Source organism: Anopheles cruzii, chromosome 3 (assembly GCF_943734635.1).
Source record: "Anopheles cruzii chromosome 3, idAnoCruzAS_RS32_06, whole genome shotgun sequence".
NCBI lineage: Eukaryota > Metazoa > Arthropoda > Insecta > Diptera > Culicidae > Anopheles > Anopheles cruzii.
This window is the reverse complement of record NC_069145.1, coordinates 77,430,250-77,688,253: the sequence shown is the minus strand read 5'-3', so window position 1 is coordinate 77,688,253 and position 258,004 is coordinate 77,430,250. Positions and strand designations below refer to the sequence as shown.

Sequence of the window (258,004 nt, the reverse complement as noted above, 5' to 3'; positions counted from 1 at the left end):
GTTGCCACTCGAACGCTTGTACATAAGCGTCCCACTTAGTGCAGCACGAAAAAGCGTCGAAATCAGATTATTTTCCGTTGTGTGAAATGGGGCTCCCTTTTTTTTGGGGGTGCTCGGGCTTCGGGAATCATATCGCCCGGCGGCGTTTTGATCCGGACAGCACAGTTTTAATTATCATTACTGGGTCCACGTCCACCAACGGAGCTGATGACCCGGTCCCGATGTGGACGACGAGGCAGCGCAGCGGCGAAACATTGTTTGTGGCACTCACGTCGTCGTTGGTGAAGCCATCGCATCCACATCGGATGCGACCGGAACTTCAACTTTCTCCGGTGCTCCCGGCCGGCTTCACCCGGTCGCATCCATCGATCCACCTTCTGGCGGTGGCCTTCAGACCTGTAAAAAACTTCAGCATCTGCCGGCCAGACCGGCCATCTCGCCCGGACTGGCCCGGTGCTAGGTGTTGCGGGCAAAGTTTATTAAATTTATTAATTCTCCACTCCGGTGCGGCGCTTCGTAGGTGTGTTAATTTCGTTGCCGTCCCGAGTTGGTGGTCTATTTTTCCGGTGCGAAGTGCGCCCAGCTCGGTCGTCGTTGCTCGGCGCGACCGACCGGTCGTCCACCGGTTAGCATATCGATTGCCTGCATCTGGGCGGCTTGTGACGCTTGGCTGCGGCCCTGGTGCCAGGTTGAGAAAACAGGTTAAATATGCAATGCAATTGTTTGCTGGCCCCCCGTAGGAATTCTGGCCCGGCTCTGGGCCCGCGGTGAAGATGAATTTTCAGGGGTACTGCATATTTTTAATTGAAATTTAGAAGTTCACAGCACACGGCTCGGTGACAAATTGGTTCACCGCACCGGAAGTCTGTGGTTTTCCGAGCGAACAGAAAATGACGGAGAGGAGCCTTTAAATGTTTTATTAGTTGCAGTAACCCTACGCTTTGGAAGACTAATAAGAGTGTTGCTTTGAAATACAGTAACTTTCGCACAGTTCCTGTAATTGCTTACTTTTGATTTGATCTTTTCAGCCCTCTACTTAATTTCCACCATTTATGCTGTTTTGTTAGCAGGCATATCGAATGTTATTTTCTGAAAAAACCTTTACGCAAGGAATTATTTTGCAATATCAGCGATACCGAAATAGGATCTGTTGCTGGTTGTTTAAAGAGCGTGTATGTTGCCGGATGAGCGGAAGTGATTGCTACATTATTGTGCCCCAATTAGGATGTGGTTGATCCAACACTACGTGGTACCTTCCAACAGTTGAAGCCTAGGCAAGCTTTGCTGAGTCAACCATTCAATAATGTATATTTAAAATTTTGAATGAATATTGAAAACTTTTTCTCAGGGTAACACATTTTTGGTTAAAATTACTGTGGCATTAATATCGCCTATCGTTACAAAATGAGGTTCTATTACTGTTATGAGAGGAATTGAGGTGAGAAAGAAAATGAGTTGGTGCAGAATCCATGATTGAAAAAGACTGGACTGTTTGAGCAGTACAACAAAAGTTCTAAATCTGGAGGTTATGAATAAAATTTCACTTTCCTGATTGTTGATTGTTTTAAACGATCGAAAATACGAGCTGTATTAATGAACAGATGAAATGGCTACTCGCCATTCTTTGGCATAGATTCCTACCGCCAGCCAGCCAGCAATCCGCCAGCATCAAACTCCAACGGAGGTTTCGAGTTTCAGAAACAAAATTGGAACCCGTTTCAAGCCCACTAGCAAATAGATCCTCTTTCAAAGCCAAATCACGCCCATGGGCCCATTTGGCGGATTACGATTCTGTCGAAATGTGGTGCTTCACAAGTAACGCCCAGCTTTGGTCTCTAATTGCTTCCCACTCACGTATGGCGGGCGGTCCGAATCTTGTGGAATAAAATTAATTATCAATATTGTTCTGCCGGGCGTCTGAACGATGTCTGAGCAAAAGATTATCTACTTATGTTTTAATTCGCCTTTGCTGCCTTTGCGCGATGTAATACGCGCATTATGCTTTGCGTTTCGCGACCGACAACGGGGGAACCAGGGAACGTGGCTAAGGACGGGGCTTGCGTCGTCCGTGGCGGCCATCCATCGCGGCTGAGCTACGAGTCGTACGGGACAGTGTAAGACTTACGGAAAATATAGCCTGCGCCGACTAGTGCCATCGGCCGTAATGAACTTAATCGTTTTCCGTAGTAATCGCACACGTACCAGACCGGGCCGGGTATACAAATCACCTCTCGGGCTACCAGACCCGGCCACTAGCGAGCGAGCGAGCGAACGAGCGAGGAAGCCTAATTTTAGTATGTCGTAATCCCGTAATTTTGTTGGACTCACACTCAGCCGTCCCGGGGCATGTGCGATCCTGCTTGGTTCCCGCCGCAAATTGTCTCAAGATTCTCAAGGCACTAGCAGACCCGAAAGTGTGAAGAGGACACTCTTTTTTCCCGGAGCCTCCCGGAGCCAGGGCCTCCCGGAGGCTACGTTGTCGGATCACACATGTGAGCACACAACTTCCGCCACCGGGCGACCGAAGTTTGTCGAGCGTTAATATCCTTTTAATTAAATTTAAATTCTCACTCACTCGAAAACTATTTAACCTCCGGGGCTGGGCCTTCCTGCCGAAGGATGACGCGAAGTCAAGACCCATTACTGGATGCTCGCTCGCTGTCTCGCTCCCTCTCTCATTGTTTTATTCCCTCTCTGCCTTTCTGATCGGGAAAAGTGGATACTTTATAATCACTGTCGGAAATCCACTGCACGACGGCGAAGTCTCGACGGAGGTGCCAGTGTGCATGTGTTAACATATCCTTCTTCGCCGGAGTGCCTACGCATTGCCCACGCCAGAGTGTGTGGGAGGGTTAGCCACCGTTTCGTTGTGGCCCAAAAGTTTCCTGGTCGGCACAGTAATTTTCGTAATGCTTTTTTGGAGTATCCTTTCCCATGGAGGACACCCATTTCCGTTTGCACGGGCCCGTGTGTCCTCTGCGGTGGAATGTTGTTTTTGTGTGAAGTTTTAATTTCAATTGTCAGGCGCAAATGTGACCGCCGTAATTTATGATTCTTGGTCTTGAACCACCCTGGCACTGTGGCACTGTGGGCCGGAATTAGTTGCAGCAGGTACCGCTCGTTGGTTGGAGCTTTGGGTGGGTCATTTTTCTGGTTAGGTCTGGGGAAACTATTGGCGACGCTGGCCGTAATATTTGATGTTTCAACCGAGCGGCAATTTGCAGATCGGCCTCGGTGGACCGGTAGGTCCTTCGGGCTATTAAACGTGCTGTCGGCAAGTTTGTGCGAACCGGCCGATTGTGGCAAGTTGGAGAACTTGTGTGAGGAGCGCTCATGATTTGCCCGTGCAGCACGTATCGGTAGCGAGGTCTATGAATAAATTAGTGGCCGTTTGCATTGATTGCTGCAATTAGCACACAGTCCTATTGAGGTGATAGCATTTATTGCTTCCCCGGGTGGACACGAAAGGAGGAAGCATCGATTTTCTTCCGTTTCGTCTTCGGTTTCGCGTTAGCTTTGTATGTTTTGAAGATTTTAATTAAATTTATTGCAAATTCGAATATTGCCAGAATATAACAACAGCATTAGAACAGGCTTAGAACCGTTAAAGGATGGCTCCGGCTTTCTGTACCGTAATGCCGTCACTAAAGTGGATGCAAATGTAGTGATTAGTATGCGACATTTTGCTCGGCGCGCTCTGTCCCCGAACGGCAAGCAAAATAAATCCCATCCGAAGGTTATTTCATCCATTACGGTACAAGCTCAACATCATGCTAAATAAAGTATTCTTGGGAGAGCCATCGAACCAATTGCGTTGGTTCTGGCCCCGTGTACGTCGGAGAAAAACCGCTCCACGGTCTACCGCTAGCATCGCGCAGATAGTGGTGCCGATGTTCATTTAAACATAGCCTAATGTTAGGAAACTTTCGCTGCGCCTTACGGTCGCTTCGGAAGGAGCCGATTCCTTGTTGAATAATAAACTTTCTCAAATAACACCGTGCGGTGGTCGGTGCGCATGCTCTGGCGTGCCGCTGAGAGATGACAGTTATGGAGCGAATTGAACGCAAGGAGCGAGAGCATGACAGTGTAACCGCCACGGAGCACATTGGGTCGTTTTTGGGGCTTAACGCGTGACCAAAATTCTACTATATTGACAACGATGGGTGGTATAGAATATTTTACTATCAGAAGCGTCAACGTTACGCTAGATTGGGTTGTAATTTTGCCTTATTAGACCACAACGAAACTGTTAAATTGAACAGTTAATATCAGTCGGTGGGATCAGTAGTAAGAATTGTGTTAGAAATAATCGATTACCTTTAGATTTTCCAATATTTTGCGCATCATTACGAAGGCTTTCTGGAAAACTGTGTTCAACGAAATGATTCCATTTTTAACCTGACTTAAGGAGCGAAATAACAACTCCTGTCATTCAATAAAATTCCATCATGATTTAGTGGATGTCATTAGCATTAGCAACTACTCTTATCGGCCAGCGATTTTCCCCACAGTGCAAAGAGGTGCCACTAGGAAGTGACCACAGAGAGAGAGAGAGAGAGAGTCGACGCATGGTCCATTTTGTGCAGTAATAGTACCGCGAACGAGCTCTCTCACGCAGCTTTGGTGAGAGAGCATCCGCAAGCAGCGTTTTTCCGTTTGTGGGAAAACTCACGAAACGCTCCGATCTCAGTCACCGCAAGGACACGAGCCCATCGGGTGGTTGGGCGGTGGGCGGACGGGACAGAAAGCGCCAGAGTGATGCCGAGGATGTGTCTGAGAGAGAGAGAGAGAGAGCGGGCGCATGAGTTTGTTGTTTGTTTCGTGTCGCACACAAAAATATGGCCCACATTTTCCAGAACCTAATAATGGCCCGGGGTGGTGGTGCGGGTGGCGGTGGAAGCGAACATTCCATCGCAGGCTCAGCAGCGCCATGATGCTGATGGCTGCTGCTGCTGATGGTTCTCTTTCGTGCGCTTCGGGAGCCATCCCTCTCTGGCGCTCTCGCGTGACGTTGTGTCCTTTCCGATCGGTGATGCTGCCCGCTGCTGCAGGACGATGCTCTGCTCAGCTCTGCGCTCAGTTTGGTTCAGCTTTTCACGCCATTCGGGTGTCCGGGGTACCAAGGCAACCGCCGCAATCTCAGTCTCAGTATTGTTTTTTGTTGGCCTGCTGAGAGGTCACACCGAACGTTTGACGTTTTCGCAGTGAAAAAACCAGTGGAATAGAAAAGAGAGTGAGATAAAGAGAGAGAAAGAGAAACGAAAAAGAAGAAAAAACCATAATCCATTAAAAGGATTCGGAGTAGGCTTCGGGCGAAAGGTAGTAGAACCGTTCCGTTGGCATCCTTCCATCACACTTCTCGGAGTCCGTGGCGTGTGTCGTGCTGTTTGTGTGTGCGTGTGTCTGTGTGTGCGTGTATGTGACCGTGTGTTGGGGGGGTTAACCGGGGAAGGCTAATCAATCATCGGCGCTGCTTTGTTGGGGGCGCCGTGGCTGCGGTGGCCCGTTTTTGTGTTGTCCTTTCGGCGTCGCGGTCCGCAAGCCGAACAAGGACCACCGAACCGAACGCTGACTCCATCGATCGGGCCGATACGGGGAGGTGTCCATTTTTTTGGTGGCTTGGTGCGCCGACTGGCCCGTGGCGCCCGGTGCTTGGTGGTGTTGGTGCGCTCCAGTGAGACGCAAATTCGTGGCGGAACATGAGAACGGAAAACACGGACGCGACGCGAAAAACGCATGTATCCTTGTGGCTTACATGTGTTCCGGAGGGGCGGAAGTGCGTGCGTGCGTGGCGGGTGTGTGACACCATGGCCGCACCACAGTGATGGGATAGACGTGCACGTGTGTGTGTGTTCGATTCGATTTCCGAACCGAAATTTTCCGATGAGATAAGATGCAAACTGCAATCGAGCAGAGGACGGACCCTTTGATCCTTTTTTTGGTGCCGTGCAGTGGCCCCAGCGAGTGAGACGGAGAGAGAGAGAGAGCACGAGAAATCGGGAGAGAGAGAGAAAAAAGAAGCGCTAGTTCCGTGACGAGGACAATCGGTAACGGATATTGGGTAAACCACCGCCCGGACTTCCGCCCGGAGGATAGTATTGTGTTGGGCCGTTTGTAATTCGGAAACGGGCCGGGATGGCGGGCGTCAACCGCAAGGCCCGAAGCACGATTGCGTCAAGCATCCGAAAGGTCGACCCGGCGGCGACGGTGACGGCGACGGCGGCGCCAGAATACCTTCATCGAACGGGGTACGGGGCCCGTAAAAGGATCAACGCACGAGCCACACGAAAAAAGGGCCCCGAAACCTTCACGGATACCGACCCATCACAAACAAAAAAAAAGCATGCATCGAGCAACCGAGTGCTAGCGGCCCAGCCATCCTGGGCCCGGCCATGTCCGGTCCCGGGGCTGATGGAGTGAAGAATCCCAAAAGATATTTACCATACGCCCGGCCCGGCCCGGTTCGCCGAGATTTGCTCTTTCGCTTGGTGGTCCTCCCGGTTGCTGGGCTGACACTCCGAAGCCTTCCGTTTTTAGGTCGACAACATTTTTGCGTAAGAATTTCAAGACTCTCTCCCAGGCAGGCAGAGGCTCATTTGGGGCAGGTTGGCCCACAAAAACAGGCACCCAACCTAGAGTGGCAGCCATCGGAATGGATTCGGGGGGCGTATTTTTCCGCCCGATGCGGCCAACATAATGGTGATGATGTTGCGCGCCCACCGTGCGACACGGCAAAGACAAAGTTTTGGGGAAACAATTTCGCAACACACCGTACCTGGCTGGCTGGCGGCGGGCTGAGCCGAGCGCCTGAATTCATTATGCACAGCCGGTGACTGTGTCCTGCCGCTCGCGTGTGTGTGTCGGTGTGGCTGGGGTGTTAATTTTGGGACGCCTGAGCATTAAGGACCCCAACACCAGCGGTGGTGAGATTTGGCCGTCAGGAATTGTTTGACGAAATGGCTCTACCAAACCACGAGCGCCTTTAAGGACTCAATCATAACGTAAAACCGACGCAGAAAAATGCGGCCCAATCTGGCGGTATTTTATGCTAATCACCATTTTATGCAAAAAATGGTACATAATGCGGATCATCCGCCGGATGGTGATTGGCCGAGCCTTTGGAGCAGTGCGACGGTCAATTACTGTTATCGGCGATCGATTTTACGATCAATCCGGGGAACATCTTTGATTGTGGTTTACAACAATTGGATTTGAGAGCCGATTGGGAACAACAACCCATTTTACAGGGCGCTCCCAGAGGCCGTTCCGAAGGGGGGTGGAAGTTTGAGAAGAAAGACGATGGCGGCAAAGAGCACCATAAACTTTTATTCTGAGAAATTCGATGCCAACGATTGGGATGCGCTGCGCAAGGCTCCGTTACGCTCCATCGTGGAATGTGCTAGTGGCCGTTGGGCCAATTTTATTTCAAACTGTTTTGAAAGCTACTCGAAATGGTTTGTCAGCAAAGCATCTGCAGGTCGTTAGATGGCGCAGCGCCCCGCTAATTAAAAGCGGAATTTGTAAATCGTTTACATTCCACGAGAACTTTAGATCGATGATAACTGAATTCTTTTCGGACATCCCGACATTGAGCGAGAAAATGGTGGAATGAAATGTTTCGTGCTGAGTGGTCGACCTTTGATGTTTAGGCAACCTTCGGCGTAGGATTGCTAGAAAACTTTGGAAAACTGCTGTAAGGCCAATATGGCAGCCAACCTTACGATTGAGCGTTGCTACGTCTTTCGATCCTGAATCTTAAATTCTTAGGTCCAAAAGTTGTTCGAGTTATTATTAAATTATTGTTAAGAGTTCAAACACTAGCTCAATCGTTTGCAAATTCAAGGTCATATTCAGGGTCTAAGGCAGTCCGCGAACTCGCCAGTTAGAACGTTTAGCATTACATCAACGTGTTACTTGGCTTATCGCCTTAAAAATCCTAGCCGGTGATGTCACGACCAAAAGCAACTAAAAAACAAACGAACGTCCGATTAACAAAAGCTTCAAGGACGAAGTTTCGACGTTTTCGCGTTTTCCAGCCATTTAATGCTAACAACTTATTTATGGCTAATGCCGATAACGCTTACAAAGGCATTTAAAACCTCATCACACTTAACGCAGCACACCCAGCCACTAGACTCCAATGGGTGGCCAATGGGTGGCCGATGTGCATGAAAAAAACCCAACGAAAATCAACCCACCGTTGCGTGCGGCAGTCGGCAATTAGAATCACGACGCTTTAACAACCTGTCCCCAACCTTGTGTGCCCTATCGAATTATCGCTTCAAAACCACCCAACCGGATCAGTCCCAGTGGTGGCGACGGGGCGCGGCGAAATGTGGCAAGATAAATCCTAAATTATACCCATCATCGCCTTTTGGCATGACACGCATTCGAAAGCGCAAGGTGATATCACTTAGCACACACACCGACAACGGCAACGGAAGTTCCTCCCCCCCCCATACACAGGCCGAGCACCGGAAGGGTGGTTTGCTGCTTCCGGTGGCTCGAGAACCCTTCGCTGGCTCCGCTCTCGACTCGGCGCCGGCTCGAGTGGCAATTTATGGCAATCGCTCGCCTCGGCACTCGCTGCCACTGGCTGCTTTTTATTGCTTCGTGGGGCCATTTTATTACTATTATTATTGTTATCATTTGCATGTGTTGCCCGCGCACGTGAGCGTGTGTGTGTGTTACGTTCTTCCTTCAGTTAGTCCCTGAGAGGAAACACGATCTTCGCTCCGTGTCTGGGTGTGTGTGTCGCAGAATTGGTTAAAAATGGAGGCGACAAAACGCTGGATACGCGCACGTGTGGAAATGCTGCGTGAGTGTGGCCACCGTAAAATTTATAACACCACAGCACCGGTGCCGATCCTTGGAACGCCGGACTGGACCGGACCAAATCTCGATCGCGCGAAAGGCGAAACAATAAACCAAAACCCGAAGAAGTGTAAGCGAGGCGAGGTCGAAGCGAGCACCGAAGGAATGGCTACCTTCTCCGCGGTCGTGAAGCAATAAAAATCTGTGCCGGAAAACAATTGAACCGGGTCGCCAGGAGCTGTCGGGTTTGGGGCGAGCCGGGAGCGATCGGGTGGGCTGGTGGCCACCAAAGGACACGCTGTTGCATGATTTATGTCGCTTTTTGGGAGCTTGGGAGAAGACGGAGAAAAAAGGGAAAAAAAACCGAAACCGAATGTTTCTTTTGCGGGGTTCGGCCTCGAGTTGAACCGAGTTGCCGCAGGCTCCCCGGAGTACCTTTTTCTGCGTACCGTTTCAATTTATGTCGCTCACCGGCGCGAGGTGTTCACGTGCTCTCTCTCTCTCTACCTGGGGTCCTTGGGTTTCATTTTCTTTGCCTTATGCCGGGAACGAACTGCTAGCGCCACGCATGACCACAAAAAATATGGTTGTAATGTGTTCTTTTGTAGCCAGCCCACAGCAGCGTGCGTGCGTCGTGATGGTGTGTAACTTGTGAAGTGAAGTGACGCAAAGCAGCTGCCGCCTAAGAGAGTTGTCGTAAGAAAAACAAACCCGAAAGGCGCGGAGCCAGGTGACCCCGGAGGTGCCGTGGGTAGGGCACGACCAAACACTGATAATTGTGGTAATTTGGAACCCGTTCAAACATTGACGGATCCGCGCGTGGTGCAAACAGTGGACCTCCTCTGTTCGTTCGTTCATTAACATCGACCCTCGGAAAACCGGCGCGAGCCGGAAGTGGACCCGGTTGCGGACCGGAGCGTGTTCGGTAGGTAAGTGGCGGTGGCGATTTATGTGCCGTGTTGTTTTTTTCTCGATTTTTTCGTTTGCCCGCTTTGTTGTTCTCAATTTGAAAAGCTTAATTAAATTGCCGCTCCCGGAAAGGAACGAACGCTACCGCATTTGTCGGCCGCCCGCCAAGGGGTGGGGCCAACAAGGAGCGGGGCGACGGGCGGACACAAATTGAAACAATATCCATTCGTTTGTGTTTCACATTTCCACCCCAGGCCCCCGCCCCGTGGGTGGGTGCACAAATTGGCTTCGGCCACTTCTGGCGCGAGGAGTTCGAGTTGCTTTGGAATCGAAATCCTGCCGCAGGCGAGGGCCGACGGTTTTCCACGGAACCCCTGCGCCCTGATTGGCGCGTTTCCGTATTGGAGTAGTTGGAGTAACGTTGGCAAAACATAAATCTTCATTCATCAGAGGCATCCGTGTTCGGGCGAGTTGTTCGATCTTGTTCGAGGTGCGGCCACTTCCTTATGTTAAGGATCGGCGACGACGACGACGCAGTTTGTACGAAATTACTGTTGGGTACACCGTAAACAGGCGCCCACCCGACAACATCCTTCCCAAAAACGAATTCCGTAATTTGATTATTCGTTCGCGGTGGGCAAAATATTTGTTCGTTTTTTATTCGCTGTAATTGTTTGTCGGCTTCTAAGAAAGTCTGTGTTTTGCGTAAATATCTTGTTTTTTATCGTCAACATTTAGTCGAAACGGAAAACAAAATCAAGACCGACAGAACCCACCCACCGGAAATGGGTTTCGGGATTCGGATGATTTGGTTGAAAATCTAATCGGACACTTCCGGAACTTGACGTCCACTAATGACTGCGCGCTAGCTTCGAAGCACCAGCCAGTGTTCGACTTCAATCATGGACGGAACCGACTTCGGAACCACTTCATGTTCCGTGCACCGGTTCCCGGGGAAAATAATTAATTCCATGAATCGAGACCTAAATATTTTTAACAAATCGGTTCCCGGCCCTACAGATAATCTGCACTGCACGGCACGGCACGGCAATTGAAATTATATGACAGGTCGGGCGCCTGTCACGGTGCCAGACGTCAATCGTAATTTCGGAACGGAACGAAAAATGGAACAACTCCCTTCGCGCAGCACGGAACGAATTTGTAAGAAGTATAACATCGGCATCAATACATAGTTTATCGGGCCGGATCGATCGGTGTTCTCAGCCGTGCCGCCACCATGCCGGTCCTTGCGGAACGTGAAGCGAATGGCAATGTGCGGGGTGGCGGCGCAAACTTTTGATGGGCATGGCAAAAGAAAATTATCGAACTTGGAACGGTTCCCAGAAATGGCCGCCCAGAAAAAAAACACCCCGTCCCGAATATGTCTGGCCCTTGTTTGGCTTTGTCTCCGCGCGTGTGTGTGTGTGTGAAAATATGTTTTCCTATATGAGGCCAAACTTTTTTGACCCACCAATTTTGTGTCGGGCTTTTGGGGCGAACTTTTCCAGGAACTGTTGCCCGCACCATCCACGAAGAACGTCTGGTCTGGTGCAGCGTAAATGGCCACCCCCGACACCCAACACCGTCGGGCCACACCTTTGTTAACTGCGAAATGAGCATATTGTATATTGTGCTAGTGCGAAAACATTAGCATACACCGCTCAGCGCAACACACAAAATAGAGGTGGAAAGCAACTTCTGAGAGAGTGATAACTTGAGCGGAGGAGACTTTCAACAAAACAGGCACCTGATCGTGCTTATAATCGTGCACGGATGGATGCAAACAAACCTTGGGCACTTGGCAAGGGGCAAAAAAGAATCAGAATCGCTCCTCCATTATGCTGCCTCTGCGAAAACCCCGAGCGCACCCCGGATGGGAAGATGGGGCGATGGGAAAATGGTTGCACAAAATAACAAGCGATTCCCACGGCTTCAGGTCAGAAGGCCAGGCCAGGAAGGGAGCTACGGGCCCAACATAACCGCAACTGGCAGCAGGAACCTGAGGGGAAAAATAAAAATAAAACGGGAATCACAAGAACGCTCGCAGACATGGCCGAAGCGTGTTCCATCTTGGCCGAGACAAAAGGACGGTGTAAACAAACTCTTCATCTTCATGAAACATTCTTACAAAATAGCACCGGGCGACCTCGGAGTATGGGCCGGAAAGGGCTGGCGGGTGGTGCGGAGGACAACAGCAAAAAAACAACAACAAGAACAGAAAACCCCATTCGACTCCGCCGCGGACTGCCGCGTGTTGCTCGGAGCTCCACGACGGGGGCTATGCTGATGCATGCAACATAAAAGGGCGTCGGCACGGCACGACTCGACACTGGGTTCCACCCGCCCGCGGACACTTAACCCCCGGCGGGGGGCGGTAGGGCAATCGGGGAGGGCACTTTTCTTAAGATGGTTGCGTCGCTCCGGCCGCACTCGTCAAGACGCTCAAAGCCTCATCGAACGAGAAAATGGGAAAACACCCGACCGAGGACGAGCGTACGGAATGAGTGCAAAAAGGTAACCAACCGCCCAACGAGGACGAGGCGCCCCAGAAGACGTAATCCGGCACCAAGCGACGAGATCAATTAACTTTCTTCTGTGGGGCCGCCCGGGGCGGAGGCCCCGGTCGTCCTTGTGATCCTGGTCCTGGATTTTCTTGAAGCGAGCTGCTCTCTATTTTTGCTCTTGGTTTTGTACCGTTTTTTTCCGTTGTGTTTTGGCTTCCGTTGGCACATCGTCCTAGGCCTAGGCGGGAAACTTTTCCCCGATGTGCTGCCAGCAAGCCACCGGTTCTTGGCCGTGTTGCTGGCTATTTTTTTCGCGGGCGCCATCACCAACGCTGGGAGGACGATAAAGTGCGTCAATCGATGCTCGGTAGAGTGGTGTGTGTGTTGTGTTGCAAAATGAATGCTACATTCGCACACAAATGTTATCGCGCGGCCCTGACAGTGATAGATGGATGATTAATTTGGTGGCGGGGTTGCAAATCTGTTTCATTATCAACGATCAATGCGTGGAACATTATCTGTGCCACGCGTCTGCTTATCGGGCATTACTTTTGGGGCAAAACTTTGGGCGCTCCATAAAAGCATCGGGAGCGCCGTCCTTGAATCCGTTATTGATTGGGTGCCAGGGGAGTAATTATGAATCGAGAAAAAGCTACAGACAGAGGCAGAAAGAAAGAGAGAGACAGACAGAGAGAGAGGGAGAGAGAGAGAGTGATGATGAAGTTATGTAACGGATCTCGGCTAGAAAGATGGCAACTTTGCGAAAGTGTATTATTTTGAAACTTGCACCAAGCTTCATACCGTTTCGAGTGTTTTGTTTTAGTTATTGGTTTTCTTTAAAGGGTTGATTATCTTGTTTTGACAACTTTCTCATTAGGTTTATTTCATTCACAATTTTACAAACTTATTTGTCCGCCTTTATATGTTTCAAATGTTTTATTTTTCAAGTTTGTTGAGTAATTGTTTTAAGAAACGCTTCTCTTGCTTGGCATTGATATTTTAAGCTACAAAGCTTTTTTTTAAGTCAATGCTGTTGTGGTGCGAGCACATAACAGCATAAGTACACCATGAACGTTACTTCGCTAGCGAAGTACGGTATCTTCTCGGTAATAATATTTTATTTTACCATATTTCACAGCGGGCAAGCAAACGTTAAAAAGTTCTCATAAATGCACATTTTGATTTCGGTTCAACCGTAAGCGATGGCCGTGGCATGCATGATTTTTCGGTTGGAATCATAAAACTCTGGCCACCCATCGCCACACATTTGGCTGGCCCAGCTGATACGAGCGTTTATGTGAAAAATTTCTGTTTTTGTGTGCCTGCACGAGCGTGGTCCTTCGCACCACACCCGGGGGGGGCCGTGCCACCCAACGACGGCTCCGAAGCTCTAATTGAGGGTGGCCGAACGTGCTCGAAGCGAAAATGCTTTCAAACTTACACCCGACCTCAAGCCAGCGAAGACAACTGCCGGGAAAACGGTTTGCCGAACAATTACTCCAACGTTAAGCACCGCAAAGCGAACGAGAGAGATAGAGAGAAGCGCTCGCGATCTCGAGTATCGTCCGGACGAACGGATACGAACCGAGGGGGTGGCGGGTCAAAAACAATCTTTGCGATAGGGATTTTAGAGTTAAAATTTTCGCACCACTCCACGTCGGGGTCCATATTTTAGCAAAAGTTTTTGCCGTAAAGCTTGCGACGCGGCGAGTCGCTAATGCAGGATAATGTTTGCTCGGCAGCATAATCCACCGAACAGCAACCGGGAGACGGACCGAGCATATGCGGACACGAGCAGGCACCAATTGTGCTCCACTCGACGAATTAAGCTGCATTGTAACTGCTGTTTGTTGCCCTCTTTTTTCGCTTTTCATCCGTTGCGCACCAACTTATGCTCGTCAGGTCGGTCAATCATGTTAATGGCAGCGGGCCCCCGCCACCTGGCTTAATGTAATTCACGGCTGTCCGACAGGCCCCCGCCCCCTTTCGGTGCCCCCGGGGTGACCCAGCATAATCGCATAATCGTATTCTTAATAACATTTCCTCTCGAACGAATCAATCGCCCCGGTGCCACCTACTGAGGCCGAAACTAACTTTCGTAATCGTAATTATTTCTTCGATTGTTTTTCGCGCCGTTCTCGGGGCTCGGAGCTCCGGTTTCTGGCGCGCCCATCAAGCAACAGATTGGTTTTTCCGGTGGTGCCAGAACTTTTTGCACCATCGATCGGGGCGTGCTGGGCGCTCGCAACACAAGTTTGACGTCTCATAATTATTGAAGTTATTACGTTGGAATTTCCTGTCCGTGTCGGATATCATTCCGCACACACCAACAGCTGCTGTTCCTAACATGTTCCTCCGCTGATCGATGGCGACAGGGACAGGGGAATGTAAAAATGGTTATGCTGAAAGCGCAGCTTCTGACAATTCATTCACATTCACTGGGACTAGGGACAAAGGAATTCGAATGGAACTGTTGGATTTAACTATGGCCTTCTATACTTCAATAAAATAGTTTGTTTAAACGGTAGCTCCAATGTGCATCGATTGTCGCTCTAAATGCTCATTGTTTAAATGCTCTAGTGGAATAGTGCATAATGCCTTGTTCCATTCATTCAATTGTTCCATGAGCTAAACGAAGCCGTGCGTGGCACTGTACACCAATGCAGCATAAGTAACAAGCCAAAGACGCCAAAGTAACAAGCAGAAAGCATGGAGACTTGTGATACTCAATTCATTTACCTGGTCCAGCAGTTTTCTTTGGTTTTAATTAAAGAAGGAAGCCCAAAAGAAGGAACCCTCACCGGCACCAAGCTCCCTCTAGCATACTCAATTAATTAGAGCTTTCATCAGAAAGTCGTTTCAAAACTTTCGTTATTTATCGGTATCCTTTTTTCCGGGAAGATAAAAAGAAACATTTCGTTCAATAATGTTACCTGATCGGCCTAATTGATGATTGGCTGGGATTTTCTATTTCTGCTGAGTGAGTATTGCGGAAACTAATTCGGTGGAAAACTTTGCGGTACAATTTAGCTGTTGTACCATTCCATAAGAGGCGATTCGAAAACTAGACCTTCGAATGCCATGAATATTTTGGAGTTAATTAACAAAAATTCTGACATTCACATGTCACTTAAGCCCTCATGAAAGAACACTTATTTGTTGAAGCGCACTACGCCTTACAGCTCTGGTAAATCGTAATCTGTCTTCTTTTAAATACTTTTGCCATCCAAGTATATGCCAATAGCTCTGGGGTCCCGTGTCTTACGTCAACGTTTTGCTGCCAATTACTGTTACCAGACCGAACCAGAAAGTCGGTGGGAAGCATCCTCCAGGGTACCGTTTCTCATCGTCACTTCGAGATACTGGGGTTGGCCAAGGGATTACTATCTCAATCGGAGCTATGCTACGGAGGAGGCCCACAAACTAACCTTCATTCATTCGCCGCTCCCGTCGTTTCTATGCTGGTCCAGAGACCCACCGAACGGCAAACAAGGTTAAGGAAATTTAAACCCAACATCAAAGGCCCCCGTCGGGATAGGCACCAGATCCGATCCGGCGTTCTTGGGGCACTTGGGCTGCAATGCTGACACCGGACAGATTGGCGGCGGCGGCGGCGGCGGCGAGAGTAAACAAGATTAGTGGGTTACCTCCGGGTTCGGGGCCGGGTTTGACTCCGTGGTTAATGGTTGCACATCGGGTCGATCGAATTCCTGGACCGGATCAGTGCACCGTTGTTAGTGTGCGACCCGAATTCGGCAAAGTTCGCCGCGTGCGTGCGTACGTGGGAACCAGGACGAAGTCAATGAGCGCTATCAATAATGTTGCAATTGATTTTTCCACCACATCTGCGCGATGGCGGCGCCGATGGGAAAAGCATGTCGTTATCAGTGAATTGTTATTTACTACTACCAGTGTACGGTGTGTTGGTGTGCGATACTCAACCTGAGCCAGCCAGTTCTGGTTCCGGTCAGTTTCGTCTGGACGTGTGTGGCAACCACACACGGGGCTGCCACGGTGCCAGGGCTTTATGGATGGATCAATAGAAGCTCAAATTAATTGCACTGGCATTGGCCATAAAACAGCAATAAAAACCCGAAGGCAACGGAGGAGATAAAAATGTATCTTGTTTCACCAGCGGCGCCACTGTTTTGTGAGTAGCACGTTTTGAACTACGCCCGCAGCGGCCCGGGGGCAGCCATTCAGCCGGCCGGAGTACAGCCATACAAGCACTAAAGCCCGTCAGTGACCCTGAGGAATACCTGTGAGCTATGGATATTTTGTTGAAGAAAGGGATACAGCTTAGATCCCGGCCACGGCCATAACTTTCTGTCCATAGACTGTTCTGTCTCGAGTTCCGGCTTGCAACCTTGGTTTTTGGCCAGCCTGGAAATTAATCTTCTCCCATTTTATGGGGAAGGCAATCGTTCGTATGTTATGTGTGTTTTTATGTCGTGCTCTCTACTTTAGGTTCTGGTTTGTCCTGTCGGATGATATAAATCGTACGTCTTTTGCGAAATCCTCAACAAGGCCCCCGAAAGCCACTATTCCGATGAAGCACAATTTGCAACGCCCGACTTTAAAACCATCGCCCATTTGGCACGTCCCATCCCCACCATCAGATTGGTACCGTGTGCCATAAGCGCCCCAGACCACCAGACCACAAATATTTGTCTTTTAAAACTGTACCAACATATCGGGGGGGCCCCTTTGGGAAGGGATGCGAGCACGCGTTCAAGCGGCCAAAGTAGGGCAACTGCTGGACGGCCCAAAATACACCGCAAACAGAGTGGCCTGCGAACGGCGAAAACTATCAAACGAGCAGCAAGCTGCCTGTAAACTCAACGTGACGCCTCGGTTCGGTGTGATATTATTGTTTAAAAAAGCTATTAAAACGAAGCTACACAAAGAGAGAGAGAAAGAGAGGGAGCGTGAGAGGGAGCGTGAGAGGGAAAGGAGGTCTGCAGAATGGATTTTGCATTATACTTCAAACAGACGAAGCTAATTTCGTTCTTAATGCGGAAAATTGAATTTTTCCTGAAATTCAGCACAGGCCACCAGGCGCCTCCATTAGCTCCCGATGGCGAGCCTTTTTTCCCGGTCGGTACTCGGCCCCGGTACTATAAAGTCTGGCCGGGGTTGAGTCTCAAAAAGCGTTGCTTTTGCCCCCGCTTCAACGAATCGATTAATCTACACCGACTAATTTAAATTAACAGTATAATTTGCCTCGCAAACAACAATCGAACGGACGACCGGGCGGCTCCATCGTGCGAAGACGGAACGCCTTTTCAATGGCGCGGCTCCGCCGGCTGTTCGCCATGCCGGTTCCATTGTCCGAGGCCGTCAATTAAGGGTCGAGATAAGCACAAAATTTCGTTAGTTTTATTTGTTTGCCAGTCTCGTTTGCGTTTGGGAAACGCATCGCCCAACCCGGGTCCGGCAAACCACGGGCCTGCCGCCCGGACCTGGGACTGTTCATCTGCTGCCGGTCGGTCTGCCGGCAGTAAGTAAATAGGCTGACGTATTTGTGCCGTCTCCGACGGGACGGCGATGCGACTTGCGTAAATATCCTTTGCCCGGGTGTCGGTCCGGGTCCGGCTCTTTGGAGCCGTATTTAGCCAGCAAACGATTCCCAGTGGCCCAGGGTCGGACCGGGCACCGGAAGACGAGGAGCGGGTTGGGTACGCAGAACGCAAATTTATTCGCCCGCTTCACAAACATCACCCGCAGCAGCACCAGATGCGTATGATCCCGACCGGTAGTGGTGGCCGGAATCGCACCATTGGCCAACGGAAAGGCGTACCGACGTGTTTCGGGCAAGAAGTAGTTTTTCCAATTCGAAGCAAAGTGAAACTCATACTCGGATGATGCGTTCGGGCACCGAGAGGTGACGAAGTGTTGTGACCCAGAGCATAGTGGCGGAGCACAGAGTTTAATCCTGTGACGTCAACCGACACCCGAAGGGTTCCCTGGGACGTGTCATATTGGACGATGTTTTCAGAATTATGCACACACACACGCATGATACATGCTGAATAATTTCATTAACCCACCCGTCACCTGACGAACAATGCTGCCATTTTCTTCACCTTCGTTTCTTTTAAAATAACGAAACGAAGATGATCCCACTGCAGTGCTAGGTGGTCTGGGAGGTGTCGAGGCTGCCCGCCTTGGATTGTAACACTTGCCTACAACGCGTCGCTACGAACCTATGCATAAGTAATGAAGGCCATCCTGGCCCGGTGGCTGACGCAGTAAACTCTTCCACACACCCGAGTGCAGCTGTTGGCAGCTTAACTTGTCCTGTCGGCTGGGGCCGTGAAATGAGAGACGGATTCCGGAAACGAGTTAAGGCAGGAGCCTTATTCCAGCACAGGGCTTAGAAAATGTGTAAGCAACGTTGTTGTTGTCGTTGAACCAAAGAGAGCTAAGCTTAATGCTTTTCCTGCTTTGGAAAGTTTAAAGTGCACGCTTAGCTTTCGAATTGCCTACTTGTAGGCGCTCGATTTGAAACATGTGCGAATATGCGCCCAAATGTATGCAATGCAACGTCGTCTACTTTATCCTGTGCTGCCGTTTCTCTTATGAGTCTTTTAAAAAACCGATAATAAATTTATTTAACTATATAAGTATTTAAATATTATGAGTGAAGTTCCGGTGTTTATTTATGATTTCATACACAAGAGAAACGCTTGACATAAGATCAGGATATTCCAAACATGCTTACAACCGGGTGCACCATCGGCCCAGTGGTGTAAGCAACTAACGAATCAATCAATGGCCCCAGTACCGGTGGGAACTAATTTATTGCTTCATCCCTATTTCCTCCGTTTCCCAGGCCGAACGCAGCTCCAGCGTCACGCTCGATGAACTGATCGGCTCAAGCGGCTTCTGAACCAGTCCTGGTTCCACCCTGAAGTGCACCGTAGGACGTCGGGCGTCATCGAAGACAAGAAGGAAATCGACCACAAAAGCCGACCATCCAGCCAGCCAGCCAGCAGTCTCGAACATACTCATCAAACGTCAAACCTAACGCCGTCAAGCGCCGTCGTTGGGTGCAGTTTCGAAACCGGCAAGGCAAGGCGTCAGCTTCAGTGGTGCATCATGAAGCATCGGAGTGCATTCTTCTTCTCGGCGCTGCCCGTCTTGGCACTGGTCTCGCTGGTGCTGGCGGTTGGCGTATCGGGCGGTGAGCTTACCGACGCTCCAGAGGACCTCGGTGAAGGACTGCTGTTGACTACTGGTGCCGTCGGTGGCGTCACTACCTCTTCCGGGGTGGCGTCGGCCGTATCTACGCCGTCACCGCAGCCCACTGTCGAAAACAGCCAGCCGGATGTGTCGCCATCATCGTCGCCATCTTCACCGTCGGCACCGTCACTGACACCGTTGGTGAACGTGCCGGCCCGGGACGTGTCATCCACGCCACTCTCTACGTCCGTCCCGTCGTCGTCGTCGTCGTTTGGCCCCGAGACACTTTTGCCGTCGTCGTCAGTTCCGCCACCTTCATCTTCAGCGGAAGTGGCGCCACTAATGGCGTCAAGCACAATTGTCTCTAGTGGCCAAACGGCCGTGCCACCGGCCCCGACCGTGCTGCCCTCTGGTGGCTCCGGCACGGAAGCAACAGCCCAAGACACGCCGGCGGAGCAACCGACGGAGGGCTCCGGTCCGGAAGCGACGGTTGTTGCGTCCGCAGTCCGCGACGACGGCGACGACGAGGACGAGGCGAAACCGAAACCGGCCGCCGACCTGGCGGAGCCGGAGAGTGAGACGCCGGTCTTCAGCTTCGGTATCCGCCTGTTCACGGTGGAGGTCGTGACGGCAACGGAGCGCGCCAGCCAGGAGGAGCAGATCGAGCCGACCAACGGAACCCAGGCGGAAAACGTTACCCTCCACGAAGTGGCGGGTGTTGAGCCGAGCCACGAGAGTACCCTTCAGAGTGCCACGGTACAGGACACGGTGACCACGACGACGACCGGTGCCCCGATGGCACCGGTTGCTGTGGATTCGGAACAGGTTGCTAGTGTCGAGCCGCAGGACGAGCTGGCAGTGGTTCCGGTGGCTCCGACCGGCAGCGGTCAACAGGCGGTGGTCACGGTCAACACCCAGGTAACGGCGGACGGCACCCGGCACGAACCATCGGAGCCGCTGGAGTCGGACGGGCCCGAGGATGGATTCTCGAACGAGATTCACGTCGAGCGCAACCTTAAGAACGGGCTGTACCGCATCAAGATCGCCGAGATCACGACGGACGAGTTCGACAACGGGCTGCGGGAGCATGACAACGAAGCGATGCTACTGACGGACTCGATGGGGGCCCGGCTACACCTGCCACCGTCGCAGGCCCTCCACAAGTCGGTGTACCCGAGTAAGATCAACATCGACGACTTCTATCCGTCGAAGCTGGAGGACTTCAAGGAACAGCCGCTGCAGCGCCAGCAATCCAACACCATCCAGGAACCGGAAGCAGAGAAGGTGCTGCGCGAGAAGGCGATACTGCGAAACGAGGACGCCGAGCGACTGTTCGAGTCCACCATCGTGAAACCGTCCGACGTGCTGCCGGTCCTGACGACGACGGCCGAGGTGGACGAGAAGCTGGCCGAGGAAGCGCTGGCCGACGGTCTGGAGCGCCCATCGAGCGTTGGCACGGTGACAAGCGCCAGCAGCGCCACGACGAGTGTTAGCAGCAGCAGCCCGGTGGTGAGCCCGTCCAGCAACGTGACCGGCCCGGACGGTGGCGACATCTCGACGACCAAGATTGAGATCGAACTGATCGATGACACGTCGGAAACGTCGACCAGCGACGAGCGGGCCAGCAGCAAACCGACGACGGACAACATCACCGAGCGGCTGGAGGAGAACGACGAGGTGATTAGTCGCATCGAGGAGAACTTTAAGGGCTTCCGGCCGTTCGAAGGCACCGTGGCCGGCGACGATGACGACGAATACCGGGACGCGATGGCCGGGGTGCAGGCGGTGGCCACCGAGGAGGAACCGCGCAAGGACGACGAGGTGATTACGATCGCTATCTCGTCGGTGACGTTCTCTTCCTCGCAGCAGGACACCACGCAGACGCCCGCCACATCGCCCAGCGCGGTCCCCGAGGACCTCGGTGTGCCGGTCAGTGGCAGTGACATCGTAAAGGCCGATGGCTACGGTAATCTGTTTATCCCGCGGCGCGTGAAGAAGAACGATCCGGCGACGGCGACGAAGCTGGCGCTGCTCGCTAAGACGCAGGCCCCGCTCCGGAAGATCGATTTTGCGGCCACCAAGTTCAACACGGACAACAGTGCTCCCGGAGGGGGTGCCGGTGGTGCGCAGGACCTGCTCGGGGCCGGCGGCAAGAAGGACAAGCCCGAGTTCTCGACCACCAAGTTCTACAACAGCAAGGAGCTGTACAGCGAGCTGCACCATCATCCGCAGCAGCCAGCGAACCGGACAGGGCCGGCCGCGGGACTGAAGCCGAAACCGGGTGCCGCCATCCTGTCGGAGAAGGACATCATCAGCGCGAAGACCCTGTCGCGGCCGGCGGCCAACGCCGCGTCGGCCCAACCGGGTGGATCCGCCGGCTACGGTCGGAAGTCGGCGAAACCGTTGGCCACGCTGGAGCTCAAGCAACACACGCTTAAGACGAACTTTGTGCTGAACGAGGACCCACTGGCCACCGTGAAGGCGCAGCAACCGACCACCGCGGACGGCCCAGCAGCGGAACCGCAGCGCAAGATAAAGTCACTGGGATCGGCCGCTTCGGCGATCATTGCGGCCACGGCGAAGCTGGCCAAACCGGTGCGCCCTTCAACGGCGGCGACCACGACCACGACCACCACCACAACGACGACGACGACAACCGGCAAGAGCAACCCGGTGGTGACCGTGACATCGTCCGGCCCCGGCCAGGGAGCAGAAAACTTAATTACACGCCCAACCGGAGCGCCCCTGTCACGGTTGCACGAGAAAATTAATACACTCGACTGTGAAATCCAAACCATCGCGCCGGACTCGAGCGTTTGGCGTGGCAACGAGACGCACGAACTGGAGCTTCCCGTCACGGTGAGTCACGGGGCAAAGGGGCAGTGAAAGGGGGCGCCCAGTAGCGCAGCAGTAGTTGTAGTAGGCCGTACCGTGTCGGATGATTCTAATTACTGGTGAAAAGTTTCACGTTCGCCCACGGGCTGCGTCGCTGCGGTATCCAACTGGAACTCGGACAAGGTTCGGTTCGGTCACGAAATTGGGTCCCACGTGAGAGAGAGAGAGGGCGACGGTTCGCCGGCAGTTTATTTAGAGAGGGAAGTTGGTCAAATTTAACCAGCCCGAAAATCGAAAGCTTGATTCGGGGTCGTGGGTTTACTGTTTCGCTGCCAAATGATTTAAATTTAATCATCACGATAACCCCTAACCGACACCCGGGTACTAAATTTGCACCTTGACACCGCGAAAAAGGACGAAACAGTTCCGGCGGACTTGCGCTGGATGAAAATAAAATAAGCTGCGCCACGCGTTGCATACTTTCAGGGGTTATGCGTAGGAAACCATTTTTGGTAGCTCTGGCAATTACTCCTCGTCAACTGCCGATGGCTGGTTACGGTTATTGTTGAATCAAATTCAACGGATATGAAGTGCACGGAAATTGAGCTTCTTCAACTTCATTAAGGTGTTTACTGAGGAGATTTCCTGTTGAATGTCGAAGGCTAGACAAACAATTCTCGTCTTTGTTCTGTTGGTGTTTCCGATGCAATTCGTCTAATTCCGGGAGCAGAATCGGTTGGGTACAATGGTAAAAAATATTAAATACATTATTCAACATGCCTTGAGCACACCATAAATAGCTTTACTGTTAGTTTGTTTATGAAACATTAACGGTTGATTGATATTTATTATCCCCATTGGTTCCCTTGGAGTTCGTAAAACTCAACAACTGATACTTCCTGCGCCTGTGACCTGCGGAGCGATCCCGAGCTTTCCCCCAGCTAGGTTACCCTCCCAGCCGTGCTTTGGTCAGGCGTGGACACTTTCCACGTCCAAACTCGCCGGGCCATGCCATAAATAAATTAAATGATAGCCAATCGATTGTTAGCCTGTTCTATCGCTTTTCTGCCGTCCCTTCCCGGTAAGCCCAAATTGCCCGAATAGTTTCAGCTTTTCGCCCGGATTGTGGCCCCCTTCGCAAGTGGGCTTGCACTAATGGCATCGATGTGACATCCTCCGGAAATAAAATAACGAAAAACAAAAACCTAAAATACTCTACGAGCGCCAATTTGAATATCAATCTTATTGCGTCGTTTCGCCGAACGAGCAGAATTTGCGGAACGGAAAATAGGAACCACTGGGAGCCACAGTGAAATAAAAAGGTCCTGTCCCGAGGGGCGGTGGCCGAGGGCCTCATTTGAAATGGTGAACAGTCCGAAGGATTCTCTCCGAACCCGGCCACCTCTCGGCCCAAATGCGAGGCTGATTTTATGTGCCCAATAAGCGAAACCTCGAAGCTCCGGTTCGAGGCTGCTGGCAAAGGAGGAAAAAAACAGGACACCGTTCAATCGGAAAGCGAAATGGCAAGCTGGACGAAAAGCAAAACCGAGGAACACACCGAAAACAAGGCTAATTGAATTAATTTCGGAATCCGAACAAATAATCCGACGCCGCGACCACTGGCCGTATCCGGGCGTGCCGTCGCCATTTTTATGCACCCGCAGCTAGTGTGTCCTTTTGCCGGTCCGGTTGGGTGTTGTCCTTGGTTGCGCGTTATCTTCGGGTGAGTCTGAGCGCGTTGAAATGCGCGTAACACCTGGATTATGTGCTTTTGGCACCCGGCGCGTAAGGTGCCCGGCCTTTGTATTTGCTTTGGGTGGTGACCACTTTGCGTATCCTTATCCGGCATTTCACCCGAAACCGCCCTAGTTCTCGTGTGGGGTGGTGGTCTTGGTGTAAAGTCGGTTCCAGTGGTGTCGGTGGCTGTGGCACTGTCAATAGGCTTTGTTATTCATGACCAATTCACCGTTAGGTCGAGAGTTATGGTAATGCGTTCGAAGGGGCAGAGTGGCGCTAAATTTAAACTAGCTCCCGGATTGGGTGCCTGCCGTTTCGCTATTGTCGTGCTCCTGGCGCCAACAAAAGATGAACAGAAAACAACAGAGCAAAACGATATCTTTGACAAGTATCTTGATTGTTCTTCATTCTTAGATTTCGCTGTTCGGTACCGAAAGATCCCCGTGGCGCGCTCCGTTCCGAGCATCGCAAAACAATGCGTTGCGTTTGTGCAGCCGTAACGGCCGGAAGTGGAAGGACAAAAAAAAAACCGGGGGCTCGGGAATGTAAACGACCCATCTCCGAGCTGCCTTATCCTGGAGCCCCCGGAATGGGCACGATAAACCACCGCCGGTCGCTTTATCAACCGTTCACTTGTCAACAGCAGCAGCGGCGGCAACCGGAAAACACCACCATTTTGTATACGCCATTTACGGTGCGCGTCCTTCGCCTAACGAACGGGGCCGTCGGTGTTGCGGTGCGTCAACGACGTGTTCCGCGACACTATGGACCAGGGGTTTTTGAAATAATGTTGGCCGCTTTTCCCACTTTTCTTTTATTTCAATGTAAAACAAACATTTGTAACATGAAAATGTGGCACAACTCGGCCTGCTTCTAGCTAATTTGCTGTCACTACGGGAAGTTCGTGTTCGTATGCTTCAAAATCGTACGAAAATGTTCCAAAACCAAAAGTCCACTTATGGGATTCTTTATTTTGCTAAGGATTCGCTGCACAAGAGCGTATTACGACGGATGCGACGATGCTACCCACTGTGCGTCACTTTGACGGAGTGTATTTTGCACCGGAGAGTCGACCGGAAATGTACGAGCATGCGAACAGCAGGAGTGTTGTCTTCCGGGTGCCGCGCTCGTCCCGACGATGAGGGATAAACTTTTCCGGTGCAGAAAGGACCTTCCTTTGCACGGGAAGGAAAAAGTCAAGTAAATCGCACCCCGCAGAACGGCACAAACGGGCACTGAGTCTGAAGGCTGATTTCAAAGAGATTCTGCTGCCATCCGTCGGGCAGATCGGGTTTGGCTGCATCACGGGAGTGGGGCTGGAACGTCGGAGAGACAGTATTTACCTTAATTACCACTTGTGGCCTATACCGTTACGGTGTGTAGGTGTATTGTTCTCAGCATCTCGGCCACTTGATTGTGACAGACGAAATTGTGCTTTGTGGTTTGGTTAACAAAATACGCCAATGTGTAAGCAGATATGACCTTCTTTGCATCTTTTACCTAATGCATGCATCAATGAAAACGAAACAATTGTTTACAAACAATCGGTAACATTGCTTTTTCTTTCTGCTATCCTTCATGAAGCTAGATAAAGAAATAGATCTCTACTGAGCACCAAACCTGATATTTAATATTCTTTTTAGCCCAACTTTTAGCCCAGTTCATTAATAGAAATAATCGGTTCAAATGCCAAACTATCAAGTCGTACAGAGCCATGCAGTTACATTAGTCCTTATGGAGGCATGATTTGTACCTTAGTTAAATGCGATAATACTTTTTGCTATAATTTATTGCACATTTAATACAGTTCATCGGGTCCGGAATTTAAATTTAACAAGATTCTGGACTCGACTGCTAGTCGTTTCGATACGGTTACGTTGCTTGAACTTTCCGAAGACTAGAAACATCAATCTCTCAGCGCCCTTCAACATTCTTCCCCATTCAATAACCACAACACTCCAATATCTTCAGCATCATAAAAAGTCCTCATGACCACGTTCCCGTTGTGCCGACCCTCTGACCGTGAGAGGAAATAAAACAGCATCATGTTGCCGACAGCGTAGGTTGCATATTTCATGCCACTTGAATTGAAAACACCACATCATCGCTTTTAATGTGCCGCTCGTGGTCGAAAGACGAAAAGTCGATGATTGGTGGACACCACGACGGGGGTTTAAAGTTGGACTCCGGCACTCCGGCACAACTTCCATGCCGTAAGGGCGCCGTGGTGGGGACCGAGGGGAATGACTCTCGATTTCCGGCACTTCCTTTATGGCCGGTGGTAACCCCATCGAAGCCACTAACCACTCGATTACACATGGTTGAAGAAATTCAATTAATGCACCTATTGTTGGAAGCTCGAAGTGTTATTAAGCTGCCGTCTCATAATGCGCCCGGTTTAATGTGTGCCAAACCCCGCGCCGAGCGGTCCGCAAAACGGCCGGTACCTCAATCTTCGGTACCCAACCCGCAAGAATTTTCTCTTTTTTGCCCGAACTCCGGCCGGCGGCCAAAAATTCGTGCTGTGCTGGTTCAAATTTCTAGCTAATAAATTAATTAATACCAAAGTACTTCGGCGGCCACGGTGCCACGGGTCATGTTTATGTTTTCCACTTTCAAACGGCCCTCATTGGCGCTCGACGCCTCACGTTTTATGGGCTTACCGAGCTGGTAACCGAGCAAACGAATTAACTTTTCCTATATTTCACCACACGCGCCCGCACGGGGCATCGGGGTTTTCTGGCCTAGCCAATGGCCTCCACAGCACTCGGGGTCCTCTTTCTTTCGCTCCGCCGCAGCCGGAGGTGGGTCCGAAAGGATCTCCGATGATGGAAATTATGCTCAGCTGCAACATAAATAATGCCGCGAGTAAAAGTCGTTTGCATGCCCGGCGCGCTCCGGGTCGGGTATCGCTATATGTTGCCGTTAACAGGTTTTTCGTTTTTTTTTGTTCGTTGGGGTAGGTAAGGTTTCTGCTAGTGGTTTGCTTTATTATTCGACACTTTGTCAAAAACGTGAAGCATGAAATTAATGAACGAAAATGAGAAAACGGTGGAGCCAAATGGGCGAAAGATTTTGATAATTCCACAACAAACCGTTGCCCGAGGCCGGGTCGCACACGAGGACGATGAAACAACAGTTCAAAAGGGATTATTAAATACGAGGTTTAGTTGAATTTTTGTCTGCTTTTCAGCAGTCAATTAGGGGGAAAATGAAAACAATTAATTCATCCTGTACAACATAATTATTTGGATTTAACATTTCAAATTTACTTTTTTCCGTTTAATTAGCGTCGTGCAAACGATTGTTTTTCCTGCTACCAAAATGGATTTCAATTTCATTGTGGCTTGGCAACCAATTACTCGTAAACTCGGAAAATAGTTTACTTAAATCCTCAAACGTATAGCGTACTTCGTGTTCCGGGTTGAACATTTTCAAGGCCGGTTTGGTTGCAGTCCCAGCAACGCTCACAGAAAAGGGCAATGCACAAAATTAAATTGAAACCTACATGGCACGTGAAAATGTAACCTAAATCGGATCAGCATTTTCCTGAGGAAAATTCTGAGTAGTGCAAAAAAATGATCAATTTGATATCAGGTGATTGATTAAGTATCTACGCTCCGAAAGTGTGTAAATTCTAAATCAAATTTAGCCATACTCATGACCTTTCTCTACACAATTTTGTGGTTGTGACTCATCATCGAAGGTTCTGAGGCAAAAGGTTCTTCCGATAGAAGGGCAATAACTGTTATGATTCAGTGTCCGAGCGAACCAAACGTTACCATTTTATGGTGGACCACTCCATCCCAAACCCGCCATGCATCTTATTTGCCAGCAATGATGCCGCTGCGACGCACTTACGCTAACATCTATCGCGAACAACATTTCCGTATTTTATCCATTTATTACGACCCGACATAATGGCAGCATTATTTACCTGGACAAGCTTTTTAGCCATTTGCTTCATTACGCGCCAACCCTCCCGCTCGCTGCGCAACTGTTGCATAACTGCACTTTGCGAGGACCAACCTCGGTCGCGGAAAAAAAACCCGAAACCGATTACGAAAGCACTGCCAGGCCGCCCGAGATACCCAAGATGCTAGTGAGGACTAATTGATGCACGTTCTGTAAATAACTGAAGCACCGTTCCCTACGTCCCAACCCCCGAGGGGGGAGAAAGAGCGGATGAAGGAATGCACCGAAAGTATAATAAAATTTGAATAACGATCTCCGCCGATGGCCATCACCGCTTTCGGTGAAACTTTTGAGCGGCGAAACTTTAAAAAGAAGGTGACGGTCGTTTGATCGAACTCGAGCGTGGCCCCGGGAGCGTGGCACACTATCTTTCGCAACGGAGCACCGACCAGCGAGTCCGGGCGTCCAAAAAACAAAATGGCGAAGTACGTAGTACTCGGTCGGTAGTGCCAACTTTTTCAATTCTATTCGCTGATCGCTGGTTTGCTGCCGTTGCTGGAATAAATTAAAGTGAGAGCATAAGTTTGGAGTTCCATCTCCGTCCACCGTGCTGACGGTTGCTGATCTCGGGTTCTTTCCGTCAGAAACTTGGCCGCAGTGTAGCCTCCGTCGGTTGGCCAGTTGAGTAGGTCGGGTGGATTTAAGCTTTCTTTCACTGGCGCAATCCCGGGCCAAGTGCGTTTGATCTAGTGTAGCGAAGTGAAGTGCAGGGCCCTTGCCCCGATCCTGCGCCGTTCTCTGTCTTCGGTTCTCCTGTCGACCGCCCGACCGGAAGTTGGGTCTTGTCGTAGTGTTTTATACTTCTATCTGCAATCATTCGACGAGAGTGCTTGATGTTGGTAATTATGGCATTCTCCGGAGTGGCGGTGGCTTTGATTGGCATTTCTCGCAGATTTCGCTCGCAGACAGAACCGGAAGCAGGAAAAATTCCTCTGCTCGCCGCCAGAGCCAACGGCGAATGGAAGTCCATTCATCATCATTGACTTAATGACAGCCGTTCGATGGGGACGGGCTCGTGGATTTATGGGTTCGATTTACCACCGTATGGTACGCTTCGAAGGCTTTGATTATGCTGCGGCAACATATGCAATCGGCTCGCTCTCTCTCTCTCTCTCTCGACGTACCCGACACCGGAACCGGTCGCGCTTGGCCAACACGTGTACCCTAATGGGGGTCGCTAGGTGGTGGAGGTGCCGAGCAAATGGTTGGCTCCCTGCGCCCCATCCGGTGCATGCATCGAGTGATAATATTTCAATTTGTATGCAAATCTGCACTGTTAATTTATCGCTTTCCAAATCCCGCTCCCCAGCGCCGGATGATATGCAGGCGGTAAGAATTATGAGCCGCCCACCAATCGACACGCTCCCTTAATGATATCGCATATGCATGAGCTCCGGCCCCCCCGGGGGGACCATTTCCGCGCTGCAGTCCGCCGTCCGTCCGACTCGTTATTTATCACGCAACCCCGATACGGCTAATGTCGTTGCACCCAAAAGTTCATCGGCGCTGGCCGCGTCGATGTTGTTTTTATGCTTATGACTCGCTCCTTTTATTAGCAACTTGGGTGAGCAATAGAAAGCGAACAAAAAAATCTGTCATAACTACAACCACTTCATTCGCCACGTGGGAGCCCGTGCGGTCCGCCACAGGATCGTCCGGCTTCTGTCCATTAAGCTGTCAGACGGGATGGACGGAACGCGCTGATGGATAGCTACGAAAAGGTCCATCCCGGGTGGCCCGTACGTGACCGTAACGTTTGTGGCGCGTGCAGTTCGAGTCGAGTGCCCGCTTTTGGAGCGCTTTTCGGTGTACCTCAACCGCACAACAACACAACCCGGATCCATTTTATCCGAGAGCTACCCGAGAGCGAACAATAATTTCTCATCCCCTTCCGGGCGAGCCGCCCGCGGATGATGGCTTAATGGTGTGAGCGATCCGGTTCCTTCTCGGAAGAAAGCCGGCAGCGAGGCTCTCATTGCTATGCACACACACACACACACGGACACGCACAGAGACCACAATTGATAAAATACAAAACCCGGCAAGAAAGACAGCGATGCGGCATCCGGTTGCTGCTCCGGTGGAGCGTGGATTCTTTCGGGAGCCTCAAAAGTGATGTGACAGAGCTTGAGAAAGGATAAAGGAATTTAGACTATTTGGCCGCCGGAGTTGTCAGGGCAAGGGTACCGCCGTTACCGGGATGGCAGTCATAGATTGTGCCGCGATGGCGCGCAAATGCGGACGATCGAAACAAATGGTTATTTCCTTGTTTACTACACCTCGAGGCCATTCAGGTAGGTGTCGACGGCGCGGAACCGGGCCCCAGTGTTGCTTCGGAGCTGGGGCGCTGGCTTTCAATGGTTCCAAAACCGAGCCGGGCCTCTGATTCGTGATGATTCCCACAATTTGGGATCCACCACAATAACCCGTTGTCTGCGCCCAACAAAGGGCTGTTCCGTGGCGCAAAGGACGATTTTGGTCCGATGAAAATTTATCGCCCCAAATTTTGCCGGCAAACGACCGGCGAATGTAACGGGAGATCATAACGGATAAGCGGTGTGGCGGTTTGTTGGCATTTCTTCGTTGCATACCTTCGGGCGGACTATTCGGGTGGAGCGCCGCGGGCCGGTCGCTGGGTAGTATTTTATGTTTGATTTTCGAATTTCATCCTGAAGTCGCATTCCAGATAAATGCCAAAAATTTGCGAATAAATCCGTGGCCAACGATCTGCTATCAGTGCGTTGGTTCTACAGGCGCAAAATGCTTACGATAATCGGATCGGAGCTGTGCCGAGTTTTCTGAATGATTCTCATACTTTTAGGATAACCACAATTCCACTGCTAATTCTACATTCAAACATTGAAAGAACATCGACTTTTCACGTTAGAAAGCAACGCCAGCTTAACGGCTTATGGTTGCTGGACGAAAAGCCTGGCGTATTTACAAATTACATTGTTTCTAAATTTAGCTCCATTTCCATGAAACCGGATTTGGTCTGAGGTTTTGCGATCAAATAAGGATGCGGTTTCATCGCAAAGTTTCCGATTGTTTTGCGAATAGTTGCTTAAGTATGTTTAGTTCCAGGTTGCCCATAAGCCAACTTCGCTTAAGCGTGTTTTTCTTTATGAATTCAAACTATTCCACCGTTCTCTGGAGGCAAGCAGCCTTCTTCTAGCACTTACCATGATTGCCAGGGATGCTTGACGGGCGCAGACAGCCGTATCCTGCAACTCGGGGCTCCACATACTAATGCGGTACAATTTGTTTCCATATTCTGGCACGGTGGCCTCTGTGGCCCCGGCTTCAAGCGGGGAGTTTCCCAACGAAGCGCTACACTTCCGGTATTATTTCCACGAAGCCGTTTGCTATCCGCCCGGGCCCGGGGCACAAGTTTGATAAATTTCCACAGATAAATTGCTTGGCTGCTCGACAAGCGGAAAGCAGAAACGCTACTCCCCAGGCTAGCTGGCGGGGCAGCCAGCCAGCCAGCCAGCCAGCCAGCTAGCGGTAGATACGCAAATGCCCCGTCTAACGACTTGGCTCGGGGAGGGAGAGACGTGGCAAAGGACGTGACGACTAAACAGGGGTTCTCCATTCTTTGCTCCACAGACGCCCGAAGATTGTTCTGCCGGTTCGAGCTGCACACCGACCACGATCTCGTGGGAAGGCACCGCCGACATCCAGTCCGGTGACGTACTCATAGTGGAAATTGACGACCACCATTTGATCCCGTCCAACTACAACAAATCCTCCGAAGGGTAAGTTATTCTTATTCCAGGCTCGTTCACCGAGCAGCATCCGCACCGCAGCGCATCGCGCGTCACACGGGAGAATATTAATATCAATGTAGCTCATGAAGTTGGCGACTTAAAGCAATTACAAATTTATGCAACGAAGCATAAGGCATTAGGAATGTGTATTTAAATTGTCGTTCAGGAAGCTACCATATGGAGATACTTTGGGAACATCTGTACAACGCCTTTATCAAACAGATTTCCTTTTTAGAAGCCTTCGGCGGCTTTTTGACAAATGTTGTTAAAAAATAATTTGCAGAAGGAAAGATCAGCCCAGTTAGCAGTTTTAGCTTACTGCATACATTAAAAATTAAAAATTGCTTAATTTATTGATATATGGATAATGGTTAAAAACTGGTGAACTGTTATTACTTTCGGGCTGACCTTATAATGGCGATCATTCTCAATACTCAGAAACCTAACTTTGCCGTCGTGCTCTGGAGCCTGGAGAACTGGCCGCGTTTTTGCACTGAGTCGTGGAGCTGTTGTGGCAATCCAATTTCGTACCATTTTAAATATTAATGCACCATTTTTTAATTGCCTTGCCAGCGTAATGGTACACCTATGCAGCATATCGTTTGCATATTTATTAGACCCAAATTAGTGCCCAAAGTATCCCGCTCCAACCGACGAGCGCGCTTTATGACCCACGCTGCCCACGCTGCCCCGCGCTCCCCACGGTCCACCGTTGCGTGGCCGCCGCTGCTGTCCACCGTAAAGAGTCCCACAATCCCAATCATCCACCGGTTTGTCATCTGGGTTTTAGCGAAAATGGCGCCCGGCCGATCCCGGCGGCTGACAGTTCCACTTACTCTGCACATTATTTTGATTACATTATTAACTCTCGCGTAGCGTAGCGGAAACCGGAACCGGAAAAGGCACGCTCGGCCTCGGCCCCGGCCCGGCTCGGGATCAGGGCCCTTGCGGAGGATCAGCTCCGGGACCGGCGAGCCTTAAATTGTGCCCACGCAATCATGTTTCCTTCCCGGCTCGACTTGAGGCCCGGGAGATAAGATTGTTGCTGCTGTGCGTGTGTAGGTGAGTTCGCTCGCCTCGCCTCGCCGCCAGGACTCGCCGGTGGTCGCAGTAATCACTTTTCACAGCCAACCGGACGTGATGAATGTGGTGGCGCGCTTGGCGCGAGGGAGGGCAACGGGTGGTAATGGCCGTTCCCGGAATCCTTGATTTTTCGCGCAAAAGAGGAAAACTCGCACAGGAAGTTTTACGTCTCCCTCCGGGTTTGCCGCACCCGCCCTTAGCGCCCGTTTTTCTCATAATTCTGAAACGGCGAACGAGTTGAGGGTCAAACCGACGGTCGGCACGCAAACGGTCGAGACGGCCCGAGGCGCCATTTATTGCAAGTGGTTACGCTCATTTTCACATCCCCCCGTCAGGAGGTGCGACCACCCACCCGGCGCGGGCACGGGTTCGGTCGCTTCGGCCATTTTCCATTTTCCTGGCTAGCGCTGCGAAATAAATCATCATTTCTTTCTCCGAGGTCCGGCTTTCACGCCGGATCTGGTATCCGTTTCAGCCCGTTACTTTCCCTCTCTCTCTCGCTGACTCACGGTGTGCTATTTTTTGTGTACGTTTTTAATTAAAATCAGCGCCCATCACACGACCGCCGCCGTTTATCAAGTTACGCGGCTCGGCCACGAGAACTGCGACATCACCGAGGGTGTCCTGCTCGACATCACGCCGCTCGTGGCCGACGGCAAGAAGCTGGTCACCCTTTACGACAAGGATCTGACGGAGGGAATTAATCTGCTAATTGGTAAGTAAGATCTTTCGCTTGATCCTTTTCCGCTTTCCCTCCACGCGGATTCCCTGCGTGCCGTTTGCTGGTGAGCCCTCCGGTGAGTCGACGCGTCAGACCTTCCGCGTAATGGGCCGCGTTTAACAGGACGCAAGGTCCTTTCGCTCTCTCTCTCTCTCGCTCGGACACCGTAGGAGAAAGGACACCGAGAGATCGGCAAGTTTTGAAGCGGCCTAAGGGGCCTGCCGACACCGAGATATTTCGATCCGACCGAAATCGCTTAGTTGGGCCAAAAGTTAGTCTCCTGGGGCGGGCAGGGCACCCATGCCGGCACCCGCTGTGGGAGAGTCCTTTCCCCGGGGCACACGCCGGCACCCGATGGTAGGTTTATCGGGCTACCGGCACAGTTTTGTCCCTCGATTCCGAGCGTTAAAGGTAGCTTTACGTGACGCGAATGAATATCGTTAGCTCTCCGGCGTGGCCGAGCCTCTCCGGATGCCAATGGCTGATCGGAATGTGGAGAAAGTCACCAGCCGCCACACCGACGACGGCGGTCGATGGCTGCGTTTACATGCTTAACTGATAAAAGTTGTGATCCGTGCGTACGGCGTGTCGTTGAGCCGCACATTAACGATCCATTGGCGCGAATTTAGGCTAATTATTGGCGTGTGTATGGTGTACAGATTGTTTGGGAGGCAAACAGATTTTATTTAAGCGAAAGATGTCGTGCGTTGTATCAGTAAATAGTATCAGATATTGGATTGTTGCTCTAGTTTTATTTTTTGCGAAGAAACTGCGAAGGAGAACTTGAAAAAGACGTTGCTAAATTATGCGGCATATCGGTGTTTTCTGGCATCAACAGTTTAATTTATTAAAATACGCCTAAAGGTATGCAATCCATTTGATGATTAATTTTCGAAATCATTTTATTTAACCAAACAATACTCTATTGTGCCGTGTGTACCGAGTTTCAACGTTCAATTAACTCTTTATGATAGAATGGCAACGCACAAAATGTTTTTTAAAGCCCCTTTTGGTAATCAAAATAACCAGAAGACATTAAAAATTCCTACTGCCACAGATCGAAACAGGGATTTATTGAACCTTTTGATGTATTACGATAGCCGCACCGCATGAAAGTTAAACATGGACGTGCGTCACATTTAAAACAATGATTCGTACCATAATCACGCGCTTTATTATGATGTCCAACAGATCCTTTTATGGTCATTTTAGAGCGCTCACTGCACTGCGAACCGTTCCACTACACAAACCAGCAACGCTTTAACCGTCCAAAAGCACGGACCCTGCAGTTAAAAAAGGCATCACTTATCCTATCGTCTCGACTGCGCTCGTCGATTTCGATTCGCTCGATCGGCTCTCGACCGACACCGGCCAATGCGGACCATTAAAAATGATTTCCCACACTAATTTTTCTCGAAAATTTTCCCATCCCTGCCACACAGTCGTCTCGGAGCAGTGGGGCCAGCAGTGCGTCCGGCTGAAGGTGACCGTCAAGTCGGATAATTGTGGCGAAAATGCTGACTGCTCCGGAAAGGGTGTGTGCTATTCGAACAACTCCATGGTAAGTGGCACCGGGAGCGGTCCCAAAACTCGTTCCACAACCACACAAAAAAATCACATTCACCGAACCCCGCAAAGGTTGCGGAACGGAACAATAGAAACAGAAAAATGGAAAACCGGTCGAAAAAACAATCAAAATTGCACACGGAATCGAACCGAACCGAAACAGAATCAAAGGCCGGGTCAGCGGCTCATCAGCGTTTATTATGTTCCGGTACGGTTCCGTCCAGCACCGGAAGCGAGTGCGGCGATGGCGGCCCACAGACCGACCGGCGAACCAAAATGGCGACCTCATTAATGGTGTCATTGTTGGAGGCTCCGTCACCCGGCGCTGACATAGCATTAAGCGAGACGCCGAAGCCGTTTGCGGCCCCGCATTTGTCATGGTAATGATGATGATAATGCTGCTGAAAAGGACGATGCAGATGAGCAGCGCAGTCAGCATGCCGGGGACGCGTGGCCTTCGCCACGGAACTCTGTCACCTCGGCCGAGTGGCAGCCAGACCGGAGCCATCTTGGCAACAAACTCCACCAGCACCACCACCACCACATATTCAATTGATTTCTCTACCTTCTTTTTGTCCCCCTTTGCATCTCGCTCTCTCGCTCGCCGATGGTCGTCCAACAGGAAGGGTACGAGTGTCAGTGCTGCAGCGGGTTCGCCGGAACACACTGCGAGGAGATTGATGCCTGCAGCCCGTCGCCCTGCACCAACAACGGAATCTGCGTCGATCTGTCCCAGGGACACGAGGGCAACGCTTATCAGTGTCTCTGCCCGTACGGTAAGTGCACGTTGCGTCACAATCGTCACACTTTTCACGCGCGTGAAGCGGAACCATTTTGAACACCGGCCGCGCATCGGTGTGTGTGCGTGTGTGTGCCTGTGGTTGAATGGCAAAATGGTTGCAGCCGGTTGCAAATGAGCAATTCCGTTGCCGTTCGTTTTTCGTGCCGCTCGAGATTCTTGGAATAATTTTCCGCTTCGCAAGCCGCAAGCCATTGGGTGGTCCCAAAAGCACTGTCACCATTCGATGTTCGACGACAAATCTTTGACCGATGCCGAGAGTAATTAAATTTCGTGGTTTCGGCGGCCATCGTACCAATACTGCCTCGGATTGTTTATTTTTTATGTCACGCTTTACGTCATTACGAATAAAGGTGATTTCTGTGTCAATTGAGGGAGCCGTAATTTTGGATCGCAATAACCAACTAAAAGTTCAAAGTCGTAGATTATTCATTTATGTGAATTAGTTTCAAATTTCATTTAAGGTACGGTTTTTACGGAACCAAATGGGACTAAATTTAAACAAAATAAAGCGATTCTTTTCCTTGATTACGATAGTTAAATAATTGACAGAGTTTCACGCAGTTTTGTGATAATTAGTTTGAAATCAATACTTGCTATATTTATATTTGTAAAGAAATAGCTAAGTCGAAGAAATGGTAACCTACATTCAAGGTATTGACTAAATGGCTTAAGTGCCCGAGAATGTTCGTTTTATTGAATATGTTTTAAGCCCATTTAAGTTCACTTAAAATTTGTCTGTGGACCAATCTAACAATTTGAGCGATTCAAACAAAATGCTCTTTCCGTATCAGTGCTTTTGAGAGGACCTCATCCTTATTAAAATTATGCTGCAACCGAGCACACACACATAACGGTGCACCTTTTCCGTGTCGAATCGGACCACAAATGACTGCACTGATGACGTTGGTGGGCATCCACCCGAAAAACATTCAACGCGCTCCGCTCGGTACTGCTGGCCGTAATATTGAAATCCTTCAATTACGCAGCACGCACACGCACGAAAAATCACACAAATTGCCACAATCAGCCCGTGGCGCCGCAATTTGTGCCACCAACAAAACGGCAAAGCGGAAAACACCCGAAGCCGTGCGTACCGAGAAATAAAACATACGAATGATAAAACCTTGCTCTACCAAACAATCGCGGCGATCGAGAAACGGCCCCGAGAAGAAAGGGCCGAAAGTGCATGAATAAATAAAAGTAAAACGAAGTTAATGCCTAATCCTGGCACCGCTTTATTGCCGCCGCTGTTTTGCAAATAGAGCCAACAAATCCTTCGTGCTACGCGAGCTCAATGGCCCAGGCCGAGGCAGCAATTTTGGGTCGTGTTTTTCTCCGCGGGGCACGAAATTTGTTACCCGTCGGTCGCGTGGCCGGCGTGCACTTTTCCGGTCGCTGAACGCCGGGCCGGGCGAAAATCAGAGGCACATAAAAATTTATGTCGTTCCGCGCGCTTCATTTGCATCGCTGTGTTTGGCCGCCGGAGGCCTTTATCTTTTTCTCTTTGTGTTTCGGTTTAAGTTTTGGTGTTTTATTATTGTACCTTTGCTCGCCGGCCCCAATTCGTCTCTATTTCCGGAGCAGCGGCCGCAGATTCGCCGCCGTTCCGAGTCGTATCGATAAAATATCGAACTGTATGATCTGGCTGGCTCGCGGCGGACCAAGCGACTCCATGACTCGTCCATCATGTTGCCGTGCGCCGTGCGGTGGTTGGGATTTTATGTGGGAGCACAATTTGAATATTTTACGACCAGCCCACGCACGCACGGGCGGTCCGTCCGTGGTTTTGTTGAACTCGGCCCGCTCGGCCTCTCTTTGATGTATGGCGGCGCTGTTTGTGGCGGTCAGCCCGTTGTTTGGTGTTTGATTTTACACAGGGTTCGAGGGGGTAAAATTTTTACCGCCTCCCTCCGGGCCGTACGTGGCACTCTCTCTCTATTGCTTTAATGTTTTTTGCGGTTCGATTTTAACGTTTTTCACTATGCCGTTGGCTCCACAGGCTACACCGGCAAAAACTGTCAGTTCGAGTCGGATCCGTGCAATCCTTCGCAGTGTCTGAACGGTGGTACCTGTGTCGGCAATTCGACTCACTTCAGGTAGGTGTTCTGCTTCGGAGTGTTTGGCCAGCAAGAACCTAGTTAGCATACCTGGACGACTTAATTTTTTTCTTCCCCCTATCTCTGTCCCGCGGTCGCAGATGCGATTGCACCTCCGGCTACACCGGGCCCCTCTGTCAGCACAATCTGAACGAGTGCGAGTCATCACCGTGCGTGCACGGCATCTGCGTCGACCAGGAGGACGGATTCCGATGCTTCTGCCAGCCAGGTAAGCGCAATTCCGGGTGCAATAGCGCCTTCTGCGCCTGCAAGTATGCAACCGATCGCGTAGGACACGATTCGTTCGATCGCCGCGAAATCTCGTGACGGCGGAGCCCGAAAATCGAAATGCAAAGTGCACCGTCACGACCAACAGCAACAACAGCATGGAAAGCAATTCGCTTACCAACAGGACCTGCGCTAACCGCATTTAAGATTTTCGTGAAGGGGAAAACACAATTTTCGGTTTTCTCTTTTTCGGCTTCCTTATGCCTTCCGGAATTGCAATGCGGCCTTTATGTGGCCCGGAACGGTCTGGCCAACCCCGGTGGAACGTCGAGGAAAGTGCTCCGTCGGCTCTGCCGAGGCGACGATCGATAGTTTTCCTGCCAGAGCGGAGGCGCACTTGACGCCACACGCCCGAGAGCGAGGAAAATAATTCAATTTGCAATGTGATGGAAAATAAATTGATGTTATTGGCGTGGAATTATGCTTTCTGGCTCTCTCGCTCCGGTGCTCGCAAAATCTCGGTCGGTCGCGTCGCAAAGGGATGCAAATGAATAAATATGTCGAGCTAACAACCGGGTTTGATCCGTTTCGAAGTAATGGGCTCGACGATCCGGTGTACGTGCACCGGGAGCCGTAGCCGTAGCCGAATAGCGATGCAGTATTTGGGAATGCTTAAAACAATCCACAATGCAAACTCACATTGAAGCTTGAGGTGCACCCCGTAGGTGGGTCTAAAAGTTGTTGGACGTACACGAAAAACGCAGTATTTTTTAATGTATCCACTTTTCGATACTCGACATAAACGTTTGCCTGAGACCCTTAGCAGAAAGGTAAGGTCCACAGAATGAACCAAGCGGTTCACCATTAAGCAACCATTAAAATAATTCCCCCGATGCTTCGATCGACAGCCTGAGACAGATTTTCCTAGTAACTCTTGAGCTGCCCTAGCATTTTATTGCAATTTGCTTGATTTCCGCCGCGGGCGCAATTCGGTGCAGTCCGAAATGCCAGCCAGACTTTCAGAAGGTCCTTGATTTCAGCGAATGAAAAGGTTCGCCCCTCCCGGCCCCTGGGCAGACATCGTTAATTATGAATCGTCGAGTCGTTAAACAGTTCTAAGCGCCGTGCACTTGCGGGCAACAATATGCATTGTGCACTGTGCGCCGTCGGTTGGCGCACTCGAAGAAACCCCTCGGACCGGTTAGGTGGTCCCCATGGCTCCGTTGTGTATTTCCAGAAACCGCACAAATTATGCATCGCCATGGTGCGCATTAATGTGATTCCGTTCTCACTCGCTCCCAACGCTAGGTTTCTCCGGTGAGCTGTGCAACTTCGAGTACAATGAGTGCGAATCGAACCCATGCATCAACGGGGGCCAGTGCATCGACAACATCGGAGGCTTCTCGTGCAAGTGCACCCGGGGCTACACCGGCAAGCGGTGTCACATTAAGGTAAGTTTTGCAGGATCACCGCACGAAGCAATCGCACTCGATGGCTACGAAAGGGGTTCGAACAAAATCGGTCAGGGCTGCGGGATCGCCTACGCACTGCGCCGAGTTAATTGTGCAGAAGCTTTTAATTGTTCCCCCGAATGACGGATGTCGATCGGTGCTCGGAGCCGCGCCGTCAAAAGAGGCTAACGGGGGCTCGATTTACAACACTAATGATGTGCTCATTATTTGCAGGTCGACTTCTGCGCCAACGATCCCTGTCCGGATGGGCACCGGTGCATCGACCACGGCGATGACTTCACCTGCGAGTGTCCCGGCGGCCGGAACGGACCGGATTGCAATCAAGTACCGAGAACGGTAGGTACCGGATGTGCGGAACACGTGCACACCGACGGCTCGGTTGGTTGCGTATCATATTCCGGTGGCAAACATTTTACGGGAAATCTCTTTCACGGAACTTCGATCATAGAAATATGGCGCGCTTTTGCACGAGCCACGCCTTTGATCCAGTTTCATTAATATTCTGCAAACTTGTTTCCTTGAACTTTGACACTGATACAAAATAAGTGCGACATACACGTTCACGGCGTTCTGGAAACGCGTCGTTAGTGCGCCTGGATGTATGCAATTTGCATCGAAATATTAGTTTTCGGTTTCCCCGACAAAGCACGGCCAAAAGTGTGTTACAATGATGGAAACTAGTCCGTATTTAACTTCTATTCAATATTCTAAACTAATACGAAACAGAATCTTTAGTTGCTTCAGTGTAGAACTGTGGAGCAAAGTGTCCATCGCTTTCGACAAGTTTTGAAGGACATTTTGAGCGAAACACTCTGAAGACTTCGCCTTAGGGAACAATTTTGCACGCTGCAGCGCTCTCGATATAGTGTTTCACGCCAGTTTCAAGTAACGAAACACTTTCGTCCAGCTTCTTCAGTGGTGTCCGTAGACGTGCGTCGAATGCCGACGGAACTACGCTGTTGTGGCATTAATTTAAAAGCTATAGTTGGGTTGCACCATTGGCCGCGAAATTCTTCACAGCTGTTTGCGTTCGTTGCTGCCGATGCACCATGCAATCATGAAACAACTTTGGTCGCTACACGAACAGCGACCACCGTGGAAGTTTGTTACGGCTACGTTCTCTTTCTCTCTCGCTCTTGAAAGACTTTCGGTCGAATTTCGCGTATTTCAGAAGAGGCCGCCCACATCGTGCACAGTTTTCCGTTAGCCATTTCATCAAATTTCCTTCTACACTCTATTATCTTGTCGTTAAGCTTGATTTATGTGGCGTGTTATCCGCCATTACGGGATTTCCCTGGATGCGCACGGCACTTACGGCGGGGCTTACATCGTCCCGACGGCGCCAGCATCCTTACCGATGCCGACCCATGCGGATGCTTTGGAGCGAAATTTTTCGAGCCCTCCCCAATCGCCGCTCGATGTTTTCGGGATGTGCCCGTTACGGGGCGGGGCGGGATAATTATCCTCCTATATCTTCGTACGGGAATCGCTGCTAAAAACTAATTAAAATTCATGATTCCACCCGCCTCGCGTAGGCGAGGCCACCGGCGACCGTGCGCCTCCATCGCATGGTTAAGCGGCACCAGGCGCCTCCACTGGAACTATAATGACTTTGCTCGGTAATTTAATCCCCTTGAAGCGCCGCAAACGTATCCGGCGCATACTCTGGCGTTATTTAGTTTCCCGGGGTGCACGGTGCAAGGCCACACGCGTGCGTGCACCGGCTATTACGCTCAGCTCACGGTCACACACAGGAAGTGGCCACAAATTTTGTTCGTTTCATTTTTTCCCAACACCCAACCAAAGTATCACCCGTGGCGCGAAACGTATTTACCACCGAGCGACGCCTTTCGGTGCCAGCTGGCTGAACGCTGAACTGCCCGGCGGACTCCTACCCAGCTCGGTGTGCGTCGAAGCGTGGCCGAAGCCGTCAACCGGCCGGTGGTACAAATCAAATTTGAGTGAATGAGTGCGGATGACTTATCCGATCGCAGCAGTCACTCGGAAGTGGGTCCCATTTTCCATTCCCGCGGTCCGTGTTTCCTGCGTTTGCGAAGTTTGTTGTACGTTTTTATTTTGACCGAGCTCACTCTCTCCTTATTTCTCTAGCTCGCTCGCTCTCTCTCACTCTCGCACTCTGAGTGGGTTAGCCGAGGGCGTGGAGACGGACGAAAAGGATTAAAACATAAATCAGCTTACCCGGGGACCGGGAAATGGGAATCACTTATTTTCGTTATTCGACTGTTTTTCGCTTCTGCTTGCTGTCCACCGCAGGGCTTTTGCTTCGCTTTTTTGCAACACTTTCCGAGGGCCCGTGTCCTTTCGGGTCCACGGTTCGATTGTTTGGACTTCTTCATTCGTCAACCTGCGGGTCCGGTGGCCTCCGGGATCCGTTTTTCCGTGCCGGTGTGCCGGGGGAAAGGATCAGCGTTCGAATGATTGTTCCGCCGGGTCGCGGAACGCCTTCCCGCGCGCGCCCGTGTTCGTTAAACTTTTCGTCCTCCGAGTGAGCCCGTCCGGCGAAGGCGGTGGTGTTTTTCGGTCCTGTTCAACCGTCGAGATATATCGCTTCCTTTTGTTGGCCTTTGGTGAAAAGAGTTTCCGAGCGTTTCCCGGGTTTTCCTGCGTAGCTCTCAAAAGGGATCCTGCGGCCCGGCGTCGGTCGGGGAGCGCTTTTAAGGTAGGTATCTCGCAGAACCCTAGTCCCTAAGAACCTGCCACAATCGTTTTTAGTGCATAAAACAACACTGCTTTTGGTCTTTTGGCCCCCGTTCGTTCGGTTTTTTTTTGTGTCTGCTTTCCGTGGACGAATTTTCCTGCTCCGTAAGGACACCGGGGACGCGGGGGTTTTCTGGGAAAGTTTGCTCCGGCGAAAGAAAGTCAAACTACTTTTTTCGCCCACTCCCGTTTCATGGGGGCCCATGATGGAACTGGAATAATGTGGCTTTTCCCGAGCAGAGGAAAAGCCACCCATCCGAAACCACCACTCGTTGCCCGTTGTGACCATTGTGTGCGAGAAGGGATGAGCCGGCCAACACGGACACGGTTAGAATTTCAATCAGTTGATCGAGGCGAAAGAATAGGCTTTCGCTCCTTCGGGGGATGGAAATTCGTCCTCGGGTGGTGTTAATTTTGACTGAATACCGAGTGCGAAATCGGATAGCGGTCGAGCTAATAAGGGCAGCAGCACCAGGCAGTTGTTGGGAAATATGACGTGAAAGCTGACACATCCTCGTGCTCGCCTACGGCAACCGGATTACGCTACGCAGAGTGCTATCAATTCGTGAAAAAGGAAAACAGCCATTAGCAGCCGCCGGAGATATAGGCGTGTCACCGAGGTGGTGGTTTTCTGTTTGCAGCGCTTCTCTGCGTGGCACGTGGCATCATTTTTTACGTGTTTTCGCTTCTCGCAAGAAAATTACGCCGTGTGCTTGTGCATATTTCATGGCGGACCGTTCTGCCATGCCCCGTGTAGGTGCTCGTAGGCTCTCGAAGGATTTAGATTAACCAGCGCCGCTTGCCGCTCAGCCTGAGTGCACAGTCTCTAAACAGAGAATTATGGCACAGAGTGTTCCGCTTTCATCAACCGAACCCAACACAGCGAAATGAATTCCGCGTTAATGTGGAATCATTTAAAACACGTTTGAATCAAAGTAGATAAAATTGTAAGGCTTCTCACTTCAGTCTTTCTAATAAATCCCAGCAGCACTGCGAAAAGAAGTGCTTTGCTAGTGCTGAAATTGCATACATTTTGGCGTAATTGTAAAACACTTTCCAGTGAGTTGAAAGAATTTCATTCACGATAATAATTTTTTCTGAGAATGGGACGCGAGTTTTCTTTCGCGCCAAGATGTTCCAGAGAACAAATGGTACCGTGTTTGGTCGGTGAACGTCGACGCGAGTCGACAAAAGAAGCCATCGTAAGTTTGCCGTTAAGCCTCTCGAACTGCAATCGAGAATGTTGCGCTGCGCGGCCGTCGCAGAGCACCATTTCATTCACTGCCAAGGTGACAACGTGGCCGTGGCTCGCCTGCCGCTCCGTTGGGTGGCGCTTCAGGCTGCATCATTTGCATACCGAGACACTTGGAGACTTTATTTCATCTCCATCTCCCCGCACACGGGACCTCGCTGTCGCTGTCGCCGCCGCTCGGTTCGATACTCGCTGGAGTATTTTGCGGAACCCGGCGCACGGAAAGTGGGAAAGAAAAATATAATATACCCTTGTCAAGGGATTTCGTTTCCCTCGGCACACCAACACACACACACACGAGCCAATCGAACACAGCCTCCCTGTGCTGTTGCTCTCGTGTATACATAAACATATAATAATACGACTGGCGCTGCCGATGGTGCGCTGGAAGTGATGCGATATTTTGCACCGATCCCCAACCCCCAGAGCGGACTCCCAGCGGGGAATTTAATCTGTATTGATTTGGCTTCGCCTCGAAAGTGCCGTCGGATGGCCCCCGGTGGCTTTCCCCGGCGGTGGCTCCCGAGCTGTCGTGCGATAAACAACCTCACCGGTTCGGGTTGGGGCGTCGGCTAAATCAGATATACAACATTCATATTCGGTATGCGATCCGAGCGGCAGCTTCCACCGACACTCCTCACACTCCGGAACTCCGGTGGCCACAGCCTTCATCGCCTTTAGCTTGGCCGCAGCCCTTCGCCGTCGGGCCGCCCATGCTTCCGGGAGCCGGATTAAAGAGTGAAAAACAAAGGCGAATTACGAAATGCCGTTCGCCCGGAGTCTACGAGCCGTGGACGGTGATGGCGCTGGAGAGCGAACGGCATAAATACAGTGGAATCGAGAAACAAATGGAAGGAAATAACTCTCCATCTTCTGGGGGCCATCGTGGCGTCATCGCTCAGAATGAAAAACAACGCGTAGCTTGACGCGCTGAGACGCGCACCGGGGTCCGTGACGGTGGTTGGCTTCGAAATTGATGGCTAGGATGCTTTCCCGTTTGCTGACTGTGTTGACTGTTTTCAAAACAAATTATAAGATTATATCACAAATTCGGTGCGTTTCCTTTGGGACCACCTCTACCGGATTCGACCGAATTCGCAGATTCTAAATGTTCTTCCATTGCTGTAATAGAAACAGCTATAAAATAATAATTCCGAACACTCCGCTTCTTTTACAGCAGGCAGTCCCTAGGCCAATGGAAGTTTGGAAGTTGAGATTTCTAAGGTGTTAGGGGATTTTCTCATATCATCATCGAGTTGATGTACGATAACGATACACATTTGCAGTGACAGAAATCATAAAACGCCGGCAGCAAATTCGAAACGAAATTAAATTCATTTCATCATCCCGGTGACAGGCGGAGCGATAATCCTTCGAGAGTCGCCCAATTGAGCGTTATAGATGGATGTCTATAAAAGGCTTTTAATATGCGAAGCCATAAATCACTTTGTCCCGACGTTCCACGAATTTGAGACTGCAAGCCGGCTCCGACAGCACCAGGTAACCGAAAGCATCAATCCTCCATCATCCTGTTCGGGTCACTGGCGTGGCCGCGCTCAGTTAGCTAACTCTGCAACCGGTAACACGATACCGTTTAGAGCCCTTGGTTGCTTTCCACCGTTTCGAACGGAACAAACTGGCTTCAAACGTCGTTAGCTTCACGTTGAAATAACATTTACCGATCGCGATCAAAGCAAAGCACTCATTATAGCCGCGAGTTGCCGAGTGGGAAGGTTAAAAATGAAAACTCGCCCAAAAGTGTACCGAAAAACTCACCCAAAAACCTGACTATGATGAAAAGTTACGTCCGCCTGGCGCGGTATGCGGTTCGGAATTTCCCATGTCCTCGCGCTCCGCTCTGCTCTTCCGAATCCGAGCCCAGGTGGTTAAGCCATCGCCATCGGTTGTACAATTTGTACAGGAGGAATTGAAATCAGCTTTTTCAGTTGGCTTGACACATTGTTTGCTATCGAGCGCCAAACCAATTAATCTCCGCCGCTTCCTTTTAAGCCTTTTACGATCCATTGGGGGATGGAAAATATTATCCCTCCGCTCTGTCCGTCCGGCTGGTACTGATGATTTTCCAGCTTGTTGGTTTTTCCCACCGATCCCAGCGTACGAGCCAGCGCACGAACGGAGCTTATGGGGTAGTGTTGTGCGCTGTTGTGCGATATGTTCATAGAAGTAATCCGCACCATTCGAGCCGGTCCTATCGTTCGGGCAAACCAGTTTTATGGTCCTTCGATGGTGACAAATTATGAAACTCTCTTCACGCTTTGTGTGTGCCTTCACGCAAGTTTCCGCGGAATGCGGAATTGTTTTTAGGACGTTTTGTGATGCGGAACTAAAAAATGCTCGGCGGAATCGCGTGACTTTGATTTTGCATTGCAATGTAGGGTACAACTTTTTTCATTGAAACAAGCATCGACTCCCCCCTAAATCTGGTAAACAAATAGTATTTTTTCGAATTTGTGCGAATCAATCAATGATCCAATTTTAGTACGTTTTTGGATCTCCGTGTTTGAGGGCGCAATAAAAGCAAAAAACAGCCAGACGATTCGGATAGCATACATCTAGGCGTATTCGCATAGGAATTCAAGGCATCTGGGCGCACTTCAAACACAGTTTTGATGTGTTGCCACAAATACGCCTAAAACTATGCAATACAGTTTTCACCTTATCATCTGTTGGGCGCTTTGTTCTCTTGTTGGTTCTTCCGGTGAAAGGAAAATAAATTTTCATATTATAAAAATTTAAAATATTCAATGCATCAATTTCAAGAATGTTTATCACAAGTTTTGGAAAGTATTTTTCTAAACATGCATATGTTATGGAGGATACTTTCCTTACTTAAACGCAAGCGCGAAGTGCTGCAGCAAACAAACTTTAACGACACTCAATACTGTTTGCCTTTATACAATCTCTCCTATCAACCCTTCATCATGCATCTGGGGTCTGTGGCTTGCCGGTTGGAAGGATTGAACAGCTGGAGAGCAAGCCGGAAGCCCTCTCGCTAGAAGCGGAGCAAAAGAAAGGAAAAAAAATACTAACACACCTACACTCTCGGCTAACGACGGACATTCGGTATGCACCAATTGGTGCGTTAAATCTAAAGAGACATATTACAGCATACGGAAGGGCCGTAACAGGAACCGGAACTAACCATGCAAAACCATCGATGGCTGCCGATGCCGCTCCACTCCAACCCTGTCGGTCGGTCGGTCGGGTTCTAGGCCGCCAAGCCTGCCAAAGGTTGTCCATCTCGATTTCTCGGCCTACGGTCGGCACTCGATTGAAAAGGAACCGGAATGGCGAACGGGAAAAAAGGGACCTTTTCGGAACGGGCATGGAATCAGGTCAACAGGACGGGCCCGGGCAAGCGGGGCGGATGATATAACGGAATTGAAGTGGGGCCCCATAGAAAATGCAAACCGGATGATCTAAACCCTTTGTCAGGCCATTAAAAATGGCGGCCCCGGCTGGGGAAAAAAAAGTCCGCCCTCGAGGGGGAGAGAAAAGCACCCGACATAATCTGCGCCGGACCTACCGGGCAGCCACCCGAGCAGTATTCGATGACCCTTAACACACAGTTTCGTTTTTGTTCGCCATATCCTTCCAACAGCTGTGCAACGTGAACCCGTGCGCTAATGGAGGCACCTGCTGGACGACGGAGGAGTCCTTCTACTGTGCCTGCCGGCCAGGATTTACGGGCAAAATGTGCGAAGGTAAGGTGGTAAATTATTATTCAAACCGGCACCACACACACACACACACACACCGGAAGTGGACCGAAAAAGAGGGAAAAACAAACAATAGGAAACCCGCCCCGGGAAACCCACGTCGCGGAGCAAAACGGCCCCGGTGCCCTATTGTATCGCGAAGAATGTGTGGAATGTGGCCCGCGCTTTTTTGTGGAAAATTGTTTCCGGTTTGTGGGTTTTTTGTTGCGTCTGTCAATTTCACGGACGCACGGCCCGTATCACGTGCGCGAGAGGCGCACACATTCGGAGCGCCAGAAAGCGCTTTTCTTCGATAAGAGAAGTACCCGCCGGCGGGAGGGAATGCCCACACAAATGATCGAGCGAAGGAGCGAAGGACCGAGAAGTCGGTCGGACCGACTTTTCCGAATTGGAAAACACTCCCGACTGCGCTGCGTCCGAGTGTCCGAACTAATTGGAGCCTGATCCTTGGTGGATTAGAGCGACGACCGCAGGCGAACCGCCATCCGTCGGCGAACTCGGGCAGCCTCCCGGCAACTTTCCACTTTTCCACCCCCCATTCGAATGGAAGAAACTTTTCTAATCTCCCCGGTGTGTTGTGATATCATTACGTACGTTCGGTTTCGCACTTTTGCCGCCGCGCGCGCACAGAAAACTTCGTCATCGATACGATGGTGAGCTCGAGCGAGATGCTATCGGACACGCTGGCCAACCAGAACGGGCTGCGGGCCATCAGCGGCAGCACGATGTACGGAGCTGGCGGCGGCGGCGTCGGTGGCGAGGGCGACGGCGAAGGCGACGGCGGAGTGACCCACACCGGCACCGGCAAACAGCACAGCAGCGCCATCGAGCTACACAACGCGTACATTGCGGCCGGCACGCTCGCCACCGCCATTTTGATCGTGGCCATCGTGGTGAGTACCTCGTGGGATGGGATCAGGGGTCTTCCATTTTGTTTCGCTTTTTTTCGTTTTTTCTTCTGTTTACTTGGCCAATACCTTTCGTCGTTACCATCCATCAATCGCCGGCACCATTCGATGCTGCGGACAATCCGGGAAATAGCAATTTATTGCTGACACACAAACACACAGGATCGGTGTGGCTCATTAGTTACCCCGGGAGGGGGGAGGTCCACCACCCACGGGACGTGGCCGCTGCTGCCGCAGTCTTTTTTGCCAAATCCCATTCGCACAAAGACGCAACAAGCGAGACAGAAGTCTAAGGTTCACCTTCGTAAGAGAGCTGGTCACCGTTGTTTACCGACCACCGACCCGATTGTTACGTGGACCCCGTGCGTGTTTCCATCCTTGGGGAAGCTGCTGCCGACCGCGATGATTTGCTAATAATTGTTTCGGCTTCGGCTCGCTAAGGCCACCACACTCAGCAAAGGGCAGCTACTAGCTCTTTTGGTACGATTTCTTCGGAATTGTTGCCATTAATTGTGCGCACAATGTAACAATAGAGCGGTGCGGAATATTACCTTTTGTGGGGTTTTCTTTAAACATTCGCGATAGTGTTCGCGAGTGCTAATCATCGCGAAAATGGGTTTCTTTTGCTCATTACTTCGCCACTGACGGGGCACTATTTGCACACCACGGAGCCGTTTGATGCGGTTTGGAATATTCTTTATTTTTCTAGTTTAAAGATAACGGAAGAAAGATACCAGTGACCTGTTCCTGATTATAGCCATGCAGCTAGTTAGCTTTATTCCTTTTTTATGGACCATTGGCGTTGAAAAGTAAACCATTAATTCGATTAAAATTGAAACTAGATTTGATATAAAAAATAGCTACATAGGCTCAAATAATCCTCACAACGAGCATACTTCGCAGTGAACGATTTACAGACAATCCACTTGAAGATCCCCAACTTGAGTCCACAAGTTGAAACACAAACAAAACGTTGACACCGTGATGTTTCTAATCAACTCCGTTGTCACCAGTTGAAGCCCGCCGATCTCGCTCGATTCGGTAATTTGCGGTCTTAAAATGAAATGGCGTTTTAGTACTGTCACCTTGGCTCGAACGGAACCTTTAAAATCCCACCTGGAGCTGATGTTGCTCCAGGCGGACTGGAAAACCTCGAGAATAAAAAGACCTTTATGCTTCGACGTTCGTCTTAACAAGTTGGTTTAGTTTAATTGCGCTTTAGTGTTAATTGCCCTTATTTGGTCCGAAATTTGAAATGCCTCTTCCATGGCGCCGGCATGTTGTCAATCGATGCTTTATCATCCCAGCAAACTCTTTCGGCCGTTGCTCACCTTCTTCATACTGTTTTGTTGCGCCTTCATCTTGAGTTTTTATCGGGTTCTTGTAGCCTTTCGACTCATGCTCCTTTTTCAAAAACAAGCCGTTTTGATATCCGATCTCCTATGACGTAACAGTTTGGATTGCAACTAGCTGCATTCATTGAGTGCGTTGCATTTTATCGCCTGTGCCCTTTTGGCTCCATCCGCGTTGAGACAAACTTGCTAGCTGATAACGTGTTCCGGGAGGAAGACGTTCTTATGACCGGATGTTATGTAAGTCATGCATTCTTCTGAAGCGTAAGACGATTTTGGGCAAGTTCATTAATTCATATTCATGTTACCCGTGCTTCGTGCTGGCCATAAGGTTTCACATGTAACCAGACGTGTTAGTTGACTGTAAGGTCCTGAATCTGGTATGGGTCGCATGCTGATAGCGGGTCCCCTTTGCATTTGCTGGATAGAATTCGTGGCTTGCGCTGGCCTTGGCCTTTGCACATTAAATGAATTACCTTACTTGATCAAATGCAACAGTCCATAGATGTTCGATTTTTAAGTTATTGGCCAAAATTGTTTGAAAACATTATTGAAGCTTGATGAGGTTGAGGATGATACAAATCTTTAAGGTAAATCTAGCTCTAATTCAATATAGGCACGGTTCAGGTACACGAATTCTCAACATGTTGATTTAATATCCGCATCGTGTCCGAATCGTATGAACCAACATCTAATCAAATACATTCAATGTTTGTATCAGTAAACAGACAACCAACGGAAAGGATTCGGCCGTTAGGTACTGCCCCATTTAATCAACTTTTCGTGTGTCACGCGGTGGCCATTGGGAATCTGGCCCGATTCGGTTTCCACTTGTTCCTAAAGTTAAACTCATAACGTTGGCTAACCTTGGGGATAGAGCATTCGGGAAACCGGTTACCCCCAGGGTTGGGTCGGGTGAATCCGATGTTCTCTTTTTCACCTTCCCCGTCTCTCTGACCGCCCGCAGGTAACCGCCTGTCACTGCAAGGTACACCAGAGCTACCGACACTTCGCGACCAAGCACCGCCAGCTGATACCGGTGTTTGGGCGCCGCTCGAAACCGGCCAACGGCACCAACCGCCACTGGCTGAGCGGCAAGGGCCAACAGCACCACCAGAGCCACACCAACCCCAACTACCATTACGCGGCGCACCAGGGACTCCAGCCCCACTCGTACGCCGGCCTGCAGCCGGAGCGGATGATCACCAAGCCGCTGCCGATGAACCTGGAGAACGACATGTACTACACCGTGGACTTTGGCGACTCACAGAACGCCCCGTTGATACAGTAATCGGCGGACGGGCGAGTGTCCCCGGGGGTGCGGGCGGGTGAGTGCAAAGTGGAGCCCCTTCCCGAGCGCTGTAAGTACGGTTAATGGTGGTCGCTACCAATCGACGCCCTCGTTTTAAGTCCCAACGTCCATCGATTCCGAGTCCATCGGTTCCGAGTTTTCTGACGGCCATCGAATCCCCGTGTGTGTGAGTGTGTGCGAGCTTTCGGTCAGAATTACTCCCCCGCCTGACCCCAGACCCCCGACTTAACCGCAAGCTAAACAGGGTGGGTCTCGGGGGGTAGAAAGCAAGCACGGCAGTGGCCGGTTGCGGCCGTTGAGCCGACGCACCCCATACGTGGACGTGAGTGGTTCCGTACGTCCTTTTCCGATTTTTAACTGTTCCTTCCTACTTTTACCGGCTTACGTTTGATTGTTCGAAACAGACACTGTCTCGTGTCGCCATCGGGTGTTGTTATCGTTACGACTGCTGTTGAGATATCCTGCCGCGCCAGGCCGACCGCGCTCTCTCCCTCTCGGTGTTCTCAATCTCTCCGGGGCAGGCAGTCCACCATCCAATATGGCCGACGCCCGGCGTCATGTGTTTTGTAGTGGGACTGCCGTGTTTTCCCGTTTTGTTTGTCAGAAGAAGAATCAGAAGTAACACGCAAACAGGAAGCAACAATGACACCTTCCAATGTCACCCTCAAGTCGTTTCGGACCGAGGCGGAAATTAAAGATTTTTATCACCGAAAAGTGTACTGCAGGCCCCGAGTGGCTCCCCTGGGTGGATTAGTCCCGGCCACCGGAAAGCGGACGGAGAATAATTGACTCATAAATTGAGTTTGAAAACGATGAGGGAATTTCCGAAGACACATCCGGAGCGGGGTCCATCCGCAACGCGTTCCAATGAGCAAACTTCTCGACGGCCACGGCCTCCTCCAGTTGGGTGCAGTACACTGGGGACGTCCCACAATAACTGCCCGAGGTCCTATCCCTCCAGTATGGGTCCTTCGGTTTCTACCAAATACTTGTTCCAGCTCGATATCTCCGAAGGCGAAATAAGATACAGATTTGTGCCAGGCCGGGTCTTACGGTGCAAGTGAAAAGATTGCATCCGATAAAATCTGAGGCAATTATGGTTTACAAGCGACCGAACCATTTCCGACCCTTTGAAAGGCTTCTGAGCTCCAGCAAAGGATATTAAAGATTCTCCCCTCGACGGTGGCCGAAGGCGCTGCTGACGGAACGAAACAATAAAGGGTGCAATGGAGAAGAAGTGTTTTAAAATTAATGGAGAGACAGAGAGAGAGAGACAGAGAGAGAGAGAGAGAGAGAGAGAGAGAGAGAGAGAGTGTTTGGTGTACTGGATTTCGGTGGGAATGTTGAGGTTAGTTTTCCCCCAGGCTTGGTTTCGTTTCCCCACAATACGTGTCCCCCCCAGGGTGGGTCGGGGACCCAGAATGTGCCAATAAATATATTTATACATATATTTTGAACCGTACTAAACGTACTAGCAACGTTTGATGCATATATTAGACTATAAGCATAAGAATTACAAGGACGTCAGAGCGAGAGACAGAGACAGGAAGAGGGAGCTATCTAAGAGTAAGGCAAACTAAGAGAACCACTCGCCGTCAAGAGAGGGCCCGTGACAGGCACGGGACGGCGACGGCACGGTGGCGGAAGAAGATGAAGAAAAAAGAAGCAAACAAACAAAAAAGTAAGCAAGAAATCAATGCAAAATATAATAATACCACATAAATATGACCTTTTTCTTAAGCTACCCAAAATCTTAGCTAAAAATACCCGTTACTTGACATTGAGTGAAACAGACAATGCATGCAAATCCTAGCGAACGACAGCCAATCGGAGCCGCAGCGAATAACGCACGTTACTTACCGTTTTTTCCAAACTACATAACAAATCATAGAACAAATCACAACCACACACACTCGAGACGTCCACTAAAGGAGCAATAGGGCGCCGATGCGCAGAACATGAGCATGATAGCTTGGGGTCCTTTTGTTTAGCTGGACACGGCGCAGATTATCTGCCGGAACAGGAACCGGATTGGTGGCCAAACGAGAAAGCGAACGAATACAATTGTTCCAATAAATCAACCATTTTTTATGTAGATCCATGCTCTAGGCTACCCTCTTAGGTCCGGTAGGGTTAATTACTTTCGTCCAACCAGAGACCGGTGCTGCTGTAGTACACTTTCGACCGGCGTTTGGCCGGCGCTAGACATTGTCATTGTTTCGATAGAGCGAGAACGAGCGCCCGGAGAGAGAGAGAGGGCCGTTTTTTAAAGTTACAACCTTTCGACACGTGGGCCAAACGTTGGCGTACAGGCGTGGATTGCGCTGTTGCTGTTCGAGGCTGAAGAGCGCTCACTAGAATCGAGGCAGCTAGAAGCAGCTTTCTTCCGCAATAGAGAGTTTACCATTTCCGACTAAAGTAATAAAACACAACCCCAGTTCAGAGGCCCCGTTTCGCAAAACTCTTTCTTTAGGGAGCTTTTAATGTAGCAAATAGTAGCGCGCCGGCAGATACTAGCAGCAGGCTTCAACTCTCTCTCTTTCTCTCTGTTTCTCTCTCGCTTCTTCTACTAGCCGTGCCGAGTGGCACCTTTTTAAAGGTACTTATTGCGTTCGATGACAACAACAACAATACAAACAAGCAAACAAGCAAGAAAAACAGTAACTAAACCATAAATCAAATTGTACATCGTATCGTAGGTCATAGCAGCGCGAAGGAACCGCGCACAACGATGGGGAATGGAATAGAAAAGTACACATACATACACAGAGAACTCTTAGTTGCAGGTTGTTGAAAAAGGAATATGCCAAACCACACAATTCGCTGATAAGATAGAGAAGGATAAGAAAAAGTTAAAAAACGAAAGTTTTCATCGTTTTGCGCAATAGTAGCACAGAGAGCGAAAGATAGAGAGAGAGAGAGAGAGAGAGAGAGAGAGAGAACAAACAGCGAAATCCGCCAATACAATACAATAATTATAGCAACAACAACAAAAAAGGAAAACAATACTTCGTGTGGCCAAACTGTAAGCTTCAAATGTGAGTCGTGAGTGTGCACCGTCGAAACGAAAACCAAAACACGAACACGCGGTGTCCTTTGCAGCAAACAATAAAGAGACGGTGATGGTAAAAAAGGCGGACATGCGCACGCATTACAGCACAACAATCCCTCCAATGATATTAGATAATTGCCATAATCGTCCTTTTTGCCGAATCCGAGCGGCGGCGGCTGTTTGTGGGTTTGATTTAGCGACACTTTTCTGACCGACCTCCCTGTGCCACAAGTGGCCGAGTACACCGCGGACGAGGACGACGAGGAAGCATACGGCCGCCTGGAAGGATCCACTGTCAATTGTAACGAGACACGAGATTGAGTCCCCAAAAGCAGAGGTTTTATTGTAAATTGATTCACCTCCTCCCGGTGGATTGGTAGATCCGGAAGTACTCCGAAACAAAATGCAGAGAATGGCCCAACAGAAGCTGCCCATTGGGTGTGGCTAACGGCCGACCGGCTATTGATTTCCGTTTGCTGTCCCTATTTTGCTTGCTGTGCCCGAATCGGTGGCCGAATTTCGACCATCACAACAATGCTTCAGTTTGGGTTGCCGCCCGCTTTCCATCCTTCGGACGGAAGTGGATCCGAGCCTCACGCGGCTTGCATTTTACGACATGGTTCGGAGGGCACCTCGAGGGCAATCAAGTAAACAATTAGTACGATAAGGTACGCTGGTAGAGTACGCCGAAGTTAGAGTGTCCAGCTGGCGGAGTAGTAGTCACTGGAAACAAGCTAAGATATGGCGGGAAAATTATGGCTATCCCCGATTCCCCCATCGAACGGTGCACGGCGCACGTGGAGCCAGTCTTCAGATACGTACTGGTGGCCACGGTGGCTATACGGTGGCCAAGTGTTGAGCGAGAAATAGAAAAGTTAGCAACAGGACACTGAACCTGGATACATTTTACTCACCGCGGATCACCGCGTGGTACGAAAGGATCGGATCGCGGAAGACGGTCGCAAGTTCCACAACAACAGCAACAACAACAAACCTTACAACCCTTCTTACATTGCATGAGTAATACACACAGACAGTGACAAAATAAACATGAAAATTGTTATAAAATTCAACTGACCCGACCGGACCTAACTTATTATGGGGTGCGAATCATGGGGAATACATATCACACGGTCTGCAAAAGTATTCGCGGAGGTTTTGGTAAGTAATAAGCAAAAACTGTGTATAAATAAGAGGGTCCGTCCGTTTCCGATTTGTTGGCTAATCACTGATTTAATTTTGAAACCTACGTTTAAGCCCATGTCTAAAGCGATATATTTTACTCATCAACTCTGTAGATCAGCACGGGCTACAACCGAGTAGTACGTTGTTAATAGTATACTCCGTTTGCTCAAAATAATTGCCTCACAACGGCCACGGGTCAATTACTTACCCGTAACACACATCCACGGTCGAAGGAACTCGTCCGACCTTCGCTTTTTGAGCGTCTTTTTGACTTTCTATTTAGTCATCAGGTATACAAATCGTTCTGCAATTGCCAACGGAAGCACCCGTAGTCAGTGTATTATTCAATCCTACTTCTTGTACTGTTTGGTATAGCGTATTGCGCTTCGCGGTACTGAAAACCACGAGGATCAAGGCCCAACGCACCACGCACTACGCAACGAAAATCCGGCCCCGGGAAACAATGTACGCAACAAAAGAAATACACAGCAACACACTAGAGATATTAACGAGCAACGGACGAACTAACAAAACGGCGCAACAATCATCATCTATCATCAGGAGGTCCCTGTGCGAAATCCGTTCCGTCAGGTTGCAGGTTTCACTTGGTCCCGATCCGCTATACTCTCGGTGTCGGTGACGGCGGCTGGCGACACGGCGGCGGCGGTCACTGGCGTCACGGCCGCGGGGGCCAGCGATGTTGATCCGCCGGCAACGGCAACCTGCTCGGACGCCTCGACCGTCCGTTCCGGGATGTCATTCAGCACATGGCCTCGGGATGCCTTTTTGCTCAACTCCAGCTTGTAGTTTTCCACCTCGCCCTCGGTGATGGAGTCACGCTGTTCCGTTTCCTAGAGGGGGACCGGAACGGGAAACGGGTGAGACTGAGAATTGGATGCATATTGCCTACGGGTTCCAGGCTCCAAGCACGGCCGCCATGCTAATTAATGAATTTTTGTCCCGAAACAGGCTGCTAATGCTATGAGCAAGGGGGGCATGTTTCTGGCAAGTGGAAGATAGCATTGTCGGCAACACATTCGTATCGCAATTAAGGAAAACCGCGCACGACGGACACCATATTTTAATTAACTAACTTCCGTTACGCTGTAAGCCACTGTAACTGTAGCCTTTTCACATACAAATATTATAATGACGAGCAACTATCACAGTATACGTTTGAATCATTGTTTGTGTGCTCCAAAATCAGCTTATCGCATTGAGGCTGTACGTAAAGGAAAGTCACTCCATGCTTAGGGTAAGTGGATTAGGGCGGTTGGACCCAGAGCAGTGAACGCAGAGCACTGTCGACTCAGGATAAGAATTAGTAGACTTTGAATAAGGAGTTGTTGACACTAACATCATCGCATTTTGTGTGTGGTATACGTGCTGCATTGTAATTGTGGATTGCGTCCGCAGTTTTTCAGCTACATGACCATCCAAAATAAACCAATAGACGTAGACAAAGCCATGGAATTCAGCATGACTACCGTGCGTCGATATATCGCCAAACCGTCACACCGTACTTCGATATGTTATGGGACAGTGATCGTCTTTTTACATTACATTGGCCGGAAGGGATCTTAAAATGTGTCAAAAGGGTGGCACAGGGTGATAAATATTAACATCAAGTTGATAAGGGAGTCTATTTGACCCCTTTCTAAGTGTTTCTTTTGGGGACTAACTATTGGCTAGTGTCAATTAGTCGTTTTACGTCGCCGAATAAAGTAGGCTACTTGAAAAATAAATTATTACTAATCTAATATTACTAATTATTAATCATTATAGCGTTAATAAATTACCCAACCCAAGACCAATGCACCGGGAACGTTCGCTTATGGTCGGCGACTCCATCGTGTAGAGTTCGTGTAGCCCATCCCATGGCCGATGAGTTAGTGATGTAATGATGCTATTAGGGGTTCATAATTTAGGAGACCCTATGATGGTGGGTTAGATTATCGTCATCCAGTTATTGTTCCGCGCAAAACAGCAGAACCCGATCACATGCGCCCCGTCGGATGAATGGCCGTTAGATGGAGTCCTGTGGCGGACCTTCGATCCCCGTGTGAAGTTTAACACTCAGAACCCTCCCGAAAGCAGGCAAAACGTCATCATCATCATCATCCGCACCGGCATCACCAAACGGCGGCGGCATGCAGCGTGCAGGGCGTAGGTTCGCGGTTTTACAGCATTACCCGCAGATAATTGCGCAAATCCAAGTCCCCGTCCTGGCTGCAGGCCTTCACCACGAGGATGCCGCTCTGGTGGTGCTTTTTCCGGTGGCGCGACAGCACCGACGTCGGTAGGTCCTAAACCGTTAACACTCGTACACATCAGATATACGTCAAATTGTCAAACCAACCCACACGCCCGCCCGCCGAGCACCGCCCACCGCGGGCCCAGGCGTGCCCCGATAATCCGACAACCGACATCACTCGAGCGCAAAGCAAATCGATTCCATAATCCCCCGGGCTGGGGGGTCGGATCGGTGCCTCGCGACGTGAGCCCGACACCCAGGACCCCGCACCCACCCACCACGTCGCTTACCTCGTCCACCACGGCGCCGAGGGCCGGCTGGGAAATGTTTTTCGATTGATTCAAACGGGGCGCGCTGTCGGCACGTTTCGAGTTGAGCGACTGATCGGACGCCTTGCCTTCCTTGCGCAGGTGTGGATGCGACGCCTTGTGGTTGATGTCGACGGCCGACTTCAGGAGGTCCACCTGCAACACAGAAGCGGCAGACTTATTAATCACCGGGCTTTTTTGTTGCCCCACCCCGCTGCGACCAGCTTTCAGGGACGCACCTTCGACGCACTGCCGCCACCTTTCTGGACGCGCACGAACTCGATGTTGTAGCTGCTCCGGCGCCTTGCGAAGGCATCGTTCACGTCACCCTGCCCGAAATATCGGAGGAATCGGAATCGTTACCCGGTGTGGGGAGTGGCTATGCTTTGCTTCGAGTACTCGTTCACTTGGCCATCGACGTGGCGCGTAACTTTTTACATCGGGATCGTGATCCGACGTCAGAGTGGATGGATCCGTCCCCGGGTTGGTTGTTCTAGCAACACGTACCTTACGCAACACGTAAACATGGCCCTCGTCCGACTCCCGACATTAATGGGAATAAGCAATCATTGCTCATCTCTTATTACGGTGCTGTTGGGATTTTTAAGCTGAACTCAGAGCTGCTTTTAAGTTTTTTTTAATACTCTAACGAAGATTAAATTGCACAACTTAAAAATCATGTTACCACATTCAAACAGAGAAGTTTTTTAGGTAAAATGTCGCATTATTTATCTCATTCCTTACTTATTTATCTCATTCCAATATTCCTGTGAAGGGACTTTCAATAATGAGACAAGCAACTATTAGCTATCTCGTCTCTGACAGTTATGGCTCATTGATTTGGATTTTCCAATTATGTTTTTAATGATATCGTTTTGTTGGGTTTCCTATGTTTAATTGCATTGTAGTCGTCGTCGTCTGGCCAAAGCATAATCACCCGTAATTGTTGATTCACGCCTGAGAACTTATCAATCGTAAAGTTGAGCGTCTGATTTGGCGAGCTAATTTATTTACAGATCACGTTTAAGAGCATGTAACCAACAAAACGTGTTATTGTCCCGAAGATGTGAGTATCGCACAATTTTATTTCGCCTTCTACGTTACTCATGGATAAGACAATACTTCTTCCTGTGAGTTTCTTCTCCAACGTGACACGTTGAAGATGAGTTATTACATTCTTTAAAAAAAGATGTTAGTACATTAGACCACGTTGACATGTCAACAAGGAAGCGAACTCCCTGGCAACAGAAGCTTTGGCCCCGAAAACCAGAACCGGCCATGGGTAGCGAAGCAAAAGCTATACACCACCTGGAATCGCAGTTCGTTTCGCCCCCAAAAACTGGCCGACGATAAACTTTATCAGTATACGCTCAACATGTTACGTTTTAATATCTCTGCTACCGTCCGTCCCACTCTCGACGGGGTGGAAAATCCACTTATCCACGCTGGTTGCGGCGGCAACGGGACCAAGCCCAAGCAAAAAGGCGCACCGAGACACCCGGAGCCTTAATACCTGAGTTCACACATCTCGGTCGCGGTTTGTGGTAAACAACAGCCCGATAAGAATTGTGTTTTGATAAAAAAGGAACTCCACTTTGTACTCCGACTCTTCACATGTCTACGGGGCACTTCGGTTCGGGGGCAGAGAAAGCGTGACGGGACAACCCGTCGGCAGCGGTCTAATCCGCCACGCGAAACCGGCTGTAGGTGGCAAAGTCTTCCGACCTGTGGAAAGATTGTTTCCTGCGTGCGCGCGTGACGAACTTCACACCCGCCTGGGTCGGAGAAAGTTTCAATTAGACTTTGGACGACTTACCCGGGAGCCCCTCGGTAGCGACGTAAGGCTGCCTATCTGATTGTACTTTATCATCAGCGAGAGCCGCTCCTGCGACATCGACGTGCCCTGATCCTTCGTCTTCGGTTCGTCACCTTCGCTGTACAGCTTCTCCGATTCGCCCTTCTCGACCACCTCGTCGTCCGCATCCTGTCGTCGGTGGGCAACGGGTGGACGGTCAAATCAAGATACGGACTTACGCGTCGCGTCAACGGGTTCACCTACCGGGTTGTCGTACTTGCGGAGCCAGATGGCGTGGATGAACTTGTACGCCAGCCCACCGGCAACGGCCACGAGTCCCATGTAACGGAACGCTTCACGGGTCCCCACCTCACCGATCAGGAAGCCACCAAAGAAGGAGCCACTTCCGCGGCCGAGACTGAAGTGGGCCATTCCCAGCACCCCGATTAGCGTGGCGAGCAGATTCTTCGGGGCAAGCAGCGCGCAGTAGGTGGCCGCCGCGACCCACATCAAGTGGCAGGACAGGGCTTCCATCGCCTCGAACGGAAAGCACCACCAGGCGTTTCTGGGGACACAGCAAGTTTTAGGAAGGAAGGCCCGCGACCCCAACCCGAAGCTACTTACTCAATGAACGAGTAGCCCACCAATCGGCAGGCGTGGGCCACGAACGCTATCACGATGAGGTTCACGTGGCCAACGACCTTCGTGATCCGGCCGGCTCCGTACAGGAACGGGATGCTGCTGACCGTTCCGACCGTGATGGTGATACCTGTTTGGGCGAAACCACAACGAAAAAGTGAGAAACCGCGCGGATCTGAGTGTCATCCGGAGACGAAACTCACCCAGCAGATAGTTGGGGGCGCCCAGTTCCTTCAGGTACAGGAACAAGAAGCTCTCGATGAAGCCCCAGAAGTTGCCGAGCAAAAACAGGAACCAAATGAAGATGATGACGTGCTTCAGCTTGAGCAGATTCAGCAGATCCTTGAACACGTTGTCGGCCGGCAGTTTCTCGCCGAGCGGCATCAGGAAAACCGTTACGGACGAGATGATCAGTAGCACGTCGTACGTGTAGAACGCGGCCGAGTAGTCCGTGTAGCCGAGGTCACGCGAAAAGAAGTCGATCATAATGCCGGTGATCGGCGAGAAGATGGCCATTCCGATGCTGGAGAAGAGCCGCTCGCGCCCAAAGTCGCCACCGTACTTCTCGATCATGGTGAGCGCGATCGGGTCCATAATGGTGACGCCGGCCGACAGCATCGTCGTGGCGAGGAAGCGCAGCGCGAAGTAGATCCAGAAGATCTTGTCGTCGCTCTCCTTGTAGTCCGGCGGGCAGATGTCGGGACCGTTGCGCCGGAAGCGGCACCGCTGCACCATACAGTCGGCGGCCCACTCCGACAGCATCAGATTGCTGATGAGCGACATGTTCGAGTTGAGCACCAGGCCCCCGCAGCGCAGGTCCTCCTCCTCCAGGGCCGTCACGTTGACGCCCTGCTTCCAGAGCAGCGCCACCCCGAAGCGGGTCTTGAAGTCCGTCACCGTCGCGTTGTCGTCGTGCTCGATCTCCATGCCCAGCTGCTCGATCGGTTCACCCAGGTCCGGGTGCATGTCGAGCACGATGAACGCCGAGTCGCCGCTACCCGCCACGACCCAGCCCTCCTCGCTCTCTTCCGACTCGTCCGGGTCCTCCTTAAGTATTGACTCTGCCGAAAGGGGGCGATTAGACCATTAGGATCCACCTTTCCACCCGCCTCCGTAGTCTCGGAAACTTACTGTCGATGTACAGCTCAGTGGTACTGGAACTGCTGCTAAGTACGTCGTTCGTTTTGTTGACACTCTTTCTGGGGCCCTTCCGCACAAACAGGTCCAAATCGTCCTTCGGGTCGTTCGCGTCGACCGAGTTCGGTGTCACCACCAGCGGCAGGTCCGTCGGCGGTGGCGCTACCTCAATCTTGGGGTTCTGCTCCAGCAGCAAACAGTGATCCAGGCACTGGTCCACCACGATGTCCATCTCTTCCTCCTCCGGGCACTCGCGGCTAGGGCACGGTGACCACCACACCTGCCGAAAGGGTAGAAAACAGGGGCTGAGACACGACGCGGTAACACGTTTTCCCCAATAAAAATACATTCGCTGCTACATTCAGCAGTCAGATATCTAGTGACGAAGGGACCTGGCCTGGACCTCCGATTCATAGATCAAATTATCGTGCCCACCACACCCACGGGCGGTCATTGGGAATCAAATTCTGCAGTTCGAAATCTGCAAACATCGACAATTCGACGACCCGTTCTGTCTCTCTCGCTTCGCTCGGCGAACCTTAACCTATTTTTCAGCACGTTTAATCGGTTTTTGCGCCCGTCGTCAACGAAATCAACACCCTTCAGCGTGATAATTGAATCATGCACACGTGTTGTGTAACACTCACCTCTACATTTCCGGTCCCGGGATGTCGCATTACGTACGCTTCCGGCACCTTGCCCGGTATTTCCTGCTGCGGGATCAGCATCAGCGAATGGTGGAATAATGCGTTTAAGAGCAAACTCATGATGACCACCGGTTTGTAGCGGCCGAACTTGTCCACCAGGAAGCCTGTGCCATCGAGTGCCGTCGCGTGGAATGGAAAACAGGGAAGAGTAGTAGTATGGTAATGGGGTGTGCCAGGGCGCCGAAAGGCACATGTCAAACTCTCCACGGCAGCATAGAGCCCGTCCGTCGCGTGGACGTGCGTTTGTGAGGTCGTGTTTATCAAATAGTCGAACAGATTAATTGTTTACCAGACCAGACTCCAGACCACAAGTCACGTGGTGAACGTGAACAACCGTTATTTTACTCTTTTTCCGACGTTCTAAAGCTTAGTGTTTTCGTTAGAATGACGTTTTTTAAAAAAGGGAAACAGCGAAAGGTAACTTGTTGGTGGGCCACGGATGATCGACTCTGATGTCTTCAGAAAGCCATTTTGCGGACTAAGGCAGGCATACTGCCTTTCATTTCATCTAATTGCGTAACAACTGGGACGATTATAATCCCCGAGACTTAGCACCGAACCGGCCATGAGGTATCCTTCTTCGTATTATTAATATTTATTGTTAGCATAACGAACAGTGCAGTATTAAGCACCACCTTAATGTTTTGCACTGATAAGGTCCGAACTGTCGTATTTCGCCAAGAAACTGATTAATAGATGCAGCGGGATGAATGATCTACGGACGAGCCATATCCTTTCCGTAGCTACGTATCAAAACCTACTCCAAAACATCGTAGAAAATCCTTTTCAAAATTAGTCTTTACAGAATAAAATGCCAGAATTTAGTATAGAATTAGCGTAGGTCCTTAAAACTAAAGAAGCCTTCAAAATTCTTCTCTGTCCCTCTATATCAACTGCTTCTTAACCGCAGAGTGAGTGTTAGTTTAGCCTTAATTACGACTAGATTAGAACTGGAAACAAAAATAAACGAAGAATTTCAAAAGAACTAAGACATATGTTTATGACAATATGTTTCCTATCTTGTTTTTCTTTTCCCTTGAAAAGACTACCTTTAAAAAGGAGTGGCAAGATCCACTGCTATTATAACCTGTAGGGTGTCAATCTGTTAGTGCTTCTGGCGAACTACGGTTTGGGCGTGTAGCAACAATCCACAACAGCAACAATCGATCTCAGCCCTTAAATCAATAACGAAATAAAAATATTCAATTGGAAACAAAACGGAAAACAAAGCTACATTGAAGCACACAAGCACAATTTTTGTTGCGAAACTACTGCTGATGAAAACTAGTAGCGAAGTTGCCCCGTTCTGAATTATAGTGTTATGTGTTGGGTCACATTTCAGCACGGAAAGAGATCGAACAGGAGCCGCCATTTACCGCACCATTCGTCGAAGCCCCATACCGCACCATGCAACGAAGGCACCATTCGTCGAATAATGCAACCTCATCGGAGGCAGATGAACTGGCACGCTCAGGATTAGGTTCGGCAGTGGATCGACACATCACGCAACTGGCTCCAGCAAAATCACCTTACCGAAGCTTACCGGATCCCTATTACGGAGCGCTATTAGTTGGCACGCACCCGGTGACGTCGGCTGGCGCTACAAGCGGCAGAGTGCAGCTGCGACAGATGCTGCTTACGTTTCAATTAATAGCACGCCTCGCTCGCGCCGGCCCCCACTCGCTTTCCCCCTTATTAGTAGTCGCTTAAATTAACATGCTGTTAGTGAGATTGATTAATTTATGTAATACAAAAACATAATTAATTTTACTTCCATCCGCGTGCGGCGCCGGGGCGACGGTGCGTTCGCCTTTTTAACTTTCATCAAGCCGCGATACTCGTGCGCCAGGACCTTGGACCGGGATCCGCAGACCCCTCGGTTTCTTTGATGGTTGGCGGTAGCGGTTCCTTGCTTTCAGGCAGGATGCTGATGCTGCTGATGGTGGTGCTGATGATGATGATGATGATGTTGCTGACGCTGGCTGGTTTCAATTTGTAAAGCTTTCTGGCTGATTTCACGCACTTAAGCAGCAGTTTCGGGCCGCAAATCTTGCACACGTACACGGCGGGGGCGCACATACCGATAAGTGGCTCGGTGTGTGTGTGTGTGCGAGTACCGGGCAGTCGGTGGCTCTCGCCCAAGATCAAACACTTGGAGCGCGCGCGGTTCGCGAATTTCCCAGACACCCAGCGCCGCCCAGCCGCCACGTCGCTGCGACTCATTTTCGTTTAATTTATTTCATCGATCCCGGCAACCCGGGTTTTGATCCGGCCCAAGCCCGACCAGACGTCGGAGCGCCAGCTTTTCGTCGGTTTTCCTTTTTCACTTTCGCGGCTCTTATCGTCACTGTTTTCGAACATTTTCGGAGCCGGCGCGTTGCGTTGTTTGCTTAACTTATTGAACACAAAAAAACAAGACAAGTTTTCCAATTTTTGAAGTATGGCCAACAAAAAATAATAATACGCGCAACACAACGAAGCGCAAACTTTCGCCGGGACCGCGGACCGTCTGTCCTTCCTCCGGGCGTTTCCTTCGCCTGTTTGTTTGACTTCCCGAGCGTGCGGAGCGAAGTACAAAATTTATTTCGACCGGCAAGGCAAGGCCACGGCAGGTCGCGTATAGTTTCGCGTTGGAGTGCCTTGGCCGGGCACGGATCGGTTCGACTTTTTGATAAGATGGTAAGGGTTAAGGAAAGGGGGCTTGTAGAGGCGCGCGAAGATGATGAATTGCGGCACCCTCACTTACCGGTGATCGGCGGGCTCAGGAACGTGGTGAACGGGAGGGCCAGGTATATGATGGCAATTTCCTCCACCGTCAGGCCGGTGCTTTGCATGTGGATCGTCAGGTACGGCAGCAGCGATGAGGTGGCTGCGGCGAGGAAACGGAGAAAAATCTTATTGAATGTTATGTTGCGCTCGCCGCAGAATGGCGAATTCCTTCCGGCGGTTTGAACCCACCAGGCACCCGGGCGTAACTTGGCGCACGCACCGTTGGGCGCTTCGAGGGTACTTGGAATTTATAATAAATATTTATTCCCCAGTCTGTTTCCAGAAAGTCAGCAGCCAGCCGCAGCACAGGGTTACTTGGCCGCTTCGTAGCTGGCTTCATTTTGTGTGATGGTCTGAAGTGTTGTGATTACTTTTTAATGATTGGAAATACTGGCAGGGATTTTTTGCTACGTTTGAAGTGCACTAATCCTGCAACAGTGGCCAGCAAATGAAAGTCTGTCCAAGTGGGCCCCTTTTCCCATGTCTAATGAGAATGAGAATGTTTTTTCACTAGTCAATCGTAACCTTTTCCAGACTATGCGTTACATTCCTATACACGAAGCTCAATGATAGTCCTGAAGCTCGGAGTCCAAGTTGATGCTGCCAAAAGGGCATTGACCCCAGCCATTTGAGCATAACGAAAAGAGTTTGCCGAACTTCAGCTTTCACAACTGGTTCAGCTTTTCAGTCCAAATCGCAGCACACAGTTGTTAAAAATGTGTAAAAATATTCGCTTAATAAGGTTTATTCAATTGTATGAACTTCGAACTTCGAACTACGAATTCCAATCAACTAGAGAGCCCTTGAAGTTTATTCGAATTCGAAACATCTCCTTGGAGAGCTTTTCAATGCTAATTATCCTTCGATGAACATGATTCCACAATGGTCTGGCGTTTCCACAATGGATACAATGCGATACGCCTGAATAAAAGCCTGAAATATCACGAACTGACCCAAGAAGGGCATTCGGATACATACTCACTTTAACGATTGAGCGGCGGGAACAAAATGAAACGACAGTAAAACAATCATCGATTCGCGGTATGTGTTTTGCAGAGTGTAAATTTATGTACAACGCTACAAGAGCTCGCATCAACAGCTTCAGAGTGCGAAACCACTTTACAGAACATCGCGCAAGGTAGTGGTTCTTGAAAGTTTAATGTTTCATATGCTACCTTCCAACAAAACCGTGTTACTGGTGTGTGACATGCACCTGTGCAACCATAAATATGCTTTCAATCCTATTGCCGCCTAAACGTCCGTTTGTTAACGCTCGACAGTAAAATACACCAATTCGAAAGAGAATTAATATTACAGGTTAATGTTAATTCTCTTCCATTACAGGGTATGTCCAGTTAGTAGACGTTTTAGAGACTCTCGGGCCGTGTACCCCAGGACCAACTTTTAAGGACCCTGGACCAGTTTATTCCAATCAAATAAAGTTGAAATCGTTCACTGGCAGTTACGACTGGCGGTTCCGAGACCAACCGAGAACTTTTTCCGATCCGGAGGGCTACTTTGATAGCTCTAATCAAGGGTGTGTTCTGTCCTGGCCAAGTCCTCGCCACATTGGAGCCGAACCTTCGAATGGGGTGTCCAAATAAGTCAAGCAAATTAATTTACGACACTCGCACACACCGTAAACGGTTTTATGCACAGCAAGTGTCATTTATTCGAAAAGCACCGTGCGGCGCTGGTCTGGTGGTGCGTGAATTTCACGAGCGCAGTGGTGGTTGTGCCTGTTGCAAGTGGCTTTCCGTTGGACGCTCGGGGCCGAAGTTCCGGACCACCCGGAGCGGGGCGTGAGCTGTTCGCAATCGAACATATGTAGCTACACACTGCGAAACAGCAAAGTTCATAATTCAATTTCGCACCCGCACCCAATGCCGGCCCAAGACCGACTCCTGGACCTGGCCAGAATGCTGCCACCCACTCCCACCAGCCGCCGCAGCCGCATCACGATGGAGTGAGCTCCACGACAACAGAAACCCCGGGACCAGGGATCCGCAACACACATTCGACGAGACTGCACCGGCTGGCCACTCGAGCGAATGGCACTCCGGGGACGGCACGCAACGGGTCCAAAGTCCATTCGTCATCCAGCCCCCGGCACCAGACAAACCCCTCGGACCGGACCCCCCCCCTGGCAGAATGGCAGATGCATCAGTGACACGTTGCTGCACAGCCCTATCCCAGCGCCCCAGCGATCCTGTTGCATGAAATTGAAACGAAAACGTTATGAATAGAAATAGGTTTTTGAAACATCATTTTGTATTTATACGCCCGTATCGGACCGGGGGTCCGGTGCCCGGCACCCGGTGAGAGTATCATGTAAATTCGATGACTTTCGACCCACGGCCCGGCCCCCGGACGGTCGGTCGGTCGGTCGGTCGGTCGGAATGATCTGTCGGTCATCGTCTTCGTACGAAACTCCACTTAGCTTTTCCATGTTCCATTTTTCAGCCACCCCACGGGCAGCCACTCCATGGGAAGCCCCGCTCCGTCGGACCGAACTGGAGCGAACCAAATGCCATCCTGAGGAGGGGCAAAAGAAAACTAAACTACCTTTTCCCGATGCATGTTTCAAAGTTCGGTGCCCCAGGATAGCACGTGATGGGGAAATTTGTCCGTTCCGTTCCGTTCCGTTCTGTTCGATTTCGATCGTTTCATTTCGACACGGTGTCAAAGTGAATGCAGTGCAAACTGCATTAGTCACACGAGCTGCAACGCTGCACAAGCATTTGGCATTTTCGGAAACGGCTACTTTAAGGGTTCTGAACGGTTAGTAATGTGTTTAATTCTTGTTGGCAGGATAAAAGTGATAAAAGAACCATCGGAAGCAGGGGCAAAATTTTAAAACTAGGCAATTGGTCAATTTAAAGATCAAACCAAAAAGTGGACATAAAATCTATTGTTGTGTGGTAAAACAGTGAGACTAATTACGCTAAAAGACTAATTACTTGAAATATCACCCCATGCCGTTAAGCCGACTTTGGGACGTCTATCCGTCAATGATGTTTGTTGTTAAAGCTTGGAGCTTGTATTGCTCTTCGATTTGGTATGAACCTGACGCCATCAATATTGTACTTTTTGACGATTAATCTTTCTGCTCCATTTAAGGGATCCAGGGAGCAGAAGCAGAAGCTCACCGTCGCTTAACTCTTTGCCTATCGAAATCTGAATAAATCGGTTTTGTTCGGTGCCCTATGAAAAAGGACTCATTGATCCGATTCAAAACTCGCTACTGATTTCCAGACTGAAATTAATTACTGGCTTGATTGCCATTTGTACGAATTCGTCCAATACCTGCTATTAGATCGATCCTTTTATAGTGCCCGCTGCAGGGATAAACACTTAATCCTATAGAACCACTACCAAACGGCCAGCTTGTCGCTGCCCTACTCACCACCATACATGACGAAAAGCGTGATCTTCAGCATGATTAGATTCGGGTTGATTCCGCGGCGGAGGCAAAACTTCTCCCAACGGGTCGGATCGCTCAGCAGCTCGACGGCGTTGCTCGGGTTGGTTCCATTCTCCTCTGCCATTTTCGGCGGCTTCTCACCTTCGCCTGCGGACGCCATTTGCGACCGACCACACGGGACCACTCAGGAACGCGCCACTCACCGAACGAAACTTCGGGAAAACTGGGACCGCAAGAGAACCCTAGCACCGGAACCACTCGTTCCGCTTCTATTTATGTAACAGAACAAAACCAACACAAGAAAAAAAAGGACGTAATAGATCACCGTAATTCCGTAACACTGAGCTACGAGCCCCCCGCCGGTCCGTCTGATCGGTGGGCCGTTCAATCGCTTTAATTTGTAATATCCGATGTGGACCACTCCAGGTCCGGCCAAGTGAGCATATGTTGATGGCCATCCAAAACGCACACCAAACGTCTGTGTGTGTGTGTGTGTGTGTGTGTGTGTGTGTGTGTGTGTGTGTGTGTCTCCAGAGTGCGGCCAACACGTTCCGGTAATTGAGGCGCAGTGTGGCAGTATCGCTTTACCATGGCCTAACCACAATATCCCGGGGCCGGGGCCTGTAACAACTCGGTGGCGTCGTCACCACGGAGACTCACGGGACCGCAAAACGGCTTAAGGATGGATGTCTAATTAGGCCGGCACGCCGATCCGGTGCAGCCAGATGCTCTTGAATTTGCATCATAATGTGCGGCTCGGACGCTGCCGGCCGAGATCGGCGGAAGCGTGAATGAAGGCGACGAGCGGCCTGCGTATTAACCCTGCGCTTCAATGGCCCAGAATTCAATTAGCCTTATTTACGGCTCTACGGAGGAGCCCGCCCCCGGTGGCCCGGCACGTGGTTCTGCGGTTGACGCAGGCTCCTTAAGTAAACGGTGCCACATCCAACGCTACGGCTGTGGTCGATAGATCAACAACGATAATTTGTTTCTAATATCCACCCGACGCCCTGTGCGGCTCAATTAAAGGCTAGACAACGATGCTCCTTGAAGGAATTCAAGGTCCAGAAGCACCAAACGCCAACTGCTTGGCGTTTCTGGATGCGACGGAGCACGGACAAAGGAGCGAGGAAAAAATCCTCCCAAAATTCCATCGCAACGTTACCCCGGACGACAGCCGGCCAGAGCCAGGCAACCAGCCAGGCAGCCAACCGCAAGCCAAGTTTACGGGAGCAATTTTTCAATCAAATCTCATTCGCCCCTGCTCCGCTTTCGCGACTGACTCAACGACGTGACCAAGCTAGAGGCGAGGTTGGCTTTGCTCAGATCTCAAAGTCAAACCCGAGCCACTCGCTACGGTGCGGTGCTGGGGACTTTGAGTTCGTATATTAATGATCATCCTTCCGGAAACTAATTAATCCTTTCCCGTTGGCCCGCGAGCAGACACTCTATCGATATGCACTTTTGTATATTTTTTGCCACTACCGTCGCACACCGAAAGTAGATAAGCGTTCCAGTTGCTTTGCACTCCCGGGAATCGAGAACACTTTATCTGCTCCCCTTGTAGGATTAGGTCACATTAATCACCGGCTACCAACCCCACGGACAGTAGGCTAGACAGTAGACACTTGGCTGCCCGGTTTAGAACTACTCGCGATCGCGACCGTGGACGAACTGAGCGTCTCGCGATCGGGCTAGGATTATAGGGCCCGAGATCTTCCAGGTAATCTTGCAATCATCCCCACCAGACGAGCACAACCACACACCGAGCGCATCTCGGAGATCTTCTACTCGCGCACGCATCCGATACGCGAAGCTCCGAGAGAGTAGTATCTCACCGTGTCATCGGCGCTTCATGCTGGACCAATGCCAAGCTGAGGTAATCGCCACCAGCGACCGAAACATTCCGTGTAATATTTGCCAACAACAGAACGAAAGCTTATCGCGCTGCTCCAACAGACGGCGGCCCAAGAATCTTCCACGGCTCGACTTCCACCGTCTTATCGGCATCGGCCGGTCAACGTTTTCATTGCCCTCGTACTGGCCGTGGTCTATTCCAGTCCCTGGTGCGTGGTAGAGGCACTAATGAGAGTGGCACAACGCCCGCAGCAGCCTCCCGTCGGCGACGGATGGGAAATAAATTATCCTCCTAATCCTTCCGTGTCCGCGCCTGCGGACCGATGTTTGGTCTGATACGGTGAAGAGCTGCGAAAGACAGAAAATACACAATCGGAACCGTGGCGGCGTAAATTGTGGCGCTGTAAGCTGGAAACATTGTGGGTTCCACCAAGTGAGCCACAAACAATGCCACCGTTGCTGACGAACTGCTGTAGCAGGTTCCGATTGGTTTCCCGCAAAAAAACGATCGAGGGATGATAGGGTTTACTAAATAGTTAGTTCTATTTTCAATCCTTGCTGGAAGCAACCAGTTACAACACAGGGTGTTGTGAAAATAGACCGGTATTCTCAGCTCATCCGGGCATAAACGTGAACCAGACTAGACAGCATCTTTCTTTATTGCGGTCCATAAACTAATAGTAATAAAACGAAATGACAGACAGATAGTAAATCGTTTATAATGTGGCGAATTAGTCAATTGTAAATGAGATTCTTTCATTTCAACAGTACCTAACATTGTCACTGGTGATCGCGACCTTGCACGAACTCTTGGCGAACGAACGTGCTATGTTTAAATATTTGTTTTACCGTCAGATTTCGGTTGATATTTATGCACCTTATCTACGCACCGCAGCTGTTTTCGCGTTTTGCCAAAATGTCGCGTGTTGGGCGTACCGTAAATTTGTTACAACATTATAAACTGTCTGTTTCGTACGCACGTTTGGTGTTTAAAATTAGTTTTATTGTCCACATTTTATAGCCGGCCTAGGTTACAGATTCGTTGTTTGTTAAACACGTGTCATCTTGATCGTGCGAATAAGATTCTCGTGGACACGTGCACCAGAAGGTGGAATTCTTCATATTCGGTAACTAGGAGGAATAATTAGTTGTTAATTGGTGGATATTTTGTTGCATCGATTCTTGCCTATGTTAAAGATCTGCTAGAACAGTGGCCAGCTTCACCAAATTGCAAAGAATATCATCTTGGGGATATTATATTAGGAGGTCCACCTTGATGGGAGACTTAAGCACATTCACGTCCTTGGATATGGGATAGTTCGCATACTAATTTCAGCAGGACTAGGAGAACCCCTGCTAGCGAACAGGAGTCAACGGAGGCATACTGGAACTTCTATACACGAGGAAACCCGGGACTCATAATAGACCCGTGATAGCGGACAACGTGTTTACTTCAAACCTCGATCGTAACACCTTGAAGACATGTTTTGTTCATGAAATGATCAGGATATCTTGAATAAAACATGATCGTGATCAGGATACTAACACAAGGCTCGGTGCCTTGTTGCGTGAAATTGTCGTTAGAACATCGAATACTGCCGAAAGATTCTTCGGCATTCCATGCTAGCCTGGCTACAAATTACAGAACATCTGCGGATTCGGAAAAAGGGTGTAAGATTCGTCGCCTGCAGTATTCGACTGCTGTGAAATTCTGCTTGCTTCTTGCTTGATTGTGCTTCGTTCAGAGACGAATAAGAGCTGCCTTAAGTGTATTTTAGATTTAGCCGGAGTCAACAACACCCGGCACTGGTTTTTATACCTAATTTGGAGTTCAAGGGTTCACCTCCTCATAGATTTGTTTGCAAAATGGCGTCGAAGTTTGGCGATGACTACTTGATTGTTCTTCGCGATGGAGTCTATGCGAAAAGTGGTTATAAGCCTACTTTCTGTTCTATTTCCTTAAAATCATCATCGTTTGCCTCGTTTCGGTAGTTTGTAGCGGGAAGCGAGGGTTAAAATCGTTAAGCAATTGACAAAACCACGTAAAAGATAACCTACCGATCCGTTCGCGTACCGAACCCCAAAGCTCCGGGTTCAAAATTCGTCCTACGTTCACAACCACTAGGCATGCCGCGGCCGTTGTGTCAAAAAAGCTTTCCCTCACCAACTGACAGTTCGGCCCAACTGTCAGAGTGCAAACGAAAACGAATATGGCAGAACGTGTGAAAAATTTGAGCAGTTCCAGTCAATTTCGTCAATATTAAACAAACTTCCCGTGCCGTGTTCGGATAGTGTGTACCGTGTTCGCATTCCGGGTGCGGGGAACTTTCCAACGGTTCGCAAAGGGTGGCCAAAATTATCGCGACGTCGACGACACGACGACGACGACAACAACTAGGTTGGTGAAGAAGAAGCAGCAGCAGCAGTGTTCGAGTGACGACGGACTTCACAGTACAGAACAGCGATCAATCGCTCCCCGAAAGTGGCCAACTCCTTTTCCACCAGCGTTCGACGGTGCTTGCGTTTTACGCTCCCCTGGGTAGTTCCGCGCAGGCCACCGGAGCACCGCGGTCTGAAAGTGCAAGAAGAAAGTTTGACATAATTTTTCTGCCCCAAAACGGCATCGCATGGTTCAATCGTAATTATCGACGCACGGCGAGTGTGAGAGTGAGCTCGCAGTCCCCCCGACCGTGTGGGTTGCCCCTAGCTCTGTGTGTGGGGAGACCCATTGCGTACGTGCGTGCGTGGTGCGGCCACTTGTGTGTGTGTGTGCGCGCTTGTAAGTGGAATGGGAAACGTCAGTGTGCCCATGACAGCGCCACGAGCCTGAGGCCTGAGGTGCAAGGGAAAGGATTATTGATCTTCTCACGGTTCGGTCTTCTTTTTGGCCGTCGTCGTCGTCGTCATCGGCAGCAGCGGCAGTGGATACAATGTTAATGACCAAGCCCCAACAGCAATGTGTGGCCTGGATGTGCGCATCGAAAGTCTCGAGCTGAGTTTTCGCCTCTTTTCCTTTACAGAATCACCGAAAAGGAAGTGCCACATTAGGATGCAGTAGGAGCAGCAGCAGAGTGCACAGCCTTGTGTCAGTGAGGCGCCACCAAACGCAACAACAACAACAACGGAGACGGCGACGACGACATTTGCCCATTTGGCAATGTGTTGTTGAAAGTGTGTTGAAGGCGACACACCAACACACACGGACGGGGAAGAAGTGTGTGTTCTTCTCCACCGAGAACGCGTCGTGGAGAATTCTATTTTTTGTGTGTGGAATGCAATCGCCCAGACGACGTGCCTGCGTGTGTGTGTGTGTTTGAAGTGAGACAGTGTGTCGCAGCACCCCCCACCCCGCACAGCATCGGCCTGCTTAGTGGAAGAGAAAACGGCAGCAGCATATTGTTTACACCGAATGTAACGAACGAAAGGCGTAGCCCACGGCACACTTCGCATCCACACACACACACACAAGGGCGCGCGCAGATCAACAGCAACCTTTGGTCGTCTGCTGTCAAAATAGCGATCCGATCGACAAAACACAAGTCCGCGGTGTCAGTGTAGCTGTGTGTGTGCGTGTGTGCTGTGTCCGCGAAGTCGCGCGAGTGTTTTTGATTTGTTTTTGCGTTCTTTTTGCGTTGCCATTCCGGGTTTGGACCACGCCGCAGAAGGGCGGTCCATTTTCCGTGGCGGCGCCAACTGTGTGAAGTGAGTGGCGAGTGTAGAAAGTAGAAACAAACAACAAAAGTCTGTTCTTGGGGGACGGGCGTAACGGAGGATTTGAATTCCGAGTTCCGGTACTGGCTCCCGAAAGGCATTTGGGGGTTTCTGCGGTTGCGGTCGTCAAGATTATTATGGCCGACAATATCACCAGCATCGGCACCAGCAGCGGCAGCAACACAACGACAACAACCGTACCGGTGACCGTACAGCAAAAGGGTTCGATCGGTGGCGGCGCCCCGGGTGGTGGTGCAGGAGGGATGCACCATTATCACCATCACCACCACCACCCGCACCATCATCACCACAATCACCACAAGTCACTGGAGATGGGTGGCCAGAGGGGCGGAAGCAAACATCACACGAACGTAATTCACCGGACTACGAGTGAAAGTTTACGCCTCGGTGGAGGTGGTGGTGGCGGCGGGGGCGGCGGCGTGGGTAGCTCCGGCAGTAGTGGCACCGGGAACGGGGATTCCCTAATGAATAGTGTTAGCGGTGGCGGCGGCGGGGTCAGCGGTATGATGGGTGGCGGCGGCGCCAGTGGTAATGGGACGACGAGCCTCGGAGGGGGCGAAAACTCCGTCAGCAGCAGTTCCTCGGTGAACAGTATTGGCCGGAAGGGCGGAAGCTCCAACGCGACGGGTGGCGGTGGTGGTGCTAGTGGACAGGGTGCTCCGGGGACCGGTGGCAAGACGTCCTCGTTTATGATCACCTCGGTGACGGTCGGTGCTAGCCGGAACAGCGCGGACAATGGGGACGATTCGGCGGACGATCTGGACGAGTCGCACACCGACGACAACAGCCGGATAACGGACTTTGAGAACGAAACGCCCAGCTTTTCGGAGGACACGTTCAGCAAGGAGGACGTCTTCTTCGGCACCAACGCGATCGGCAGCGTGCCGGTCATTCCGACCAGCTCGCAGTACGGGCTGGCGATCGTGAACCCCAACGATCGGGCCCACGGCGGTGAGGTGTTGGCCGATGCCATGCACGTCAGCGTCACCGAGGGGGGCCTCAACATAATGGGCCACGGCAAGGGTGACATCGGTGACGGCAAGGAGCTGCACCATCGGAACGAGCGGTTTAAGGTGGTGAAGATCGAGAGCACGGAACCGTTCAAGCGGGGTCGCTGGGTTTGCATGGACTATCTCGATCACACGACGCTCCAGCAGCCGGCGAAGGAAAGCGGTGGCGGTCCGAGTAGTCAGGGTGAGGGTGGCGAGGCGGGCGGACCGAATGCAACGCAGGACAGTGGTGTCGCCCTGACGGCCGATAATCCCGCCGCCGGGTACGGCAGCACGACGGCCGATTCTTCACTCGAGAATCCCAACCCGGCGGCGGAGTATCATGCGGCAACGGCTCCGGCACCGGCCGCCGGAAGTGTGGCCACCACGAACTCCTCCACTGTCAACGCAGCCCTGCTCGGGATGCTGAACAACGAATCTCCCGGTCAGAGCCTCAATCTTCCGCTCGGTGGCGGCAACGGCCAACAGATGGCGCCACCCCAACCTAGTCACGGGCAGCCACCGGGCACCGCCGCCGCCGCAACCTCTAACACTACTACTTCTGGTCAGCAGCAGCCGGCGGGTGCCGGCGGCATACCGCACAGTTTACCTCAGTCGCAGCTTCAGAACGCACTCGCCGGACAGGCCGTGGGCCCCGGGCAACAGTCTCAGGCTCCGCCGGCCGCGGCACAGTACCCGCAGCAAGGGCCACCGCAAGGACAATCCCAATACTATCCCCACACGATGACGAACCTGGCCGATCTGAACTTGCAGCAGTCGGCTCAGGCACCGCACCAGCACCACCAGCACGGTGCCACGCTTCCCAGCAACATGCAGATGCACCCGGCGGCGGCCGCTCCTCCACAGCAGTCCGCCATTAGTGCGATCTCTTCCAGCAACATTCTTCCAGCGTCGATCCCCACATCACAGGAGATGAACATCATCATCGGTGGCAACGCCACCATCCAGTCGAGCTTCCCCTCGCCCCACCAGCAGCAGGCGTTCAAGCAGCAGCAGGCCCAGGCGGCCGCCTCCCAAACGAACTCGCCGGTGGTCGTGGTGCCATCGTCGCTTATTGACTGTGTGCCCCAAGACGCCACCATTCTCTCTCCATCGGCCACCACTAATCCCCCGTCGGTAGTAGCGGCCGCCGCGGCCATCGCCCCCGATACAGCCGGTTCTGTATCGGTCGTTGAGCCACCGTCGGCCACCTCGTCACCGGTGACGAACGCTTCCTCGCAGATTATTCCACAATCGGCCGCAGCACCACCGTCGGTGCTCGATCCTTCGGTCGCCGCCTCGTCCTCCGTCAGTCCGGCGGCCACCAGTTCGTCGGCAGCGGCGGCCCCGGCAAACGGCACAACGGCGGTGGCAGCAGCAGCAGCAGCAGTGGTCGGTTCGCCCTCAACCGCGGTTGCCGGTGGCAGCGGCGGTGGCGGTGTGAGCACGAGTTCCTCGTCCACCGGGGTCGGTGCCGATGCGGCTGCTGCTGCCGGTGATCCGGAATCGAAGCTCCTGTCGGCGGTGGCCGGTGTGACGGCGGGTGCCAGCAGCACCAGTAGCAGCGGCGAGGACACCGACAAGGCGGCCACCGAGGATGGCGAAAGGTATGTGTCCCTCGACTCTGTCCCTCGTCTGTCCCGGAATGTCTCCCGCCCCCCTACATTCGATTCGCTCTTTTGATCGCTTTGTTTTTCGCTTCAAACCTTTGTCTCGGTCTCTCTCTCTCTCTATCGCTCTCTCTCTGTCTGTGTCTGTTTCGGTTGGGAATGCCGGGTGGAAGCGAAAGCTGTTGCCTGTTGCTTGCAGTTTGTTTTGAGTACTTTTAAGATCATTTATTATTTAAGAGCCGGCGCACGCGAAAGAGATAGAGAGAGAGAGAGTGAGCCAGCGTATGGGACGATCAATACCGCTGACCGCTGACATGTTCTTCATTCTAAATTCATTGTAAATACGCCCCGTCCACGACTTAGAACCATGAAATGCTCTGCAACGAATGAGTCGCAACTACTGAAACAAGCTTGCCTCAGGTTTGATGTAATGGTTTGTCCTAAAAACTAGATCCCCAGCGTTAACCCACCCCCTACGTTTAATGTTTACCGTAAAGGGTAGTTTAGCAATCTCTAACACACAACGCAACACGCCCCAGCGCCAGCGGAACCGGTAAATGTCTGCGACCCAAAAGGTTAAATGGTTCCGTTCCTAACACATCCCCACTGAGGAACGATGGGGGTGCCCGTCGTTCCATGGTAAACGGTAATTAAGGTTTTCGGCTGCAAATTGAATTTTATCACGACAAACTCGGCGACGGCTTGTTGTTCGTCTCCCTTCGTTCCGCGCCCCGCGACCGCAATTAAAACGCAAAACCCACACAGACAAATGGCTGCGTTTCGACATATTTCGAGAAGGATATTGCAAAATTCCATAACGTTTATTTATTGCACTTTTAGCAGCGCCCCTGAAGCGTTCTCTTCCGGTGACTCGGCGGAGCGAAAGCGCTGCCACCCGGTCGGTGAAGGTCAGGGACGCACCCCGCTCCGGATGTGCAAAAGCTGCACATGTCAAGGTTCACCAGTCGCGGCCGACGAAGACGGGTGTAATATTCGACCAAAGTTAAACACCAAAACAATTACCTGGGGCTTGGGAGTTGCAATCCTCGACTCCGTGTATCGATCCGCGGCCCACTCCGCTCGGCGAGGGTCGTGCCCTCGTGTGGCGGTCGTTCCGTTTCCGAAGCACCCCGGTACGCCGCGGTCGATATGTGCCGCGGTCCGCGGTCGGTGTGTCCTTTAAAGAGTCTTTGCAGAGAGACCCACCCGAAACTGGGAACCTCACGCACGCACCGAACCCGGACCGGCAGAAAGTTTCTCGCGGAACTTGGGAACTTGTTGAATCGATACTGGCAGCAGCATCGGAACCAGTTAACCGGTTAATCACGCTTCTTATGACGCACTCCTGACCTTCGTTTCATTCATATCAGGCCCTTCAAATATGGAGCCGTGTTTATGCTTTGCGGGGAGGGCTCTTTTGGGCGAAACTCTCCCCCCCGTAGTACGATCGCTGGCCACCCGGGTCGAATTCACTCGAATTGAATGAAAGTTGTATCGGTGAGGTTGATTTTATGAGTATTGTTTACTTTGTAGTTCGTTTTATGTGGTTTCGTTAGGGCTTTGGTCTGGAGATGGTGGCGGAACTTCGTTAGTTTGTTCTTCTTACGGATGCTTCGTGCTAACGAATTTCAATGTAGTCTCATCATGTTGAATATGGATCGTTTTAAATGCCCCTAGAATTCTCAGTTATTTTTACCGGACTTGGCTACTTAATCATAAAAAGAAATAATAACAATTACCTTGAATCGAATCTAGCACTTAAACCTGAGAGAAGGATCTATCAGAATAACTCATACTACAGGGTGGTTCATATAAGATTTGTTTTTTTCATTTGGCTATAAAAAGAAAACAGCTTTATATTTTTCAATGCTTGAACTTTTATTTGCAAGGTTTATTTAAGGCATTTATTTGTGAAACATAATTTCTGTCAAATGTCCACCACGGCTGGCTTCGCAGTAGCCCATTCGATCGAGCCCGATTTTTAAGCACATTTTCGATTGATGGTGCTTCTATCTCGTTAATAGCAATTACAATTTGGGTCTTGAGGTCGTCAACGGATGTTGGATTGTTCGTGTAACATTTGCCTTTGACCGCTCCCCCAAAAAACTAGTCTAAATGGTGTCAAATCACAGCTTCATGGAGGCCAATCCACAACACCATTTCTGCTGGTTATTCGATGTCCGAAGATGCTGTCGATCGATCGATCGTGGCTGTCGCTGTATGGCTCGTAGCGCCCTCCTGTGGAAACCAAATGTCGGCTAAGTTCTCAGCTGCACCAAACAGTCACTCGTTTTGGGTGTTTTGGCTTCTCTTGCACGACGTATGGGTTTTCTGACCCCAAAAATGACAATTCTGCTTATTAGCATAGCCACTGAGGTGGAAATAAGCCTTAATGAAATGAGCTTTTCAAATATCGTACCATTTGAGTTGCAGACCTACCACTTTGGAATTAAGTTTTTCATATTTTCAAGAAAAATTTTTTGCATAAATTTGGTGAACCAACCTTTCAAATAATTGTTTAAGCATCGAAAAATTATTAACCTATTTTAATGAGACCTTTAACTAAATGCAAAAAGGATTCCTGAATGGGCCACCCTGTAGTTCCATTAAAGCTCTTGCGTGCTCCCAGAAAACATTCTTTATCCGCCTCCAAGAAAGCACTTCATCATCACCGAAATGGCCCCTAAAATTTGGCCAATCCGCCTTCTTCGGTCAGGTGCGAAATCGGAGTTCTCTTGCGCACGTTTCCCGACCGTGCGTGTAACCGCAAACCGCGCCCGGTGATCGCGAACAAAAGCCCCCTTTTCACGCCGGCCGATTAATGCGCATCGACGGTGCACTGTACACGGATTCGTTCTACTTCCCCGAGCATGACGAATGGCGCGCCGCACTGTATCCTTTTCCTGCCTGCCGGAAGTTAGCCACAGATCAGTGCGTCCCTCCGGCGTACCCACGTTCACGAGCATTCGCAGACAAGTCCGATCGTGTAAGGATCGATCGCGCACCGATCACCTTTGTGGACTGATAAGCGCAGTGTGTATGTGTCGGTTATGAGAGACGAGCGAGAAGCTGGTAAATATTTCCTTTTCTTCTGTTTCCGCATTTCGGGTCGTTCGGGTTTTGCTAACTCTAATGCACCTTCAAATAACACCGCATCCTGTGCCAATCCCTAGACCCCAGGTAGCGGTGGCCCAAGATGAAGGTTATTGCAACCCCCGGGTAAGATTAGACGTGGACGTGTGCGGTCTTGAACGCACGTGCGCCCGTGTGTGTGTGGTTCTTTTGTTTGGTTTGTGAGTAAACAAACCCGACCGGCGGCGGCGATCTTCTTCCGATCCTCTATGCCTTCACACTCTCTTACACTCGGTGCACACCGGCCTATGTGTGTGTCCGTGGGTCTGACGCACGCACGTCGGTCAGTCTGCTGCAGAACAGCGGTATCAGTCGCAGAAGAACACACGGGCTCTTGAACAAGATCAGTTTGCGTTCTGAAGCTGTGCAGTGTGCATCATCTGAGTGTTGTGAGCGCTGCTCGTAAAAGAAAGTGAAACCAAGTGCCGCGATAGAGTTTATCGAGTACAGGACACCCAGAAAAATCAGCCGCACCATGTTCGGAAGCAACCTAACCATCGGACCGTCGTACTATCGGAGCTCCAACTTTTACATTTGGCGCAGAAACTCCATGATACCACGCTGGTGAGTAGTGGCACTACTTGGTACGATCGATCGATCGTGGGGAAGAGGAAAATAGATTCGCACAGCAAAGCGGCGCCACCACCTCCTTACCTTGCGGGTATGAAATATGGCCACACGGTTGGGTGGGGAGCGATTCGCTGTCTGCAGTAAATTTGGCAGACACATAACCCCGTCGTCGTGGATAACACTCCGGATAGCCGGGGGGCCGGATTCCGGTGTTCTACTTGTGTGACTTGTGGCCTCGAAATTTTATTATTAGACACACTAACGGACACAACACGTGCACACACACCCTGTGCGCGGAGACTGGACAATGGTCGCACCACCCCGGTTGGGGTCCGCAAACCGTTCCAAAAAAAAAAAATAGACCTGAAAATGTAGCACAAGTAAGGATGGAAAGCCGAAGAAGGATTGTTTGTGTTGTGCAGTACGGGGAGGAGGATAAATGCAACGGCGGAAGCCGGCCACCGGCCGCGCACGTTAAGGTTCCTGTTTACATTTCCACGTACTGCAGCTAGCTGCGAAAACAAAACAAAAGCAAACCACAAGACCACGAATAATCGATCGGCGGCACCGCGGAAGGTAGTGTTTCTCGGAGATCTTTCGTCAAAAAGGAGAAAAACGACGGACGAATTCCATTGGAGCGCCATTTTCGGTGGCCCCGTTTCGGTCTAGCGAAGGGCTCAACCTTCGCGTGTGAAGTTTGCTCTAGCGACACCCAGAGGTCGCTAGTGTCGTGTGGGGGAAAAGGTTCGTGATACGCGGACGGTGTTGACAAAGAACAGTTCTCTTATCAAAAGGGGGCCCCGGACGAGATTGCAAGATCTCTCCCTCTCTCTCTCTCTCGCGGTCACACATTCCGAGGTTGCTTGCTGTCCGCGCGTCCTTAGGGCCGTGATGAAATACGTGTGAACCGGCTCAGTTTCCTCTAAATGGGCACTACTGGCTCATTAATACCGTTGGGTGAATTGAATCATCGTGAGAGGGGGTTGCGTTTAGTGCAGCGGTACACGCGCCGTGCCGTGCCGCCACAGGGTGCGTCCGCCACCTCACCAGCCGGGTGCTAATGTTTGCTTTATGCGCAATTCTGGTACACCCTTTTAGCATGTCGGACGTGATTTGAATAAGTGTGTAACAAGAAACAGGATAATATCTCCAAATGATTCCTTTTTTCTGGTCGGGCCCACCACCACGTCCACCGACACGCAGGGCATTAGGGAATTAATGGAAGATGGGTGACATCAGTTAGGTCAGCACCTTTTTTTGCGTGCCAATACTCCACGGAAAGCTTTTTTTTTACTTCCATTAGGATGAGTAATTGGAGCAAAAACGCATTCCTCTTCTAGGATGACTCTTCTGAGAACATTCTTGATTTTTTTTCGAACCGATCAGCACGAAGTGTGCAAAAATAGATATTCTTGGTACGCTTTTTGGCAATTTTTTGTGAAAATAGTCGGAAATTCATTCACCATTCGATAGTTTGGTTGAGGCGCATCGATCGTGTGGCCTCTTTATTTTGAAATTGAACTAAATGGAGCAAAAAATGAATGCTGGAAAGTAAATTTCGAAAACAAATTATGGAATGTTTTTGAAAACAAAACATTGCTTTAGAAAGAACCTTGGGAAAGTGTAAACATGTATTGACCGACCGATCGGGATTCATCCGCTCTGTTGATCGCCTTGGCAGACGTTCACATAATAACAATAGAAAGGTAGAAAGGAAAGGCCTATCTATCGCCTGGGTCGGCTCCGGCGAACCGCTGCACTTCACCACTTCGTTCGATAGTTGCACTTGCAGTCCGCACCACGGAAGGGCCCGGGGAAGGGCACACACCGACGCGACTGCACACACCGAAACCTGGTGCGAATGATACGTTATCTGACCAACCGACCGACCAGCGCCGTCAAGTTGAAATAGATAGTGCCGTCCGTGGTTCGGCTTGGCTTCGTCACCCTGTGGCGCGCGCACTGAGTGGAACCACCAACCCACCAACCGGCCACCGTCGGTTCTAGCGGTCAGTTTTGTTTATATTTTGCCCTCCGCGCAGCAATAGTGCACACACTAGCGACGGAGGCGGCGGCCGGGTGTGAGATAGTAGTATGCATTATTGTTGATCTCCGACACGCTGATCGACGGCGGGGTCTGGTTTATAGTGGCCCCCCGAAGGCGTCGCAGAGTGCAAGCGTCGTGTGCGCAGCGCAGTAGCCCGGGTGCAACACCGTATGGTTTTGATTCAAACAAAATCCAAATTCCACCGTTCCGATCGTGTCCTCGCGTCCCAAGGCGAATTCCACGGTGTCCCGGTGCTACTTCCCGGTGGTGCTTGCCTAGCACTTTAGGCATGGTCCTTCGTGTTCCACTCCACAAAGTGCTGTGAAGATCTAACGTTTTTCGTGCCAGGTGCAAAACAGAGTCCGCGTTCCGTGCCGCGTTCCCCAATCGATTGGAGAACGTGTTTTTCGCGCGCGCGCGCGCTCACTTCTTTCCGTTACCGTTGATAACACGTGCTTTACCGTGCTGTGGGTGTGCGTGTGTTTTTTGAGCCAGTAGAAGCACTGGCTGGTGATCTTGGGACAGCCCTAGATGGGTCGATCATATTACCGGACTAGGTAGCGCCGTGCATAAAATTAAAACAAACAACAAACTTTGCCGCCCCTCTGCTGGAGAAGCCTCTTGGGTGGCACTCGATGCCACTGCATGACTTTGGGCGGCTCGGTGCTTGTCGTTCTTCGTACTGACAGATCGCCCCCAGCGAAACCACAATGTCGAACCCTCCGGCACGCCGGATAACTATCGGTGGCGTCCCGTCCAAAATCATCAGCATCCCGAGGCGCATTTCGCTCAGGTAAGGTGTTCGTGTGTGTGTGTGTGTAAGGTCGGACTTTCGGTCTTAAGACAGTTAATCCCTCCCCTCGGGAGAGCATTACTCATGGAGGCGCCCGGTGTCGCAGCGCCACATGACACATCGGACCTAAATTTGGGCCATCCTTCACCCAGATGCCGATCATCTGCGTCACGGTTGCAGAAATTAGATGCTGATCACAAACTGATCCTCATAAAGTACTCGGAAAATCCCAGAAAATTCCCGTCTGGTGGGGCGTACGAATTTGATAAAAAGCAGTAAACAAATACAGTGCATTTCCTACAGTGTGGGGCTGTCCCGGTCGCGTTGTCATAACCTTCAGCCGTGACGAGTTCCACTAATTCTTTTCGCCGCCGAGCAAATACTTATTTTTCGAGCAGATTTCAAATTGACAACACAACTAATAAGTGGCCAAACGATGCTCCTAAGGATCAAGTGGCCTGTCGCTGGCAAGTAGAGTGTGTCGTGTATCGATGATCCCACCGGAGAGATACCCACACGCACACACAGACAGTGGGGTACTTACGAGCTTTCGACACACGGTACTTGAGAGCAAAATAGGAAGCGATTAAGTGATCACCACAAATATTCTGTGGAGTTCGCGTTTCTCATCTAACTCGAAGTGATCCGGCTCGGTGGTACTCTTGGATCAACCCAACGACCCGTCATCCCCGGATTCGTCTCGGAAGGCTCAATTTAATTCAATCATCAACCGCTTTTTTCCCCGTTCTGACCACGGTGACGATCCACGGCAACAATGGAAGCCGAGTGCGCGCCGCGCTCGGTGTGTTTATTAGACCTTTACAGTCAATCCTCTAATTTGCTCACCACGCGGTTGTCACATCGCGGCCCACGATCCTCAACCATAGTCCGGGGTCCGGGGGGCGTACGGGGAGTAAGATCGGTGCGCACCGTGGAGGGTGGCCTGGGGTGTGGAACACGCGGCGTGTGTGACGTTCGCGTCCTCCGACCTAACTACCGTACCGAAGATGATAACGAGTCGGCTAAAAATAGTGTGTCCCGCTCTATAATCCACCGTGCTGCGTGTGTGTGTGTGTCCATCGTGTTGCTTATTGCACTAACAAGCTAAATGCTTTTCCCACCCTGTCAAAGAGAGAGAGAACGGGTGAGATGTTACGTCGGTCTGTCTCTCTTGCCAATGTAATCTCTTACTTCCTTTGGGATCTCTCTATAAGCGGTGCGCTCTCGGTGATCGTCATCATCATCAACGTGACCGTTCTTAGTGGCACCGAAGGAAACCGAGTAATCGGTCCACCAATGATCGACTACTTAGAGTGCGTGTGTGTTGGTGTGCATCATCATCATCATCACCGTCAGTTTTCGAGGATGATCTTCTGCTGACGCACGCTTTGTGTGTCGCCTATGCACGGTGTGTCAAATAAGTAAACAGATCACGGTTTTAGTGGAGCAACCTCAGAAACTGATCCTTTAACGGCACGTCCCAAGAACCAACGAATCTAGTACGTAAAAGGCAAATTGCGTCCGAATGTGTCAATCGTATGTCAAATCGTTCATCGATCAAATCGCATTCATCGACAGCCACCGCAGTTCATCATCCGATGGCACATTTGTTGATATTTGCGAGGTTGAAGAAGTTTACGCGATTGGCTAGTATTACTTACTTGTTAATTAATGGTAATAGTAATTCAAAATATGGTTTTATTTGGCGATCTCTTTTAACGATCAATAAGACGCTGATCCATCGCTTTAGGGAGCGATTCATTTCCTCCATTACTTTGTTTGAATTGTGCGTTTCCGGTCCGATCTTATGTTAAGGTCAAGGAGTTAATTCTTGCGGTTTTTATTGGACATTTGTGACCTAACTACAACCACAAAACGTATGACTACCTTATTCAAAGCATTGGCCGTAGTTAGCTACTACTTTCTCCCTTCTTTTAGGTAGTTCCTCGATTCCGTGTCGATAGAATTCCGCGTCTTTAGAGGCGATCCAATCAGAGACCCTTTTATCAATACTTTCATAATAAGTTAACAAAATCGTTACTCATGTAACGGAACAAATACTATTCCGAAAGAGCAACGTCTGGTGAATACAGCGGGGAGGGTTAACAGTTCCTATCCGACATTTTCGGGATAGGTTTTGATCGGTTTTGCGATGTGGGGTCGAGCGATGTCATGTTGAAAAATCAGCTTATCATGACTTTTATCCCATTCTCGTTGTTTTATGGCCAAAGCTTTGCTTCAAATGCATTAATTGTTGTTTATGGGATTGTCCTTCAATAATTCCATTAGGTTCCGAAAGCTCAAAGTACACCACACCTTTCACATCCCACCATATGCACAGTATAACCGTTGCGCAATGAATATTTCGCTTTGATTGCGATGGACTTGGTTCACCAAGCTGTATCCAGACCTTTTTGGGTTTAGAATTCTTGTAATAACTCCCCTTTTCATCACCAGTGACGATTCGGTACAAGAACCTCGTAGACTAAGAGATGCCTTTGAATCAAATTAACCGCCTTCATTTGTTCACCTAACATTGACCGAACCTTAAGTGGCGATGGTAGTCGACTAACTAAAATCGCTGTTCTTTCCGATGAGGAGCCCCCGCTTGAGATACTTACTCATTCGCCACACCGTGGGACGGAGGCACTCCTACACACACACGCCCGATTCGGCGGCCGATTGACGGCCAGCTGTGTGCGTGCGTGGTTAACTGTTTTTCGACGGCGCATGGCGCAGTACTTGAAATGTGCGGATCCGTCTCCACGCTGACGCGCCACCCGTCACCGACCATGCGCCGCGCACCGGCGAGGGAAGGTGGGTGCCCGTGGTGCTGCGCCCACGGAACGGACAAATGCGCACTCCCCGCGCGGCAGCAACAGTTCGCCGCCGTTTTGCAAACGGATGAGGCTTCCCCTGTAACAGGTGGTTGTTGTTGTTGTCGCGGTGCTTGTGGTTTTTTTGTGTCTCGATCGCGGTTTGTTTGTTTGGTCGGTTCCACTTCACTACGAACATCGAAGGACAATCCCAGCCGTGGGGCGTGCGCGCGCAAAAGAGGGAGAGGAAAGCCCCCAAAGGCTGTCGGGCACTTGCTCGTCGTCGTGCGTGGTGGAGCTTCCCCCGATCTGGACAAGATCGTTTGTTGACAATCTCGGTGTCAGGCGTGTGTGTGTGTCAGGCGTGTAGTGGGTTTCGGTGTCACTGGGGAGTGCCGGAACTGTGAGAATCCTTCTGTTGTTGTTCGCGCGTGCCATTGTGGTCAGCAGCTCTCTCGTTCCCCCGTAAACTTGGGTGGCGAGTAGTGTGTTTGCCAATATTTGGTTCCGACGATGATGTTACGATGATTTACGTTTTTACGTAACGGGGGACACTAAACGGCGCGTGCCTGCCTGTCGTCGCGGTGCTCGTGGTGCGCTATGATCGTTATCGGCCATCGGCAGGAGAGCGAATATGGCGCACGTTTGGAGCAAAACTAACCGCGGCGGAACCAACCAGAAGGGACAATCACCACCAGCACCACCACCGACCGCAGGCGAGAAGCCAAGCTTAACATTCGGGTAGGTCCCCGTTGCATTCCTTTCCGAGGCGCGAGCCATTCATGTGACCGCCGCCGACGAGATGGGTAGTACTGTTTAAGAATCCTGCACGCGGGGTGTTGTTACGTTCCCAGTTCTCTCCTTGTTTTTTGTCAGCGAATGCCCGCGCCATCTGGCACCGAACCGCTTTTTGGCAACGTTTTTCTTATTATATATCTGCTTGCGCTTTTTGTTGGCATCGTGCACCACCATCACACAAAACATCTATCGTTCTTCATTTGCCGCCGAATGTCTCGGTCCCGAGCGAGTAGCACAGTTTGGTGCGCTCCGAACTGTCCGAAAGCGTGGCTCGCATGACAGCTGCCGGTGCGCTTGTGTGCAACTAGAGGGCGCTGCGTACCGTTGAGAGATACGGTGCTTGTTTGGCCCGTCGTTGCAACTTCCAACGCTGCCTTCGGAGCCTGAATTTAGCGGAAAAAGGATTTTGTTGCTAAATAAAAGCTATTTTATGAAGGATCTTGCCATTTTTGTGTCTCTTGGAAACCGGTAAAGGTTAGGCTCCGTCTATTTGCGGATCGATTATACAAGTCAATACGTTGAGGACGCGCAACACTAAGTGACGGAGCAAACATACCCGGCGGCCAGCCCGGCCAATCGGTGTGCTTCTGGAGCATGCTAATGAACGAATCAGCCTCTCGTGTGATCCATTCTTCCCGAAAATTGAGCGTTCGCCACCTGGAGGGCAATATTTAAATGCGTCAGCTCAGCCTCCCCATCGTGTCCCGTGTGGCAGCCAGTGACGCCATATGCCATCTTGCTGGGTGGGTGGCTCAGCCTCCCGAATCCTATGATCTCATCACGTTCGGGGGGCGGAGATCATGAGATCACCTCTTACGATCCGTGTGCTGGACAGTTGTAAAGTGCTAACAGGCGCACTAGTCGGTGTTTGTTTATGCCGCGATCACGGACCATTCGCTGCTGGACCACTCCCGCCGCCTGGACCGGACCGATAAATAAAGCTGTCGATCGAGTCAGTTTGTGTGTGTCCGCCTCCACCAAGCCTTTTTGCGCATTATTTACCCGACCGATCAACAACGCCGAGCGCGACAACGTTTGGCTTTTTGGGGCGATGCGTAAAAATCAACATTTTCTTGCCGGCGGCGACGTCCGAAAGCTGGATCTTTCGCAATGGACGGTTCATTTACGTAACCCACCGGAAGGATTCCGGAACGAAAAAGGTCCTTTCCACCATTAAAAATTGTTGCGAACCGCACGCGATTGTTTGTTTTTGCGCCACCATTTACAGGCCAGCCCAGTGATCACGCTTTCAGCTGCTGCTGTGTACGGGGTTACCTCACCGAGTGTGTTTGCCGACCGATGGGCCAACATAGCCAGCATAAGGGGGCGATAGAAGACGCTCATTATCATTTAGGAGCAAACGGGTTTGAAACCGCAACGAACAACGTGTTGAACAACAAGAACCAGCACCATCGGGGCACCACCGTGAGGCGCTCGTTAAAACTAATTGTGGCAATGAATCTAATGCTTGTGCCACCATGTTGCCGATTGCAAAAAAAAAACCGTATGCACACGTGGTGCTCCGTCTGATGGTCTGCCGTTCGGAGCCGTTATTAGCAAACGACAGCACGAGTAGCGTTCCGGGCCACCGGTGTAATACATAATTTGTGTCGTGAATGATCGTGATCGTGAATGCTTTGCCACCACCGCACAGGAGCGGTGAGTTTAGCGAGTACTTTGACCGAGCATGTTTGGCCGATCGGTCAGTAGTTCCAGGGACTGCGGTTTCTTTTTGATGCAGATACAATTAGAATTGGGTAACAAAACTACTTCACGTCTTTCTGGGAGGTTTTTGCAGGTAGGAAGTAGAGCGCTTCCAGGGAAGCTTCTACCGATTTTTTGCATCACTGAGCTAAAAATCTTATCCTCGGCAGTCGATGGTCCGCTGGATCATTCCATGTTGCTGCGGAAGAGATCGCTCGATACCCAAAAGTATTTCAATCAGATCAATCAAGTAACAATGGTCTTCTTACTATGTGTTTGAGCTGCTGTTTTAACCATTTCCTGGGCTGAAATCTTTAACAAATAAAGGGGGAAATGCCAGTGATCTGACAATGACATTTATTTGATCATTGACAAAAGTTGACAAAAAAATTAATACTACTCGTAAATTGGAGTTTCAACCATAAAATATAATATGTAAATCGCTTTTAACGACAACTGTTTGAAGATGTTTAACAACGAATTGACGCCGGTAATGTTGGAGAGAAAAGACACATAAAGTGTTGATCACAAACAAAAAGAATCGTCCGACAGATTTGAAAGGTGTTGCTTGATGCTTCGTTTATGAATAGGTACTTAATTTTCCAATGTCGGTCACGGGCCTTTATTGATCCGTGGAACATCTCTTTAACATCATAATTTGTCAAACACAAAAGCGCGTCCGTGGCGTGTTACGTTGGCCGCCGATTGGTGGAAGAATATGGTGTGGCTCTCATCCTGATTCTCATCCTTGCCGGAAATGGTCACGCGCCTGATTCTAACTCTCGATCGCTAACGATTTGCTCTCGTCGTGTCCTGTTGCTGTTGCTGCTGCTGCTGCTACTGGTGTTTGCGTCTGCTTGGTCTTGGTGTGTGTCTGTGTGTGTGTGTGCGCGGGTTTGGTGGCTAACGTGCATCGTCGCGCGTAGGACATTATTACTCACACGAGTGGTGTTCCGTCGGGTCTGCCCTTCATCCTCATCCATCCATCCATCCATCCATCCAACCATCCATTCCATTCCATTCCATTCATCGTTCTTCTCGCCACGCTTGGCTCCGATGGGGGATGCAGGATGCTTGCAACCACCTTCTCCAGCAACTACTCCAGCAACTGCAACCAACCAAAATGCATGTCCCTGCGTACGCATCCGCGCATCCGTGTGTGGAGAAGGAGGTGATCCCGCCAGGCTCATCAACCGACCAACCAACCAACCAACCCACAAACGCCTGTGCGCCGCTTCCGTGTTGCGTTCCGTTCTGTACTTCCTTTTCTATCCGTTACCCGTTTTCGATTCCGTTCTCCTAGCGTTGCCGGGTTGCCGCCGCCGCAACACCAGCAGTCCGCACGTGCACTACACCACCAAACCCCGCAGCAGCCGCAGCCGCAGCAACAGCTGCCGGGTCAGCAACCCGCGGCCCTCCTTTCGAAAGCCTACTCGCTGCCACCCTCAATGGGCGCGGCGGCCAAGGAGTCGCTCCGCAAAGACCTCACACAGCACTTGTTCGATCAACAGCACCACCCGCTGCACTCCACTTCACACTCCCCATTACGCAGCAGCGTCGGCGGCGGTGGCGGTGCCTTCAGTCCCGTGGTCAGCAACAGCACTCAGTCCCGCCCGCAGCAGCATGCACCGCCCGGCAACGGGGGCATCTACACGGACATTGCGCTCGGCAAGAGCATACAAAATCTCATGAACCGACCCCCCACAGCACCGACGCTGGCGGCGGCCGTCTCGAACCGGCTGGTGGCCGGCGGTTCGCTGCCCCGCTCGTTCGGTTCCCTCGGCACGTGCCGGGAGCTGCCGGAGCACGGGGAACCGTTGGCGGCGAGTCCGCCGACGGTCGGTGCCGGTGGTCCTTACTGCCGGGCGGCCACCAGTCTGCTCGGTGGCTTCACCGGCAGCAACAGTGTGAGCGGCTGCACCGTGACCCACGCGCACCGCTGCGTCCAGGACCTCATCCGGGAAGAGCTGGGCGGTGGACGGATGGGAATGGGCGGTAGCGGCGGTGGCGGAGGCGGTATGGCGCCGAGGCTGGGGAAGGCCGGCAGTATGATCAACATGATGAGCATCGATTCGGCGGCGGACGTGTTCAGTAGCAGTGGCGGTTCACAGTCTCACCCGGCGTCGGGACGCTCGAGCCCGGCGTCCTACCTGTACACCGGCACGCCGATCGGCAGCCCACCACGGATCGTGGGAAGTGTCCCCGGGTACCTGTTGGGGCCGGCTACCTCGTACGGCAGCTCGCCCGCAGCCGGCAGCACCCGCGTCAGTCGCGCACCGTCGCCGTCCTTCCTGCCAACGCACGCCAACAGCGGCGGGGACCACGCAAGGTTTGCTACCAACCAACCTCCTCTCCACACCCCACACAGAAACCCGTGTCTCCGCGTGACTATAGGCGAGGGCAGCGTTGAGAGATCCCACAAGAGTTGCTAATTTTTGCACGGTGTTCGCGATCAGGCGCAGCGATCGCGCCACCTGGCGTCAGACTCTTTACCCGTTCCGCTCGGTTTGTGTTTGCGTGTGTGTGTGTGTGTTTCACAACCTCTAGCGCCTCTTTCGCTGCTTAACACTCTACAGGAGCCTCATCCTGTCTTCTCTGGCTGCTCTGTGTGTCTGTGTCTCTTTTTTTTACGCTGCGTTCTAACTAATCCACCCTTTAAGTCACTGAGGACGAAGAAGGACCAAGCCACCCGGAAGGTTCTCACCTTCTGCGTGTTCCGGTTGGCAATCCGCGTTTTCCGTTTGAGTGTCCGTAGGGATTCGTGAAGGTGTTGTCCGCGCCACACCAAGTCCAACCGCCACCACTAATTATGTTCCTTTCTCGTTCTCGTTGCAGGTCAGTAACGGTGTTCTTTAGGTAGTGGATGAAAGTACTCAATATAACAGCAAAACCACCCCGCAGGAAATCGTATGTATATTTGCTTGGGCAACCCTCCACGAACGGAGTGCCCGGTGGTCGTCGCAACACTCGTTTCGATTCGTTTTTTGTAGGTTTCGCTTACATCGATCCTGCCAGCTGGGTTTGGCGCTAAATGGGATTGATGCTAATCGAATTATCACGAACCAACCGGGGCGCGCAATCCACACGAATGAGAAGTAGACCACAGGGTAGTCCTTGAAGTAGACGCCCGTCCAGACGGCTTGTCGCCCATTAGAGACACCCGACGGTGGCAGACACACGTGCCTGTCGATCGGACGATGGACAGGTTTTTGGGGACCCCAAATTAGCGTGTGTCCAGCGGCACGATAGATCTTGTGTGCGACGGAGGACGATGGCTTTTAGTTGCAAACTCTCCAGGAACCAACGGCGAAAATTAGCATGGTTCGATTTTTGGTGTGTGCCCTTCCATTTATGCCCTACCCGCTAACTGGTTGTATTCGGACAGTCTTCAAAGCGGCGTCTCGCTCGTGGAGACTTTTCGCGATTTTTGACACTGGGACGGCAAGCAAGGACTCGTCTCCAACGGCCAACTACTGGATGTGTTATGTCATTGAATCAATCGTTGTTCTCTGTCTGTTCATCATCGCGATTGGCAATCTCGATTGGCCGATCTCATCGACCCCGTGTTGCGATGTTGTTTGTGTCACTTCAAATCAACGGTGTGAGATTACCGAGAACCGAGTGCGCTGCGGTGTGCTGAGCGCCTGCATTCACTGCACCACAGTGGCTGTAAGTTGATGGAATCCGATTACAATAAATCGAGTAAAAATCAAAAACAAATGTTCACCCATGTCGCTCCACCAACGGGGCTGGCAGTCAGCAGCCCTCGGTACTGTTTGGTGGATGGGTTTCATGTAACTGCAGCCTGACTGCAGTAGCGCTGGCGTTACGTAATCTCTGTCTGTCAGCGGTGGCGGCGTTATTGAGCAACGCCGCCCGCAGAGCCCGCACGCTGCACCGACTCCAAATGACATGCGGCCGTTGAGAGGAAGGTCCGCTGGTGAGGAAGCTTCTGCCACAAGTTTTGTCCCTATTTGACGTGTGATTAGTGAGCGGGGTGCAGCCCCCCGTTCGTGTGCTGCTCGTAGAACTCCAGCCATCAGATGACGCAAAACGCGCCAAGAGTGCAACTTGCAAGCGCGCGCTGCATACGACAACAGTACGGTACGGTGCGGTGCATGGAATGATTACGTTCCCACCAGCACTACTTGGTTGTGAGCCTTTTGCAACTCACAACCGCGGTGCACGTTGCCCAAAGGGGGCCCCTCTTCGGGGCGTTCGGTTAGGTTTCCAATCATTTAGCAACAAATTAGTCGCTCCGCCGACTTTTCTTGGGTAAAACCCGGGAGGCCGGAGCGAAGGCGTTCGTAACCGTCCGTGCTTTATCCGCTGTGCATAGAGCTGCGTTTCAGAACCCCGGAGAACTAGGAGAAAAATTTGGGTTTTCCATTCTAATTCTAGTCATTCATAACGGTAAACTCAAGAACCAAAACAGTTATGGGGCCAATTCTGCATGCAAACTGCGAAAGTGAAAGTTGGAAGGACTTCGTTGAAGAGCAGATATTGATGTTCCTTTTGTGGTGGGGTTCGATCGAATGAAGGCCAAACAGGTTTCGAATAACTCACTCAAGTTCACCAAACGAGGTTTGTCTACAAATTACAAATAGAACCCGAATGGCTGTGATCCTGTTCCTTTTCTATTTTCCGCGACCAAGAACACTACACTACAAAATGACAATGCCTGTAAGATGCTGTCACTAATTGGTTCATCTATGCCGTGTTTCCAGCGGAAAAACCCACCTCAATAGCCGGGAATTTCCTCATCAGACCCTTGAGCTGGTTGCAGATTGTACTTTAAGTTCAACTCGTACATATAACCGCATCAAGGGAGTTTGCGATGTGGACCGTGAATCGTAGTAACCTTAGCAAACCAACGACAGCAATCATAATGTAAGGTTGTCATTATTGTGACACAATATCTAAAACCTCAGAAGAGTTTCTCAAATAGTTTGAACCCTACAATCGCCATTCTTAAGGTAGTTCTTGGTAACCTGTTTTTAAATAAATAAAAACTAACTGTTTGGTCGGTGGTTCAGGAAGAGTGCATGTCAACTTTCCACGGTTGGTCAAATTGGTTGCTTTGATCGCGCAATCATTCACTCAAATTCCTTCTCTTCTAACCGAAACAAAATTATTATCCTGCTAAAACTCGTAGCTTTTTCCGGATTCGTAGAAACTTTTAATCGCAGCCACGATCTGACACCAAGGCTGTGCAGCCTGTGCATTATTCGGTCGATTGCACAAAAAATGACTGCCTTATCGCAATCCTGGCGCAGACAACCGAAAGGGGGACGGCCCTGCAGTGACCTCTAGCAAAAAGTTGGTGCACTAGTTCCATCGCGCAAAAACGAGTTGTGAACAGTCGTCATCGTCGCACGTTGCGAGAAAACGGGCGGTGGGGACTTCCCATCGATTACCGGCAGCGGCGACCTTCCACCAATCAAGACACGCGAATGATTGAGCGAAAATGGGAGGTCTGAAGCAAAACTTGGCCACTGGCTGGCTGAAGTAATGTCGCCCGAAACCCCTTTTCGGCTGTAGAACGCGAACCGAACAAAGTTTTTATCCGCACGAAAAGTGTAGGACCCGCGCCGTGAGCGGTCGGCTCTAATGAGCTGCAAAATTTGACGGATGGCCTTCAGCTATAATTGGTAGCCAGCCCTCGGTATCCTCGGCCGTAAAGTTTGCGTGGCCCGGGGGGCTCAGTGAAACCCTTTGGCGTCATATCACGGTTGGTCGAAGAAAATTGAGGTTAGTTGATGACGGGCCACGGGCCTAATTGCCACGGTCAGCAGCAGGCATTTCGAAAGCCGCCGCCCAATTTATGACCCCACCGCAGGTTCTAACGGCCGTAGCGGTTGTTTACATGATTAACTGGGGTCTCCTTCTGGTTGGCTTAGTGGCGATAGATAGCTGGCGTGGCTGAAGTCCTAGGTCATGGGTTTCCCGCGTGTTCGGCGTCGCTCACGAGTGGCGTGTCCGGGGGGGGTGGGGGTGAGTGATCCTTGGCCTCGCACGCTTATGCGCAGGTCCACCACCCAGAATCGATAGAGGCGGGTAGGTGTCCCAAAAGGGTCACTCACTTCCGATACCTTCTTCTTCCTTTTCCGAGGCAAATCCTGCCCAGGAATGCGGCAGGATCGGTGCGGGCCGCACGATTTTGGTTTTTCCCATCCGACGTGCTGCGCCGCGTGCCACAGCGGCCACAACAACCCCCCTGTCCCAGCCAAACTCTGTGTGTGTCTGTGTGTTTGCCCGCCAATTTCTTGTCGGTTTGTGGTGGCTGACACAAAAAAACGGAGTGTAGAAATACACCGGAGCAAGGACAGCAGCCGAAACCGCTTGTGCTCCGAGCATAGTGTCAAGGACAGAGGACGCCACGCTGGGAATCCTTTTTGTCACAAAACGCAGACAAAAGAAGCCGAGGACGCCAGCCATCATGTAGTGCGTGTGCGTGCGTGTTGGTGATAGAAGCAATAGTCAATTCCCGACAGAGCGACAGAGAGCATTGTTGTAACATTGTTGTTACTCGCGCTCGCCGCTGCTACACTGTCATTATCATCGGGGCTGTGAGGGGCTTCTCCACCGCGGTGCTTCCGAAAGGTTCATTGACTTCCCGCGAGCGCCGACCATGATGGTGTAGAGTGGTGCGTAGTAGAGAGCCTTCAGAGTGGTCGAATAATTAGGTGGCGGCGGTTTTCGGAACATTCTGAACGCACTCGGTACAGTTCGGTCAAACATGATGATTGTCGGTCGTCGAAAGTGTAGCCTACGGTGGTGGTCGCACCGGTGCAACAGTCGTGCCATTTTCGTTTACTGCGAAAAGTACAAATGAGTGGCCAAAAGGTGGCTATGAAGAACTAGACTCTGATATCCACCAGCCATATCACTGCCAGAAAAACGCACTCGCTTCTAGGTACTTTCCTGTGTTCGGGCGTCATCCATCCTTATCCATCTTTACTGCTGGGTATGTTGGCATTCTTCATGCTAAACGTTTTGTTGATGCCTTTAAACACCGTTTACATATCGTGCACGGATTTATCTGCTCTAAGCAACACTCTGCCCTACAAAAACTTTGTTCGCTCCATTGTGGAGGATATGTTATTCAGAGGTTAAAGCTGTATTTCCGATAAGTTCCGTAAGTCTGATTTGTGTCAAGTATGCACCGTTTTGTTGGAAAATTTGTTGCCTTTTTAAAGGTAAGGCTTCAGAACACCTCTCTCATAAAAGTCTTGATCGTTATTGGCGAAACATTCGAGTAATCCATTTTCACAATCCTTTCTTAATCTCAATTTATTCCCGGACTTTCTGGCGAGTCACTACAGATTCCTTTCAAGTCCTACCATACACCCAGTAGAATTTTCCGGGCCTTTAGTCCTGGTTTTGTCACCGGTTGAGCTGCTTCAAATCTGCAAATGCAAATCTGATCTGTCACTTTTTTGTGTTGATTGGTCTGGAGCTGAAGAATCGAACTTCTTCGAATCGAATCGAGCTGAAAAATCGAACTTTGTGAATTCATGCCGATGAATAACATGCCGATCAACATTGATTATTTCTGTGATCGTCATTTACGGCGGTGGGTCTTTGGGTCGAGGAACGCCTTTAACATAAAAAATAACTGAAACGGGTCGACGAAACTAAAATAAACACTGAAACATAAACTGAAACATGAAACTGTACGATCAATACTTTACGAAATATCGATCACTAAAGCCATCTATCGAGAAAATAATGGTTTATTTTTGCCAACCTAATATGATGGACATACCCCAAAAATGTGTATCAAATTCAATGAACATTTGTTATTCAGCTCACTTAAAGCCAAGCGTTTTCAACCCAATTTGGACCGTAATTTGCACCGAATCGATTCTTGGAAGCCTGAAGCTGTTTAAACTGTTAAACATTTCGCCAAGCATTTTGTCAGCTGTTGCTAGGTAGAAATTCAGACAAAATTCATGGCGATACTCAGCTACTTTGGATAAAGAAAATAAGGGTCAATTTATTTTCACACAAATAATGCCAATAATTGAGCTCAGTGTCGACTCGCACAAATTACAATAATAACTCCATAACATATTTTTAAGTTTACATCATTTTTGTGGCAATCAATCAAAGGGAGGCGAACAAGAAGCCTACTTTGACTTTGGGGTTTGCCAGCTCACCAGCAGCAAATCGCTATACCTTCAGCCAGCCAACCAGCCAGCCTTCGACCGCTCGCCACGTAGTCGGCTCTTCTACGCACCTCTACGCACTTCTCGGCTTTAAAAGATTACCACGGCGGAACGGCGGTGGTGTGCGTTGTTGGGATGGCGGAGCAAAAGGTGGCCCACACACACCAATCACCGTGATTCGACATGCGTGTGTGGCATTCGCTTCCCAACCCGGCGGCGGCGGCACGCACCAACCCTTATACGGGTATTGATCGACCAACAGCATCAACAACAACCGATCGCGCCCCACAACTCCCGAAACACGCATACATCGGAGGAGGCGTGCGGCGATCGGAGCGTGTTGTGCGTGTGTGTATTCTTGGATACGCACTTTTCTCCTTCTCCGTCTCTCTCTCTGGGAGGCCAACGAGACGGTGGGCCAGATTTAGGTCAACAGCGTGGATCGTGTTTTGTGCCATTTTTTTATTATTATTTCGTCCCAAGATCGAGCAGAGAATGCCGCCGGCGTTTTTCGAACCGCTGTTTTGTCGTTGGTCGTGGTGATGGTGACCTTTTTATCACGCCACGTTACCTTGTGTGTGTTCTCGGTGGGGGGGGTCGGATGCTGCTGCTCCTTTTCTATACGATTTCGAGCACTTTCGTCGCGTGTTTTTGGAGCCCGTTTTGGGGAAACCCTACGGAACCTTTCCCGCTGGGTGTCGGGTGTCTTATAATAGAGAGAAAGAGAGGGAGACTAAGATTGCCAGACCAGCCAGAGAGCGCGTGCGGCGCAGCCTTCGGACGTGGATCGAGGACAACCGCAGCGGGCCGACGTCTCGTCCTTGGAGTTTTAAAATAAACTTGACCAGATTTTTGTTCCCGGTTTGGAATGTCTGCCTCGTATCAGATCAGGCGGAACGGCTCATCATCTCTCTCGTTGTAGGAAGAATGATCCGCTCTATGCTACTTTCTATCGTAATTATTTAAAGGGCACGGTGGACTTTTTGTAGATCCGTGTCAGAAATTATGTACCTATGTTGCCCCTCTTTTCGTATAAACGTTGCTCTATCGCCCCGTTATGTTTTCCCCAATGCATCGGCCGAGTCGTTACCAGGCCCGCCGAAATATGTTGCTGGGCGCTTGCGAAAGGCCAGTAGTTAAAATTGCACAGCGCTTGTTGTGCACACCACACACCACGTGTCGCGCCGTATTTTTATCTTGCCACACAAACACATACTCTCACACACAAATTCTTCTTCCACGGAGACACACGGCGGCGCGGTGGTTAATGTTTATGTTGCCCATTATGCTGCTGCTGCTGTCTGCGCGCCAGTTTGCAATGGAGGAGTGTGTTGCAATCGCGCCGTACGATAAAACGGCCTCTGGGTGGCCAACTGTGTGTTATGCTGCTGCTGCTGCTGTGTGGCAACGATGTGGCAGCAGGCCTCGCAGAGACGTTGTACAATCGCGTTTTTCGCGTGTCAGTATGCGAGTATGTTTGTTTATGTTTTCAGCGCGACGGCGAGACCTTCTCGGGGTAATGTTGGCGCTGCGGATCAAACGCACACCAACACGCGGCCCTCCGATGTGGGGCCTTCTCCGCGATGCTGCCGCTCTGCTCTTGCGAAGCTCCCAAGCTCGTCTCTCGCACACACACACTCGAGGGGAGAACGAAGAACCACAGCAAAGCAACGACGCTGAACGGTGAACTCAGCGCAGTGCCACGGAATTATGTTGTATGCTTTTTGCGGTGCAGTTGCAATGTCGATAAAAGGTCTTACCCGTCTCGTTCGCTCGCTCTCTCTCGCTCTCTCCTAGAGGCTAGTGAGCACTTTTACTTTTAAACGTCATATCATTTGGCGCTTATGTCGCAGCATAACGCGCAAAGCACACTTTGATAGTGTGATGCTGGCGAATATGTTTTCTACATTCTATCGCTCTCGAAGAGAGAGAGAGTGCGAGAGATTGCATCAACGTTGGCGTGGGGCCATTTAAAAGGTGCCCGCCGTGAACCTATCTCAACAATTTTCGCCACCGAAACAGAGGCGGAAAATAGAGAACAATGAACGACTCTACTCTCTCAGCATATCGCCTCCAAGCAGGCCTACTATTCGATTCGAAAAGAAAGAGGCGCTTCTCTGCGCATCATATTTCGTATGTCGCATGGAGACGCACAGAATGGTGTTTTAGTGTGTGTGCGTTCCGGGGGGAGGTGGCTGTCGTTTTTATGCTTCACCTTTGCACCAAACCCTCGGCTCTCTCTCGCTCTCGCCGTGGATATCCAACTGCGAAGGAGTCGCCACAGAAAAAAAATAGTGTGGCGGCAATCGAGAGAGAGCGAAAACGGGGGGTAACCCGTGAGAGAGACAGCGCACGGAAGATCGGCCAGCTCTCCTTTCTTGTTTTTTTCGCTGCTCCTTTCTCGTTTTTCTTTGGCCTCCACCACACAAACACCAGAAGGGGGCCTGTCTGCCTGCCTCTCTTGGGTGGCGGGGCGTTGGGAGCCTCAATATGCATGCTCGAGTGCCTGTGTGTTGGTGTGGCAAGGAGAGAGAGAGCCATTGGTACTATATTGCTCGAACTAACTGCATCGCGCGCGCCACCCGTACTTGCTTCTCGTAGTAAAGTGCGGACGTTTGACGGCAACAGACTCGCGAACAGAGTGACGCCCAGCATGCTTCGATCGTTGCTTCCTCTGCCGTTGGCATGTTGGTTGGCAGCACCACCAGCAACAACAAACCTCGCTGCGTAGCGTGTCCATCTGCGTCTGTGTGTGTGTGCGTGTGTGCTAAGCTAAAACGAAGAACCAACCGTGTGTGTGGGTCGCACCGGAAAAGCAGGGCGACCCTTTTCTTGGCCACCCTGTTGTGGCGGCGAGTAAAAGAAGCCCTTCATCTGGCACCCCGACGCGGACCATATCCGCAAAGTGTCCGCACTCGGCAAAACAAAAAGAGCACAGCAGGCTTTGGAGAACGACGGGGGTTGGTGTTGTGACGTCGTTGAGCTCCCCAAACGGTTTCAAAAATGTGATCCACACTTACGTGTACAGCGGGACGAGTGAGAGAGAGAGAGCAGTCTGCGCGTCCTCGCGCCCGCCCGCTGGGAAGCCGAAAACAAAAAGTCGTCGTAGTCGGAGGAAGGTTCGTCGTTTCGCACACATGTGTGTGGGGGCCGTACGTGCGCGTGTCCGTGTGTGTGACGCAAGGCAACCGAAAAAAAGGATTTGGGTGCGTCCTTGGCCCGCCCTCTCGGTGCGGTGAATTCGCGGCTTCCTTCCCCCCCGTGCTGTGAGCCTCTGTGTGTGCGTGTGTGCCACTCGAAATTCGGTCTGAAAACTTGTCCAACTTCGCGAGGCGATGGCTACTACGTTGTTGCATGGCGATGTCGATGCGCTTTTCTGTGCTGCATATTCCGTGCTCGTGCTGTGAGTGTGCAGAAGAAAAATAGTCGTTTCCTCCCCGCACACACACACACACACACCCGTGTCACCCTGTGGCGTGTCCTGCCAGCGGAGAGGGTCCTTACACGACGAGTGTGACGCGTTCTGTGCCTCTTCTGTTTCGCTCGACTTTCGCCCCACCGAGCCAGGCCCCAACTTTCATCCGGTCTTTTCGGCCATTTTGGTTTTCGGTGTGTGTTATTGATTGTGTGTCCCGCCGCCAGCCTGCCAGCAGCATCGTTGCACTGCCATCATCTCAACGTCAACATTTTGAGTGTATTTTTTGAGTCCGTTTTTTGCGCGTTCTGGTGTTGCATCGGTGTTCGTGCGTTCGTTCCTGCTGCAATGAATGAGCTGTTGGTCCCTCGCTAAAGTGCATCCCCCACACGCACACACACAAACACTCATTTTGTGAATGCCAAAAACACCGAGCGCAGTATCGGGCGCAAACACCCAAAACCCCGCGCGCCAGGAAAGTGCGTGTTGCTGAAAAGTAGTCGAATTGTTGGTAGTTGGCTGTTGAGGCTTTTCCGTACACCCCGGCAAAGGTTGCTGCGAACGACCAATGTGTTGATGTGCTGTGATGTAAACAGTGAGCGAGAGCGAAAGTAACTAGCAGCCCCGGAAAAGGAATTACTACTTTTTTCCTCTCTCGCTCGCCTGACTGTGTCTCTCTGCCGTGCTGTGCCGTTACTGTAACGAGGAGGAGAGTTGGTCTAACAAAAAGATCGTTTAAAAACGTTTAACGAGCGGGCGCCATATTGCGAAAAAATTAATCTGCTTTCTGGCAGCGTATTCGAAAGCGAGCGGCTTTTAAGGCGCAATAAAAGAACCACCGCCGTGTCCGGAAACGCAGCAGCAGCACCAACGGCAACGAAGCGAAAATGAAAAGCGACATCATGGCCATGCACCAGTACTCCGTGTCCGGCAAAAAGGACATCCTGCGGGAGGTGGTTATCAAGTACATCGATCACTTTTACCCGAAGTAAGTGAAAGCCATGGTGCCGTTTTCCCACGCCCCGTTACCCACCACCACCTCGAAGGGCCGTTGGAAAAGCAGAGTCCGGGCACCTGAATTATAAATGCCGCACCGAGGCGCGCCCACAACTAGAACCGTTGGAGGCGAACAAACGTGGCGTAGAAAAGTGAAAAGACCTAACGAGGGTTGGCCCCATTACCTCTGGGACATGATTGTATGGAATCTTTGCCGGGCAAATCGATCGCATGGACTAGCCTAGACTCTCTAGACTCGAACCCTTAGAATGTTGCCCTCCATACGGCCCAAGGTTTACGCAATAGCACAGTTGTCTGTGGCTCTCCGTTGTATGCGTCATCAACACAGGGCTGCGACACGGTGTGCTGTTACGTCCGACACCTTAATAATCATCATGCATCATGCTCCAGCTGATTGATGCCTTTCAAGTCCGAGCGCCGTCGACGGGGTGGTTCCCCTCAGGTCAGGCAGTCTGCAGTTGTAAAACCCGCGGCCAGCCAGCTCCAGCTCAAATGAGTCGCGGTGGGCCTCTTGGCACAAGACGCGTTTGGATTTCCCTTTCATCTGGGACACAGTTTCAATGCTCGGTGGGCGCGCAAGGCCACAACGACGCAGCGCTAGACGTGTTATTTTTGCAAGGCGCAAATGCCAATCATGGCACACGAGAAGATGGAGGGAAGGTCTCGATATGCAAACCTGTCCCAGAGGCCACGAGTATCGGCGGGCTCTGGGCGGGATAATGGTTGGTGATCTAGGTCTACGCTTTAGTCCCTCGTTAAGTTTAAGTGGAAATGCGTCAAACGACTGGATTCTGGAGTCTTCTTCAGGAAACTGCGTTACGATCTTGAGTTTGCTGGTTGAGTTGGAATAAATGATTGCCAAACACATCTAACCTCACGGGGTTTATATAATTTGGGTTACATTTAGTGTTCGTAATTAACCTTATTTTCTAACATAACATTTTCAGCCTGCCTCCAGTTCCGATGCTGCTTTGAGATCGGGGTGACCTTTTCTAAGATGTATCGAAATAGCGGAGGCAGAAAAGGTCAAGATTGGCCAGGAGGGGGCCTACCATGCTTTTGCCACATGGCGCTCTCTCGCGCGCGCATGTCTTTGAATAGACTAATTGCACTTAACCCTGAATTTGCAACGCAAAATAACAACCTGAGCGAAGAAAGAGATTACAAAAAAAAGGTGCAGATTTCGTAACCTTCTCAGCGTCGTTGCCACGGAAAACACTCTCTCTCGGCACATGAACTTGTGCGGACCACTGCTGGTTACTGCTACTGGCACTATTTGGTTGCCGATGGACCCAACGGCCGCCGGGGCTCCACGCACGCAAACCTCCCGACCCGCACACGTTATGTTTACGATCGAGCTGCGTCTGGTCGGGTGTATTATTTTTTCTTCGCCCCTTTCTTCAGCCGTAATAAGTCGCGCCGCGGCCGCGTGTTATGTTAACGGCCGCCATTTGCCAAAACGCGACCGCGCGCCACACAGTCACGGTGTTATTTAAGTCCCTAGCTCGGTTGTTGAGAAACTGGGTAAAAAACAAAAATCGAAACCATAACAAATCAATCGCCCGAAATGCGGATGGTGTGCGGATGGCAAGAGTTAGTTCGGAAAAACAATCACATCCCCCAGACACACTGCGGGATGGCCGGCACCCGCAGACGCATGCAGAATTTTCAATCGAAAATCCGCCACTTTAGTTGGTCATTTCAGATTCGCGTTCGTTCGCGGCGCTCCGCACGCCCATTTGGTTGACCGAATTGTTTTGCTTCTTTAATGTTACAAATCGGTGATCGTGATCGGTGTTGCGGTGTGCGAAATGTAAATTTTGTATCCCACTCGGCTTCCAAACACATAATCCGACGATCGTGCGTGACTCCGGAGCCGAGTGGCCGGGTGCTTCTGGTTTCTGGGGCGTGATTTATTTTCCCAATTCCCAAGCCGCCATCTGGTTTGTTTGGGTGTGTTTGGATTGCAGTTTTTGTTCCTTCTTCCTGATCAACCTCAAAATCACTCACAGTGGAGTGGCTCTCCGTAGATCATCCGTCTGTGTGCACTGCGTCGATTTTTATCAGTCTCTTGAAAACATATTCAAGTTGCCGCTATTCTAACATAATACTAATAATAATTACCACACGACGAGTGTGGCGTGAATTTTGCATCGCGCATTGTGCGTATGCCGCGCGCGCGCGTAGCTTCTTAAATGGCGTCTTACGATTACGTCGGACACCACCTGGCCGTCCGTCGAGCACGCGATCGTTTCTGTGCGAAAAGTGCAAGAGCAGAGCACTACTAGGAGCACTTGGTGGCGATCGTCGTCGGACCGAAGGCCACAGCGGCACCTCATCCACTTACTCTCTCTGTAAAGCGAATTGTTGTGACGCGACACGCCTTTCGGCCATGTTTATATCGGTCTGGCGCGGCAACCAGCATTTCGGTGACGTAGCCCGCGAGACCTATGACGAAACGGCGCGGCACAATAATGCTGCCGGACGCGCCGCCATTGCACGCCATAAATCAGCGTCCACGTGTACGGCAACGTGTTTGCAAATTACGTTGCTCCATCGGCCACTTTTTATGCTCGCAGCAAAAAGCCTCGCACAGACGACACTTCGGGCGCAATTTGTTTTGCTAAACGGGAACTGTCTGAGCGGGTTTTATTAGTATTCCCATAGTCTCGCCATTTTTGCTTTTGATCGTTAACCGTCTATTCATTTCTATGGGAACGGGGAATGCTTTTTTAAAAGGATGAAGTTACCTTCACCGATCGTTCATGAATGATGTAGGAAAACTGTGTCAATAAAATATGAAATCATAAACATTAAGTCTAATCCCCTCAATGCAAACTACAAATATGATTAAGGGCGGAAGCAATTCAAGCGAAATAACATCGAGACTTTTACCGAAAAACAATTAATACAAAACTTTAAACAGTTTCCTGTAATACTAATCAACTCTTTGCCTGTGTGTTTTGCTGACTCTATTGATGGGTTTTAATGTTCAATTTAAGATATGTGGATCCCCCCGAAATACAACCAATCATACCATTCATTGTGCGGATGCCAGATATGCATCGCTGCCGTACGTCATTCCGATACCACTCCAAGCGATTAGTTCCTGTGGGATGTTTATTGTTTGTCGATTGCCCCCCATTTTCCAATCGAAAGAAATCGACCCAACTCTCAACATAAACCCTCTCGCGCGCTGGGGAAGAACCGGCGTCAGGACCCATTAGTTAATATATTTTTAGACCTGCGAAGTGCTGCGCTCCGCTACGGTTAGATAAGACGTCGTGTGGTTGATGATAACGCGCACCGTGCGCCCCGTACCGTACAGCGTACACCGTAGTGACATAAAGTGTGCGAAAGCCCTATAATAATGAATCTTTCTTCCCTTCCCTTCTCTCGATTACAGTGCCTCTGGGACGGGCGCGGTTGCCATCGATAACAAAATCGAGCAAGCAATGGTAAGTACTAAACCGACCGACATTCGACCGACGATCGTGTATTCGATCCGCCAAAGAACTCTCCGGTTACCGGTTAGTTTGGAACCGCATCGCAAAAAACACGTGACGCACGATGGTTCTTAACTTATGGCACGTGATAAGATACGAAGTCCTCCAGTGAGTGTCCCTTTTTTGCCTCGCGAGCTGACCAAATGCTGACACACGACGTAATGTTTGAACAATTTTTTGAAAAAGTCGTCATCATCAGGCCACCAATGAGTAACAGCTTATTTTTGGCCGACAGCACATTAGTCAGAGCAGCAGACCCTCGGCGGCCATCATTTGAAGAGCCAGATGTGAGGGAAGATGCACAAACCACAATGGTTTTTGGCCGATTTTCATCAACTTTCATCGGGCCCAAAATTCGGTTAGGAAAACATATTCCCGCAGCATAACCGTGTCACGTGGGGCGAGTACAGAACCGAACGCTTTCGGTCGGTGTAAACAGAAGAGATCGCTCGTAAAGATTTCGAGTGCGGCGGCCACTTATCGCGCACGATGTGTTGTGGAGATCGGATGAAATGTTTACTTGACCGGCCGCGCTTCCTCGCCAGCAAACACGCCCCACATACACACACACACACACACCACACGTCCTGGAACGGTCTCGTGGTCGTTCGTAGCAGATTAGGACCTGGAGCTCTCGGGCCGCGCACCGCTCACAATGGAAGCTTTCTTCTCGCGGCCAGAAACCGGTTATCTGTGTTTTCGTTTGTAGTTCGCTTTCGGATGGGCACATAATATTGGCTGCCGCGGCCGCGCGGGGTAAGCGCTCCAAGTAAACACACTCGTTTTATGGACTCGTTGGGTAACGCCAGCCCAGTCAGCCAGCATGCGTGGCCCGGTAACCGGTAAAAAGTCCGCCAGAACACACTGTAGAGGATAATGAGAAACGGGGAATCATTAAGTTGTGGGGAATTGGCTACGACCGAGTCCATCAAAACTAGCTGGGCCGAAAATTACGATTCGGTAACCAAAAGCTTCAATGATCAGACAGGACCGGACTCCCAGAGTCAGAGACACTTAACGACGACGAAATATCGAACTGTTCCAAGTGTCGTTTAGCATTTTGTGTACGCGGAAGTCCATCGTCCAGGGACTCGGACAGACAGAGGGGCCACAGAATCGCATTACTGCTGGTGCGCCACCGAGGGATTAAAAATACATCAATGTGGTTACTTAAGGGGCTCACCTGCGCTACCGTGTCGGGTTCCGCCGCCTACACGAACCGGTTTGCGGTTCAGTTAAGAAGGAAAAGACTTCGTTCTGCTGAACCACATGCATCAAGTCTCCAAGAACTCGCCGGCACGGCAATACATTGTAGCTAAATTAAGTGTGGGTTTTTCTACCGTTCCTCGTTACGATTCTCGACTCCCGAGTCCAAGATGCAGAGTCGTTAAAGTCGGGAACTGGGCAGCCCGGCTTCGGTGCACTTGCAGCAACGGCTTCGGTGCACTTTCTCCTCCTCGTTTTAACCGGATTCCGTGGCAGGATCAGCCGCGCATACCTTCCCTCGTCAAGTAGGTCAATCCAATTTGGGGGGATGGTTGTGCGACTCGCGACTGTTTCGGGGCCCCGTCGCTGGATGGGACGGCTCTCAAGGATTAACTTTGGCAAATCTTCTTCGCCATCGTCGTCGTGGTCGTCGTCGAGGTTTCGCAACCGGCCGACGTGCGCGCGCGACATCCGCGATCCGCGAGTCCTTGTGCGGTGGTGTGTGCATGCAAACCAGTTTGGCTAAAATTAGGCACACGTTTCGAAAGTGTACCGCTCGCCGCTGCCGGTGGTTCGATTTTGGTGACAACAACCAGCTCGTTGGCCGGTGGTGACAGCTCGTCTAACATTGCTCGCCCCGCGCTTTGTTGTGCAGAAATGTGGGTCGTTATTTATTTTGTTGTCAACCTTGTCTCGATCCGCGAGTGCTGCGGTACTTTTTCTGACAACAGCCATGTTCTGCTGCCCCTCTAGCGATGACGTGCGACTCTAAACGATGTTTTAAAGCGTTATATTCAAAAAACAAACTTTGGGGTGTCTCTCGACTTGCCACTTGCTCACCTGTCCTGTCCTGTCCGTGAATTAGCAACCTCCGGCCCCGCGGGGTCTGCTATTATCGTCATCGTCGTCGTCGTGATAAGTGCTGCCTTATTGACAAGGCCTTATTTACTGCCTCACGCGGCGAAGTAACACACAAAACAGACCCGGGGCCCCGCGATAGGAATCTCTTCCCGGCGCGGTGTGCGACACCGGGAGGGCGGCGAGGTCGGGTCCCCTATATAGGCTCCTAAAAGGTGGCGTGTGTTATCCGTTGACAGATCGCGTCCGCCTACGACTGACAGCCGGCGGCCGAAACCGGTTCACGAGCGCGAGAAGATTAGCCAGCGCCGCGAGTGCAGAGAGTGCAGTGAGCCCGCCCGGCCTGGCTGGCTGGCCGGCCGGGTTCCTGCTTGTTATCAATCACGAGGCCGATGTTTTCGATTTGCACGTTTGGTGAAGCGAAACGATTTTCGTCGACCCCCGTACTTTGGCCGGGGGGAGCGCTCTCGTCAAGTGGTTGCAAGTAAACAAAATGAAGGGAAAAAAACCAAACATTGATTAAAGCTAATATTTTCCGAGCTCCCGAGTCGGGCGAGAGAGAGAGAGGGGACCCCAAACGCCGCGGGTCTCTGTTGGTGATGAGGGTGCAAGTCCTTGAGCGTGTGCCCCGAAGCCAAAACAAAAAACCTGGCCGAAACCGTCCATCGAAACACATGTTTCCGACGCGGGTGCACTCTGACAGATCGAGTTGTTTGTGTGTTAGAATGAAAGTCGAATGCTCGATCGCTACCCGCTGATCATCCGTGTTTCTGTCTTACTCACTCACTGCAGCAGCAGAAGGACCCCGCGCCAACCAGGGTTCTTGTGCCAAGAACCCGGGGAAGGTCGATTAACGGGGAACCCTTTCATCGGAGCCGCTGTTGGCACAGAGAGAGAGAGAGAGATGGAATCGAGCATGTCGCCATCAGGTCTAGCGTGTTGTGCTGTGCTGTAGGGCGTAGGGCGCGGGCGCGCGTGTGATGATGGCCTTCGAATTCCGTCGTTCTAAATGAGCCGCGTCAATCGTTGTGCGCGATTGCGGCGCGGTGCATATGGTTGCTGCAACTGCAACTGCACTCGTTGCTGCTGTTGCTGCGACAGCTGGTTGTGTTGACGCGCATTGTCGAATTCGAGAACACATTCACTCGTCGCACCCTCAGATATATAGGCCGAATAATAGACTAAAATAAGTCCATCGAAAAGGGTTCGAAAAAAAAGCGGAGAGCAAAGTATCGATTGTGACCTTCCTGTTGAAACCTAATGTCGTCCAAGTTTTTAGCTTCAATTTCGCCGAAAACCCATTTCATTTCGAAGAAAACTGGGCCAGAGATGTCCACCGGACCAAAATCCCCACCAAACAGTCACTCGCTGTGGAGGTGCATTGGCTTCTCTTGCACGACAATTCTGATTACCAGCATAACCACCGAGGTGGAAATGTGCTTTTCAAATTTCGTACAGTTTGAGTTGAAGACTCACCACTTTGGAAGAAAGTTTTTAATATTTCCCAATATTTTGTAAGCCTTTTCCCCGTCCCACTTCGTGAATGTCAAACTTTTTACTCAAGGTTTACAATTTCCAGAATAAAGTTTGACGCTTTAAAAATCAATTAATCGGCAGAGTAAAGTCTAAACACTTGATGGATCACCGTCAAGTGTATCAAATCCCTAATCTTCAGCGCCAACGAGGAGGGCTCTCTTTGAAGAACCCCTCCGCGAGTTGTTTGTCCGCGAGGTTGTGTTCCCCGATTGATAACACACAGTTCACACACAAACACACCTCACTGAGAAGGGCCCACGTCGACAGAGACGGAGGGAGACGTGTTCTGGGTGGGTCGGAAGCAATCCCCGTCGTGGATCACGAGCCACACACGTGCGGTGTGGCCCCCCGAGGAAGGTGATTATTGTGAAAGCGAAAAAAGGGTAAAAGGGATAGTGTTCCCCATCCGTCTATTGGTTCCTCGTGGGGAACTAGTGCCATCTTTTGTTCACCTCCCGTTCGGGACACATCATTAATCAGCTCTCTTTCTCTCGGAGAGTGCGATGTGACTCGTCGATCACCGCGAGAACGAGAGAGTCCTTGAGCAGTTCGCTGGGCATTTCCAGAGCGGGAGCGCGACAAGTGCTCGCGTGACCGTCCGCGAATGTGGCCCCACACGGAGAGCGAGAGAGAGAGACTGGCCACTGTGAGGGTAGTAGCCGGCACACTAGAAGCGCCTGTTTTCACAATAAAACACTTCGCATCCCGTCACCAGACAGTTAGTCGCCGTTCGGAAGTCTAGTCGGGAGTGTGGCCACGGTTCAATCTCCTGTTTTTTGCTTCTCCGCCTTCCGCGCCACCACCTAAGTCAGCACACAACGATTCTCTCATTAGCTCGAAACCGGTCCGAGCCGGTTCCGTGGGTGAGACAAACATCGATAAGCCGAGCGCGAGTGCTGATAAACGTTCGAAAACAACACACCCGGTCCTCGGACGTGGCACGACGACGACGTGTTGTTATCAGACGATTAGTGTGATCGCGTCGTCCTTGAAGGATCGGGTGACCGCGCGCGCCCCCTCTCAAGTGCCTGTTTTTGGACCCCTCTGGACGTTGTTGAAGTAGTTGTCTGGGAATTTTCCTCGGAGTTGAGAGCAGCAGCGCCATGGAAACCCTTCCGGCGATAAACAATCCATATCCGGCGCTGGCGACGGTGCTGCGAGCGGAACGGCGCCCTCAGCAACAGCCGCCGCAGCCGGCCGAGAACTGGCTGTACGAGATAAAGCAGAAAGGCCAGGACAGTACCTACTACGTGATGGTGAAAGTGAGTATCGCAGCTGCGCAGGAGACTGTCCGCGATCTTGCTGTACCTGTCGGCGATCGGAAAAAAGCCCCGCCATCTACGGTGTCAAAGCACGTGTACTGCCATGCCGCTCTCTAGGCCGCTGGTTAATGACGGGCCACATTCTCCGATCGGTGCGCACTAACTGTGATTTACTGCTGCTGCTGGCCGGCCAGTGTCGGAAGGTTCTTGGGGCCGACTCCGCGCTCCGCTCATTAAATTTTAATAGCACCGTGTTTAAGCGCCACCGTGTGCGCTGCGCTGCGATGCGTGTGTGTGTGTCTCGATAAATATTTGCCTGAAATTAAGTTCCTAACCTTCACCTCGGCTGGCTGGCCGCCCGGTCCCGGGGAGGTGGTTGGAAAGTGTAGCAAGGCAGGACGCAGTAAACAACTTCGACATCGGCCACCGCGATGAGTCACGGAAAGTGAGCGCGCGCGCTTCTTGTTTGTGTGCCGCTCCATTAAAAACACCCAAATCAACATATCAGCCAGCACCGCCGAGAGTCCCCGAGACAGAGCCCGGACCGGACTTTGGTTCGGTCGGTTCGAGTGTGCTGTGTCCTCTCACGGAACATCTCCCAGAAATAATGTGGTGAAACCCGTCGCCGGCCGGCGTTATAAATGGGTGTGGACATCACAAATCATGTCGCCGGCCGGCCCCCTAGAGGTCAGCTCGAGGAATCGGAGGAATGCGACTAAAAGCCTGGTGTCAACCGCGAGCGCTGTGTCTGCGCCATAAAATTCGCGCACTTGGCACGGCGCGATCTTGACCTCGGCAGGTGGAACTCGGTGACAAATGCTGCGACAGAGATCGATCGGAGAGAAGTGCCGGGGCCGGGGTACCAAATACCGGAAACTTTGGCCATTACTTCAGCCGGAGTGTCGAATTTGTATCGCCTGTTTTTTGTGGTCCCTCCCGACTTTGGCTGTGGTTCAAAGTAGAGTTATTTTGGGGTCGGTCATTTCCGTCGAATTTGACGCAAATCGCATTTGGTCAATCACATTTTTGTCGCGATCACATGTTGGTCGCGTGTTGGGTTCGCTGACATCGGAGGAAGGTCGGATCGGTCCACTGTTAACACACTTTACTATCATAAGTTGCGTAACCTAACATGAAACAAAGACAACCAACCTTAAGACACTTGAGGGATGGTTTTGGGTCGATTTTCTAATCGTTTTGTTGTCGATGATGCTTCACGGCGGCGTAAGATGCGTTGCTTTTGCGTCGTTCGTTCGTCGTTCTAACCTCACCCGTTGCGTGATTCATGTTCCTCATCATTCATTCACTCACGCCCCGTGGCAAAACACCCAGGGGCAGATCCTCCTTTTCCTGTCATCCGGAGAAATATTTAAAAACAAACCCCCAAAGATCGCCATCACCGCGCGAGAAACCTTCACCGTGCTCTCCCCGCGTGGACTCCGCGTGTCTGCGTGCGTGAATCGAGGTCGCCGGCAACGGACGCGGCGGGAGCTGGAAATTGATTTTAATTGAACGGCGTGAAGACACTGCGCCGCGCGCGCGCCGCTGGCGAACCCAGAAATATGTTTTCGCGCCCGACGACCGACGGCCGCGCTAAAAATAGAATATGTTAATCTGGTGGGGCCGACCGCTCTCTGTCTCCGGGGGCCGCCGCCGCACACATCATCTCGCCGCCTCTCGCCAATCAATCGAACCGAACGAACTATTTAAATGTCTTTCTGGTGCTCCAAATACCCCCTCTCTGCTGCTGTCGCTCGTGGTTGAGACACCAGACTCGCGCCGTCGGTTTTGGACAGATTTGCCCAAACTCTCTGCTTATCGCACCCGAAATGGGGCCCCTGGTTAGCGCTTCGGGGAGCGGGGTTTTTATCTTATCGCCAGCCCGCCAGAGTGTGTTGGCCTCGGACAGCTTTTTAAGCACGCAGGACTTAAAAATTCACCTACTCACTCCCTCTATTTACCGGTTTGCCATCCTGGGCTGATGCAAAGTGCAAAAAACTGCATTCAGCTGCAGCAAGAGCTGCGCGTGCTCCTCCGAAAGACATGGCAGCGGCCCCTGCGTCACCGCGGGAGAGTCGGCGAACACCGCGCGAGCGGTTTGTGACTGCTGCAATGACGTGCAATTTTCGCACGCGATCGCCTCTGCCGGCGGCGGCGGCGGCGGATTAGTTCCGATTAGCTGCAAGGGCCCGAAAATAGATGTCATTGAGTACCAGTAGAGGAGAGTGGGGTGAGCGCGGGCCACACACCCGAGACTTGCGAAAGCTCACAGTTCCTCGTATCCTTGACTTCAAAGAACCGCGCGGCATCCGCGTGCGTGCGCGTGTATGTTTCTGTTCCGCAGTGCTGCATCGCCGCCGCCTCTGCCGCACACACGGATGACGCCATCGATCCGTTTCCGAACCGGAAGTGGATAGTTGACAATCTGAGCAATTAGCATTAGCAAGCGATCGTAACGGAGTGCATGCCGGATCGGATCGCCCTTCCGTGCTATGCTGGCGAACTGGAACCAATCTGTGAGTTTTCCTGGAAAACTGTTTAGACCTCGGGCAGCTTTACTTTTGTGTGACGTCAGAAAATGGAGTATCTTATTGCAAAGTCGTTGCGCGCTGCGAAAACATGTGTCACTCAACCAGAATTAGTGCCGAGCCTGAGACGCCCGAGTTGCAGGCTTCATTTAATGCTATTTTCCGTTCCGTCAACTGGACCGCCTTTTGTAACAACCTTTCACTCTCTCTGTCTGTCTCTTCGTAGGATCTGGTCAAATCCCACCTCATGTTTGCCGTGCGCGAAGAGGTCGAAGTACTGAAAGAGCGAATATCGGAACTGATGGACCGCATCAACCAGCTCGAGTACGAGAACAACATTCTCAAAGCGAACGCATCACAGGAAACCCTATCCCTGCTGACGACCGGTGGCAACAGTGTCAGTGCCAGCAGTGTGGCGGCCGCCGCCCAGCAGCAGCAGGCGGTGACGGCGGCCGTGGCCGCTGCGGTGGCGGCCACCACCGTTGCGGCCGCCACCGCCGCCGGCACCAACACCAAGGCGCCTGCAGCGCCGCCATCATCGGCAAACCCTGCCAACGGTTCCGTTTCCTAAGCCCCCGCATGTTCCAGAGCCACTGCGCAACCGTTCTTTTTTTTAGACGTACGCAGTGACAGAAAGACTACTATTAGTACTACTACTACCACTACTACTACTACTACTACTACTACTGCTACTGCGGCTACCCAACTGGCTACTAACCGAAGGCGCGAGTAGCAGCGCCGAGAGCATCGAAGCCAACGCACGCACGCGCAAGCGCGCACCACAGAAGCGCAACGGAAACGACGGACCCGAACGGAGCAGCTTGCCCGCCGCGATCGGTTTGTTTCATCACCTCCCTCCGAGGAGTTCTCTGGACATGACTATACGCCTCGGACACGCGTTATGCGCACTCATCGGAATCGCAATTCCCGAAGTGCCGTAGTATTAACGTGACACCAGCAGCGAACTGCGCCACAATAGACCGGTCACTTCCGTTTCTTCCGTTCGAAGTGTGAAGCTCGAACCGTAGGCGAAATGTCTGAAAGGGCCAAAAGGTCCGCGCACGAAAGCGAGGTAGAACCCGTTACATCCGACGCAACATATAATGGACGCGCTCTTCGAGCCTGGCGAATTGAGTATTAGTTTAGTAGTAGCGCAAGCAAGCAAACGCGAGCGCCACCAGGGCATCGCCGGCCCGGTCACCGGGTGCGACGTTAAAGCATTACCAAAACGATGAGGATAAGATTGTTTCGGATACTGATGAGCAGTCGAACTGACGACAACGGAACGGGCCCCTAGTTGGGAAAGCGCGCGAGCAGCAGCAGGAACAAGCAGGAAGCCGCCAACGAACGGAACTGAGATAAATTAAAATGTGATTTAATGATAGGAAGAGCGAAGCACAGCGCGGGGCACACCCAAGTGGTGCGGATGGATGGATCTGGGGTGCAGAAAGAGAAGAAGGTTCTTTAAACCAGAAAAGGGAACAGATAACAAGTAGCCAACATAATATAATACACAACGCACCCACCCTTGTGGTGTGTAAGAATGTAAGAATGTTGCAAAAGCGGCCGCGACACACAACCCAGCAGCACCGCCGGGCCCAGCTTTCAGTTCCAATAGTTTTCCGTCATCACCGTTTCACCTACTTTTGCTGTCCTTCGGCGAGCAGGGTCACCTTTCCGTTGACACAACACAGTTCTATGTTACATTGGCCACTTTCGGTTTGTTACAAGGAGGAGACATATGGTTAGGAGCAGCGCGTTTCACTAACTTCCGGCATGTTGTTGTTTGTTGTGCGATTTTGTCTCCGCGTCAGGGGGCGCGTTAGGTCTCTTTACCACGCTTTACTTAGTGCCACGCAGGTTGATGAGACTGCTGCTGATGAATGCGCGCGATCCACGAATGTATGTGTGAGTGTGTGGCACTAGGAGATCGAGTGGATCCGTATGAAAAGCAGGACTTTACGAGGTACAGGGAGTGCCGAGGTGTTTGTGCCGTAAATGCAAGTGAAACACACTATTAGACAAGCGACAGCAAGTTATTAAGCAAATAAAATGTGATCCGTCTGTACATAATGAAGATAACATAACGAGAGATAGAGAGAAGCGAAGAGAGAGAGAGAGAGAGAGAGAGAGCGAGTGTTTAATAAAAACATGAGATTTAACGATTGGTGGAGTATGTTGTCCCTCCCTGGTGGGCGCGTTTAAGGATCCAGCAGGGTACAGCGTGTTGGTGTGGTGTCGAGTATGCCCGAAAGGACGAATGGACGCGCGACGGATGAAAGGAGCGTGAACGGGATTCATGAACGTGTGTTGAGCCCCTGAGCATATAGATGCCAGGCTCCGCTTACACTTACACGCGTTGACTTTTTTATATGCCACATGTCCATACTGATACTGATTGGTACCAAGTACCAGAAGAGCGTGCGAAGAATGCCTGTGCCCATCCCATGCTAGGAATCGCAACGGAAAACCGTTATCAAATCACACGCAATCGTAAGAATGCAAAAATACTTTAATAGTCCCGTAGGAAAATTTAGCCATTAAACGGTTTCGGTTTGAGTTCGGTTGCATCTGTGCACCGCCAGTGGCGGCCGGACACCTACAGTTCCCTCGTAAACGGGGAGTGCCACAGAGATACGTAGAAACGTAGAGACGAAACACACCACAAGAGGGCGCACGGTGCGCCGCGGGTAACACAGTCTGAACGCCGACTGAAGCGAAGATGTTTTCTGCTTGGATGTACTATATTTTTTTACCACACAAAAAATATTCTGCCACCAAACCACGCGACCGAAACGAAAAGAAAACACATAATAACGGAGCATAAAGCTATAATAAATAAGTCAAAAACACAGAAAACCAAGCATTATATATTATCCCTAATACACATACTACCCGAACTGCTTCTCACGCGGCGCGCTTAGCGTATAAACGGCTAAGGCCGCACGTAGCAAGAATACACGGTTTTAGGCGCCGAAAACCCAAACCCCCCCGGTCTGTCTGGGCGCCCACAGAACGTTTTCCGTGTCCCATGACCGACCAAGTGGGAAACCGGGTTCGATTATACTTTTATTTATTGCGCGAAGATGACTCCTACGAAATAATTCATACCCTGTAAACGTGTGCAGTAAAAAATGCAGAAAAACCCAATACCAAAAAAGAAAACACTCAAACGCGACACAGAAAGAGCATATAGAGTTAAGAGGAATTACAAGAATGTAACCAATGTGTGGTGGGGACATTGGAAAAGGCGCGTGACGGAATAAGAACCGCCCGGAGGAGAACCGAGAATGGATGATAATAAATCTAAACGATGAATATGAAGCGCCTGTGTCGAATTGGATCTGTTTGAGCGGACGAACAAAGTGGTCACCAGTAGTCGGTTTGTTCTACTTTATTCCACTACGATTTTATTCTACTTTTCCTACAATAATTTACGGTCTGCCTCCTTTCTATTGCTTTCGTGGGATGAAGTTAGTTTGGGTGCATATGAAGAGGTTCCTGATGCTACAAGTCTACTTGGCTTTTAAGGTGTAATTTACAACGTACGCACTTACATATTACCTGAATCGCTAAAAGGTACCGTGTCATCCTGTTGAGCTGATTGTCATAGAATTTAATTGAATCAAACGACTCCCGTATACACTTAAAAATACATATTGTTTTAAAAGTTCTAAGCTACGCCTAAAAGCATTCGCAATTAGCATCTTAGGAACAGTAATGGACCGATCGATACGGTCGACAGGTTTTAGGCACATTCGAATCTACTCCTCTCTGGCTCATTCGATTCTTTTTCCCATCAAAAGTCCGTCTCCGGGCTCATGGGCCGTCCGGCGCCGAAGTTCTGCGTTCGCGCTCCCGCTGTGCTTGGTCCACCCGGTGTACCCGACATTCCAGCGCCACGGGTGTAATCCCGCACCGGATTCACATTCGGCCGGTAATCGGTATCGTCACTGTCGTCGTCACTGTCACCGCTGTCTGCCCGCGGCAGACTGGTGGCCGACCGGAAGTCCAGCTGTTCGTCGACGTCGCTCGAATTTTCCCTTCTCGGCAGTTGCTTCACAACCTGGGCATAGTTCACGCCACCGAACGTGGCCAGCGGTGACACCGAGCGGGCTTGGTAGGTTGGCTGAGTGTTTTGAATCGTTTGCACCGAACCATTCAGTGGATCTACGGTGGGCAGCACGGTCGTCGACGGGACGATCGTATCGGAACCGGATCGCACCGAATCGGAGCCCGTGTGATCGGTCGCTACGTAGTTCGCCACGGTGTCCTGCATTCGCCCGTTCAGTGGTACCATCTCGGTTTGAGTCGGAGACCGGGCCGGAGGTATAAAACGCATCTCCACTGGCCTGGGAAGCAGCAAGAGTTGGTGTTGGTCAGAATGTTAGGAGATGAAGAATTGATTGTGCCTTACCGATAGGAATCATCCGGCTCGTCGCCGTACAGTGTCATATCCTTGACGAAGTAGAACACAGCCATCTCGAAGATGAGACCCACGATTATGAGTGCCGCCGTGATCATGTTGAGGATGTTACCGAAGGTCGGCGTTTCGTGCAGGAAGCACTGCCGTTCGTCGGCCGACCAAAACTGGCACGTGCTGGCTGTCGAAAGAAGGCAAAACCGGTAACCGATCGTGTGTTCTCCGAACGATTGCTATGTTACGCGATCGGAACTTACTTGCCACCACCTGGTAGATGGCCGTGCCGGGCAGGTAAACCACAAGCCCGACCAGCGTCAGCTCGACCGCCAGCGCCATCGCCTTGTCCTGGCGCAGCACCGAGCGCAGAGTGATGATCACCTTCCCCGTCAGCCCCGTGGCCAGCAGCATCGTCACGATCACCGTGAGCACCTGAAACACGATCCAGTACCGCTGGCAGTCATCCACACCGCAGGCACCCTCCGTTGCGTCGCCTCCCTCGCTGAGCACAATGTCCACATCGACGCCGCAGGTGCAGTTCCGGTAGAGCACAATGTTGTTGATCTCCTCCCGACCCTGGCACCCGGCGTGGCACGGCGAAAAGTACGTGAAGCGACTGTCCACCGGACAGACCGGCGTAAAGGGCACGTTTTCGGCGCACACACAGTTCGAGGCGCAGAATGGTTTGATGAGCTTCCGGCCGCGGTACGATCCTGCGATCTGTTCTTCGCCGCACGAGATGAAGATGAACGCTATTTGGAGGTGGTAGTGATGAGTAGAATTTTAGTCGGGCGCTCTTGAACTCTCTGGAAAAGGGCCACATACCTATGAAGAGCCCAACGGCCACCACTCCTACGAAGATGTTCCATCCAGCCAATTTCCTGCCATAGAGAAAGTGATCGATTAGTACACTCGATACATTCCAATGGTCTCTAGCAACTAGCATGATATAGAACGATCAATCGATTATCGAACGCCACGGAATGGCGGTTGACGACCGGCTTTCCCCATTGCCTTAGTCCGCCATACAGGTCATCTCTACGACGCTATGGCGCCCCGGCTATTTGTGTCCTTGTTCAGCATGATCGAGAGACTGTTGTGCCCATCTTTGGCGCCGTCGCCGTCTGTGGTTGCATTGAATTAATCCCACATCAAAGTCAAAGTAAATTAACATTAGCGTGGAGGAGAAAAGGGCAATTGGCCTCTCGTTTGTTGTGGTTGGCAGGATCGCCAGCCACACACACACGTTTTGCAAAATATGACGCAATACGCGATTGACCGCAAAACCGCGCACGGTTTACGTAACCTGCGGAGGCGCAATCTAGTGCCGCTGGGTTGGGAATTAATAGATCGAATGTCTCTCTGGTTATCCGTGGCGTCATTGCATTGTTCCGTTAGTCCTGTCTCTGGAACGTTCCAGGAAGTGGGTTACTTAATTCTGCGGTAACTGATAAACCTAAAAAACTATTGAGCATTACTCGGACAATTCACCCTTGCTTTTGGCCTTGCCGACAGTTTCCGCAACACTCGTTTCTTGGGTTTCGTCGCTGTCAGCAGCAAGCCCTTCACATACAGCTTACAGCACCTTACAGCTTATTCAGGATCGCATGATTGCACTAAGTACCACAGGAGTTGGTGCGTTTGAACTATATTCCGAAACTTGATCCTCGCTTTGCCGATCCTCTTCAATTTCCTCTATAGAAAAAGTGCTCCTGGTAAAGAAATTCTCTCAAATCCGCAGGAGCACCGTGTGTCCTTGAGACTCGACTCCGCAACGAATTTGTATTATCCTTTGGAACAGTGTCGGACATGTCCGAGGAGGCCCCGGATGATGACTTAGATTCTTAGATTGGTGGATGACTTAGATTCTGACAGGTACTCCACAGCTCAGCTTCCTCCAGTCGTATTCTATTTAATCGCTCGATTGGTGCGTTGTCCTTGTCCAAACTGATCCTTTAACATCACATTGTACTGATCACCATCATCACTATTCTTCGAGGACGTACTCTTCTTTGGAGTCAGCGTTCCGCACTTTGTCACTTTGGTAACGTTTTAAACAGAATATGTTTTACACGGAGTAGGACGGAGAAAGAATGTCCGTGGTCCACAGGCTAACCCTCTTTGAAACACGTGAGGGTTTTTGAAAGGGTTTTTACCAATGCTCCCGCTGCCCTTAGCAGTTAGAACTCGAGTGAGGTATGGGCATTTTATTTGTAGCACAGAACGCAAATTTACGTCGTCGTTATTAGTACACTATTCGGGAATGGCACTATTGCAATTGGACACACACAGTTCAGGATAGGGTCTGGCTCTGGTAAAAGATCTGCATTTCTCGGCGTGAAGATTTAAAGCGGTCCAAGCGAACCAACGTTGAGAGACAACATAGACGCTGGAGATCAACGAAGGGAACTTCTTCCTCGCCATGTGACTCTTTTCCGGGTGCGTGATTAGATTAGCCTTAGATAAGAACGTAACGAAGCATGGCATCCGTCGTGCTTTAATCTGGTGTGGATGGATGATGTTTGGATCGTTTTAAAACATACGCATCTTACCGGGCCGAGGGATTGGCCTTCGCTATGATGAGGGCCGCCACGATCACGCTGAGCGCCGCCACCGGAGGTTTCAGCAGGTTGGTGATCAGCCGCGAGGTCCACTCGTCGTTGATGCCGTCGGCCTGCGAGGTGGGCAGGAAGAAGCGCGACTGCAAATACGACTGCTCGTGTGCGGCGTAGTTCACGATAGCCGTCTTGACCAGCACCAGGGCGAGCACGTTGCAGAGGAGTATCTTGTTCGAGAAAAGCCGCTTGACAGTGGCCAGGAATCCGATGTCCGCCAAAAACTTGCCCGGTACGGTCTCGATCGATTGCGTGCTTCCGTTGGTGGCCGTTTCGATGATATCGTCCGCCGCCTGGCGGACCATCGTAGCGAGCAGCCGCTTCGGGAACAGCGAGATGGCGAAGCCGGCCAAAAAAGTAACCGGCGCAATGATGGTCCAGCCGAGCCACCATCCGAGGCTGGTGGCACCGACCGCCAGCCCGACGGCCAACCCCAGCTGCGATCCCCAGATGCGGGCTCCGATAACGCAACCGATCAGGCTGTGGTGTTCCAGCACGTTATCGTCCACGTAGCTGAGTCCAAGGGCGTAAATGACAACGTTGGCGACCCCGATCAGGACCTGGGCAATGAACATCAGCACCAGCGTCGTGATGGCGTACGGTCGATCCGCCAACAGCTGGCCCGATCGCTCCAAGGTGCACATCTTGTCCAGATTGATCGCTTCGATGGTGCTGCTCTCGTCGGAACTGTGTAAGACAGACGGCCGTGCGTGAGAAGCGGATTCGAGTTGATCGTTCACATTAGCGAGTTTCGGCACTACGGTCACTACGTACTTGTGCGTTAGCGTCGGGATAATCAGCACGATCAGTGTGATCGCCTGCAGCATAAAGAGGCCCCCGAGCCACGTAATCCGATGCATCCGATTGCCCCAGTAGCTGACCAGCAGCGCGAAGACGCCCTGGGCGATGCCGGCCGTCACCAGCAGCCAGTCGAGCACGATCGGGTCAAAGCCCAGCTCGGCCGCGGCCTGATGTGCGGCCAACCGGAAGTAGCTCTCGATGCCACCGCTCACGAACGTCACGATCGATAGGGCGGCCACGAACGCCGTCGAGGTGCCGAGCCGTAAACAGCCGGGCCCATTGCAGCAACCGCACGCCGTCACTCCGCAATCGATGGAATCTACCAAAGGTTAGGACCAATTACTACACACGCTGCTGCTACTACGACACCGGGCCCCGGTGGTGGTGAACTGATAACGCCCTATCTCTCGCGGATAGCCCTGGGTGTCAACCAGCCCCGCTCCCGTGGGTGACTAATGGGTGGACCCACCTTGCGCTATGTTGCTCGCGTTGGCCTCGATGCGAGGCTGCGTGTCCTCGCTGTTCCTCAGCAAGGAGCTGGGTCGAAACATGACGGTGCGTGGATGGCAGATCACACTGGACACTCTGTCTAGCCCAACATTATCTTCACCGAGAACGAGAATAGAATGCAAAGCACGGCACGGAACGGAACACTGGAAATAATTACAAACGCCGGCTCCCGAGGGCTATGCTTCACTAACCGAACCGAAATGTATGCGACGGACCGTGGACCGCGTGGCTTATCTCTGCTTCGGTTGCGAAGTGCGTTTATCTTATCTTATCGCAGCGCTGTTGGCCATTTCTGCGCACCGACATAGGGTGGTTCTGGCAATTCGACTAAACCTTTACCTTTGGGAGGGTTACCTTTGTGGCTCACCACTTTTCAACCCCTGTAGTTATACGGATGTCGAAAACCACCCTACCTTTTGGAGGGTTATCTTACTGATTTCGCACGAAAAATGATTCAACGTTTAATTGTTTCCTTCAGCAGGGAGAATGTGTTTCCGAATTCCAATGTGATTAGTACATGATGGCCATTCGGTCGTGTTTCGGGGACGTTTCCAGCTACGTTGCCAGTCGTCACATTAATGCTTTCTCGGAGATGGACACTTATGTTTAAAAATGGGTTCAAATTAGTGCAATCAACATAATTATAAAATTAGCAACTCAACGAATGCTTAAAAATGCTTCACTGCAACCGTCGCGCGACGTTCAATCTACTAGGTTGTTCAATAAGTTTCAAGGTTCGGTAACAGAGGGAGCTGCTGCTAACCAAAATACTTTTTTTGTTACATTGGTACACTCTTCGTATGAACGTATGTGAAGTTTCATTTCTTCTGTATTTTTTACAGTCGAAAGTTTACACTGATTGAGCTTTTATTTTTGCAAGGTTCTTAAGGAAAAAAAAATTGTGAACGAATGTTGAAAGTGTGTAAGGACTTCTTGCCTTATATTAATACATTAAAAGGGAGGTTTCTGAGTTTAAACGTGGTCGTACAAGCCTTGAAGACGATTCACTAAGAAGATGTTCAAAAAACGGCGACAACACCTGAAATCGTAGAAAAAATACAGGGTATCGTATTGGAAAATCGTCCTTTATCGTCAGGACAATGCACCATGTCACAAGAGCCCTTTGAGGATGCCAAAATCCATGAACTAAAGTTCCAATTGTTGGAGCATCCAGTGTATTTACTAGATGTGGCTATGGAAGCGTATTTTGAAGCCCTTCCAGTTGCTCACTTCAGGGATGGAATTCATAAATGAGAGTCTCGTTGGAACAAGTGTATTGATGTGCAGCGGGACCATACTGAATAATAAAGTGTGTTTCAAACCATAAAAATTGTGTTTTTCATATCGAACCGCAAAACTTATTGACCAACCTAGTGCTGGCAGAGAGACAGAGAAAGGGTTATAGCCACGGGGCGCGTGTTGCGCGACACTTCCAATGCGCGGTTAGTTGCGCAAACCACAGCGCGAGAGTTGTGTCCCTCCATCAGTCCCCACCGAGGAGCTTACCGAACCGCTTTCGACTTCCGTCCGTGTCCGATCGGTGCTGATCGAGCGATCAGAGTTCGAGATTAAAGTGGGAACGACGGGTGTGCGTACTACGGTGGCTTGTGACTCCAGCTTCCGGCCATTCCGAGCTTAGTTCAATACAGGTGCGATCGTGTTCCGAATTCATACGTTGTAAATCGAATCGCCCGTCGTTGGTGCGTTGATTTGGCGCGCTCGCCTCTCGGTGATTGAATTACGACGCGACGCTTTGAACATCGCAACAGCAAACATGTGTGTGCCCTTTTGATCCGGCCCAGCACATATCGCGCGTCACAATGGCCCCCGGGGGGATGCGCTGATGCTATTATGATAACAGTGTGAAATTACCTTCCCCCCGGCCCGCTGGCCGCTGGTGTTGATGATGTGCTGCTGGACAGCGAGGAGAGGAGCTCCCAGCTCACACACGTTCCACGTGCGCCCGGTCCCGTATCCGGTCAGGTATCGCGATCGCGATGAAGAATGTTCTCTGCCCGTTTCGAGGCCTCGAGGCCTCTGGTTCCGCTCTGATAATCTCGCTGGCGACAAACGTGGTCAACGCTGGCCAGCCGGCCAGTGTGATGGCCAGTGGTCCTAAGCCCGGGAGTGAAAATAAATAATTGCATAATTGCATAATCGCGCGCACGGCATAAACAAATCAGCATCCACCGGCGCATGTGGCCACGGGTTGCGCCGGGTTGCCGTTCCGATCCGATCTATCGGCGGCCGTGTTCGTTGGTCCACGAACGATAAGCTGTGATGACCAATTATTAGTGGCCTGTGGTAGGCGTTTTTCTAGTGTGACCTTCACCAGTGTGTGCGTTGTGTTTATTATTATAGACCCCGAAAATATCGTGTCGCCAAGTTTTTTGTCATTGGTTGTGACTTTACAAAACAAGCTCGAGCTCGGAACTGTGTATTCCTTTTGTTTTTCTGCTCAAAAGTGCCCGATCATCCTCGAAGCAGCTTCTGGAAGCGGCGTCCGCAACCAGGCGTCACGTGATCGCGAGTTGATCGCGGACCCAGAAATGGACGTCACAGCTTTTCTTTACCTAAACACTTTACCCTTAGGGTGTAGTGTGTATCTCGCCGTGCGATCGCCAATTCCGGTTGGGCTCCGGATGGGGTGTATTGACCTTCGTGCTCAATACTGGCCACCGAAAAAGGTTCCCCGTGCGTGCGTGCGTGTGACGCCGCACACGAACGGATTTACAGCCAGAGCTCCCCGGCCAGACCTGAGATAGAAGTTGGAAAACCGGTTGTTGAGGCTCGTGGGGCTTAAACCGGCCATAAGCGCTTTTGCGAGCCAGCTTTCGTTTCGCAGGCCACGCTGCATCCTGTAAGGTCTCGGCAACTTTAAATCCCTAAGTAAAATGGCCCCCTAATCTACGTACTCGTTTGTAACTAGGTTTAGATCTCGGCCTCAAGATCTTAAAATTGAGCCCTACAGCTAGGCTTGTGTACCTCATCACCGGTACGGTGTCATTCGCTTGTTTTCAACTTTCAGCACATCATCTGCTATGTTTAGAAACATCTCACGTATCATTCGATGAGCCACACAAAAATGCAGGAACCACAGGGCCGCTTTGTAACACGAAGCGGTACAGCCCTAGACAAGTGCAACCAAGTGGCGCGGATTGGCGCACGACAAAGCGTACGTCTCCGATGCAGATATTGTTTCATTAATTTGGATAACCTCCCGCCACAACGGGGTTGCGTCCCAAAATTCGCCCTGTCTGCGGTTCGATTATTTCTTATCACGAAATGGGCTCCAACCTGCGTTCTCTGCGTTATCGGTGCGATAAATTGTCATCAATAAAGAGAGAAAGAGACCGTGAGGTACTATCGGATCCGGTATGCCTGCCGGCTGCGGAGATAAAAGGAAGCCAGACCCAGAACAGATTAGTACCGACGGTGGCCACGGAAAAGTGCCGGGCCAATTGACGGGCCAACCTGTCAGTCATGCGGCGCGACATGGAATTGTGCGTCCTTAAAACCTCCTGTCCTGTGTGCTGCAATTCAATAAAAACCAAACATCCAATCATCTGATCAAACTCGAGCCATCCTCTCTCGCCATGGCGGGGAGTCATTGTGTCCCATCACAACAACGCCGAAAGTGCACAATCACTGGCTCGCAAGGTGTTCCGATAACTGACGTGATTATCTGCGCTCACTCTCTCCTTCTCTATTGCTCTCTCTGTCCCTCGGTCGCTGGCGGGCCGGATCCGCTATCGCAATCAATCGCCTCTCGGCAATCGGTGCGTTGCCAACCGGGGGACACCGCACCGGAGGTCATTCGTCTTCTTTGCGGACCGCCAATCGGTCGGTCTGGCGGTCGTCGATCGTGTGCCGTCGCCACAGTTTTGGAGCCCCGTCTCAGTAGCTTCCCCGTTGTTTCAGTGAACCAGTGCGCCATGAGAAGTGAAAGCGGCTACCGGGACTTGTACGTAACCAAGCAGCTGGCCGCAGGACTTTCGGGCGGTCGTTAGTGTCGAATCAAGAAGAGGCGAGCCTAAAAAGTGTGTAGAGTGCTTTCGTCGGGCCCCAAGGAACAGTCTCGCCTCACACCGGATCGACCGACCGACAATGTCCGTCGCCAACGTGAACCGCTGTGGCGTGTCCTGCTGGCATCCGGCCTGGATGCAGCGGTTCGCCACACCAAAGTCGTTCATCATGGTATACGGGTTCCTGGGAACCGTGCAGGCCATGGCTTACATCTATTTCGTCATCACGCTAACCACGCTGGAGAAACGGTTTAAAATTCCTTCCTCCACCACCGGTAAGTCACCCGGCCGGCCGGCTGGCCGGGGCCAAAGAACCAGGAAGTGTGTGTCCACGCGCAAGGAGGAAAAGGGGACCCGGGAGAGATTAGATTAGTCAGGTGGACCCTATCGGTCCGCGACCGCGTCCATTATCGCCGCAGTATCGGCTCAGGACAGGTGCTGCTGATGGTCCAACTTTGCTTCAGCCGCGCGTGGTCTCGGTTTGCGCGGGCCATTCAGGAGAAATGAGCGATTTACTGCGGGCCCTCTTGAGCCTGGCCCGTTTACTATCTGACCTTGATTCTTGCCTTTCCCGATAGGGGCCGACGATCGGCGATAAGTGGGGATAAATTACGGTAAACCACCGAACGGGAAGGCCGATTGGATTCCGCCTCTTGGAGCGGAGAATATTGACAAAAAGGAACTAGAGAAGCCCTCCTTATTACTATCAATTTCAAAACGAAACAAGATGAAGAATTCGGTCGATCATTCCCAGACATCATTTAAACGCTAAACCATTCCTTCTGAAGCATGTGGGTCAACGTACGCTCGCGACCTTTCTCCACCCCGGAAAGGATTAATAGCCACTCGTGGGCACATTGAGGGCGAATAAATCTTTTTATCACTCCCTTGTCTTGTCACTCCGGTCAGAAACGTATCGAAGATAAGAAAGGCTGAAGGCGGTTTGGGAAGTCTAATCACTCAGGACTAGCGGGGAATTCAGGGCGCCCGACCACCAAACTGTCCTTTTTATCCCGTTTTATTTCCACCTACCAACAGGTATCATCCTCAGTGGCAATGAAATATCGCAGATCCTGCTCTCACTCATCCTGTCGTACGTCGGAGGACAGCGGAACCGGCCCCGGTGGATCGCGTGGGGGGTGGTGTTTTGTGCCCTGTCCTGTTTCATTCTTGCCATGCCTCACTTCATCTACGGTGCGGGAGAAGAAGCGTTACAGCTGACGAAGGAGTACGTTCGCGAGCGGGAAGAGGATGAGGCGCGGATCCGGTCGCACCAGAACTACACGATCATGGTGAAGAGCACCAACCGGCTGTGCGTGGAGACGGCCACCTCCAAGGAGTGTCTCGATACGATCTCGGTCGTACCGCTGGTGCTGATCTTCATGTCGCAGTTTGTGCTCGGCATCGGCAACACGCTCTACTACTCGCTCGGCCAGACGTATCTCGATGATAACACCAAGAAGACCAACACACCGCTCATGCTGGCGTACGCCTCATCGTTGCGTACCTTCGGCCCGGTGGTGGGCTTTGCACTCGGTGCGTCGTACAGGAACAAAAGCTGTGGTCGTACGGGATAACAATGTCCGGTTTCCTTTCGAATTGTAGGTTACTTTGCACTGAAGATCTACATCGATCCCACCAAAACACCGATCATCGACAGTTCGGACCCGCGGTGGCTGGGCGCCTGGTGGCTCGGCTGGATACTGCTCGGTATCGGCATGATGATCTTTGCCCTCCTGATGGGTCTGTTCCCGAAGGAGATTCCTAGAAAACCTAGGAAAGATACCACGCGCAAGCGACCCTCGTCGAACGCTCCCGTCATACTGATGAACGATGCCGAAGCATTTGGCCGGGAAAAGGAAGGGCTGAGCGAGCGCAACAAGCGGACCGTGTCGGAGAATGCGTCCGAATTTGCCGAAAGCATCGTGGAGTTCCCCAAGCTGAAAGGTTGTTTCATCGGCACGAGGGAACCTCTTCGCGGTACTAATGAGCCTTTGCCGTTACAGATTTCCCCGTCGCGTTGATGCGACTACTCAAGAACAAGCTGCTGATGTTCAACATCTTGTCCGGGATATTTTACATCCTCGGCTCCAGCGGGTACATCACGTTCCTGAGCAAGTACATCGAGGTGCAGTTCCACAAGTCCACCGCCAACGCAACCGTGATCACGGGACCGATCACGCTTTTCGGTATGGTGGCCGGCTTCCTCATATCCGGGATCGTGATTTCAAAGAAGAAACCGTCGCCCAAGAAGCTTCTGTTTTGGAACGTGATCGTCGGGGTCGGCTACATGGCGGGTCAGTTCTCCTACCTCTTTCTGACCTGCCCGGACGGTACGATGCCGTTGGTGAAGGGACGGCTCAACCTGACGACGGAATGTAACAGCCATTGTCACTGCGACGGCATCCCGTACACACCGGTCTGCCAGGAGGAGACGGGCATCACGTTCTTCTCGGCCTGCCACGCCGGTTGCGACAGCTGGCATACGGCCGACAAGTACTACGATCAGTGCACGTGCCAGAATGAAAACTATTCGCCCATCACGAAGCTTCCCTGGGAGATGACGACGTACCGCACGACGAATCCTTACACGACCGCCACGGCGCCAAGCATAGCGGCCGTGCTCGAATCTACTACGGGCGGCACTACGACGCTGGGTGTCCTTACGACTACCGAAGTGCTCGAGCCACTGGGCACGTCGACCGTTGTGAGCGACTCCATACAGCTACTGGTGGGCAACGAGACCAAGGTTAACTACACGCTAACACATGATGATCAAAAGGATCCCCAAATGGAAACCACGATGAGGGCCCTTGAGGACGAGGGCAGCGATCCGAGCGATCCGCCGAGCGATCGCATCGAGGATATAGCAGAAGACGCAACGGACAGGGCGCCGGTGAGACGAAGGAGAAGAGCTGCTGAAACGACGACCAGCAACCCGCCGGACACTTCACTGTACAGCGCAAAACTGGTGCCGGGAGCCTGCATCAAGGGCTGTGCGCTTGGGTTCTATCTTTTCTCGATCATTTCCAGCATAATCAACTGCTTGGGTGCATCGGGAAGAATCGGCAATCTGTTGGTGAACTATCGGTACGCCCTTCCCACGTTGGTGGTCGGCGCTAAGGTATCTAATTTGCTCATTTTCATTACCTCACGTGTACAGTTGTGTAGCGAAGCAGGACAAATCCTTCACCCAGGGACTGATCCTGATGATGATCAGTCTGTTTGCGCTCATTCCCGGTCCCATCATTTACGGGCGCATCATCGACAGTACCTGCCTCGTGTGGACGGAAGAGTGCGGCAAGCGGGGCAACTGCCAGCTGCACGATCAGAAGCTCTTCCGGTACTACATCAACATAACCGCACTTTGTAAGTACGCTTACGACGCCGTTCTGGTTCGAATTCTCCAATTGCGATTCCTTAACTCCGCCACCAGGTCTCACGTTCGTTGGCGTGTTCTTTGACGGGTTGGTCTGGTGGTATGGCAAAACGCTGGATTTGTACGGTGAGCGCGAACAAGCGGAACTGCAGCAGAAGCGGCAACACGCGGGCGCCAAGGTACACCCGGCACCGAACAGTAACCATGTGTTCAAACATGATTCGTGATCGCTCCTGGCACCGTGGCCAGTGGGCGAGAGCCGTGTAAATGTGTTAACCTGACTACATGTCCTGGATGTTTGTAATTTTTGTTTGCTTTTATTGTATGTACGAATATGGTCAATAAGAGATAAGAGGGAAGTTACTCTACCGATGGCCAATGTGTTGATGTTATTCTTTCCAACGAACGACGCAATTCTGGGGTCCGGCATTGATGTACCGCCGGGAGCCTCTCCGCGTGTGTGGTTCGTTGGACGACCTTCTTGAAGCCGACCAGAGCAATTAGTGATTATTTGGGGGCTAGAATTACTGGTTAAAGTTGCTATTTTTGGCACAAAAAACGAGCCAAAACGTGCGGTTACAATAGATTAGTTCCTATCGTTCCAATCAAATTAAATGAAAAATCTGGCACGCAATGCAAGATAAGGTGACAAGAGGTTCGCTTGGAGACTCTTTCATTGTATATGTAGATTTATGAAAGTGCTGCCCATCGGACCATCACTATTTTCGCTCATCTTTCGGCATGGTGAGGGGTCTCTACATACAGAAATCGTGGAATTGAACATCAGCGTCATGATGTACACATTCCAATGTCTGAGCATCTTACCATATGTGTCCTTTCTTACCTGTTTTGCTGTGCGTGTGGCAATTGAAACCAAAGCATACGTTAACGTTGGTTCAATTAAATCTTTTATTTGCATGATCATTGAACTCTGCAATTGGCACCGCTCGCTTTTTCGCTCTTCTTTTGTTTGAGCCCATACACTGTACATCCTCGAATAGATCTACTTCTAGAATTTTTGCCTATCCGCTTCCCACAAATGTGTTGAACTATGCACCCAATAGTGGTTATATGTATACGAAAACGAACGAAAGCATACATAATATTACAGTAATGCTAATCAAACGAGGGTCGAAGACAAAACTAACGAACCTATAAACACGGTTAAAACGGGCTTTAATTTTGCAGCATATTTTGTTGGGAATAACAACGGCACACTCGTACACATATTAACCTATCACGTGGCCCACCCATTTGTGCCAATAAGATTGCTTTTGATCCTTACGTATGCTCCGACTAGACTATCGATGGATACACTACATTTGAGAAAGAGGGGCGAAGATCACATCTTCTCCGCACCATTATCTACACAAACGATCGTCGTCTACGATAATGGGGCTGCGCTGGAGGGCGATGGTTGCGGTTCAGCTTTCTAAACTCGACCGCCTTCCCAACCGGAACGATGCCAAGCTTTTTCGCTTTTGCTGCCGATCGCCAAACCTTTCGCGGAACGAGATCAGAACAGGAAACAGTTAGCACGTCATGGGCGAGATTGATCACTTCCGCCATCGAATTACCTTAATTTCGTAATCGTCACTGGTGGTCACGAGCATCTCGTTATCACGCGGATTGAAGGCCACACTGTTCACTACGTCCTCGTGCTGGTACTTGGCCAGACACACACCATAGTATCGCTCCCACAAGTAAGCGTGCATATCTTCGGCACCACTGCTCCCAAACGGAAAAGCCGAAAAAAAAGAAATGCAGTTAAGCTACAGATTTCGCACGGCCGTTGACAGTTTCCTTACCTCGCGACGTAATTATCACAGACGTCCAGAAAGATGAAGAAACACTCCGTGTTCGGGGTGTACGCTTTGTGGGCGCGCAACATTTTGCCAACCTTCTTCAGCGTCATCAGGTCTATCACGTGAATGTCGATCTCCTGCGCGATCGCGGGCGGCTCCAGCGGGTTGCGGATGACGCAGTTTTTCGGCCACGGCCGACTGTTCACGTACAGGTAGCGATGGTCGGGGCTCAGGCCCATGCCGATAATGTGGCCGTGCAGATCGATTAACTTGTCGACGCGATCGAACCGGTCCGCCACTGCCTCGTAGTTTGCCCAGTTCGGTTCGACCGGGGGCGATTCGTTCTGTAACAGATACTGCAGGCGGATTTCTTCCGGTGACATCTCGGCCATAATTACCTGCAGTTCGCGCTGTCGCTCGCGGATTGCGACGCGCTCCCGGAGCGTGCTCCCGTATTCGACGCGGCGCGGAAAAGATACCCCCGTTATGCGCTTGAAGCCGATCTGATGCGGAGTGTAGGTTTTCGAGCCGGTCGAAAATATCAGATACTTCGGTGTGCTAAGCTGCGCAATGTCGTCCTCGCTTCCGTCGGACAGTTCCGTCGGATCGTCAGCAACGCAACCACGTGCTTCGTCATCATCGTCGTCGTCATCAAGGCAATCGTCCGACGAATCGTAGTACGACTCTTCGTACTCCTGCCTAAACTCCTCCAGGTACTGGATCGGGCTGGCGTAATCCGCCGGCTCAGCCACCGGCGGTTGCATCGCCACCCCTGTCTGCCCCTCATCACCTTCCCGTTCCTGGTTCCCTTGCAGCCCATTCGCTACAGAAAAAAACAATCACGTTTTAGTCCTATGCTCGCCATTACTTCGCCCGACAGTTATTACCATTAACGTTCGCACCGGCGTCTGGTTCTTCATCCGGATCGTCGTCGTCGTCCTCCGAATCGGGATCGTGGTTCATCTGGTAATGGGACAGTGGATTGCCTGCCCGACGCCCACCGCTTCCACTTGCTCCATCGTCGGTCGCTCTCGATTGATTGGCCGCTTCGTCCCCGTCTTCAGCCTTCCCTCCCTTGCCGACGGTATCGTCCTCCGCCAGCCACGGACAGTTGGCGACCATGATGGCGCGGATCGAGCTAGCGTTTCGATTGTAAAACTTGTAAATCTGCTTCCGCACCGGCGTGTGCTCCGAATCGACTTCCTGGCTGGCCTTGTTCAACCACAGCATCGATTGGCTCACCAGGTGCGCCAACCAGCTGAGGTCACCCGACAGCAGATGCTGATCGCTGAACCAGGTGCCAAAGATGTCGTACGGTCGGTTCGTTACGCGACACTTCAACCGGAATCCATCTGACCGCGTGAATTAGGCAAGCATGAGTCGAACGAACGATAAAACGATCACGAAAAATCTTACTCTGCATCGTAAACACGGCAATCTCGCCGGAAGTGCTGTGCGGCGAGCCAAAGTGGACGCCCGACACCAGGAGCAGCGTGTCGCTCTGGTTGAACTGTGAGTACTGTGTGTACTTCCAATTTAGCTTCTTCATGTCGTACGAGTCTCGTATGGTAGACGGATAGCTGGCATTCCAAACCTACAAGACCGATCACAGACAGGGACAGAGTAATGCATTGCCGTCGACCCCCCAGGTGCACGTTTACTTACGATCACGAAACCGTCCTTGGAGCAGGTGGCAAAGATTTTGCCATTATGCGAAAAGCTCACGTGCAGCACTTGGTGCGAATGTTTGGTGAGCACGTCCGTCATCACCAGCGGCACGTTGTTGGTCAGTCGGCGATACTCGGAACGCCAGCTCTCGGCCCCTGTTGGGCGGAAGAGAGATTGGGATTGAGATGAACAATATTAAGTCACCCGTAAGCCGTCACACGGCCCCGTACCTCGCTTGAGTGGAATGGACGCATCCACGTTAAACTCCCGGCGGAAGTACTTGCGCCAGATGTAGTCATCCTTCGACAGCCTGTACCACCGTCGGCAGCACTGGGCCGCGTTCAGCATATCGCGCGGGTGCAGGTGAAAGAAGATTTTGATAAACAGTGGCTCCGGTAGAAACACCCACGGACTGTTTTCGGCGTACTGGCCACCGCCATCGTACTCATCGCTGCTACTCGATCCGCTGCTACTGCTACTGTTCGATTCTATGCTTTCCGGGTTCCGCTTTTCGTTCCGGACGTTTCTTGCCCGATTACCCGGTGCTTCCGCCATTTCACCCTCGCTGAACGCGATTGTTACTGAACGCACTTTCACTATCTCCTTCGCTCGTGATCTTCAGTTTGCCTCTTTTTTTTGCTTTCCTCACTGCAAACGCGTAATGGTCGGGGGCCACCAAAATCAAAACATTCACCGTAGTAGGCTGTTCCTCTTCGACACGGGTCTTCAAATGGGGGAAGGCGACTTCCGTACACTCGCGGCCAGCGAGGATCTGTTGGAGAGCGGGGAAATTGAAGTGGCCGCGCAGCGGAAACCCAATCCGGAAGATCGCAATTACTCACCTTCTGCGGATTGTTACGGAGGTGGCTGAAAATAAAAATAAACACACACACACACCACTCACTGACAGATCGGTAATGTTGTCAACAGAGAGCGCGGATCGTGTTTATGGTTTCGGATGCAAAAGTTAACGTTCCATTGCTTTCTCCTTTTCTCTTGCACGCAAACGCGGCTTGCAGATCGCAGCAACCTTCTGCCGGCGATCACGTGATAAAGTAATAGCTACCTCTGTTGCTTGCGTTTAAATATGTTTAGTACTTATATTTGGGGTATTTACAGTTTGGTTTGAAATTTCGTTTTAGCGTCGGTATCTTACAATGGCATCGCTCTATCCTTGTTGGGCCGTACAGCAGGCGTGAGCAGTTGAATCATCCGGCACACGACAGGCCCCCTTCGAAGGTCCATCTACGGCATCAGAATTGGCACCATCGCCGTCTTCGTCGTCGTCGTCGTCATCGTCATCACCATCGCCCGGTTTGGCGGGCACCGGAGGAACTGAAGCGCCAACCACGTGTTTACGGTTTTTCTTTTTAAGCTCCACGTGCCCGAAGCAGTGCTCGCATTCGTCCTCACTTTCCGACGAACTCTCGCCGAAGGCTAGCGGTTTCTCGTAGATGCAGCAGCATTTGGACTTTTTCTTGTTCATATGCTCGTTGTCGACCGTACCGTTCGTCCACTGCACTTTCTTGTCGCTTCGAGGCTTTTGCAGGCGTAACCGCAACACCGGCGCTTCCTGGAAATCAGATACCAATTGTTAGTCACTATTCGCCCTGTAACTAGCTCATCGATTCATCGACATAATTCGGATTTTCAATAAGCTCCAGCCGATTTGCATGCCCTGGTGCGCCCCATTCTTTATTGGATCACTTTGGTCTCCCTCAAATGCTTCAACTGCTCGTCCCCGTAACCGAGCAATCCGCGCAACACTTCGTCCGTGTGTTGGCCGAGCAGAGGTGGAACGGATACGATCTCGTTCCTCGACTCTCCGTACACGACCGGAGGTCCAACTAGCTTCACTTCGCCCGCCGTCGGATGCTGTAGAGTTTTTACCAGACCGATCGCTTGCAGGTGTCGATCGGCAAACACCTCCCGCATACCATTGATCGGTCCGACGGGAAACGAAGCCCCCTCAAACAGGTCCATCCATTCGGCCGACGTTTTCCTTTTCATAATCTTTCCCAGCAACTCAATCAGCTCCCTCCGGTGGGCGACACGCGCCGGATTGCTAACGAACCGTTCGTCCTGCGCCAACTCCTCGATCCCTAGCAACCGGCAGAGATCGACAAACTGGGCATCACTACCACAACCAACCGTAATGTAGCCCCCCGACCGGGTTTCGAATGCTTCGTACGGCACAATACTTTCATGGGCTGTACCCCAGCGCTTTGCTTCGCGGTTCGCATTCAGGTAGTTGCTCGCCACGTTGATGAGGCAGGCCACCTGCGTCGAGAACAGGTTCACGTCAATCTTTTGACCCCTGCCGGTGCGGTGCCGTTGTAACAGTGCGGCCAAAATAGCCCCGTGGGCGAACAGGCCAGTCGCGATGTCCGTGATCGCTACGCCGACCTTCGCCGGTGGACCATTCTCACTTCCGGTGATGTGCAACAGTCCGCCCATCGAGCCCGCGATCACGTCGTAACCGGGCTTCGATCGATACGGTCCGACCGAGCCAAACCCGGTGATGGAGCAGTACACCAGCGATGGGGCGATCGATTTTAGCGTTTCGTAGCCCAGCCCAAACTCGTCCAGCTTGCCGGGAACGTAGTTCTCGACCAGTACGTCACACTTGCGGGCCAGATCGTAGATCACCTCGCGGCCCGTCTTAAGATTAACGCAGACGCTTTTCTTGTTCCGGTTCGCCGCCATGAAGTACACGGAGTCGCTCGAGTTGGGCAAAAACGGTGGTCCCCATTTGCGCGACTCATCGCCACCGAATGGTCGCTCGATCTTGTACACCTGCGCCCCCAGATCGCCGAGCACCATGGTGCAGTACGGTCCGGCTACGATCCGCGTTAGATCGAGGATTTTGATGCCCTCCAAAGGAAACTGAGGCGCCTGCGTACTGTAACCGTGCTGTCCGTGGCCGGTTTTACGCCAGCGGAGGCAACGAATTGCTAAAGGAATCGAACACTGGAAACGCATCTTGCAACAGGTGGTGCTGCGCTGATACGACGGTTTGTGCAAATCACGATACGCTCGCGCACTGGCCACGCAGCGGCCCGTGTGTGAGCACGAATTATGATTGTTTACCCACACATCCTGATAAAAAGTTTACCGCCTCCGCCCACAGTCCGCCTGCTCGGTCCTTGTTCCTCTTGTTGGAGAGCACCTACCTCACTGCTCGTGCCGGAAATCGGCTCCTCCTGGGCGATGGTTTCCGTGATGCTGCGGCTGATGGTTGGCGTTTCCGGGTTCATGATGGTCAATCCGGGAGAAAACACCACCGCACTGGTAACGAACGTGATGTTTTGTTGAGCTAAGGAGCAAAATGTTGTTTCTAAAAAAAAGGGTTCTCCTTCCCACTCAGTTGTGTTGGTATTTTCGAATGCACATCAAAATAAATCGATCTCCATCCTTTGACAGCGTCAGACTGACTTTCATCGATTGCTCGATCAACATCGACAAGCCCAAAATCGATTTTTTAAGGTCCTTTTCCTTTGATTGAAGCACGAGAATCATGCTTAGAAATATCCAACGAAAGTTTTTTTAAAGGATGGATCTTAGTGAAAGAGTCGTCAGGCAATTTACTATCTTCATAAGGACCTTCTTCAAAACGCCTAGTAACGTCACGTGCTTTATCGGTAGTTTACCAATGCTTGAGCTTGTAGCAGAGCTAATGTTTGTGGGATTTTAACCGCACTGAACAGCAAGAATAACTCACAAACTCACCTTTGCCAATCGAAACACGCTAACAAATTGCATTTGCAACGGTCACTTCAAACGATATCTGCGAAGCTGTCAAGAAATTTCAGCCGTCAGTCACCCGTCGATGAAACGATCCGATTTCGTCGACGGAATGAGTGCTGGTGAAAGTTGTGCACACTTTCCGGCAGGACGGTACCAGCATTGATATCGTCGTGGAAGTGGAAAAAGGAGATTGTGTGTACTTTTGCATTCTGGTCCCGATTCGTGGTCGTTTGCGATTAGGAGTAGTTTTTCTCGCACGTTGTGTGCACTGTTTCCCGACCACCGTTTCGAAGAGTAGAGCTATCGGAGGGACGACGCCAGCAGAGCAGCGAAACACAGTGGTACCCAACCCGGACACGGAACCGACGAGCCCGAGAGTGGACAGCGAGTTCGAGCTTTTGTGCGTAATCCCCCCACGTGCCGCCGCCATCTAACGCCCGCCAAGACGCCGATCGTCAGCGACAGATTGCCCCGAAGGCGAGGACACTCTTTTGGCCCAAAAATTGCTCTTCGGTCGAAAAGGCAGCAGCCCCCGCGCCGGAAGTTGGTCCACCCGCCCTTTATGGACCTCCCGAGGAACCTGCACGATTGCTACTTCTTCTACTACTCGACATGTAAGAAGGGCACCAACTGCGAGTACCGCCACGAGCCGGCCGCTCTGGGGCACGAGAAGACGTGCAAGATGTGGGCCGAGGGCAAGTGCTACAATCGTACGTGCACGATGCGCCACATGAAGATCGAGAAGCCACGCTCGGCCACACCGTGCTTCTGGGAGGATCAGCCAGGTGGCTGCCGCAAGCCACACTGCGTCTTCCAGCACAAGATCCCGAAGCCGAGCCAGCCGACCACCAGCAACGTGAGCAACGTGGGCGTTCCGGTGCAACCGGCAGCGGCAGCCGCCGCGGCCAACGCTGCCGCCGCCCATCTGCTCCACTCGACTTCGGCCGCCGTCGTGCTGGACTACAACTATGCCACGCTGCTGCCCAGAATCATCTAAACGCGCGTCCTCTCGCTGATGGCTGGCTGCAATGGCGACCGTCATGGGCCGTCGCCGATGGCCGCCGGACACCGATCGATGTGTTGGTAACCGAACAGCAGCAAGGAGCTCCACGCGTGCTCCCTGCTCCAGCGGCCCGCTTTTCCCCATTCACGTACGCACTACTACCACACACCTATCCGTTTCGTTCCGGGCTAGGATCAGCCAAGCCAGCTAAGAACGTATTTATTATATTTATTCTTTCGCATTCTTATCGTTATCACTATACCTACACGCGACGGAACGCAGTGGATTGACCGCTAGAAAGAGAATGGAAACGTAGTGCCGAAGTGTAGTGCGGTGCGGTGCGGCATGCGGTCGGGTTTTGAATAGCAATATATGGAGTCTAGTAAAAATCTGTTGATCCTGTTGGGTGGTGGCTCGATCACGAGGAGCAGTTCTGGCGCAATAAGGTTGTTCCAAATTGAATGCTGACCGAACAGCGAAAGCCAGCGAAAGAATGGGCGAACGGAATAGTTTTTAGCAGCCGGCCAGGTCCGAACAGTGTTTGATCTACTGAACGATCTATGCTTCGAAGAAAAGGATGATCGATGGATTGATTTATTACCGTTTCTGTAACGATTCTGCAAACCTTCACTCCGGTTGCAAAGCATAATACCATGAGTGCATTAATCCAGTAGTTGTGCGGTATAGTTATAGTTTTTTTATTATCACTAATTTTGGTTGAAACTAGATAATAGCGCCAAAAGCAAACGGAAGCAAAAGCTTTCCAAGCCCGTCTCTTCAGCCACGCCGAGGGCAGCATGGGAACCTAGGCGCAAAGCGAATTCTTCAGCTGCAGTATAGCATTTTGTTTTGTTTGGTTATTTTTGGTAGATCTTAGCAAAAAACGTATAATTTCTGTTTCGCCGTGTCACATCAGGAACCCCTTAGCTACCAAATGCGAATCTCTGCTTGGACGCGCACGAAACATTCGTAATTTGTTACCCCCCACGTGTGAAAAGAAAGAACTAGTTGATCGAACCGACCCTTAAACTTACCGGGCTCCTCTTATAGAAGCTGCTCCCCCTGGGACAGCTTCATTTATGTATTTTTGTTAGTTTTTTTTCTCTATTTGGTGGAGGTTTGTGATCGACAGTTCCTTATGCATATAGGCGAAGCAAAGCAGAAAACATGGTAAAACAAACTAATAATAACGAAACGGAAAACGCGCATAGAACACACTGAACGATTTAGACATTTGTTCAAAAATAGATAAACGAGCATTATTACGAGCGGAACTTTTAGTTGCAAATGAAACAGATACCGCGTGTGGCGTCATATGGAACGGACTAGGATTGTTAGAACAAGAATTAGCACATATGGGCATAATAGTAAACCAAGTTCGAACGAAAGCTGAAACCCTTGGGAAGCGTTGTTAAACGGGAAAAGAGAGAAGTTTGTAATAGAGAAAGGCAAGGAGATTATCTAAACATTTTAAATTCATTAAATAATAACAAAATATAATCACGGTATAGAGCAAACAGGAAAACGGTGCGTGTGCGAGCAGCTTTGTAACAAGTCACCCACACTGTGACTGTGTGTGGTAAAGTTTTGTGTCCTTTCTTTAATCTAACTTGGTCTAACATTTACCCAACATTGGTCGTGCTCGGTGCGTATAGATGGCACGATTTTTTTGGCTTTTCGTTTTCCTGAGCGACATTCTTCCACTTCTGTTTGAGCTGGACCACTAGCGCGGAGAATCATAAAGCACCTAGTATCCAACGAAACAAAAAAAAGAATAAAAGAATTACAAGAAAGCATCTTAACTGGCAAAGGTTTCTTTTAAATTTGCTGAAACTAACTGAAGATAAATACCCAGGATAAAAGAGTAAACGGCGAAACAAAATGGACTATAATCGTAAAAATTAAACGTAATAAATCAGTAATCAATGGACCCGCGCCTTCCAAGGGCTCTCTTCCTTGTGTTGGGTTAGATTTTTTAACTTTTCTTCATATGTTTGGCATAATTAACACAATTCAGTTTCAACTTTAATCAGCTATTTATTAACCAACGTATGAATTGAACGTTTTGAAATATTTAACAGTCTCTCGGGCAGTTTGAAATATTTCGCTGATGTTGTTCGCTAAAAAATTGACAACCTCATCTGACAGCACTCAGCTGACGTTTCGAGTTTGTATTTTTCTTAAGATCGCGAAATTTTCCCAAAACCCAAGAGCCTCTTCCGTCCGAGAACTTTTCGGTTGGAAAAGAAATTAGCTGTCCTTCGTCACTGCGGCAAAAAAGGGAACAGGACAAGGGATTGAGACAACGATGGCGAACGCACTGGTGCGGCTAAACTGCATGCCGAAGCAACAATTAGGTAAGGACATGACGCAGTGCGCGATAGTGGCTCCTTATGTAATTTGGAGTGTGTTCGAAATGCGTCTTCAAAACAATCCTTCCCGGCAGCGGCACTGGTACCGGCCATCCGCGGCTCGGTGGCCGCCTGTGGCCAGCAGCAGGTCCGGCAGCAGTCGGCCCAGGCATCGGCACCGCCACCACAGACGAGGACCAAGTTCGGAGGAATGGCCGATCAGGACCGCATATTCACGAACCTGTACGGGCGGCACGATTGGCGTCTGAAGGGTGCCCTCAAGCGCGGCGATTGGTACAAAACGAAGGAGATCCTGCTGAAGGGTGTCGACTGGATACTGAGTGCGTTTCTCTCTCCGCTGGAGGGCATCTACAGGCACTGACCGCACATCCTTTTTTGCGTTGTAGATGAAATCAAAGTGTCCGGTTTGCGTGGCCGCGGAGGCGCCGGGTTCCCCAGCGGTATGAAGTGGTCGTTCATGAACAAACCGTCGGACGGCCGTCCGAAGTATTTGGTCGTGAACGCGGACGAGGGCGAGCCGGGAACGTGCAAGGATCGGGAGATTATGCGCCACGACCCGCACAAGCTGATCGAAGGGTGTTTGATTGCGGGCCGAGCGATGGGAGCCCGAGCTGCTTACATCTACATCCGCGGTGAGTTTTACAACGAAGCGTCCAACATGCAGCTGGCCATCGCCGAAGCGTACCAGGCGGGATTGATTGGAAAGAATGCGTGCGGATCGGGATTCGATTTCGACGTGTTCATGCACCGCGGAGCGGGTGCGTACATCTGCGGCGAGGAGACGGCTCTGATTGAATCGCTCGAAGGCAAGCAGGGCAAACCGCGCCTGAAGCCACCGTTCCCGGCCGACGTCGGTGTGTTCGGTTGCCCGACGACGGTGGCCAACGTGGAAACGGTTGCCGTCGCCCCGACCATCTGCCGCCGAGGAGGCGTTTGGTTTGCCGGCTTTGGCCGCACGCGTAACTCGGGCACGAAGCTGTTCAACATTTCGGGCCACGTCAACACACCGTGCACGGTCGAGGAGGAGATGTCCATTCCGCTGAAGGAGCTAATCGAGCGCCATGCCGGAGGCATTCGGGGCGGCTGGGACAACCTGCTCGGTATCATCCCGGGCGGCTCTTCGACCCCGGTCATCCCGAAGTCGGTGTGCGAAGATGTGTTGATGGACTTTGACGGGCTGGTGCAGGCGCAAACTTCGCTCGGCACGGCCGCTATCATCGTGATGGACAAATCGACCGACATGATTAAGGCGATCTCGCGTCTGATCATGTTCTACAAGCACGAGAGCTGCGGCCAGTGTACCCCGTGCCGCGAGGGCATCGGGTGGATGAACAAGATCATGCACCGCTTCGTAGCCGGCAATGCTCAGCCGGCGGAGATAGATATGCTGTGGGAAATCTCCAAGCAAATCGAGGGACACACCATCTGCGCGCTGGGCGACGGCGCCGCATGGCCAGTCCAAGGTAAGTACCGTGACAGAGTGTGTGTGTGGTGCACGATAATCACAATGGCTCCATCCGAAACAGGTTTAATCCGACACTTCCGCCCGGAAATAGAAGCCCGAATGAAGGAGTACGAGCAGAAGGAAGCTGCTGGCAAGCACTAAAATGTCGTGGCACATCCTTACGCGAGCTAAAAGTATAATTGAACGCTGAACTAGAAAAGAGTCCACACAACTGTAAAAGAATTTGTACACATCCCACGTCGCTTCAGAGGTCAATAAACCGTATTGTTCTGTTTAAACTTGGCTGGGGGACTGGAATTTACAGGCTTGAACTAAACTTTTGTCCTTCCGTCGATGATCCTATCGAACCATTTGACGTCGTGTGCGAAAATCCTCACCATTAGATTTTTATCGGAATTCGATATTTGCAGACATTTTAGCAAAACAAAGACAAAAAAACATTTTAGTGTGACGAACAGAAGGAGTCGGATTCGAAGGAGTCGTCGGACTCGTCGGACTCGTCGGATTTTACTGTTTTAGTTTGGTTTTAGTTCATTCATTCATTCGGGTCGTGATCGGGAATTCATTCTTACCGAAATCAACTTCGGGTCGAAAAACCAGAGAGAATAGAGAAATACAGAGAGAAAAGAGAAGTTCAGACAAAAAGGGGAAAACAGAGAGAAAAGAGAAAACATCGACTATCTCGCTCTAGCGTCAGCTATCTCTTTCCCCTTCGTAAGTAACTTTTGGACTTCGGGTCGAAAAACCAGAGAGAACTCACAAAAATGTGAGAGAATAGAGAAATACAGAGAGAGAAGAGAAAAGTTGGTCAGTTTCGGTTAAGAAAGGTCAGGTTCAAAAGTGAGGTTTTTATTTTTCTAGTAGGAAACAGAAAGTACTGAAATATTTCAAAACAAAACAAAACACAAGCTGGTGCGTTTCCGTTCGGCTGTTGGTAATACGTTAAGTACGTTAAGTACGTTAATACAGATTGATTCTCACAGGTTTCGAACTTTCTGTACTTTCTTCGAGAAAGAAACAATAATTCAACGGACGGTTGTTGCGTTTTTCGTTCGACGTACAAAATACAGTAAGTACGGGATTTGTACGCGAAGATAGAACATCGAGTTTTACGTGTTTTCGGTTAAAGTATTCGGACGCGTTTCTGTGCGCGCGCTTGTGTCTGTCGAAGTATTCGGACGTGTTTTCCGGTTCCGGTTGGAAAATAGAACGGTACTTCCAAAACTCAAGCGTGCGGTTGTTTCGTAGTTCAAGCGTGATGGCTTTGAAAGTGTTGTGACGTGCGTGTTGTGTTGCGCTGCATCGATGAGTTCACGACTTCACGGCGACGAGTGAGATTTCACAACCGCGCGCACATATGTCACCAAACGAGAATCGCAACCAACGCTCGCGGTGACGAGATGATGTAAAGTTTGAAGTTCGCTAATCGGTAAAATTGAGTGAAAACGAAACAAGTGATTTGGGTGTACAGTGCGAAAAAAGGTAATAACTCGAATCGGCAAACTGTCTACGAAAATCTTTCGCCTCGCAAGCATAAAAAACGTACGATGCTCTCATGCTCACCGCTCTGTCGTCATTCGCAAGCAGTGTGTAAACAGCCAAGCGTAGCGTGGCGTGGTGTGCGTGTGTGGTGGTATGTCCGGGACGACGACACACCATCCCACTACGAAAGCAAAGCCAATGCGAAATCAAGGTTCTCACAAGGTACCGCGCAACGGCGCGACATCTTGTCTCCCGCTCTCGCTCGCTCGTGCGGTGGTGTTGGTGTAGGTTCGTACACGCATTGCATGTGCAACTTTCGGGAGAACTAGAAACACAAGCAAAAAGGTGACGAGGTTGTGAAATCGCAGCACACATTGCGTCCCGAGAAAAGGACGCCGGAGTCCTGTGTGTTGAGGTTGGGTCGTGTTTCTTTTGTGCGTGACAAAAGGGGAAATTCATTGAAAACTAGTACGCGGGGAGAAGAGAGAGCCGTGGAATTGCTTCGCGAAGGTAAACAATTAACGGTATCAGCGCGGCGTCCTTTCGGAAAAGCCGAGGGGAAATTACGCGACGAAAGCATAAACCCAATCCACAGGCCGCGAGGGCCAGAGTGCTTTGACCGCGCCGCGGATAAAAGGGGTTTAAGGGCGCGCGTGTAGTTTCATGTTGCGTTTTCGGAATGACGTCGTCGCCGGGGTTTTGTGTTCGGTTCTTATTGTTGGCCACCGGGGGACACCTTATCGATGCTTCTTCTGTGGTTTCTTGCGCTGGTGGTGAACAACGGATTGATTTAGAGTCAGTGGGCCGAAAACAGTGCGTGATAATTCCCTCACCGAAGAAAGTTGCGGCGGGCGAACCAAGAAACCAGTTGTGCCTTGTTGTGCCCTCGGCACAAGTCCCGTTGCGTGGCCTGTTTTTCATGTTGCCACGGTTACTGGTTTCGAGAGAGCCCGAGACCGTTTCGAAAGGTGCCACGAAACGGGAACGGTTTTGATTGTTCCTCACCGATCGCGCTTTCCCGCGATCCAAGTAGACCGTGCAAAAGAACCGTGTCACTGCGGAAGGCCAAGTGTGTAATTAACCCCGCGGAGAGAACCGGGATTGTGGCGTGGCATACTGTGTGTCGTGTGTTCGAGAAACAGCGAGAAAAAAAAAACTGAGAAACTCATGCTCCGTAGACAACATTTCGCCATCGAAGCCGAAGCTTCCGTTTCCCACGTCAGCGCGACTCCATCCTCGTGGCCACAGCGGACCATCGAGTCTCGGGTGGTGCGATAAGATAAGACGCAAATTGTTGCGGTTTTTTGTCCCCGCACCACAACCCCCTCCTCGAGGCCGTTCTCGTGTGTCCGTGCGTACCAATCTCAAGGAACCTCACCTCGCGGCCATTATCAGTCATTGCGCCACCACCACCAGACGGAGGAGCCCGAGTTTTTTAGGTTGCGAAATACAGGAATTCCGGGATTGCATTAAGTTAACACAGTGTGTGTCGCTTCTTGAGAGCCTCCCGTTGTTCACCTGCGTGTTTTATGCTTCCGAGTGGCTTCCGTTCCACTTTTTCAGCCCAACATCGAAGCTTTCATTCAACTCTCCCCGGTGCGCCATGAATGGGAAGCGCACTCCGGTCCATTCGCAGTGTTTTAATTTCCGTTTTTTGTCTTCCTCACCACAGAACACGGCGGCGTGTGTGTGTGTTACAGTTCTTGATTCTTACCTTCAAAGGACTCAATGAAGGTACAGTTCCGCGCCAAAGTGTGGCTCAATTCACAACAACGGGACCACACAGCTCGCGTCGACCGGAAACCTGCCGCATTGTAGTGTGAGACACTACGCTGAGACTATTTTTCAATCGCCGAGCGGAAGTGCCTACGGATTTTTATCAATCGTCAACAGCTCCTCGAAGCCCGTTTCTAGGCAACAGAAGGAAGGACACATGCAGCAAAGCGCACGTCACGCGCGTGACGTCCGTAGTAGTGATCTGTGATAAAGAAGAGCCGCGATACCGTGTGTGTGTGTGTGGCTGGCCGGCCGGTGTGTTGAAGACGGGCCTCCTTCCACTCCGTTGTTTCCGTGGGCGAAGCCCACTGCGTTGTTATGTGTTGTTGAGGAGATAGATTTTTTTTGCTGTTAAGTTCGTTATGGCTCACCGTCGTTGCGCCCGCGCGTGATTCATAAAGCGTAGTTGTTCTAGCGAAGAAAGACCAGAGCAGAAGCGAATTGCGCCTCAGCAATCGTAGTGACCACTGACCGCGTGAGCCGCAGAGTTTCAGTTTGGTGGTGGTGAACGATCGAGGAGCCTTTTTCGCCAGATTCGTTAGCACCGCCGCGAAGTCCGTTCATTATCGCGCTCGTGACGTTGTTTTGTTGGTCGAGTTCCGGTTTTTCAAGTGCACCTCGTGGGTTGATCAGAAACAGAAAAAGGATAAAAAGAAGCAGGAAACCACAGCGCGAACTGTGGCAATGAACATCATCAACTCGGTGGTGACCGGCGCGTTATCCGGTCCCGGTGCCCCGGCCGACGATTTAATGGTGTCGCGCCTACACAAACCGGACGAACCGGTGCCGGATGATGGTCAGACGGCTCCAACCGAACCCCCCCAACCCCCGGCTGGTGCCGTGGGAGTAACGGCAGCAGCAGCGGCAGCAACCAACGCAGATGCCACTCCGACGATGCCACCGGATCTCCGGTCCGATCCCGGATCGGCCACCGCCGCCCTGAATCGACTGCTTACCGCTTCGGCCCACCTGGTGTTCGGGGGAGCAGCCGCGGGGGCGGCCCACAAAAAGTGTCCTTACCATCGGCATTGCTCCCGCACGCACCAGCAGCACCCGCAGTTCACTGCGTACGCCATACACCACCACCAGCGTCACCATCACCATCCGTACGGCGGGCCCCAGACCGCTCGGGGGGCGATCCGTTCCGGTTCGGGGGTTCCGGCCAACAACGGCACGGCGGCGGCCGCGGCGGCACCGTCGTCACCGCCAGGCATCCATCCCCAGCAGCGGGATGCGATATCGTCGAACGTGCTGCCACCGCCGGTTAACGCGGCTATCCTCGCCGAACGCTACCTGCTGCTGGACCAGGTCGAGGGCAACAATCTGTACCGCTGCTTCGACATCCGAACGCACGAGGAGCTGGTGTGCAAGGTAAGAAACCAGCCAATCGGCCAGCCCGACGTGAGGATTACACTCCGATAGTTAAATCGGGGACTCCATTTGATGGCGCAATAAAACCTATCTCGAAAGCCGCGCCGTTCCGTCCCGTAAGACTTAGCGTTTTGCAGCAATGCAGACACAACATTAGCAGGGACAATCGTATCCTTATTTGCTTTTCGGTCGCCATCGTGTCGCACCGATTGTTGTGCCAATGGTAAAGTGGTCTGCAATAAATGTTACAGCAAAGCGCTTTTGTGTACCCCGCGTAGAAGCAATCCGGAGAAGGAATCGTTACCCGGGCAAAAGCCGGTTGCTGTCAATTAGAGAAGAAATTTGGTAAGGTGTGCGTGTTGTAGGAGATTTAAAATGACCGCCCCGGAGCCCACCAAAAATAATGGAACAAGTGCAATCATATTTTTTTGGTTTGTTTTCCCTAAATACCTAATGTTCCGCCTTTATGGCAACGATCGTAAAACGATTTTTTCGTTCGAAAGACCATTTTTAATCGTCTTTAACTTTATGAGACACGCGTCTCGGTGGCTCACGAAAACGATGATGCTGACTGTGTTCGGTGACGTGTTTCGTGGCTGTTTCTGATGGCGTGATTCACCCGATCGACGATTCACGACGATCACGTCACGGAACGCATGTTACTGCGCATTACTCTACTGCCCAAGGCCGCTTATCTTCCGCTTCGAGGATGCTATTTTTGGTACGTGCCACGGCGGGTTCCGATAGAGCGTAAACGTGTTGCTGCTCCTCTCGCATTAGATAAGATGGCGGCAGAATTCCGCCGCTCCGCTATTACTATGGGACCTTGATTTTGGGGGACCCCGTGTGTTTTTACGCGCTCCCGTTATCTGCCCCCTAATAAATCGCACGCCTTTTTCCTTCTTTCAGATTGCCACTAATCCGTGCTTCAATCTGCTCACCGCACACTTCCGGCTGGACGGGCATCCGCACGTGAACGCGCTGCACAAAGTCATCAAGGACCCCAACCAGACGTATCTGATCTTCAGCGCTTCCAAGGTACGCGACTCCTGGCCCGCAATATTTGGCCCCCCGCATCCGCGTGCACTGACTAATCATTCGCCTTTCGTTTCCCCACACACCACCTGTAGGGCGATCTACACTCGTACGTGCGTACCCGCAAGCGGCTGCGGGAGCCGGAAGCGCGCCGCCTGTGCCGTCAGATGTGTGAGGTGGTGAAAAGCTGCCACGAGCAGGGCATCGTCCTGCGCGATCTCAAGCTGCGGAAGTTTGTGTTTGCGGACCATGAAGGGTAAGTGGGTGCCACAGGGAATCGAAAGGGATCGGGTCGGGAGCTTACCAGGTAGGTGGAAGCGCAATGGCTGTCAGCACGACTCACAGCTTGTACGCTAAATTCGTCAACCTCTCGACAGGTTTATTCCTTCGAGAAGGCTACTGTAAGTTCCGACACGTTCAGGAGGCAACACGTTGTGTGTTGTTTCGCTTACGTCATAATGACTACTGGGGCCCGGGTGGATGATGCTGTTCTGGCGAACCGAGGCACACTATCTGCTTGTTGACATGCTCAGGATTAGGACGGGGGAATTTTGTTGCACCTCGAGAGATAAGGCTATACGGGAACTGCACCGCGAAAAGCCAGAACCAAGCAAAAGATCAGGTCTTCAAACGGGACGATCTTGGGTGAGATTAAGACCTCAGTGAAATCGCATCCATTCTGTCATGAAATTGACAGAGCTTACAAAGTGAATTTTCAGCAGTGAATGATTAAGAACCACGCTGACGCTGATCGCGCGACCCCGCGAAGTGCAGCACTCCTACGTGTGGCAATCAATCGGTTCGGTTCGCGACTGTATCGTTGGCGGCGGCACCATTGTTTTGAAGGTTATGGGAGGTTGCTTGCGGCTAGTTAATAGTAGCGCTGCTCCGTGTGGCCAGTCAATTCGGACGATCTACGCCACCACTTCCCTTCCACTTCCTGTGCCCGGCTATGTGTGTGACGGGCTGGCTGGCTGACTAACTGGCTGTCGATCACGGGCCGACCGCGAGAGACACGGCGTTGATCGCGCCCACTCGCCGCAATTATGAGCCCCACATAATTGTACCTCTCTCGCCGCGAGATCGCAAGCTCCCTGCTGCTGCTGTTGTTATGTGTGCGAAACATAAGGGGCGCACGCGCCCGTTCCGGCGGCCGGCGGGGGACCGGTTTTTGTTGTTTGGCAATGTTCATTCGGCGGGCCGCCGCCTTGCCTCTGCTGTGTACACAAATGAAGGAATGATTTCCCAATAAGAGCAACGAAAAAAAACCAACATTAATGCTTACTTCACTCCGCGCGAAATGACCAATTCCGGGCGGAGTCCGTGGTCGGAATTGCCAAGTCAAACAAATGCACCCCCAACATATCAATTGTTGGCTGCTGCTGCGGCGGATCGCGACATGTAAACCCGACCACCCGCCTGCCCCGCTATGCAAATAACCGCCGTCTCCGGGGCACCCTTCCGACGACGACGGAACCGGAACGATTCGACGGCGGAGAACGGATTTCGCAAAAGGCGGCGCAGATAACGCCAGATAGGCCCCACTGGGCACAATCGGTGTCGAGAGTTCACACAACACAGCTTTGGGGTTCTGGAGGTCCCATTCTCGCGCAGGAGTCTCAAGGTCTCAAGTCGTGCACCGTGCGGCCAAGCGCAACCAACCGAGAAACAATAATTATACCCGGCGTGTGGTTAGTAGGGACACCCTACATCGCTGCCCCTGGCGCGTGCCGGTGCGAAGATCGGAGGGATTCTTTCCTTCATTCCGCACAGGACCCTTTGACCAGAGGTTGCCAAACCATTCCCCCCTGGGAGCACGCGCCACCAGCGTGCTCCGGTTCAAGCGTGTTCCGGTTTCGCATAAAATTCGCACCAGGCCACGTGCTCCTGAGGTGTGCGCCTGATTGCACCAGTCGAGTTATAGCCCTCGGCCGGCAGAGAAGAGGAGGGTCTTGGATGGATAGCTTCGGTGGCAGCTTCGGCACCTTTTTTTCGTTATTTTTCGCGTTCGCCGATTCCGTCGCGTTCCGAGAAGACTCCGAGGGTCTCGTGTCCGGTTTCTTGGTTCTCCCTCTCCGGGGTTCCTACCATCTTCGGGGTGTGTGTGGAACATTAATAAAACGTTTACGCAGTGGCACGCGCGGCCACTTCTGATGCGTCTCGTACATCGGCCCGGTAGACCGTGAAAGGTCGCGCTCTGGGTTGGGTTTGCTGATGTGGAACACCCATAAATATTCCGATTCTCCCGGCTGCCGGACCATTTATTTCACTAAGTTCGTGTTTAGATTCGTTTCTTTCAAGCGCCAACTCTCTCGCCGCCAATCAAATTGCGGAGAAGAGGTCCAAGATATCGGATAAAGATGAGGCGGCTGACCTTTGCCACTTCTGAGCGAAAGCAGAACGGAGGCCCTGGGCCGGGTGCTGGCGCGGCGGGGTCCACAAATTGCAAACTTCTGAGGGGCCTCCCCTCCCCGGCCGGACGATCTCACTGGCCGTGTTGTGGGTAGCAAACTGGAACACCGAAACCTTGAAAACTATGGTTCAATGAGTAGTGTGCGCGGTGCGGTGTCAGGCCTTCTACGTGCCGTGCCGTGCCGTGCCGAGGCCTCGGCAAAACCAGAGCATCGCGTTTCATACTCACTCTCTCGCTCTCTCGCCCGGCGGTTTATGTTGTCACCTTCAGCGCACCCTACCCTACCAACCAACCAACCTGCCCAGGTGCGCCGCGGACTCTCAAGTTCGGTTCGGTTACTCACTTTTCTCACTGGACGGCGGCTCGCGTTACTAACCGGCGGCGCAGCACGGGCCCCTATTGGGTTGTTGGCCGGCTCTCTGTTGCTAGTGGTGCCCATGGTATTATACCGCTTGCTGCCCTGCCCCCCTTACCTCTTGACGGTGGCCATATGCTCTATGACCTCAATATATGTGGCCCCACAATGAAGCGCACACGAGCTGGCTGCCGTGGGAAAGACGGGGACACACCGCAGAGGAAGTGGGACGGAACTGCCGCAATCGTGTCAGGCGGCTCAGGCGCTGCAATGGAAATCCGTGTGTCGTGGGCATCAATGAAAACTCGCCACACGAAAATGTTAAGCAAAATATGACGGCCGCGCAGAAGAGAGAACAGGGCGCCACGTGCTCAACAGAGGCAGACATTGGCAGGCAAATCAAGGAGCCACAATTGCTCGGGATCGGGAGTTCCAACATCCAACATGTCCGTCACGGGAGTGATGCCTTGTCAAACGATCAAGTTCGATCTATCCGATCTGAAAGGATTCATTCATTCTATTTTTTAATGTAAAACAATTTTGGTCAAATTTCGAGCACGGCTAGCTTTCAGCAGTAGCCCATTCGATCGACCTATTTTTGAGTACATTTTCGACTGTCTGTGATCCAATCTCGGCAATGGCAATTTGAATATCGGTGTTGAGGTCGTCATTAGTTGCTGGTTTGTTGTCTTTCACCGATCCCCAAAGATAACAGTCCAATGATGCCAAATCACCCCTTCTTGGAGGTCAATTCACAACACAATTTCTGCTGGTTATTCGTTGTCCGAAGATGCAATCGATCGTGGCTGTCGCTGTATGGGAGGTAACGCCATCCTTTTGAAACCAAATGTCAGCTAAGTTCTCAGCTTAAATTTCGCCAGAGAACCAATCAGGCAACATTGCTCGGTGCCGCCAGACAAAAATCCGCACCAAATAGTCACTCGTTTTGGGTGCATTGGCTTCTCTTGCACGATGTGTGGGTTTTCCTAACTCCAAAAACGATAATTGTGCTTATCGACAATCCAACGAGGGTGAAATGAGCTTAAATGAAATGAGCTTTTAAAATATCGTTCCGTTCGAGTTGAAGATCTACCACTTTGGAAATAGGTTTTTCATATTTCCCTATTTTGTACAATCGAAATGAACCATTCAAATAAAAGTTCAAGCATCAGAAAATATTCAGTCGTTTTTTATGATGAAATAAAAAATGTATTTTATATGGCTCCCTGTAATACTCCCTGTAATACCTCATTGAATATGGGATTTGGGAGTTTGGAAATTGCCTGAAGTTTAGTTTTTTTTCTGAGCTCACTTAAAGGTTATTTGCTCCCAACATGAATTGGTCCAACCCTTAGATCTCGTCAGCGATAGGATCTCCATGACCATTAGGAGTCGGTTCCAGTGTCGCCGTCGTACAATCGGGAAAAAGTGCGTTCATATCACGTATGGGACACGGTGCGATATATCCTCAACGGAGGCAGGCAGCCTGCCAAAGCACTCGCGATCGTGTTTGAGGTGTCCGCCCCGAGAGAAATCCAAACGATTTCGCTTCACCACTACCACACGGCGGCGGCAGTTCGAGAGTCAAAAGAACCGGTTGAAACAAACCACCCCATCACACACCGGCAACAACCCCCCGCGTTTTTTTTATGCTCTCTGTGCCGCCCTGGCCCCATCGTCTCGACATCGGCGCGCACGTGTTGCAACGTGACATTGAGACGCAAGCCGCACACACAGCACACGGGACGGCGGCCACTAGCACCACTACACTCGCTCGTGTTCGACGAGTATCGCAATGGGCCATTGTGGTGGGGACACAACCCCCGTGCCAATAGGGTGGCGCCTTGCAAGGCGAGCGAGCTCCGAGCGAGTGCAATCGGCTCGTCGATTGTTGTGTTGTTGTCGCGGCCGGTTACCGGGCGGTCTTTTTTGGAGGCTGCATATGGAGGCCGCCGGCCGGCCGTTTGTATTGGTGTCCCTCCACCCCCCGGGGCGGTATTGCGCGAGGTCATCGTTTGCGCATTGTGTCCGTTGCTGACGGGGGTTGTTGCCGAAAATCGAATGTGCGTTAAACATTCTTTTTTTGACGGCAGCTTCATTCAGCTTTCAGCACACAGCTTCTCACACAGCGAAGTATGTGTGCGTTGCGTTGCTGTTGTAGGGGTTCCGTTTCGTGTATGTGGCCACCATTCACGACCCAGACAGATAGCAGCAGCAGCAGTTGCCAGCATCTCGCAATTTGACTTGTCGCAAGTAAAATGCGGTGCGCGATCGTGCGCTGATCTTTTACTACCGCCGCGTCAACCGTTGTCGCAAACGTACGTGTGTCGTGTGCGGCAACAACGTGTGCTGGATCTGTCTGCTTGCTAAATACTGTAAGCACACACGGCACCCGACGATCGGTCATCGAAATCCTTGAATACTTGCTCAAAAGTTTTTTGCAAAACCGCCAATCGCTATCAATACTAAAATTAATTGACGATTGTTATCAATGTTTCGTTAGGTTAGGTAGATTAATCCGTCTCAAACCCATCTCTAGTGCAGGACCATGTCCAATTAAAATAATTTTCAAGCTTTCCAATACCATAACATACCATAACATTCACCCCGTCGTTCAACTTTGCTCGCGAATACTCTGCAAATGCCATTTACACAAAATGTACGGAAAGAAGGATAAAGACAGTAGTAGTAGACGGTTATGTTGCTGAAATCCAATATCTGTCGATACCTTGCTTCAATATTTTTTGGCAACAACCTCCCTGACACAGCTCTGTGATAAGCTCTGTGTAAGGTACAAAGCAGCGGGTGGTGTGTCCCAATATGACCTCCTCTGTCATAAAATCGACACATTATGGCACCCTTTTTCGGATAAATTCGGATCGATCAGAAAGTACAGCGCCACCGGGCCGCCTCTTGGGCAAGCAAGTGCTGCGAGCGCCGCGCACTACGCAAAGGGGTTACGTTACTCTCGAGACTCTGTTGCGCAACGGTCCAGAACGGCGCGGCGCGTCCCTGTTTCGTGGGAGAGCGCGCCCGCCCGATTATCAGCTGGCGGCGGCGTGACCTTCGCCAGCACGCAGAGACTGCAGACGGGGGGCCGCGGCGCTGAACTAATTAGTAGCCTTGAATAAATTAGGTTCAAAGCACCAAGAGCGGCGGCATCGCGCGAGAACGCGAGAGGAACGCCTGGCCACCGATACCTGGGCTGGGCCACGGTGCGGCGAGAGATGACTATCTCGCGGTAACTACGCGCGCGCAGGTCATGCCCTCGCGGGCGCGAGAGCGAGAGCAGGCGTTTAGAAGGACAAATCGCTCGCCGGGCCGTGTTCACATGTTGTTGCAACAATCCCGGCCCGGCCCGGCCCGGCCCGACCACCCCACCACGAGATTCGGTCTCCGGTCTGAATCTCCTTTCGGCGGCGGCGGCGTATGGAAATCCCGTACTTCTCCGTGTTCAATGTTTATTTACATTCTCAACACACCCCAGGCCCAGGCTAACCTTCTCCTGCTAATGTTGTTAGCGCCTGCCTAATTAGTTTGCCATTGGGTGGTGCCGTCATCCCCTTCGTCGTCGTCATCGGCCGCAAGAAGTGGCCAGACTCGCCCGCGCCCGACGTTGTGGGGGGGATGTGAATGGTGAAAAATGTTTTAAAGCTTCTCGTACGGAATTTCTTGAGTTTGAATACTTATCTTCATTTGGGTCCTTTTCGCCCTTTTAGATTTTTGGGAAATAAAACAACCATTTATTAGAATCATCAAGTATTTCTTTTTATTACATGTTGTGAGTGAGACATTGTCGGTCGACTGAACATCGACGATTGTCTCGTGTCGATATTTAAACACTTTAAAGGCACTTGTTATGAGAATGGACAAATGATTCTTCACGTTCGTGTGGGACTCACAAGGCGCTTTATTGACTTTTTAACACATGGGCTGAAAAGTCCAGGGCCTTAGGGGGGAAAATGCTTTTAAAAATTGCCAAACACTGCTCAGAATTATCAACACGTTTCGTGGTTTCAGTCAACCACTTTGAAGAGATCTTTCTCGTACTCGTTTTCGTTTTTGTGATACCTTTACAATGTCAGCCAACTTACCCAACTTCCCTTTTCGATCATTACAAACGATTTTATGGTTTTTTTTTTATGTTTTCTTGTGTTGCGCCGCCTCATTTGGACGTCCAAGGCGTTCTGCATCATCTACGACCACGTTTGAAGTCAACGTCAAATCAACGTTGTAATGTGAGTTTCTGGCGATGCGGAGTCCTTTTAACACTTTTCAAGCCATTGCTTCGCTTGAACGGTATTTTTTCCTACCAAGAAGCAATGTAAAATTAAAGCACAACTTTAATCTTTCTTTTTTACCTTTTTTAAACTTTTTGAACTTTGGGCTTTCTCTTGAAAGTTAGTAGTAACTAAAAAGCGGTGAAGGCAATAAGACTAGCGTTATTTTTGGGTTCAGCGCGGTACTTTTCAGCCCATGTGTTATATCTCAATCTTCAATACAATGGATGGCGCTTGATGCGCTGTTTGCTTTTTTAGATGTAGATGTGACTTTTGTAATTTGTTTGACTTGGCCTGAAAACATCCTTCGGTTTTCTGTAGGTCGTTCAAAAAACATGGTTTAATGCATTGTAAAATATTCCCTTTTCACATTATTCGAGCGCCGAACAGCACGTCCCCAAAACTTGCCAATTGAAACGTGAGCATCACGCTTCTCTACGTGCCTCTCTGTGGCTTATGTCATAATACCACCGAACCATGTTAATGTGCATTCAAAAATAAGGATGAATCCGATCTGATCTTTCGCAGCAAGGAGGAGAGAGGGGAGGACACATTTTTATCCGCCATCAAACTTTGGCCTTTCATTCGCCACCGCACCGCGCACAGTGCCAGCATATTTCATAATCAACGCGTCGCTCATAAAGATCTTAGCGCGCAAGAACAAGAAGTTTGCGGCGTTCTTGGCGAAGGTGGCGTCGTCGTCAGCCACTCGTCGTGACTGACGGGGCGCGCTGTTCTGTGTGGCGCAAGAACTAGATTTGCATACAAACTGCATTAAAATGGCAATGGCGCGCTGCCATTCGGCGCCCGTAGTGGGGAATCTAATGTTCTTGGCCGACCGAGACCCCGGCTACCGTGTCCGCCGCGTGCAAACGCCCGTCGAAAAGGTGGCAACTCAAGACACGGTACGGTACGGGACGAGGGGCCTCGATGGTGATGATTATGGCCACGTTTACTGCTTTGGCCCCCTCTCCAGCGTAGCGCAAAGACCGTTCATCATCGCCGCCGACGGCGATTTTATGGTCATTGGCGACTGAGCCGGCTGAAGGTCTCCCCGGCCGAAATCAAGACCACGCAGACCTCTTTCGGAAGGTCCACAGCCGCCGCCCGCCCCCCTCGGACACATCCGAGTGGAAGTTGCAATTGCTCAAACGACGAGTCTCTCGGTGGTGGCCGTCGTCTCGGACCTCACCAAAGCGATTGTTGTGGGGGGGGGGGCTAACTGACGGTTTAGCGGATCGTTTTCTCTCGCTCACTCGCACGCTCGCCATCTTACGACGCGATGGTGCGCTCTGACCATGGCCGAGATTTTGCTTGGACCGCCAAACTTGGACCGCCGCGCGCGCTCTCTCGGTCGTCGGAACATAATGGCCCCTGTGTGTTAGGCCCCCCCCGGTGGTTAGTAGTTTGGGGTGCTTTTGGGTCGACGCAGCAGCAAAGAACCCTGGCCAAGGATCGGATTGCGCAGCGCGCGCGCAGCATTGAACACGTTGCAGCAACAACAGCGCGATCGTCTCGTACTCTCAACAATTGACTTGGCATTGGCCAGTGCGGCGGAGTCGTGAGAGCGAGTCGAGAGATGCGCGGAATTCTTCGTGGCCTCCCCGCGCAATTTCAAGTTTATGCAGGCCCTTGTCATCCCCGGACGATCCCCGGGATGCGTCATTAACAAGACGCCGAGGTGTATACCACCCCGAACCTGGGCCTTCCAGCCGCCGAAGTGGACGCGGCGCAGCACATATTAGATTAACGGTAATTAGTTTTGTATTACTTATTACCACATTTGGCTAAGTGAATAAGGCCCTCACTGGCCAGGTTCGACAGGGACACACCACCACAACAGCAGCACCGTTCCGGAACTGTCCAATTCCAAATTGAATTAAAGTGTCGCCGTGAGAGACAGAGACAGGCGGAGAGGGTCAAGCAAAGGCTGGCTGGCTGGCTGACTGACTGACTGACCGGTTGGCTGGCTAGCCGGTGAAATGAAGGAAAATTAGATAAGCTTAATTGAATAAGCATAAATTTAATAAGGACGCCCGCCAAGGAACCGCCCTGCTACAGAGTTAGATCCCACTCCGGTGGCTGGACTGGGCTGGCCGCCTAGACTGTCCCGTTCGTTCGTCCGTGTCCGTGTGGTTCAAACTACCGATACCAGTACGACGACGACGACGATCCTTGATCCCGTTTGTAATCGATAGCGCAGGCGTGGCGGCGGCGGCGGCGTGGTTGGAATTAATTCCTTTGCCCCGGCCGGCGGTACGCACAACAATGTTGGCTTATTCGATTAGAGCGTCCGGACCCGGGAACATACGATCGAGCCCAAACCTCGAAGAGGAACTTTGTTTGCCCCCCGGAGAGCTGCAATTATCAGTGGCCAGCCGGCCAATAAGTAGTAGCCCATCAACAGGCATGTATTTTTTAAATTTGCTCCGTTAAAAGTACACCTCCCGTTGAATGTCTTGAAGCTGATGAGAGCTGCGTCAAGAGTGTGATAACGGCACTACCGATAATACCGCGCCAAGTTACTGCCTTTGCGTGGGGAAGCTATCTCGATCCAATGTTTGGCTCCTTCACACAGGAACGTGTAGAAGGAAGTTTAATGGGAACGATAATTATTGTTTTTGGCGATTTTTTGAACGTTTCAACATAAATTTCGATAGTGATAAGGAAATTTAGAAAAATATCTATTCAATTAAATCGGGTGATTTCATATTTCGATCGGGTTCTTCAAAACGACGACGGCGACAGGTCAGCGACCTCCTTTAAACGCTACCATACCGCGCCGAGCAACATAACAACCTTACATAATTACCACTCTCCCGTTCGAAGCCCCCGGGGGTGTTCGTCCTATGGGCCATCGTCGTCACTTCCAAAAATAAAGTTGCTTTCGCCAGGCGCGGGACAAGTGTTCACACAAAGTGCTCTCTTTATCGGTGCGACTAACTGGCTGGCTGGTGGCTGGCTGTGGGATGTAAGACATGATCAGCAGCGCGAGCCGTACAAGATATTAGAGCCCGATCACAACACAACAGACACCCGTTAAAACTTTCCCTCGAAGGCCAGCGAAGGCTTTCAAGATAAGCGCTCCGTCTCCACAGTCTCTCAGATCGGTGGGAAAATTGTCACCAATCTGCAGCCGCGTGTCGTGTGTGTGTCTGTGTCAGCCACAGCATTAATGCGCACCCACACACAACCCAAAACGGGGACAGATTTCTCAGTCTCGTTTCCCAGCGATCTCCTGATCCCAATTCTCTCCACAGCCACAGCTTTTGTCGTTCCCGAAGTCGGACAATTGTTGCAGATGTTCCACGATCCGTTTTCTTCGGTTCGCTCCTGCAAACGAGAACCGTCCTGTTCTACCTTTTCTCCACTGCGCTTCCACCACGACGGACGGGCCTCTGCTGTTCCAGGTTTCTTCTTTCGAGAAAGTCCTGAAAATACCCACAACCAACTGGCAGTAGTGGGAAGCGATACACCCGAGAGCCCCGCGCCGATGATGATGCCGAATGCTTTTAACGTTTTATGCGTTTACAATGCGGCCCTTTACGCACGACGCTACTGCCACCGTGCGTGCGTGTGTGTGTGCGCGATCACAAAAAGGATCATCGAAGTTTACCTTCCCAGGGACGGACGCCACGGAACATTCGATATCGGAAGGCAAATAACGGACTGAGAGAGAGAGCCCGGCTGGCTGAGGAGCACCTTTCGCTTACCTGGCCTGCACGGGAGTTTCACCGAGGTCAGGGATACGATGTGTGTTCTGCTGCCAGAGTCCCCTGCCAAGCTGCCACCAGCCTGGTGGAACACCTTCATCTTTTCTTTCTCATTTGAACGACGAGGAACACCACCACCAACACTACGATCAGGCTTTTGACTGTGTGGTGTCCCATATGGTCCCCTTTGCTACTTTCGGGAAAGAGACAGGAAGCAGTATAAGGATTTCGGGCGGCCGTCGCCGCGCCATCATCATCTGTTTATCGATCGAGCCACAGATCCTTTTTTGGGATTCCGGGACACGGTTGACTAAATGATCTAATAGAGGAGACCCGATCCGCAGCGAGTGGCGGCGGGGCGGCTGTGTGTCGAGGAGAGGGTCAAGGATGCGGGACGACAACAGCACACACACACAGCGCCATGCTGTAGTAGGGGTGTGTTGGTTTTGATTACCTGAGACACGACCAGAGAAGGCTGCCCGGTGTATCCTTTCCTGTCGAAGAGAGGGTCGTCGTATCCTGTCTGGCGGGGTGTCGGATACCTGGGCTCGGTCTGCAGCAGGTCGTCGTCGTCGTCGTCGTGGGTGCCACATCGAGTAAACATGTGTGTACGTGTACCAATCGTGTTATGGTAGGGATTTCTTTCCCGAAACAACACCCGAAAGGGCTTTTGAGGAATGCATTGCGTGCGTTTTGTAGGACTTTGCGTCGACAGATGCACCCGGCGGCGGCATCTGCGCTCCGAAAGCGGAAATGGGTCGCCTCGAGGACTCCATAAAATGCGATCGATATTGCGTAGCTTGGGTCGAGGATGGATCGGAAGCGAATGTTCATAAAAGTTGTCCAGGGATCTCCATAAACTTGTGCAATCTATTGGGTTAACTCTTTTTAATAAATTCCATCTCCTTTTTTTCGCGTAAGCAAGGAGGTTGTTGTATAAAAGTTAATTACGCTCTAGCCGAGTTTTCCAATCACAAGCCTCGAGGTTGGGCAGACGCGCACCACAATCGATGTAATCAGCAGGTGACGAAGGTGGTGGCCGTGTGTTTCTTCGATTAGACTTGCTGCGTGTGTCGTAATCTCTCTCCTCCACATTAAATGCCATCCATCACCGGAGACCGGTGATATCTACGCGGCATGGCGCCGGGCGGTACTGTTTATCGCATACACCTCAGCGAAGCTCAGAGTTACATCATTGGTGTGCAAAAAGCAAAAGCGCCACCCGTGCGCCAATTTCACCTTTCTCGGCGTTAATGTTGGTTTTTAAAAACGCCAGCCACTGCCAGGTGTTACATATTGTTGTTGGGTTGTTTCGCACACTCTCCGGCTACCGTCCGCGTCACCACCGACGATTATGGACCGGGAAGTTCCACGGAACGTGCTTTCGATCGGGCTTTGAAATATGTAACACACGCCCAGATGCACGCGACATGAATGCATTTTATGCACCCGACATAGCAAGCTCTCTCTTTCGCTCTCTGTTTGTGTTCCTGTTTGCTCACCTAATCGGACTCTCTCCGGGGGACTTTCCGGGTTGTGATCCATTGCTTAACCATCGACCCGTCGAGGGCAATTGATTACCAACCCTCCCGCCAGTCCGCGCGTCGCCGTCTGGTGTGTCCGCGCTTCCTGAATTCATTTCTTCGCTTCGACTTATCACCATCACGGCGGCGACACTTACGCATGCGTGTAGTGGCCTGCGAAACACGACAGACAGACGAAGGCGGTGACTCAAGGCGGAAGAAAACATGATTTTTCCTGTTATTATGAGACTGGCCGTCGTAGGACGGCCGGGGGCATTTTAAGTGTTACGACAAACAGGCCACGGCAGGGTCTCTCCAGTGCAGGAACAAATGGGTCCTAAAAGATATTGGGCGTAACTATTTGTCGTATTAGATTAGGGCTTCGGACCAAATATTAGATTATTAGTTGGAGGAAAGTTTGAACTCACGCGTCTCTTTGGAACTCATTGGCTGATGGCAATGTTCAGAAGCATTATCCGGCAACTTACAGAACTCCATTTAGTTTTTAGTTTTTAGTTTTTGGCCAAAAATTCGCGGACAGGCAACGATGTTAAACTGCGTATACACGTAGTCTATTAAAAAAATGTCGCGGCTCTTTGGTTTCCTTTTTGGGTTTCGCGTTTGTGGCGCATTGCTTCGCGCAAATTGCGCATAACTTACAGGTAACAGGTTGTTGGCCGTTCTATCTTTTGACAAAAACTAATGATGCACCACGACCCTACAATCGAAGAAAACTGTAAGCAAAACTGTTCACATTCGACCAAACTTGGCTTTTCGTGGTTCACATCTTCTCGGCCCTCTGAAAACATTTGGAACCCCCGATAAGCGCTGCTTTTGGTCATAATAAATAGCTTAGCACCATAAGCCACAATCAACATTTCGAATGCGGCCGCGCTCTTAATTTCGTTTTTCACACTAAATTTGATAAAGACTCTTTGTCATTCATATTTTGGAGTAGTGAAAAATCGAAGTTTCGTCGATCGAACCAAATTTCGTCCAAGCGAAACAGCAAAAATTGACTGATTAATCAAAATGACCGAACTTGTCACCATAAGTGAGTGATATAAGTAGCAGCATAACGCCACAAAAAGTTCCCGTTACTTATTTGACAGAAGGTATGGTATGGTTTTGCTGACATTCCGGGATCCGGGTCCGGGTCTGGGATAAATCATACCGTGCTCCCCTGGGGTTACTAGGAAGCTCCATTGGATCCGATCGTTATAGGCCCATTAAAATATTTCACCAATTTCGATTTTTGAACTCGATCAAGCTTTTCAACTTGATCAGTGTGTGACCAAAAACTTTGTGTCCAATCCTTGATTCCTAAAAGACGAAAGCTTTGCGGTTCTGAAGCGCTTCAGAAAGGTCGTTGATCGGTGATCTCACCCAGTCACTTGTAGAATCTCGCTGACACACCGAAGGTAACGGGGCTCCGTTGCTAAACATGTCTTGTCCTGTATTTTCTTGTTGTCGAAAAAGGTGGCCACGTTAAGAAAGTGTAACCCTCGGTCGGTCACACGACTCTCGCCACGCACAACTCGCTACGGGAACTTTCCCGAGCTTTGCTTGCTCGAACCCACCGGCGGAGACGACGTCCACGACGCGTAAGCAAACGGCCGTCTTCCGGGCTTCGCCTTTTTTACCTTTCTCCTTGCGCGCACAGCTTGCTTGCGCTGCGCAAAGCAAAACCCGCGCGGGAGTTGTTGGCGCTCCAGTCATCGCACACCGCGAAACACGATCGTTCGCGATCGTGGGGTGCCAGCTCCCTGCTGTCGCCTCTGACCAGCACTTCCTGGTGGTGGTGGGGGCAGGAAAACTGTTTGCCAATTTCTCAGCTGCTGAGGCGTGTGCTTTTCTTGCTCTGCGGTCGGTGCGTGTGTTGTGCAACGATCGCAGCAATAGTCTCCGATGACTAACGCACCCTCAGCAGCAAGTGCCACGCGGAAGTGCGCACTGTTTAGATAACGGAGAGGCATTTCCGGACACCACCCCGGGGTCTGATGAGGTTTCACCGGCGCATAACTTTCGTGCCGTGGAAAATTTTGTGAGTTATGCTGCACACTCCGCTCGCTTCGTCGCTGTTCGTTCGTTATCTAATTGTTACGGCGTTACGCTTAAGCTGCATTTCATTGCTTTTGGGGGAGTGAATCGCTAATGCAGTGATCAACATTCCGAACCGATCAGTGAGAGAGAGACAGAGAGAGACCGAGACATTTCGAAAGTTTGACCGCGCGTTGCGAAAATGCACATTTTTAAGGGATTAATCTCATCGTTACCACCCTGAAGAAACTGCTGTACCGCATGTGCGCCATAATTGGCCACTTATGCTGTCCACATTCTTCGGGCAGTGGTGCGGGCTAGGGGCGCGCACCCTTCGCAAAGGTCGATATCACACGTGGGTGCGAGCCGCGCGATTCGATGCGCAATCCACGCTGCCGCTGTTCGGGTGGTATGGGTGTGTTCTGTGTGGTCAAGGGCCATAAATAGCCAACCGCATTCGCCACGCGCAGATTCGAGATTGCATTCGAGAGCCGCGGTCTGACTGTCAATAACCCTTCCCGCGCGACTCGCGAGCTGCTCACGACGCGCAGCATGATGATGATGATGCTCATGCTCTGCTGGTGCTACAAATACCAATATTATTTATTGCCGCATTCGCGCAATGATGACGACAACACTCGGCGATGATCTTTCCCCATGTCAATAGGGCCACCTCCGGCGTCATCCGCCCGCGGCTCTCCCTCTCTGATCGACACATCAACGGTTTTCGACGCGATCGTTCCCATTTGATAACTGACCGCATATTTCGGCTATGCGCTTGAGGTGGAGCTCTCTCTCTCTCTGTCTCTGTCTCGCTCACCCGCGGCCAACCACGTTGGTCCGATTTTAAATATAGAATGGACACAAAAAACACGGTAAGCCACGGTTTTATTATTACCACACAACAACACTCACTCTCTCTCTGTTGGGGTCGGTCTTTTGGGCGCGCCCAACCCAGGCCGGTGTCCACTTATTCTTGACGGGTCCGGGTGGCTGTTCCGCCGCCCCCCGTCCGCCGGGAACCTATCTACGCGTCACGCCACGACGTGTTGAGAGTTATGTGCCCGCGATTTCGCCAACGCCGCGCACGACAAAACGCACACGCCGCCGCCACCAAAGGCGCGTTGTGTGGAATGTTATTCAAAAATTTAGCAATATTTAACTGATTGCGCTTACTGGTCTCTGACGCGTGCGGCGGCGATACCTCCCTGTGCTGCCCGGAGGGACTCTACTGGTCACCCTGTTGTGAGACTAGCACACACCACACGGGGGTCGCCGGTCGCGGAGATGGATGGTGTGTGCTACGTGAACTGGGAACTGGTGAAGTGTGTGGCTTTCGAGACAGCTTCCTTCTAGATCCGTCCGTGTGCTGTCACACATAAGATTCGTATTATTCGAAATTAGGGCAATTATGTTTCCATTGGTAGGAATGAGTAATTCTATGCAAAATTCACACGCAAGTCAACAAGTCGAACTTGTTAACCCAGAGTACGGATGTGTGGTTCGTGAGTTTGGACTATTTTACGTTGGCAGCTCACTGATTATGTTTGCAAGGAATAATATTGGGGAACAAGAAATCTATTATTTTTGGGTAAAATTCAAAACATTATTTAAGATGTATCCGATGGTCCGATTTGCATCAAATATCCATCGTGTTGTTGTATAATTTGTTACCATTTGAAAGGTGTCTTTTTAGTGCCTCTCTTCCAAGCCAAGGCTTCTAGGTAGTTATTGCCGAAAAACTTGAGCAATCTATTTTCACAAGGTTCTCTTGATTTCAATATTGCCCCGGGGTAAGCCAGTTCTGGTCAATCGCTACCTTTAAACGGACCAGTTCAACGGACGGAAGCAACTCATAGTTAATGTTTCCTTTCAAGTCCCACCATATAACCATTAGGACCTTCCTGACCGTTAGTCCTGGTTTGGTCACCGTTTGAGCGGCTTCTCCAAGCTTTGATCACGATCATTTACGCACAATATTGTTGTAAGTGACCCATTGGTCATTCCCAGTCCTACTATCCGTTTGAGAAATCGGTCGATTTCATTCCGTTTGACCAAAACATCGCAGATGAGAATTCGCACGTTTTTGTGCTGATAATTGGTGTGGCACACAAACGTCGAGCTTCTTTCTAAATCCAGCTTAGCGAAAATGCGCTTTAAATTGTTTGATGGTTAATCCTTTAGCTCAACTTTAGTTTGAATTTTCGCCTTTATCAAAGAATAACTGTAAAATGTACCGAATTTTCTCGTTGTTGACTTCCATTGTTAACACCCTGTGACTCACCTTGTGAATGGAACAAACAAAAAAACAGTGAAAGCATTTTTAAATGTTAGCTTGAAAAGGATCATAAACTTGAAACTGTTTGATCGATACTTCACGAGATATCGATCAGTAAAGCCATCTACCGAAAATATAATGTATTTCTTTTTCCCTAAACCAATGAAGAATGTGCCATTAGAACGGAAAAGTTGCATGAAATGGGTCAGTACATAAAATTTGGTCTTACGCCTCAAAAGAAGTAATCGTCGGTCGAGACTCTTGAGACGTACTAATGTTGTCCATTACCTGCGATGGCAGACGGTTAATAAACGAACGAAGGCCAAGTAATAGAGTTCTTACCCACCCAAAAGTCCTGCTTATTATTTTCCTCCTGCTCGCTGAGTTTTCAATCGACGTAGTAAGGTAGTACCCCGTCGGTGTGGCAGTGATCACCATTAAAACGAGTTAAGGATTATAACGCGTACTCATCTGCTGCTGCTGCTGCTGTTGGGCGGGCAGCCGAAAGTGGTGAAATGCGATCGCGCGGGGGTTCTACGTGGCGCTGGCGCGGCAAAGGAGACTCTGGCAAAGTGTGGTGTGGAATGATTACAAAATTCTCTCGCCAAACACTTGCGCGTGTGCGCGCGCGCGCCTGCGATCGCCGAGTGCGATGGCGAAACGATCAGGACACGCCGGTTGCGATCTTCATCGCGGCGCGCGGCGGCGGCTGCGGCGGCGTCGTTCGGGTCGATCTAGCGCAGGAATAAATCAAAGTGCACCACTGACTAAAAAGGTACGCAAACGCCTAACTCTCTCTCTGTCTCTCTCACCGGACCTATGGTTGGTGCTCCTGTGCACGCTTTATGCACGATCGCGGTCGGTTTGTGAGGGACCGCGTTGGACTGTTTTTCACGTGCGCGCACTGCATTAGCATGATGCAATGCTAATATACGCGGGGCGCTCTCCGTGTCTGTGTGCGAAAGTGAGACAGAAACGACGCATAAATGTGGAGTAGTAGCAGCCGCCGCCGAAGCCGCCGCTGTAGTTGATCTGTCTTGTGTTGAGAAATGCGTTATTCGAATTCGACGGTTGGCGGGCGGGTTCGCCGACGGGACGGTTTTCGGCGAGAGAATGGGCGCGACGACGACGACGACGATGTGTGCCGGTGAAGGAGTGCGGATTTTTGAGCATCGCCTTCTCTACGGGTTGACCCGTCTACTGGTGGCAGCGCCAGCCGGGGTGGTATCCTTCTCACCGTCGTTGTCGCGGCGGCAGCGGGTAGTCATCGTCCCCGGGTTTGCAATATCGCGCAATCCTGTGAATGGTGGATTGGGACTTGTGAAACCAATCTCTCTGCCTGCCGGCTGTTGGGTGGTGGCAGGCGCGCCTCGTCCAGGTAGCGTAGAAAAATAGACTCTACAAGAGAGAAGGGCTACTACGTACCACCCGGTGTGCGAGAGATGTTGGTCAAAGGACGGACACGGTGGTCGGTGACAGTATTTTTTTTATTACAATCCCCATTTGCCACATTTCGTTCGTTCGTTTGATGATTGATTTTCGCTTGAGGCGACACCAACAGGGTTTTATTTAAAATACGCGTTTAGGTGGACGGATCCCCGAACTATGATTTCGACTCCCGTGTCTCAAGTAAATTGCAACGGCAGCGGCCAGAAACTAGTTTGGGGACAATTTCCAAAAGTTTACGTAACGCGCCGGGGTTTTGTTTTTTTCGCACTTGTGGCACTGTTTCTCACGGTTTTTGAATCGTGTTTTGCTCCTTCTTCGATGGGGTGGATAATGGAACATATCGATGATCCTGCTGAAAGTGAAACGTGCTTGAAATGTGGCTCAAAACCGGGCTCAAACCGAGGGATACATAATTCAATATTTCGGTAGCAACGGCGGGAATCATTCACCAAAATGTCAATGGCGGACGGGGCGTGCAGTGTGGGTCAGTTGGAAATTGCCGAGTCCGCAAAACACGGGCTCTTCGGGTTGAGTTTGTTTGTTAAGTTTTTCGGCGAACGTGTGTCGTTTGGCTTTTGTTTTGCATTGCTTCATGTTTCAAGTGACTCAATATTCGTGGGACCGCACTGGGCACGGCGGGGGCTGAACCAACGAAGAAAACATTGGTTTTCGTAAAACGATTCTCGAATTTATAAGAAAAAACGCGCAATTCCTTCAAGCGTATGAGGGCTAAGATAGTCAGGCTTTGTGTGAATCACCCTTTTCAGGGTCGTCACATCACGTAGCGTTGTGAAACTCTCAGCTCTGTCCTTTGTGATCTATATTTTGCATTTCGCAATCGTCGTAAATGGAGACAACAAATGCATATATTGCTTCTTTCCTGTCAGTTCCTGGAGTTGCGCCAATCTCATTCACCAGGAACCTGGCACGGCGGGCGTTGCAGGTGACCGAAAGAAACAACAGGAAGCGATAATGGTAACTCTCTTCCGGTCGCCAAATTTTGGCGTGTATTGAAAACGAAAAACAAAATACCCGAAAAAAGTTAAAGCAGGTGCCAGACATGGGGCGGCCACCCCAACTAAGAACGACACAACTGGAGCAGGTTCCTGGTATGGAGTAAGGCTCTCTGTTGGGATGTTTGTACAACTGCAAGGAGGAAATATGCTGCCCCCTGGAGCAGGAGAATGACACATTGGAGCGAAAGTTCGCACTGAGCTCGGCGCACCACAATTTCACAATTGCGCAGCTCCGGGCGTGACTTTGCTCTATAAACACTTCTTCGCACCACAGAGTGACACTTCCTGGTTCTGATTTTTTCCTGTCGCGCGCGGCGGCGCGCACTGATGCAATTGCGCGAGTGTTGCGGGGTTTGTGAATAACATTGCGTAACGCGTTCCGGTTTGGTTGCTGCATATGCGACGACGATATTCTTGAACGAACCGTTTTTTTCGATGCTTTCCATCGGAGATCGGAGCGCGCTTCGAAGGTGTTTTAAAATTCTAATTGCGACACTCGAGTTCCCCATCAAGCAAAGGGCGCACCTCGCGTTGACAGTGACCATCCGACATAACCCCTCCGGTGCTTGGAGTGGTGAAGGCTTGGGGCATTTTGTTGAAGGGGCTATTTTAAGTTGGGCCAACCCGCAAAGGACGAAGAATCCGCTTCTCTGTGTCTGGGGTTTGGAGGAAGAAGTTTCTGAAACTCTTCGAGGTGCGCGTATTGCACAACGCGCAGCCTTTTTTATGTAACTAGCAAAGTGCCTCGGAGTGGTGGTACATGATGGGTGTGGTGATGTCCGGTTTCCGGTTCTTCTGCAGATATTAATAGAGCGGCCGCCCCGTAGAGTGGCAGGACGCCAACAAAAATCATTAGATAAACACGGCACGCCGACCACGACGACGACGATGAGGTGCATTCTGCACGCCGCACCACGGTGTGTGTGTGTGGATGCAATCAAGTCAGGGAGGAAGAGGCGCCGAAGCATAAAGGTGACGACGCGTGACTCCGCCGCGGCGCGTAACGCCTCGCGTGAAGTGAGACCGTGGCCAAAAGGATGATGGAAACACACCTCATTTACATGACAACAGCGCCGCCCGACCGCAGGTCCGGACCGGATATATCGGGGGTGACGCAGGTGGCTCGGGGGGGGGGGGGGAGGCCCGAACCGATGACCTTACCGATGCGGTGTTTCTCTCTCGTTCTCTCGGTCTGTGTGGTAATGAAAAGTAGAAACAAAAGCCACCGCCTGGAGGACACGACGACGACGACGACGTGACACTGCACGCCCGCCTGTGTTTGTGTGACGAAATGATCTTTTTGGGGGACACGCTTTTGGGGTGTTCAGGGGCACGGCTCTCTCACGGTGTCCATCATCGTACTCCTCACTTGCTGAGGCGTGTTTCCAATGTCCTTGGCAGAGAGAGAGAGAGAATTATCTTCTCACCTTGTTAGGAGGCTTATTACGCACAAAAAAGGCCACAAACTTCAAATAAATCGATCCTCAATTGTGGGGTGCCCCGTGATCGTGTCGTCGTTGTCGCGTCGTAAATGGTGCGGATTGCAACACCTTGTCCTACCGATCGATCGATCGATTGATCTTCAAATACGCGCACCGCGGCTCTCTCTCACTCTGTGTGCGTTGGTTCCTCGGCGGTACGTTAGTGTGTGCGGCGTGCGCGGTGTGTGGAAACAGCTGTATTCAACCCTGGGGGCCAAGGAGACGGTCGTGAAATCGAGCATTTTCACAACACTTGGTTCGATTTTAGCAACTCGCTTCTTTAAAGCACGCCGCGCGCTCTATAAGTTATTGGCGCCACGGTCGACTGTGCGTTCTGAAGTCATTTAAATACGAGGGCTGGTTGAAAAGTATCCGGAATTTTGAATCATTTTTAATATTGGTTTATCTATTTTGTCCTACTTAAAGTAATCCCTTAAAGCTTTTTCCAATCTTGAAAGCATTTCAAAAAATCATTTTTTGTGATCTTTTTCGATGCCGTTTTTATCTGCTCAATTGTAGCGTAACGTCGTTCTTGCATGGCCCCTTCACTCAATTTGTCAGTACCTAATTGTTTTTCCCACAATATTTGGTACAGATTCTTTGCCATTCAGTTTTTTGGAATAGACAAAAATCGCAGATTAACCCCTGTTCAAGCAAAGCAATTGTCAAAAATAAACTGATCTTTTAAAATGGCCAAAAACTCGCAAATCGAACCAGCGAAAGAGAGTTCGATTACGGAACCCGACAAAAGTGAAACCAAAAATCGATTTGTCAAAGACAAAAAGGAGCAACGAAAGAAGAATAGTTTCTGTGTGGCGGCCAACCATCCAGAAGACGTTCTGTGGGAGGTCTCGCTAGGTTGTGTCTATTTCTCGGGTTCAAAATTCGCACAAATTGTATCATTAGCAGCGGCGCAGGAACTCGGAGTTCTTCCACTGTCGTCGCCGTCTATAATTAAGCAAAAGCCCATAAAGCCAGCCGTCCCTCTAATACCGTTTCTCTGTCTCTCCGTGTCTCCGCAGGAAGCATTTGAAGCTGGAATCGCTCGAGGACGCCGTCGTGCTGAACGATCCGGCCGAGGACCTGCTGCAGGACAAGCGCGGCTGTCCCGCCTACGTGTCGCCGGAAATCCTGCGCACCAACACGACGTACTCGGGCAAGGCGGCCGATATGTGGTCGCTGGGCGTCATCATGTACACGATGCTGGTCGGAAGGTAAGAGAAACCCGGCCCGGAAGTGTATAATTGCAAGCGCGGGAAGTGTTCCGGGAGTTCGAGAGGCATGGGAACAGCCAGAAGATGCGAGGGATCATTGCTGGTGGCCGCTATAGCGAAATCGATCGATTGCCGGCCGCCACTTCCTATTCGTAGATTTTTAATTGACGCTCGGATCCCGGATGATTCCGGAAGCGCAGCACCATACCGCCCGGGATCTCGAACACGTTCGCGCGTGTCTCTGGCGCTCATAAGTATCATCACGACGCACACCTCCTTCGAGAAACCCTATGATGATAGTCCCCCTCGGGGCGATAGCACGATTTGTCATCCGACGTGGCGTGATGCAGAGCATCGGGCCATCAGCTGGGCGCGCGATAGGACGGGCGAAAGCAAGGTTCACGATGCACACGCTCTGCTGCTGCTACCCTGCCATGCCCGCCCGAACCTGCACGGACACGATCGCGCTCGATGACGCGTTCGATGAACACAGTCAGTCGTTGACTTGCTTCACACGAGGCGGAATTATCATCATCGAGGCACCACCTACCGCTGCTGCGACCTCAGATTCACGTTAAGTCCTGTATGTGGCTAGCTCACCGGTCTGCGCTTGCCTGCGGTGTGCCGTGTGGGGGCCGTAGAATGCGTGAACCCCTCGTAAAAGAACGGATTTCGGCCTTTTTGTGACCGATTCCTCCTATTCGCCGCATTCCTCAAGATGTGTGAGGTCTCTCTTGATGCGGCCCGCTAGAGGCCCCCGTGTCCGAAACATAAAGCATCATTTTATGAGATTTTGGCAATTTTCGGTTGGAGAAATAAGCACATTCTTGACGCGCTCGTCATAATAGTGTCTTACTCACCATCGATCCACCTTTGGTGTGCCTCCGGGTCTTTTCGATTTAATGCGAACGGCGAAGTATATGACTAATACGAGCTTCTTTCCCACCATCGGCGTGTGGGGTAGCTTTCGCGCGTTTTGGTGTGCAAATGTAAGCCTTTTCCTTCAGGTTTTTGTTACATTAACGATGGAACAGTGACAGCTTTATGCCTCTGATACTTTATTTATGATGATACAGTGTCAGATTTATGTTCCGCTGATGGCGGCAATCAGTGGTGCGGCCAGAGATAGCTGAAAATGGCGTGATTAAAATTGGCGAATTGTGAACGTTACCTTTTTGGGATTTTGTTCTTTTTCTGTTGGTCATCTTCACGAACAGAAACTACAAAATGATCTCTCTGGTGATGCCGCCACAATTTGGATCCTCAATGTTGGCGAAAGACACATCTCAATCGATATTTTTTTATTGTCATTAGAGCGGGCAGAAGCCGTTTTTAAGCCCCAACATAAAGTTTTGCCCTCAAGTTGATGCTCTGTCAGGGTTCGAACTCTAACGTCTTTCGCTTAGAAACCGATTAATCGGTTCAGCGAGACGGATCTTCTACGGATGAGAAAAAAAATTCAAGAGATTTGAGGTTTGGCAAAAGTTTGGCCGGGTAAAATGGCAAAACATAGAAGAAAATAAATATCCCTGCCCATTTAAAATGCATATTATTCTCATCAGACCCTTGAACTAGATCGAGAATAATAGCTTCCAATACAAATTGTAAATTGAATCCTGTATCTGCCAATCCGCCAATTTCGTGGACGGAATCCCAAGCTTTTGAGAGAGCTTTAACGGAATCTATGCTAAAGTGAGGGAAGGCGACCAAAAACAAATGCAAACGGTAACATTCAAAACATTTAATGAAGGTGCGTTTGGCATATTTTTGGCACAAAACCGTGCACTGAATTGTTACACTCAAGCACAAAATGTTAGCTTTTGTGGTCACTTCTTAGAACGAGATAGAGAGAGCGAGAGAGATAGAGCACCTTATGTTGTGCTTGGCGAAGATATACAAAACGGCGCGCCTCATGTTGCGTTCGATTTTCCTGCTTTCCACCGTCATCATCATCATCATCAGCCAGCAGCAAACGAGGAGAAGAACCAAAGCAAACTTGAGGCGCGCGCGCCCGGCCGAGGGCAACAGCCGCTAAGAGGCGGATAGAGAGATGAAAAAAATAGCTGAAAACGGCAAAGCATAATCAAGCTGCGAACGGTCAAGCGAACGCGGCCCCGGGCTGGCCGCGCGAGGTGCTGTGCTGTAGTAAAACTTTAAGAACAGAGCGGAAGGAAGCAGCAACAACGGAACGGACACAGAACAGCAATAAGCCTTTGGCTGGATCCGCGGCGACGACGACGACGACGCATGGCGGGGCAAACGGACCCCGAACGATGATCGAGCGCGGCCGGAAACCTCCGGAAAGGAAAGGAGTAAGAGAGTAACAAACGACGACCGTTCGGCGGCAGGTGCACACGCGACCACAGTTTGTGTTTTGACTTCAACTTTTGGCGTGCATCCTTCCTTGCGCCGCATCCCGGTTCGATTCCTGTGCCGCGCCGGTGTTGCGACCGATTTGCTGCACCGGAGGAGCAAGAACCGCATTAGACGCGAACGACGCGGCAGTGGTGTAGCCTTTAAACCTTAAAACCGAAGGCCAGCCTGCCAGCGGAAGGAGACAAGCACACACACGCAGGTTGAGAGAGGAGGCCCCCTAGGGGGGGGCCCTCTACGACGAAGATTACGGGACACACGAAAATTACGATTTTAAACACCCTTTCGCGGCTGCACGCGCGCTCACCGAAAATGAGTGTGCAGCTGAAATTGTCAGAAAATTAGCCAATAACCCCAGCGAAGGACAGGGCAGGAGGACACACCAAGCGCGGGAATGATGATCATGCGTGTGCGCGCGCTCGAGCGACCGTTGGCCGGCCAAATGGGCTCCTGGAGCTTTATTTCTCGGGTCCCCCAGAAAATTTGACTACAGTCCTTCCCGAAACGGACGATTTTTACGATCTGTGTCCCGCGGCGGATAACTAATAAAAACATCAAATGCGCGAGGGTCTCAGTTACGGTCTTGGGCATTGTCCTCCGGATCCGATGACACATTAATCCTTGAACAACAATCGGGTTTTGTGTGGTCTGCGGCCAAGGAGAGGCAACTGTAAGGGGCAGCGTCTCTTCGCCGGACCGGGGATGACAAGCTGAACAAAGAGCCAATCGAACTCTGGAGCAGAAATAGAGAAATGTAGGTTACGCCTTTCCGAAGCACCCCGCGTTCTCACCCGCTCACTGGGCCGATAGTCAACTCAGATAGCTTGCCATGTCGAATGGAAGGAAAAATGAGTAAGAAAGGGTGTGACCGGGGCCCGGCAACTACTGAGCCGGTCCGGCGTTTCGCTGGGTGCAGTCTAGGTGTCAATGAGTGGTGTTGATAGACTCATCGAGCTAAATTGTTGCTTAGTAGCGATGCATTTATTAGAGAGGACACATGATCCAATTGGACGAAATTATTGTTGGAAACTTGATTATTGTTGATAGCGCGCGGGGCCGTCTCACTACAACGATTGATAAGTACCGGGTCTTGCGCAGTTAACAACACTAACAGGAGTAGAGAAAGAGGTCGTTGATGAATCACATTCTCATTACTAACTTTATCTTTTTGTCTTTTGTTTAAAAATTAGGCAGTTTGTTTTAAAACGTTTCAATTAAAAGAATATCCTCAGGACAAATTGTTGGCACCCCATTAAAAATGTCCACTTACCAAAGGGTGAGCCCTTCGTGTTCTTTAACTCGGCTACACAAAACTTCGGTCTCCGCTGGTCCATTTCTGTATGTCCAATGTTATGTCCATTAAACGCTTAATATTAAATGCGTTTCGAAGATCACCAACAAGTGGTTTTAATTTTTGTGCGATCTGGCTTCACTTTTCTCAACCTTCAATAGATTACTTTTACCTAAAAAAAAAATGATAAACATAATTGGAAAAAAGAACTTGGAAAATGTAAAACCCAATGTTAATTAAATGCGCCACCGCCACCATGCGCGTTTTCAACCCAATCACATTCAAGCTCCCATTTCCGCTAACGCTAACCGGGACGAAACCGGCTTCGTACACGCGGCGGGCCGCCGCCACCACACACTTGCCATTCGAAGTCGAAAGATAAAACACCACTTTTGAGACGATAATTTAGAGAAAGCCACAAGAAAGAGGAACGCACAAAAATCGGGCACACCGAAATCCCGGGAACCAGAATCAGCTCAATCTGTGAGTCTGTAAGTCCTTTGCATCCTGTTGTGTGTGTGCGGACGCGTTTGTGTCCTGCGCAAGTATGTAGCGTGTGTTGTCCCGAAGATATGCATCTGTTGCGTTCCGTTCCGTTCCGTTTTTTTGCTTTCTTCATCCTTCGGAGCAAAAAGGCAAGAGGTCCCCGCGGTACACGCGTACCGGCGGCAGCCAGCCGGCAGATGTGTTTTCTCTCGATCGACCAAACCGTTTTCGATCGACGGTTCGTTGTTGTTTTTTTTCTTGTATGCTTTTCGCCGGTTCGGTTCTGCGGCCAAACGGTAGGCCGACCACCACCGCCACCACCTCCACCACGCTCCATTAAAAAAATCGTAGAAAGGATACGCAGCAGAAGAGCCGGCTTCGGTTTGGTTGGGATGATGGAATGGCACAGGAACACCAGATCCAGAGCGAAAGCGAGACAGAGAGAGGCAGAGGGACGTTAAACGAGAGGCCGCGCGTGCATTCATATGAAACACATGTTGCTGCGGCCTGTTTCCTGTTGCTGCTGCGCTCGAAGTGGCCCATCCGTCGCAGGATAAAAGGACCAGAGGACGCGCAGCAGCAGCTCGACGGTGCGATGCACCGCGCATCGAGGGCACGGAAAGAATCGAGCAATGGGAATCGTCAAAACGACGACGAACGACAGACACTTACTTCAGTCGGGCAGCATCATCTGCGCCCGAGGATCGTTTGGATGCAACCAGCCAGAGAACCACCTCCTTGCGAAGTCCTTGCCCGTTTTGTGATCCTTTCGGCGCGAAGAGAACGAACGAGAAATGATGTGCGTTCCCTCTGATTCCGCGCTCCCTCTTCTGTGTAATGATGTTGTCCACCTGCCGTTTTGACGGTTCCGAATGCTTTTGCCTTCCGGCCACCGGAAGAGCACCGGAAGATGGTTGAAAAGATCCCGAATGGCATGGCAATGGCGATGGAACTGAAATGAATGGCAAACTGCAAGGGGGCATTTTTTTTTGTTCATACACAAGTTCCATTTTCCACCGATGAGAATCATGCTTTATAAAACTAAAATTCCTTTTCCAATCTTTTCTTGCACAGGTATCCGTTTAACGACTCCGAGCACGCATCGCTGTTTGCCAAGATCAGCCGTGGGCAGTTCACCATTCCGGACTGCCTGTCGTCGAAGGCACGCTGCATGATACGGGCGCTGCTCCGGCGGGATCCGGAGGAGCGCATCACCTCGGACGATGTGCTGCACCATCCGTGGCTGCTGCACGACGATAGCAAGGACCTGGCGTACGGTTCGCTGGCGGCCGCCGCCAATCGATCGACCAGCGGTGGTGGCGGCGGCGGTGGCCCAGGAAGCGGTAGCCACAGTAGTTCGACCACGCACGAGGATCAGCGCGTTCCCGAGTGGTACCATCCGTCGGAGGAAACGGATTCTTTGACGACGTCACGCTACGCCAACGGAAGATCCGGCAGCAGTTCTGCTGCTGAAGCCTACGAAGGAGGATCCGTCGTTTGAGCGGAGGGAACCAGACCAGAGCAGAGGACCGCGAGAGAGAGAGAGATAGCTAGAAGTAGTGATATTCAAAGTGCTTCCTATGCAAAAACTAGAAGCGTCCGCGTCCGTGAAGAGTTGCGAACCGCCGCCGCAACCGTAGATAGAGCTCTGTGCTGTGATGGAGATGGGAAGTTAGCGAAGGAGTTGGCGCACGGAGGGAGAAGGTGTGACGGGATTGACCGATCGGTCGATGATAGGTGGTAAAAGCAGATTTAAGCATGTTTTAATCTAAGTAACGACGCAACTCGCACAACATTAGCCGGGCCGAATAGCGGATGTTCCGCTTGCCATGTCGAGCTTTTAGAGAGAGCTTCGATATAGGGGGGGATGGATGTGTTGGGCACCGAAAGGACGACACCTAGACCGTTGCGGCGCCATCCGCAGCAGCAGCAGCAGGGTTTGATCAGTCCCCGCAACGATCGGACTTACTGTGTAACAAGATCGGAGCATCAGTTGTTGTTGCGCCGCACAGGATGTGGCACAGGTGTGTGTAATATTCGTACAAATTAGGCATCTACTACCTTTCCCTCTTCCGTCTTCCGTTCGTGTCTGCTGAATGTCTAGTGCAATCTGTCTGAGACACTTAACTAGGGCACCACCTTCCTCTTGTTGGGCACCCTTTGGCGCGTGGTGAAGTGTAATGTGTGATAAAAGATGGACAGTTTTCCGCCCAATCCACGGTTTTCTAGCACCACCCGTGAACGCCGCCATCCGCGGCCATCCGGTGGTGCTGCCTGCCTGCCTGAAGCAATTCAATTTGTACATACAAGCGCAAGAAGGACTTTCTTTCTGCGCGCTTTCCAAGGGATAGCCAAGGTTGCCCCCGCAGAGCAGAAAGAACGGGATGTGCACTATTATATGCAAAGGGTTACGCGAAAGTTTGCAAAATTTATTTTCTTTCACCTTCTATTTTTCTTTTCTAATGTTGTAAGCGAATGAGAGCGGAAGCCACAAAGCCTAGAAGTTAGGGTAGTTAGGGTAGCGATCGAAATTATGCAATTTACAAACTTTAAGGGGCAAACCTTCCAAACGGCGGAAGTGATGATGATGTGTGGCAGAACACATGGTCATAGGTATATCTCCGCAACCATTTACTTTAAGACGGGGATCGAGGGCGGATAGAGCGGAAGATTGCGGTCCCCCCCACGTACGCTTTCCTGCGAAACCCATCTCCTCCGCTCGCGATGATCACCAAGTTTTGTTCCTGTCATTTAATCGATCGATTTTAAAAGAAGAGGTACACGACGGAGTTTCGTATTATGTTGTTGGATTTTTAAGATCGCAAAGACGGACCTAGTAGAGACGATCGTGTAAAGCGAACAGAAGACCACCCGAGAGTGCGCGCGATACACAGGAGAGAGAGACGATTCTAGAAAACTAAGTATATTGATACGGCCGAGAAGGTTAAGTAGGATAGGAATAAACGAATGAATTTGTTACAAACGAAAAACGGGTGTTTAATTTTCCTCATTCATGGGCGGAAAGAAAGGAGGTAAATCTCCGACGGGAGGTCAACAAATCATAGAAAAGGCAGCATTTTATAACATTTTTAAAATATTTGTTCGGTAAGTTAAATGATATTCCTGAACCGAACTGAAAGAACTGACTCTTTTCCGTACGACTCTGATCGGCGGTCATTACTTTCTTTGGTTTACACGATGGAAACGATCGCCACCACAGTAAGCGGCAATCGCACCAAATGCCGCTTTAACAAAACACGATTTTTGCTGCTCGACAACGAACGCGGCGAAATCAGCGCCGCCGGGTATCAGGGCACCAGGAGCACAGTGAAGGTAGCGGACCCGAGGGCGAGCTCTCGAGAAAGGCTCAATCGTCGGGGGCTCGGTTGCCGAACGTGCTGACCGCGCTGCCTCTGTCCTCCCGAACGAATCATGCTTCCCTAGTACTATCGCTGCGAAGCGCAGTTTCGATTCTGCTTTTTCGCTTTTGTGAATTAGGATTTCGTTCCCGTCGCCGGATAGCCGGTGCCCACTGTTTACTATTGTGACTGGAATCGACGATCATCAGCGGGGGAATGGGATCGAAACACGACTAAAACATCATATTAATCCGAATGACGACTTGCGGACGACCCAGATGGGTGGCCTTCCGGTGTAGAAACGGAAAGGGGTTCTTGACAAAGGACGAATAGGCTTTCGTTCGATTTCTTTCGGAGGTTTATGCAAAACTACGATCATACCTACCTTGGTTGCTGAATGGCTATGGACAACAGAAACTACACATCTAAAAAGGGCTCCAAAAAAGTGCGCAAAGTAAGCTTTGAACTAATGGCTTGGAATGGCAAAGAAAATCAATAAAAGGCAGCAACAAATCACAACAACTACTGCTACTACTGCTTGGTTTACCTGCATGGTGTGTTTTTATTTACAGTTTATCGTGTAATTCGTTCCGGTAAACTTTATATACAGAAAATAAAACAGCACTGTGCACCGACAGTAAACAATGGGTAAAAAAAGGGACAGCTAGGGTTGTAATATAGGCTTAAAACAATATTTTCCTTCCCGAATCATTTTCCCACATCATTTGCTACGCGTAAAAGCAAACGTTATGCGCCGAACGTAGCGGAAAGAAAGTATAAAACAATAAAAAAACAGCAACGCCGAAACGGAACATAATGACCCGGAGGGGGCATGCTTACTAAAGACTAAACGAACGGAAAAAGAACTCTGCCGGCTTTTCGATCCCGGGTTCCGCTCAGCCACGGAATGCCGAGCCCGGATCGAGCACGCGGGGCAGACGATTGTTGTGTATTGTGTACCGGTTCGAGTTTTCTTCAGTTTTTGCTCAATGCTTCATTGTTTTCATTGTTTGTTTGCTTTTTAAGCGACATTTTGCTGTACACGACGACGTTCGACTAAAACTATTTCACGGGCGGGTTCTTCTAAGGTTTCTCTGTGTTTCGGTGTGTGTGCCTAGCCTAGCCTAGCGGACACGATAGCAGCGTAAGCGTATGGGGCGACGGCGTAAACCCCCTCAACAATGGCAATTTGACTCGATATCCAATGTGCGCCGGCAATGGCGGCCGCGGCGTTACAGCCAAGCTGCATTTAGTAAGCCGCGTGCGTCCGCGCGAATTCTAGCGTAAGGCCGGCTATGGTGGTGGTGACCAGGATCTCGTCGGGCTCTAGGTTGGTTTGTAGCCTGTGAAATGAAGCGTAGAATGTCGTTACAAACCACTGTCCGATAACACTACGGAACACGAAGGACCGTACCCAGGTTAGCGCTGTTCGTGGGGCGCAGTGACTCTCCCGCTCGCGTACATTAAAGCTGTAACCTAGTTCCGGTTGATGATGGCGGTTCACTTCCGGTCCGGCACTAGCACGGCCGCCGTATTGTCGTTGTAGCCAGCGGCCAGGTTGAGTTTGTGTTTGTGGAACGACAGGCACGACGCGACGCCCTTGCGCGTGGCCATAAACCCATCGCTGCTCCGGCCCGCACTCAGCACCGTCCCGTCGAGTCCGTAGATGGTGATCTGGTTGGTGGCACAGGCCAGAATGTCGGCGCTGGAGTGTATGGCCATCGCCGACACGTCCGTCCCGGCGCTCCAGTGCTGGTGCGAAGCGGAGCTCTTGCGCAGATCGTACAACCGCACGATCGAGCCCGCGCAGGCCGCCACGAGGCTCTCGCAGTCGTCGCGCATACACAGCGTCAGGATCGGGTGCAGATGTTCGCGTATCGTAGCGCACCGCTGGTCCGCCGGGGGGCACCGGCGGTCAAAGATGCGCACACTGCCATCGTAGAAGCCGGCCGCAAACAGGCCGTTCGGTGCACAGGACAGCTTCCGGATCGATGTATCGGAACCGCTCGGCATATCACAGATTCGCATCTCCCGCTCGGCATCCCACAACCGCACGTACTTCGCCTCGCCGGCGGCCACTATCGTCTGGGAGCGTTGGTGCCACGCAAGCACCAGGCCACCCGGTGCCACGGTACCCCCGCCGCTCGGGTGCGCCCCTTGGTTGCCGGTATCGAGACAGCTCACCTTGGCCAGGCTTGCCGTGTTAAAGTCCAACAGTCCGTGCCACGCAGACAGCAGCTGGTGCTGGTGCTGATTATCGACGCTGCCGCCGCCGGCCTCCTCGGCACGCCACAGACGGATGGTGCTGTCGCTGTAGCCGGCCATTACGAGGCCCACGTCGTGCGCGTTGATGAACTCCAGCGACGTGACGCTGAGCGGTTGGCTGGCGGCCACCGAGTGCGGGAACGTTTCGTGCGATGACCGTAGCTGGTGGTGGTGGTGGTGCTGTAACGATTGCGGTTGGTGCTGATCGAGAAAACTGATCGATTGGCTGATCGACGGACCGATTAGGCGGTGGGTCGAGCCGTGCTGCTGTAGCGTAGGGAACAGTTGATGCGATTGCTGTTGCGAGCTAATGTTGCCGGTGCTGCTGGTGTTGCTGCCGGTGCCGGTACCGCCGCTACCGTCCGGTTGTTTCGCCGGTGCCAGTGTGTACGTCGTGTCCGTGTTCATATTCACCACTATAACGCGATCTCTGCGGAAAGGGAGAAGAGTACATGAGTTAATATGCCCGATACGCGGCAGATTGTTGGCCACTCACTTGTAGGCGAACGCCAGCTGCTCGTCGTACGGGTTCAGCTTGATGATGGTCGGTGCGTGCTGCGTGCGGCAGGACCAGTGCTGTACATCGAGCCGCTTAAAGATGGCCTTCCTCCGCTGGACGCTTCCTTCGGCCCGCACGGCCTGATTGCGCAGGCAGCGTGCCTGGCGGTTCAGATACTCCGACGAGTTGTGGTCCACCGCGTTCCGGCCACCATCGGCACCACCGTCACCAGCTCCGCCACCTTCCATCGTGTCGTGCATATGCTTCGAGGGCTGGGCAAAGAAGCTCACCGACCACTCGATGAACTTGGTGCTAACGATCGGCTTCAGCGGGGTCGCCGACGCTGACGACGAGGTGTTGGCCACGGAAGGTGCCGGTTGCTGCTGACTAGTAGACCACTCGAGAAGCTTGCTTCCGGCTCCGGCGGCCAGCTTCTGTGCCGCTGACCCCACGGACGCCGGTTGCTTGTCTTGCGGGGTCTCCGAGAAATCGCCGCTCTCGTTCAGCCCCTGGACGACGCGCTTCTTCATCGACAGCGGCGTGTGATGGCTTCCGAGCCGATGGATTCCATTGTCGTGGTGCGCCGGTGGCGATTCACCCGACAGGTAGTTGACGCGCGTGTTCGGCGACGGTGGCAAACTGACGCTGGCCACTGATCCACCGTAGTGGTGAACGTTGCCACTTTTCTCGCACACCGTCACCTCCTTGGCCGTCTCGGAGCGCACGTAATCGACGATCTTCTGCGCCATGAAGGCCACCTCCGGGAACGGGTCCCTCGAGAGGGCCACGAACCCGTTCCACAGCCGCTGGTAGAAACCCACCGTCACCGATGACTTGCCGACGCCGAGAATGTTGTTCGTGCTCGAAACGCGCTTCATCGGATTGCAGCTACGCTCCGGACTGTCCACCTGCATGAAGGTGCCCACAAACTGCGTCTCGAAGAACAGCACCATCCACTGGAGGGCCGCAATCAGTTCCATGCGCACGAGCGGGCTCATATCGTTGCTGACCGTCGCGAACAGATGCATGGCCGTGGCGCGATCGATGTTGTTGGCGTGATCCGACCGTTGCGTCACCGAACTGATGAACGTACCGAGGGCGTAGACCGCGGCCGCCCTCACTTCCGGGTGCGGATCACTCAGCAGCTGGTACAGCTTTTCGTTCGCATTGTCCCGTACGCCGGACCACCGCGCCTGCTCGTAGTGCTGCCAGAGGTGCCCCAAGCAGATGGCAAGCCACTGGCGGAGCAGCGGATTTCCGGCATCGTTCAGCTGATCGAGACAGATCGACACGAGCTGACTCTGGAGCGCACTCGACTGTCCGTTCGGGAACCGGTGCACGATACAGGCCAGCACGAACGCCGCGTACGTCCGATGGTTCCCCTTGAAGCACTGCGCCGCCGGGTTCGTGTCTTGCAGGGCGAGCAAAAAGTATCGATGGCCACCGTCGCGCACCAGATCGATCTGGCACGTGCCGTCGACGGCCAGAATTTTTGCCCAAATGAACACGAGGAAGGGCCGCAGCTCGGGAGCCGAACTCTGGAGCAGCTTCAGCACGTACGGGAAAATGCCGACGCTCAGCGCCAGGTTGACGGCCCACGGGCCAAGGTCGAGGAAGTGGCCGAGCAGTTCCAAGGCACGCAAACGGTGAACCTGCGACAGCAGCACCTGCAGCACGATCGGCAGCTGCTCCGGGGGGCTCCGCTGCTCGGTGCTACCCTCGAGCCACACCTGAAACGCCGTCAGCTGCTCCTCGAAGAACGGCGAGTGTTGGAACGGTTTGCCCTTCTCCAGAATGTCCGGCAGCTGGATCAGCGCCAGATCGAGCGCCAGATCCCAGGCGGACCACATCGGGTGCCGGTAGCTGGGCGGCAGGGCCGGACTCGAGATCGGCGTACAATCGTACGCCCGCAGAATGCGCTCGGCCAGTAGGAAATTGCGAAACAAACTGGCCACCAGCAGGTCCTGGCGGAACAGTTTCTGGAACAGCTCGGGCCGCAGTGTGTTCCACGCGATCGTGTCCGTGATCGCCGTAAAGATCCAGTTCAGTTCGCCCAGCATCGTGCGCCGATCGTTCAGCTGGCCCGGGATCTTGTCGATCATGTCCTCGTCCACGTACGGCACCAGCTCCGAGGTGGACTGCAGCGTGAACCACTTGAGCGCCATCTTGATCGGCGTCGTCAGGCAGGACGTGAACAGATCGGCCGGCAGGCTCGGGTTCATCGGCAGCAACTGATCGGCCGCACACGCCGCCAGCTGAATGCAATTGCGGTAGGTCGTAGTAGCCGGCGGCGGCGCACCGCCCCCTGGCAACGGTGAACTGCGGTTGCCAGCGCTACCGTCGGGAGGCGCCTGCTGCGCTGGCTGCTGCGACTGCTGCTGATCGGTGTGACTGGCGGTGCTTCCGCTGCGGTTCCGCATCTGCTCCATCTCACTTTCGTGCTGCTCGGCGAACGTATTGAAGCTGTTCACGATGATGCCGGCGTTCGAGCAGTCGTACACGTAGATCGACGGGGCTCCCATCCACATCTGCAGATCGTAGATCGAGAGCGGGATGTACTGGGTGTAGGTACGGTTGAACACCCAAATTTCGCCATTCGACGTCGGCCGCGGCACACCGTGACCGTTGTAGTGGAACAGCACCCGTTCCTCCTTGGCGTTGCGCCGCAGCGAGGTGCACAGCTTCTTCACGTCCTCCACGGTCGGGTCGAGCGAATGGCGGTAGCGGGCTCGCGGTTGCCACCGTTCGTACTGCTTTTGGAGCGCGTAGCTGATCAGCTCGAGCGCTTTGCCGGGCGACACGGACGACGGGTTGATCCAGCACTCCATCCGGGCGCACGGATGGATCTTGACCACGTCGGGCGGATCGACGCCGACGTTCAGGCACAGCACGAGCGCCACGCTCACCGTTTTCATGCGCTCCTTCACGCGCCAACTCTGCGTCGTGCAGTTGATGCCCTCGATCTTGCCCAAATGCCGCACACTGCCGAAGCTGATCGGCAGCGAAGCGTCATCTTCGTCCTCCTTGTGGCTCGCGTCGTTCGATGTTTCCGACACCTCGATCATGTTGCACATGCTGCGCGCGGGTTCTACGCTTTAGCCGGGAAGCCGAACAATATGAACCCGAGGTGACGTAAACCGATTTACGGGAATAGATAAGGGGCGAGGTTGCAAAAAAGAAAGTAAATAAATCTTAATGCTTTTTTCGAAATTCCCTTCAACGGCAACTCACCTTCGCCCCGCGGTACTCACTGGACGGGTCTCCGGGGTTCGCCCGTTTTCCGCGTTATCAACAAACTGCTCTCTATTGCTTTTCGGGACCGCCGCTGGCTCTTTTGCGCCTTACGCGTAGCACCAGGGTTATCACTTCCGGCACGGCCCCCCCCTGACGACGACGACGGGCGCGATCAGAATTGGCAGGAGCACGCACCTCTCACCACTGCAGCGGCAGTGAACCGCCAACGCCAACACCACCACCACCACCAGCACGTACCGTTGTTTTACGCACCAGTAACATAACACACCTGGCGCCGCGGTTTGTGTCCTTTATTTTCGATGCACGTTTATCTGCAACTTGATTGATGTGCACTCGTGACGCTGCACCGTGTTTCTGCGACACCCGTTAGCGCGCCGCGCAAACAGCGCAATATTTTGCACCACCCTCTGCCGGTGATGAGTAAAGATGCATCAGCACATGACTTGCTCCCGGATCGCTGCGGGGTACTGCGAAAAGGGGCCGCTGGCTACCTGCGCCTGCCACACAGCGTTGCTTCCAAGTTGCCGCGGTGCCGTTTTTCGAGAGTTCCACGCGTTTTAATGGCCAAACACACGCGCTATTGCGACAAGTCACGTAAATTGCTCGCGTTTTTTGCCAATGGGAGGTTAGGAGTGAAATCTAAGGTGCTTCGTTTTTTTCCTTCTCCGAGTGCGCATTTGACAGGGGATTTTTAGCAAATGTCAGTGCACGGGCAAGTTAGAAACTGAAAAACGAAGAGGAACAATTTTCTAATGCAACGCGAAGCAGCGGAAGAGATGTAAACAGAAGGGATGATGACAGGGCTACGCGAATCGATGAAACCAGTGGTCAATCGATGAAAGGACAAGGAAACAATTGCCGCGAAAATGCATAGCGAAAAAATGTTGCCCATTTCGGTGCAATGTTTAGAATGTTAATTAGAGTAGTAATTTTCGAAATAGTGTGCCAAAGCAGTGTGTGGCTGGATGCTTGCGTAGGAATAGAAACCTGTTCGCGAACTGAACTCGGCGCGGTTATAAACGCACTGGTCTGACGGTGTGCGAAAGCAACGCAACGTAAACAAAACAATCGTCTGGAATCCTCTTGCTTTGCGGGTGTTTTTCGTGATTGTTCCGACTATGAACCCGTCCAGGTTGGGCCTCGGGTCGCTTATGCAGGAAAACCCGCTCTGGATATCGTGGCACGACTCCAACTGGATACCGGTGCTGAATCCCGGCAACGTGATGGATTACTTTTCGGAGAAATCGAACCCCTTCTACGACCGGACGTGCAACAACGAGATCGTGCGGATGCAGCGGCAAAGTCTGGAGCTGCTAAAGTACGGAATCAACGCATTGATTCAGCGGTGCACACTAGTTTCTAACATGGTTCGCCTCCCTTTTGCAGCAACATGACCGGCGTCGAGTACATGCTGTTGCATGTCCAGGATCCAATCCTGTACGTGATACGGAAACAGCATCGACATTCGCCAACCGAGACCACTCCGATGGCCGACTACTACATCATAGCAGGGACCGTCTACCAGGCACCGGATTTGGCCAGCGTTCTCAACTCGCGCATACTGTCCACCGTCCACCATCTGCAAACTTCTTTCGATGAGACCAGCTCCTACTCGCGCTACCATCCGAGCAAGGGATACACTTGGGACTTTTCTTCGAACAAAGCCAGTAAGTGACCGCGGAACACATTAGATAATTAGCTACACGGCATCAATTACCTTGCAGTTGCTGAAAAAACTAAAACCCAAACCAAAAAGGAGGCACCGGTGAAGGAAGAGCCAAGTTCCATCTTCCAGCGGCAACGTGTGGACATGCTATTGGGTGATTTACTTCGGAAATTTCCGCTGCCTCTGCCACAAGTTACAAATAGTGCGGCCGGTGGGGGCATGAATGATTTGAACAATCCCAACAGTCTCGGAGCTGGGGCGGGCGAAAACGATCACGGTGCGCCGGACCATACCATAATCAAACAAGAACCTTCCGATGGGCTCGGTGGCCGCGGTGGCAACAATGAGCTGCCGCCGGAGAAGAAAATGAAAATGTAGCCAATAGTTCAGATTATTATTTTTTTTAATAAACCATAAACACTATCAACCTTACAATGCTCCAGTTGCTTGGTAAACCCACAGGAAGTAAACTACGCCGTTAGAGCGTGCCTCTTGGAGGATGTGAAGGTGGCGCAACATTTGAAGCTTGGTGTAGCTTTTTTTGTCCAGCATTTTTTGCCCAGTTTTCCTTGCAATGTCTTCCTGTGTGATGAACTTTTGGTCTGAAACAGTAGATGCAGAGTTAACGATCATCATTGTAAACGAAAGATGGAAGCATCCTTACCAGGGAAATGGGTCTGCAGAACGTTGTACTCTTTCCAAATGGCAAGATCGTGCTGGTTTACGATAGCTTTGCGGGTCTTGTACATTAGTGAATACTTTTCCTCGAAACACTTAATTACTTCCGTTGCGAGAAACTGCTTCAGCTCGGCCAGCTGCATTCTGCCGCGCAAATATTTGGGAATGGTTTCAAATTGGCTTTCCGGGATGTCGCACTCAAAGTCGTGAAATTCCATTTTCTTCGTCTTCGTGCGCGAAACAAACGGGGACTTCGAGTAGTCCAGAAGATACATTTTTGATGGCATGTCCGTATTTTTCTGGAATGCGTAAAAATAGTTTGTAGTTTTGAGTTTGCAGTTCTCGCAAGAACTCACCTCTTTCAATGGGGCTCTGTGTTTGGCAGGCGTTTCAGCGATTTCGGTTTTGGGACGAACGGGCTCTCCAACTTCTAGCAGATGCAGCATTAGCATTTCATTTATGCGCATCTTCCGTATAACATCAGCGTACTGGGACACCATTTCTCTACGATCCGTCTCGAGATATTCTCTAATACAGTTGAGGCGGTCCGCGGCGGTTTGAGTTTCGCTTTGCAGCTCGTTTAAATCTTGCACCACAAACTTTTTGCATGTGTGGATGTCTAAAAACAATTCGAGGCGCTTCACAGTCTCGATTTGCTTCTCGAAAATCTGCTGAATTTTGTCCATTTTACAACCGATCGCGTTTAATCGTTTACTGAAGCGGAAAAAGCGGCATCACAACTGATTTTTTTGACATCTGACGTTTGCGTCAATTTCGGTGAACAATAATCGACGAAAGCAATAACGTTTGCTGCTAGCAGTGCCGGTTGCATAGCTTCAGGCGCTAAGCTTAACGCAAAATACGACATGATTTAAATATGGGTTTATTTTTAGTAAATATAATATTAGGAATATTAGTAGTTATCTCTATCAGTAGTTGCAAATACTTTGTTCATCTTAAACAATATTAAAACGTTATCAATCTAAATGAAAAGTTTCTTAAAGTCGTTGCATCTAATCATGAAAGCGGCAGTTAAATGTGGTAGAATTGAAGTGGTAATAATTTGGTAGATTTCGTTTGAATATTAGTACGACTATGAGTTTGACTTAGCAATTACTTTGTGGCTTCCGCAATTATACGGCGCGATTAGACGTGGCGGTAGCCACAAAGTAATGGGTAGACAAGTTACATCAATCGCACACTTTCGAAAGGATTAGTAGCATGCGAAACGTGCCCTGCGCGTTTATTTTTATTTCCTGCGCACTCGTGGGACCGTCGGCGAGAACTACTTAGTATCTGCTGCAGAAGCCAAGGCGACGCCAATCGGTAGTTTCTAGTTTTCTCACACAGAAACGATCTTACAAGAAGCGAGTTGAAGACGAAGCTTCAATGTTTGATAGTAAGGGTATCTCTATCGTGACTCAAATCGTGACGTCGCGATTGATCACGGTACGTTCATTAGCATGCTTTGAATCGACGGTCACAACGTTTCGTGCTGCGCATTAGTTCGGTCCGGTTTTAAAAATCGTGCTCGTGTGAAACCAACATTCGGTTGCCTAATTCCTTTTCGCGATGGCTTCCTTAAATCTCTGCTCGCGTTCTGATTCCACCGTAGAATGTAATCAAGTTTTCGAAATCGAGCAATGTCTGTACAACTTATCAGACGATTTCACCCGGCAGACCAGTTTGAGCGAAGAGTCGTATTCAACCGACTCACCATCATCGCCAATCGCCGAAGAGTTCATCAAGGGGAAGCCGCCGCGCGTCATGCACAGCTTCGGGGATATCCTGAAGCATCCGATATCCGATGAAGTCTTGGACCAGTTGTGCTTCACTGAGGTACTTCTCGTGTGCGACGGAACCAAGAATGTCGTTGGAGGTGCCGCTATTAACGTCAGCCTGATAGCGGACGAGGTGCTGGCCGCATTTTCCAGCACGAGACTTTCATTCCCTGGCCAATCTGCGGCCGAAAGTGAGCTCATGTCGTTTGCGGACCGAAGAAGCTGTCGTCCACTGCAGGAGAGAAAACGCGAAACATTGCTTTCTGGGAACACCAGGCAGGTAAGTTCACGAACCGGTGTTACATTTAACACATTATCACTTAACTTCTACGTCATTCTTACGTCTGGTTGTTTATTGGTTTTGCAGGAAAAACAAATACAGCTCTACTTTGACGAGCATCAGAACGTGACGGCTTATCGGCAGGAGTGTAACGGTTTGCACACGGATCGTTTCCAGGGTATGCTGCGGGAATCGGGCAATGCCGAAGAAGAACGACAACAGATGATGCTTCTGCCAGACGGCTTGCAGCTCCTGTTGCTCCGTTATCTCGTACTGATCAATTTCGTTGGGGAAATCTGCAGCCAAACAGTCGACATCCAGGGCAGAGTTGGAAATTGTGTACATAAACTCACTGCTGCAGTTCCAATAACGAAGCAAACGGGCGACAAATTATCCGAAAGTGTGAAAGAAGTTAGGAAAATAATCCAGTATCCGGGCGGATCTGAGTCAGAAGAAAGCATTTCGTACTACTCTACTACAGGCCGCTTATTGAGGCATTCTTGGACAAACTCAAAATATCTTCTCATTTCCAACCCGCTGGGCCGCCCGCCTTCGCCGGTTGGTGAGCTTGAACGGAATATCAAAGAGTACGTTCAAGCATTGACCAAGCTGATAAGGAATCGTCTTTCAATCAGCAGCATAATCGACGACATTGAATGTTCGGTTAAAGGGGTACGTCGGCTTAAAAACATTGTGAATCCTCTGTTAGCTGATATAATAAAAGATTTGTAAAATTTTTATAAAGCCCGTTCTAGAGCGCCTGAAAGTATGCATGTTGCGTAACAGTGGTGAAATACTTCGTATTTTGAAATGTACATTGCCGATTTATTAATATTTAAACAATAAATTATAGTTTATCGTCTCGACTTAACAATTAAATTTGTAGATAAATTGGAAAAGCACATCGCGCAGCCTGATGGTTCCCTAGTAACACCACTCAAGCGGTTGCTGAGCCAACCATCGTAGCAACCATTTGTTTTTCAACGGAACTTGTCCCGTTAGCAAATTATTTGGTTTCCAGTTTAGCACATTTGAGCATTATTTGAAATTCGGCATATAAAAGCTAGAATGGCACAGCTTAATTGTCCACCGTGTACGCCGTGTGCATCCGTCTGCATCGAACATCAGCCCATTCAAACGGTAAGCGTGTGTTCGCCGACATACACGGCAAGGTGTATAAATGATCAGCATCCTTACAGGAAACGTCGTTGGATAATCCGTTCCACACACCACGCGAACCTTCAGCGGCAGATATTCAAGCGTACCAGGCCGAGGTTCGTGCGCGTTTTGATTGCTAAGAAAATTAAACTAAACCACGATTCCCATTACAGTTACAGACGAATCCCGTCGGATTGCCGGCCAGCGAGCCGCCTCCATATCTACCCCAACGGGATGGCAATTCCGATGGTTATCCTCTGGCCAAGCCTATGGATCCTATCGGTCCGTGGGCAACGGGTCGCGTGGATTGGGGTGTGCTGTCCGGGCAAACGGGAACACGACCGGTGGTGAATCAGTACTCCATCACGCGGTACAGCGTGGATGAGTGGCGTCAGCGGAATGCGGACATGATAGCCGCTTGCCAAAGTACCGTTGATAAGAGTGTTCGGGTGGAGAATGCCAGTAAGAATACGATCATCCGCACATATGCGACGGCAGACAAGACGCAGACGGACTGTACGCAGAGTTTGCACGTGCGTGCAAAGAACGTCGATGATTTGAAATCCGAACTTCACCGTGCGATTGCTGCCATGCAGGAAGAAATCTCCACCATGGAGCGCCAGCGTCGTAGACTGAAGCAATCGCTTGCCGTGTTGCGTTTGCCGGAGGCTATTGGTAAGATGTGGAAACTCTCGCCGTTTCCGGTCTCTAAGTGTGTTTGCACCAATTGCAGCGAACGAGTGTCTTGAACGTCGCACCGGACGTCCTGACACGGAATTGATACGCGATCGACCGGAGGAAGAGCTGATCCGTGAAATCAGCCAAATAGCGGAGATCAAAGCCATTCTGCTGAAAACGCTGGCCAACATCGAGCAGCAGCAGAGCGATAATCGGGCGGTCCGCCAGAGGATGGAGTTCGATTGGAGCGAGAAGAAGGTTGCCCACGAGAACGATGCCATCAATTGCAACCTGCGGAACCAGTCCACAAACACGCTCTTTAAGCCAGGGGCGACACGTTGCTCCAATGAGTACGATCAACGAAATGTGATCCGCCAGTTCGCCATTCCAATTACTGCTCGGTTTCTGTCCTCCACAGGCAGTCTACGGAAATTTATTGGGAAAAGTTTACACGCGAAACTCTGACCATGTTCAACGACTGCCGCTTGAAGTCTGAACAGTTGCGCAACACGCTCGATGCCATCCTGACGAACGCTGCCCGTGATCTTCGTACGCAAGCCGATTGCGTGGAGCGGGCGTTGGCTACGCGCATTTCGTGCATGGAAGAGATACGTGAAAAACTCGAGATCGATCTACGAACGGTAAGCAACCGGATGACCTTTACTAGGGCTGGACAACTGTATCATACTATTCTTCTAGACCTTGCAACGTTTGGCGGACACTGAGATACAGATCGGTAAACTGCAAGTGGCCATTCGCAACATGGATTATGGCATGATGGTCGTGCATACTCGGCTGGATAACAGGAACCAGCGTCCGCGGGTCGAGAACTGTCGTGATCAGCCGCAGGCCCTACTGATCGCGGAGGTGAAGTCCCTCGAAGAGGGCACCTCGGCCATGAATGCCCTGCTTAAACAGGAAGAAGACGTTAAGCAAGAGTTGGTAAACCGCCGGAACGAGCTGGAGCGCGAGATAATGCTCAAGCGACGCACCATCGCCATCGACCGGGACCGTTGCCAATTACTGCGGTCCCACTTTCCTTCGTCAACTGCACTCAGTGGATACTAACATTTGGCGATTCTATCAGCCATCCCTGTTTTTTATTTGTGCGATTTGTACTTTTTGGAATGTTTTCTCGGCACCGTCACGGATTTAGTTGTTCACGAATAGCTCCCAGCCCATCCATTGCACAAGCTTGAATGCTAAATAAACGGGAACCAGCGTGAGTGTGATGTAGACGTAGTAACTGAAGTCTTCTTCCATTTTTCAACACGCAAAAATTTTTCCGGCTTCAAGCGAATTTTTTGTTTACAAGCAAATTTCACACGCCAAACCATCTGACAGCTCGACGAAAGGCTTCATCGATTCATTCAGGTTCCAGACATTTCGTCGATTCATGCGTTGGTCAACGTTAACCCTTAAAGTTGATGATTTGAAAAGTTACTTTGTTTTACCGTAATCCGTTAAATTCATTTTTTTTCTCTTCTTTCTCTTTGACACCTATGCCGTGATAAGTGACTACGGAATACTCTATCTAAGTCAATCAGTTCGTAAAGACGACAAGAATATTTCTGGTTTCATTATTATTGGGGAATGATGAAAGCCTCTGTACTATCGTTTTGTGCCCACTACTTCTTTCTCTACTTTGTGACCTCTAGCAAAAGCTTCACTGGACACTGAAGAACTTGAGATAGTTTTGTTCCAATTCTGAACCATTTTAGAAACATTTGTGCAGAATAGATTTTTCGGTTGCGACCAAGGACGTGGCACAACAAACTGTTGCCCTGAAACCCACATGCGTAAAGAGAATTCAAATGATATTCTACAATGGTTTGAAATAACACATTCGACCAATCCTCGTGGCTTCTCCGATGTGGCGCGCTGTAGCGATGCGGTTTCGGTTTACGTAGGAAGAATAAAACCCATTCCAGCGTGATCCACCCGGGGTGGGAAAAAAGAAAAGTGTCTGTTCCTGGTAAACCAGTGGCCCACTCTGGCGGCGGTGGCGGAAATAGAATATCCCTATGCAAAAACCACGTTCCGTGTACCGTGGCGCAAAACGTGACGCGAATGTGCCTCGGTTTTTGTGGTGGCGGCGACATCACGGGGAGAGAGCAGCGGACAAGAGAGACATTCTCGTTGGCCGGGCGGTGGTCGGAACACACAGGAACTAGACGGCAGGACTAGGGCTGGACAATCACTTTCGATTTCCTTGTTTTTTTTTGCTGTCCATGGTGACGTTGTTATGGCCGCCGATAACCTCTGCAAAAGAAATGGAACTCCCAAAGAAAGCTGGGGATCCCAACAAAAAGTGGATGCTGAAAGCAAATCGGGAAACCAAAAGACTCGTTTTGGAATGTTTTTCCTCTCCGCAACGCAAAACTATTTCAAACTCAAAACAGAACGGCCGATAAAAACCCGTGGCTTTCGGGCTGTTGCGTAACGGTGGAAAGAACTGTAGCTTCTCCGATGGGCTGCCCAGGGCTTTTAAGCTGCTTAAAAACTGTGAAACATATTTTATCATAATCTTCACGTTTAAAGATCGCGAATCGCGTTTTGTGTGTCACCATTATTTGGTCGGCCCGAATCATGGCGCGAAATTGATTTTTCTGTCCATCAGAGGTTGCACCTTCTCGCGAACAGGTCCTGGCCCTGGGTCCCCCACACAGAGGGTAGACTGGTCGATGGCGAAAGGACTCTGTGGCCACATGTGATGGCATTCGCGCGATTGCTCATGCGCGGAATTCAATCGAAATCGAGCGCGGCGTCCGAATTGGTGAACCACGAGCGCGCGGATCTGTGTGTGTGGGTGTATGGCGGCCGTCTGGTTGGCTCGAAAGGGGTGCAAAGTTTCGCACACCAACACACCCCACCGTCGCACACGTGGCACCGCTGGCCAGTGGGCGGAGTTTGGCGTCCTCGAAGGCCTGGCTGTCCGAGGATGCCGGGAGCGAATTCCGGTGCGGTGCGCACGAGCGAACGTCCGCTCTCTATTTGTTTCCGAACCGTGAACGGGTGAACATCATTTTCTGGCGACGCGGGCCGCGCTTGACGGGCCCAACTCTCTGACGTAATCCGTGGTCGGCGCTTCACAGAGGTCCTTTACACAGGTGTGGCAGGACACTACCGAGTTCAAAGACTAGTGACATCCAGCGACCACCCCCCGACGGCGGGTGTGCACGTGTGCACTGAGAAGCGTGTGAGTGCGAATCGTGGTGGGTCGCGAAAGTGGGCGAAAGTTGTGCCATAACAGTGGACGGCGAGTTCTTCCTGACACAATGGTTGACACAGTTGCCGACCGAGCCAAGCCAAACAACGACTGAACTCCCCGGCGGGCGGGTGAAAAGCGGTTCCGTGGAACGAAACAGAAAAGAAAAATAAACATCCAACAAGTAAGCTCCGGAGCTCTGGGGAGCTTGGCATTCTAGACCCGCCATCGTCTCCGCCATCGTCGGTCGAAACTTCTTTCGGGACCCGCGCACGCGTTTTTTTTTTGCCTCGGGTTCTCCTCGAATCGAGTTTCACCCGCGAGTGTTATTGTTTCCGCGTGTGTTTGTGTGCGTGCTTATTGTGGTCCGAGTCGGACCATAGCCCCCTGATCGCGAGAGAGAAAGCGCTCGAGGAGTTGTTTGTTTGTGGTCCGTCCGAGTGATCTACTAGGGGCGGGCTAGGCCGCGGCTAGTAGCGTGGTGCTTCCGTGTGGTGCCGGGAGCTAACGGGATCACCGTGGACGCCCTGGCGCACCGAGGTTCCTTCCTCTGCGCAGCAGTGACATCGCGTAGCTCGGCGGGTGTGACGACGGTGGTGTAGGGCGCGTTTATGAAACTACCACTGGACCGGCTGGCACGAGCGATGAATCTGGACGAGCCCAGCTTTGGCGACAACTACATCCAGGAGTTCGTGCTCGAGCACCTGGACCACGACACGGGCCCGAACGTGAAGCGGGAGGACACCAGCCCGACGGTGGTGCTCGGCGGCTCGAAGAACGTGTGGAACGGGAGTACGGTCGACGAGAACGGTGTCCTGGTGCCGATCCGGCTGAAGGCGGTCGGCAATGGAGGCACGGTGGTGGCGGGGCCGGGCGGTGGCTGGCATCTGGAGGAGCGCAAGCTGCACGCCTGCTCGCCCGGCACGGCCGGTGATCTGTTCACGCACGTCGGCGGTCCAACGCACGGGCAGCCGATGCTGTTCAATCCGCCGATCAGTGGCGTTCCGTCGACGCCACCGGAAACGCCGCCCGTGATCGGGTCCCCGAACTCCGCCGGTCCCGTGGTGGTGGGCGGTGGGGGTCAGGGGACTGTAGGTGGCACCGGCAGTGGTAATACGGCCGGATCGGGCTACGGAACCGGAGCGTACTATGGGACCGGCCGGCCGCAGAGTGGGCTGGTCGAGGAGATGATGTTCCTGCCGCAGACGATGCGGGGCGAGCAGCCGCTCGATCTGCGGCCCCTGCACTGTGCGATCGGACCGGAAGGCGAGTGGATTGATCGGAAGGAGTACGCCGGTGTGCTGGCCGTCAGTGGGCAGACCGGGCAGAATGGTATGCTGATGGGCGGTGCCGGTGTGGTGGGTGGCATCGGTGGCGGGGTGGGTGGTGGAGGCGGTAGTGTGGGTGTTAATGGTGGCGGAGGAGCCGGTGTTGGCGGTGGCTTTGGGCATCATCATCATCATCATCATATCACGGCGGCCCAGCTGGAGTTCGGGCCGCTGAACATGCACACGGCGTCCGGCCACCATCAGCACCACCCGCACCACCATCACCACCATCACGGCCATCACCACTCGCTGCACCCGAACCGACCACACTCGGTCAGTTCGACCAGCTCGACGATATCGCCCCGGAACGGAACGAGTAGCAGTGGCGGCGGCAGCTGCTACAATGGGCTCGGAGGTGGCAACGGCCTGTCGTCGGAGGACCTCATCAACGACGAGCTGCTGATGACGTTGTCGGTCCGCGAACTCAACAAACGCCTGCACGGCTGCCCACGGGACCAGGTCGTGCGGTTGAAACAGAAGCGTCGCACTCTGAAGAACCGAGGCTACGCACAGAACTGTCGCTCGAAGCGGCTTCAGCAACGGCAAGACCTGGAACTCACGAACCGCCACATGCACCACGAAATGCAACAGATCAAGTCCGAACTGGTAAAGATCAAGCAGGAACGGGACGAGCTAATGCAGACCCTGCAGATGTACCAGCGGGACCAGCAGTCTCAGGCCAACGTGCTCCAGCAACAGCACCCACAGTATCAGCAGCAGCAGCAGCAGCAATCTCGGCAGCAGCAACAGCATCCAACGTATCAGCAGCAATCTCGGCAGCAACAACACCAGCAACAACACCAGCAACAACACCACCATCATCATCAGCAGCAGCAGCAACAGGGTGGGGCCCACCACGGCAACAATGGTTCCTGCAATGGCGGCGCCGGAAGTGGCAGTGCAGGAAGTGGGGCCGGTACCAACGGTAGCAGCGGGGCCAGCTCCGGACTAGTTCCTTCCGTGAAGCAGCTGATCGCGGAGAGTGTCAGCTCGCAGGAGTATTACGTATGACGCCAGACGGCGCTCGGTGGCGCCCAGACGCCATCTTGGGTCGGGCGGTACGCCGGTTGTTAATGCGGAACACGGAATGGTGCGTGCGTGCGTGCGTGTGAGGTGATCAACAGGACCGAGAAGTTGAAGGGAGATTGTAAATAAGTGATGTAAGTTTAGGGCCGCCCCACGGTGGCGCGTTAGAGTATGTGGTATGCAAGTTCCATCTGGACCTGGAGTGACTGGACGTTGCAAGGGCGCTATCCTGAGAACCGACAGGTTTCGTTCTTCCGATCTCAGCATCGCTTTTTGTTGTGTGCCCACCCGTGGTGTCTCGAAGGGAGTGTTATTAAGATTGATCCTGCGCGGTGCGGTCGAGCCAATCGCAAACGCGCTGAACGCGGTAATTGATTTCAAACAGTTATCCTGCTTGGTTAGCTAGACATCCTTGTTTGGCCGTTTAATCGTTTAGTTAGTTTAGTCGTTTCCAGGAACGCATTCTATGCCTAGGTTCGTACCGAGCAGAGAGGTCGCCTTCTTTAGCGGTTTCTTATATTCCTACAAAATCGCAATCCGCGGTGAAATAGTGTTCTCAAGTTAGTGCTATAAGAAAATGCCTTATTGTACTAAAATGATTTGACGTGTGTCAACGTTCGTTTCGTTAGTTTAAATGGTTACTATAATTTTAAAGCGGGGATAGGTTAGGCTTAAAGGCAGCACTTGGCCAGCTTTTTTGCGTGACGGGTTTAAATTTATACCCGAAAAGTATGGTTATCAAGATCAAATTTTTGTGGTTATAGGGAAACGGATTTTTTTTCTTCAGTTTAATTGTATTTAATGGCTTCAGTTCGTATCAAGCGCCGTTTAAGTGAGACACACGTGAAAATGTGTACTTTCGACAGGTTCAGCAAGAAAAAGCAAAGGTATACGACTGAGTCGAGGAGCTGTCGAGGTCCTTGTGTTGGGAGCTAGTACTAGTAGCGAATGGCCAAACGGGCCATCACTGAAGAGCACGTGATAGACGGTGCTTGTTTTAGTGTACATATACGAGAAGCATTGTAGGACGCAATAACAATAACTGATACCGATAGGAAAGCTAAGCATAAGCATCTGTGACAACCAGAGGCAGCGCAGGAACAGATATCATGTTCTTCTAAAAAGACAGCCACAAAATTAGCTGAAATTACGAGGTTTAGTTTTCGCAACGCGCATTAAAATCCGCTCCAATCAGTGACACGAGGCGGTGAAATGCATTTGAAGGATCGATCGTGTCTTGTTGAGCAGTGTCCTCTGCTCTCAGTTACCTCTAGGCGTTCTCTTTCAAGACAACTTCGAACAGCGAACGAGCCCTGAGCTACCACTAGTGTACGTAAGCGTAAAAAAGCAAGAAACCACAAACCGAGACCCAACAAACGGATAACGACAATTTATCATTAAATGATGTTAAAGAAAAACAGTAAGAAAAAAACACACACAAATAACAACAAAATTTAAAACAAAACCTCCCGCAATGATATTTTATTTGGACGAAAAACGAGAAAGGGAAACCCCCGGGGGCGGGGGCGCGGCCAACACGGGCAGCAACAACATGACCGCCCGCGCGATCCTGGCGATGCTGTGGGTCGTCGGTCGTGTGTCGGTCGGACGTTATTATGCAGCTGAAATCGATCGCGACCCGCGACCGCGTCCAACCAGAAGTGGACAATTCCTCCTCAGCCTCCTGTTTGTTTGTTTGGCGATAGCGACCAAAAGAAGCAGAAGAAGATGTGGGCGAAAAAATAACGGAACCCCGGCGGAGGATATGTTTTGCTTTGCCGACCGCTTGCCGCCACTTTGGACGGGGTAACGTGGCGCGGGTTCCCTGTCATATCGTCCCATCGTGTCCCGTCCGGAGGTCCTTCCGGATGCGTCGCCTGGGTGGCTCCGTGTTTATCTGACACATAACTCTTTTCGCGTATCAACAACGCGATCAACGCGAGTCGGTTCGGAGAAAAACGCAAACCCGGGGCCTTCGTCAAACTGCAATCGGCCAGACGAGGAGCCTCCATTCGTTTAATGCTTGCCTTGGGCTGTTGGGCTGTTGGGCGTTGGGTCGCTTAGAAATAGGCGTTCCCTAGGTTTAAGGACGCACGGTACGGAATCCAATGTCCCACCAGCGTAGTTGTGAGGAAACAATCGTTGCGAAAACTCCAAACGACTGCCCGGGTAGCTTCTTCCAGCCGTTTTAGTGCAGCCCCAGAAGGGGGTTTAAAAGACTTGCCTTGGAATGGTGATTTTATTCCTTCACAGTTATTTCTTTACGTTGCCGTTGAGTTAACGTTGCTCAAGATCGACCGTAACATGAAAATACTCTAAACCATCCTTCTTTGGAATTTTATTGGATCCACGACATTCACTGTAAACAAACATTCAACGAACAAAATTTCAAACTTGTGTAACATAGTCGACGTTGGCTTCGAAGCGTAGCGAGCATTAGTTTTTGATACGACACATCGCTACGCACGGCAACGATCGTAGCAACCTCAGCGTAACCGGCAAAGGTTCTCGGTGACAATCTGCCAGCCAAAAATCTCGGAAACGTCGGAGAACGCCAGTGGCTTAATTATCTAATCGTTTGTTTACGAAATAAAACCGAGGAAAATAAAGGCCGAGACGTGAACCGCGGACACGGGCCAATTCACGGCACGCTGCCAGCACTTGTTCTGTTTACTTCCATCATAAGTGTTGGCGACCAGAGCATTTATTCCTCGTTCCGCCTGTCCGGTACCGAGGCCCTGTCGTATAAATCCCAAAACCGATGAATGGCCGATTAGCAGAACGACCCAGCCTGGGTCTGTGTTTACGGTGGAGCTCGAAGGTATGATTTTTTGTGTTGTTTAATAACTGGACCAACTCGCGTGGTGTCCACCGTTTTGAGTTTGACAGTTTGAATTCGAAATGAACAAACTCCGAAGGGGGTCCACGCGCCCAGTGGTCCGAACATCAGAATTGTAAACAATTTCTAAGACAAAGGCCATAAACACGGGCATGATTTATTCCAATGCACGCGAGTGTTGAAATCACACGGTATGTTTCGGTATTGGCTTTTTATACCAAAGACCTGTGCCCATTCTCAAGTGGATTCTTCCTCTTACTCCACAGCAAAAGTAAATAACTCCGGTTACAGAATCTGGCGGCTAGCAAACCGAAAAAACCACAAAAAATGCGTCACACGGAAACGAAATCTCCGGATTCGCAGTTCGCCGCAGATTAGCAGCATCAACACCGGACGCGCTTTGGGTGCCGGTAACACGCAGAAACCGAATTACCGCCCAAGATACCGCCGTCCACTCACGGCACTGGCGCACACACGTCACCGAGGCCGGAGAGGAGATAAGGTTCAGCCGGAACACCGGAAGGTTGTAAAATAAAATAGAGAGCACCAGCACCGACGAATAAAATCCAGACGGGTGGCCGCTCTCGACTCGGACTTTTGCTGGACAGCACACGGGCTAAATGGGTCGATTTCCCACACTTATGAAAAAAGGGAGCCACACCGAGTGGGGTGTCTGCGCTCTGTTCATCAGATAGGCACACACCCAAAGCCGCCGACACTGACACTGCTGGTAACGATGTACCGAAAAACGTGACCAGGATAATGATCCTGATCTCTGCGGTGTCCGCTTCGCACCCCTTTTTGACCGGCAAAGATATGCACGCGTCCACATCTGGCAACCCGTGTGTGTGTGTGTGTGTGAGGAGAGCAACTTGTTGTTGTAAGCCAACCGGAACCGTTGTTCGACATCCGAATACACTTGTCTTACTCGCAGGGAAATGATTGACCGGCAGTCATAATCTTGCCAGTTTCGGGTGATTCATACTGAATCGAAATTATTATCTCTTGTGTTGCTGATTGAATACACGTCTCAGACAGGAACTACTATCGTGCCAGTAGAGCATAAATACATTTCTTGTTCAGTTCATCAAAACGTTTTCCCGGGCATCCCGAGCCGCCCCGTGGAAAACAATAAATAAAGGTAAGCCACCCGAATCGGTCGGATGTTGCTCCGCGACTGGACGTGTTTTATTGGGCTACACACTTTTTAATCAAATATCGGGCCAATTTTATTATCAGTTGTTGCCATTAAAAATCGAACGATCGGACGACCATCAAACGGGCGACATCGTCCTTCCGTGACAGGCGGCTCGCGTGTGTTTTTGTAACATAAAAAAGGCAAACGCAAACGTTTTTTATTTTACTTTTCTCATCCTTGGGCTGGGCTGCCACCGGAATTCACACCGGAAAACGGAACGACACCGTGAACCGCTCTGCATTGGTATTTCGTAATAAGATGCAGTCACACTCGGACCTTGTGGGACGTTCCGTTACTGCCACCCTATCGCCTCGCAGTGGCGGTGCCAATAAACTGCAACTGGCAACAATCGGGCGCAACTTTGTTGCACCTCCGGTGAGTTCATCGAATCAGGCTGATTAGATGCACCGTTAATGACGACCGTGGATTAGATTAGAGAATCACGATCGCGAAAGTGGGACTGTTTGTGTTTGAATATTTTCTCTCGTGTTTTGCCCAACGACTGCGGGGTTTTGTTTTTGAATTACCCTCCTAGCGGGAGCACTGTCTACGGTGAGAATTGGTGAGTATGGTTAGCTTTCTTTGTTATAGGACAAAACAATAGGCCAGTTAATATTAGCTGATCTGATTGGGTTATATTTTACACAAATTTAATTTTCCATTATTTTGCTTCTTATTATTACTTTCTTCCATGTTGAAGATAAAAACTCACACTTTTTCCATATAGAATTCTCACACATTTCAAGATGTACAGCCCCGCATGGGTTTCGATTCCTACAGTGACCATCGGTGGTACGTTCGATCAAGGCTGCCCATGTTCACGCGCGCTCGGGACATAAAAATCCTGGACCTTGGCCTGTCCCCGGTTCCTCGTTTCGCTTTCTTCTGCCCGCACGCGCTCCGTTCTGAATGGACTGGATTTAGAAAGCAATTCCAACTCCCGAAGGATCATCCCAAAACCTGGGCCTACCCAATCCTCAAAAGGGCCACAGTGGCCAGGACAGCACAGCCACCGCTGCCGGTGTTTTAAACGAGTGTAACGTGCCTTCGACATCCGGGCGGGGGGGGGGGGGGGGTCCTCCGCAGCAGCATCGAGTATCATCGAATCATCGATAGTGACACCGTTTCGCTTACCCTACTACGCGTCCACGAGCGGGAACCGCCCGGCATCCAATTTGGTAAAATCACTTTTTATTGGTTGATAGCCGGTTGTTGGCCGTTGTTGTTTAGAATATTCTTTCTTTTTTCCGTGCTGACCTTCGAGCGCGTCTCAGAGATCAGGAGAGCCGCGCCGATTCCGCGATTGTCCTTGTCCGGGGGCGGGACGGGCCGAGTCAGGGGTTGAACCCGGGCCGAGCCGAGCGACGATGTAGGGGAGCGTCTTGAGAAGGGACGAAACAAAAACGGTCGAGCGAATGAAGATGTCCTGTCCTCGAGTCGGTCCCCTGTTTCGGTAAAAAATAAAGGGAAACGAGTCCCTGGCGCTTCGTTGGGCTCATTACGGCAATCAACTGAAGAAGACTGCGACTGATCAATATGGGCCCCGGGATGGCATTTACTATCAGTCTGGGACGACGATAAAACTGTTTACGCTTCGCCACAGAAAGCGAAAGAGGAGAGCTTTAATAAATACGTTCCAATGTCCGGCGATTCCGCTGTCCTCTGTGTATCGGTAAAAAGGGAAACTCATTTTATCTGTCTGTCTGTATGACTGTGTGTCTCATATAGACTGAAACACTATTGAGCCGATCGGGTTCAAGATTCTAGAAGATTCTAGAGAAGCCTAGCTTAACGTAGGTTTCTCATCACTTAACCAATTGTTTTGTAAATTGATGAAATCTTTAATAAATACTATTTACTTCATTAAAACCAAAAGTTTCTTCAATTTGCTGACGCTAAAATCTATTCAAGAATATCACAGAAGGATCTGTGCGGATGTCGCTGTCAAACTGTTGCAGCCTACTGATTGGCCGATGACGTCCTTCAAAGTACTGGATCATGCTAAAACGAATCGAAACCCCCACAACAACAAACGTGTCCCGAAGTGGTCCTAATTTTTCGCTTCATGCCACCGAAACAACCGCCACTTGAGCTACTCTCCCAAGGATTGTTTTTCCGTCGCTCGCGCCGTACCGCGCCGTAACCTTCCGGATGCTGCCAGATGGTGACAGTGACACCGGAATATGGCCAAAGCGGCTGGGGGCTGGAAAATTAAATTCATAAAAGTCACGTTTGGCTCATATAAAGAAGTCTCTCGTCCGTACACATAAGGACGAATGATGATGATGATGATGACGACGATGACGACGAAGGCGCTCCCCTGGCGCGTGGGATTGTCGCGCAGGAAAGAGGGTCCGCCCGCCGGGAGGCACCAAACAATGTTCACACGTCCACGTTGCTGGCCCAAAAGGGCTTGCTTGATTATTACTCTCGGTTGGTGCCTTTTTTTACGATGCTCCGAAGCGATTTTCCGATTCGATTTGGTGCCAAATCCTGCAACCGGATGGCCACTCAAGGTTCCGGTGGGTTTAATTAGCCGCTGCCCAGAAGCGGCGATGACGGGCGCCCAGAATTGGCCTTTCGCCATGTTTTTTTCTCGTCAGTCGTCCCGGTGGCCACGGCCTGTGCAGTTTTCAGTGTAAAAATATGCTGAGCTGGCACCACCGTGGCCTAGGTGGGCTAGCTGGTCGGCAATCGATACATGGTCGGCGGCGGGCCAATGAACTGCAATGCTGCTAATAAGGGGTGTGTGTGTGTGTCGCATAGGTCTCGTGGGCTGGCGTATTGTTTTGTGACCAGTTTTGCGATTTCGATGCACCAGCACTTTTCACGGTGCCATGTGTACGGGGCCAGAAGTCGTTCAACCCGTGCACGACTGACCCCCAATTTTGGGGCGGCCAATAGCCACTTTAACTCACCTGGTTCCATCGTAACATAAGATGCGCCGCTGTTGGCTGATGGTTCAGAAGAAGTCTATTATTAATTTATGCACTTAGTTCTAGGGACTTTTCAAGTATGCTGAGGGTCTAAAACTTCACGTGCCTTGGAAGAAGTCCTTTCGAACGATGACCTTTGAATCGGAAGATTTCCACACTGCGGTGGGATCAGAGCGAATTACTGTGAGCCGACGACAACCCCGTGTAATCCAGCGCAAGGGAGTCACTTGGGCCACACATCGCCTCCGTCGTCCCGAGGGTCTACTCCACAGAAAGGTGTGGACATGCGAAATCCGTAATTTGCATATGGAACACATAAAACAATAATATTGGCCACTCGTGCGGCTGGCTGGCTGTTGACCGGACGATTTGCTCTGGCCCATAAAGGCCGCCCCGGATTGTGAGGTTGTTGGCAACCACAACTCGCCATCGGCAATCGTTTATGGTCTCTTGGCCGGGAGGAGTGAATATAAAAAAAAAACCTTTCGGCAGCAGGCCAACTGAACTTAGAGAGCCGAACCGAAACAGGGCGAAACAAATTGTGGAGAAAACAATAAATAAAAATGGTCAACCGCGCGGTCTGCTGTCGGGATTTGATTTCGATAACCGGCGGTCCCCGCCGCTGGTGGTGGTGGTGTTTGGGACACTGGCCATCGCGATGTCCTGATTTTTCCCATCCCTGGATAGGGAACACGGTCCAGATTTCGCCACATGTTCGCCGTTTCGGGAACGGGCATATTAAATGTTTCTGGCGTTCTGTTTTTTATTGAACCACCGTTTTTTGTTGGCTGTTGGACTACAGGGAGCAGGGAGCAGCCCAGCGCACAGGAGTGCCAATAAATAATAAAAGACTATAAGAAATTGGCCACGCTCCCACCGTGCAACGATGTGCCATGATATTATGTGCAGCTATTTTCTGCGCCACCGCCTCGGCGTCTTATGAGTGAATCTGCGGAAAAAAGGCGGGAATCGGCGTCGTTCTACGCACCGCAAAGCATCAACCTCAGTCGCTAAGCCTGGACAAAGGTTAAATATTATGATAATGGTAAAAAAAATCGACCGAAGGGCCGAAGATAACGAGCACTAATAGAATCTTCAAAGATTGTGCTCGGCCGGCCGTCCCGTGTGACGATCCTGACGGTCGGATCGGGAGACGGCCGGACATATGGACGGCCCTCGATGGGCACGAGAGCAGCATGGCAGTAGATTTGGTCATCGCCGGGCGGGGGGTTTATCAGGGAAGATTTATGAGAAACCAATATGTTGGCCCCTAAACGATCCCTGCTGTCGTTGTTGTTGTGTATAATCCGCTTCCGCGTTTTCTTGAAGCTGTCCGTCGTGAAAACTCGTCGTAAAATTGTCCTTTTATTTGTTGCGATTGAGTTTGGGATATTAATCAGAAAAGAGAAGAATCGAATCGGAGTCCTTGTGCTGCCTATGCTTAGATATTTTGGTTTAGATTTTTAAGGATCAATCCTTAGCATTTCATCAAAACAGAGTTCCGGCTAGTGCTTCAGCCGAGGGAACCAAGTACCGATGGGATGTGTCATTCCGCTTGACAGACAAGCCCGAACCACAGTAGAACATACCGAAAGGAGCCCCATTCAAATGTTGGCCATTATGTCGGTGCGTAAATCACAATCGACTTACTGGCCCGACCAACACTGGCTCGAAAAGAGCACTTTCTCAGCGAAGGATATCCTGAGGCACGATCTGCGATGAACATTCTGAAGAAATCTTGCTAAAAAGAAGAGCCAGGATCCCCTCGGGGCGCGCCGTGTAGGCGAATGTAGCGTGAAATTTGGAAAATAAAAAATATTGAACTTTTCACAGCCCAGCTTCACTGTGGCCCATCTCCCGGACACGGAGTCCCGTGCGTGGAATTTCCAATGGAGTTGATTTAGATAGCGCCGAGGAGTGTGTCTTCCGACAAGCAGAGCGATACCAACGGCCCCACGATGACGGGAAAGCAGTTGCCAAATTTATGATACGTTCTGTTGATACAGATGTATGCTGTCGAAAGTGTCCGCCGTCAGGCGCGCGCCTCCTTGACCTCCTTATGCCGGTCTGCCTGCGGGAACCCCTTTCCTGGAGCCGACGATATTGACTGTGATAATAAATAGATTTGAATTTAAATTCAAAAGCATTTCCGCTCGACGGCGCTCGGGTTGGTCGGCGGGCATGAAATTGCATCGGCACGTCTTAGGATCCGGTTCGAGCTTCCGACCGGGGCGGTGGGCGGCAGGATACTTTTATCGGTGTAAAGCCGGCTCAAAGCCGTTTAAAATTTTAATGAAATTTGCCCAAGACGATGTCCCGTGTCGTAAGAGAGAGCCCCGAAAGGAGTCTTAAGAAATCTAATCCGGTTCCGGTTCCGATGGTCAGTAAATTTGGCCGGTCAGCCGGTTCGAGCATTTCTATTTATGACTGTTTGTTTGGTTCTGGCCGGCCGGCCGGTCCACTCCCGGTGCCCATTATACCCAGGACACACAAACCACCGTTTATCCGACTTCCGTTCCGGTGGCCTGTGTTTGCCGGGGTTTCTAATGAGTAAAACGTGACATTTCGGGCATCCGAAAGCACTTCGGTCGGGTCGGTCGGTCAGTCGGGAGGGAAAATAGCAAGCATCTGGGTGGTGGTGGCTGGTGGCCTTCCCGTGGCGCGCGCGCTAATGTGCATAAATTTTCCCGCATAGGAAAAAGAAACACCAAACATGGAATGTGTGATTAAATCTCAGCGATGACCGGTGGCCACCGGACCGGACCGTAAACATAATAAAGTATCGGTTAAAAAGGGGAAACCACACAGATGAGCCGTTGCGCGGACTTTGATAATATATCTTGTCCCGAGCAGCCGGAGCCGAACCGGGTTGGGCCGGGGACATTGTTAATACCCCTCCGGGGAAAGATATAGGCCATAGATATTTGTTTGCCCTGCCATCATCTCGCGCCGGCGACGAAACCACCATAATGGTTGGCGCGACGTGCAGAAAGTGCAGTCCGTGACAGTCCTCGATGCCCGGTGCCTGGCGATAAACGAACGGTTCCTGATAAAAACGCAATCAATCGTTAACAGGGCGCTGCGATTTGGCGCTGATTGGCGCTGTGTGTGGCGGCGCTTCGCGCGAGCAGCGACATTTTCTCCGGGTTGTGCAGTGCTTGTAGTGTCGGGATGGCCACTCCGGGGGAGGGCGCCACAATAAGGACCAACCATTTTGCCAAACATCGCGATCCGTGAAGACGCGAGCGCGCGGAAAAGTCCGCGTTCCGGGCGTGATTCGTGGTACGTGCCCGACGCTAACAATCGCGGGGGCCACAATTTTATGCTTCGATGCTCGATGTCGCACACCGCACCGCGAGATGATGGTCCCGGGGTGAGACCCTGCCCAGGACATGCTTATAGACTGACGGGCACACAATTTGTTCTTCGGGCCTTAGTTTATCTGTTCGAATCCCCGTGGGATGTTGGAAAAGTCTCCCCGTGTGTGTCCTGCGCTGGATGCGGGTTACACAAAACTATGTACAAGCCGCCACCGGAGCGAGCCACGGGTTGCGAAGCGTGCGAAGGGTTGATCGTCTTCAGATTGTCTTCAATTTTCGCCAGTTCGAGTTTCCGCTTTTTGCCGGAACCCCTTTCCCGCGCGTGAGAGTTCCAATTTGCATCATTTTTTTTTTGCTGTTTTGTCTCACACATGGCCGAAGGTGGAATGGCAGCCGGGGCCCGGGATTGAGCACGAAAATCCTGGGCGGTCAAATTAGGCGGAAAATAAATTGACAACCGACCGAACATGCCTCGAAACGGGCGAATGAAACCAATCGGATCCCGGGCGATGGTTCCGTCACCACCTGTGCTTTTGGAGACTGAAAATTGTCCGCTGGTGAACGGTGAATTGCACGGCGATTTGGAGAAATTGGCGATGTTTTTGACGACAGAAGTATACTTAGTAGAAGGAATTGATTTAACCCTAGATCGCGAAGATATGATGGAAAACTTGTCTTCCTGTGCGATGAATATTATTTCTGAAATTCAAATTGTTGTTCTGTTCCGGCTCCAAATTTCAAATTTCAAATTCTAGCTTTCGGACAACATGTGAAATTGTTAGCATATAAAACCCCAAATTTTTGTTTGTATGTTTCAAATAAATAACGACGAGTTTTGAAAAACCATAGATCCGTCCGAAACATCAAACAGACCATGACCGTTCACATACTGTTCTGATCAGCTGACCGCTCTGAACATACCCGGACATCAAGTGGTGACCTCTGACTCAGGCATAAAATGTCACTTGACCAGCTTTCGCCGCATAAACTCTGAGTGCACAAATTGTTCGCCGTTTTACAATACTTCCAGCAGGCGGTGATTCTTCAGGCTTGGCTTCAGGACTGACTAGCCAACCGATTCGATCGAAGCCGGTTGGCGAGTTAAATTTCCAGACGGCAGCACTTTTCACCTAACACGCCACACACGCGCCCTCGTGCCAGGTTAATGGCAGCGAGCGCCGCGGCGGGTTCCCAATTTTTCGACCCGCTGGTGGTTTAGTTTTACTTCAATTTTTGACTATCACCGAGGACGACGGCACGGAGTCTGGTACACAAGGTACGTTACCAACGGGAACTACGAAAACCGCCGCCAGTTAGTAACAGTAACGGCCCCGACACGATGGTCCCGGCCCGTGTCTGGTCAGCGCCACCCAACGTCAAACCACCGTAAAGGTAAATGACCGTCCGAGCTTTAAGGGCTCCACAAATGGGCGAAATAATTAAAGTTTAAGTTTTACGAATAAATCGAAGGTAGGTCACTTTGATGAACGAGCGAAAAGTTTGACAGTTTTTTGACAGAAAAGTTTTTGACAAGTTTTATATAATTTTGTGGAAATTTTTTTTAAATTGCTGTTTACGTTTGTGTTCCCAAACTCACAAACGACTGTTATTTATTTTTCACATTTTCTAGACCAGAAAGCCAGCTTCGTAGAACTTCGTAGAACGTCTCCGGGCGTAGAATTTCGATTGTTTTGCGAATTTGGGAAAGCCTTCTCAAGTCCCAGGTCGGGAGGTCGGGTGTGTACCATTGCGGTCGAGGTTCCATCGGTGATCGGTGTGACCACGGGTGTATTCAATTTGCAATTCGAGCCCACAAAGTGTCGCGTATCGAGGTGTCGCTGCGTCCGTCACTCACGTTTGGGAGGAATATGCAAACGTTTCGATTTTTTCAACGATAGTTAACGCCAGGACCAGGCCACAGGAACAGCTGTGAACTCCGCCACGAGCCGTCAAAGGCTTTGCGGCGTGCAATAACCTTCGGTTGGTGACTCATGTTCGTGCGGCCAGCCACATGGCTGTCAGATCGCTCATAAAGTATATGAAAAAGTTTGGTTCAACTGTAAATCGTTATAACATCCCAAATCTGAGGATGAAAAGTCGTCGAACCAAAGCCAACTCGTTCTCTTAATTAATCTCCAATGATGCAGCGCTCGCATCGAACAGCCAACAGCCGTGGACTAACTGCATAATCAAGCGTTGGGTGAACAAACAATTACGGAAAAGTATGTTAATTGGCAATCATATGCTAACGATATGCTCGGCCCGGCTCAAGAAGTCAAATCTCCTCCGGTCGGACCAGGTTACAGTTGGCCCCACCGGTTTGTCTAAATTGTTTGTTCACTTACCAGCCAGCAACGAGCCACAAAGTTAGTAGTGCCAGAGCCCGAGTTTTCAATTTCGCTAAGAGAATCAATCGGATCGCAGATGATAATTAAACAAATCCGGTGGCCCAGAATGTACCGAACCGAGGCCAACTGTTTAGGGCTGGCCGACGTGAAGGGATCACCCCGTTACGCATTGGGCGGTGCGCCAAATGAGCGAAGGTTTTCTACCGAATGTGCGCCCCGAAAATGCGAGAGAGAGTTTGTTTATCGTTGCCTGATTGCTGAAAACCCGGTAACCCCGTCGATGATGGTGAGGATGACGAGGCTCTCTTCATTTGGAGTGCGAAAAGGGTTAAAAACTTTCGCCCTACGCCCGGCGGCCACCGCAGGCCGTTGCTGCGAACAATGCTGGGAAATCAAATATTTAATGACAATTATTTACAGCCGAGCGATTTGCGTAAATACTCGTACATTATTCCGCACACCACAAACACTTGGCCTGGCCTAGGGCTGGCCCTGGGCTGACGCTTGGCACGTGGTTTTGAGGATTGGCGAAGTGATTTGATGAACCTGGGGCCGCCCTTCATTGGGTCTCGTTTCGGTCGGGGCTGTGTGCCTGATGCAAAAGGGCAAGGCTGCACTTCTCACCACTCCAGCAGCGGTGCCAGAGGATGCTGTACCTTTTGGAACCGGAAAAAGGATGTCTTTTCAATTACGTTAATTGTTCGCTGGCACGGGTCAACTGTTTCTTACAAATCGGTAAACTGTTCGGTTCGTGGCAGTGCGTTGCAGTTGGTTAAGGTCCGTAATAAAGGGCAACAGTAAAGTTGCATTAATTGTTTTTTTTTGTTTTGGCCATACAAGAATGTAGCATTTTACTTGTGCACTTATTATGGATATGATAAGCATAATCAGTATCATCAATCGCTTGCAATTCGTGTGTCGAATAATGATCGATTTGTTTCATCAACTTGATTGAGTGATAAGTTGGTGGCTTTTATTTATGGGTAATTTTTAGTTTGTAAGCTCAATTTCTCAATCAATTTATCTCTTATTTTCACATTTAACTTTTTGAAGGCTTAAAGATACTCGGAGATCCTTCAAGAAATGTCAACGAGGGAACAACCAACCGAATGATGGGATCTAAAGAATTTTTCCTTCAACTTATACTTTGTACTTTGTAAAAATGTCGAATCCTTATTCAATCCAACATGTTTGAAATAATTTTGGGCTGCTACTTTTTTCTAGATACCTAACGAATTCTCAATTAATTGTTTTATTAACTTTGGGTTGCCACGTTGTTGATTTCTTTGGTCTCCAATCCTCGCAGTATTGCTATCTTTCTGAGTTGTTTTGAATATTTGCTTTTAATTATGAGGTTTACTTGTTCTCTCTCATTGTTTCTTCACTTGTTTAGTCTGTTTGCTATCATTTAAGTTCAATTTTGTTTTGGGGCATAAATTCCGCAACAAAGTGGATGAAAATATCTGCTTTCCGATTGCCTGCGCGCGTGTCGTGGGCCAATAGTAATGAATTAGTGTGCCAGGCCACCGCGAAGACACTAAAACAACGCAAGCGCAACCAAAGCACCACAACAACTGGTGGTAATTATGATAAAATCAACAATCAAACGCTTTGCAGTTCATTTCCCATTCATTTCCATGCCACCGCCGCCGCCTCCGCCGAGGCCGAGGGAAAAGTTGGTAAATCAAGTTCGATTAGTTTCACTCCCGGTCCCGGCCTAATTGCTAGGACATAAAAACGGCGTGCCTGGCGTGACTGGCGACCGGACCGGAAATGGATGCTGTCGGTGTCGGTGGCGCCACCGTGCGCCCGTGTGTGTGCGGAGGCACATAAATTCGGCACAAATCATATTAGCCAATATCGTGCGCCGGGAATCGGAAGCAGGCGCCGTTTAGCAACGGAAATGAATTAATATTTATAACCGATTTTGGTTTGTCCGCCGTTACCGGATAGGATAATTTCCGCTCATTTCCTGATTCGTTTTCTTTTCTGGTTTTTTTTGTTCCTCTTCGTCGAGCCGAGACGATGAAGGCCATTCAGCCTTTGATTATACTTTCAAATGGAACTAATTCCGCCCTAGAGGGACTCCTTCGGATTCGCCGAGTCCAGCATCCAGTGCCAGCCAGCACACGATAATGAATAGGACCAATCTAGCGATGAGCAATTAAGTGCTCTACTGAAGCCGGTGGGCGATCGGGCACGGCGATGGGCGGATACCCTGCTGTAACGGTGTGCGGTTCCTTTTTATAGTATTGGCAGCGGTCCCGGGGAACTTCTTCGACGCAAAAGTACTACCGTTCTGCCGATTTCCAGATGCCGAAAACTCGAGCTCTTGGTCCGATCCAGTGATCCAAAAACGTGGACTCAATCCGGTCCCGGGGCCTCCGACGCCGGGCTGAAGGACATGCCTCCTCGGCTAATCTATAAATATCAATGACAACAAAAAAAAACAACAGCGAGTTCAGGGGGAGTTGGCGACTGTATCGATTCCCATAAATAACTCCGCATGCAACATAATGCCACACTTGTGTCTCGGGCATAAATCAAAACGGTGGGGACAATGTCTCCGTACGCGCTTGCCGCGCTAAGGAACTAAAAAGAAGGAGGCGAAAGAAAGGCCGACAGCACCGGAAGCGCCGGTGGACAGTGTGTGTGTGTGTGTGGCGGGGGACAGTAGTTTCAAATCGCTGGACCGCCTTCCGTCACGCTGCTGCTGCTGCTGCTGCGGTGACCTTTGGGCAGCCAGAATATCCTTCGCCCGGTTAGGGGACCAAACGGTTGCTATCGATTATCCTTCGGATGTGTCCGAGATTTACAAGCCGACTGCCGGGTGGGCCGGCACAACGCCCGGCGGCGGCGCCCATGGAACGGAATGGGAACCGAAAACCGTAATGAACTAATTGTCCCTGGGGACCCATTTATTTACTTAACCTTTTCGCCGCAGACACTTTCAACGCCGCCCAGACCCCGTGAGCCCACGAGGACTCAATTGACAGATTATCGAGTCGTTTGGCTTTGGGCCACCCGTGACCTGGTCCTGGCGGGAAGTAATATTTAAATTGTTGCCCAACTTTGGCCCGGGTCGGTCAACGCAATTCTTCGAGCGAGCCTCCGACGTGAAGAAGCAATCCTTTTTCCCGGGCACGTCACGGGCAATTAGTTGGGAGTAAAAAAGCTGTGGACCAAATAATGGAAATGGCCCAAATGTGGGACAATTTTGGGTTTTTTTCGTGTGCCCGCTCTGTTCGGTCCGGATTTCGCAACCGACTTCTTGGGCCACCGGAAACGTGCGCCGGGGGCTATAAATTCTCCCAGTGTCAGTCTTATCATCACCCATTGTCCAGCTTCTGGCCCGACACACGCACACACACACACACACACGCACGCACATGTGCCCGTATGCATCCGTGTGGACCGGCCAGCCAGGACCACAAAACGGCCATCGGTCAGTTTTTATGGAGTGGAATGTGATAATGCTCAGCTGGTCCGGTCCGGTCCGGTCCGGGCGGGTACTAGAGTCGGCTCATGGCATATTTTGGCGTGGTCCCGGGGGCGGCAGCAGAACTCCGAAACTGATTTCCCTAACAAATGGACAGTGTGTGGCCGGCTCACCTATCCACAGACACACCGATCTGCACGCTCCGCTGCACAGGATCTATTTATTGTTATTTAGCTGAAGTAAATCGCCCGTATTCCCGTGCAACCCGGCGACCGACGGGAAGTCTTTTCTAATCAGGCGTTATTTATTTTTATATGTGACCGAACAGCGAGCCCGAGTGTGGAGTCCCCGGTGGGGTGGACCTGGCGGCGACCAGTGATGATGCTAATCGAATTTATAGCGAGTTCGGTCGGTGGTGCGTGAACTAATGGCTGTTTCATCGTATCATCCCCTGCTGCCGCGTAGACCGGACCCTCTGTTGGCCATAAGTTGGGCAAGTTCTAAGATTGCAAGTCGGTGCCACAGGTTTTGCATAGACCACACAGGGCTGAGCCCAAAGAATGGTTCCAGATCTCCCCAAGGTTTCCAGCATCTGATCGACTAGGTCATTCTGGTCGAAATCATCACGAGTTACACGAGTCCGTTTTAGAGGCTCCCCGCGGCGTCGGTGTCACCGGGCGGACACCGTAGCAAGATTGCCGTTTGTCAACAACCATTCACACATGTCACTTTAATTACCCAACTACACCGTACGCCGGCAGCTCGTTAGCCGCCGTTGGGGCAATTTGGACATGTCGCCCGGAGAAAATGGGCGACAAAAAATCGACACCCAAGACAAATGCCCGCTAGCGGAATGTCGAGGTACGACGGTGGTGAAGAGGACACACAAGAAAAGGACGGATCCGACGGGTCCATCGGATCTCTGCGGGGCTACAGCCAATTCCCCCGGCTGACCGAATCTCGAACGAACGACCAGCGTGCAATGTGCTCGGAATATCTAAACTGCTCCCCCCACCGACGTGGACACCTCCCACAGAAGAAAGTCCGTCCGAGTCCGAGTGTCCAGCGGTGTCGTTGGCGATGTCGGAGACGCTTCGGCCACCGTCCGAAGCGTTTACCGGAATTGGAATAGTGGCTTCCCAATAAAGTGATTGGAACCGATAGCGGACCTTGTACAAATAATGAGGGTGCAGATAATGTTTTATCCATGATTGCGTTTGCTGGAGTGGGCCACTAACAAGGCCGGGGCACACCGAGGAGGGTAAACAATTGTTAGTTCAATCGTGTCGGGTGGTGGTGAGCTGAACCTTGGGTTACGCTTTTACTCCCGATGCTGCACCTGACCCATGCGGAGGGATTGTCAACTGCAGAGTCCCGAGTCCCTCGACCGATAACGTGTCGGGAATTACGAAGGTGACGATTATTTCTATTTCATCGCCCGATCCATCAATTGCATTATCTCAATCACGGTCGCCCGCCATTACGGTCGGTGAGCAAATTTAATTGTCAGTGAAGCCAATTGAAAGAGTTATCACTCATCCCGATCGTGCGTGCGGATTGCGGAAAGGTCCAGTAACTTCGTTAGCCCCACAAGGCAGGACCACATCCCAATGGGGATGGCCAGAGCCCCAAACGACGACCGCGGGTTAGCAAATAAAATACTACGACGAATAGAAGCCAAATGTTAAATACTGATATCGATGTCTATATCGCATTCATATAGTATTCTTCATTAAAAAGGTGATCCCAACGGACCAACGGAAGCCCCGGGTCGCGCTTGTTGACAGCTGTCACTTGCGCAGGTTACCTCCTGTGGTGCGCGCCAATACTTGACTTCGCCCAACAAATGGTTGACAAGGACATTCTAATGCAGCGGATGAAAGGATTCATTTTTACCTTTGTATTTAATATCGGTAGCAGCAACCGGAAGAGTAATAACGTCGGGGATTGCGATGTACGACAGACAACCGGCAATGGTTTAATCATATTCAATGGGTCTCGAGTACCGATCCGATGCACCCATGGGGACAGATCCGAGCCACCGTGCGTTCATTAAATCGTTTAAATTTGTTCTGCACTCGACTGCGGCCCCTCGTTGGCGTGGGTTTTGGATTTTTATTAAACTTTCGTCTTGGACAAAAATTTGGTCGACACCCGACGGGGCTAAGGCTTTGTGACAAACGTTCGAGGGGCGTTTCTTACAAACAGAGACCTTACATCATTGCGCCAACGCCTTTTTGCAGTCAGAACATTGGCTTCATTGAAAACAAACTTTCATCCGTTGGGCGTATTCGATGGCCGGCAGATGGAGAGTGGAGATAAAACATATTACACGCGGCTGAAGATAAATCATCGTACCAAACTGGTCCGCAAGAAGTACGTTGGAAAGTTTCGGGAAAATCTTGTCCAAGTCCAAGTCCGGCGGACTGGGCTGTGGGCTTCTTTACAATGGTTTACCAAGGTGTCCTTATTGCCACACGCACACACCGGAATAAATCATTCCGGTGAAACTGATAGAGTTCGGAGACCATTCTTGACCAACTTTGAAACATATTGGTGAGAGAATATGTTTGGGTAAACATAAACCATTTTTTAAAGCTCAATGTAAGTGGCCAACGGTTTATTTAAAAGCTATCGATAGTTAATCGATAAATCTGGTTTCTGTTAAAACTCACCAATCGACGTGCTCTGCTCGAGCATGGCCCATTGAAACATATTGACAAAAGGCGACGCCGCCAAAGGACTACGCAAATCCTGCGCCAGTCGAGAGCCAGTTAATGGCAGGAAAAAAAACCAGAAAATTGCCAACACCGCAAAAATTTAGTTCGGCTGGCGTTAATGGTGTAAGCGGCGAGCGGCGAGCGCTTTTATAAATTATTCGAGTATGACAACATTATGCTAAGTGTATCATTGTAATTGAATTAATTATCCGCGCGCTTGTGTCGCGCCAATGTCCCCGCTCCCCAACACGCCACGCCTTGGGATGCTTCCCGAGCGCTTTTTATGCGCCGATTTGCACGCCCATGTCCCACACCGCTTGGTCCTTGTCGGCTAAGGATGTCGGCACCAAAAAAAAAGGACACCGGATCCGTTTATCCCATCGACAACGACGACGACGACGGTGCGTTCCGATGAGATGAGGTGGTGTTTTAAGAATGCGTGAATTCGACCGCAAATCCGATAACATTGGCGCCCTATCGTGAGGTGCCCAGCACCGGCGGAGACCCTTCACCGAGATGACTTTTGACTTTGCTTAAAAGAACTTTTATCAATTGGGTCGTTCGCTGAATGCGGGGCCTACCGAAAATCAGGCCGCCAGGCCACTCATCTCAGAGGCTGGTACAATCTTTCGGTTGAGAAAGGTGCCGGCGAAAGACACTTTCGAAAGAAAGCACGACTATCTACACTGCTCCGGAAAATCCGTGCCACGAGCCTGTTTTGAAATTTATTGTTTTATAAATAAGTCATCTCATTCGGGGCCGGTCGGCAGGTCGGTGATAGGGACATCTTTGCGCTCCTGGGCGCCCTACGATGACGAGGGTTCCTCTGTCGGTGGGGGCTTTACCGCCGCCGTGCCGCCACCGTCGCCGGCACCGGCAGACAATTAAAGTCCTGTTAAAAGACGCATTTATAAAATCACTTCATCAGTTAACGGAACGGAATCCCCTCGGAACCGGGCACCCGGGAACATGAATGGGATTTTCTTGCGGTCCGCGGACGGAGGGATTTATGCTTCTGTGCCCGGAATCTTGGTTAGTCATGCTGGTTGGCCGAGGGTGGTCGAGGCGGGTTCTCGCCCGGTGCCGGAGCAGCGTAATAGGATGACGGACTACGGCACCGTGCGCTCCGCACTTCAAAGCGAATCCAATTTGGATCAGCGGTGTTTAGCTGGTCTCCCGGACTGCATATTCCACGGGCTGCCATTTGCGGGTAGCCTCCGTGGAATATATTTATGAAGGTAAATGCTGGGTATGTTTTACGTTTGAAAGCGACAAAAAACGTCATAATGGTTATGGCTTAACGCACAAATGAGGTCTCACGTTTGAAAATGATTGTGAAAACAAGAATTTTAGTAAGACAAGAAACTTACCAAATACATCATTTTAAGGACATTCGAAACAACAACTCAGCCTTTCCTATATTATCCATACATAATTGTCGGCAACTAAAGTCGAATAAAGTCCAAAAACCCGCCTCAAAACCCACCTAATTGCATTATGCTCCTAAACTTCTCACGCTACGGTCCATGTTTTCTCGAACCCAGTTGCTTATACCACTTGTTATCAAAGGATCATCAACAGGATGCTCCTCTCCGTCGCCGTTCGGCCAAATGGCATGCCACCAGCCAGCCACAGCGGTGAGTCTAATTCAATGAATTTAAAATAATTACTTCACAATCGCAAGAATGGGTCGGCCACTGCGAACAGGCGGCTTCCCTGCCTGCCAGACAGGCCATCGCGTGCCCAATCACTGCCAACTTCCGCACCGGAGGCCGAAGGCAGCAGCATCCGGTTGCACGCCGACCGGAGTGTCGGTTGTCGCGGGCGAGATTGTCGCCTCGCAAATCGCCCCCTTCGGTTCGGTTTCGGTTTAAAGCCGGCCATAAAGGAGGGGAGTACCCAGGACCAAGCCGGCTGGAGGCTGGATATTTTAACGCTATAAATTCTGATTTGAAACGTTTACGCATCGCAGCGCAAACTCCCCGCCCTCGGTGCGTGGGGGAGGTTGGAAATCACACCGAAAAATTTGCCACCCCCGGTGCGCCCCTTCTTCGGTCAGGGGCACTCGTTTACTCGGTGCAGAGCGGGTGGATCGAAAAGTGATTTTGGTATAAAATGCCATCTTTATCTTTGGGTTGGTACAGTATTTTAATAAATAACTAACCTTTGTTCATAATTTATGTTATGATTTCGTTTGTTTGTTCCAGTTATTTCATTCGCATCGATTAGACAAAGTGTAAATTTTGTCCTTCAATGTCGACTACTACATAACAGATCTAGCAAACTACGTCATCATCACAACTAGACAACAGGTAAAGTCCGTGAAGGCAAGAGAGTGAAGTTGAGATGCCAATCTGACGATCTAGTAACCAGTGAAAATAATGGCAGTTCGAAAGGCGTTAAGAAACAGCATCCAGTTTCACAAAACCAGTGAGATCTGTTTCTTCCTTTATTGACCTAAACTAGATTTTATCTGTTCTTCCTCGGCCATATTTGACTGGTAAAGACAAATGAATTATTCTTTTATCAAAATTTAGTCCGCATATTGCCTTAGCGAAAGGCTTATATAACAACTCCAGCCTACTCCGAGCATCGATTGATGGCCACTCAAGGTGATTCGACGTCAATTCGCACAGTATCTGGTGGCTACCGTTACAGTTTCCCCCTCGCCACCAACTCCGGCACTTTTCGTCCAACCCTAGTCGCCCAGCAGGACACAGAGGTGGATGGCGCCGTTGCGTGAACTGTGACCGTCGTCGTCGTCGTCGTCGTCGTCGTCGTGCGCTTCCACCGTTCGCCGCCAACCGTCTCCCTGGCGGCGTGTGATAAAACGTGAAAATTAGACCACCCGCCGTTCTCGGGAAGGACTCCGGCGTCAATACGGGCGGCGGCCGTTCCGTTCCACCGTCCAACTCGCAGCCACAAATCACGTCACTTAGCCAACAATTTGTTGTTTTAAATTTGATTGCCACTGCCGGGCCGGGTGGGGTTGATGGTCATTGTGATCCTTATTACTTCATATCCACTTTTTCCATACCTGGACCACCATAATTGGCGGTTGTTGCGCGTTGCGAGTGGCCACACAGCCGAGACGGGGCGGAAACGATCACCCTGCACTCGGGTTGTGTCACTCAAAGTGTTGCGCACCCGAGGACGCCTAACAGGACGCCGCTCGGGGCGTATCGGTGCACTAATGATAGCGGAAATAAAAAGCAGGGAACACGATGAGTTCCGAATTTTTCAGTTTTTTTAAAAGCAAAAGTAAAGCTTCGATAAGAAGGCAGAACGTAAAGACGCTAGTTTATGCTAATCGCACTCAAATAAAAACGGAACAACAACCCGCCAAAGCAGGGGCAAAGTTTTTCAATAAAACCAACCATTTTTTAATATTTACTGTGGCCATTTTTCACCGTTTGGTGCTCTCTTCAGACAAATACCCAGCCACGATAAGTCCACGATGAACAGTCCCCGCAGCAGTAATGCCCGAAATGGGCAACGGACGTAGCCGTAGCCGAGATTGCCAACACTCCAGGGCGTAGCGTTCGCGAACCGAACGGCAAAAAAGTGTCCTTCTCATCCCAAAACTAGCCCGGCCAAAAACGCCGGCAATCCCGGGTCCCGGGGCTAGCATCCGGGGCTAAATGCCGTGTGTTCTGAGGGCCCGGCGAGCCGCTCAAGTGAGCTGCCTCGGTTTCCATTCAATAGATATACGATTATACGGTCCATTTGAATCAATAAAGTTTATCAATTTATGTACTTGTTATCCTTGATTTTGTTCTTCTTGGAGGACTTTTCGTTTCATTCCTGTTTTTTTTTTCTGTTGTCGGTGCCTGCCACAGTGCTTGGCGTCTTGCTAGTCCTGCAAGACCAATCTTCCCCGCTCGAATTTGCGGGGAAGAGTTCCAAATTCCACGCCAATAATTCCGCCAACCCCGTCGGGTTCCGGCGGGCGCTCTAAGCCGCCACCGCCCCGAAAGGCACCATCGTAGATGACATACAAGATTGGATGTTCATATAGGCATGTAATATGATGACTACTTCCAGCGCTCGGCGAAGTGGCGACTCGTGGTCGCGTGTGTGTGCGGAGCGTATGGTTTACGGAATTTTCGCCCAGGGGCCCTGGCCAGCGGTGCTCTCTGCCGAAGCGAGAGAAGTGTTTTCCGTTTTATTGACATAATACTCCCATAAGTAATCCGCCTTAAACGACATATAAATGTTCATATTTCGGTCGCGGGGCGCCCCTCGGTGTGCGCCGTCTCACCCGGGCGACAGGCGGCAGGGGACCGGGGACCGGGCTGGTTTCATTACTGTGGGAAAGTATAAACATTCCATCGAGCACACTCGGGTTTAAGCGCGGGCTGTAGGGTAATTCCTAGGAAAAAGTCACAACCTCCCGGACGCCCCGTCGGCGGCGGCGGCGGCGGGACCGGATTAGGCGAGTTATTCGGAGTCGGAGAGATGGAGCTGAGATTGAGACTCAATTCCCTCACACACGCGGCCGCGGCTTCGCGGACTTATCTTCCGTGCAATCAATTCGCGATCGAGCGTGTGTGAGGGAATTTTCGGTGCCATCACTCACTGCTCGTCACACTTTTCGTTGGTCCCCCCAAAACTTTGATGAGTTTATGTTAATGAGCGTATGTTTATGTAAACTAGTTTTGTTTAAATTGCAACCGTCGATTGGCCGATTGCAACGATAAGGCGCTCGGATTGCTTACCAAAGCCAATTGGGGGCGCTTGGAATTATGGTTCACTTTAAACATGAATCAGCACAAACTCAAAGATGTACGGAAATCATCAAACGTTCAATATTACATCTATTTTAAAAATATTGTGCGTTCGAAACCCACACCAAAAGGTTTACGTTTTGTAAATAAGTCGTAAGAAGTCAAACGGACACCAAATTAGAATATAGGTGAGTTAGCTCATAATCGTCTAATGCAGTAAAAATAAAGTGCAACGGACCTAGTTCCGAATGACTTCCATTCCCTTGTGCTGGATCGTGGAAAAAAGATCCCAGAGTACGCCCTCATCAACATTGTATGTTCAGCTAGCTGAAGACGTCCTGTAACGGCCACAATAATCGCTCTACAGCAGTTTAGCACGTCATACGTCTATTCAACAGCTGCGCCAAAGTTACGGTTACGACTGGCGTAGTAATTCTGGCACCGAGTACCGGGAGCTAAGAACCGGATGAAAACAACACAAAAAATCAGCCAGACCACCATCATGCAGGTCCAAAGGTCCTGCATGTCTGCCGATCGGGCGATGCCAGGGCATCGATAAGATGCGTCCCAACAGCGTGGTAGTGAGCTTCAAAAAATCGAATCGAAACACCGGAAACCGAAGCAAAAAGAACTGCGACCGAAAATCGATAACCACCGGCGCATCCCCCGATGCCCCGGTGGAAGAGACAGATTCCATCGATACAACCCGACCCTCTTGATCCACGGCTGGTGGTGCAGCGGGTGGCAGGACACAGCAGGACAAACAGGGTGGCCCTAACACACTCCTTTTCCTGCCCATGGCCACCACTCGGTAACTCTCTCTCTCTCTCTCTCTGATCGGCTGTCTAATTTATGGAAGACACCCATCCACCCTCCACCCCGAAGTTGGACACTGTCTCGTCGTCGTCCTCGTCACCTATGGCCGTATGGCCATTAGTGCGGGGCCACATGCATGGCCCACCCGACGCAGGAGGGAACGTGATTTTTAAGAAGATCCTCTTCCTGCACCGCAATGACGTCAGACGGGAAAAGGTCACAGCCGGGAGAGCTGTCGCCGGAAGCAACGGGGCCACCGATTGTCGGACAATTGGCGGCGGTGGCCGGGGTGGTGGTGAGGGGTTCTCGTAAAAGTGTCGAAAGTGGAACTTGGAGCCGTGAAACGTGTTCAATGCTCAGTGGGCGTGCAGGATAGATGTCAGTCACCGTAAATGAGATATAACCGGGTTCCCGTCCAACTGCTGCTGCTGCTGGGTGGCGGCAGGCAAGTTCAGGGTTCGCAGGGAGCGGCCGTCGTTCGAACACTCTGACGGGACTCAGATTGTAGCCGGCAGCACCTAGCAAGTTCTTTTTTCGTATTTAAGACTGTCGGGGATACAGTGTTGGTAGAATGAAGCGATTGTCAGTAAATTAGGCACTCAAAGTAATTAAGATTATTATGTTTCAATTTGAACAGTATCGAAACTTCTAATATGAAATGAAAATAAAATCGTCAAGATTATAGGTTAAATTTATTTAAAGTTTTCTTCTACTTATTCGAAACATACAAAATCAAAAATTGGATTTAATCAATTTGTTGATTGCGAAGCTCAGAAACAATGGAACGATCCTGTCCAGTACTTATCCACGGTTGCAACAGTTACCGATTAATTGATTGTGTGCGGGACCGGCAAAAAGTTTCGATTCTGTTTACATTCACTAATGAGCATCATTCTTCGGGCCATATTTTGGACGTCGAGAGAGTCCCTGGCCGCGCGCCGTGCCTCGTTCGATGATCACCAGAAATCGATTTTCCGTAAAACCGCGCGGTTCCGTGTTTCGATTGAGTCATCAGCACACTGCAGGTTTGCTGCAGTGTGGCCGGGGGCGCCGCAGCCAGACCATAACTTCATTATGGAGCAATTGAACCGATTTCATTACATGGCCGGCGTTTCGGGGGGATCTGATTACCGGACGCGAACGTGTCCCTGGAAGCGGTGTCCCTGTTGCAGTGCGTCTCTTCCATCTCTCTCTATCTCCGGCGGCACCATTCATCCCACACATGCTCGTGTACTTCCGATTCGTTACACAATTTGCGCCCATGGTCCAGGAGAGGCACATCCGTTTTACTGTAACATTAAAGATGCCCCTGGCGCTCACGGGGCAACAATCAAGAAAGTATCCAGATTCGCGACACGCCTGGACTAGCTTTGGCTCGTCCCTCTTTGGTGATCCTTTTGTTTTTGGACCCATGAATCTGTGCGTTCGACCTTGTGAAACTCCTGCCGTAATCCGTAACGCACCATTGTGTGTTGCTAACTCAGACCGATGAGCCATGTAGCGTTTAAAGAATCAAAAAGAACATTTCAAGGTGACCAGGAACAATCTACAACAGGCAGCATCCGAGCACTGCATTGTGGGTCACAGCCGGACAAAAAAGCGCGCCGGAAGCTGTTGGCATACGAAAACTGGCACGTAGAAGTTGCAATCGAACCCGTCCGGTCGGGAAATTTGGCATCAACAAATAAAAATGGCCCAAAAACATGGCCAACGAACGCGATTTCCGTCACGATTTCCGCCCACACCTCCTCGCTGGGCTCACTGGGAACGCGTAATTTTCACCAGCGGGGCTTTTCCGGTTTCCACGCTACACTCCGGCCGGGTCCGCTATGTTCGGGAAATTGTGGGCGGATCCGAAAACAGCATAAAAGCTTGGGCCGCGTACCACGTGCGCACTAGTGTTGGTGTCGCCCGTTGGAGCATTCCGGTTTCTCCGGTCTTATGTCCTCCATTTCTGGCGTTGACCAGTTGCCTCCCATCTGTTTACGGCGAACGTGAAATGGTGGCCAGCCGACCAGGTGCTCATGTTCGAATGATATTGTCTTCTCCAGTGTGGTCCGGTACGTCTGGAGTCACATCTTCTCGGGAAGCACAAAAAAATGTCCTCGCCCTGGCGGACGTCTCGACTGAGGCAAATTGCAGCTTATTTATTTGCAGACTCTGAGTCATCCAGTTCAGTTTTTGTGTGAAGTCGCCACTTGCCATCTCGCTGGCGGAGCAGCTTCCGCTACGTTAGGGAAGCTTCTTCATGTCTGCGGCCAAGAAAGAAAAATAAACCTCGGATCTCCCCAAAGGCTGCGCCAAGCCAACCAGCCAAACGGTCTGCGGATACACGACAGACGACGTTAAAATGGCCATGTTTACGCTTACGACTTCCTGTCTATTTTTTTATTAGCACGCTTCTGTTTATAATTCCATTCATCCCATATCGTCGGTCGGTTGATGCTGATAGCTCAAAGGGATGTATCATCGCGACGCACTCGCTGGTGCTTCGCGGATGCATACTTTTGCCACTTCCCGTCGGGGGAGAATAGTTTTGCAGACTCTTGCTGACACTGACCGGGCGCTGGCAAAAAATAGAAATATTGAATAGGGAATTTCAATACAAAACTCAACTAACCTCAAGGTCCACGAGTGATGGAATTCAGTCATGCGCCGGTGTCGTGTAGGTTTATTTCCATCAATTGCTCTTGTGCGAAGAGGAGCTTTGCTGTGATCTTGTTCTTTGCCTTAGGATCTAATAATTATCATCGATGCACTTAGTTGAAGAAGATTTTTTTTTATCAAGTTTCGTATATTAATGTACGTATTCGCGAAACTATTGTCAGCCTACGAGAGGAGCATACAACTTTCAATTATCTCAAAATGAAATAAGCCTAGGTAAGTAAAACAAATGCATTGTTCGCTATCTCGCGTCGCATAAATTGCAGCACTCGCAGAGGATGGGATTTAATTAATTGTGGGAATTTCGCACGTAAACACCTCATTGCCAAGAACGTAATTCGCGGACCGGGCATCGGAATGTTCCACAAACAGGACGCATCTTGAAACATGACCGGCGGCAGAAAGCACGAGAACCACTGGCACGTGACGAAAGACGACCGTCATAATGGCAGTTGTGTAAAATGAGTACATTTGTAAGAATTTCAACACCACAGGAACGATACTTTCAAGGCCCCTCGTGGCAGTGAAGACTTGCCGGGGCTCGGACGGGCGCGATGCCTGTTATCTGATTGCGATTATTCAAATTAACTGCTACCGTGCGACATAATTCATTTTCTAAGAAGGCTTAATTGTTTATTTATGGACAGCAACGAAATAGACTTCTCACTAGCCGTCGTCGACTAGGCGAGTTCTCTTCATTCTTTCGAATGATAATTCCCATTCCCAACGTCTTGCCGGCCTAGCGATGATTGCCAATTTTAGAGCTGCTGTAAATAAATTAAATAGATTCAAGCTAACGGTGGACAGTATAATACTCGTAACTGGTGTCTTAGATCCTTGTTTGAAAGTAAACTTTTCGAAACAGGAAGGATGGCATCTGATTAGGCAAATCTTGACTTTTGAGCCGACTTTTATCATTGGAAACTCGACTCTGGAGGTTAGGCTTACACGGCGGACTTTGCATGTATTACAATACAAAACAACACTTTGTGTTGTCTTTACACTAAGGACGAACGCCTTTCAAAGTTTTGCTTTTTCAAACATATCAAGGTTGAACAAATAGAAACTTTGTGAAAAATTGAACAATCTTCGAGCACGTTGGTGCAAAAAATAAATTGTTCAAAAGGGAAGAAAAACATCAAAAGACTTTAAATTGATTTACTTAACATATGACACAATCTCAATCTCACAATGACGATGCCGTCATTTCCTGCAGCAATTACAATCTGCAAATTTTAAATAAACTCCACATTTGAACGGATATTTCAAACTCACCAAGAGCCTCCCTTTGGGATCGTCAAATTCTCTCCTTTGCGGTTCGAACTCACACACACTACCTCAGAATGTTGACATTTCACGTTTTGAGTTTTCCTCGCGCAGTAAACACAGCTTGTCGTTTGGCACTTTCTCCGCAAGATTTCGTGCCATTTTTCCGCATTCCTGTTTCCTGCTGCCGCCACCGTTCCACTTTGAGGATAGCTCGCGGAAAATCCTGTTCCCTTGCTCGTGCCAACGTCGCGGTTTCCGTACGCACACCAGCTAAGTTACTGCGTTAGTAAACGCTCTGCTAAACGTTCACGTTGCACTGTCACTTTGGCCCAGCGCGACCTGTCATGTAATTTCTCAATGTAATAAGTTTTGTTTAGTTGCACACACTGGAGAAAAGTGCAAGTGAAATTAGGGCCATTTTTTGTGTGGTTTGTTGCAATTTTCCGATGAATTCGTCGTTTGCCTGAAGCAGCACGCCATACGCCATGGAACTGCAGGTAAGCACCGCTGCGAGCTCTGTTGTTGTGACAAAGAAGCCTAGGGACGACACAATGGTAACACAATGCTTATCTTCTAATGCCCCGCTAGGTACAAGGATGGGTCATGCACCGGCTGTTGCTGGCGCTGACCTTGCTCCAGCTGGCTGGCAACTCGGTCGCATTCTACGTTCCCGGAGTGGCGCCGGTGGAGTTTAAGAAGGGGCAGAAAATTGACGTGAAAGCTGTGAAAATGACCAGCACCCACACTCAGCTTCCGTACGAATACTACTCTCTGCAGCTGTGCCTCCCGAAGAACGGGACGGTCGTGTACAAGAGTGAAAATCTGGGCGAAGTTCTGCGCGGTGATCGGATCGTGAACACTCCGTACGAGGTGCGGATGGCGGAAAACATCCAGTGCAAGTTGCTGTGCAATTCGAAGGATCGACCAATGAACTGGGACCACGAGCAATCGGCCAAGGTGACCGAACGGATACGGCACGAGTACTTTGTGCATCTGTAAGTGGGCGACGACGACAAAATGGCCTTTCGAGACCGAGCTGATGCGTTTGCTTTCGTTTCAGAATCATCGACAACCTTCCTGTGGCTACCAAGTTTGTCAACCCGGACACGATGGAGCTACAGTTCGAGCATGGCTACCGACTGGGGCAGATGAATGGCCCGAACCTTTACATCAACAATCATCTACGATTCCGACTGTTTTATCATCTCCACAGCGAGTAAGCAGTGTTATGGCCACGCCGTAGCGCCGACGATTAACGTTTGCTTTGTTCCAGAAACCAATACCGGGTCGTTGGCTTCGAGGTGGAGACGCTGTCGATTAATAAGAATTCTCTCAGCTTCGACGGCGATACCTGTATCTTTCCGGACAATCCGAAACCACAGGCGGTCACACCAAACGGCCGCACGGAGCTGTTTTTCACCTACTCGGTCGTCTGGCAGGAATCGTCGGTGAAGTGGGCCTCCCGTTGGGACATTTATCTGGGCATGAACGACGTGCAGATCCACTGGTTCAGCATCATCAACTCGCTGGTGGTTGTTTTCTTCCTCTCCGGTACGTTACGACCCGGCGGACATGAGGCGGTCGAAGAACGCTTATTGGATCGGTTTTCTCTGCAGGAATATTGACCATGATTATGGTGCGTACGCTGCGGAGGGACATCGCCAAGTACAACACGGACGACAGTATAAGCATTGAGGATACGCTCGAGGAAACGGGATGGAAGCTGGTGCACGGGGACGTCTTCCGACCACCCCGTCACCCGAGACTGTTTGCCGCGGTCATTGGCAGTGGCATACAGATCTTTTTCATGGCCCTCATCACGATCAGTGAGTGCAGATGCTCGGAGCGCTGGTTCACGTTGTAATGTTGCTCATTTTTTTTCCCCCCGTTTTCAGTTATCGCCATGCTTGGCATGTTGTCGCCCTCGTCCCGTGGGGCACTGATGACGGCCGGTATAATGCTGTACGTGTTTATGGGTCTGATCGCCGGGTACTTCTCGGCGCGGCTCTACAAAACAATGAAAGGACGCAACTGGGAGCGTGCCGCGTTCCTGACGGCCACCTTCTACCCGGGGCTCGTTTTTGGGACATGTTTCTTCTTGAACTTCTTCATCTGGGACAAAGACTCGAGCGGAGCCGTACCGTTCGGCACGATGGTGGCACTGCTGCTACTGTGGTTTGGCATCTCGCTGCCGCTGGTGTTTCTGGGGTACTACTTTGGCTACCGAAAGCAGGCCTACCAGCACCCGGTGCGCACGAACATGATCCCACGGCAGATTCCGCACCAGCACTGGTACATGAACGTGGTCCTGTGCGTCCTCATGGCCGGCATCTTGCCGTTCGGTGCCGTGTTTATCGAACTGTTCTTCATATTCTCGGCGATCTGGCAGAATCAGTTCTACTATCTGTTTGGGTTTTTGTTCCTGGTGTTTTGCATTCTAGTCGTGAGCTGCTCGCAGATATCGATCGTGATGACGTACTTTCAGCTGTGTGCTGAGGTGAGTACGGAAGTCGAGGGTATTTTCCACAACAACATCAAATTCTTACCTTTCATTTTGTAGGATTATCGGTGGTGGTGGAGGAGCTTCATCGTGTCCGGTGGTTCGGCCGTGTACATACTGTTCTATAGTATATTCTACTTCTTTACGAAACTCGAAATAACGGAATTCATCCCCACGCTCCTCTATCTGGGATACACTGGTAGGTGTATTAGCGAAACGCGTTTGAGCCCCTGGAAAATGCTAATCGTCTCACTTTCGCTCCACTTTCAGGACTCATGGTTATCACATTCTACATTCTGACCGGTACGATAGGATTCTTCGCTGCGTATAGTTTTATAAGGAAAATCTATGGAGCCGTTAAGATTGACTAAAAGCCAGACTTAGGAATTGACAAGACTGGAACGGCTGGACGGAAACACACATCATCAACCCCCCAACTAACTTATCAGTGCAAAGGACACACGCGCGGGGCTTGTCGAGACCATTGCGAACGAAGGGGGGAGGCCTCTTTATTTTTCTCAACCGGACAACCCAACCCAACCCTTTGTTGTGATACAGTACACCGAATACCGGATGCAATTCAGTTATTTTTTTTAGATCGTATAAGAGACTTCAAGGCGAGTGCACCGTACTCTCGGAACGCACCGGGCCAAGAACCAAGTGAAGTGACAAAGTGTGTGTTTGCTGTAAAACTGCGTGCCCGAAACCTAACCACGGGTTTCCGGCCTTCGTGAAAGCCGGTAGCTCCGAGGGATGGAATCAGAGTTAGTTCTCACTTGGCGGCTTTATTTGTACGCTTTTAAACCCGTCTTTCAACTCAACGACATGCGCTGAGGCTACGCAATTTTAGTTAGATGTAAAATACACTACTAGTAAGTCATTTCGCGGCGAATGAATAAATAACTCCACAGAACGGAATCGATTGGTGCGTTTCAGTTCGTCCACTTGAAGGATATCAAAGATTTGCTGTCAAGAAACGCTTCCATCAGTTGACAGTTGAAATGCTTCAAATTTGACGTTTAGGAAGCGCGCCATTCGCAGTAAGCGTAAACAGGTAAACAGGAGCATCGTGTGTTTTGATCCGAAAGCCGGATGGTGAATGTTACGTTTGGTGGTACAGAACCGGCTAGCTTTTGCAAGATATTGCCACAAAGGCCCTCCGGTTCCGGTTATCGGTAGCGCATGTGGTGACAGAATGAAGTACCTCAATGTGGCCGAGAAGAACGATGCCGCCAAAACCATCGCAGGACTGCTGTCCCGGGGAGCGTCTCAGAGGGTGAGTTTAGGACCGTCACCCGAATCGGTTATCACCTTCGGTTATCGCTTACAGAGAGAAGGCTACTCGCAGTACAACAAAATCTACGAGTTCGACTACAATGTGCACGGCCAGTCGGTGAAAATGGTGATGACATCGGTGTCCGGACACTTGTTGACCCACGAATTTCTGCCCAGCTTTCGTAGCTGGCAGAGCTGCAGCCCGGAGGATCTGTTCGATGCACCGGTTCGCAAGAGTTGCCCGGAGTCGTACGCAAACATTAAGAAAACGCTCGAACGCGAAACCCGAGGCTGCACGGCGCTCATCATCTGGACCGATTGCGATCGGGAGGGAGAAAACATTGGGTTCGAGGTGATCGAGGTGTGCACTGCGGTCAAGGCGCAACTGCGCGTATTTCGTGCAAAATTTTCCGAAATTACGGCCACATCGATTAAACGGGCGATCGAAAATCTGATCCAACCGGACGCCCGACAGAATGCGGCCGTTAACGTGCGCAGTGAACTGGATCTACGAATCGGAGCGGCATTCACGCGCTACCAAACGCTACGGTTGCAGAGAATCTTCCCGCAGGACATATCCAACAGTCTGGTGTCGTACGGAAGCTGCCAGATCCCGACGCTCGGGTTTGTGGCGCAACGGTATAAGGAGATTGAAAACTTTATCCCGCAGGCCTTCTGGAAGATAAAATGTACGCGGCGATGGCGTTGGCGATGGCCGTTGGATGCTTACGTTCCATTGGGCTTTTCGTTTCCGTTTCAGTAACGCACACCATCGGAGAGCTGACGGTTGAGTTTAACTGGGCCCGCAATCGACTCTTCGACAAGCAGTGCTGCGAGGCGTATCTGATGGTGTGCCAGGCGAACCCGCACGCCAAGGTGGTGAACGTGACGGAAAAACCGAAAAACAAATGGCGTCCCACACCGATGGACACGGTTGAGCTGGAGAAACTGGGATCACGGAAGCTTAAAATGAACGCCAAACAGGTGATGACGATCGCCGAGAAGCTGTATACACAAGGTAATTTGAGTTAGTATGATCGACTGCCGATCGTAACTGTCACGATCACGGTTCTCGCCCCAGGTATCATCAGTTATCCGCGTACGGAGACGAACATGTTCACGGCTGACATGAAGCTGGTCCCACTGGTGCAGGCGCAGGTCAGTAGCCCCCAGTGGGGTTCGTTTGCTGAGAAAGTCCTGCAGTGGGGTCCCAATCCGCGCAACGGCAAAAAGTCCGATCAAGCCCATCCTCCCATCCACCCGACAAAGCTACCGACCAACCTGGCCGGTGACGAGTGGCGCGTGTACGAGCTCATCGCACGCCACTTTCTGGCGTGCGTTAGCCGCGACGCCACCGGGTCCGAAACGATCGTGAACGTGGTGATCGGTGAGGAAGAGGAAGAGTTTACCGCATCCGGACTGTGCATTCGCGAGCGCAACTATCTCGAAGTCTACCCGTACGATCGGTGGAACGCGAGAGAGATACACGGGTACCGCGTTGGCCACACGTTCGAGCCGACCGAGCTCGGACTGCACGAGGGCTCTACGACGGCGCCGAACATGCTGACGGAAGCGGATCTGATAGCGCTGATGGAGAAGCATGGCATCGGAACGGATGCGACCCACGCCGACCACATCAACACGATCAAGGAGCGTGGATACATCGGAGAACGCGACCGGGGCTTTCTGGTGCCCGGCACGCTCGGGATGGGCCTGGTCGAAGGGTACGAAATGATGGAGCTTCGGTTGGCCCACCCCGAGCTGCGAGCTGGTCTCGAGGTGGACCTTAAACTTATCTGCGAGGGCCGTAAGGATCCGGACGCCGTCCTGGCCGAACAGATTGGCAAGTACAAGGAGGTGTACCGCGTTATGTCACAAAAAGCACGATCACTCGATCAAGCGCTCGGGCAGCGCTTGAATCAGACGCCTCGCGATCCACCACCGGATGGTGCGGCAGCGATTGGTGGTGCGTCGTTGATGAAGGAAGTCTGCAAATGTCCCAAGTGTGGCCAGACGATGTGTCTTCGACAAAAGCGAGACGCCACCACATATCACCTGGGCTGCCTTGGGTTTCCGGACTGCAGGAACAGCGTGTGGTTCGATGACTCGATCCGCGAAGCCACCGTGTCCGATGACACGTGTGCCCGGTGTGGCAGCAAAAAGATGGTGGTCAAGTTCCGGCAGCTTCACTACTATGGGCTACTGCAGTCCTCGGACATGAGCGAGTATCGCACGTGTATCGTGTGCGATAGTAAGTTCCGTGGATTACTCAACATCAACGAAGCTTCCGTGTGTCAAGCCACGGCGCCACCTGCAGGTACTACGAACGGCTGGGGAACCAGTGCCAATCAGACCACTCGACCGGCTGCACCGTCCACCGCCAGGACCGGGAATGGTGATGGCCGAACGGATAGCAACACGTGGGGAACTTCAAGTAGCCAAACCAATCGGCTTCCAGCGCCCGGTGGCAGGGAAAATGGCGCCCCGAATGGAATTGGCCGATCAAATGGACCGACTAGTGGCACCAGCTCCTGGGGCCAATCCGGAAACACATCATCGGGTGGCTGGGGAACCAGCCAGTCGTCATCGGTGTCCAACCGGGGCACTAATGGTGGCACGTCTAGCTGGGGCAAGCCTCCCGACAGTCGGACCAGACCCTGGGGCCGTCCAGACGGGGGGCAACAACAGGCGGGAGAAGATAACAACGAAATCCTGTGTCGCTGTGGTACGCCAGCGGTAAAGTTAACGGTGAGAAAAGAAGGTCCCAACACGGGGCGGCCATTTTACACCTGCCCGAATCAGGCTGACAAGTGTGGGTTCTTCAAGTGGGGCGATGAGGATGTGCGTCCAGCGAGTGGGGGTTGGTCATCCGGTGGCGGTGGCGGAGGTTCGTCCGGCTGGGGAAGTGCAGGGCAATCGGCAGGCCCTAGCTGGGGAAGTAGTAATAGTAGTAGTGGTCAAACGGGGAGACGAGGCAACAATGACTCCGCTGGTTCGGGTGCGGCAGGTAGCCGACCGACGAAAACGGTCCGCAAGTGTGGCCTGTGTCGGCAGGAAGGACACACGAAAACCAAATGTCCCCAACGGGCATCCGATGAATGAGGGTAATAAATTGTTTTAAGTTCGCAGAACACATATTTCCTTTTTAATCCACTCCTGGGAAGAGCGACCGGAAACGGTTCCGAAATTATACCGGTCGATGGAAGCCGAAACACTATGTTTGTCCGGAATTTTGTCGCTGCTCTGTTTCGGTTTGTGGCCGGAAAAGTACCAGGGAAGCATGAGCCGGCAGGAGGCAAAACGCTGTACTAAAAATTAGTACATTGATCTTAGCGCCAAAATGCTAGTACTAAATCTGACAGTTGTGCTGTTTTGTTTATGTTTGGATTTGGTTGACAGCTGGACCGTGTTGTGAAAACAATTCGTTCCGGTTGTAAAATATAAAGCTTCGAAAGTAAAGTAATAGCTAAGAAAAATGAACCCCATGACGTGAGTATTGAGAATTTACAGGACTATTAACCTGATACGTTATTCAACTATTGGTCAACTATTGTAGGAATATGAAAAATGTGCTCAAATTGAGCGATCAGGATTTAAAACGCGGCGGCACCAACTCTTGGCACGACCAGTACCGCGGCAGTGCGTGGATATTTGTCGGCGGATTGCCTTACGAACTGACCGAGGGCGACGTGATATGCGTGTTCTCGCAGTACGGAGAGATCGTAAACATCAACCTGGTGCGTGATAAGGTAACGGGAAAGTCGAAAGGATTCTGCTTCATCTGCTACGAGGACCAGCGGTCGACGATTTTGGCCGTGGACAATCTGAACGGCATCAAGGTGACGGGCAAAACACTGCGGGTCGACCACGTGCAGGACTACAAGCCACCGAAGGAAAACGAAAAAACAGACGACGAAACCCGACAGCTGTACATGGAAGGCTGTGCACCGAAAGTTCAGCCGGCGCCGGAATCCGCTCATCGACGGAGTCGAAAGGACAAGTGATTCATGCTAATTGAACAGGGACTACTGAACATTGACATCGCGAAACATTATGCAAGGGTTGAAGGGGCCTACTACGAATGATTGGCAACCTTCAACCATAACAAATGGCAAATGGAGGCATTTTTGGAGGAGAAAGATCCAATGGCAGACAAAGAGACTGTACAAAAACTGTTAGATAAATAAAGTTTTTCCACCTAAAATTTTTCAATTACGAACGATTTCTTTCTTTTATCCGGAAAAATGTAAACACAGTAATTTCATTTTATGAGCTGTGTTTTTGCTTTGCTTCGGTCTCGTTGTATAAAAATATGTCATCTTTTGTCCAGCTTCAAAGGGGTTCCTGCTGTCCAGCGTCCGTCCGTCCTCTCCGGCAACGTCAGTATTCGGTTCACAGTTCTGCTTCGCTATGTATAAAGTCCTATCTATTCTTATGTACAGCACACGCGCGGTTCCCGTTAAAGAGTTTAATTAGTTAGTGGTTTGCAAAGGCGACTTACGGGAGGATATAACGGAACTGATTAGCTGAGAGAAAAGCGTTCGCTGTTCTTCGTTTCGATTTTGCACCAATTTGCACGGCATCAACTCCGCTGCTACTTCGATTTTGAACACAAACTGTTCGGCTCTCGCCTACGGTAAGAACGGTGCCCTACTTCCTACTCACTATCTACGCACGCGACGCACGGGCAAGCGGGAGCTTCGATGGCTTCTATCTCAGTTTAAATTAGTACAACTGTAGTATAATTAGTTTTATTATTAATTTTGTTGCTTCTTTCCTAATACCTGGTAGTAGTAAGAACTATGCACACTTTCCTACCGTTGCTACACCGTGATTTTGGATCATTAGCCTGAAGTCGGCGCGACCGTTTTGGCGCCGACCGTTTGCTCCTTGCCAGATTTGGCAGCATCTTGCTCTTCAACCGTTCGTCTTTCAACACATTAAATGCATACTTGTTTCCCTCTTTCGGCCCTCCTTTTATTGTCATCCTAGCTAGAGAGGAGAGAAAAGGGACTCATCATCACTTTTCCGGTTTGTTTCTTCACTTTTCTACCCCACACACACACACAATGTGCAAATGTACATTCCAATAGAAAGTCGCTACGCGCCTAATATTAACCTTGTCTAGCAATACATTCTCGGTTCCAAAGCCATAAGTGCACAAAGTGGCTTTCGCTCCAGTAAACATTCTTTCACAGCCGCAGGATCGCATCATCCGTTAGTTACTGATTATGTGTTTCGTGTCGCTCTTCTGATAGTTCTGCTTAAGTCCAACCTTTAGCGTGTCTATCATACACGAGGATCTTTTTTTTTTGCGTGGGAAAACCGCTCTCTATTAGCCCCTTTGTCTACTGAATGCGAGACAGTATTTCATCTGATAAATATGCTTCAGCTACACGTTTCGGTTGCGGGCCGCACAATCCGTGTTCCGTGCCCTGTGTCCGTCCTCTCTACTAGCATTGGGTTAAGGCCTCCACAGAACATGTTTGTGTCTGTTTCTCGATTTTGATTGTTTTACATATCACTGGAATAATGAGTCAATTCACGTTGTCTTTCATAACCCGGGAGCTCTAAGCGGCCACTGAACGCTGATCGTTGCGTGTCACGCATAGTTCGTAAAATGTGCACGTTTACAAACTATCTGTGTTTACAGTCTTATGCGTAGTCCTGTGATGGGAGGCTCTGTAAAAAGAAAATACGGTCGGGTCATTAGTCGTGAGCGAACGGAATTCCCCGTTTGATTGGTGCTGCATCGCTTTGCCGTGTCGTAGGGGTCGTGATGACAAAGGCAAGGTGGCAAAGTGTGTCGTAAGCGAACGAAAAAACACATCAGAAAATAGAGATCAGCTACAGTTTTAAGATCCATTCGAAAATAACTGAACCGAAAAAGGTTTTAACTTCTTTTTGTACACAAACCTTGCCCGTGTGCTTCCGAGTTTGCCAACAAGTCTGTGATACAACCAACTATTTATAAAAAAGGAAGGATACTGAAAAACAACAAACACACACGCACAGAGCAGGGAAAGGAACACACGGAAGCAGTAGAGAAAAGGCTGAAAAATGAATAAAACTCACCTCGACCATATGTAAGGTAACAAAACTGCACACACAACTTCAACAAAATTCACACTTCTACGAGTACGAAGTCAGGTAATACAAACAATAGAGACAAACTGAAGTGAATAGTGTTTACAGAAAATATAAAGCGTTATAACGGAAACTGAGCCTTACGGGATGTTAATTACCGAGATGTTATGTACCGAGGCTACTTTCAACTTACCTTCGATGGGCGCATGGGAACTTTTACAAAATAATGACTGTCTGGAACAAATAAATGGAAGGCATAGGGCCCAATGAACTCATGTGTGTAAGTGTTGGAAGAGAATGTTAGTGGTGATTAGTAAGAAGCATTGTAGAGATGTGTTACTGCTTAGGTTAATGAAAGTTTATCAAACTATTTATATGATCCAAAATTTATAGGGCACAAATCAGTATTGGTAAGCAGTTAATCAATCTTTAAAAGATAAGCGAGATCTAGTAAAGCCTCTACAAAAATTTCTTTAAGAACCTCGAACCCCAAAGTATTTCATATTTACAAACATGCAACAATTCCAAAATAATAGAATAAAACCATAACCGAAAACCAACCCCGTGTAAACCATCACCAGCACACGAAAAGCAGAAACTTTTTCAAATAACAAAGCAATGATTCCGATAAAAACATAGATAAAAATGGCCGAAAGGGTACCAATGCAGAGGAACACAGCACAACAAGGTGCAACACGTGAACGGAAGCATTCTGAAAGTTATTTACCCCCAAAAAGGCTCTGTTTAGCAAATCGTACAATGAGCAGCCTCCGTCTAACTGTGTGTCCCGGTTATCACAAGAAATGGGCAGAAGATGATGATGGGGAGGGAAAGTTGAACGGGTCCTGGCTCGCTTTTCTGCGGGCCCATCCACACGGCACGGGCGGTTCGGGTCGGTTCTAGCTCTTGCCGCCGCCGCGCTGGTCAGTAACCGAAGCGCTGCCGGGGGGCATTGCGCTCGAGAATGCCACCGACGGCGGCCGCGTTCGCCGAACGCTTGCGCGTGATCAGCGTGCTGGACTTCGAGTGATTGCTTGAGGTTGTGTGCGTTAAGTACCTGAATATGGATGAGGCGGACGTCGACCGAGACCAGGTTACCAGCAGATTCTCACCTCTTCGTTTCTCTTCCTTGTACTGTAACGTCACCCGGATGCCTTCGCACGGCCAGACGGTGTTTTTGACCACACGATAGGTGAACCTGCCGAACGCGTGAGAAAGGGTACGATCGTAAACTCGATCTAAAGTCCTATTCTTCCCGCCCACCCCGCTACGCTTACCGTGGCAAGAGGGCAAGCACGCAACTGAGCGTCGTGATCAGGTAATACTGCACCGAACTCATGCTTTTGTGGATGACCCAGTAGTTGGACGGCAGTCCGAAGCAATTCACACAGATGGAATTGTACGCAAATGTAAACAGGTAGAACGACACCAGGCTCACCCCGATCGATAAGGCATGTAGGATTGTCTGAAGGTGAGAATCAAAAACGGAATAGGTGAGAAAATGCGCCACAACGAAATTCGAACTTTCGCTCGCCGCTTACCCAGGATTTGATTTCTATGGCACAGTGTAGCAGCATTGCAAAGAGGCAGGACGAAGTAATGGTCGTACCGAAGACCCACACGTCCACGTCCGTGTCCCAGAACGCCATGTTGGCTACGAAGTATATCACCAAACTCTGGTACAGTGCATCGAGCATCGCTATCCAAAACGTGGACCACTTGTAGCCCTTCCCCCGACGGCCCTGTCGAATGTTGGAAGAGAACGTCGCTGTTAATCGACGATCGAGCGCAAATGGCTTCGGTGATCACTTACGTGCTGGTAGAGGCGCGGATAGGCCAGCAGAAGATCGTCGATAATTTTCTTATCATACACACCGATTGCCAGCGGAGGCAGCGCCGTGAAGAGCAGATTGTAGATCATCAGGATCACCTGATCGATCATGACGGCACCGGAGAATCCGCAGTAAAACTGATACCAGAAGAGCAGGAAAACAAAGACCTGTGCGAAAGGAGAGCCAAAAAATGTAATCCTTTCCTTTTAGATGGGATCTTCATCCAGAATTCCAACTTACGGCATTTTTGTAGAAAAAGTAAGTAATCATTCGCGCCAACCGATCGTAGTTCCAGTGTCCGTGCACGAGCAGCAGCTTCTCCAGCAGCTTGAACTTGGCGATGGAGAAATCAGAAGCCATGACTGCCTGCATACCCTCCTGACCGCAGATACCCACACCGACGTCGGCCATCTGCAAAGCAACAAAAGGAACGTTCTCGTTAGCGAACCCGCGAACATGGATGTGGCCTCGATTGCCCTCCGACGTTACCTGTATCATGGAAACATCGTTCGCTCCATCACCGATCGCGAGCGTGCTGATGCGCAGCTCCTCTTTGACCACCTTCACCAGGAATGCTTTCTGCAGTGGCGTCGCCCGGCAGCAGAGCACCGACGAGCAGTAGCGCGTAAGGCGCAGGAACGGTTTCGTGAGGTTGGACCGCAGGTCCAGTATGAAGGTGAGTGTTTTACCATCCACCACGAGGGCGCGCGGTTTGTCCAGCTGATCGAACGCATCGTCGTCGTTGGGTGCGCTGAGGGCGATGGCCCCGGCACCGGACGCACCGTTCAGCTGCTTCTCGATTTCGTTGAGGTAAAAGGTGATGCACGCTTCGGCCGAGTCGCGCGATCGGGCCGTCAGCCGGAGGATGTCCATCTGCGAGTTGAACAGTTTGGCCGAGTAGGCAATGTTGATGGCCGTTTCCGCCTTATCACCGGTCAGCACCCAGATGACGATGCCGGCCTGCAGGAGCGAGCTGATCGCCTCGGGCACTCCCTCCTGGAGCCGATCCTCGATACCGGTCGTACCGAGGAGCGTCAGGTTGCGCTCGAGTACGATGAACGAATCGCGCATCTTGCGCTCCCGATTCTCCATGCTGAGCTCGCACTCCTGGTGCTTACTGTACCATTCGCTAAACTCTACCGGGTCAAGCTTCCGCTTGGCCATCACCAGCACTCGGAGACCCTGGCGGGCGTAGATGTTTAGCTGGTGTTGCGTTTGCTCGCGCAACCGATACTCGTCCGAGTTGGGCAAACATGGCAACAGATTGGGCATGATGCTGCTGTCGGCACCCTTCGTGTAGAGTGTCAACTCCTGTGTGCCAGACCGGCGCACCACTACCGACATGCACTTGCGTGCCGAATCGAACGGCAGCACCTGTAGCACCTCGTACTCGATCACCCCTTCGCGCGGCACGCTGACGAGGACGTGGTTGGGACTCCGATTGACCAGACAGCAGTCGTAGCTGAAGGCCGCATTGACGAGTGCCAACTCGTCCGGACTTTCTGCCTCGTAGATCGGCCGCCGATCAGCAGGCGACGATGAACCCTGCGACGAGCCCTGCGAAGTGGACTTCTGGAACTTGGAGCCATTGAACCGATTCTTTCCCGTGCTGCCGATGCTGCCGGTGCTGTTCCGCTCGGTACTCTTGAACACTCCACCGCCACCACCGTTGCACCTCGACCCGCTGGCCACGCTACCGAGCTTGGCAACGAGTGACTTCACGCGCGCCGTGGGCGTTGTCAGCGATTTGAGGCGCATCGGTGGACTCTCCGACATGGGAGACGTTTCCGCCGAGCTGCTGATCGGGGACAGCGATGGCACGTGGGACCGCAGCTGCAACGAGGTAGGTGCGGAGCTTGGCGGTGGCGAAGGAGTGATCGAGCGGCTCTCGGTAAGTCGCGCGTATCGATCACCGACCGACGTCGTCGGTTCACAGCCCGTCGCTGCCGCCGAAGAACCCGCTGGTAGTTGATGGTTCTCGATTCCATCCGCTTCCAGGAGTGCTGGCCGCACCAGCGTCACGCTCGTCTCACTGTCGTTCATCTCGATCACACCGCTGGCGTTCATGTTGTCCTTGTGCGGGGCCGCACTCACCACCACCGTGTTGCAGATGGCAAGCACCAGAAAGAACTCTTGTATCTGCTGCGGAACGACCTCGTTGCTGGGCGCTGACGATGCAGACGATGGTTCGCTGCCACGAAAGTTCTCCAGCAAACTCACGTTCGGCTGCAGTATCGGCACCGGGGCCCCTATCTTGTTCAGTTCCTTTTCCTCCTCCGTCTCCGGGTGGTTGTAGTCGACACCAACGATCGTGCACCGACGGAAGATCATGCGGTTCTCCGTCAGCGTGCCCGTTTTGTCCGAAAACACGTACTGTATCTGGCCGAGCTCCTCGGTGATGTTCATCGCCCGACACTCGGTCCGCTTGTTCGTGTCCGCATCGTACAGCTCGATGTTGTTGTGGATGTGGTACACCTGCATCAGCTTGCACAGCTCGATCGTAACGTACAGCGAGAGCGGAATCATGATCTGCAGGATGATGACGAACGTCCAGAACGCCAGCAGTCCCTCGTAGTCGGGGCTAATGTCGAACGGTAGGAACGGAATGCGGAACGTCGTATCGTTACTGCCACCATTCTCGTGACCGTCCGGGTCGGAGTCGACCGCGTAGAAGCCTAGCCACATCCGACAGCCGACCGCACCGATCACGCACAGTACGATCAGAATGATAACGCACCTAAAATTGATGAAGCATATTAAATTTTTGCATGTTTTGGCCTTTACGCATTAAAATAATCACGCACCATATCACATCGATGTTCATCTGTTGCTCAACCCGGGACCGCTTGTACCGGGGGCCACTGTTGTTGAGCATGGCCTTCGTTTCGTGCCCAGCATACACCACGATACCTTCCGCATAGTCGGTGTTCTGGCAGATAAAAGAAGAAAAATAGTCAATAAACCGTGCAGAGATACCTGGATTTTAATGTCGGCCACACCACCTGTGTGGCCGACACTCTTACCTTCAGTCGGCTCTCTCGCAGCAGCAGACTCTCCGTCGAAATCGGCACGCGCTCGCCGGAAGGGTGTATGACTGCGCCATGGAAGCGATAGATTTTCGTCGTCGGTGCATCTACCTCAATCCGGCTGGTGAACTTGTTCGGCGCGAAGATATGCTGCTTTTCGACGAATCCCCGCACGACCTGCAGGAAGCCAACGGTATGAGATTCATTGTGCGGCACGAATCACCCCCGGGTTGGGCTTACCTGACGGCGCTTCAGATTGGTCTCCCCGTCCAGATCGCACGTATCGATGTAGCAGACACCGTGCGGATCGCTCGACTTGAGCAGCAGGATGTCGGCCGGGACGGTTTCGTTGTTGGACAGGTGGACCAAATCGCCCACCCGAATGTCTTGCCAGAGGACTTTCTTGTACCGCTCCGATTCGCTGCAAATAAAAGGAAGGCAACAGCGCGGTCAGTTAGTTATTCAAAGCATGTGTTGTAGGTACAGTTCTTGGTCCAGTTTTAGGGGTTCCCATTGGCGGACCACCACCACACGAGAGGTCCGCCTCTGTATGGCGATGGCGTCGCCGTGACTGACCAGAATACCTAAGATATGCTAATAGATTAATTTATATGGTCAAAAGTTCAGATCCATATTTGCTCCCTCCTCGCGATCGACCGATCGTTGAACCACACGTTGACGCCCGGGGCCCGGGTGAATGAGCGTGTGTTCGTTTCAGTTACAGTCGGAGCTGGAAGTGTTTACAGAACGTGTACCACTCTCTCTCTCCCCATTTTCGATGGTCGTCATAATTCATGAGTCGCCCATGAAATTTATGAAACGTGAGGGACGCGGACGCAGAACAGATTCTCGCACCGCACCGTAGTATGTTGCTGTGCGGGGCGTAGACCCCGCGTTGGCATTAATTACGGAATCAGTGAGTGTCAAATGGGTCAACTTGTATGTACAATGATGTGCTGTTTTTTTGGTTTCTCGATCAACGAGCGACGTTGGCAGTTTTTCGTTCGACTAGAATTAGAGATTCAATTATGGCGTTCTGTTGAACGTGACTCCGGGCTTCGTGGGCTACAAAGTGAACAAATTGTAATCCACAATGCGCCTCGGGAGTTGCTGACTAAACAAAATGCAAAACAAGGTCAAGTATTTTTTGATCTTTCTTTCCGTTGGTTTATTGCGTTGCCATTTCAACGTTAAAACAAACATTGAAATATTATCCACTTTCGGCAGGAATACGATTGCATGGTGAGAAGCGTATTCTCACCAGCAAAGCCATTCAATCTCATGCTCACTAGCCCACCACAACATTTTCAACCAATGCCTTCTTTGATTTTAGGGTAAACTTCCGAGTGCAGAGTTGGCTACTAAATGTTATCGATTCGATCGGTCGACAACTTAAATGGCCTCGACACTACCAGGAGCTAGATGCCGTAGTGCTATCGTTGAGCAACAATAGATAATGCGCGAATGCCGTGCATCAGCAGCTGTGTTCGTTGCTTTTCAAATTCGTGTCCTTCAGTTTACTCCTAGAATTAACAAACGGCAACCGATATAAATGTATTGATGCTACTCGCGGCACGCACTTGGGATCGGTTGAAACACACAACATAAGCCAAACCAAACAAAACAAGATCTTTTCTGCGTAAATTAAAAGCAATTGCTCTAAATTAAAAGCAGCTCTAACGAAATAAAAGGATTGCTTTGATTGTGTCAGAACCATACAATAGTCCTTACGTGCATTACTAAGACGATTGGTGACATTCTGACCACGAACCGCCATCATTGGTCAACCCCGACTCTCGACGAGGACTCGAGAACACGTGGAGAAAACAGTTCAATTACTTCCGCTCGAAGATTACATTCGGTTCCGTGTGTACCGTGCGGTATTCACGGTCATGGAATCGCCACCGACCGACAAATGACGGTTCACGGCCCGGCGTTGTCCCGGGCTCGAGGAGAAAGCTCTGCTACCGGGTTCTGGCCGCCGGGTGCTTCGAACGGACGCCGACGACAATGGTGGCCTTAGTGTGCTGCGCGCCAATAATGCCGCTTTCTAGCGGCATGATAGATGTTTTCCTTCGATTACTTATTCAATCATGTACCGAGTCAATTATTCATCCACGGCCTCGCCAGCGCGGATTTATTTACCAACTCCCTCCCGCGGACCGGCCGATCGACGAGCATGCCTGGAAATTCCGTTGCAACGCCGCTGGCATCGGCGTGACCGCTGCGGGACAACATGTGTGACTGTCTCGCATCTCTCTCTTGCGCGCGTTTTTTTCTCATAACTGAAAGAAACCGATTGTTGATCAATATCAATAAAAGATGCATCGAGTTTATGACTAGGAATTCATCTGACACATGTGCACCACGGGTTGGAAAAGTCGGTTGAATCTCGGTGCGGATTTGATCACTTCGGTTCGCGTGAAATGCCACTGGCTGGCGTAGAGAGGTTGGTGGCCAAATGCGAAAGGCTTGATCGTAAAATAATATGGTACACAATATTACATTCCATCAACCGCTGACACTGATTTGGGCCGATGCAATGGCAAAAAGCGAACGGAACAAGAAATAAATCGACTCAAGGTTTGGAAGACGAAAGACACACAAAAGACGGTTGATGAAAACAGACAAGAGTCAAGTTCATTTAAGACCTTGAATAAAAGCTCTTATCAAAACTTAAACCAGATCGAGGCCGTATGAACGTGGAGCAGAATCTATATATCGTTTTTGGCACTGAGACGGCTAGCTGACGGTCCTTCGGAAAGAGGTTTTCCCGAAGTGTCCACCTAGGTATGCCTCGTTGATGAACTCACTTGATGGTTAAGGTTATGGGACAGTAAAAAAGTTCATCAAAACTACTCCGTTACCAGAGGCCCAGAGTCAGTTTTATGCTGCGAAATGAAATATGTTTCAAGCAACATTGCTCTTTTCCAGAACCATCCTCCGTTTCGTTTTCGTGCCACAGTCGTCCTTCTGTGCAGCGGGCCCTTAGGGGGCACAAAATTGAACCGAAGATCGAATGCACAGCCCGATATTTCGTGCGCCTCCCCTTATTACTGCAGCATTGCGGTTACGTGTGGCCTCTGACATTGGCACGGTTCCCCGCGGCCCGACAGTCACGGAAGTCACGGAAGCGACGAAAGTGAAGCCAGCGTTCCGCCCATTCCGGAAAAGTTCAATGTAAAGCCCGCGAACCCCATTCGGTAGCGTGATTACCTTTTCCCGTTCCACCGGCCAACACTCTCCGGTTGTCGAACGTGACACACACAGGTGGCCAGGGGGGGTACCGACGCCATTGATTGATATTTACTGTGTTTTGACGTCCGTCCCCTGTCCAGTGACTAGGCGTGAGCTTTCCTTTTTTGTGCCCCACACACTCGGCGGTTTTCCTCGGCGGATCCGAGGGGTCCGAGAGTTGAGGAATTTAATATCTGACTGCACGAAGGTTACCCACCCCGTTGGGTCCACACACGGCCGCGTACACATAAAAGGAGCCTGATTGCCATTGCCGCGCCGCTGCTTCCTTCCGTCCCCTTTCGGACGCTGTTATCCTATGGGTGGTCGTCGAGGTTGATGTTGGACGGTCACTGGAAAAACGTAGGTCGCGCACACCGTCCGTGGCCACCACTGGCGGCGAGTTCAAGATCGTTCGCACTTGTGCACATTCCCATAAACGTGACCGTAGGTAAACATGGTGCATGCTAACTATGCTGCGATGGGATCGCCACCGAAGGTGAGGATTTTTCAAACCCATAAACCCAATAAGAACGTAATATGCCTGTTCATTTATGTTATATTTTTGGGTAACTCTGGCCTTTTTGTAAAATATGAGCAATTAACAGTCCTTGACAATTTTATGGTCATGCTTGAGTACCTTTTTTATCATATTTAATTGTTTCATTTCACTAGAAAGCTCTCCTTTAGGTGGCGCTGTTTTCTCTTCTTATCGTGTCAACAATGTTATCATCTACATTCGCCGAAGGTGCATTTGCATTCGAATTGAACTATGAATATAAATAGACATCTTTAACCATTTTTGACTATGATTTGCGGTTTTACATTAATTTATGCTTCTTTCAGCAGCGTGCGAAGGTAAAAATTTACTAGCGTGTCACTGGAGGGCGGCCCACACCACTCTTCGGATGATGAATGATATTTAATTTGTGGCACTTTCACTGTTCCGCTGACCGAGTGTGCCCCCACCTGAATGGCCACCGGAACGGGCCATCGATTTCCCTTGACCGGAGCGAAAAGCGGAAGCCAAACAGACGGCCGGCCCGTGCTCACGTGACCGAGTGTGTGTGTGGCAAGGTGAGCATAAGCAGTAATGGGCCAGGCATGGGAACGCGGAACGCGAACACGAATGTGAAAAAAGAGTTATGCTCGGTATGTCGCTAGGCGCTCGCAATGCGGGCCCCAAGGTAGCCCCGGTCATGGTCACCCCGGCAGGTTACAGTGCGCCTTCTGCGCTCAATTAGCCGACATGCCGGGCGACAAACGCGCTCTCTGGTGACGCACATTACCAACACAACCGCCCGATGGTTAGTTCGCGGGGTGCAATACCGGGCCTTCGCCACCGCCACCAGCTGGCACGAATCGGTGCCGCCGTTTACCATTCACTTCCGGGAGTGGTGGGGACGCGTGGCTTGGTTTTTGCTTCTTTCCAGTGCACAAATCGAAGGATAGCCGCGGACCTTGAACCTCTAACTCGGGCGAGCAATAAAACCCCGCTTTCGGTGGGGCTCAAAACTGGTTCGAATTCCGTCTTCCGCCCCTCGGCGGGGGGCGACTCTGACCGTTGCTTACGGTGGGGACACGTGCCCAGCCGAGAGGGGCCACACATGGGCCCTCCTCTCTAATTACCTTCGGTTAGTTCTCCGTCACGTGCATGTTTCAGGCACTGGCTCTAAGCGGCCAGTGGTTCCAATTTTGTCCCACGCCGGGGCTTTAGAAAAGTCGTGTAGGTTATTAGAAATGGTGAACGTCGCTGTTCTTCGGATTCTTGTCCTCATCACGTGCGAGGACATTTTTAGGTTTCACTGGACGGTGAGTTTTGTGGGGCCAATAATAACTCTGCACCGAGCGAAGGTTCTAGCGAACTTAGCTCTTCAATTCAATTCAATTCTTTTAAATTAAGTAAAATTTTTCTTGACCCATCAAATATTCTGGCAGAATTCTCTTTCTTTTTGCCGTGTAAAACTTTTTGTCAAACCTACGTGAGCTACACGGTTCGTGTTGCTCATGTTTCGATGGAGATTAAAAATTAAAAATGCACAGCAACAGGTCCCATTTCTCAAGGGCCTGCAACTATTGCGTTAAAAGGAGCCACCACTCAGGCATATTTCACCCAGGCAGGTAGGCAGGTCGGCATCGGCGTTCATTATGCACGAAGCTCTACGCGAAAATGGCACACCAATGCTTCCCTGTCGCTTTCGAAGCGCGATAAACATATGGTTTGTGTGGTCTATTATTACTGACCGTGCCGTGGATGACTTAGCGTGGCGAGTGTGCCCGAGGAGGCGAAACACTTAATGACAAACTGTCGCGCTGGTGACTGACTGTGACTGAACATGTCTCACACAAAGTGAGTACATATTTGCATTGCCTTACCGAACGACCAACTTCCTGTGGGAACGCAGCTCACCGGAGGCACATGTTAGTTGTTCACAATGTTTGAAAATACAGTAAAACTGTGAAGGCAACCGACAGCGTAGTTCTGAGCAAATTTTATTATTCAAACCTCGCACGGCCGTAACGTTTAAGGTTTTGTAAAGGGTTCTTTACATGGACTTTGGAAACACTAAGCAGTTCAGGTTAAATATTCTAATACTCATCACCTGATCATTGCCATCGCTCATAGTTCAGGCTATATAACGTATTTATGTGTCCTTGAACAACCAACTATTTTACCTTACTTTAAAGGCTACATGTTTTTGAAACAAACCGATAGACCTATGAATATAAAGCACAACAAGCTCTGCTGCTAAAATTTACACAATTTTTACAACAAACTGGCCATTAAAATGCCACTTTGATAATAATGTTTCAGTCAATGTCTACTTCGATTGCCATCTGCTAAATAAGCAACATTCAACCTCGATCGTCGCTTACTTACCCAACCATATTTTAAACTTAAGCAGTACAAAAAAGACGTTGTGGCGTTGTTTTAAAAACATTAAGTTTTCTTGAAAACATAAAAAAATTGCAAAGATGGGTCGTCGGCAGAATGAACATTTTTTACAACATAAAACATACAATTAAAGGTTTAAATATTTACTAGAAGGTGCTGGCTAGTATTGGTTTATGACTCAAGTAATATCTGCTGAACACGTCAATGAGTTTGTCTTTTCGTAACAGCATGTCATAGCAGTTACATCCTAATACCTAGCATTGCGTAGCTTTGTGTGCAGCTCGCTGCACATTCTTCGATCAGCCGATCGGTTTGATTCATGACCCATTATTTGGTTGCTGCTCTTCTCAGCAGCTCAACCGCTTTAAAGAAGATTCGTTAGTCAGCTAGTAGCAGATCCAATTGATGTCGGTCCCCACACTCTGCTCTGCGGTGGCCGGGCAGAAAAAGGCAGCATTCCACCGCTGGCGCGACTCGCGACTTATTGGAAAAATTACTGAAGCTTGACGCAAGCGGCCCAACGGCCGCCTCCGACGTCAACGTGATGCACCGTCGTGTTTAGAAAACGTGGCATAAACACGGTCCGGCTTCCGGGATGGTTGCTCCGGGAGGGAGCAAATATTTGCCTTTTACCGCCCGAAAAAGGTTCGTTGTTTTCTATTTGGGGTTCCCCACCCGAAAAGCACCGCGCCATTCTTCGATCGGGAGAGCAAAAAACGAACACTGGCCATAAAAATGAGCACTCCTTGTTCGAATGGCGAAAAACACGCGTTACGCGAAAAACCAACCACTCTCCCCGGGGGGGGTCTTGTAACGTGGTCTGGACCTTTCGCGGAAAGTAAGCCATTTTGGCTCCCAGCAGCGCGTGTTGAGTGTGGTTTCGGTTTTTTTTTCTTTCAACCCCCCGCATTAAAACACTCGGCGATGCGCAAACCATCTATCCGCCCATTTGGATGGGAGACACAAGATGGTGACGCCGACGACGACGACGATGATTACCGGCATCACCATAATGTTGGTGCACCACACTCGTAACTCGACAAGCATACACTTTGTTGTTATGATTATTGCCTCTGAAGGGCCACGCGAACGAACACGGCCACCACACCTTCCGGGTGTTCGTTTGGCGGGGGCGCCACCATGACGATGAGGCGGCGCACCCGACGCGGCCTAACCACAAAATGACTTCTTTTATAATTTGTTGTACTGTAAACAAATGATCCAACAATGGTTTGATGGGTGCTGCCACCGTCGTCGCCGGGACCGAACTGCGGTTCCGCATGAAATTCGTTTTTCCATCGATCGCGCCCCCCGCCTAATTGGGGGGCGGCGCGGGTTGATGGAATTTCCCAACCGCAGGATGACGCCGCGTGACACGGCATGTTCTTCGTGTGACCAAAAAGAACGTGCTGGGCGCGCGCAGCACAGAACTCAATCTCGTCCTTCAAACCGCTTCACGCTGGTTTTGGGGCCGAACCGAACCGAAGGAACGAAATTGGAAATGCGGTGAATGCGCGACGGCGACCGGAAAATTCCGTTCCAGATCTGCCTTCCATGGCGTGACAGTGCCAGTGGGGCACGGTTGTTCCGTGTCCACGGCCGGGAAAAGGAAGCAATCGCCGGCACTAACTATCAACAGTCAGCCGGGCGGCGCCCGACTCCGGAACAATTAGTTGTTGGGTGACTAGTGACTTGGGTGAGACTTAAATAATTGAACGTTGGGCGATTGATTTCGGCGGCGGGGAGCGAGCTACAGCGATTATGTCACAACATGCGGCCAGAGCGCGCTTCCTCGTTCACCTAAATGTGGGCTTTAAAGCTAAACCCCCGTCGCGGATGTTAATTTCCGTCCGCGACAAACGGTTTAATTCTTCTTGGGGCATTTGGGGGCCGTAAAGTGCCGGAAGGATTGCGTGGACGCAAGAGCTCGATTCTGACACACTTCAAATGAATTTCTGCTTGTTTCTTACCTCAATTGGGTGTGACTAACCTCGTTTTCTACCGCGGGGAATTTTGAAACCTTACTTAAATAAACACGATAAATATTTGTGTCGTAATGTGGCGTTCTATTAACGGCCGATGATGCCGAAACACTCAAAGTAATATCACAAGAAACTTCGTTCCTTCAACAATGTTGTTGATGTGACATGGCCAACTCCAATAATAAATCGACGCAAAAATAGCGTTTGCGGCCAAACCACGCGTTGCTAATCCAGGATTTCGGTGATAAGAAAACGCCGGTAATCCAAAATAATCTACAACCCTCGGCGGGCGATTAGCGGATAGAGAGGTCCTCCCCTCCGGAAAACAATGGAACCCCATCGGGCGCGGCAGAGCAGCGAAGCAATTTCTCAATTAGCCGGCATTATCTACGACTCAAAGGAATGGCGCTTCGCCCATTAGGGCGCAGAGCATAAGAGTCTTCTCGCTGGCCCAACTTCTTATCTGCGCTGTAGAGGGTCTGGTGGTGCCAGTGCGGCTCCAGCAATTTTCAATGAAAATGCCAAAGGTCTTCGGCTGCTCCTCCGACCGATTCAAAACATCCAATTACCCGGCCACGTGGGCGGGCGGGGATTTAAAGCGATTACCATAATAATGATTGAGCCGATGAGCAACATTCCTGTGCGTGTGTCTGCTGCTGTTGCTGCTGATCGGGGTCAAGGTTCACCCCCACGCAGCTGATAATAAGGCCGTGGGCAGTTATCGCATTTACTATTCATTCATATTGGCCCGGGTGCCCCTGCTGGCGTCTCAAAGCATCGTTCCACACTCCCTCCTGCGATGACAATATGCTGCGACGGTCCTGGTTGTCAAAGTATGGCGATTTACTTATCGCCCGGACACGCGCGCGTCAACCCCCGTCAGTGTCATCGGTGGTGCTCGGGTTCGAGAGCTCCCGGTGGAAGCGTAGGTCACCGTCCGAAGTTGGTTTAAAGCGAGCGTGTGCCAGGATGATGACGATAGCACTCTGGCACCTTAGTAACTTTCGTAATGTTCCTTTAAAAAAACGGTGGAAATTTGGGACTCAGCGGGAGCTTTTCTTTGAAAAACTGCTATGCACACTTATCTAAAGTTTTCTGTTCCAACGAAAGCCGTAAGAAAATACTGTAATAAAGAAGAGCGGTGTCAATCTTCAGGTCGATCTTTTGAATGAGCTTTTCCAGTTGTCAAGTCTCCTGTGGGAACTTCTAGCCTGCTCTGTTTGTGGTCTGCTGATGCTGCTTTCCAGGAGCTACTCGATTGTCTGAAGCAACCGAAAATTCGTAATGAATTTATTTACCCATGATTAGCCTCGCACTAGGTTGATGTTTAGTGTCGGTTAGTGGTCGAGAATAAATAATGGAATAAAGTATTTAGTTTTCCATTGACCTATTAAGATTTCCATTCACTCCACACCGCGCATGGCGCAGGCGCATCCGACTATAAATATTTACGTCACTCGATTGTGAATTGTGAATATACCAATAGAGTGAAATCAATATTTTGTAGTTTCGATCAGTGGAAATACACGCTCATTCCTTTCCTCTCCTCTTCTATACGTATACATAAAGACGATACATACGCCCATCTGTGCCCAGCGAAGAAAAGTTTTATTTTATTCTAGCATAAACTGAAATCGCAGCAACATTGAAGTAACTACCATCCGGCCGAAGGGGTGGACGATTCTGCAGTGGCCACCCGTCGCTTTGTCGGGTCTAATTCTTTTGGAAAACATTACAAAAAATTACAAGAAGCTTGTCGTCGTTTGCCACACCCCCTTACCATGCTGTCTGCGATTAGAGACCGACTTGTAATCCGTCAAATGACTGACGGCTGACATCATAGTAGACATTGCGGCAAGTTTCACACCTCGCCCATTTAGAGTAGGTAAAAAAGTATAGTAAATAACAGTGTTTTTTTAAGGGATAGCGGGAGTGGTTAAGTCCACCAGCCAGCCAGCGGACACGTGGCACACGGGAGGGCTGGAATGCGCCGTGCCGCACGTTCGAGCATCGCGCGTGGTACAGGCTTCATCAGCCACACATATCGGTGGCGATCCCAAGATTCATCGCCATCATCCGGGCCGCGGCCACGTTCGCCGCCAGGCAGTAGCGCGACCGGCCGATCACCAGATTGTAGTCGACGGTCAGTTTCGTCGACACGTTCACCAGCTGCTGCAAGATGGTGGTCATGATGCCCAGACTCTGGCTGAAGTACTGTAACGAGTAGAAGAGGGAAGAAGAGCGTCACAGCGGGCGTTTGCGGCGAAGAGTTTCCTGAACTGACCGCCGTAAGGAAGGTGTCGGCCGCGATCCGTGCGCTCTGCGGGCTCGCATCCGACAGACCATTCAGTTCATCCGAGAGCTGCTTGAAGTATTGCAGCACGTCGCTCTGGATGCTCTTTACCACACCCGACTGAACCGTGACCGGGGTCCGGACATCGTAGTCGATGCTGGAAACACACCCAGGGAAAGCGCTCCGCAGGAAGCTACTGAAGGAGGTCTGAAAATTGTTCAGTGCCGACTTTATGCAGTTCGTGGCGGTGGCCGACGTAGTCTTGCGGAGGGCCTTATCGAGCGACTCGCCGACGGCGGTGAAGCCCAGGTTGAGGGCCTGGCCGATGCTGACCAGTGGGTTCTCGGTGAAGTTGTTTCGCACACTCTCCAGCCGTGAAACGACAGTCTGCGTCAGGGCGGTAGCATTGGAGTTGTACGTGTCGTACATGGCGGAAGCAGCGGCCACATAGTCCGCGGCGGATCCCCCCAAATACAGGTCGGTAAACGTGGCCACCCGAGTGTTGAACTGATCCACGGTGGTCCGGATGGAGGACTGCCGTTCGTTGGCGGCCGCCTGGAACTGGCTGGTCAGCTGTTGGAAGCCCGTGTACAGCGAACTCAGCGAGTAGTCCAGGTACTGGAAGGCATCGTTGACGTTGTTGAGGAACGTGGCCTGCTGCTCGCTGGCCATCTTGAACCCACTGGCCACGTTTCGGAGGAAGGGCAGCGTGCCCGTTTCCTCCATCTGGGCCGCCGTGGTCAACTGCTGGAGGACCGGATCGATCATCGTCTTCGGTACGCTGCCGTAGAACGTGGTCTGTGAGATGCGCGTCGCCATGAACTGCTTCATGCGGGGCCCGAGCACGGTGCTGTAGAACGTGCCCAGGTCGGCCAGCGCATACTGGATGGACAGCAGATCCGGAGCGTTGGTCAGCTCGACCAACTGCAACCAGGGCCCATACCGGGTCGTCAGCGTCTCGGAACCGAACGGAGCCAACACCGCCTGCAGGTTGTTGAACAGCGTATCCAGGTTGCCACTGTTGGCGTTGGTGGCCGAACTGATCGTGGTGGCGATCAGCCCGAGCTGGGTATAGGTTTGGGTGACCGTGGCCACGAACGCACTGGCGGCACGCTGGGTTGTCAGCGTGGTGTACGACAGGTCCTTTACGCCATTCACCACGCTTAGCACTTGCTGGGCCACCAAGGACAGCTTCGTGGCGGCGTTCGTCAGCACGGCCGCCTGGGCAACATTGGGTGACACCTCGACCCCGTAGAAGGCTTGACACGGCTTTGCGAGACACGGAGAGACAGAGTGTGGCGTGTAAGTTGTAAGCGCGTCTCAACTAACAAGCGACTCTTGATCCCAGTCGCCAGTTCGCACAGTTCGTCTTTTCTTGGCCGTGGAACTTGGAACTTTTAAAATACTCAACCCAAAGTTACAATACTTGGTGTTCCTCAGAATGAGGCTATCTCTGGTATTTCTGGTTCCTGAGACCCCTCCCGGAATGTTTCTATGCTAATCAGATTCCTTCAGTCGGTTTGCTATGTTGACCCCAAAAGACACACCCCAGACCCCATTATCTTACCAGCACCAGCAGCGAGCAAACAACCAGACCTAGCGGGAGCCACTTCATTTTCGGAACCACACCACTTTCCAACTGAACCCAACGCGGAACTCGGCCCGCGGTCGCGGTGGCTGCGTGTCGTATCATCTGGGCTGATCTGGAAGTATGTCGCTGCCGTCTCCACGGAGGAAGGCGCGCGTTGCCACACACGGAACCAGCTGACCAAACAATGTGGGAAACGGAGAAGAGTAAGGTAAATGACCAAAAACACCTCTCGGCAGGCTGTCGCAAACACCGGAGCCAATTATGTTTCGGGGTCTCCGACCAGGGGGCGGGTTGAAAGGTGTGGCGCGGTCGGCAGTCACAGGAAGCAGGTCTGGGATTCCCCCCTCCGAGTAGAGAGAGCTCTACCTCGGAAGAGAGAGTTCGGTGGCACATCCGAAATTCGACCGCCGTCAGAATCGCACCGTTCGAGGAGGCTTCTAGAAGTCTAGTTCCCGGTCTCTGCCGTGCCGTGTGCCCCGTATCCGAACCCAGCTTTTGGTACCGACCGCGTAATAAAGGCTAATATACTGCAACCCGTCTGCGACGGATTGAGAAATGAATCTTCGGCGGCCGCAGCACCACTGGGTGGTGGTGGTTTTTGAGTTATTTATGGCGCTGCAGGTAAGTATATGGCAGTGGAGGAGGACCTTCCCGGCGTCCCCCTGGCGAGCCTAGTGACATTTAATTTTGGCAACCGTTTTGTGTGCAGCTGAGCGCCGGTTCCCCGTTCTTCGGCGTGTCGGTTCAGGGAGGGTTCCGAACGGAAGCGGACATTGGCGTGGCGGCCCGGGGTGTCGGTGTTGAGCTACAGACGGACCGTCAGTCGATGGCAACGTTCGCGACGAAGCTACCGCTGGCCACCCGCGAGCAGAACGCAACGGCTGGAGCCGTCCTCAGCCTGTACGACACTCTGGTGACACGGCTCAGTCGCTACACCGATCGGATCGGGTGGGCTGCCGCCAACACAACAAACACGTCATCGGTCGTCTTCCAGACCCTGACCGAAGCGTACGCCAATGTGACCGGTGCCCTGGGCAACAACTTCCTGGCGGCCATTACCACCATCAGCTCTTACGCGCCCGCCGTCGGGCAGACCCTGTCCGACTCGCGCAACAACATGCTGGCCATCCTGGCGGACGTCAACACTAACCTCGGCCAGATCCAGAGTGCGATGGGCAACTTCCCAAATCCACCGCTCACGGCGAAGGCGATCTTTGCGACGGTCTCCCAGTCTCAGATCGCCAGCCTGGTCGGGGCACTGAATGCCCTTACCGACCAGGTCACCGTATTCAACGGGAACCTGCAGACGGTGGCTGCCACGCTGACGGACGCGAACGACCTGATGTCCGCTTACGTGGCGCTGTTGACACAATCGTTCGGAACCCTCGACGGCCGACTGACGATCCTGTCCACTCGGCTGACGAAGGCAACGGCAGACTTTAACCAGAAGCTGAGCGCCTCGGTCGGCACGGTGTCGGCCGGTGTCCGGGCGTTCCTCGATAAAATAGACAAGTTCCGTGACGACGTTATAGCGCCGGGTGCGACCGACATCGCCGCGATCACCAACGCCTTCAGCAACCAGTACGCCGCCACGTACGCCATCCTGGGGCCGAACGTGGAGGAACGGCTCGCGCTGCTCGTGAGCAACTCCACCGACATCGTGCTGGCCGCGACCCAGGATCTGCTGTTCACCGTGTATCGTGTGGTGGACGGGGCGTTGGCCCGCCTCCCAGTGGCCCCCGCCAAGGGCAAATCTTGCGCCGGTTCCATCCTTCGGCCGTTTGTTCAAACGCTCGCTACGAACATGGCGGCTGACCTCGGAGGCTGCGTCTTCGCGACGGCCGGCGATGCCGAGGACGTCCTTCGGAACGTGCAGCAACAATCGCTCGACGCACTGGTGAAGGATCGGCAGGCGTACTTCAAGCTGTGGAACGATGCCCTCGCCGGAGTCAGCACGTCCAGTGATGCGACCGTGAGGCGCGTTGCCTACGCGAAGCTTACCGCGGTAAGGGCCACACCACCAACTCTTGAGCGCAATCTTGCTTTTTACTAACACTCCCATTTGTTCCGATTCCAGCAAACATCTGGCCAGTCGCTGGACGTGCTGCAGCCGGCCCTGGCCAGTTCCTTCTCGATGTACGATCAGCTGACGGCGGACCTGAATGCGGTGCTCAACCGGGCCCAGCTCTGCGTGACGCTCAAGAGTGCCGAGCTGTCCTCCCAGCTGGTCACCACCTCGATTGCCTACTCCACCTGTCTGGACAGTTAGGCACTGGATTCTTACTTTGATGCGATGCGTTTCCGAAATAATAAGAGCCTCTAACCGATTTAGTAAGGTCGCTATATTATTCTCGACGGCGAATCCACATCCCGGTCTATCTATCGATCCCGATTGTTTGCTATAAAATAAATACTAGCTTCGAACTATGGCATCAAAGGAATCGTTTTTCCATAACCCGGGTTTTGCACGGTTACAACACGCCAACTGTTTGGACCAACGGGAGCATCGAAAGTTCTTCGAGGCATACTCTGATCCACTAACAACGGTTTTTTGCGCCAGTGGAATGCGAAGTTGCGCCGCGGCTCTTTCACCAATCCACGACACACACTTTCCGATATGGCCTTGAGCCGTGGTCCGGAATCAATCTCCTCCAACCGTGGCCAATTTCCGTCGTTTCACTGATTCCGGGAACCGAAAACAAGCCGCAAACGGGGCGAAAGTCCGATCCGTTAAGCCATGATTGCGGTGGTGGTGTATTTTTAGACTTTAGACGGAATGGCGATGGCGGGCCACAGGGTTTTCCGTAAGATATCTCAGCTTCGACCTCCTCACTTCGATCACGAACCAATCTCACGCCACAGCCAAGAACTAAGCTTCACCAAAAAAACACCCCGTCGATTCGATTATTTATGTACGAATTTGGAGACACTACTATCTGCTGGCCTGTGCTGGGATGAACGGATCGGGGTCACAAATGCTTTGTCGGTGCCTAATTGCCATTTTGAACTGGATTTTTGCTGTATCTCTCTCTCGCAAAAGCTTCTCTCCACGATGCTGGCTCACAAGGTTTTTTGTGGAAGCGAATATGTCACTGTCACAGATCGGCCCACCAAAAGAGAGTTTCATTCATTAATATGCTTCTAAATCCTTTGGTGAGTTCCCAGACTTCAATGGGAATCGGGCACAAGATTCCAAGTTCCGTCTGTGGGTTCTTCAGCGAAGTGTAGTTTTGTCTCCTTGAGGTAAGCCTAAAGGTCGAGCCCCGTCGCAGAACGGACCCGGCAAGCCGGAGCAAAGTGTCAACCATTCCCGTAAAACCCTAATTACCTCGTATCGGAATATCGCGGCTACAAGCTTATCAGCATCTCCTATCAACCGCTTATCACTCCACCCGGCTTGGGCGGGGGGAACGCCCAAAAACCAATCCGCGTGATCCACGCCGCGCGCGGTTCCTACGCGGTTCCCGTTAAAGTGGCCGCGCCGTGCACCTGAATAAAATTATCTGCCAAATTGGAGGGATTTGAAGGTTGATAGGTGAGCGCTGCGGGGTGGGTTTACGGCCCCGCATTGGCCCATTGGTACCAATTTTCCCTAATCACCCCCGATAAGCCTTTTCCGGTGGCGGCGGCGGCGGCGACGTCGAACTCATGCGCACACAGTAGGTGGATATGTGACGCGGGTCGAGCCTACGGGCTTTGGCCAGCAGCAGCAGGCACCTGAGCGGAGCAACGCAATAAAGTTGGAGCACTGAAAAAGCGCATTTTCATGCCACAAACGGAACGGAACCAAAGGGTAGGGTGCTGTCACGGAGTTGTTGGCTCGCTGACTGATAAGTTAAAGCGAGCCTCTGCCCCCGCGCCATCACCAGTGGGGGGCTCCCCGCGCCTGTATTCGCTCTATCGGTCAACATCAATTTATCAATGTAATGTGCCCTGGTCTGAGGTTTTTTTTCTGCGTACATCGCCCGGCCGATCGATATTGCGATACAACTGCAGCAGAACTTGGCATGAACCCTGGTAGCGGCTTGCGTGGTCACCAAATTCCGGGACGGGACGCCCCGCACCATATGGCGCGCGCGGATGACCCTGAAATTGAAGTGCAGTGGAGGGCTCTGCTAGGCGGCTTCCGGGAAACGCATATTCTGAGCCTTGGGTCCGGTCCGACCGTTACACCACAACCACCCCACGGGGACGGAAAGTATAAATAATAAGTTGTCCACGTGCCGAACAGGCAGAAAAATGGAGGCGCAGCACTAGAAGAGCGCAAACAGGGCCCCGTTACACCATCCATTGCGCAACCCAGTACACTTGCGGAGATTCACTTTACAAACGTCAACCTCGACCTCGGCCGGCGGCGACAAAGACGTGACACAGCCAATTGCGTTCCGGTCGTGAAAAGTTGCCCAACATTACCACATCTAATCGGGTTGGATTCCTTTGGCCCAATCAGCGGCGAATGTCCTGCGCCGAGACCGCGAACGATCGATAATGGAAAAGGATCGTCGATACGGTCGGTTGTTCCGATGCTGGGCGACTCCGAAAGGGTTTGACCGGTCTCGAATTGCAGATTGTATGACTGCAATCGGTATGACAAATTGTGCAACCCGATGTAAGGGCTTCATTATCGCGTGAGGTTCTGACCAACAACAAATGATAAGACGAACTTGCCGCTTTTGCTGCCGGAGACTGAGATGCTGTTACAATTCATGAGACATACTGGTGCCTTTGTCTGCCAGTTAATCTCTTTCTCTCCACTCAATTCTCAATGCTGTGGGGCGCTCATCAGGAGACTTCAACTTTGGCTTAGGATTCAACAAATTTCGTCGTCTCCGGGAAGTCCAAAGCAATGCTGTTCGAACCCCAACAAACGCCATCGAAAGCACCACAGTAACAGCGATACGTGTTGCTTCTGCTGCTGAATCGAGTGGAATTCCCCGGCCGTTATCACCCTGCAGCTGGAAATACTGACCAGCGGTGGACCAGCGTTGTGTTTCCTCTGTCAAGCCCCATTGGTTATTGTCCGAGAAATAGATGAGTGCAGCGCGTCTTGTTCGCGGGCGGGCATATGGGCTGAAAAGTCCCGACTCTAACAGATGAATGACGACAATCTTATTGCATTCACCGCTTTTTCAGTCGGTACTAATCTTCAAAAGAAAGCTGTCTTATTTTTAAACTACTTCTTGATGAGGAAAAATGCTGCTCAAGCGAAGCAATGGCTTGAAAGGGGTTATAAGGACTTCGCTCCATCAGAAACCACATTAAAACGTTCAATTGCAGACTTCAAACGACTTGGTCGTAGAGACACCGATAATGCAGAAGGCAGCAGTAATTCAAATGAGGCGGCGGAACGCCAGAAAACATCTAAAAAATCCACAAAATCGTGTTTAAATGATCGAAAAGTGAAGTTGCGTGATTTGGCTGACATTGTAAAGATATCAAAGAACGACATGAGGAAGCTTTTGCCTATGAGCGCTATAAGAATGAAATTAGATTATGAGAAGCTGTTCAAAGTGGCAAAGAGGGTCCATCACTTCACTCCAGAATCAAAACGATCGTCATTTGAGTGAAGAGCAAGTGGTGAACCTCATCCAAAGCGTAAGAAAGTACAGAAATCGGCTGGAAAGGTTATGGGCCTAGGTAGTTTGGGAATTATAATATTCATCGACTATCTTCAGAAAGGAAATATCATCAACAGTGAATATTATATAGCGTTATTGGAGCGTTTGAAGGCCGAAATTTCAAAGAAGTCATTTGAACTTCGAATGACTGAAATAGAGGCCTATTTGGAGGCAAAAGATAATTCGTTCTGCAAAAGTGGTATTGAAATATTAGAGCGGCGATTGCGGTGCTATTGATGTAGATAATGTCGATGAATTAAGCTTGTTTTGAAGAAAAATCGCACGTTTTCCCCTCTTAGATTGGGGACTTTTCAGCTCATGTGTTAAATCTACAAACAAAGCCAAGTGCACCATTCAAATAACGCTGGCACACGCCTTTCCCGCATAAGGTCGCGGCGCGAAAACATGTGCGCCGACCGTCCAACAGTCGGAGCCAACAAATCCACCGACTTGGCCACCACCATCGGCTTGCGTGCTCCGTTGGGGGGATTGCTTGCACGAGCTGCAACCTTTACTGATAATTTGTCACCAGCACCACCACCTACGGGTGGACACACGTGGACACCACACGTTCGGCTTTATAGAAGCGCGTGGAAAGAAGAACCGCTTCGAAAGGGTGTCCCTTCGAAACAACAACACGTTCGAGCCGGAGAACTGGAGTACGACGCCAGTACTTCACAAACATGTGACCGTCGGACCGTCGGACCCTCAACGTGAAGGAACGCGCCAAAGCGGCGCGCCACGCGTCTATTGGTCCTCTCGAGCGCCGCCGCCGCCGCCGTTCGGTTTGGCATTTGGCCACTCGGCGCCCTGCCGCCGTCTTCAGGGCTTGAAGATCAGACGTGTACCAGCCAGGCGCGGCCGCATTTGCACAGCTGTTTGTGGCGCACGTCATTACGCGGAATGCCGTGTGGCCACATACAGCAGAGAGGTTGTTTTCTTCGTTTACGGTGATCATCTTACGCGACCCGCCAGTGGATCCTATTTCATTCTTGAACCAAAGAGTGAGCGCCACGTGCGACAGCCACGGTCCGGTCGCCAATTTTCGGTGAAGGAATAGGGTTCTCTCAAGATTTCTTATAGATTCATCAGTAAATCAGTGAGGAATAATCGACACAAAAATAGAACAATATTTTGCCGTACAAATCACTCCATTTCCATTGAATTCCAAAACAGTCGATTCGATTTGCTTACAATTCCGGGCCGTTCTCTCTAAACTCGCAACCAATCGGAATCTCGGAATTCACGCAAACTCCGTGAAGCGGCAACTAATCGATTAACGAGCTAATAACAATAATCGACTGCCCCTGAATCGGACCCAATGCGGGCCACAAACTTCACACCGCCATCGAGGCCAAAGTGTGGCCATATCCTAGTTGTCGTTGAGTCATTTGCTCACAAAATCTGTGGCTGAGAATGCTTGGGCCTCGGGTTTCAGAGGCTACTTCCTCCGCCATCTCGCGCGGTCCAGTAAGTTCGCTAGCAAACAACGCTCAACAGCGCCGCCGACCATTTTATCAAGCGCAACTATCAAGCTGGGCCGGCCCAACGGGACGTGCCCAACGATAAAACATTGATAAACCGCGGAATGGCACATTTTCGCGTTCGCGACCGCCCGAGTGGGGAAACCCGGAAAAAGAAGAAAGCACAAAGTCACCAATTCGCGCGGCGCAGAGCGTGACCGGTGTAAAATAAGCTCCCCAGCCGTCGTTTATTGTTCCCGAATGGAGCCGCCGGAACGTCGGCGGCCATTTGAAGGTCTGTCCCCATCTCTCTCTCTCCCTCTCGCTTATCGGTGGGTGAATTAACAGAAAACCCGTCAAGTACGTACCCGTTGTAGACGCGGCAGGTCGAGTTGTTGATGCGCTTGTCGGACGCCTTCCGGCGCCGATCCTCGAACAGGTCCTTGATCGCGGTGACACCGAGCACGAACAGCACCGGGATCATGGCGATCTCCTTGCCGAACGCGTTGATCTGCGGGAACCAGTTGAGGAGCACGATGAAGATGAAGTACAGATTGGCGATCCGGTGGAACTGCTCGAGCAGATTCTTCGGCACGAACGACAGCAGCGTGTACTTGGTGGTCCGGATCTTGTTGCCGCCGAGCCGCCCGTTCGGGTGGTCGCGCCGTGGCGTCTTCGGGGGCACCGTGTGGTTAGGCACCACTATCCGGTAACCGTGGTCCTCCAGCTTGCCGCTGCTGCGCGCCCGGAAGAACAGGAAGCGCTTCCACCAGGGCGGCATATCGGCCCGCCGCAGCGTGTAGATCGACTCCGAGCGCGACGCTTGCCGCGAGTGACCCTTGGCGGACCCGGCCGAGTTGGCCGAACCGGGCGCGGCCCCCTGGTCGGTGGTGCGCTGCTCCGGCGGTTCCTTGTGGCCGGGCGGTAGGATGAAGTCTGTCTTGGAACCGACCCGGCTGTGTCCGCGTGTCGCACTTGGTGGCGCGTCCATGATCTGGCCCTGCGACAGTGCCCTCTGGTGGCCACCCTTAACGGCCGACTTAAGGGCCGATGGACGCGCACCGGCCACGCCACCCGCCAGACCGACCGTCCCGCCGAACGAGCCCTCGCCGTGGCTGACGGAGCGCGAGTGACCGCCACCCACCGCCGTCAGGGTCATGGCCGGACGGGGGTAGTCGAGCAGAATCCTGCTCGTCGAAGGCACGGTGCTGTTGGTGTTTGTTCCTGCATCCCGCCCCGGGAACATGTACGTCGTCTGACCGCCGCCGACGCCGCCACCGGACTCGCCCGGATGCTCCTGGTGGGGCGTCAGCAGAGACGAGGGGGTCTGGTGCAGCGGCAGATGCTGCTGCTGGTGGTGATGATGGTGCTGGTGACTAGTGGGGAAACCGATGCCGGCCATGCCGCTGGAACCGCCATCCGCCGCCCAGGGTGCACCCTTCGGGAGGTCCTGCTTTTGCGTCATGGCTGCCGGTGGTCGCGACGAACCGCACCATCTAGCCGCTGACCGTGGCCGTCCCCCGCGCCGGAGGAGTCTGGCTGGTCTGCCGGCACCAGACGCACACACACGCACTCACGCACACACGCACCGGAGTGGCCGGATCTTAACTCTCTACAACTCACGATCTTCCGAACCGAATCAACCATCAACACTACGCACCGTCAACATCACACACTCCGCAGGGGAGCGGGTTAAAGCACTTCCCGCAATCACTGTACTGATAATGGCGACCGACGGTGCACCATCGCGGGTCGGACTGAGCACTGTGGCACGGATCTAGCCCCACTAACACCTTCGCCAGTTCTCACGGCACTTTCTGCAAAGAGACAAAAAGAAGATGGACACGTTAGACGGACTGAGGAACTGAGCTTAACTACGTCTATCGTTGGCTAAGCTCCAGTGGATTGGGAACTCAATTTAGGGATATCGTTCAGCGATAGTAATTCTTCGGCACTGTATCCAACGTTGTCACTGGTCGCGCCAGAAAGGTGTGTCAAATAAATTAATGGTAGTTAACAAGAATATTAATTAATAATCAGTGTTCATAATCGGTCAGAACGGGCCGATCATCCATCATCATCCGGTGCAACGGTACCGGTTAGTGGGTTTCTAAACGAAAGACGTCAGTTCGAACCCTGACAGACAACTTGAGTGCAAAACTGGAACACGTTAGTGCTTAAAATGGATCTGTCCGTTCCAAGAATAATAAATAAAATGCTAGTTCAACGATTTGCTTGTTTTTGATTTTCCGGTCAAGATCTTGTTCTGGTATGATTCAAGGTTACAGTCTGATGGTCCATTTAGATCCAGTCCTTGGATAGCCCCATAAACCGAATGTAATTATAACATTCTTTGTGCGAACACATTCTTTGTTAAATTAGTTTGAGCTTATTGATTGGCGAATTAAACTATCTTAATTCGTCGTGAGACTCTTACAGCTAAGGATTAAGGGTTGAGAAATGAACCCGAAACGTGCAGTAAGCTTCAATAAACAAAGTTTAGTTGATTTTAAAGATATCAAATCCAAATAGACAGGATTATAATAAAAAAAAATTAGGCTATGCTCAACGCTAATAAAGCCTTTGTCCATTCTATCCTTGAGTATGCTTGTGTTGTGTGGCACCCGCAATATCATTGTTCGCATTTATTGATCGCATTTAGGCCTTAATCAGGCCTTATTGAGGGTTGCTACGTCGCTGATCGATCACTGATCGTCCGCTCGAGGTTGTGGTTCTCGCTCCACGTTTATAGTGATCCGTTACTAGCTCTTTGTCGTAAGCAAAAAATTTCTGCTTTCGTTTTGTCAGTTGTGATTAGTTGCATTGTTAGTTCTAAGATCTGATCCTGTAGCTTGTCAATCAGGCTACGTTGCCCGTCGACTGTGTTTTGTAATAAATAAATAAATTTAAAAATTTATTAAGGTTTAAAACGGAAAACTATTTTTATCATGATTGAATTTAATCAATTAAAAAATAATATTCAATTGCTTGGATTATCCTCCGTCGATCGCCAAAGACCCCATTGGTTTTCACTGGCACTGTTTTTGCGGCCCAAACTAAAATCGATACCAAAATATGTTTAGTGCACTCCATAAACCCCTTTTCCTTATCATTTTGCACCTCAAAAAATCACGTTTGAATGTTGAATGCCTCTCATTTAATTTCGATCGGTGATCACTTCTCTGGCATCTCTAAACGAAAGCGAACAGGCCCCTTTCATTTTGCGGTATCTGAGCGCCAAAAACAACCGACGAGACAGACGGGGGGCTACGCAATGCTTTAACAAAACCACAATTCACCACTTGACCACTTTCTAAGGGCACCCCGTTTTGGCGGAAGGAAGGAAGGAAATGGTTCTGTGGTTTTCTTCCTTTCCCTTTTTTCTAGCTCATTTCCGCTCCTATTGCGGCAAGCAGAACGAAACCGCGCTAGCGCCCTCTCTCTCGCATTTCGCTCCCCTAAAACAATAAATACTATAATTCACCGGCCAGTGGCCAGTAAAACGAATCAGCTCGCGATCGATTCGTTAATCTCTATTGCTAACGCGTCCAACCGCTTATATTCTTAA

At 51.0% G+C, this 258,004-nt stretch overlaps 20 protein-coding genes and 1 pseudogene across 21 annotated transcripts; 13 read left to right on the top strand and 8 right to left on the bottom strand.

The window, feature by feature from the left end:
- Window positions 1–19,328: 19,328 nt before the first annotated feature.
- On the top strand, window positions 19,329–50,958 carry LOC128271048 (uncharacterized). The gene is made up of 12 exons (XM_053008480.1): window positions 19,329–22,271; window positions 31,569–31,717; window positions 33,361–33,527; window positions 34,976–35,094; window positions 35,722–35,875; window positions 37,901–37,997; window positions 38,099–38,226; window positions 39,534–39,676; window positions 39,911–40,033; window positions 47,290–47,392; window positions 48,038–48,300; window positions 50,635–50,958. The coding sequence occupies exons 1-12, from the start codon at window positions 19,329–19,331 to the stop codon at window positions 50,956–50,958; spliced, it is 4,713 nt and encodes a 1,570-aa protein (XP_052864440.1).
- Window positions 50,959–55,540: 4,582 nt separating this feature from the next.
- LOC128275569 (uncharacterized) lies at window positions 55,541–68,500 on the bottom strand (annotated as a pseudogene).
- Window positions 68,501–73,954: 5,454 nt separating this feature from the next.
- Window positions 73,955–112,600, top strand: LOC128271047 (protein bunched, class 2/F/G isoform). The gene is made up of 6 exons (XM_053008479.1): window positions 73,955–76,434; window positions 78,669–78,690; window positions 82,876–82,979; window positions 89,601–90,626; window positions 104,307–104,358; window positions 112,023–112,600. Exons 1-6 carry the CDS (start codon window positions 73,955–73,957, stop codon window positions 112,365–112,367), a joined length of 4,029 nt encoding a protein of 1,342 aa, XP_052864439.1. The 3' UTR covers window positions 112,368–112,600.
- A 2,643-nt stretch (window positions 112,601–115,243) lies between these two features.
- Window positions 115,244–120,183, bottom strand: LOC128273388 (solute carrier organic anion transporter family member 1C1). The gene is made up of 7 exons (XM_053011335.1): window positions 120,102–120,183; window positions 119,606–119,951; window positions 118,769–119,518; window positions 117,042–117,097; window positions 116,477–116,968; window positions 116,214–116,400; window positions 115,244–116,148 (listed from the first exon to the last, which is right to left on the bottom strand). Exons 1-7 carry the CDS (start codon window positions 120,181–120,183, stop codon window positions 115,596–115,598), a joined length of 2,466 nt encoding a protein of 821 aa, XP_052867295.1. The 3' UTR covers window positions 115,244–115,595.
- A 1,465-nt stretch (window positions 120,184–121,648) lies between these two features.
- Window positions 121,649–127,905, top strand: LOC128271673 (solute carrier organic anion transporter family member 74D). Of its 2 annotated transcripts, none has more exons than XM_053009286.1 (7): window positions 121,649–121,791; window positions 124,064–124,442; window positions 125,206–125,703; window positions 125,773–126,114; window positions 126,174–127,257; window positions 127,331–127,536; window positions 127,604–127,905. In XM_053009286.1, the coding sequence occupies exons 2-7, from the start codon at window positions 124,250–124,252 to the stop codon at window positions 127,771–127,773; spliced, it is 2,493 nt and encodes an 830-aa protein (XP_052865246.1). In that variant the 5' UTR covers window positions 121,649–121,791; window positions 124,064–124,249; the 3' UTR covers window positions 127,774–127,905. The 2 variants fall into 2 exon arrangements, with proteins under 2 accessions (XP_052865246.1, XP_052865245.1); XM_053009285.1 differs by having other exon boundaries at window positions 121,681–121,791; window positions 124,025–124,442.
- Window positions 127,906–128,523: 618 nt separating this feature from the next.
- On the bottom strand, window positions 128,524–131,829 carry LOC128271638 (F-box/WD repeat-containing protein 5). The gene is made up of 7 exons (XM_053009240.1): window positions 131,250–131,829; window positions 131,017–131,174; window positions 130,768–130,945; window positions 130,239–130,703; window positions 129,355–130,159; window positions 129,124–129,274; window positions 128,524–129,046 (listed from the first exon to the last, which is right to left on the bottom strand). Exons 1-7 carry the CDS (start codon window positions 131,572–131,574, stop codon window positions 128,912–128,914), a joined length of 2,217 nt encoding a protein of 738 aa, XP_052865200.1. The 5' UTR covers window positions 131,575–131,829; the 3' UTR covers window positions 128,524–128,911.
- Window positions 131,830–132,706: 877 nt separating this feature from the next.
- On the bottom strand, window positions 132,707–134,276 carry LOC128271045 (succinate--hydroxymethylglutarate CoA-transferase). Its single transcript, XM_053008478.1, has 2 exons — window positions 134,193–134,276; window positions 132,707–134,022 (listed from the first exon to the last, which is right to left on the bottom strand). Exons 1-2 carry the CDS (start codon window positions 134,274–134,276, stop codon window positions 132,715–132,717), a joined length of 1,392 nt encoding a protein of 463 aa, XP_052864438.1. The 3' UTR covers window positions 132,707–132,714.
- Window positions 134,277–135,064: 788 nt separating this feature from the next.
- LOC128271738 (zinc finger CCCH domain-containing protein 11A-like) lies at window positions 135,065–137,682 on the top strand. The gene has a single exon (XM_053009364.1). It carries the CDS (start codon window positions 135,329–135,331, stop codon window positions 135,761–135,763), a length of 435 nt encoding a protein of 144 aa, XP_052865324.1. The 5' UTR covers window positions 135,065–135,328; the 3' UTR covers window positions 135,764–137,682.
- A 260-nt stretch (window positions 137,683–137,942) lies between these two features.
- Window positions 137,943–139,747, top strand: LOC128275537 (NADH dehydrogenase [ubiquinone] flavoprotein 1, mitochondrial). Its single transcript, XM_053014078.1, has 4 exons — window positions 137,943–138,126; window positions 138,216–138,461; window positions 138,528–139,604; window positions 139,668–139,747. Exons 1-4 carry the CDS (start codon window positions 138,078–138,080, stop codon window positions 139,745–139,747), a joined length of 1,452 nt encoding a protein of 483 aa, XP_052870038.1. The 5' UTR covers window positions 137,943–138,077.
- A 3,801-nt stretch (window positions 139,748–143,548) lies between these two features.
- On the top strand, window positions 143,549–175,871 carry LOC128271044 (tribbles homolog 1-like). Its single transcript, XM_053008477.1, has 7 exons — window positions 143,549–144,235; window positions 145,145–145,273; window positions 145,366–145,526; window positions 166,841–167,032; window positions 172,257–172,592; window positions 173,097–173,154; window positions 175,824–175,871. The coding sequence occupies exons 1-7, from the start codon at window positions 143,549–143,551 to the stop codon at window positions 175,869–175,871; spliced, it is 1,611 nt and encodes a 536-aa protein (XP_052864437.1).
- Window positions 175,084–180,379, bottom strand: LOC128271796 (regulatory-associated protein of mTOR). Its single transcript, XM_053009440.1, has 3 exons — window positions 177,303–180,379; window positions 175,956–177,236; window positions 175,084–175,884 (listed from the first exon to the last, which is right to left on the bottom strand). Exons 1-2 carry the CDS (start codon window positions 180,377–180,379, stop codon window positions 176,042–176,044), a joined length of 4,272 nt encoding a protein of 1,423 aa, XP_052865400.1. The 3' UTR covers window positions 175,084–175,884; window positions 175,956–176,041.
- Window positions 180,380–181,642: 1,263 nt separating this feature from the next.
- Window positions 181,643–182,647, top strand: LOC128273012 (mediator of RNA polymerase II transcription subunit 6). The gene is made up of 3 exons (XM_053010915.1): window positions 181,643–181,878; window positions 181,947–182,227; window positions 182,285–182,647. Exons 1-3 carry the CDS (start codon window positions 181,679–181,681, stop codon window positions 182,602–182,604), a joined length of 801 nt encoding a protein of 266 aa, XP_052866875.1. The 5' UTR covers window positions 181,643–181,678; the 3' UTR covers window positions 182,605–182,647.
- Window positions 182,648–182,655: 8 nt separating this feature from the next.
- On the bottom strand, window positions 182,656–183,590 carry LOC128271043 (spindle and kinetochore-associated protein 1-like). Its single transcript, XM_053008476.1, has 3 exons — window positions 183,261–183,590; window positions 182,891–183,203; window positions 182,656–182,828 (listed from the first exon to the last, which is right to left on the bottom strand). Exons 1-3 carry the CDS (start codon window positions 183,588–183,590, stop codon window positions 182,656–182,658), a joined length of 816 nt encoding a protein of 271 aa, XP_052864436.1.
- Window positions 183,591–184,286: 696 nt separating this feature from the next.
- LOC128272486 (uncharacterized) lies at window positions 184,287–185,831 on the top strand. The gene is made up of 2 exons (XM_053010305.1): window positions 184,287–184,965; window positions 185,053–185,831. The coding sequence occupies exons 1-2, from the start codon at window positions 184,477–184,479 to the stop codon at window positions 185,695–185,697; spliced, it is 1,134 nt and encodes a 377-aa protein (XP_052866265.1). The 5' UTR covers window positions 184,287–184,476; the 3' UTR covers window positions 185,698–185,831.
- Window positions 185,832–186,033: 202 nt separating this feature from the next.
- LOC128273109 (tektin-4) lies at window positions 186,034–188,017 on the top strand. The gene is made up of 6 exons (XM_053011026.1): window positions 186,034–186,105; window positions 186,165–186,239; window positions 186,297–186,798; window positions 186,857–187,151; window positions 187,220–187,442; window positions 187,501–188,017. Exons 1-6 carry the CDS (start codon window positions 186,034–186,036, stop codon window positions 187,867–187,869), a joined length of 1,536 nt encoding a protein of 511 aa, XP_052866986.1. The 3' UTR covers window positions 187,870–188,017.
- LOC128273110 (uncharacterized) lies at window positions 187,500–188,064 on the bottom strand. Its single transcript, XM_053011027.1, has one exon. It carries the CDS (start codon window positions 188,062–188,064, stop codon window positions 187,954–187,956), a length of 111 nt encoding a protein of 36 aa, XP_052866987.1. The 3' UTR covers window positions 187,500–187,953.
- Window positions 188,065–190,620: 2,556 nt separating this feature from the next.
- Window positions 190,621–192,348, top strand: LOC128273986 (transcription factor Maf). Its single transcript, XM_053012066.1, has 2 exons — window positions 190,621–191,404; window positions 191,435–192,348. The coding sequence occupies exons 1-2, from the start codon at window positions 190,621–190,623 to the stop codon at window positions 192,346–192,348; spliced, it is 1,698 nt and encodes a 565-aa protein (XP_052868026.1).
- Window positions 192,349–220,982: 28,634 nt separating this feature from the next.
- On the top strand, window positions 220,983–224,037 carry LOC128271488 (transmembrane 9 superfamily member 4). The gene is made up of 8 exons (XM_053009047.1): window positions 220,983–221,136; window positions 221,228–221,634; window positions 221,700–221,855; window positions 221,913–222,190; window positions 222,256–222,465; window positions 222,535–223,136; window positions 223,200–223,338; window positions 223,410–224,037. Exons 1-8 carry the CDS (start codon window positions 221,125–221,127, stop codon window positions 223,508–223,510), a joined length of 1,905 nt encoding a protein of 634 aa, XP_052865007.1. The 5' UTR covers window positions 220,983–221,124; the 3' UTR covers window positions 223,511–224,037.
- Window positions 224,038–224,238: 201 nt separating this feature from the next.
- Window positions 224,239–227,516, top strand: LOC128271042 (DNA topoisomerase 3-alpha). The gene is made up of 4 exons (XM_053008475.1): window positions 224,239–224,415; window positions 224,470–225,103; window positions 225,175–225,432; window positions 225,496–227,516. Exons 1-4 carry the CDS (start codon window positions 224,239–224,241, stop codon window positions 227,514–227,516), a joined length of 3,090 nt encoding a protein of 1,029 aa, XP_052864435.1.
- A 331-nt stretch (window positions 227,517–227,847) lies between these two features.
- On the top strand, window positions 227,848–228,434 carry LOC128273768 (RNA-binding motif protein, X-linked 2). The gene is made up of 2 exons (XM_053011805.1): window positions 227,848–227,903; window positions 227,971–228,434. The coding sequence occupies exons 1-2, from the start codon at window positions 227,890–227,892 to the stop codon at window positions 228,416–228,418; spliced, it is 462 nt and encodes a 153-aa protein (XP_052867765.1). The 5' UTR covers window positions 227,848–227,889; the 3' UTR covers window positions 228,419–228,434.
- Window positions 228,435–230,044: 1,610 nt separating this feature from the next.
- LOC128271041 (phospholipid-transporting ATPase VD) lies at window positions 230,045–255,901 on the bottom strand. The gene is made up of 11 exons (XM_053008473.1): window positions 254,805–255,901; window positions 235,600–235,780; window positions 235,357–235,536; window positions 235,138–235,262; window positions 232,823–235,070; window positions 232,574–232,744; window positions 232,315–232,500; window positions 232,043–232,243; window positions 231,779–231,966; window positions 231,559–231,699; window positions 230,045–230,096 (listed from the first exon to the last, which is right to left on the bottom strand). The coding sequence occupies exons 1-11, from the start codon at window positions 255,899–255,901 to the stop codon at window positions 230,045–230,047; spliced, it is 4,770 nt and encodes a 1,589-aa protein (XP_052864433.1).
- Between the last annotated feature and the right edge of the window lie 2,103 nt (window positions 255,902–258,004).

Bases quoted from the DNA above. Each gene is read 5' to 3' on its own strand.
- LOC128271048 (XM_053008480.1), top strand. From the start codon at position 19,329: ATGAAGCATCGGAGTGCATTCTTCTTCTCGGCGCTGCCCGTCTTGGCA. The intron at 35,095-35,721 runs GTAAGTGGCACC...GTCGTCCAACAG, and splicing joins GCTATTCGAACAACTCCATG to GAAGGGTACGAGTGTCAGTG. The intron at 35,876-37,900 runs GTAAGTGCACGT...TTGGCTCCACAG, and splicing joins TCAGTGTCTCTGCCCGTACG to GCTACACCGGCAAAAACTGT.
- LOC128271047 (XM_053008479.1), top strand. From the start codon at position 73,955: ATGGCCGACAATATCACCAGCATCGGCACCAGCAGCGGCAGCAACACA. The intron at 82,980-89,600 runs GTAAGGTGTTCG...CCGTTCTCCTAG, and splicing joins CCGAGGCGCATTTCGCTCAG to CGTTGCCGGGTTGCCGCCGC. The intron at 90,627-104,306 runs GTTTGCTACCAA...TCTCGATTACAG, and splicing joins AGCGGCGGGGACCACGCAAG to TGCCTCTGGGACGGGCGCGG.
- LOC128273388 (XM_053011335.1), bottom strand. From the start codon at position 120,183: ATGTTTCGACCCAGCTCCTTGCTGAGGAACAGCGAGGACACGCAGCCT. The intron at 119,519-119,605 runs GTACGTAGTGAC...TGTCTTACACAG, and splicing joins ATCCCGACGCTAACGCACAA to TTCCGACGAGAGCAGCACCA. The intron at 116,149-116,213 runs GTAAGGCACAAT...GCTGCTTCCCAG, and splicing joins GAGCCGGATGATTCCTATCG to GCCAGTGGAGATGCGTTTTA.
- LOC128271673 (XM_053009286.1), top strand. From the start codon at position 124,250: ATGTCCGTCGCCAACGTGAACCGCTGTGGCGTGTCCTGCTGGCATCCG. The intron at 124,443-125,205 runs GTAAGTCACCCG...ACCTACCAACAG, and splicing joins AATTCCTTCCTCCACCACCG to GTATCATCCTCAGTGGCAAT. The intron at 127,258-127,330 runs GTACGCCCTTCC...TCACGTGTACAG, and splicing joins AATCTGTTGGTGAACTATCG to TTGTGTAGCGAAGCAGGACA.
- LOC128271638 (XM_053009240.1), bottom strand. From the start codon at position 131,574: ATGGCGGAAGCACCGGGTAATCGGGCAAGAAACGTCCGGAACGAAAAG. The intron at 131,175-131,249 runs GTACGGGGCCGT...TCCGCCCAACAG, and splicing joins GTCCATTCCACTCAAGCGAG to GGGCCGAGAGCTGGCGTTCC. The intron at 129,047-129,123 runs GTAATTCGATGG...GTTCCGCGAAAG, and splicing joins GTGACGATTACGAAATTAAG to GTTTGGCGATCGGCAGCAAA.
- LOC128271045 (XM_053008478.1), bottom strand. From the start codon at position 134,276: ATGAACCCGGAAACGCCAACCATCAGCCGCAGCATCACGGAAACCATC. The intron at 134,023-134,192 runs GTAGGTGCTCTC...CCGTCGTATCAG, and splicing joins TTTCCGGCACGAGCAGTGAG to CGCAGCACCACCTGTTGCAA.
- LOC128271738 (XM_053009364.1), top strand. From the start codon at position 135,329: ATGGACCTCCCGAGGAACCTGCACGATTGCTACTTCTTCTACTACTCG.
- LOC128275537 (XM_053014078.1), top strand. From the start codon at position 138,078: ATGGCGAACGCACTGGTGCGGCTAAACTGCATGCCGAAGCAACAATTA. The intron at 138,462-138,527 runs GTGCGTTTCTCT...TTTGCGTTGTAG, and splicing joins GGGTGTCGACTGGATACTGA to ATGAAATCAAAGTGTCCGGT. The intron at 139,605-139,667 runs GTAAGTACCGTG...CATCCGAAACAG, and splicing joins CGCCGCATGGCCAGTCCAAG to GTTTAATCCGACACTTCCGC.
- LOC128271044 (XM_053008477.1), top strand. From the start codon at position 143,549: ATGAACATCATCAACTCGGTGGTGACCGGCGCGTTATCCGGTCCCGGT. The intron at 144,236-145,144 runs GTAAGAAACCAG...TCCTTCTTTCAG, and splicing joins ACGAGGAGCTGGTGTGCAAG to ATTGCCACTAATCCGTGCTT. The intron at 172,593-173,096 runs AACGGATTCTTT...ACCGTTGCGGCG, and splicing joins TGGTACCATCCGTCGGAGGA to CCATCCGCAGCAGCAGCAGC.
- LOC128271796 (XM_053009440.1), bottom strand. From the start codon at position 180,379: ATGTGCAACATGATCGAGGTGTCGGAAACATCGAACGACGCGAGCCAC. The intron at 177,237-177,302 runs GTGAGTGGCCAA...CCCTTTCCGCAG, and splicing joins CAGCTGGCGTTCGCCTACAA to AGATCGCGTTATAGTGGTGA.
- LOC128273012 (XM_053010915.1), top strand. From the start codon at position 181,679: ATGAACCCGTCCAGGTTGGGCCTCGGGTCGCTTATGCAGGAAAACCCG. The intron at 181,879-181,946 runs GTACGGAATCAA...TCCCTTTTGCAG, and splicing joins CAAAGTCTGGAGCTGCTAAA to CAACATGACCGGCGTCGAGT. The intron at 182,228-182,284 runs GTAAGTGACCGC...ATTACCTTGCAG, and splicing joins CTTTTCTTCGAACAAAGCCA to TTGCTGAAAAAACTAAAACC.
- LOC128271043 (XM_053008476.1), bottom strand. From the start codon at position 183,590: ATGGACAAAATTCAGCAGATTTTCGAGAAGCAAATCGAGACTGTGAAG. The intron at 183,204-183,260 runs GTGAGTTCTTGC...TACGCATTCCAG, and splicing joins ACAGAGCCCCATTGAAAGAG to AAAAATACGGACATGCCATC. The intron at 182,829-182,890 runs GTAAGGATGCTT...CTACTGTTTCAG, and splicing joins TCTGCAGACCCATTTCCCTG to ACCAAAAGTTCATCACACAG.
- LOC128272486 (XM_053010305.1), top strand. From the start codon at position 184,477: ATGGCTTCCTTAAATCTCTGCTCGCGTTCTGATTCCACCGTAGAATGT. The intron at 184,966-185,052 runs GTAAGTTCACGA...TTGGTTTTGCAG, and splicing joins TTTCTGGGAACACCAGGCAG to GAAAAACAAATACAGCTCTA.
- LOC128273109 (XM_053011026.1), top strand. From the start codon at position 186,034: ATGGCACAGCTTAATTGTCCACCGTGTACGCCGTGTGCATCCGTCTGC. The intron at 186,106-186,164 runs GTAAGCGTGTGT...GCATCCTTACAG, and splicing joins AACATCAGCCCATTCAAACG to GAAACGTCGTTGGATAATCC. The intron at 187,443-187,500 runs GTAAGCAACCGG...CTATTCTTCTAG, and splicing joins TCGAGATCGATCTACGAACG to ACCTTGCAACGTTTGGCGGA.
- LOC128273110 (XM_053011027.1), bottom strand. From the start codon at position 188,064: ATGGAAGAAGACTTCAGTTACTACGTCTACATCACACTCACGCTGGTT.
- LOC128273986 (XM_053012066.1), top strand. From the start codon at position 190,621: ATGAAACTACCACTGGACCGGCTGGCACGAGCGATGAATCTGGACGAG. The intron at 191,405-191,434 runs GTAGTGTGGGTG...GTGGCGGAGGAG, and splicing joins CGGGGTGGGTGGTGGAGGCG to CCGGTGTTGGCGGTGGCTTT.
- LOC128271488 (XM_053009047.1), top strand. The intron at 221,856-221,912 runs GTAAGCAGTGTT...GCTTTGTTCCAG, and splicing joins TTTTATCATCTCCACAGCGA to AAACCAATACCGGGTCGTTG. The intron at 222,191-222,255 runs GTACGTTACGAC...TTTTCTCTGCAG, and splicing joins GGTTGTTTTCTTCCTCTCCG to GAATATTGACCATGATTATG.
- LOC128271042 (XM_053008475.1), top strand. From the start codon at position 224,239: ATGTTACGTTTGGTGGTACAGAACCGGCTAGCTTTTGCAAGATATTGC. The intron at 224,416-224,469 runs GTGAGTTTAGGA...TATCGCTTACAG, and splicing joins CCCGGGGAGCGTCTCAGAGG to AGAGAAGGCTACTCGCAGTA. The intron at 225,104-225,174 runs GTACGCGGCGAT...TTTCCGTTTCAG, and splicing joins GGCCTTCTGGAAGATAAAAT to TAACGCACACCATCGGAGAG.
- LOC128271041 (XM_053008473.1), bottom strand. From the start codon at position 255,901: ATGACGCAAAAGCAGGACCTCCCGAAGGGTGCACCCTGGGCGGCGGAT. The intron at 235,781-254,804 runs GTACGTACTTGA...TTTTATTTGCAG, and splicing joins ACCTGCCGCGTCTACAACGG to CGAATCGGAGCGGTACAAGA. The intron at 232,745-232,822 runs GTAACGTCGGAG...GTTGCTTTGCAG, and splicing joins ACGATGTTTCCATGATACAG to ATGGCCGACGTCGGTGTGGG.